This window comes from Eschrichtius robustus, chromosome 2, assembly GCF_028021215.1.
Source record: "Eschrichtius robustus isolate mEscRob2 chromosome 2, mEscRob2.pri, whole genome shotgun sequence".
Taxonomy (NCBI): Eukaryota; Metazoa; Chordata; class Mammalia; order Artiodactyla; family Eschrichtiidae; genus Eschrichtius; species Eschrichtius robustus.
In genome coordinates this window covers 110,225,544-110,443,626 of record NC_090825.1, presented here as the reverse complement: position 1 = coordinate 110,443,626, position 218,083 = coordinate 110,225,544, and the positions used below count along the sequence as shown (strand labels likewise).

Sequence of the window (218,083 nt, the reverse complement as noted above, 5' to 3'; positions counted from 1 at the left end):
AGGGTTCCCTTTTCTCCACACCCTCCCCAGCATTTATTATTTGTAGGCTTTTTGTTGATGGCCATTCTGATAAAAAAAAAATTTAAACCTCTGTTATTATTTTATTTAAAAAATTATTGTAAAGCCATTGCTTTTTTAAAAAATAGATTTTTTTTTTAGATTCATAGCAAAATTGAGTAGAAAGTACAGAGTTTCCATATACTCCCTAACCCCACATAATCAACATCCCCCAACAGAGTGGTACAATTGATGAGCCTACAGGAACACGTCAGTATCACCCAGAGTCCATAGTTTACCTTAGGGTTCTTTTTTGTTGTACGTTCTATGGGTTTTAACAAATGTGTAATGTCATATATCCATTGCCAGAGAGAGAGAGAGAGAGAGAGAGAGAGAGAGTAGTTTCATTGCACTAAAAAATCCTCTGTGCTCCACCTATTATTCACCCTATCTTCACTCCTAACCCGTGGCTACCACTGATCTTTCTACTTTTTCCATAGTTGTGCCTTTTCCAGAATCATATAGTTGGAATCATATATTATGTAGCCTTTTCAGATTGGCTTTTTTCACTTAGTAATATGCATTTATGTTTCTTCCATGTCTTTTCATGGCTTGACAGCTCATTTCTTTTTAGCATGGAATAATATTCTGTTGTCTGGATGTACCAAGTTTATTTATCCACTTATCTACAGAAGGATATCTTGGTTGCATCAAGTTTTGGCAGTTATGAATAAAACTGCTATAGACATCCATGTGCAAATTTTCGTGTGGACATAAGTTTTCAATTTGCATAAGTACCAAAGGATGCAATCACTGGATCATATGGTAAGAGTATGTTTAATTTTGTAGGAAACTGTCAAAGTGTCTTCCAAAGTGACTGTACCATTTTGCATTCCCACCGGCAGTGAATGAGAGTTCCTGTTGCTTCACATCTTCGTGAGAATTTGGTGTTGTCAGTGTTTTGGATTTTGACCAAATGGGTATGTAATGGTATCTCGCTGTTGTTGGTTTTTTTTTTTATTATTTTATTATTATTATTATTTTTAATAGTAATCTTTTATTTATTTATTTATTTATTTTTATATATTTATTTTTGGCTGTGTTGGGTCTTCGTTTCCATGCAAGGGCTTTCTCCAGCCGTGGCAAGCGGGGGCCACTCTTCGTCGCCGTGCGCGGGCCTCTCACTATCGCGGCCTCTCCTGTTGCGGAGCACAGGCTCCAGACGCGCAGGCCCAGTAGTTGTGGCTCACGGGCCCAGTTGCCCCGCGGCACGTGGGATCCTCCCAGACCAGGGCTCGAACCCGTGTCCCCTGCACTAGCAGGCAGATTCCCAAGCACTGCGCCACCAGGGAAGCCCTCACTGTTGTTTTAATTTACATTTTCCTGCTGATATATGGTGTGGAGTAGCTTTTCATACGCTTACTTGCCATCTGTGTATTCTCTTGGGTGAGGTGTCTGTTAAGGTCATTGACCTCTTTTTAAAATTGGGCTGTTCATTTGCTTATTGTTGAGTTTTATATATTGGATAACAGTCCTTTATCTGATGTCTTTTACAGATATTTTCTCCCAGTCTGTGGCTTGTCTTCATTCTCTTGAGAGTGTTTTTTGCAAAGAAGAAATTTTTTATTTTAATGGAGTCCAGTTTACCAATTATTTCTATGCCTCTGCATGCCTCTGGTGTTGCATGTAAAAAGTCATCACCAAAACCAAAGTCATCTACATTTTCTCCTATGCTATCTTCTAGAAGTTTTATAGGTTTGTGTTTTACATTCAGGCCTGTGATTCATGTATATATATAAATAAATAAATAAATATATATATATAATTTTATTTTTTATTCATTTTTTAAATTTTTATTTTCAGCTGCTTTGGGTCTTTGTTGCTCCGCGCGAGCTTTCTCTAGTTGTGGAGAGCGGGGGCTACTCTTGTTGCGGAGCACAGGCCCTAGGCGCATGGGCTTCAGTAGTTGTGGCACGTGGGCTCAGTAGTTGTGGCTCGTGGGCTCTAGAGCACAGGCTCAGTAGTTGTGGTGCACAGGCTTAGTTGCTCCACCGCGGCATGTGGGATCTTCCCAGACCAGGGATTGAACCCATGTCCCCTGCATTGGCAGGCAGATTCTTAACCACTGTGCCACCAGGGAAGCCCTATTTATTTATTTTTTGCCAGCGGGTGTCCAGTTCCTGCGTTTTTTGTTGAAAAGATTATCTTTGTTCCATTGTATTCCCTTTGCTCCTCTGCCAAAGATCAGTTGACTATATTTATATGGGTCTATTTGTGGGCTCTCTGTTCTGTTCCATTGATCTATTTGTCTGTTCTTTTACTAATACCACACTGTCCTGATTATTGTAGCCTTATAATAAGTCCTGATGTTGGGTAGTGTCAGTCCGCCAACTTTGTTCTTCTTCAATATTCTGGATCTTTTGCCTCTCCATATAAACTTTATAATCAGTTTGTTGATATCTTCAAAATAACTTGTTGGACTGTTGATTGGGATTGCTTGAATCTGTAGACCAAGTTGGGAAGAACTGACATGTTGACAGTATTGATTCTTCCTATCCATGAACATGGATTATCTCTCCATTTATTTAGTTCTTTGATTTCTCTCATCAGAATTTTGTAGTTTTCCTCATATAGATCTCATACATATTTTGTTAGATTTATACCTAAGTATTTCATTTTTGGGTTACTACTGTAAACAGTATTTCAAATTCCACTTGTTCATTGCTGATATATAGGAAGGTGATCGACTTTTGTGTGTGAAACTTATATCCTGCAACCCTGCTATAATCACTTATTAGTTTCAGGAGTTTCTGTTGATCCTTTTGGATTTTATACTTAGGCTCTCATGTCATCAACAAACAAAGTTTTCTTTCTTTCTTCCCAATCTGTATTCTTTTTATTTCCTTTTCTTGTCTTGTTGCATTAGCTAGGACTTCTAGTATGACGTTGAAAAGCAGTGGTGATTGGAGATATCCTTGCCTTGTTTCTGATCTTCGTGGGAAAGCTTCAAGTTTCTCACCATGATGTATGATGTTAACTATAGGTTTTTGTAAATATTCTTTATCAAATTGAGGAAGTTCCCCTCTATTCTTAGTTTACTGAGAGCTTTTATCATGAATAGGTGATGGATTTTATAAAATGCTTTTTCTGTATCTATTAATATGATCATGTGATTCGTCTTCTTTAGCCTGTTGATGTGATGGATTATATTAATTGATTTTTGAATATGAAGCAGCCTGGCATATCTGGGATAAATCCCACTAGGTGGTGCTGTATAATTCTTTGTCTACATTTTTTACATTCAGTTTGCTAATACTGTGTTGAGGATTTTTGCATTTTACCACAGATATTGATTGGTACTTTTTTTTCTTGTAATATCTTTGTCTGTTTTGTTATTAGGGTAATGCTGGCCTCATAGGATGAGTTAGGAAGTATTCTCTCTACTTCCATGTTCTGAAAGATATTGTAGAGAATTTATTTAATTTCTTTCTTAAACATTTTGTCAAATTCCCCATGAATTCTGGGCCTGGTGCTTTCTATTTTGGAAGGTTATTAAGTATTATTCAATTTCTTTGATAGATATAGGCCTATTCAGATTGCCTGTTTCTTCTTGCGTGAGTTTTGGCAGATTGTATCTTTCAAGGAATTGGTCCATTTTCATCTAGGTTATCAAATTTGTGGCCATAGAGTTGTTCATATTGTTCCTTTAAATGTCCATAGGATCTATAGTGATGTTGCTCTTTCATTTATGTTATTAGTAATTTGAGTCCTCTCTTTTTCCTTAGTTCACCTGGCTAGAGGCTTATCGATTCTATTGATCTTTTCAAAGAACCAGCTTTTGATTTTATTGATTTTCTCTATTGATTTCCTGTTTTCAATTTCATAGATTTCTGCTCTAATTCTTATTACTTCTTTTCTTCTGCTTACTTTGGATTTAATTTGCTCTTCTTTTTCTAATTTCCTAAGGTAGAAGCTTAGATGATTGATTTTAGATCTTTCTTCTTTTCTACTGTATGTTTTCATTGCTATAAATATTCTTCTAAGCACTGCTTTCACTACATCCCATAAAATTTGATGTTATGTTTTCATATCCATTTAGTTCAAAATATTGTTCAATTTCTCTTGAGATTTCTTCTTTAACCCATAAGTTATTTAGACATATTTTGTTTAATCTCCATATAGTTGGGGGGGGTGTTCCAGCTTTCTTTCTGTTATTGATTTCTAGTTTAATTTCCTTGTGGTATGACAGCAGGCATTGGTGTCTTGGTGTTCTTGGTGAACTTTTTGTGCGAGCTTGAGAAGAATATACATTCTGCTGTTGTTGGATGAAGTAGTCTATAGATATTTATTATATCCAGTTGATTGATGGTGCTGTTGAATTCAACTGTGTCCTTACTGAAGTTCTGCTTGCTGAATCTTTCCATTTCTGATAGAGGGGTGTTGAAGTCTCCTGGCTACAATACTGGATTCATCTACTTCTTCTTGCAGTTCTATCAGTTTTTGCCCCATGCATTTTGATCCTCTGTTGTTAGAGGCATACGCATTAGGGATGGATATGTCTTCTTGGAGAATTGACTCTTATCATTATGTAATGCCTCTTTTTATCCCTAATAACTTTCCTTGGTCTGAAGTCTGCTCTGTCTGAAATTAATACATTATTAGTATTAATATAGCTACTCCTGCTTTATTTTGGTTACTGTTATCATAGTATATCTTTCTCCATCAATTTTCTTTTATTCTATATATGTCTTTATATTTAAAGTAGATTAATACTTAGGTCTTGTTTCTTGACCTACTCTGAAATAATTGGTGCATTTAGGCCATTGATGTTCAAAAGGATTATTGATATAGTTGAATTAATGTCTACAGTAATTGTTACTGTTTTCTATTTGTTCCTTGTTCTTTGTTGCTATTTTTGCCTTTCACTTTTTTACTGCCTTTTATGGTTTTAATTAAGCATTTTATATGCTTCAGTTGTCTCTCCTTTATTAACACATTAGTTATACTTTTTAACTTTTTTCAGTGATTGCCCTAGAGTTGGCAGTATGTATTTACAATTAATCCAAGTTCATTTTCAAATAACACTATACCACTTCATGGGTAGTATGAGTACCTTATAATAAAATAATCCTGATTCCTCTCTTCCGTCTTGTTTCATTGTTGTCATTCATTTCATTTATACATAAGCATGTATGTTTATATATGTGTGCAGTCATCCCTCAGTATCCACAGGGGATTGGTTTTAGGACCCTCTGCAGATACAAAAATTCACAGATGCTGAAGTCCCTTACAGTTGGCCCTCTGTATCCATGGATGCAGAACTCGTGGATATGGAGGACCAACTGTGTGTGCGTGTGTGTATGTGTATTGATATTTATTTATATAAAAGCATATATAATCAAATACATTGTTGCCATTATTATTTTGAACAAATTATTATGAGATCGATTATGAACAAGAAAAATAAATGTTTTTTATTTTACCTTCACTTATTCCTTCTTTCTTTCTTTATATAGATCTGAGTTTTACCATTTTCCTTCTCACTAAAGATTTCTTTTGTCATTTCTTACAAGTTCAGTCTACTGGCCATAGATTCCCTTAATTTTTACTTGAGTAAGTCTTCATTTCTCCTTCAGTTCTGAAGGATAATTTTGCAGGGTACAGAACTTTAGGTTGGTGGTGTTTTTTGGTTTTTTTTTTTCTCTTAGCATTTAAAGTATTTCACTCCACTCTTTGCTTGCATGATTTCTGAAGAGAAACAAGTGTAATTGTTATCTTTATTCTTCTATAGGTAAGGCATCCCTCCCCCACCCCCACCCCCAGCTTCTTTTAGAGTTTTTTTTAATTGAAGTATAGTTGATTTACAATGTTGTGTTAATTACTGCTGTACAGCAAAGTGACTCAGTTATACATATACATATTCTTTTTCATATTCTTTTCCATATGGTTTATCACAGGATACTTTAGATTCCACATATAAGTGATATCATATGGTATTTGTCTTTCTCTTTCTGACTTACTTCACTTAGTATGATCGTCTCTAGTTGTATCCATGTTGCTGAAAATGGCATTATTTCATTCTTTTTTATGGCTGAGTAGTATTCCATTGTATATATGTACCACATCTTCTTTATCCATTCATCTGTCAGTGGACATTTAGGTTTTTTCCATGTCTTGGTTTCTATGAATAAATAGTTTCTTATCTTTGACTTTCTGTAGTTTGAAAATGATATGCCTATTTGTATTTGGAGAGACGGGTTGGGGGTGGGGCATTTATCCTGCTCAGTGTACTCTGAGCTTCCTGGATCTGTGGTTTGGTGTCTGACATTAATATGGGGGATTTTCCCATCATTATTGTTTCAAATATTTCTTCTGTTCCTTCTCTTTTTCTTCTTTTGGAATTCTGATTATACTTATGTTACTCCTTTAGTAGTTGTCCTATAGTTATTGGATATTTTGTTCTTTTTTTCTCTCTCTCTTTTATTCTCTTTGCTTTTTTCAGTTTTGGTGGTTTCTAATGAGATATCCTCAAGTTGAGAGATTCTTTTCTCAGCTGCGTCCAGTCTACTAATAAGCAAAACAAAGACATTTTTCTCATTGTTTTTGATCTCTAGCAATTTTTTTTTGGTTCATCCTTATAATTTCCTTTTCTCTGCTTACATTGCCCATCCATTCTTGCATCTTGTCTGTTTTATCCATTAAAGCCTTTAGCATCTTATAGTTGTTTAAAATTCCTGGTCTGATAATCCCAACATCCCTGCCATATCTGAGTCTGGTTCTCTTGCTTGCTCTGTCTCTTCCAACTGTGATTTTTGCCTTTTAGTATGTCATAATTTTTTCTTGATAGCCAGATATAATGTATTGGGTAAAAAGAACTGCTGTAAATATGCCTTTATTAATGTGATGGTAAATGGTATGTGATGGTATGTTGGGGGCAAAGTTTTCTATAGTCCTATGAGTAGTAGGTCTTAGTCTTTTAGTGAGCCTGTCCCTCTGGACTATGAACTTCACACATGCCTCTAAGTCCCCTCACCCTTCAGTGGGACAGAATGGCTAGAGCCAGCTGGAGCTGGGTGTTTCTCTTCTCTTAGGCCAGTCAGGCTCTGATAAAACTCCAGCAGATTAGGCTTTAGTTAAATAGTTTCTCCTGAGGGCAGACTTATTAAGCAGAATAGAATGCTCTGGCATATTTCAAAATATTTCATTTCCCTTCCCCCTGCCTGAAGCATGAGGTGACTTTTCTCTGATATTCACTGTGAGGACCTGGTGAGATCCTGGAGGCAAAACTCACAAAAGTGTGCCCCCCATGACTGGGTCCCCTGGAGTTTTTATCTCTCAGACTTGACCATGCAGAGTCTCCAGCAACTCATCAGTTATAGTTCAAGTTTCCCTACCACAACACTGGTTCCTGCAGAGTAATTTTATTTTTACTTCTAATTTTGAATAGGTATTCCACTCACATGGCTCAAAAATCAAAATGAAATATATGAAAAAATTCAGTGAAATGCCTCAACACCGTCCCCCCAAATAACTATTTTTTATTAATTTTTTGGTGTATCCTGAGTTTATATAAATATAAGCAACTATGAATATATGGTCTTATTTTTATCTTGTTCCTACACATGAGGTAGCATCCTATATACATTTTGCACCTTGCTTTTTCTCACTTTTTATAAGAAGATATTTCTATATTCACACTTAGATTGGAATATTTTTAAAATGTTTTATGACTTTTTCCTCTATTCTATCTCTTCCCCCTTATTGGAACTACCATTTTTTTGATTATATACCTCATGGACTAGTGCTCTAATTTTATCTTTTTCTCTTATTTTTTATTCAAAAATTTTCTCTTCTCTGGGATATTTCCATAACATTATCTTCCATCCCAAGGGTGTTATACTTTTCTCTGAATATGCATGTGTCTAATTGCATCAAGTTCTTATTTCATTGATGGATATCTTTTCTTAGCAATCTGAAATTTTCACTGATAATTGGTATTTTTTAAAAGTTTCCTTCTCCATACATAGTCTCTATTTCCTCCATGTTTTTTCTTTTAAATTTATTTTGATCTTTTTCTTTCATGTTATGGACTTTCCTTGGATATCATGTTATCCGGGATTCCCTGCTCATATCTAAGAGTGGAGGACTAACAGTAGATTGAAAGCCTTTGTGTGTGTGTGTGTGTGTGTGTGTGTGTGTGTGGTGGTGGTGGTGGTGGTGTTCACTAGAGGGCTGTTGGCTTGTTTCATTGGGGGACCTCCCATACGAGCTTCTTTAGGTCATTTTGTGGCAGGTGGGGCAACTTCCCCAGAATAGAATCGCCATGTCTCCAGCCTGGCTGACAGCATTTTGGCAGCCAAGGGTGCGTAGAGGGCTGGGCATGGGGGTCCCAGCATCTGTTAATTATTCACTTAGTGCCCTGATTTTAGCACAGCTAGGCCACTCTCAACTGTGCCTAGTGTTTCTTGGTCTAGATACCCTCTCCAGAGAAAAAAATACTTCCATCTTCTGCTGGAGTGGGGTCACTCAACTTTGAGGAGTGGAAATGGGGATTTAACTGCTTCTTAAACCAAGTTCCAACTTATTTTAACCACTCCCCATCCAGAGGTACTTGGTCTTCTGCCTGTTCCTGAGCATTTGAGGAATCTATACATCAGAATAGGTCTCACCTTCTTTATGGCTGGTTTAGGATTCAGTTTTGGGGGGTCAGCCAAGTAGTCTGTCTGCTGTCAGTCTGCTTTCTACCCTTCAAAATGCTGTTGCTATTGTTCCTTTCTCCCATTTTGGTGAGTTTAAACCTTTTAAAGATTCAGTTGCCCTCATCTTACTGGGTTATCAGGTGGGAGTTTATGTGTTCATTCCCTTGTTTTTACTTGGAATATATGTTTTTAATGTAGAGAATTTATTAAAGAGACAAGCAATGAGAAGGAAACACTAACCTTGCACCTCTTTGACCTGACACCGATAACACCTCAGTATCTATTAACAGTCCTTTTTCTATGTATGTTTATATTTTGTTACAAAAATGGGATTATATTCTACACAGCTTTTACCATCTTTTTTTTTCACGCAACATATATGAAGAGCATTCTGCAATATCAGTATTCTGCATTTTAAAAAATACACAAAAATGTTGTATAAAATGCAGATGTGCAAAGAAAAATCCCCCATAATCTCAGCATCCAGACAATAATCATTGTAATATCTTGGTATCTGTCACTCTAGTAGGTGTATGTATATATGATAAATACTTCATTCCTAAACTAAAAATGAAATCTTTGCCTTTGTAAATATTCAACCTAGTGTGGAAGACATGTTTTATGCAAATAATTCACACAACAGTCTGTGTGTGTGTACATCATACTGTATATAATAATCATAGTGCAATTATAAAAAACAGAAAAATTAAATTGGTTTACTAGTATCAGGTAAACTACAGACCTTATTCTATTTTAATTAATTAATTAATTAATTAATTTTATTCTTGGATATGTCGGGTCTTAGTTGCAGCGCGCGGGCTCTTCATTGCAGTGCGTGGGCTTCTCTCTAGTTGTGGCTTGCGGGTTTTCTCTCTCTAGTTGTGACGTGCGGGCTCCAGACTGCGTGGCCTCTCTAGTTGAGGAGCATGGGCTCAGTAGTTGTGGCACGTGGGCTTAGTTGCCCCGCAGCATGTGGGATCTTAGTCCCCTGACCAGGGATCAAACCCACGTCCCCTGCATTGGAAGGTGGACTCTTTAGAGTCCCCAGATCTTATTCTCATTTCAACAGTGTTTCCACTAATATCCTTTTCCTGTTCCAAGATCTAACTCAGGAACCCACATTGCATTTAGTTATTAGTTCTCCTTAGTCTTCTGCAGTCTGTAACAGTTCTTTAGTTTTTCTTGTCTTTCATAACCTATGACACTTTTCAGTATTGATCAGTTATGCTGTCAAATGTTCCTCAATTCCGATCTTGCTGTTTTCTAACTGAAATAAAGTTAAAATTTTTTGGCAAGAATATCACTGAAATGAAATTGTGTCCTCAGTGCACATCATAGGATTCATGATGCCAGTGTATCTTATTTTGGTGATGTTGACCTTTGTCACTTGGTTAAACTGGTTTCTACGAGGTTTCTCCACTATAAAGTTACTTTCTCTTTTTAGTTAATAAATATATTGATAGTTTGAGACTATATAAATTGTTTCTTTTCAAATTTGTGCCCACTAATATTAGCACCCATCAGTGGATATTGTCTGAAATAATTTTTACCGTGGTGTTTGCCTAATGGTGATTTTTCTATTTGCCTCTTTTCATTTATTTGTAATTCTACTATAAAGAAGAGCTGTCCCTTATCCCTCTTTCATTTATCTAATTAAGTACTTGTTTATATCAGTATGACCTCATGACTTCAGTTCTTTTGGATATGGACCCTGAAATGGAATTGCTGGATCATATGGTAATTCTATTTTTAATTTTGGGGAACTGTCATAGTGGCTACACCATTTTACATTTCCACAAACAGTGCCCAAGTGTTTCAGTTTCTCCACATCTTCATCAACACATTTTCTATTTTTTTGATAGCCATCCTAACAGATGTGAAGTGATACCTAATCATGGCTTTGCTTTGCATTTCCCTAAAGATTACTGATGTTGGACATCTTTTTATGTGCTTATTGGCCATTTGTATATTCTCTGGGTTGTTATAGCAGCATCTTACTCTTGGTACTTATTTCTGTCTTAAGTGATTTGGGCTGCTGTTAAAAAATACCATAGACTGGTATTTTTAATACTAGTGGGTGACTTAAACAAGAAGAACTTATTTCTCAAAGTTCTGGAGGCTGGGAAGTCCAAGATCAAGGCATTGGCAGATTTGGGGTATGGTGAGGGCTAGCTTTCTGGTTCAGAGATGGCCATCCTTTTGCTGTGTCCTCACATGGTAGAAGGGGCAAGGGAAGCACTCGGGGGTCTTTTTTATAAGGGCACTAATCCCATTCACTAGGGCTCCACCCTAATGACCTAATAATCTTCCAAAGGCACCACCTCCAAATACCATCATATTGGTGATTAAATTTCAAATATGAATTTTGGGGGATACAAACATTCAGTCTGTAGTAGGAAGGTTAGGTTATTGATTTGAGATCACTTTTCCTTTTTAAATGGAGGCATTTACAGCTGTAAACCTCCTTCTAAGCACTGTTTTCACTGCATCCCATAGGTTTTGGGTGTTGTTTTCATTTTTATTTATCTCAAAATCTTTTGTCTTTTCCCTTGTAATTTCTTCTTTGACCTATTAGTTATTTAATAGTGTATCTATTAATTTCCACATATTTGTGACTTTCCCAAATGTCTTTATGTTACTGATTTCTAATCTCACTCCATCGTGGTAGGAGAACATATTTTTTACAATTCCAATCTCTTCAAATTTTTTGAGACTTGTTTTATGGCATAACATATGGTCTGTCCTGGGGAATGTTCCATGTCACTTAAGAAGAATGTGTATCTTGCTTTTGTACATGAAGTGTACTATAGGTGTCTGTTAGGTTTAGTTAGTTTATAGTTTTGTTCAAGTCTTCTACTTCCTTGTTGATCTTCTATGTATTCTGTCCATTACTGAAAGTGGGGTAATTAAGTCTCCAATTACTACTGTTGAAATGGTCTACTTCTTCGTCAGTTTTTCTTCATATATTTTGCATTCAGATATCTATTGTTAGGTGCATATATGTTTATAATTGTTATATCTTCCTGATGGATTGACTTTTCATCATTATAGAATGCCCGTCTCTGTCTTTAGTAACAATTTTTGTCTTAAAATCTATTTTGCCTGATATAGTACAGCCACTCCAGCACTCTTGAGTACTGTTTGTGTGGAATTTCTTTTTCCATCCTTTTATTTTCCACCTATTTGTGTGATTGTATCTAAAGCATGTCTTTTATAAACATACAGTTGGACATTTTTTTGGAAAAACTCATTCTGCTAACCTTTGCTTTCTGATTGGCATCTTTAGTCCATTTATACTTAGTGTAATGACTGATAATACAGGATTTATGTCTGCCATTTTGCTATTTTTTTAAATTGCTATTTGTTTTCTGTCTGTCTCATGCCTTTATTGTTTTTCTTAGTCTTCCATTACTCCTTTCTTTTGTGTTAGGTAGATAATTTTGAGTATACCATTTAAGTTTCTTTGTTTCTTCTACTATAGGTTTTTTGAATTATTTCCTTTGTGGTTGCCCTGGGGATTACAAATTAGCATTTTAGCTTAGATGAATATCAACTTAATTTCTATTTCAAAAGCTTCTATATAGCTCAGTCTCCCTCCCCGTACTATTATTGTCATATAAATTACATCTTTAAACATTATAAGCCCATCAACAGTGTTTAAATTAATTCTTAATGCAGTTATCTTTTAAATCAGATAGGAAAACTGAATTATAAACCAAAATACATTTATACTTTTATATTACCTGTGTATTTACCTTTACTGGAGCTGTTTTTCATGTGGATTTAAGTCTAGTTTTATTTCATTTCAGCCTGAAGGATTCTTTTAGCATTGTAGGGCAAGTCTGATGGAGACAAATTATCTTAGTTTTTATTTATCTGAAAATGTCTTATTTTCTCTTGTTTTTGAAGGATAGTTTTACTGGGTATAGAATTCTTGGTTACAGTCAGCCCTTTTAGTATGTCATCCCAGTATGACTTTTGGTTTCCATTGTTTCTAAGGAGAAGTCAACTGTTAATTTTATTGAGGCTTTTTCACTGCTTTGTCTTGCTCCTTCCAAGATTCTTTTGTTTTTTACAGTTTGGCTAGGATGCACCTAAGTGCCAGTCTCTTGAGGGTTTTTTTTTTTTTTTGAGGTATAACTGGCATATAACATTATTATTAGTTTCAGGTATATAACATAATGATTCAAAAATTGTATATATTGCAAAATGATTACCACAATAAGTCTAGTTACATCACCATACGTAGTTACAGTTATTTTTTTCTTGTGATGAGAACTTTTTAAGATCTACTCTCTAAACAATTTTCAAATATGCAAGTATAGTGGCTATGCTGTACCTTATATCCTCATGACTTATTTATTTTACAACTGGAATTTTTAATCTTAAGATCTCCTTCACCCATTTCACACACACACACCCCTCATCCTCCACCTCTACCAACCTGAAATCAGTTCTTTTCATCTATGAGCTGTTTTTTTGTTTGTATTTTAGATTCCACATGTAAGTGAGATCATACAGTATTTGTCTTTCTCTTGACTTATTTCACTTAGCATAATGCCTTCAAGGTCCATCCATGTCATTGCAGTGGCAAGATTTCCTTCCTCTATGGCTGAATTATACACGTGCGTGCACACACACCCCACATTTTCTTTATTCACCTATCTGTTGATGAAGATTTAGGTGGTTTCCCTGTCCTGGCTATTATAAATGATGCTGCAGTGAACAATGGGGTACATGTATCTTTTCAAGTTAGTGTTTTTGTTTTCTCCACATGAATACCCAGAAGTGGAATTGCTGGATCATATGGTAATCCTGTTTTTAATTTTTAAAGGAACCTCCATACTGTTTTCCATAGTGGCTGTACCACTTTACATTCCCACCAACAGTACACAAGGGTTCCCTTTTCTCTATATCCTTGCCAACACTTGTTATTTCTTGTCTTTTTGATAACACTCATTCTAACAGCTTTGAAGTGATATTTCATTGTGGTTTTGATTTGCATTTCCCTGATGACTAGTGATGCTGGGCACCTTTTCATGTACCTGTTGGCCATCTGAATGTCTTCTTTGGAACAATGTCTTTTCAGATTATCTGTCCATTTAAAAAATCAGATTGTTGTTTTTTTGCTTTTGAGTTGTATGAGTTCTTTATATATTTTGGATATTAACTCCTGATCAGATATATGATTTGCAAATATTTTCTCCCATTTGGTAGGTTGCCTTTTCATTGTGTTGATGGTTTCCTTTGCCAGGCAGAAGCTTTTTTGATGTGGCCCCACTTGTTGATTTTTGCTTTTGTTGCCTTCATTTTTGGTGTCAAATCCAAAAACTCGTTGCCAAGACTGATGTCAAGGAATTAACCACCTATGTTTTCTTCTCGGACTTTTTTGGCTTCAGATTTTATGTTCAAGTCTTTCATCCATTTTGAGTTAATTTTTGTGTATGGTGTAAGATAGTGGTCCAGTTTCATTTTTCTGAATGTGGCTGTACAGTTTTCCCAACACCATTTATTGAAGAGACTGTCCTTTCCCCATTGTATATTCTTGGCTCCTTGGTCATAAAATTGGCCATATATGTGTGGGTTTATTTCTTGGCTCTCTATCCTGTTCCATTGATTGATGTATCTGGGTTTTTTTGTTTGTTTTTTGGTTTTTCTTTTTTTGGGCCACACCACATGGCATGTGAGAGCCTAGTTCCCAACCAGGGATCAAACCCACATCCCCTGCATGGGAAGTGCAGAGTCTTAACCACTGGGCCACCAGGGAAGTCCCATGATGTGTCTGTTTTCATGTCAATACCATACTGCTGTTTTGATTACTATAGCTTTGTAATACAGTTTGAGATTAGGGACCATGATGCTTCCATGATGCTTCGTGGTTCCATACAAACTTTAGGATTGTTAGTTCTATTGCTATGCAAAATGCCATTGGAATTTTGATAGGGATTGCATTGAATCTGTAGGTTGCTTTGGGAAGTATTTTAACAATATTAATTCTTCCAATCCATGAACATGGAGTATTGTTCTATTTACTTGTGTCATCTTCAATTTTCTTTCATCAATGTCTTGTAGTTTTCAGTTTAAAGGTCTTTCATCTCCTTGGTTAAATTTATTCCTAGGTATTTTATGCTTTCTTATTGCAATTGTAAATTGGATTTTCTTAATTTCTCTTTCTGATAGTTCATTATTAGTATATAAAAATGGAACAGATTTTTATATATTGCTTTTGTACTCTGCAACTTTACTGATTTGTTAGTTCTAACAGGTTTTTTTTTTAATGGTGTTTAGGGTTTTCTATTATTATAATATCATGTTATCTGCAAATAGTGACAGTTTTACTTCTTCCTATTTGGACTTCCAATGCTATGTTGAATAAAAGTGGCAAGAGTGGTCACCCTTGTTTTGTGCCTGATCTTAGGGGAAAAGCTTTCAGCTTTTCACTGATGAGTATGACGTTAGCTGTTGGGTCTTTGAGTTTATTCTATTGGGTAGGCCGAAAGGTTCATTTGGGTTTTTCAGTTTGTTCAGTTTCTTGGATATGACGATTAACATTTATCATAAAATTTCAGAACTTTTTGGCCACTAGTTCTTCAAATGTTCTTTCTGCCCCTTTCTCTTTGCTCCTTCTGGGATTCCTGTTAAGCTTGGTGGGCTTGGTATGTTAGTATGCTTGACAGTGTCTCATAGGTCTCTTTCTGTTCATTTTTCTTCATTCTTTTTCTTTCTGTTCCTCAGACTAGATAATCTTGAGCTGTTTTCAAGTTCACTGATTCTTCTGTCAGTTTAAATCTGCCGTTTAGCTCCTCTAGTGAATTTTTATTTCAGTTACTGTATTTTTGAACTCTATATTTCTATTTGGTTCTTTTAAAAATAATTTCTACTTCCTTAATGATAGTCTCCATTTGGTGAGATGTCATTCTCATACTTTAATTCTTTAGACATGATTTTCTTTAGTTCCTTGAACATATTTATAAAAGCTGATTTAAAGTCTTTATCTGGGCTTCCTCAGGGACAGCTCCTATTGACTGTTTTTTTTTTTCTCTGTGTATGGGCCATATATTCCTGTTTCTTTGCATGTCTTGTAATTTCTTGTTGGAAATTGGACATTTAAAGTAATATGTGTTAACTCTGAAAATCAGATTACCCTCTCCCCAGAGTTTGTAATTGTTGTTTAGTGACTTTCCTGGACTAATTTTGTAAAGCTGTATTCTTTCTCATGTGTGGTCACTGAAGTCTCAGCTTAGTGGTATATTGATGATTGGACAGAGATTTCTTTTAATGCCTTGAACTATCTTCTGAAATATTCTTGCATTCTTGGGATAAAGACACCTTGGTTATTATGTATGTTTATTTTAATAGATGACTGGAATTGATTTGTTCTTAATTTATGAATTCTTGGATGTGTCCTCTGAGTGAGATTGGTCTGCTGTTTTTTTCTCATGGTACCTTTGTTGATATCATGCTAGTTTGGCTAATAATGGTGATTTTAGTTTTTCAAAGCTAATTAGGATGACTGAACATTGTCAGTCAGTGGACAAGAAGCAGGTGGCTGGAGTGGTGGCTCTGCTGCTTGGCCCTTTCATCCATGGATTGGGTGAGGGTCTGGACCAGACTTTCTCAACCAGCATCCTTTCTGTGAACCACAGAACATAAAAAATGATGAGTAACCTTTTTTCAATTGTCTCAAGGATAGTAGTAACTAGTATCATATTAGATACACAGAAATTGATTATATTTACAGTGGATAGTGTATGAGTTTTCTATTGCTGCTGTAACAAATAAGCACAAACTCAGCAGCTTAAAACAAGTATTATTCTCTTATGTAATTCTGAAGGCTAAAAGTCTGAAAATCAGTTTACTGGGCTAAAAGTCAAGGTGTCAGCAGAGCTGGTTCCTTTTGGAGGCTCTGAGGGACGAGTCTGTTTCTTTGCCTTTTTCAGCTTCTAGTGGTTGCCAAGTGGTTCTTGGCTCCTAGTGATTGCGCCACATGACTGACAGACTGACTCTGAAAGTCTAATTCAAAAGTGCATCACTTGGTAGCATTCTGTGTGGAATGCTTGTGAAAGGCTTCAAGTTGTCAGCCGGCAATTCCAGGGAAAGGGTATGATTAGGCTCTTATTAGAAACAACATCTGGAATGAAAATGAGGCCTGCTTTTTCAGGTCTGCTTGGACCCCACGGGGAGCCAGTCTTGACTTTGAGCGAGCTCTGCTTACCTTCCACACCAGAGTTGCATACTTGGAGAGCAATCGGGATTCATGGTAAGGCCAACCTGATAAATAGCATAGACATATGGGAAAGTTACAGACTCCTTCATGAATGCAGGTCAGGCCCCAAGTGAAGAGAGGCCTTGCTCTTGGGCAGAGCTTTCCAAACGTCAATGTGCACAGTGGGGAACTTCCTCTCTCTAGAAAGAGCCCAGGTTTGGATGACTACCTAGTAGGGATATGTGGGGAGGGAAGACAGTGGGTATTGAATTAGATAATTAAGGTTCTTTTCAAACCCTGAAGCCCCCATTCGACTACTTCAAATTTAAAGTATCCAGGCAGAGAACTGCTTCTCACTAATGCTTTGAGAAGTGAAAGGCGAGTAAGAAGCTTCAGGTCCCATAGACTCCTTCATTAGTGTTAGGAAGGGAAGCAGGGAAGCTGAGTCCAACTGTGCTGCTGTTGAGCTCCACAGGCCTGTCAGAGGCTGCCTGGAGGGGAATGAAGTTCAGGGAATCAGTCCAAATTCCATGTGAAACAATTTTAATGATTTTTGAACCTCTCAGACATTAAAAACCCTAGACACAAGGCTCATCTGAAAGAACATATTTTCATATTGACTCAATACCAGAAATAAGCAGTTGGCTGAGGACCCATGTTTCTAAGGCATATAAATCTTGAATGTTTTTAATGAACATTAGATCCTAGGGAACTAATACTGCATTTCACGATCTCTGAGCACTGATCAATGTTCTTCTTAATCCTGTAGAATTTCTCCACATATTCAGAACGCCCTAAGAGCTCCACAAAATCTTCATCATGAGTGATCACCAGAAGCTGGAAGTTACGCTGCTGTGAGCGACTTTTTATTATCCTGAAACAATATATTTATAACATTTTATTACTAAAGAACATACATAACCCTTTCTTTTATTTGAAAAAAGCACTGAGAACCTTGTCAGACACAGAAATGTATGCTGTGTGTGATGACCAGGTTTTTCCTGTGCTGTGTGAGTATCAGGGCCTCTGACAGCCCTGCAGGAAGTGGCAGGGGGAGGGGTGGGGTGGATCCAGGCCTTCAGCCCAGCCAGGTAGCAGTCCCGTCTCCTCTCTGGACAGTGGGGATGCATGGTATGACTCTTCACTCAGGTCTGGCTTAGAGACTGGTGAGAATACATGATCTAGTTTATTCTTAAAGCAGGTGGAAATGTTTAATTGAGTTTTCCTTAATGTCTGTGCTGCTCAACTTTAGGGGTCTGATTATTCCTTTGCCTGGGGTTTTCTTGACCTGATACTAGTTTTCTCTGGAATAAAATTACATTAAAAAAAAAAAAAGAGAGACAAGACAGACTACAGGCAAGGGGAATAACACTGTGAGCCCCACTGCCTTCTTAGGAGCTGGGTCTACTTAGAATTCTGCCACCACCAGTCACTGGATGCATCACTGGTATGACACACAGGGGGCCTGAGTGGGTGTACTGAGAACATTTTTGCTTGTTATCTATGTGCTGAGGTAATTAGTTACGTGTCTGAGACTTGAAAGACTTTTTCTTTTACCTAACCACTTATTTATCCCTTGCCTGGAGGTGGATGCACTTAGGTTTCAAAAGCACCAGGCCTTACTTGTTGGTCACACGGGACTACTGAGAGATGGCTGGAGAAAGGTGGCTCTGTGGCTGCTCAAGTCTCCTTCTGGCTCCATCCCTGTTATCACACAGGAAACGTTTTCTCTGCTAGAAGGAGTCTGTCTGGAGCAAGAAGTACCCAAAATAGCTTCTCTACCTCACGGAAAGTGCCTTTCCTCTGCCAGCACAGCCCATAAGCAAGGGCTGCCATCCCTAGAGCGTGCACCCACCACAGATGAACTATGGTAAAAAAGTGTATGCAGTTTTACCCTCTGGATTCTACTTCACCACTAATACACTTTTTGAGTAAGCACTGTCATTCCTCATAGATGCTGACACACGTGAGAAGCTGGGGAAATAGTCTAAAACCCACTGTCACTACCGTTACCACCTAGGAAGGCTTTAGCAGGGAATGCTAACTCCTGTACAGGACATGTGGGCCCCTCTGGTGGGTTTACAGGAAAACCAAACCAAGCCAGGAGACCCTCACCACGGGTTTCCCTATGAACACTCTTGGGGAGATGCAGGATGTGTCTGGGGTGGCTGTTCACCATGTAGTTCTTTTCTTAAGCATCTGAAGAATTACGATCCAGCTAAAGCCTAAGGTCTGGCAAAACCAGTTTCATCTACAGAGGATTTTCATCATAGAATTCTCTTAACCTTACTTTAAAAACTATCATAACCTGGCCCCAAATTTGAGATACTTACTCAACCAGAGCATGTGCAAGAGATTCAATGTTTTCTCGGTCAAGATTTGTCGTTGGCTCATCCAAAGCAAGGATGCCACAGTTTAAGCAGAATGTTTCAGCCAGGGCTAGGCGAATGATGAGTGAAGCTAATACCTGGAAAAAAAGCACCAGAGCTTAGCTGCACTGCACATTTTTCTCATTCACCTTAGGAAAGCAGGAAGACCTGGCATAATGTCTTTAGAAGGGAAAGGTGGGGCAGTGTCACAGGATCACTGACCTTAGGTAAGTCACTGCTCTTGTTTGGGAGAGCCTGGCACTGTGACCAAATGCTCATGCCCTTCCAGAAGGTGAACTATCATTTGCATCATCTCATCCTATCATTTGCAATGAAATACAATGCTAAAAGCAGTGCTGACCCTGCACAAACACCTCACATCAGCTACAACAAAACTTCAAATTACAGACTTCAATCAGAAATGCATTAACGTTTATCTGTAACTAGTAATTTTAATAATGCTATAAGATTAACAACCTTAAAAATTCATGACCTGGCTATTTTCCTGATAATGAGATTTGTTAGAAAACTTAGACATAATACATTTTCCAGAGCCTCACAGACACCTTTTCTCTCAGAGACATCTTTAAATCTCTATGTTCTGTGAGATCTATGGCTCCCAAAGAGGCACCACTGCTCTAACCCACACTTAAATGTTTATGTGTATGATTCTGAGGGAGAGAGGGAAAGGAAGGGAGGGGAAAAAGTACCAGGAGTACAGAAGTATGGTTTTATTTAAGCTTGACTGTAGGAAATCCAAGCAACCAAAACTATGAGGCACTTTTGTGGTTAACAGAAGCCTAATACTAAAACAGGCCACCGCTGAAGCCATTTGAGGGTACAAGGGACAAAGAATTAAGAGTGAAGAACTAGTTTAGGAAGTATACACTACTTTTTGTGTGAGATGTAATGCCCCCTCCACCCCCCCCCCACCCCGATTTGTGAGTGAAGGAGCATCAGTGAGTGAGTTAGTGATTTTAGAGCAGTTTATAGCTTTTCTCTGACACTGGCAGATTGAAGATGCCAGGGCCATAGTTTGGCCCTTTGGGGATAGGCACTTCTCTCCTGCTGCCACCTCCACCACCACCCACTCAGAGTGGAGTATGACTGGAGCTCCTGGCCCACCTCTACCAAACCATTTGCCTAATCTTGTCACCCAACACCAGGGAAGCAATTACTGCTAATTAATTTTTATAATTTGGAGTAGCTATAGGAAATCTGCTTTTGTTCAGAAAGTATTTTTAATCCAAACAGACATGTTTCAAACTATTTTCTCATTCATAATTACCACAAAAAAATCATCAATGCAAGTAGGGGATACTGACTGTAGATCACAAATTTGTCATTTTTGCAGACTATAATTAAGATAATAATCTGCAGATGCCTTATAAATTGGTATCAGCTGTCCGGGTTGATGACAAAATGCATACACGCATAGAGTGTCTTTAAGCAAAAATTGCAAACCTTTTATGAAAGTAACTCTGATAATGTGAGCATCCGTTTCTGGAACTATAAAATTTTGTTAAGAAAATCAGGGGTCCAGAGATGTTATCAAGTATAATGTTCTGCTTCTAATCTGAAAGGAGGAAGCTCGAAAACCTTTAACATCTTTTACAAACCAGTGCACAGTGAAAGAACCCAGCCTTGTACCCTAAGGATGCGGGTCCCACTTTCCCAACTCTTTGAAACTTTATTCCTCTGTGCTCTATATATCCAACCCAGGCTATCCTCCTAGAGCTTCCTGTAGAGTTAGATGGTCTGGCCCAGCACTGAGTCCCTGTGTGTGTGGTGGTGGGGACAGAGGCACCTGTGGGTATCAAAGCCTCTGACCCTGGCAGACCCTTCTTTTAGATGGTCCTCAGGCCCAAAGGCTAGGCTGGGAGTGGTGGTGAGGACTCAGTCCTATGATGAGGCTACCTTCTCAATTAGACTCTCACTTATTGTAATGCCTCATCTGGCTCAATCTAGGATCTGGTTTGCTAATACTGTATGTCACTGATTCTAAAACATACCCTTCCCCCACCCTTTGACTTCTCTGAAATGAGGATGCATCTTACAATTACAATTGAATTTTTTCTTTCTTGGTGGCACATAAAATAGTGGTGTGTCTATAACTGATAACCCGGTAACCTTATTCTCATAAGGAGTGCTGTGGAACAGTGAATGGTCTTCAACTTCTTGGTTTACATTTAGGCTATCCTGTGAGACTGTTTCAGGCCTCTCTTCTAAAAGCCTGCTTTACATAATGTTGCAGGAAATGCTGGTTAGAATTGAGAGAGTGTAATGAGAGTGACTGAGCCTGATTCACTTTACATGGCAGCAAGGAGTGCTATAAGGAGCTGCCTACCATTCAAGGGCAACTTTGGGTGCTTCCACTGCACTGACAATGATTCCTCTTTGTCAATTCTCTGTGTACAGGTGGTTCCCTAGGCTCTTGAGATACCTGCCTTTTGTCCGGCACTGCATCGTCCTCGCATATCCAAGGGCGTGTCTCCCTTTAGCATCACCACTCGGTAGTTGTAATTCCGCCTTTTATCAGAAGCTGATACATTTTCATCGGCATCAGATCGAATTTCTATGTATTCAATATCTGACACAGAAAGAAGAAGATTTTAGGGGAACCTACACTCTGCAGCCTTTTGTCACTTGCAAACCTTATCAAAGTAAGTTACAAGCAACATGTGAGGCTGACATTACCAGAGGAAAACACTGGCTGGTTTGCAAACTTTTTCTCTGGTGATGAAGATTGCTGGCCAGAAGCAACCAGATGCCCCAACCCTCAGTCTCAGAGGTGGTTTTTTCTTAGTTCCCCTATTAAGAGTTTCCTCCTGATGGTTTTCTTCTTATCACATTTCGGCTTATCCCTATCTGCACTTCGACAGAACCTATTACATCATCAACTAAATATAATGTGCACCATGGCCAAATCTGTAAGTCCTGTCAGGCTTTGGAATAGCTAAGAATTCTTAGAAAATCTGAAAGAGATGTTCAGAGAGAGGCCCAGAGGTAATACTGGCATGATGAGCAGTCATATGAGGCAAGAGCTGGATATAGGGCTTTAGAAAGAGCATTCATGGTACACCATGTTAATTACCTTGTCCACGATAGGTACTTCGCCAAAGGTCACGAATAATTTTGTTGATTTCTTCCATTTTCATACTGTGAAATTTCATTATTGCTCTGCAAAAAGCCATTGATACTTTCAAGATAACATATTGTAACAATAAATTTAACAGTGTATATTAAAAAAATGCAATGTATAATAATGTATATAATAAGTAATATCATGAGATAAATTCCCCAATATTCTCAATGATAAAAGTAGAATATAGTAAGAGCTATAAAAAATAAACAGAACCCAAACCTTGCTATTGGCTAGTATGGCAAACTCTCAGGCATATATAATTCCAGCACTCTGGAGTCCTTATCCTTCTCCATTTTCACTCTCTATGATATGACAAACACTCCCTTAAATGCTCAAATACTGTGAACACTTCTGAAACAATTTTTTAGGAGACATTTCTCAGGCTTAATGGAAGGACTGTTTCTACTGATACCAACTGGTTATAGGAAGCCCTGCTGAACAGATGACAGTGAGTTAAAGAGGGGATAGGAGGTGTACAGGGTCCTAATTAGTCTATGGGAAAATAGGTGAATCTCTGGAATTGCTGCCCTTTTTCTCTTCTATTATTATTAAGGTTGACCAAAGTCAACCTCTTAAGCTGCTTTTATTTCTCAGATCTGTGAGCTTTTTACCAACCAGAAGTGTTGGTTCGGAGAGGGTGATAAAGAGGCTTAAGCTGAGCTGAGCCTCAAAACTTTAATTTTCCCTTCCTAGTTGAAGATTCAGAAACCCTAACTCCAAATATGTGCATTAACTTTCTTTGACCGTGGCACCCCTCTGCCCCCACAACGCTCTTAAAATAGTAGTTTCGAAACACTAAAAAGAAGAAAAGAAATGTCTGTAAAAACAAAAGTAGCCTGTCAAAATCTAACACCGTTCTTACTAGAGTCACCTTTCGTCAAAAAGCCCTTAGGTTATTTGGAAGTGGGTTTATGAATTAATAAATGTTGCACCAGTCACAAAAAGGCAAACATCACTGCCATTACCATACAAAGGATGTGAGGCGGACATACTTCCATTTACAAGTTTCTTATCTGATATATACAAAAAAAGAAACTGAACGTAATGCTACTGCCTCTGCAGAATCATTTCATGATCTTCCGGTTTACTAGCAAAAGAGAAAGAAATGACTCAACATAAATAATTTTAAATATCAGATGAAGGAGTGTGAAGTAATAAAAACCGGAAAAAACCATATTCTGCTTGTTGATGAGAAAGCAACGTCTCCATTTTCTATTTTATACATCTATCTCAGTCTCAGATTTTATACTTCTTTCAAAAAGACAGAGACACAACTTCTAAGTGTTTGTTTAAAAAGTAAAAACCTCAGAGAATGTTCTTGAGACCAATCATGTAATGCTTAGCTTTATACAGTATGACCTTGATTCTTCAAATGACTTTTTTAAAATGTCATCTTTCCATTCAAGTTAAGAATCTTCCATAATCAACATAAATAAGCACTCCCAATGTGGAGAACAAGCTCCAGGTGGGGCACAGATGTCCCACGTGCACACATATAGCCTACACCACAGCTCCCTGGTACAACAGAGGTGGTGCATCCTCGCCCATGGGTAGGTCTGCTGAGAGACAACAATGCAGGAAAAAGCTCTAGTCCTTAGAGGGATCCAGACTCACCATCGATCATGGCAGACAGAGTGGATGCCCACTACTGTTGGCTGGACCATTCACTTATCTTTGTATCTTATCTCTCTGCTAATGTGGAGCTTATAACCCCACTGTGCAATGATTACAGTAACTACATTAATCTACTTGAGGGAATAACAATGATAAGTGGCTACTAGTGATGACCATTTACCTTATGTAAGGTACAATTACGTTAAATAATCATATTTTATCTCATTTAATCCTTACTACAATACTGAGAGTTAGATTCTGTTATCTCCATTTTACCATTAAGAAAACTGAGATTCTAACAATGAATTTTCTAAAAAAGAAATAAATCACTCCCGTTTACAACAGCATCAAAAACAATAAAGTACTTAGGAATAAATTTAACTAAGAAGGTGAAAGATCTCTACTATGAAAACTACAAGACCCTGATGAAAGAAAATGAAGGCAGAAATAAATGGAAAGGTGGGAATTCCCCAGCACTCCAGTGGTTAGGACTCTGTGCTTTCACTGCCGAGGGCATGGGTTCGATCCCTGGTCGGGGAACTAAGATCCCACAAGACACGCACCAGGGCCAAAAATTTAAAAAATTTAAAAATTTAAAAAAGGAAAGGTATCTCATGGTCATGGATTGGAAGAATTAATATTGTTAAAATGTCAATACTACCCAAAGCCATCTATAGATACAATGCAATCCCTATCAAGATTCCAATGGCATTTTTTTACAGAAATAGAAAAAAACACTCCTAAAACTCATATGGAACCATGAAAGACCCCAAATAGCCAAACAAATGCTGAGAAAGAACAACAAAGCAGGAGGTATCACACTTCCTGATTCCAAGCTATACTATAAAGCTATAGTAATTAAAACAGTATGGTACTCCCATACACCTATGGACAATTAATCTATGACAAAGGCGGCAAGAACATACAATGGAGAAAAGACAGTCTCTTCAATAAGTGGTGCTGGGACAACTGGACAGCTACATGTAAAAGAATGAACTTAGAACATTCTCTAACACCATATACAAAAATAAACTCAAAATGGATTAAAGGCCTAAATGTAAGACCAGATATTATAAAGCTTCTAGAGGAAAAACATAGGCAGAACACTCTCTGAAATAAATCACAGGGCTTCCCTGGTGGTGCAGTGGTTAAGAATCTGCCTGCCAGTGCAGGGGACACGGGTTCAATCCCTGGTCCGGGAAGATCCCACATGACATGGAGTAACTAAGCCCGTGCGCCACAACTACTGAGCCTGCGCTCTAGAGCCTGCGAGCCACAACTACTGAGCCCAAGTGCTGCTACTACTGAAGCCCGCGTGCCTAGAGCCCATGCTCTGCAACAAGAGAAGCCACCACAATGAGAAGTCCGTGCACCACAACGAAGAGTAGCCCCCACTCCCCGCAACTGTTGTGCGTGCAGCAACAAAGACCCAACACAGCCAAAAATAAATAAGTAAATAAATAATTTAAAAAAATAATAAATCACAGCAGTACCTTTTTGGATCCATCTCCTAGAGTAATGAAAATAAAAATAAACAAATGGCAACTAATTAAACTTATGAGCTTTTGCACAGCAAAGGAAATGATAAAACGAAAAGACAACCCACAGAATGGGAGAAAATATTTGCAAATGAAGCGACCAACAAGGGATTAATCTCCAAAATATACACACAGCTCATGCAGTTCTGTATCAAAAAAACAAACAACCCAATCAAAAAACGGGTGGAAGATCTAAATAGACATTTCTCCAAAGAAGACAAACAGATGACCAAAACGCAACGGCCAAGATGCTCAAGGTTGCTAATTATTAGAGAAATGCAAATCAATACTATGATGTATCACCTCACACTGGTCGGAATGGCCATCATCAAAGTCTACAAACAATAAATGCAGGAGAGGGTGTGGAGAAAACGGGACCCTCCTACATTGTTGGTGGGAATGTAAATTGGTACAACCATTATGGAGAACAGTATGGAAGTTCCTTAAAAAACTAAAAATAGAACTACCATATGATCCAGCAATCCCACTCCTGGGCATATATCCGGAGAAAAACATAATTTGAAAAAATACATGCACCCCAATGTTTGCTGCAGCACTATTTATTGACAAAGGAATGGATAAAGATGATGTGCTACATATATACAATGGAATATTACTCAGCCATAAAAAGGAATGAAATAATGCCATTTGCAGCAACACAGACAGACCTAGAGATTTTCATACCAAGTGAAGTAAGCCAGACAAAGAATGACAAATATCATATGATATCACTTATATGTGGAATCTGAAAAAAAAAAAACAGATTAAAATGAACTTATTTACAAAACAGAAAAAGACCCACAGACGTAGAAAACAAACTTATGGCTACCAAAGGGGAAGGGGGGAGGGGAGGGATAAATTAGGATGATGGGATTAACATATACACACTGCTATATGTAAAGTAGATAACCAACGACCTACTGTATAGCACAGGGAGCTATACTCAATATTTTGTAATAACCTATAAGGAAAAAGAATCTGTAGGGGCTTCCCTGGTGGCACAGTGGTTAAGAATCCGCCTGCCAATGCAGGGGTCACGGTTTCGAGCCCCGGTCTGGGAAGATCCTACATGCCGCAGAGCAACTAGGCCCATGTGCCACAACCGCTGAGCCTGCGCTCTAGCGCCTGAGAGCCACAACTACTGAGCCCATGTGCCATGACTGCTGAAGCCCGTGTGCCTAGAGCCCATGCTCCACAACAAGAGAAGCCACCAAAATGAGGAGCCTGCGCACCGCAATGAGGAGTGGCCCCCGCTCGCTGCAATTAGAGAAAGCCCCACACAGCAACAAAGACCCAATGCAGCCAAAAATAAATAAATAAATAAATAAATAAATTTATATATATAAAAAAAGAATCTGTAAAAGAATATATATAGTCGAAGAACGTGCTCTCACTCCCTCTTGTGAGAACACCAGAATCACAACTAGCTGCTGGACAATCATCAACAGGAAGACACTGGAACTCACCAGAAAAGATACCCCACATCCAAAGACAAAGGAGAAGCCACAATGAGACGGAAGGAGGGGCGCAATCACAGTAAAATCAAATCCCATAACTGCTGGGTGGGTGACTCACAGACTGGAGAACACTTACACCACAGAAGTCCACCCACTGGAGTGAAGGTTCTGAGCCCCACGTCAGGCTTCCCAACCTGGGGGTCCAGCAACGGGAGGAGGAATTCCTAGAAAATCAGACTTTGAAGCCTAGTGGGAATTGATTGCAGGACTTCGACAGGACTGGGGGAAACACAGACTCCACTCTTGGAGGGCACACACAAACTAGGGTGTGCATCGGGACCCAGGGGAAGGAGCAGTGACCCCAGGGGAGACTGAACCAGACCTACCTGCTAGTGTTGGAGGGTCTCCTGCAGAGGCGGGGGGGAGTGGGGGGCTGTGGCTCACCATGGGGACAAGGACACTGACAGCAGAAGTTCTGGGAAGTACTCCTTGGCCTGAGCCCTCCCAGAGTCTGTCATTAGCCCCACCAAAGAGCCCAGGTAGGCTCCAGTGTTGGGTTGCCTCAGGCCAAACAACCAACAGGGAGGGAACCCAGCCCCACCCATCAACATTCAAGTGGATTAAAGCATTACTGAGCTCTGCCCACCAGAGTAACAGTCAGCTCTCCCCACCACCAGTGCCTCCCATCAAGCCTCGTAGATAGCCTCATCCACCAGAGGGCAGAGAGCAGAAGCAAGAAGAACAACAATCCTGCAGCCTGAGGAACAAAAACCACATTCACAGAAAGATAGACAAGATGAAAAGGCAGAGGGCTATGTACCAGATGAAGGAACAAGATAAAACCCCAGAAAAGTAACTAAATGAAGTGGAGATAGGCAACCTTCCAGAAAAAGAATTCAGAATAATGATAGTGAAGATGATCCAGGACCTCGGAAAAAGAATGGAGGCAAAGATCGAGAAGATGCAAGAAATGTTTAACAAAGACCTAGAAGAATTAAAGAACAAACAAACAGAGATGAACAATACAATAACTGAAATGAAAACTACACTAGAAGGAATCAATAGCAGAATAACTGAGGCAGAAGAACGGATAAGTGACCTCGAAGACAGAATGGTGGAATTCACCGCTGTGGAACAGAATAAAGAAAAAAGAATGAAAAGAAATGAAGACAGCCTAAGAGACCTCTGGGACAACATTAGACACAACAACATTCGCATTATAGGGGTCCCAGAAGGAGAAGAGAGAGAGAAAGGACCAGAGAAAATATCTGAAGAGATTATAGTCAAAACCTTCCCTAACATGGGAAAGGAAATAGCCACCCAAGTCCAGGAAGCGCAGCGAGTCCCATACAGGATAAACCCAAGGAGAAACACGCCGAGACACACAGTAATCAAATTGGCAAAAATTAAAGACAAAGAAAAATTATTGAAAGCAGCAAGGGAAAAACGAAAAATAACATACAAGGGAACTCCCATAAGGTTAACAGCTGATTTCTCAGCAGAAACTCTACAAGCCAGAAGGGACTGGCATGATATACTTAAAGTGATGAAAGGGAAGAACCTACAACCAAGATTACTCTACCCAGCAAGGATCTCATTCAGATTCGATGGAGAAATCAGAAGCTTTACAGACAAGCAAATGCTAAGAGAATTCAACACCACCAAACCAGCTCTACAACAAATGCTAAAGGAACTTCTCTAAGTGGGAAACACAAGAGAGGAAAAGAACCTACAAAAACAAACCCAAAACAATTAAGAAAATGGTCATAGGAACATACATATCGATAATTACCTTAAACGTGAATGGATTAAATGCTCCAACCAAAAGACACAGGCTTGCTGAATGGATACAAAAACAAGACCCATATAGATGCTGTCTACAAGAGACCCACTTCAGACCTAGGGACACATACAGACTGAAAGTGAGGGAATGGAAAAAGATATTCCATGCAAATGGAAATCAAAAGACAGCTGGAGTAGCTATACTCATATCAGATAAAATAGACTTTAAAATAAAGAATGTTACAAGAGACAAGGAAGGACACTACATAATGATCCAGGGATCAATCCAAGAAGAGATAACAATTATAAATATATATGCACCCAACATAGGAGCACTTCAATACATAAGGCAACTGCTAACAGCTATAAAAGAGGAAATCGACAGTAACACAGTAATAGTGGGGGACTTTAACACCTCACTTACACCAATGGACAGATCATCCAAAATGAAAATAAATAAGGAAACAGAAGCTTTAAATGACACAATAGACTAGATAGATTTAATTGATATTTATAGGCCATTCCATCCAAAAACAGCAGATTACACTTTCTTCTCAAGTGCACACGGAACATTCTCCAGGATAGATCACATCTTGGGTCACAAATCAAGCCTCAGTAAATTTAAGAAAATTGAAATCATATCAAGCATCTTTTCTAACCACAACGCTATGAGATTAGAAATGAATTACAGGGGAAAAAACCGTAAAAAACACAAACACATGGAGGCTAAACAATACGTTACTAAATAACCAAGAGATCACTGAAGAAATCAAAGAGGAAATCAAAAAATACCTAGACACAAATGACAATGAAAACATGACGATCCAAAACCTATGGGATGCAGCAAAAGCAGTTCTAAGAGGGAAGTTTATAGCTATACAAGCCTACCTCAAGAAACAAGAAAAATCTCAAGTAAACAATCTAAACTTACACCTAAAGGAACTAGAGAAAGAAGAACAAACAAAACCCAAAGTTAGCAGAAGGACAGAAATCATAAAGATCAGAGCAGAAATAAATGAAATAGAAACAAAGAAAACAATAGCAAAGATCAATAAAACTAAAAGCTGGTTCTTTGGGAAGATAAACAAAATTGATAAACCATTAGCCAGACTCATCAAGAAAAAGAGGGAGAGGACCCAAATCAATAAAATTAGAGGGCTTACCTGGTGGCGCAGTGGTTGAGAATCTGCCTGCCAATGCAGGGGACACGGGTTCGAGCCCTGGTCTGGGAAGATCCCCCATGCCGCGGAGCAACTAGGCCCGTGAGCCACAACTACTGAGCCTGCGCATCTGGAGCCTGTGCTCCGCAACAAGAGAGGCCACGATAGTGAGAGGCCCGCACACCACGATGAAGAGTGGCCCCCACTTGCCGCAACTAGAGAAAGCCCTCGCACAGAAATGAAGACCCAACACAGCCAAAAATAAATAAATAAATAAATAAATTTTAAAAAAATAAAATAAAATTAGAAATGAAAAAGGAGAAGTTACAACAGACACCGCAGAAATACAAAGCATCCTAAGAGACTACTACAAGCAACTCTATGCCAATAAAATGGACAACCTGGAAGAAATGGACAAATTCTTAGAAAGGTATATAACCTTCCAAGACTGGACCAGGAAGAAACAGAAAATATGAACAGACCAATCACAAGCACTGAAATTGAAACTGTGATTAAAAATCTTCCAACAAACAAAAGTCCAGGAACAGATGGCTTCACAGGTGAATTCTATGAAACATTTAGAGAAGAGCTAACACCCATCCTTCTCAAACTCTTCCAAAAAACTGCAGAGGAAGGAACACTCCCAAACTCATTCCGTGAGGCCACCATCACCCTGATACCAAAACCAGACAAAGATACTACAAAAAAAAAAAAATTACAGACCAATATCACTGATGAATATAGATGCAAAAATCCTCAACAAAATACTAGTAAACAGAATCCAACAATACACTAAAAGGCTCATACACCATGATCAAGTGGAATTTATCCCAGGGATGCAAGGATTCTTCAATATACGCAAATCAATCAACGTGATACAACATATTAACAAATTGAAGAATAAAAACCATATGATCATCTCAATAGATGCAGAAAAAGCTTTTGACAAAATTCAACACCAATTTATGAAAAAAACTCTCCAGAAAGTGGGCACAGAGGGAACCTACCTCAACATAATAAAGGCCATATACGACAAACCCACAGCAAACATCATTCTCAAAGGTGAAAAACTGAAAGCATTTCCCCTAAGATCAGGAACGAGACAAGGATGTCCACTCTCACCACTATTATTCAACATAGTTCTGGAAGTCCTAGCCACGGCAATCAGAGAAGAAAAAGATATAAAAGGAATACAAATTGGAAAAGAAGAAGTAAAACTGTCACTGTTTGCAGATGACATGATACTATACATAGAGGATCCTAAAAAGGCCACCAGAAAACTACTATAGCTAATCAATGAATTTGGTGAAATTGCAGGATACAAAATTAATGCACAGAAATCTCTTGCATTCCTATACACTAATGATGAAAAATCTGAAAGAGAAATTAAGGAAACACTCCCATTTACCACTGCAACAAAAAGAATAAAATACCTAGGAATAAACCTACCTAGGGAGACCAAAGACCTGTAGGCAGAAAACTATAAGACACTGATGAAAGAAATTAAAGATGATACCAACAGATGGAGAGATATACCATGTTCTTGGATTGGAACAATCAATATTGTGAAAATGACTATACTACCCAAAGCAATCTACAGATTCAATGTAATCCCTATCAAATTACCAATGGCATTTTTTACAGAACTAGAACAAAAAATCTTAAAATTTGTATGGAGACACAGAAGACCCCGAATAGCCAAAGTAATCTTGAGAAAGAAAAACGGAGCTGGAGGAATCAGACTCCCTGACTTCAGACTATACTACAGAGCTACAGTAATCAAGACAATATGGTACTGGCACAAAAACAGAAACATAGATCAATGGAACCAGATAGAAAGCCCAGAGATAAACCCACGCACCTATGGTCAACTAATCTATGACAAAGGAGGCAAAGATATACAATGGAGAAAAGACAGTCTCTTCAATAAGTGGTGCTGGGAAAACTGGACAGCTACATGTAAAAGAATGAAATTAGAACACTCCCTAACACCATACACAAAAATAAACTCAAAATGGATTCGAGACCTAAATGTAAGACTGGACACTATAAAACTCTTAGAGGAAAACATAGGAAGAACACTCTTTGACATAAATCACAGCAAGATCTTTTTTGATCCACCTCCTAGAGTAATGGAAATAAAAACAAAAATAAACAAATGGGACCTAATGAAACTTCAAAGCTTTTGCACAGCAAAGGAAACCATAAACAAGACGAAAAGACAACCCTCAGAATGGGAGAAAATATTCACAAACGAATCAATGGACAAAGGATTAATCTCCAAAATATATACACAGCTCATGCAGCTCAATATTAAAGAAACAAACAACCCAATCCAAAAATGGGCAGAAGACCTAAATAGACATTTCTCCAAAGAAGACATACAGATGGCCAAGAGGCACATGAAAAGCTGCTCAACATCACTAATTATTAGAGAAATGCAAATCAAAACTACAATGAGGTATCACCTCACACCAGTTAGAATGGGCATCATCAGAAAATCTACAAACAACAAATGCTGGAGAGGGTGGCGAGAAAAGGGAACCCTCTTGCACTGTTGGTGGGAATGTAAATTGATACAGCCACTATGGAGAACAATGTGGAGGTTCCATAAAAAACTAAAAATAGAATTACCATATGACCCAGCAATCCCATTACTGGGCATATACCCAGAGAAAACCATAATTCAAAAAGACACATGCACCCCAATGTTCCTTGCAGCACTATCTACAATAGCCAGGTCATGGAAGCAACCTAAATGCCCATCGACAGATGAATGGATAAAGAAGTTGTGGTACATATATACAATGGAATATTACTCAGCCATAAAAAGGAACGAAACTGAGTCATTTGTTGAGACGTGGATGGATCTAGAGACTGTCATACCGAGTGAAATAAGTCAGAAAGAGAAAAACAAATATCGTATATTAACGCATGTATGTGGAACCTAGAAAAATGGTACAGATGAACCGGTTTGCAGGGCAGAAGTTGAGACACAGATGTAGAGAACAAATGTATGGACACCAATGGGGGAAAACCGTGGTGGGGTGGGGATGGTGGTGTGCTGAATTGGGCAATTGGGATTGACATGTATACACTGATGCGTATAAAACTGATGACTAATAGGAACCTGCAGTATAAAAAAACAAACAAACAAAAAACACAACTAATACTAAACTTTCTTTGGGTTATTTGTATGGAAATATGTTAATATAAATGTTTCAGACATTACATGAAACTTCTAAAAATCTTATATGTTCTGGTATAATGTTATAAGTCATAATTCTAGTTATTACTTTAAAATGTATATCTCAGAAATAACTAAATTTCCTTGTCAATTGCATTATTATGAACTTTCATCAAATCTTTAACCGTGGTCATTTTTATGTCTTTTGTCATTTACAGACAGTTCTGGGTGTACTCTGATGCTTTAGCAAGAATGTTCCTATAAAAGGGTTTCATCTTCAAGGAATTCATGGAAAAGACTCTGACAAGTACAGGTTTCTGGTAACTGACCATACTGCTCAACTGAATGAATAAGTATTTTCAGAACTCTAATGGAAAACTGATGAATTCATAAAAGTGCTAACAAAAGATCAAGATGAAAAAAAAAATTAATTACATGGGACTGAGTGAACTGATGAGGATGATTATAATTTTTGTGACTTTCTGTTCCAATAAAAAAAAAAAAAATCCCACAAGGACTCAGAGGCAAAAAATATACAAATCAATTTTCACTGCAAAGTAAAGGAGCTGTTACAGTGGAGGATTACTGGATTTAATGTCAATATTATGACATAGTATGAGTGTGTTTCGTGTTTGGTAATTGCAATCATTGTTGCTTTTGTTGTGGTCATCCATTTACAATGCTTGGTGTCAGTTTATTTATCTCTTGTAAAAATTAAAAAAAATTTTTTTTAATTAAATAAAAGAATATATATATGTATAACTGAATAACTCTTGTAAAAATAAAAAAATTTTTTAAAAAGAATTAAAAAAATATATATATGTGTAAGTGAAGAATATATATGTATAACTGAATATGTTAGTTTCAGGTGCTGTACACCTGAAACTAACACAATATTGTAAATCAACTATATTTCAATATAAAAAAAAAGACTTACAGAAAAACCCTGTATGGTACTGGCATAAAAACAGACAGACAGACCAAGAGAACACAATCGTCAGCCCAGAAATGAACCCAAGCACATATGGTAAACTAATATTTGACAAGGGAGCCAAAAATACTCAATGGAGAAAGGACAGTCTCTTCAATGATGGTGCTGGGAAAATTGGATATTCACATGTAAAAGAATGAAACTCGATCCCTATTTTACACCACTCACAAAAATAAACTCTAAATGGATCAAAGACTTAAATGTAAAACCTGAAACTGTGAAACTCCTAGAAGAAAGCTCCTTGACATGGGTCTTGGTAATGATTCTTTGGGAATCACACCTTAAAGCCCAAGCAACAAAAAATAAACAAGTGGGACTACATCAAACTAAAAAGTTTTTGCACAGCAAAAGAAACCAACAACAAAGTGAAAAGACAACCTATAGAATGGGAAAAAATATTTGAAAACCATGTATTTGATAAGGGGTTAATATCCAAAACCCATAAAGAACCCATACAACTTGGAAACAAACAAAAAATCCAATTTAAAAATGGGCAAAGGACCTGAATAGACATTTTTCCGAAGAAGTTATATGAATGGCCAACAGGTACATGAAAAAAGATGCTCACAGTCATTAGGGAAATGCAAATTAAAACCACAATGAGGGACTTCCCTTGTGGTCCAATGGAAAGAATCCACCTCACAATGCAGGGGACGCAGGTTCAATCCCTGGTCAGGGAACTAAGATCCCACATGCTGTGGGGCAACTAAGCCCATGCGCCACAACTAGAAAGAGAAAACCCACACGCCACAACGAAGAGCCACCGTGCTGCAACGAAAGATCCTGCGTGGCGCAACTAAGACCTGATGCAACCAAAATAAAATTAAATAAATAAATAAATAAATAATCTTTAAAAAAAAAACACCACAATGAGATATCACCTCACACCTCTTAGACAGCCATCACCAACAAGAGATAACAAATGACAGCATGGATATGGAGAAAGGGAAACCCTTGTGCATTGTTGGTGGGATGGACTGTAAATTGGTACAGCCATTGTGGAAAACAGTATAGAGGTTCCTAAAAAAATTAAAACTAGAACTACCATATGCTCTAGCAATTCCACTTCTGGGAATGTATCCAAAGGAAATGAAAACACTATCTCGAAAAGTTATCTGCACCCCTGTGCTCATAGCAGCATTGTTTACAATAGCTAAGACACAGAAACAATCTAAGTGTCCATTGTTGGATGAATGGATAAAGAAGATGTGAGATATATATCTATACGTATCTATATATATCTAAATCTATAACATATCTCTATATACACACATATACAAACATACATACAATGGAATATTCAGCCATAAAAAACAAGGAAGTCCTACCATTGGGGACAACGTGGATGGACCTTGAAGGCATTATGTTAAAAGAAGCAAGTCAGACAGAAAAAGACAAGATCTCACTTATATGTGGAATTTAAAAACAAAAACAGGGACTTCCCTGGTGGCGCAGTGGTTAAGAATCCGCCTGCCAATGCAGGGGACATAGGTTCAATCCCTGATCCAGGAAGATCCTACATGCCACAGAGCAACTAAGCCTGTGCACCACAACTACTGAGCCTGTGCTCTAGAGCCCACATGCCACAACTACTGAGCCTACATGCCACAACTACTGAAGCCCATGCGCCTAGAGCCCGTGCTCCGCAACAAGAGAAGCCACTGCAATGAAGACTAGCCCCCGCTCGCCGCAACTAGAGAAAGCCTGCGTGCAGCAATGAAGACCCAACCAAAATTAAAATAAATTTAAAAAGATTAAAACAAAACACCAAACTCATAGAAAAAGAGACTGATCTGTGATCACCAGAGGTGGAGGGATGGGGAGATGGGGAAATTGGATGAAGGTGGTCAAAAGGTACAAACTTCCACTTATAAGATAAATATGTACTAGGAATGTAATGTACAACATGATGACTGTACTTAACACTGCTGTATGACATGTAAGAAAGTTGTTAAGAAAGTAGATCCTAAGAGTTCTCATCACAAGGAAAAATTTTTTTTTTCCTTTTTTATTTTTTCTATGAGATGATGGATTTTAACTAAACCTACTATAGTAATCATTTCATAATATGTGTATATCAAACCATCATGCTGTACACCTTAAACTTATACCGTGATGTATGTTATTTCTCAATAAAATAAAACAGGGAGGGGGGAGAAAACTGAGATTTAATCAAATTAGGAATGTGCTCAAGATCAGAGAAAAATAGGATATTAACAGCCCTTGAATATAATTAAAATTAAAAAGGCAGTCAAAATGCCGTCTTTAAAGTCATCAGGCTCAGATAGTTTTATAAGTGAATGTTATCAATTCTTCAAGGTACACCTAGCTCCCAAGTATATAAAGTATTACACAGCAAGGAGAAATATAAGTAAAAGGAGAAAAAAAAAGTATAGGCCTATTTTGCTTATGAATATAGATACAAACATTTTAAATAAAATCAAATTTAGGACTGAAGGTGTTAAAAACAATGTATCATGACCAAATAGTGTTTATCCCAAGAAACCAAGAACAGTACAACAGGAAAAAAAATTAATTTACTGCATTAAGAGATTAAAAGAAAAAAATTATCTCAATAGGTGTCAAAAAGTATGTTATAATACTGAGTTTTGATAAAACTCCTCAATAAGAGAAAAATAGAAAATTTTCTTAATTAGACAAAATGACTATCAGATAGTCACATCAAGCATCAAATTTAATGTTGAAATATACAAAAGTGTTCCTCCTAAAGCTAAGAACAAGAGAAAGATACCTCTTATTATTGCTACTCTAAAATAATGTGCTGGAGATGCCTAACAATTGAGCAAGACAATAAAAAGAAATGAAGACTAAATGAGGGGAACAGAAACAGCAACTTGTCATTGTTTCTGCAGACGATATAACTATATACTCAGAAAACCTAAGAAATCAACTGAAAAACTATTAAGACTAATAAGGTGGTCAGAAATAAAATAAACTATACATTACCTAGTAGCAAAATCCAATAGGAAACATAATAGAAAATAGGATCCTATTCATGGTGGCAATAAAAACTATGGAATACCAAGGAAGAAATCTAACAAAAAGGTACAGGATCTAGATGAAAAAGCTATAAAACTTTACAATAGGATAACAAACAAACAAAAAACACCCTGAATAAATATGAGAGACATACTATAGGGGTCCAAAATGGGAGATTCAATATCGCAAAGGTGTCCATTCTCCCCCAAGTAATCCATAAATTAAATGCAATCCAAACAAAACTCCCAACAAGATTAAATAATATTTTTAAATGAAACCCACAAGGTGACCCTAAAGTTCATATTTGAGACATAATGCAAATAAATAAAATCATAGTACTGGGACAGGAATAAAAACTAAATAAATACACACAGAACTTTAGTGTTTATAACTGACATTTCAAATCAATGGGACAGGTTTTAATAGTGTTGGAAAGAGGAAAAGATTAAAATTATATCACTATCCTTTATCAAATTTCAAATAAAATTCATATAAATTAAAAGATTAAAAATAAATGAGACTATTAAAACATTTTTGTAACCTTAGGATTGGGAAGGCCCTTGTAATTGAGAAGTCATAAATAAAAAGACTAAAGATTTGTCTACCTAAAAATTAAGTCACAAATAACACCATAAAGAAAGTTAATGGGGCTTCCCTGGTGGCGCAGTGGTTGAGAATCTGCCTGCCAATGCAGGGGACATGGGTTCGAGCCCTGGTCTGGGAAGATCCCACATGCCGCGGAGCAACTAGGCCCGTGAGCCACAACTACTGAGCCTGCGCATCTGGAGCCTGTGCTCCGCAACAAGAGAGGCCACGATAATGAGAGGCCCGTGCACCGCGATGAAGAGTGGCCCCTGCTCGCCTCAACTAGAGAAAGCCCTCGCACAGAAACGAAGACCCAACACAGCCAAAAGTAAATAAATAAATAAATAAATAAATAAATAAATAAATAATAAAATAAAGGAATTCCTTTTAAAAAAAAGAAAGTTAATGGACAAGTGAAAAACTGGGAATAACTCCTTGACATGTATGTGGAAAGGATTAATATCTAGAATCTATTAAAAAAAATGATACAAATCACTTAGAAAAAGACAACCTAATAGAAAAATTGGCAAAGAGATGTGAATAGGCAATTCTTGGAGAAGAAATACAAACAGCCAACATATGAAAAGACATTTAACCTCACTATTAAACAGGGAAATGTAAATTAAAGTGAGAGCATTTTTGGTGTAACAGACTGTCAAAAATTAAAAAGGTTGATAATATGAGAAGCAGGCATAAAGAAATGGGTACTTTCATACACTACTGGTAGAAACATAAACTTTGTGCTTTTGGAAGGCAATGTGGCACTAACAAGTTAAAAATATACATACCCTCTGACCCAGTAATTCTATTTCTAAGAAGCTATCTTTCTGATATATCTGCACAAGTGTGCAAAGACATACATTGTAGCATTATCTGTAGTAGCAAGCATTTAAAGGCTTCCTAATATGTCTATCAGTGGTTAAATAAAGTAGGTAATATCCATTTTATAGAATATTATGCAGCCATTAAAAATAATGAGTTATTTACATATATGAACATGATTTTCATCACATGGTAAAGTGGAAAAAAAAAACAAAAAAAACCTACAGTGTGATACTATTCACACAAAACAAAAAAGATTTGTGTGTACATACATGCAAAAGCACTGTGAAGGAAATGAAAATATGTCACCAATGTACTACTACTTAAGTGCTGAATAAATGTTAGACATTGTCAAGGAAATGAACCGAAGTCCCAGCTTGAACCATGTTCTGTGATTTGCAGAATAATGGAGTAGAGGAAGCATAAATATCTGTAATACAAGGCTGAATGGGTTAAGTGGCACAAAATATTATGGCATACAAAGGAAGGAAAAAATTACATGTTTGGGAAGGGCTCTATGAAGGTAACATTCAAAGGACGAGAAACAGCATAGTAAAATGCAAGGTGTCTTAAAGGAACAAAATTATTCAGTTTGGTTAGAAAATAGTGAGTAGTGAGAGATGAAATGGGAAAGGCCAGGTGTGGAAGTCTTTCCTAAAATTAGAAGAGAATAGCTACCACCACCTTTAAGAAAATTAACCTGGTAGAAGTTTAACAGGGGTGGGAGGGATAACGAGATGGGGGAAGTTACCACAGTAATACAGGTAAGAGTTAAGGAGGGCTTGACTTAGGCGTGGGCTGTGGAAGAAAAGCAGCTCTGAAACAGAACTGTGCAGGAACACTGTGGGAGCTGATTGCTGACTGAACTATACAGACCCAAAGATTAACCTAACACACTTTTTAGCACTTGGACTTTACAGGTAACTAACATTTAAGAATGACCTTGAAGGTCCATGACCTCTAGTAAACTATCATTCTGCTGAGGCAAAGATATAAATTTCATGGGCTAGAAACTATTGTGGGTAAGTGGTCATCTGGCTGGTTGCATCAGCACCACCATGTGCCTGGAGTGTGCATGTCATTCAGTTAAATGCATATAGTACTAACTCATATTAAGTGTATGTTTTGTGAAAACTGATTCCCAAAATAAAATGAAAAGGTCTAAGATCTAAGAAAATAGTGATTTATAAATCAATCTTATATTTAAATATTCTTAAGAATCTGAAAGATTTCCTTGAAAATTTCAGTAACAATCTGTTGCATTTTATGGGGACAAATGATGGTTTAAGTGGTATTTATAATTTTGGTGATCCATGAAAGTCTTAGGATGTGATCCTCACAAATGACAAAGGCCTAATATATTTACTGTTTTAAGGGAGGCACAATGAGGCCAAAAGACAGAAAGACAAATACCAGTGAAACTATTCTATATGATACTATAATGGTAGTCACATGTCATTAAACATTTTTCTAAACCCACAGAATGTACAACACCATGAGTGAACCCTAATGTGAACTACAGATTTTGGTGAGTATGATGTGTGAATGTATGTTCATCAAATGTACCACTCTGGTAAGGGATGTTGATAGTGGGGTAGGCTATGGTTGGGGTGGGGGGAGGCAGAGGTATATGGGAAATCTCTGTACTTTCTGCTCAATTTTGCTGTGAATCTAAAACTGCTCCAAAAAATAGTCTAAAAAAAGAGAGAAAGGGGTATGCGCTAGTGTAGTATGTAGAGCTGTTTTCATCCATGCCCCTCCTTCCTTCTTCACACAGACACCTCCTTTGAATGCCAAGCTAACTATACTGTCCTTCAGCACCTCTTTGCACTATGGCTTCTGCCCCAGCAATTTCTAGATGATTTTCCTTTGTGTTCTAAGCTAACTGCCTCCACTCTTGGACCTGTAATGAAAAGCTTCTGCAAGCCTCGGAGTTATCTACTTTCTAAGTGCACATGGGTTCTAGCTTGATGTCACGAATGAAGCGTATTAGGCATCCCCAGGACAGTAGTTCAGGGTTTTTGCTGCTGCCCTGCTCTGAGGCCACTTTTAAAATCATCTCAGGACTTAGTCATTAGCAGAGAACTGAATGCCTGAAATAGAGTCATTAGACCAAATGTCATTAGGTCATTAGTCATTAGGTAGACCAAAATCTCACCTGCCAGGAAAAGACCCTTCCAGCTCTTACATCTTTCGTATTTTAGCCATCTCCAGGACTCAAACTACTGAGGAAGGTTAGTTACCATTTTGCAAAATTTGAACTGGATTTCCTCATGTCTCAAGCTATTTCAATGAATAAAATAATAATTAAAAGGGCCAAATACATGTGTGCCTTCCTAATAAAAAAAATTCATTCAGAAGTAGGATAAAAACAAATAAGTTCATGAAGATTATCCAAGCTGGACAAAAGCAGTAGAAAAGATTATACTTACAAAAGACATTTGCCAACAGTATTATCCTCATCTTTGTTTACAAAATTGTACCAAACTATGAGATATACAGGTTGCCAAAAAATTGGCTAAGATCAATTTTGATTGAATACTCTTCCCTACTGTAGTTACCACTGTGAGAATTTCCTGTCTTCCAACATTTAGGTCAGCGGAAGCCCTCTAGTATAAAGGAAATGATATGATGAATATCACATTCTACTGAGTATCATGTTCCAAACTAATAGTGGTTTTTATTACTTAGCACATTTTAAAATCCCTAACTTGCCAAACTTAAGTTGCACATTTAAAAGAAAAATGTCCTCTTTTTCTGGATAAAACGTTTAAGACTATTAAACTAATCTCCTAAAACACTTAAAACTGTTGAACTGTTGTACTTCTTTAGCCAAACTCCCAAATACCAGCTTTTAAAATTCAGGCAATGGTCACCCACTATTAATATAGTGCTTGATAAATATTTGGTTAAAAAAACCTGCGAGTGTGAAATGCCACCAGCTATCATTTGGTTTTGTAATCTACTTATTTGATGCTACAGGGGCTGCTGATGTGAAACTGTACTGTATCCAAGACAAGAATGAGAATGGTGGCCATGAGTGAGTCCTGGTTAAAGCCCTCACCCCCAAGCTCTCCTTGAGTGTAAGAAGCCAGGCTCTGAAAAGACTCAAAGAGAGTTGGCTGCCTTGGATGCAAAACTTACATGTTTTCACTGAGTCTCAGAAGAAATATGACTTAATGTGCAACATTCCACATTTGGGGGAAAATGACAGTGGAACATTTTGGGGATAGGGTAGAACAGTGTACTTTGATATATTCCAAAATCACTTAATTTTAATTGATGTCTTCTTTTAAGGGGGTGGATAATGGATAATAAATTCTAAATAATGGATGTTTTCCCTCTTCTTATCTAGTGTGTCTCTGACCATTGGCAATGCTTACAATCAGTGATTGTTTTAGATGATTACTAATAAAAGATGGTAATCAGCTCTTCTTGAAAATGCACTGCTAATTTCCTGTGTTACCTTAAATAGACAGATGAACGCAACAATTACAATGACTGCATGCTGCTTCTAAGAGGTGAAACAATAAGGGAAATTTTGGACCTTACTTTCTTCTAGGTGAGAAGGCAAATTTAAGGCTCACAGTATAAACCTTAAGAAGATTTGCAAGCATAAGCCCACAAACACTCAATTTTGGAGAAATCGGTACCACTTCTTTTCTTCTCATTTAGAAGAAACCATCTGATAACCAGATAACAGAACTCAGTAAACAGCCTGACTTTGTTCCTTAGGCAAGCCGAAATTGCTGGAAAGCACCACTGTACCTCCCCACCCCCACAAGCTCCTGGCTGGCCCCATCAAGCTCCCTCACATGCCCTCACTCCGCTCAGTGTGATGCCTCTATGACTGAGGCACTTTTCTCTACTGAAATGCCCTTCCTTCATTATTCATGGCCCAGGTCACGTATAGACTATGGAGCACCTACCACGGTCTCCCCTATTAAACTGTTACCACTTTGCAGGAGGGACAGGGTATGATATTTCTGTCTTCCCAGAGTCTGCCAAGAGAAGACAGAACAGGGGTTTTTGAATGAACAGGTGCCTTATTGAGGGAATTCCTCTTGTTCCTGCTGTCAATGGCTCTCAGGGTCTGTAGGGATAGCAGGAGGGCTCCTAGGTATAGTTTTCTATTTAGTTAACACATGAAATCCCAGGTCTGCAGGTCAGTGTACTAAGAGGAAGAGCTACCTTGTAGCAGAATATGTGCACATAAAATTTAAGACAAAACCAACCTACATAATACCTAACTTGGCCCCTCTGTCCCCTCTAGTTAGCACTCCATTTTTCTGCTCCTCTTCACAGCAGAATTTTTTAAAGAATTATCTATACTCACTGTCTCCATTTCTTACCACCCATTCTCTCCTCATCCAACTCTAAGGCTTCAGTTCCAACCATGCCACTGAGATTGCTCCCCAAAGTGATGAACACCCTCCATTTTATCAATTTCATGGGTCACTTCTTAGTCCTTCATCTCATTTGACCTCTCAATAGCATTAGACTCCTGAAATACTTTCTGTACTTGGTTTTCAAGCTACCACGCCTTTAAAATTTTTCTTCTACTTCATCAGCTACTTTTTCACTGCACTTGTAAACATCGTGAGTTTTGGGACCCTTCCCATCTCTATCCACAGTTATTCCATATGTAATCTCATTCCATGGCTTTAAATACTATAGATATGATGATAATTCCTGAATTTATACATTTCCCCTGAACTCTAGACTCCAGATTATACATCCAACTGCCTGCTTGACATCTCTACTTAGAAGTCTACAGGCGCCTCAAACTTAAAGTGTCCAACACAGAACTCTAGATTTTCCCCTCCCCAATCTTGCCCATTTTAGGGAATGGGAATTTGCTTTCCCAACATCCTACTGCTCAAGAAAACACATGTAGGATAAATCCTTCTTTCTTTTGCTTTTCCTCCCCTAACACTCAATTCAGAAGCAAGGCCTGTCAACTCTATCTCCAAAACAAAAATGGAGTCCATCTACTTTTCTCCATTTCCACTGCTACCATCCTACACCAGTCCACCACTCTCTCCTGGGTGCCCCTATAATCCATTCTCCACACGGCAACACATGTGATTTCTTCAAACTATGAATCAGATTACGTTACCTCCCTGCTTCAAACTGTCCAGTGACTTCCTATCACACTTAGAATAAAATCAAACTGTTAACCAAGGCTGCAAGGCATGGCATACTCTGGGAACCATCTTCCTCTGACCTTATTCCCCTGCTCACTATATTCCAGCCACGCTTGGCTTCTTCCTATTCCTTGAACACCTCATGTTTGTACTGGTCTTAGGGCCTCTGCATCAGCTACTCTCTCCATCTGGAATGCTTGCATCTCAGCTTTGTGCATATCTTGCTTCTTCTCATCAATCAGGTCCCAGCTTAAATGTCACATTCTCAGAAAGATTCTGCCTTAGAAAAGGCCTAAAGTAGCCCCTCAGTTATTCCCATCACCATAGTTAATTTTCACTGTTTATGGATTTATTTCTTAATTTTCTGTTTCTTCATCCCTGTATACTTAGTATACAGTATCTAGAACAGTAGCAAACATGTAAGCACTCAAATCTTAATTGAACAAAATCCTAATACATATGACAATATATATTATGCACATACATACATACACACTTTGCTGAGGAGGTATAAAATATATAAAAATAAATTGACTATTGTGGCTCTAAACCAGGAAGTATGAGTTAATTAACAGTTAGGAAAACTTTCTATATAAATATTGACATTAGTTTTTTAAAGGTTAAAAAGGGTGGGGCGGGGGGGACCATGGTAGCAGCACAGCAGAGTGGGAATATAAAGGCCTTAGTTCTGAGATCTAATTTATCTCAACCATTTAGCTGGGTAATCTTGGACAGTCTTCTTAATCTCTCTGATGAATACTTGCCCTTTACATGTAGATGCCCGAATTCAATCAGATTATGGCTAACACATATTAAGTATTGAATTAATATTAGTATCTCTCTGCAGAGCCCCCGCCCTTGAGAAATTTAGTCTTAAAGCATGTTTAAATAGAAACAACAGAAACCTACGTTTTCTTGGTCAAGTTCCTTAGTGCTCTTAAGAAATAGAGAATTTGGGCTTCCCTGGTGGCGCAGTGGTTGAGAATCTGCCTGCCAATGCAGGGCACACAGGTTCGAGCCCTGGTCTGGGAAGATTCCACATGCCGCGGAGCAACTGGGCCCGTGAGCCACAGTTACTGAGCCTGCGCGTCTGGAGCCTGTGCTCCGCAACAAGAGAGGCCACAACAGTGAGAGGCCTGCACACCACGATGAAGAGTGGCCCCCGCTTGCCACAACTAGAGAAAGCCCTCGCACAGAAACAAAGACCCAACACAACCATAAATAAAATAAATAAATAAAATTTAAAAAAAAAATAAAAGAAAACACTCCCTATTTCACTTACAAAATTAATTAAAAAAAAAAAAGAAATAGAGAATTTAACAATATACATTAAAGAATGTAACACTGGGACTTCCCTGGTGGCACAGTGGTTAAGACTCTGCACTCCCAATACAGGAACCCCAGGTTCAATCCCTGGTCAGGGAACTAGATCCCACATGCATGCTGCAACTAAGAGTCTGCATGCCACAACTAAGGATCCTGCCTGCCACAACTAAGACCCAGTGCAACCAAATAAATAAATAAAAAATAAAGAATGTAACACGACAAAGAAAGCTGGACTAAACGGCCGGTAAATTTCCCTTTTAATTCTGACTCTATACTGAATGCTATAATGGACTTAAAAAAAAAAAAAGGTTTCCATTTCATAGATAAGGAAACTGAAGCTCAGGGTATTTAAATAATTTGCTAAAGGTCAACAGTCAGATTCAGATTCAGGTACTCTCTAGAGACAATACTTTTAACCACGGATTATGGATTTTTCAGGATTCAAGAAGATGAAATTTATCAACTTTTACACAAACATTTCTTGCTGTTTAAAACTCAGTTCAATTTTTTCAACAAAACCAACTTAAGTCATCCTATTCTGTACAGTAGATTTTTACTGATAAAAATCGGTTTTGATTTTTGTCTCTTCAAATAAACTTGCCAGTAAGGACTGGGTTTCCTATTCCTTAGTGCTCAACAAATGTTTGGTAAGTTTACTGCACACATAGCATCAGTTGGTAAAGAACTCAAGAAGTAAAAAGCCTTCTAAAGGCATATATGCCTATAGCTGGAAAGACTAAAAGGAATTACGGAATTTTTTTTTTAAAAAAAGACAAATGTTATGTATGAATAGTCTACCAAGCAAGGAATTTTTTTTCTTTTTTTTTGGCCATGGCACAGCATGTGGGATCTTCATTCCCCAACCAGCAATCGAACCCGAGCTGCCTGCAGTGAAAGCGCCTTGTCTTAACCACTGGACCACCAGGGAAGTCCCCGAGGCGAGGATTCTTTAGTAATGTCTTGTTTATGCTCTTATTTCAAAACATTAAATTTCAACAATTTAAACCGTTGGATCTAAAAATCTAGGAGAGAATAATTTCAATATTTGAAGAGGTTTAAAAAAAAAAGTTTCCACTTGGTACTGACATACATATCCATGAGCCTTTCTGGACCCAAGGAGCACTGTAATGTTAACTTATTCACTCACAGTGAAAGAGGACAAAAGATGTGTCCCTCCAAAAGTCACTGTAGAAGTCGAACTTAATCCAACAAAAATCTTATTAGTATTTATTTTTGAAAATAACATAATTGGCTCAGTTCCAATTTTCACTTATCTTAAAAGACTATGTACTTTCCAAAATTTGTACATGCCAGAGTTATAGCTAGGTGATTCTGGGGCCACCTTTGCTATCATCATTAACTAAAAGAATCCTCATACTGAAAAGTGGGGTCTTCCTGTCCTCCTGAGCCTTGTGGTCTGAATGCCACTGCTGAGGCTGGTCTGTTCACTATGCTCTTTCCAGAGGAAGCCTTAAAAGAGAAGAGACCCAGGGGCTTCCCTGGTGGCGCAGTGGTTGAGAATCTGCCTGCTAATGCAGGGGACACGGGTTCGAGCCCTGGTCTGGGAAGATCCCACATGCCACAGAGCAACTAGGCCCGTGAGCCACAACTACTGAGCCTGCGCATCTGGAGCCTGTGCTCCGCAACAAGAGAGGCCACAATAGTGAGAGGCCCGTGCACCGCGATGAAGAGTGGCCCCCGCTTGCCACAACTAGAGAAAGCCCTCGCACAGAAACGAAGACCCAACACAGCCAAAAATTAATTAATTAATTAATTAATTAAAAAAAAAAAAGAGAGAAGAGACCCTGTCTGTGTACTTCTCTTAGCACTGAGGAGGATATTTTCCTTTTTAGAAAACAAGAACAGATAAAATCTAAGATGACCGATAATTCTCCTGCTACAAATACCTAGAAATGCTAGACAGTCTGATTTATAAAAAAAAATTACTTTACATTATAGCTGAGTTTACAAGAAAGAAAGGCAAATCCCTACATGGTGGAAACAAAGATGGAACTAAAAACCAGAACGGTCAATGTGTGATATGATACCGCAGCTGAATTTAGTTATTATTTTCATAACCCAGAGTTTCAGTATTATAACCCAGGACAGAAGATGAGGCATAGGACCCAAGTGAGGCAGAAAGAAGTGACTCGCAACATAAAGGCTAAGACTCTTGAACAGCAACCTTCAATAAAAGAGTGGAAAATTAATAATTTGCAAGTTCAAAGTACTGGGCAAATGCCTTACATGGTTTTAAGGTCCTTTGTTATACCACCAGTGTAGTTCAGGAACTCCCAAATTGAAAAATTAACATAAAAACTAGACTTAGGCCAGTGTTATCCCAGAGTGCCCAGCAGATACAAAACAAATCTCTGTGTGGAAGGACAACCACACAAAAAGGTCACAAGGGTGCTTCATAGGAAAAAAAAAAAAAAGCACTACTAAAGATGAGCTTACAATTAAACACTACATGAAACCCAAGAAATACTTCACTAGGGCTAGAATCAGCACACAAAATAGTAGAAAGAGACTCCTAAAAACGTGAAATAAAAAAATGACAATGTGGGGACTTCCCTGGTGGTTAAGAATCCGCCTGCCAATGCAAGGGACATGGGTTCGACCCCTGGTCTGGGAAGATCCTACATGCCGCAGAGCAACTAAGCCTGTGCGCCACAACTACTGAGCCTGCACTCTAGAGCCGGCATGCTGCAACTACTGAAGCCCACGTGCCTAGAGCCTGTGCTCTGCAACAAGAGAAGCCACTGGCATGAGAAGCCCACGCACCACAACAAAGAGTAGCCCCTGCTCGCTGCAACTAGAGAAAGCCCTCATGCAGCAACAAAGACCCAACACACCGCCCCCCCCGCAAAAAATAAAATAATTAAAAAAAAAATGACAATGTGAAAGAGAATATGAAATATGTATATTTAAAATGAGTAAAGACATACACGAAGGAATCAAAACACTAAGGAAAAAATATATTATGAAAAAAAGAAAAATTTCTGAAAATGCATAAAATAGAACTTAATGGAATTGAAAAATACGTTGAAATACTGAAATGAAAAGTAAATTTAAACAGGACAACTCAATAGGCAGTATAAGCAGCAGCTAAAGAATCTGTGCACTGGAAGGTTTTTATGAGGAAGTTACCCAGTGTATTACCAGTATATTCAAGAGGGGTTAAGCAATATGGAAGGAAAAGAATGAGAAGGTTTATTTATGCCTAATGAGAAATGAAGGAGAGGATAATAGTAAGAAATGGGGGAAGGATAATACTTGAAGAGATAATATATGAGAATTTTCCAAAATTAATGAAAGGTATCAACCCTCAGATCAATAGGCATAATTCCTGAATAGAACTAAAACTAAACCTACATCTAGATGCACTCTAAAAAAATGCAGAATACTGGAGACAAGGGAAAAATCTTAAAAGAACCAGAGAAAAAAGGCAGATTACCTCCAAAGGAATAATTAGAATGATTTCTCAACAGCAAACATGGAGGTCAGGAAAAAATGGAATATTTTCAAAGTACTAAAAGAAAAAAACAACCTTTTAATCTAGAACCTATGCTCAGCTAAACTATCAAGACTGAAAGCAAAGACTTTTCAAAGACTGGAAGAGAATTTACTACTAACAATCCTTCACTGAAAAAAATTATTAAAGGATGTACTTCAAAAAAAAAAAAAGAGAGAGAGAGAAACTGAAGCTAAAGAAGGAAGGAGTGGGATTTACAAGAAATTGGTAAACATATGTGGGCTTATCCAAATAAGCACTGACTATGAAACCATAACATTAATTATTACTAATTTGAGATGATATAAAAACAAGGTAAAATGAAAATACCAGACAATAGAAACACAGCAGATAGGAGAAATTAATTAACATTCAAGAAGAAGATAAAGCAAGTCATATTAGAGACATGGTTCTTAAACTTTGATGTGCATTGTAATCACCTGGAAGGCCTGTTAAAACACAGCCTGCTGGGACTTGTCCCTAACATTTCTGAACTAACAGGTCTGGAGTGGAAAGTGAGAATTTTCATTTCTAACAAGTTCCAAGGTGATGCTGATAATGTTGCTCCAGGACCCCTTTGGGAATCAATACATTTGATTTTTTTAGGTTGAATATGCATGTTAAAAAATTAAAGGTAAACACCCAAATAACTAAAGTATAATATATCATTTACAACCCAAAGAAGGGAAAAAGGAGGAATAAAGAAAAATCAATCAATCAATCCCATAGAAGTCAGGAAAGTAGAAAAAAACTAGAAATAAATATAACTAAGTAATCAATCACAATGAAATGAACAGACTAAATTCACTAGTTAAAAGACAAAAGATGGACAGACTGAATAAAAATCAAAATTTTGCTACATGCTGAATATACTGTAAAGTTGTAGCAATTACAACAGTCTTGGTAATGGGACAGAGATAGACAAAGTGACCAATGAAACAATATAAAACCCAGAACTGAACCATGCACACATGGAATTCTGACATGACAGAAGTGACACTGCAGATCATTAGAAAAGGATAGACTTCTCAATAAACAGAGCCAGGACAACTGGTATCCATAAGGGAAAAAATGAAATTGGGTTCCTACCTCATACTGTACATAAACTTCAATTTAGAATTAAATACTTAAATGTATTTGAATGTGAAAAGCAAAACTGTAAAACTTTTAGAAGAAAATATAGGAATAGGGAGGGATTTCTTAAGACACAAAAGAGCTAACCATAAAAGACTGGTAAATATAACTATCTTACAATCAAATCTGTTTATTAAAAGACACTATAAGAAAGTGAAAAGATAAACAAAAAACTTGAGATGATATTTATAACACATATAACTGAAAAAGAATTAAAATTCAGAAGAGCTAAAAGAACACATGCAAATCAGTAAGACTACCAATAATACATTAAAAATGGGTACAGGCCAAAATGTTCATTGCAGCTCTATTTACAATAGCCAGGACATGGAAGCAACCTAAGTGTCCATCATCGGATGAATGGATAAAGAAGATGTGGCACATATATACAATGGAATATTACTCAGCCATAAAAAGAAATGAAATGGAGGTATTTGTAATGAGGTGGATGGAGTTAGAGTCTGTCATACAGAGTGAAGTAAGTCAGAAAGAGAAAAACAAATACAGTATGCTAACACATATATATGGAATCTAAGGGAAAAAAAAATGTCATGAAGAACCTAGTGGCAAGATGGGAATAAAGACACAGACATACTAAAGAATGGACCTGAGGATATGGGGAGGGGGAGGGGTGAGATGTGAAAGGGTGAGAGAGTGTCATGGACATATATACACTACCAAATGTAAAATAGATAGCTAGTGGGAAGCAGTCGCACAGCACAGGGAGATCAGCTCGGTGCTTTGTGACTGCCTGGGGGGGTGGGATGGGGAGGGTGGGAGGGAGGGAGATGCGGGAGGGAGGAGATATGGGAACGTGTGTATATGTGTAGCTGATTCACTTTGTTATAAAGCAGAAACTAACACACCACTGTGAAGCAATTATACTTCAATAAAGATGTTTAAAAAAAAAAAAATGGGTACAGGGACTTCCCTGGTGGCGCAGTGGTTAAGAATCCACCTGCCAATGCAGGGGACACGGATTTGATCCCTGGTCTGGCTCCCACATGCCGTGGAGCAACTAACCCCGTGCGCCACAACTACTGAGCCTGCACTCTAGAGCCTGCAAGCCACAACTACTGAGCTCGTGCACCACAACTACTGAAGCCCGCACACCCTAGAGCCTGCGTGCCACAACTACTGAAGCCTGCATGCCTAGAGTCTGTGCTCTGAAATAAGAGAAACCACCACAATGAGAAGCCTGCGCACCACAACGAAGAGTAGCCCCCACTCTCCATAACTAGAGAAAGCCCGCGGGCAGCAACATAGCCAAAAATAAAATTAAATTAAAAAAAAATGAGTACAAAATACAAACATTTCAAAGAAGAAACATGATCAAACATAAAGAGATGTTCAGCATCATTAGAAATTGGGACTGCAAATGAAGACCACAATGATTTACCATTTAAAACCCATTAGGCTGGGGGAGCTTCAAGATGGTGGGAGAGTAAGATGTGGAGATCACCTTCCTCCCCACAAATACATCAGAAATACATCTACATGTGGAACAACTCCTACAGAACACCTACTGACTGCTGGCAGAAGACCTCAGACCTCCCAAAAGGCAAGAAACTCCCCACGTACCTGGGTAGGGCAAAAGAAAAAAGAAAAAAACAGAGACAAAAGAATAGGGACAGGACCTGCACCAGTGGGAGGGAGCTGTGAAGGAGGAAAGGATTCCACACACTAGGAAGCCCCTTTGCGGGCGGAGACTGTGGGTGGCGGAGGGGGGAGCTTCGGAGCCACGGAGGAGAGCACAGCAACAGGGGTGCAGAGGGCAAAGCGGAGAGATTCCCGCATAGAGGATCGGTGCCGACCAGCACTCACCAGCCCGAGAGCTTGTCTGCTTACCCGCTGGGGCGGGCGGGGGCTGAGAGCTGAGGCTCGGGCTTCAGAGGTCAGACCCCAGGGAGAGGACTAGGGTTGGCTGCGTGAACACAGCCTGAAGGGGGCTAGTGCGCCACAGCTAGCCGGGAGGGAGCCCGGGAAAAAGTCTGGAGGTGCCGAAGAGGCAAGAGACATTTTCTTGCCTCTTTGTTTCCTGGTGCGCGAGGAGAGGGGATTAAGAGCGCCACTTAAAGGAGCTCCAGAGACAGGCGCGAGCCACGGCTATCAGTGCGGACCCCAGAGACGGGCATGAGACACTAAGGCTGCTGCTGCAGCCACCAAGAAGCCTGTGTGCAAGCACAAGTCACTATCCACACCTCCCCTCCCGGGAGCCTGTGCAGCCCACCACTGCCAAGGTCCTGAAATCCAGGGACAACTTCCCCGGGAGAACACACGGCACCTCAGATTGTTGCAACATCACATTGGCCTCTGCCGCCACAGACTCGCCCCGCATTCCGTACCCCTCCCTCCCCCCGGCCTGAGTGAGCCAGAGCCCCCGAATCAGCTGCTCCTTAAACCCTGTCCTGTCTGAGCGAAGAACAGACGCCTTCAGGCGACCTGCACGCAGAGGCGGGTCCAAATCCAAAGCTGAACCCCAGGAGCTATGTGAACAAAGAAGAGAAAGGGAAATTTCTCCCAGCAGCTTCAGGAGCAGCGGATTAAATCTACACAATCAACTTGATGTACCCTGCATCTGTGGAATACCTGAATAGACAACGAATCATCCCAAATTGAGGAGGTGGACTTTGGGAGCACCAATATATATATATTTTTTTCCATTTTTCTCTTTTTGTGAGTGTGTATGTGTATGCTTCTATGTGTGATTTTGTCTGTATAGCTTTGCTTTTACCATTTGTCCTAGGGTTCTGTCTGTCCGTTTCTTTCTTTTTTAGTATAGTTTTTGGCACTTGTTATCATTGGTGGATTTGTGTTTTGGTTTGGTTGCTCTCTTCTTTCTTTCTTTCTTTTTTTTCTCCCTTTTATTCTGAGCCATGTGGATGATGCTCCAGCCAGGCATCAGGGCCGTGCCTCTGAGGTGGGAGAGCCGAGTTCAGGACACTGGACCACAAGAGACCTCCCAGCTCCACATAATATCAAACGGCGAAAATCTCCCAGAGATCTCCATCTCAATGCCAAGACCCAGCTCCACTCAACGACCAGCAAGCTACAGTGTTGGACACCCTATGCCAAGCAACTAGAAAGACAGGAACACAACCCCATCCATTAGCAGACAGGCTGCCTAAAATCATAATAAGGCCACAGAAACCCCAAAACACACCACCAGACGTGGATCTGCCCCCCAGAAAGACAAGATCCAGCCTCCTGCACCAGAACACAGGCACTAGTCCCCTCCACCAGGAAGCCTACACAACCCACTGAACCAAACTTAGCCACTGGGAACAGACACCAAAAACAACAGGAACTACAAACATGCAGCCTGCAAAAAGGAGACCCCAAACACAGTGAGTTAAGCAAAATGAGAAGACAGAGAAGCACACAGTATATGAAGGAGCAAGGCAAAAACCCACCAGACCTAACAAATGAATAGGAAATGGGCAGTCTACCTGAAAAAGAACTCAGAGTAATGATAGTAAAGATGATCCAAAATCTTGGAAACAGAATGGAGAAAATACAAGAAACGTTTAACAAGAACCTAGAAAAACTAAAGAGCAAACAAACAATGATGAACAACACAATAAATGAAATTAAAAATTCTCTAGAAGGAATCAACAGCAGAATAACTGAGGCAGAGAACGGTAAGTGACCTGGAAGATAAAATAGTGGAAATAACTACCGCAGAGCAGAATAAAGAAAAAAGAATGAAAAGAATTGAGGACAGTCTCAGAGACCTCTAGGACAACATTAAATGCACCAACATTCGAATTATAGGGGTCCCAGAAGAAGAAGAGAAAAAGAAAGGGACTGAGAAAATATTTGAAGAGATTAAAGTTGAAAACTTCCCTAACGTGGGAAAGGAAATAGTCAAGTCCAGGAAGCACAGAGTCCCATACAGGATAAATCCAAGGAGAAACACGCCAAGACACATATTAATCAAACTATCAAAAATTAAATACAAAGAAAAAATACTAAAAGCAGAAAGGAAAAAACAACAAGTAACACACAAGAGAATCCCCATAAGGTTAACAGCTGATCTTTCAGCAGGAACTCTGCAAGCCAGAAGGGAGTGGCAGGACATACTTAAAGTGATAAAGGAGAAAAACCTACAACCAAGATTGCTCTACCCAGCAAGGATCTCATTCAGATTTGACGGAGAAATTAAAACATTTACAGACAAGTAAAAGCTAAGAGAATTCAGCATCACCAAACCAGCTTTACAACAAATGCTAAAGGAACTTCTCTAGGCAGGAAACACAAGAGAAGGAAAAGACCTACAATAACAAACCCAAAACAATTAAGAAAATGGTAAGAGGAACATACATATCGATAATTACCTTAAATGTAAATGGACTAAGGCTGCAACCAAAAGACATAGACTGGCTGAATGGATACAAAAACAAGACCTGTATATATGCTGTCTACAAGAAACCCACCTCAGACCTAGGGACACATACAGACTGAAAGTGAGGGGATGGAAAAAGATATTCCATGCAAATGGAAATCAAAAGAAAGCTGGAGTAGCAATTCTCATATCAGACAAAATAGACTTTAAAACAAAGACTATTACAAGAGACAAAGAAGGACACTACATAATGATCAAGGGATCAATCCAAGAAGAAGATATAACAATTGTACATATTCATGCACCCAACATAGGAGCACCTCAATACATAAGGCAAATGCTAACAGCCATAAAAGGGGAAATCGACAGTAAGACAATCATACTAGGGGACGTTAACACCCCACTTTCACCAATGGACAGATATCCAAAATGAAAATAAATAAGGAAACACGAGCTTTAAATGATACATTAAACAAGATGGAGTTAATTGATATTTATAGAATATTCCATCCAAAAACAACAGAATACACATTCTTCTTAAGTGCTCATGGAACATTCTCCAGGATAGATCATGTCTTGGGTCACAAAACAAGCCTTGGTAAATTTAAGAAAATTGAGACCATATCAAGTATCTTTTCCAACCACAACGCTATGAGACTAGATATCAATTACAGGAAAAAATATGTAAAAAATACAAACACATGGAGACTAAACAATACACTACTTAATAACCAAGAGATCACTGAAGAAATCAAAGAGGAAATCAAAAAATACCTAAAAACAAATGACAATGAACACACGACGACCCAAAACCTATGGGATGCAGAAAAAGCAGTTCTAAGAGGGAAGTTTATAGCAATACAATCCTACCTTAAGAAACAAGAAACATCTCAAACAAACAACCTAACCTTACACCTAAAGCAATTAGAGAAAAGAACAAAAAAACCCCAATGTTAGCAGAAGGAAAGAAATCATAAAGATCAGATCAAAAATAAATGAAAAAGAAATGAAGGAAACAATAGCAAAGATCAATAAAACTAAAAGCTGGTTCTTTGAGAAGATAAACAAAATTGATAAACCATTAGCCAGACTCATCAAGAAAAAAAGGGAGAAGACTCAAATCAATAGAATTAGAAATGAAAAAGGAGAAGTAACAACTGACACTGCAGAAATAAAAAGGATCATGAGAGATTACTACAAGCAACTCTATGCCAATAAAATGGACAACCTGGAAGAAATGGACAAATTCTTAGAAATGCACAACCTTCCGAGACTGAACCAGGAAGAAAGAGAAAATATGAACAGACCAATCACAAGCACTGAAATTGACACTGTGATTAAAAATCTTCCAACAAACAAAAGCCCAGGACCAGATGGCTTCAAAGACAAATTCTACCAAACATTTAGAGAAGAGCTAACACCTACCTATCCTTCTCAAACTCTTCCAAAATATAGAGGAGGGAGGAACACTCCCAACCTCATTCTACGAGGCCACCATCACCCTGATACCAAAACCCGACAAAGATACTACAAAAAAAGAAAATTAGAGGCCAATATCACTGATGAACATACATGCAAAAATCCTCAACATAACACTAGCAAACAGAATCCAGCAGCACATTAAAACGATCATACACCATGATTAAGTGGGGTTTATCCCAGGAATGCAAGGATTCTTCAATATATGCAAATCAATCAATGTGATACACCATTTAAGAAACTGAAGGAGAAAAACCATATGATCATCTCAATAGATGCAGAGAAAGCTTTCCACAAAATTCAACACCCATTTATGATAAAAACCCTCCAGAAAGTAGGCATAGAGGGAACTTTCCTCAACATAATAAAGGCCATATATGACAAACCCACAGCCAACACTGTCCTCAATGGTGAAAAACTGAAACCATTTCCACTAAGATCAGGAACAAGACAAGGTTGCCCACTCTCACCACTATTATTCAACATAGTTTTGGAAGTTTTAGCCACAGCAATTAGAGAAGAAAAACAAATAAAAGGAATCCAAGTCAGAAAAGAAGAAGTAAAGCTGTCACTGTTTGCAGATGACATGATACTATACATACAGAATCCTAAAGATGCTACCAGAAAACTACTAGAGCTAATCAATAAATTTGGTGAAGGAGAAGGATACAAAATTAATGCACAGAAATCTCTTGCATTCCTATACACTAATGATGAAAAATCTGAAAGTGAAGTTAAGAAAACACTCCCATTTACCAATGCAACAAAAAGAATAAAATATCTAGGAATAAACCTACATAAGGAGACAAAAGACCTGTATGCAGAAAATTATAAGACACTGATGAAAGAAATTAAAGATGATACAAATAGATGGAGAGATATACCATGTTCTTGGATTGGAAGAATCAACACTGTGAAAATGACTATACTACCCAAAGCAATCTACAGATTCAATGCAATCCCTATCAAACTACCACTGGCATTTTTCACAGAACTAGAACAAAAAATTTCACAATTTGTATGGAAACACAAAAGACCCCGAATAGCCAAAGCAATCTTGACAAAGTAAAACGGAGCTGGAGGAATCAGGCTCCCTGACTTCAGACTACACTACAAAGCTACAGTAATCAAGACAGTATGGTACTGGCACAAAAACAGAAATACAGATCAATGGAACAGGATAGAAAGCCCAGAGATAAACCCACGCACATATGGTCACCTTATCTTGGATAAAGGAGGCAAGAATATACAGAAGAGAAAAGACAGCCTCTTCAATAAGTGGTGCTGGGAAAACTGGACAGCTACATGTAAAAGAATGAAATTAGAACACTCCCTAACACCATACACAAAAGTAAACTCAAAATGGATTATAGACCTAAATGTAAGGCTAGATACTATCAAACTCTTAGAGGAAAACATAGGCAGAACACTCTATGACATAAATCACAGCAAGATCCTTTTTGACCCACCTCCTAGAGAAATGGAAATAATAACAAAAATAAACAAATGGGACCTAATGAAACTTAAAAGCTTTTGCACAGCAAAAGAAACCATAAACAAGATGAAAAGACAACCCTCAGGAGAAAATATTTGCAAATGAAGCAACTGACAAACGATTAATCTCCAAAATTTACAAGCAGCTCATGCAGCTCAATATCAAAAAAACAAACAACCCAATCCAAAAATGGGCAGAAGACCTAAACAGACATTTCTCCAAAGAAGATATACAGACTACCAACAAACACATGAAAGAATGCTCAACATCATAAATCATTAGAGAAAAACAAATCAAAACTACAATGAGATATCATCTCACATCGGTCAGAATGGCCATCCTCAAAAAATCTACAAACAATAAATGCTGGAGAGGGTGTGGAGAAAAGGGAACACTCTTGCACTGTTGGTGGGAATGTAAATTGATACAGCCACTACGGAGAACAGTATGGAGGTTCCTTAAAAAAGTAAAAATAGAACTACCATACGACCCAGCAATCCCACTACTGGGCATATACCCTGAGAAAACCATAATTCAAAAAGAGTCAGGTACCACAGTGTTCATTGCAGCTCTATTTACAATAGCCAGGACATGGAAGCAACCTAAGTGTCCATCAACAGATGAATGGATAAAGAAGATGTGGCACATACTCAGCCATAAAAAGAAACGAAATTGAGTTATTTGTAGTGAGGTGGATGGACCTAGAGTCTGTCATACAGAGTTAAGTAAGTCAGAAAGAGAAAAACAAATACCGTATGCTAACACATATGTATGGAATCTAAAAAAAAAAAGAAACAGAAAAAGAAAAAAATGGTCATGAAGAACCTAGGGGCAAGACTGGAATAAAGACACAGACTTACTAGAGAATGGACTTGAGGATACGGGGAGGGGGAAGGGTAAGCTGCGACAAAGTGAGAGAGTGGCATGGACATATATACACTACCAAACATAAAATAGATAGCTAGTGGGAAGCAGCCGCATAGCATAGGGAGATCAGCTCTGTGCTTTGTGACCACCTAGAGGGGTGGGGTAGGGAGGGTGGGAGGGAGGGAGACTCAAGAGGGAAGAGAGATGGGGACATATGTATATGTATAACTGATTCACTTTGTTATAAAGCAGAAACTAACACACCATTGTAAAGCAATTATACTCCAATAAAGATGTTTAAAAAAATAAAATAAAATAAAAATAAAACCCATTCGATTTGCAAAAATTAAAAATCAACAAAATCAATGTCACAGAATGCATCAAAGAGAACCCTTGTATTCCGCTAGTGGTATAAATTAGTAAAACGACTTTGGAAAACAATCTAACATTATTTTGTAAAATTGAGCATACCCTGCAACCCAGCAATTTTACTCCCACATGTACTCTAGAGAATCTCTTACACCTTTGCTCTGGAAGACATGACATGAATGTTCCTAGAAGCAAGGGTTATGTCAGTAAAGAGCTGGAAACAACCCAAATGTCCATCTACTGGAAAATGGATACATTATGGTATATTTCCACAAAAGAATTCTGTACATCAGTGAAAATGCATACACCACAGCTATAAGCAACTTAATAAAAGCAAAACAAAGTAAAACAAGCAAAAAAGCAAATTCTAGAAGAGTACACAGAGTATATCATTTTTTTCAAAAAGCTCAAAAAATGATACATATGATAAAATTATTTTTTAAAAAGCAGGGAGCAAAAATCTGTGTCAGTGGTTACAAGGAGTGAGGATGACAAATGGCTGAGATAAGGAGGAGCATCTACGTGGATGGCAGTTAGTGATAATTGTAGAGTTCTTGGATTGTGTATGGGGGGGTGGGATCATGAGTGCTCCTTAATATTAATATGCTTTATAACTTAACTTCATAATTCAAGTAAGCATGTGTGTATGTGTACACACATATATACATATATTTTTCCATTCTGTGGTAGGTATGAAATACATTAAAAAAGTTAAAAAGGGGGAAAGTAAGACTAAATTATGCTAGTTAATATTGATTGCAATGGGAACCAAATTCCCAGCCCAATACTTACTGGTCAAGGGTCTTATAATAAATGTCCAGATCCTTGTTCACAAGCTCTGTTGTTCTCATAACAATCATCATTTCCCTATACTTTTCCTCGGCGTCCCGAAATTGAGGTTCTCGAAGTTCTTTCTTAAAATGAATAATTTCTTCCTCATAACCTTTCTGTCGCCCTATTGCCAAACTGTGATTTCTTTTTATATTTTCTATTTTTTCTTCCAACTTCTGATGTTCACTAGGGGGGAAAACGACAAATGAGGACCATTTTTAGATTTTCACAGCCTAAAGTGGAAGAGACAGATTTCTTCAGATAGATAAATATCATTCTCTTTAGCAATCAGCATATGAAAACAGTCTCTCCTTGCTTTTTCTTTAAGGTTTCAGTACTAAAGAAAACTTTTTTCTTTCCAAATCTCTGAAGCATCCACGTTTCTGAACAGCTGATTTCTGTGTGCTGAATAAAGTACTCTCGTAACATGTGAACACTGAAAATGTTCCTGACGTTTACACACTAACCTAAGAAAAGTACTCTTGGTGATTAATATTACAAATTCACAAACTTCTCATTGTGAACTAAGAATGCACAGTTACCAACTCTGAGAAGTTACTGAGCAACAGGTATCATCAGTTCGTTCACAGTATGTCAAACAAAATAAAATTTTATCTCAAACAATTTATGCAGTAGTATTACTAAAAGTTTGTATTTCTCTATTAAAACAAAATTTCTCTTGCATAAGTATAAAAAGCATCAATAAAAAGAGGGGATATATGTATACGTATAGCTGATTCACTTCGCTGTACAGCAGAAACTAACACAACATTGTAAAGCAAGTATACTCCAATAAAAGTTAAAAAAAAAAAAGAAAAGAAAAACATGGAGAGGAGTTCCAAAAAACAAAGCATCAATACTGACAAAACAGTAAAATACTTAAACTTTTCTGATAACTTGGTAGATAATACAGATTTTAACGTGTGCTTTAAAAATCTTCATTCATTTAACAATTACTTATTAGGCATCCTCTTATTTGCCAGGCACTTCTCTCAAGATTATGAACATCCTTATAGAACTGGCCTGATTATCCTGTTTTGTTGACATTTCTGATGTGTCCTGGTTGAAGGTTTGAAAAAGAGAAGTTATGCTTAGTAGCCTGAATGAATGTAAAAAGCACTGTTATGTACTATTTACAGAAGGAATTATAAAAATATCTGCTTTTGATCTTTAGTAGCAAGGAATAAACTGTTTCATTTAAAAGCTTGTTCTATAAGCTTCCCTTTTTTTTTTTCAACTTGGCACCAAGAACACCAACATTACAGTATTAAAGAGCTGAGGCTTGGAAGCTAGGCTATCTGGTCACATTCCTGGCTTTCATTCTAATTTCCTGTGATCTTTTGTTCTGGGTCTCAGTGTCCTAATGCATAAAAAACAAACAGGCTGAAAGATGAAGCACTCTTCTAGTTGTTAAGTCTGATTTCCTTGATATATGAAAGAGATCTAAAATAGCTAAACCAAGAGAACTTACAATAACATAGGAGTAACTATTTGTTAGGTTTTAATAACTAAATTAAATTTCAATTTATTATATCCTTTAGAAAAACTTAAGCATTCTTTGATTCAGATTTCTTTGTGAAATCACAAGAAAAATGAAAAATCTACAAGGAGTGGCTGAATGAATGAGTATATCCAACCAGCTGAGGTGGTTCCAAAAAATCTTTTTGGCTAGTACAACCTTTTACACCAGTCTAGTGCCTTAGCGTCAACCAGGTTCTTACAGAATTCCTAAGGCAACTCTAAGGCAGAGAAAGCAAGAATAAAATCCTTTCTGCTGTAGCAGGAAGATAGCAACTACAGTAAGTACCAATAAAACCAGATGAAAGGAGAATTCTATTAATCGCAAAAATAATGCTCTGGCTGGCGCATAATTACACCTGGGACCATGTAGAATGGGTCACCAATGTCAAACTGCTTTGGCAATAACTCCATTAAGAGTTAAGCATTAAGCTCTGACCCAGGCAGGGTCCAGAGGCCATATATTCTTTATGCCATGATCTTGTGAAGCAGGCTCGCGGAAGTCTGGGAACTTGGTATTTTTAATACTGGCCATCACTGCATAGTCATAGTGTGACTATAAATTCTATATTACTACTTCAGCTTGTAAAGCCATGAAATATATTTGTATAAAAAGTGCCCATCAGAGCTTCCCTGGTGGCACAGTGGTTGGGAGTCTGCCTGCCAATGCAGGGGACATGGGTTCGAGCCCTGGTCTGGGAAGATCCCACATGCCACGGAGCCACTAAGCCCGTGAGCCACAACTACTGAGCCTGCGCGTCTGGAGCCTGTGCTCCGCAACGGGAGAGGCCACGACAGTGAGAGGCCCGCGCACCGCGATGAAGAGTGGCCCCCACTCGCCGCAACTGGAGAAAGCCCTCGCACAGAAACGAAGACCCAACACAGCCAAAAATGGATAAATAAATTAATTTTAAAAAAAAGTGCCCATCTTCCTTTAAGTCTGAAAGGACACTTTGGCTACAGGCTTATATTCTTTTTAAAAAACATGTATTGAATATTTTTCATGTTTCAATAATAAAGACCTTTATTTAAACTAAAGACTATTTTTAAAAACATACTTTTTCATTTGTAAAACCTGCATTTGACCCATTTCCTTCAAATGTTGTTTTCTTTCTTCTTCAACTTCTTTTAGTTCTTCATTCCTTTTTCTTAAAGTAAGGTTATCCTGTAGCCACCTTTCTTGTATCTAAATGTAAATATTAAATTCGTTAATAAAAATAATCAAGTTACCAACATGTGATTCATAGCAGGCAGCTGGTGACAGGTAGTGCTAATTCTGCCTTAGAATCATGTGTAACTCAGCAGAGGGAGAAGAAGCCAGTGTAAAGGAATCTCCAGGCCTGGAGGAATCTGGATGGCCCATATACACACAAAACAGACATTAAAATGATGAGATAAAATGATATAACTGGATTTTTAATATTTTATACCTATGCCCCATTGGATCATCTTGCATAATAACCTCACAATGGAGCCTAGTGATCTAAAAGATAACAAGAGAGCAAGACTACTATCAAAGTCTCCCCCACTTTTTTTCCCTAGTTGTATTTGTCTACTAACACGTGCCAAGACCATTATATACTATTAAGTATGTCAGATAAGATTTTTACCTTCGAGCTGACAGATAATCATACAAGGTAGTAAGAAGTTTCACAAAAACAGTAAGTCTATATACTTGATGACACTTTTCTGGCCACTGAATTGAACTGAAAAATTCAAACTTAGCTGTTCTTGTTGAGTAGTTTTGTCCTTAAAAAGCAACCACTAAATCATCTGGCGGCGGCAGCAGCACCAACACAATTATTTCAGTAGTTTTCCTGGTGATTAAAATGGACTATGTTGTCAAGAGACAAACAGGAAACAATTTATAAGTTGACTCTTTGGAACTTAGGAAAACAAAATTTCCTGCAGAAAGTGGTGGTCTGGCCCATAAAAGCCTGAATAGAAAAAATTCATCCTAAGTTTGGAGTCAGGCCTTCTCAAAGACCCTTCTACAGCAACCCTTGTAGCTGAGATAAACTCAGTGATGTGGGAAGTAGGAGGCAGGGGCAGATCTCTGGTAACATTTTGTTGCCAACAGTACTGACACGGGAGTCACCAGGGAAAAAGGATTTGGGAGGTGGGAGAGAAGAAGGGAAGCCAAGGACTTCTCTCATATGCTTAATGTTCACATCCAACCCTGCCCATCTATGAATCATTATTTTGAGTTTTTTTTTGTTTTTCTTAACTGTCATTAAGGTTCCTTTCAGTTTTCCTGGAACTAATAATATAAATATATACGTATCTATTAAAGGCATCATTATAAGCAGTTAGAGATGACTAAAATGATATGGTTGTAAATGTCCTTTTGTTGCCAAGGCAACCTAATGTACCACCGCAGCTGCTATGACTCTCCAAGATTCTCCCATGGGGAACTATGCTTATACATTTTCCTTATTAGGAACAAAAGAATGTGGCACTGCTTGCTTTCATCTAATATTATATAACAATGGAATTTGCTTTCATGAATACCTGAAAGGACTCTTTAAAGGGCTATCACATTTTTAGGTGAGAATGATTTTTTACATGAAATAATGTTCCTGGTGTGTTATCCTGCATGGTCACCAGAAAGCTAGGGATTTCCTTCTTTTAGGTCAGCTTCTAATTGCTCTTTCATTCTGAAAGATAGTATATAGCACAGTAGTTAAAGAGCATAGGCTTTGAAGTCAGGTATACCTAGGCTCAAATCTCAGCATTACAACTTTCAAATAGGGTGACTTTGGACAAATTAGTTTAAATTCTCTGAGCCTTTTAAAGATTAAAATAGTTAGTGTATGTAAAAAGTACTAAATACAGTGCCTGGCTCAATAATTGCTAGTGAAATACCTTTTGGGTCAAATCTGTCCTTATACTTTAAGCAGTAAAAATTCCAGTTACAGTCTTCAAAATAGAAAATAGGAGAGAAAGAAGAGATGAAGTATCAGAGAAAACCAGATGCAGGTATACTACACCAAAACTGTTTTTCTATTATACTAGCAATTTGACAATGTAGGGTCAAGTTCTACCTCTGTTACTCACTACTTTTGTGACCTTGGGCAATTCAGGTCACCTCCAGTTCCCTTCATCTGAAAAATGAGGGAGGAAGATTATTAAACTTTCAAATTTTAAAATTCTGTGGTTGTAAATTTAATAGGGCTTAAGTGCGTAAATAAGATGTTAGGCTCCTCAACTCAGATAGTAACCCCAATCACTCAGCTCAGAGCAGTTAATGCATGCAGCTGGCCACTTAAAGGAACCATAAAAATTAGCTGCTTTCTAGTTACCTGTGATAGAGTAATATGCTGAATAAACCCGATTCCAAAATCCACCAAAAGTCTGGTTGGCAAAAATGCCATTTATAGAGGATTTCCTGAAAGCCATGCGGTGCTCTGACTCAGTGATTGATAGTTAAGGGGATACATCAGAACCCCTGAGGAACTTTAACAAAATATACATGCGTATGCGTATGCCCATGCCCCAGAGGTTCCCATTTATTGGTCTGGAATGGAGAAAGAGATGTGTATTTTCAATAACCCAGGTGATTTTTTTTTTAAGTTTGAGATGTAATTCATATACCATAAAATTCACCAATTTAAAGTGTACAATTCAGTGGTTTCAGTATATTCACAAGGTTCTCATTCCAGCACATTTTATCACCCCAAATAGAAACTCCATACCCATTAGCAGTCACTCTCTATTCCCTTTTCTTTCCTTCCCCCCAACCCCCAGCAACACTTCTCTGCTTTCTGTCTCTATGGATTTGCCTATTCTGTACATTTCATATAAATGGAATCATACAATACAGTCTTTTGTGATTGACTTCATTTAGCATGTTTTCAAGGTTTGTCCATGTTGCAGCATCTATCAATATTTCATTCCTTTTAATAGCTGAGTAACATTCCATGATGGTTAATTTTATGTGTCAACTTGACACCACAGGGTGCCAAGACATTTGGTCAAACATTATTCTGAGTGTCTTTGACAGTGTTTCTGGATGAGATTAACATTTACACTGGTAGACTGAATAAGTAAAGCAGACTGCCCTTCCTAATGTGGGTGGGCCTCATCCAGTCAACTAAAGACGTGAACAGAACAAAAAAGGCTGAACAAAGGGTAACACATCCTGCCTGACTGTATGAGGTGGGACAGTGGTTTTTTCCTGCCTTCATATTTAAACTGAAACCTCGGCTCTTCTTGGATCTAGAGCCTATTAGCTCTCCCAGTTCTCAGGCTTCAGACTCAAACTGGAACTATACCATCAAGCTCTCCTGAGCCTCCCGCTTGCCAACCACAGATCTTGGGACATCTCAGCCTCCACAATCACTTGAGTTAATTCCTTATAATAAATTTCTTTATCTATATCTATATCTTTATCTATATCTATATTTATTGATCTCTTACTGGTTTTGCTTCTCTGGAGATCCCTGACAAATACATATGAATATACCAAATTTTATTCATCTGTTCATCAGTTGATAACCATTTGGGCTGTTTTCCATATTTTGACTGTCATGAATAATGTTGCTATAAACATTCTTGTACAAGTTTTTATGTAAACATATGTTTTACGTTTTCTTGGTTATTATACACTTAGGAGTGGGAAAAACCCAGGTGATCTTGATGGGTGCCTATAGCTAACTTTTGCTCTCCAAACACTCTAACATATATTTTAGGCTCCAATCACACCACCTTCTACACTCATCAAGGGATAATAAAGGTGCTGAAACACACCGTAAAAACAAACAAACAAACAAACAAAACCAACCATGAAGTTTGTTGAAGACCTGCTTTTTATTAATCTATACAGTGTCTTCCTTTCCATGAATGCCTATGGAGACATTTTTCTCTGGTCTCAGTCCAGAGAACTGGTTTCTTTTTAGCTTTGAGACAATGTGAAATTTAATTAATTATGACTTTCTCTCTTCATGTGACTACTAAAATCTTTAGCAAGCATATCAGATTTCATGGCCTACATTTTATATACTTACTACTCTCCTGATTTCATTGCCTTCTTCTTGTCCTTATTTCCACATTGTCTCATTTTCTCATCAATTTAAAATGTTATTTAGCATTACTCTATGTATATAACTTAGTAAACAATTTCTAGAACACGGTAGGTTATAAAAGTAAACTAATATAGTCAGATCCACTAAATTTAGACCTTCAACTTGAAAAGGGTCACAGACTGGTGTATCTTAATTATCTCTCTATATTTGTATGGACATTACTGATTTATAGACTGTGCTTTTAAATAGAAAACCCATATATAAGCTAGTGATAACTAAGTATTTTGTTATACATGCATCATAAATTTATATAGCATTTATTAGATGGCAGAGATTTGATTTACCTTTGACTGATATTCATATATTTGACATTCCTGGCACTATGGCCAGAGATTCTGCAGAAAACGGGTATGGCTAATCCTCAAAGAGATTTTAACCATTATTTATCACCAAGTGATTAAAGCATTCAAATAGCAAATATTATTCAAAACAGCAGGAACAGAGAAACGGTGTAGTTTTTAAAGGCATTAACTATCATGCTTATATAAGGCATGCTGAAAATTATTTTCTTAATGTGATTTTAATTATACTGTGGAAATTAATTTCCTTAATCAAGAAAGTAAATGATAAAGGAATCAACTGAAAAACAACTTAGTATATACATATTTTACTTACAGACAACTTTTAAGAATGATATCTAGAAGTGAGATTGAGAATTGGCAGAAGGGGAAGGAGACTTTAATTTTATGCTTTTATGTTTAAACTTTTACCAGGTAAGTCTTTTACTGAAAATAAAAATAAAAAAAGGAAAGAAGAAAAGACAATGTTATTAGAATTGCTTTTCTCAGGGAACCCTCCTACACTATTGGTGGGAATGTAAGTTGGTACAGCCACTGTGGAAAACAGTATGGAGGTTCCTCAGAAAACTAAAAACAGAATTACCATATGATCCAGCAACCTCATTCCTGGGCATATATCCAGACAAAATTATAATTCAGAAAGATACGTGCACCCCTATATTCATATCAGCACTATTCACAATAGCCAAGACATGGAAACAACCTAAATGTCCATCAACAGATGAATAAAGATGTGTTACATATATACAAGGGAACTCAGCCATAAAAAAAACCAAAATAATGCAATTTGCAGCAACATGGATGCAACTAGAGATTATCATACTATGTAAGTCAGAAAGATAAATAACCATAGGATATCATTTATATGTGGAATCTAAAATGTGACACAAATGAACCTATCTACGAAACAGAATCAGGGACATAGAGAACAGACTATGGTGGCCAAGGGGGAGGAGGGTGGGAGAGGGTTGGACTGGGAGTTTGGGATTAGCATACGCAAACTGGTATATATAGAATGGATAAACAACAAGGTCCTACTGTATAGCACAGGGAAATATAATCAATATCCTGTGATAAACCATAATGGAAAAGAATATGAAAAAGAATATATATATGTAACTGAGTCACTTTGCTGTACAGCAATAATTGACACAACACTGTAATTCAACTATACTTTAATAAAAAATAAATTAAATAAAAGAATACAATCAGGTAAAAATGTTATGATGAAAAGAATCACAACAGCTTGAGTTATACCAAGTGTACCTTTTTTTATTATTTCATTTTACAAATGAAAATATGTCTCTTTTTATACTGCCAAAGGAAAATTTTGTCTCTCAGTAACATAAAAAAGGAACATACTTTTTATATAAACATATACACATAAAAAAAAAAAGAATTGCTTTTCTCTACTGTTTGCATTTCTACTCAATACAAGTATTGAAAATAAAAGTAAAAAATAAAAAAGAAAGATAAGAATGTTACTGGTATAAGTGCTACCACAAATCATTAGCCAAAATAGGACCTACCTTCTGTGTATCAATATCTTGTCTCATGATTCCCATTTCCTTATTAATCTTTTCTTTGTGTTTCTCGCATTCACTTAGTTGAGCTATTACTTTATTAAGTTCAGTTTCTTTTTGCTACAAAAATGAAAATTTCTTAAGCACAAGAAATAAAAATATAAACAAATAAATCATTTTAAATTATATTCAATTAAATAGTTTTAAATTACCTTCTTATAGTCGTCTTTTCCATCTTGAATATAATTCTCAATGTCTTTCACATAACCATGAATATTTTTAACCTTCTCTTTGATATCATTTATCTGTGGAAAAATATTTATTACAAATACAGTAGTTGGGACTAGGGCATTTAAGAAGATTTATTTCCAAGGAATATCTTTTATTAAGATAACAAAAACTTAATAGGAGAGTACAGTGAAACACTGGCTTGGAAGTTAGAAGCCCCGGGTTCCAGTTTCCATCACCAGCAGATTTTATCTGAACTCAAATTTTATGATCTCCCTTTATTACCTATGGGATTAGATTAAAAGGTCTCAATTCTCAACTTCTATTTTAGATCAAGAAGCAAAATAATTTACATTTAATCATTCTAAAAAATTTTGAATGTTAAGATTATGTCACAAATATGAAAATACTATTTCATCATGTTTTTAATTTCATGTGAAATACTAGTATCCAACATGGTGCTCTGAATAATAATTTTAACATATATTTTTGATAAGTAAATATATACATGAAATCTTACTTTATCCTGTGCTATTTTGTTGCTTGTATTTCTTTTGTTGATTAATTCTTCTTTCTCCTGCTGGAACTTTTCCAATGTTGTTTCCAAAGGGCTTACCTGCTCTTTAGCATCCTAAGGATATAAAAAATATAAGGTCTTATATAACATTCCATTACCTTATTTCAGGTGTCAGACTTCATAATAAAATCACTTTCTATGTACCAGGCTTTAAAAGTCAATTCATTCGCTCCTTCCAACAACCCTATGAGGAAGGTACATTATTTTCCTGCTATATTTCAGATGAGCACAGAGATGATTTGTCCAGGGTCCCAAAAGCCAGTAAATGAAGGAGCCAGGATTCAAATCTCATCCAGCTCCAGAGTCTTTCTCTTAACCACTATGCTATACTGCGTCAGCCACTGACTTGATTCTTAATCTACACCACGTACTCCCAATTATATGAGCATGTGGCTTCAGGTATAAATTTTCATGAGTTTGTAGGGGCCCACATCAGCTCTGTGTGACTGAAGAATAGGAAAGCTCTTTCAGTCCAGGTCTTTCTTTTACAGATGGAAATATGATCATAAAAGAACTTTTTTTTTTCAATTATTCCTCCATTTTCTGTTACAACTGATGAATCATAATACACAGAGCACTAAGTATGATTCCAAACACAAAACCATGTGATCAAGTTTGTAAACCAAAAATTGAGTTAACAAGCCATACCTTGCCTTCGGCACAGACAGCCAAATTATAAAGTTTATCTGCTTTTAGCTGCATGGGTAGTGGGATTTCTCATGACTTCTGCTTTTTAAAGTATTCACTCTCATTCTAAAATGGTATGCTATACACAAAACCATCAGTTTTATTCCAGAATACATCATCTTAATAATAAAAAGCTTTTGTATGCACGTACTGCCGATACATTTAAAAAGGCCCAAATTTTAACAAAAGATTAGACAAGTTCATCAGACAAGAGATCATAAATTATTTTGACTGAAAAAAAAACTTAAAAAAAAAAATACAGCTCAACATTCTGCTTGCAGGTTTCTACAGCAAGTGTGTGTGTGTGTGTGTGTGTAGATATATAGCTTTTTTTAAGGGAACGGAGTATGGTCTAGTCCACTTTTCCATGGTTGTGTAGGAACTACAATGTTCTTTCCTAGCAAAACAAGAAGTGCAAGGTCTGCATTTCCACCAACTCGATGCAAAGCCCCAAGAGCTTCCTGCAAAGTAAAGCCAGCATGGAGGATCCAAGCAATGTCTGCAGCAGGAAAAATTAATGGTGCAAGAAAGGAGGGACTTGATGATGGATGGCTGGTAGGTGGTTCAAATTCTAGAAGTGGCCCTGCAGCTTCAGAACAGACATTTTCTCTGGTCTCAGGCCTGTGTGCCCTGACCCAGATCTTTAACCAATATGAAACTGGATGACAAGGACTCAGTTTGCTCAGAAGTCTGATTGAGTGCATCCTCCTTACCTGCTAAAAGTCTGGGTGAAATTTCTACACCAAAGGTGCAATGTAGTTGATTAGAAGTTTCAGCTGAGGCTAGAGTGACAGAACTGCTCTCATTTATTGACTCCTTAGACTTGGGGACACCTTCCTTATCAGTACTAACAGGCCATCACCTAGACGCCTGAAGTTAATATTTTCTACATCTTCTCCTCTAGCGTCAGCTGAAGTGTCTGTTAATTCTTCCGTCTTCACTGATACAGATATGGCCTGATGAAAGGAGACCTGTTCACTCTCGGTAGCTGTAAGATGCTCATTTTGGGTCCACCTTTCAGAAAGGTCCTTAATACCTGTTTGGCCCTCAGTTACTGTCTTTGATTGACAGAAAACTTCTTCAGATGTGTTTTCTGAAGCTGGTTTACTACTAATGACCAAAAGTTCATGAAGTTCCTTCAAGGCTGCTGTTATAGATGAGCAAGATTCCTCTGCTGACTCTACAGAGGGCTGACAACTGCCACAGAGACTTACGAGAAGGGGCAATTCCCATATTCCTTACTTGTTCCAGACATTTCAACATTACTTTCTGGAAGCTGTAAATCCTGAGTGGAAATGGAATTTTAAAGGAAGGGTTACATTTTGATGTTTCTACTTCCATCAAGGGATTATCCAAGGTGAGATAAGATGCACCGACGTTCCTGACATTGGTATTCTGACTGCCTGCTGAATTAATAAGCACAGCAACTAGGGACTGTTCAACTATACCTACTTCCATAAGTGTTTCTGAATTTGAGCAGCCAAAGCATCCTGAAGGTAGAATATTTTTCTCTGTACCCGAAAGGTCCACAGTCTGCTGTAGCCTGTCTCGATCGTAAAGGAACTTTTGATCTTAAGCTTAGTTTGCTGAGGCTAAGTAGATATTTTATGGTAATGAAAGCATACTAGTACATTGATGTTGGTGTGCCCACACTTATTTTGGAAGGAAAGGGGTTTTCAAATAACAAACTATTTTACTAATCAGAACTCCACATCATTTGGCCTTATAACATCTCTACAGAATAAGTATACAATAACCACTGTTCAAAACCATGATCCTCAAGTACTTTAAGATCCTGAAATACCTAATGAATCCATAAAGGTAGAAACAATTATTTAGTATTACTTCAATGTAGGAATATTTTATATTAGGAAGTGGTTTGGTGTGGTGGGAAGTCAAATGTCTTACACATCAGAAGACCTACCAGAAAATTAACCCTGCCTCCTACTAACTGTATGAATTTGGGCAAGTCATGGGATATCTGTAAGTCTCAATTTCTTTTCCTATAAAAAGGAGATTTATCAAAATGACACACTAAATACAAAATGAGACACTGAACGGTTTAATGTCAAAGTGCTTTATAAGCAATAAAAAATACAAATGTAAGGTAGTACATTTTATACCATACTCTAAGCCTCTGTTATTTTGTAATCCAAAACTACTTAAGAAACATTTATAGTAATTAGTAACAGATTCTAATCAGATTCTAACCAGATTTAATTGGTTGGGTCTTAGATTTGATAAATCTAGATGAGGGATGCCAAATGGGTTCCATTCCATGTGTCAACTCAGTGCCTGCTCAGTGTAGTCGGAAGTATTCCGAGACTACATCTGGAATTAAAAAGAAAAAGTGCTATGCCTGAGAGGCAGTGTCTGTCATGGATATAGGATCTGTAGATAAGACAAACCTCCCATACAAGTAGGAATCCTTATATGGAGTTAGCCAGCCACCACCAGACCACCTCCAGTAACAGGAAGTTCACTACTTAACCAGGCAGTCAGTTCTTCCTTATTATGGTCAATAAATCTTCCAGAAATTTTTACCTATTAGTAGAAGTTCTATATACCATTTTCACTTGATCCTCACAATAACCATAGTTCTGGCCATTGCCCCAATAAAGAGAATTTCACATATTTGAACTGATTTTTAAAACTAATATATATGAATGTTTTTACCTTTATTTCTCTGTATAAGGACTGAACTTCAGTGGATAATTCCACAGTCTGCTCCTCCAGTTGCTGACGACGTTGTAAATTAGTGGATATCTGAAGTTTCTCTGATTTAAGTTCATTTGTTGTACTTTTTAGGTGCTGAATTTGTTCCTGCTGGTCCTGTATAAGCTTACGATTCAATTCAATCTTACTGGAAACTGCATGAAAACATATTGATACAGTGATTAATGTAAGGGTATAGAAAATACTATAAGCAGCCTCATTCCAGTTTTATAGGTCTCTGTGGCATTCACAAAGGCTGAGTTTCTGTGGGTCCCACCTACTGCAATAAAAATGCCACAAGAACCTGTCCAGCTCCCAAACCTGCTTGCTGTCCCCTCCTGAATAGGGAAGATATGACTGAGAAAGAGTACAGCTCATTTGTTACTCATCATTCAAAATCTGTTCTGCAAAGAAAGGAAACAGAGGAGAAGTGATGCCTTTGAGAAAAGAAACTGCATATACCATGGACTGGAAGAAAGACTGTTCTTTGTCCAGATAATAGTTATAAAATTTATGGTAAAAAGCATATGTTGGGAATGTTGAAGTCTTTATAAGGAAACAGACTCTATTACCTGTATCTAATTTGTGTTGTTTTTCTTGTTTTTCCTGGTTTACTTGTTGAACAGTTCTATCCAAATCTAGTCCTTGGAGTTTAGCTGCTTGCTGTGCAATTTTTCTTTCAACATCCTTAAGTTCCATCTTAAGAATAAAGCAAAGTTATTTCCTTTAAGAAACTTATGCCATTATCATTATTCAAAATCTTTAAGAATTAACTGCTTTTAATTACTTTAAAAAATCTAATTTGTAACTGCTCTCAGATATAATTTTAACAAATTTTAAAGGATAAAAATAAAATTAATTTTTATGATGAAATTAATTTAAATGATGTAAACAAAAGGAAGCAGACTAAAAAAGAAAAATAAACAAGACTACTTCTTAATTCTCAGAACTTATAGATAATAAAATCTAAACTCAGGAATATAAATAAGCTAAGCAGTTACTCCCTGAGACTACCTAAAATTCAGAATAGGGAACTCTAAACACAATCTGTACCAGAATACTAGCTACTATCTTTAATACTCACATTTCATATTCAAACCACCATGAAACAAGTTTTAGTCTGCCTTAAACTGCAGTAAACTTACCTGGAACCTCTCCATAATTGTAACATCTGTCAGACACACTTTAGCACTTTCTTCCTCAGGTATGATCGTACCCAAGAGTGTTTCCTGTTCTTCTATGTCATTCTTTAGGCGCTGTATGTCTCTGTTCACATTCTGCAGTTTGTTTCTTAATTCTGGTATTTCCTTCTCCTTCAAATCAATTATGCTTTGCCTTCACAGAACACACACAATTAAAAATAAGTAATCTAATGTTTTCTCATAATGAGATTGAGGTTATGTATTTTTGGCAAGAATACCACAGAAGTGATGTTGTATCCTTCTTAGGGCAACATATCAGTGGGTATATGATGTCAGTATGTTACTCTTAGTTAAGATGATGTCAGCCAGATTTACCCATTGTAAAGTTACTATTTTTCTCTATGTAATCGATAAGTATCATAGGAGAAATACATTGAAGAAAATGTAAATATCCTGTTTCTCCTCAAACCTCTGTCCACTGATTTTATAAATAGTACCTATTGACAGATCTTGAAAGCAGCAAGTTTTACCGTGTTGTTTGCCAAACTGAAAGATATTTTACAAATTACCTGACCATACTCATCATAAGTGTCAAGACCATGAAAGACAAAAAAACACTGTCAAGACAAAGAAGAACTATGGTAGACTACAAGAGCCTAAGGAGAAATAACAAGTATGTGCAATGTGGGAATCCTGAGTTGGATCCTGAAATAGACAAAGGATATTAAATAGAAAGACTGCTAAAATTCAAATATGGTTTGTAGTTTAATTAATAGAATTATATCAAAGTTAATTTCTTGATTTTGATAATCATATTATGGTTACATAAACTGTGAACATCAGGAGAAGCTGGGTGAAGGGTATATGTGAATTCTCTGTACTATTTTTATAAATTTTCTGTAAGTCTAAAATTATTTTAAAATGAAAAAGTTTAAAAAATGATGGAAGGACAGAAGAAAGGAAGGAAAGAAAATAGGAAAGAAGGAAATAGGAAGAAAATAGGAAAGAAGGAAACCCATGTATCAGTCAAATGATACATGGGTTTATGGTACAAAAGCTGTTAAACCCACTTTACTGCTGCTACTCTAGCTAACGAATTACCATCCCTATGGCAGGTACTGGCCCCACACCTATTTTTGTTGATACCTCTGAAACAATAAAACTTGTATGTAATCTTTAAAAAAAAAAGTTATTAAGCTTATTTCAGAAAAATCCCAAATTCTTAAAATCAAATTAGTATAATAAATTAAATTGGTTTCTAATGGGAGCCTTATAATAAACCAGAAACTCAAGGATTAGCTCTTAGATACTGTTATTACTTAATGATTTTTTTAAAGTCCATACTATGACCAAGAAATGCCAACCTGAATTGATCTGAGTGACAGAGACCTGTAATTTTTTATACCAGAGCAATGAAAAAATTCCCTGAATAAATATGAACATATTCAGATTATGAATAATTCATGCTCACATTACTTCCCAGTGTTGTAGACCAGAAGTTGCTCTTAAGTTATGTACCCAGTACCTAGAAAGTGACAAAGCTATGATAGCCTAATGACAGTCAAGCACTCACTTGACTGGGACGTTTTTGCGGAGAACTACAGGCATACATTCAATTTTAACCCCATTTTTACATTTTCACACACACACAAAAACCCCTTATTGTTGTGGTCCAGGTTTTGGTGCCTTCTTTTCTGATGATTACCTAAGATGGTAAAATAAGTATTCTAAGAAACAGTAAAGATATTTCCTGAGCGAATGGTTACTGAGCCCTAGTAGGGTTTTCTCTTTTGCTTTTAAATATTTCAGAAACTCAATTTTGTGACAGCATTCTTTTTCCAAGGGAATTTTATGTAAAACGGACCAACACAGATACAGTATTGAAAAACACCTGTGGGAAAAATACTGAGCTTTTATTTAAATAAGGTGTTATAAAAAATGAACCCAAGTCAGTACTAAGAAAAATGATAAAGAGGTATATTTTCAGCTGAAATTTCATTCATGATGGTATGGGACATGCCGGAAGGGACATGATATCACTTCCGTTGTATTTTATTGGTTACACAGACCAATCCTGGAACATGAGAGAAGACTAATACAAGAGTGTGAATACCAGGAGGCAGGGATCATTGGGGACCATCTTAGAGGCTGGCTACCACAAAGCACATCTTCCTGCATCTTCCCTTCCTTCTTTTCCTTAAACTCCTCTTCAGTTTTCCAGGACAACATACCCTCCGGGTTTTTTTGCTTCCAGAGTTTGTCTCACTTTCATCCAATGTATTAACATTAGATTAATTTTCCTAAAACACATCTTTCATTAAATCTCTTAGGATGGCTCCCCATCACCTAATAGAGCTATAACTAGGCCTGAACATAATTGTAGCTCTATCTTCCCTACTTATGTGAATCAATCACTACAAATAAGTTCTCAAACTCCAGATAATGTTTCTACTGCAGCACAGGTCTTACTCTCCTACCCTTTACACACACCCTCTCCCCTTTCCTCCTCTTAAATAAGTCAAACCACCTTCCCTATGCTTTACATCCCTCCTCCTACCCTGTTCTCAAAATCCTATTCTCATTCTGTAGTCCACTGGCTTCTCTCTTCCTAATTAATGCATTTGTTTGAACCAATTAAGTATTTTATTAAGCCCAGCTTTCTATGTCTAATTCTGAGAGCTTTTCTCCTTACATAGACCATCAGCTCCATGAAGGTCATATCTTATTGGTCTCTGTGACCATCTTTGTGCTCTGGGAGACACGAAGGCAATCATCACATACTTTCTGACTTGATTTTATTTATAAATAGAAAATCATCTGAACTTCTTATACAAGCAAGGGAAAAATAAACAATAGAAATCATCTATGATTCATTCTTTCTGGAAGTGAGAAAAACATAAAAGTATAGTTTAAAATTTGTCTCGAGGGGAGCTTTCCGGTACTTTAATTCTTTGCTGGGTTTAGAAAGTGACACATAGTTATAAAATCTATCAAAATTTCTGCCCTCAAGCCAAGTCTCAGGAATGAAACAAACATACACAAATTAAAGATTATATCTACCCTGTGACTAGTTTAAGAAACAAGCTTATCTTGAAACAAAATAATTTTCTTATCACATAAATAACATGAGATGAGCATACTGGCTTAGAATCCTGACTTTAACCTTTATTCATTCAACTCTTGCTTACTGAATACCTACCATATGTTAAGACAGTGGAATAGGTACCTCTTACAGTGTTGCTGTACAGGTTCAGTAATGGTAAATCCCTATTCTCACCTCATGGGCACTAGTCCCAGCATTTCATCACGCCGCTTTTCTTTTTTCTTTAGCTCTGATTCTGTTGACTTGAGCTTATCTGGAGCAAGCCTCAGCTTAGACTGCAAATCACTGATGACTTCTTGTAATTCAGCTTCTGTCTGAAAAACTCTCTGACAGACAGGGCAACACGACTGGTCTTCATCCGTTAGCTGAGTAATGAATTGCGAGTAAACTGCTGTAGCTCCAGCCAGCATGGCTATTTAAAAAATATATATATACTCCCAGTGAAAAGAATATAAAATATAGTTTTGTCAACATGGTTATATCCTTTTCTGTAAATACATGATTATTCTTCTTGCTTTATAAACACACAATGAAAGAAATCAAAATTCTGATATTTAAATCTTCCCAAGGGCACAATACATTCAGATTTGTAGAAATTATTTTCTGGTAACACACAAGTATAATAAAACTTTTAGAGCTTGTTATGTGCCAGAAACTATAATCTCATTTACTCCTCCCTAACACCCTACACGTGGTAGGCAATTATTAATGAACCTGAAGTACAGAAAGGTTTCGATAACTTGCTCAAAGTCACACAGCAAGTAGGTTGTAGAACCAGAACTGAAACTTAAGCCACTGAGCTCCAGAACCAAGCTTAAAAATCTCCCATCCTTAATAGTTACCTGTGAACAAAAATTCAGAAACATCAAAATGCCTTTTCTAATAGAAAGTAGGTAACCTACCTCGTTGTTTTGAGGATTTTTCAATTTCTTCTTTAAGCCTGTCTAAGTCACTTTCAAAATCCTGGCTACCACAAACATCAAACAGTTTGTCTTCATAGCTGGACAACTTCTCTTCCTTCCTTTTTAGCTCATTATTTATATGATTTTTATTTTGCTCAGCTGAAGCCAGTTCCTTGCTAAAATAAGAACAAATATGGATTACAATTTTAAAATATGAGAAATGAAAAGTGTGAGAAGGTAGATCCAAGACAAACTCTGCCAGAAAATATTACAAAGGTCTGCTGTGACCAAGCACTTTTTTTTTAGAAGTCATGGCAACAGTCCACTACTGCCTGAATCTACCCCTAGCACATGGACTCACCCTGGTCATATGCCTGCTCCCAGAAAAATGTGTACAGACAAAACCCTGCTTGGTTTTGCGGGGGTTCATGGTCTTAGATCTTGGGTTAAGAGCCTCAGCAAGGAGAATATGCTTGCCAGATCTGGAGGGAAGAGAAAAAAAGGAGAACATTCTCCTAACTCTGTGTGGACCCTTTCACAGCTGTACTTCCGTTCCCTCCTGTAAAAACTTTTCCTTTGTTCCCTCCTTGTTGCTGTCATCTACTTACAACCTGATCATTCACTGCCTCTCATTCATCAAAGACTTTGCTCACTAGTACAATTTATTTCCACTCCAACTCTTAAATATAATCCTAGCCAGCCTCCATGCCCCTATAGATCAGGGGTTTTCAATTTACAGGTTTTGATGCATTAGGCAAGTCATATAATCAGTTCAATGCATTATATTCAGCATATTTTGAAAAATTAAGCATAATACGTAGAATATATTGGAGTAGATTGTGCGTGGTTAGGATAGGTACTATTTTAAGAAATTTGTTTCAGATAAATGTGTGAGTGCACATGTGCCTCATCTTGATACTTCCCATTGTGAGTCACAGTAAAAATTTGGAAAAAAAATAACATGTAGATGATGCTCTCACCATCTTAGCCATTGAGCGTCGCTCATTAAGATCACTATCTCAGCAGCACCAAACACGGTTGAACCCCTCCTTGAAAGACTATTTTCTCAAGGCAACCCAGACATCACTCCTGTCTTGTTCTCACCCTGGCTCCTGGGGCACTGACTTCGCTTGCTCCTCTCTTCCTTTGCTTGTCAACAGTTTAAATGTTGGTGTTTTCCAGGAGTCTGACTACAATTTTTTCTCTTCTCTTTGAATAACTCCTTCAAGTTGACATGACCTACTGACTCCAATTATCGCTTACAAAGCAACAACTTCCAATCTTCTGAACTTCAAACTCCAGTATTCTACTCCCTAACAGACATTTCCACAAGAAACACAAATTTAACATGGTCAAATCCACTATCTTCCTCAAAAATATTTGTGGAATTTTTGACCCTCCTATCTAAGTACCACTCAGGGTGATATTTGAAAAAATTGATCACTTTTTTAAATTGTGGGAAAAACATAAAATTTAACATCTTAACCATTTTTAACTGTACAGCACAGTAGTGTTAACCATATGCACATTGTTGTGCAACAGATCTCTAAAACTTTTTCATCTTGCAAAACTAAAACTCTATACCCACTGAACAACACCCCCCCTCCCCCTCCGCCCCCGTCCCCTGGCTACTCTGAACCTCCATTCTACATACTTTCTAAGAGTTCGACATCTTTGGATACTTCACATAAGTGGAACCAAACAGGACTTATGTTTTTGTGCCTAGCTTACTTCACTTTAATATCCTCAAGCATAATATCCTCAAGGTTCATCAAGTCATAGCATATGAGAGGATTTCTTTCTTTTTTCAAAGATAAATAATATTCCATTATACATACACCAATTTTTCTTTATCCATTCATCCATCATTTAGGTTGCTTCCACCTCTTGGCTATTGTGAATAATGCTGCAGTGAACATGGATTAGCAAATATCTCTTTGAGATCATGTTTTCAATTCGTTTGAATATATACTCAGAAGTGGAATTGCTGATCATCTGGTTATTCTTTTCCTAATTTTTTGAGGAACCTCCACAGGTTTTCTACAGTAACTGCACCATTTTACACTCCCACTAATAGTGCACAGGGTTCCAATTTCTCAACATCCTCACCAACACTTGTTATTTTGGGTTTTTTTCAACTTTTTATTTTATTTTAAAATTGAAGTATAGTTGATTTACAATATTGTATCAGTTTCAGGTATACAGCAAAGTGATTCAGTTATATTATTCTTTTTCAGATTCTTTTCCATTATAGCTTATTATAACACACTACTATATTTTCTGTTTTTTTTGATAATGCTCATCCTAAGTGGTGTGAAGTGATATCACTGTGGTTGTGATTTGCATTTCCTTGATGATTAGCATCATCTTGAGCATCTTTTCATATGCTTGTTGACCATTTGTATATATTTGGAGAAATGTCTATTCAAGTCCTCTGCCCGTTTTTTTAAAAAAATATTTATTTGTTTATTTATTTGGTTGTGCCGGGTCTTAGTTGCAGTAGGCGGGCTCCCTGGCTGTGGCATGCGAACTCTTAGTTGTGGGATCTAGTTCCCTGAGCAGGGATCGAACCCGGGCCCCCTGCATTGGGAGCTCGGAGTCCCAACCACTGCACCACCAGGGAAGTCCCTCTGCCCACTTTTTTAATCCGGGTATTTGTTTTTTTATTATTGAGTTGTATGAGTTCTTTACATATTCTGGATACTAACCCCTTATCAGATATATAATTTGCAAATGTTTTCTCCCATTCTGTTGATGATTGCCTTTTCCCTGTTGATCGTTCCCTTTGCTGTGCAGCAGTTTTTAAGTATGATATAGTCCCATTTGTCTATTTTTGCTGCTGCTGCCTGTGCTTTTGGTGTCATATCCAAGAAATCATTGCCAATTTCAATACAATGAAACTTTTCCTCTATGTTATCTTCTAGGAGTTTTATAGTTTCAGGTCTCACTTTTTATAAAGGAATATTTTAACCCTCTCACTTAGTTCTGTAAACTTTCAAGGAACAAGAAGCTCAACTCACTGTTACCATTTTACTTAATTTGTAAAATATAGGAAAATCAAAGTCAATTAATAAGACATACCACTTCATGACAATAAATGATTTCAAAACAATGAAAAGTGAAAGCATGAAATAAGAGACTTCTACTACATCTTCAAATGTTGTAACTACTTACTTTAATTTGGCAAGTCTGTCCCTGGTCTGATTAATTTCTTTTGATTTGCTATGAAGCCAATCTTCAAGCTGTTTTTTGTTGGGAAAATATCCTAACAATGAAGTTAATTCATCACTGTGCCTAGATTTTATTTTTCTGATTTGTTCATCTTTGTCAGCCTATAGGAAAAAAAAAAAATCGTTTAAAAATAAAGCTCAATATCTCCACAATATATAAAGAACAAAAATAAATTTTAGATTGATTACAGTTCTAGGCTTAAAAAATAAAACTACAAAAATGCAAGAAGAAAATATAAAATTTCTTCTTTTTTTTTAAATTTTGGCCATGCCGCACGGCTTGAGGAATATCTCAGCATCCCGACCAGAGACTGAACCCGGGCCATGACAGTGAAAGCACCAAATCCTAACCACTAGGCCACCAAGGAACTCCTGAAAATTTCTTAAACTCTTAAAGTAGGGACGGACTTTCTAAGCCATTAGAGAAAAGAATAACAAGTCTGATGATATAAAAATTAAAACTTCTGTATGGTATATGATAAAAATTAACAGCAATGTACATGTGTGTGTTTGTGTGTATACACTTCTGTATTATTATTTTTTTGTAATTAGAAAACAGTTTTTAAACTTGAAAGTCTATTTTATATTAAGTTCACTTAACCCCTAAAATAAAAAGCCAATATCAACGAAATACTTCACAGTGTAATGATTATGAATGTAAGATAAGCTATTTTAAATACCAGAAAGTATAATTAGAACAAAAAGAAAGGTCATACTTTGTCTTTGGTCAGCATCTCCATCTGGGTACGTGTTGCTGTATGATGATTTAACTGCTCCATCTCCTGGTCCAATTTACGCAGGGTCCTGTCTAGATCTGCTTTCTCATTTTGAAGGCTTATTACTTCTGTTTTTAGAGTTTCTACATTGCTGTTTTTCTCAGCTTTGCTTAGCTCACGTTCCTTAATAATTCAAATAAATGAACAGGTTTATATGTGTTGTGTTAAAATAATGACAAAGTGTATTAGAAATCAGCTACTCCTCAGGATGGTCAAAGTATTACTGTTTGATTCTATCCAACAACAGAAAAAGCAGAAGGTATAAAATTTTTAAGAAATATCTTATAAAGTTACCTTACTATTTTATAACAGTAGAGACTTAGTAAATAAATCTGGAAGAGTCAAACAGGAGGGAAAAATGAAAATTAGTGCAAAATTAAGAAAAATATGCCTAAGTATACAGTTTAGTGACTCTTCAATCAATAACTAAGCATTTATCAAGTAGCCATGTAACTCACTACATTGCCTGGCATATAGAAACTAAAAATAGTGTGATGTGGTCCCTGAACAGTATCTCCCCATCACAACAGGACAATATTGTGCTAAATTGACAAAAATGTATGCTAGATGTTAAGTTTGGGAGTAAATAGAAATGTTTAAATTATCAAGACGGGACCTGAAAGTGGCATTTGCCAAGCTTTAGGATGCTTATTTTGGTAATGGAGGTGTGAAGGAAGGGAAGAGATTAGAAACAAAGAAGAAATTTTGGAAATTCATGAAAGGAAGAGGTGGGCTAAGAAAGTTTCTACCACAGAAAAAGCGATAACACAGCAATAATCATATAAAATCTGTAGTGTGTGGAACCTAGAGGGAAAATACTTTCTTTTTTAAACTTAGGTAAGTGGTTCTCAACCAAGGTACTCATAAGAATCACCCAGTTCTGTTTTGAACACATTTCTATGCCCCACTCTTAGAGATTTTTATTTGGAAGGTTTAAGGTCTAAGCATAAGTGTTTTTTTTTTAAGCTTCCTTAGATGATTCTAATTTTCAGTCCACCAGGTTCCAGGAGCAGAGTTGGGTCATTAAGATATTCAGATAAATTCATTTTACGTGAGATTGATAGACAATGTTGATATTTTTATTAAAAGGCCATAATCTTAGGATTAGCAAAAGATAAAATACTTCTAAATATCTTACACCTTAAATTTATTAGATTACTCAAATAGTATCTTACAGCTTTTGTGAGCTCCTGGTCCAGTTCAAGAATCCTGTCTGAAGATCCTTCCAACTGCTGTAATTCATACTTCACATTTTTCAGCTCATTCTGCCTCTTAGTTAGGATTTCTGATTTTAGCTCAATTATTCTTCCTAGTCCAGTTTTCTCATCCCTTATCTCATCTATCTGTTTTCGTTTCAGAGTCTCTTTTTCTGCAAAGTCGTTCTAAATACATAATGAGAAGCATGAGCATTAACAATTTTTTCAGTAAAAACTTCATTAAGAAAAAGTTTCTCTGATGCAAAAGTAACACACACACTCTGAGGAAAATATAGAAGAGCATACAAAAATATAATGATCATAACCCAGAGATAATCATTATTAACTTCGAGCAAACTTTTTCTTTACAATTAGCTTTAAAAAGAAATTTTACTTAAAATCAAATTAAAAAAATAGGTCTATATCTTCTTTGTACTTTTATACTTATAAACTTTCAAAAGATTTGCTTCCGTAAAGGTTTTATTCTATCTCATAGCAAATTTTATCCTAACACTAATCCAAAAATATGACAAAATAAGGTCAATCCAAAAATTAAAACAATTCAACTAGACAATCTGATACCAACAAAAGAAAATAACAGTATTTACCATCAGTAGCCTGGCGGTTTCTGCTTCCTTTTCTTGCCTCTCTCTCACAAGCTTGTGAAAATTTTTTATCTGTCTCTCACTGAATGGTCCATGCTCAAAGCCATCCAATTCTAGTTGTGTTGCCAAAGACTGAATTAATGAATCTCTAGCTCGCATATGTTCTTGATGACGATCTGCTTGTAGCTGTAGACGACCTTTAAAAAACACAATCATAGTAATTTTTTTATCAGCTGATTTTTTAAAAAATAAAAGAGCAAGATCTCTTACATCCTTTGCTCAGTTTCCCCCAATGGTAACTATTGTATTGAGATGTAGTAAGAAATACATATTTGGTTTTTGTCTTCAGCTCCTGGTACAGAACTCCAAAAAACGCTTAGAATTTCTCAGTGATAGGGGTGAGAGAAGTATCTTTTGTTATTCATTATAAGTCCCTTTCAACTGTACTTGAGTTTATTCTAATGAGGTGACTCCTGGAGAATGGGACCTAGTCGTCAGAGGAATCAGCTCTGTGATCAGAGTAGGAAGTTTCAGTACCCACCCCTCGCATTTCTGGGGAGGAGCTGAAGTCTGAGTTCAATCACCAATGGCCAATGACTTAATTAATCATGTCTACATGATTACTTCCATAAAAACCCTAAGCAATGGCATTCAAAGAGCTTCCAGGTTGGTGAATACTACATGGAGGTGCTGGGCAAGTCACGCATGTGGAGAAGGCATGAAAGCTCAATGTCCCTCCCCCATACTCTACCCTATGCATCTCTTCCATCTGGGTGTTCCTGACCTATATCCTTAATAAACTGGTAATAGTAAGTGCTTCCCTGAGTTCTAGGAGCTGTTATAGAAAATTACTGAACCTGAGAAAAGGGTTGTGGAAACCCCTGATTTATAGCCAGTGGTCAGAAGTACAGGTGCCAGACAACCTGGGACTTGGGATTGGCAGCTGAAGTGGAGTGGGAGACAGTCTCATGGGACTGAGCCCTTAATCTGTGGGGTCTATGCTAACTCCGGACAGGGAGTGTCAGAACTGAATTAAATTACAGGACACTTAGTTGGTGTTCACTGAGAATTGGAGGATTGCTTGGTGTGGAAAAACCCACACACACCTGGCGTCAGAACTGTTGTTGAGTAGAAAAATAGTGTTTTCTTTTAGCAATTTGCAAAATTATAGTATATCACAACCAGGATACTGACACTGATACAATCCATCAATCTTATTCTTATTTCCCCAGTTTTACTCATATCTGTGTGTGTATTAAGTTCTACATAATTTTATCAACTGTGTTGGCTCTTATATCCACCATGACAGCCAAGATACTGAACAGTTCCAACACCATAAGAACCCTTCTTGTTTTTTTTAAAACCATAACCACATTAACCTTCCTCCTGCTCTTCCTCCTACTGGGTAACCCTGGCCATCACTAATCTGTTCTACATTTCTAAAATTTTGGCATTTAAAAATGTCATATAAAGTGGAAACATACTATATATAATCTTTTGAGACTGACTTTTTTCACTCAGCATAATTCCCTGGAGATTTGTCATTCATGCAAAAAATGTGTAATATTATAATAGGGAAAAAGACCAAGTAAACACTGTCTCTTACCCTGTTCAACAAGTAGTTCTGATTTTTCTTGATTGAGAAGCCTAGATTCTTTATTTAATTTTTCCAGTTCACGCTGACATTCTACCAGTCTCCTTTCTTTCTCCCTTACTGTTCTCTGGTGATTGTGATATAAATCATTTAGCTGCTCATCAGACCCTTGAAAAACCTGTGTAGAACCAAAATAAAGAGCTTTAATGTATAACAAGGTATCACTCTGAGGTACAAAATATGAACCAAAGCTTATTCAATATCCTTTTTAGCATAAATATGGAAGTAACACAAACATCAAGATTTGTATGTTTGTTTCAAAATATGACTGTCAAAATGGAATCAAATGAGGTTCATTACAATAATCTCAAAATTCTGAAGTAAAACAAAATTCTACCACCACAAACCTTTTCCATTTTCTGTTCCAGTTCACTATTGTCTTTTTCCATTTGCTTCTTTCGGCTATCCAAAGCTTTAATTTCATTGTCGAGTCTCATTATTTTAGAGAGATTTTGTTCAATTTCTTTTAGACGATTCTGAAAATAAACAAACACCCTACATAAACAGAATTCACTATAGTTTACACTGCAAATAACTGAAGATAAATAACATGTCCCAGGACCAGGCACTTAGTAAAAGTGATCTCATTTAATGGTAACACTGCTATAAAGGGAGCACCGAGAAACTGAGGATCAGAGGCATTAAGTAACTTGTCCAACTCCTTACAGCTAGTAAAGAAAAGCAGGAATTTAACTCCCTTCTAACTCCAAAGCCCATCCCCTGTCCTCAACAGCTCCCACAAAAGTCATTCATTCACTGGGTACTTGGAGCCACATTATGTAAAGTACCACATTTTAAGAACTTAATCCTTGGAACTTCCCTGGTGGCACAGTGGTTAAGAATCTGCCTGCCAATGCAGGGGACACGGGTTCAAGTCCTGGTCCGGAAAGATCTCACATGCCGTGGAGCAACTAAGCCCATGTTCCACAACTACTGAGCCTGTGCTCTAGAGCCCGTGAGTCACAACTGCTGACCCTGCGTGCCTGGAGCCTGTGCTCCCCAACAGGAGAGGCCACCGCAATGAGAAGTGCACGCACTGCAACAAAGAGTGGCCCCCGCTCGCTGCAACTAGAGAAAGCCTATGAGCAGCAACGAAGACCCAACACAGCCAAAAATAAAAAAAATTTTTAAAAACAGAACTTAATCCTTAAAAGGCTAACTATTTAATTTATTAAAAAAGAAACTAGAACTACTGAGTGGACTGGAAACTCATGGTGCATCACAAGTGAAATGTGACAAATGATCTCAGTGGCCTGCTTCCAGGGACAGCTGGTTGCCTCATCTCCTAGGAATATGAGTGATCTGGCTCAGAGTCTTCCCTCCTTGGATACTCTTCTGGTGTTTGCCTCTACAATTCCAAGGCTGACCAACTCCTCTTCTAAGACATTTTTAGAACCTGATTTTTAAACTAACACATTATTACAGATATCAATTGTAAGCTTTCATGGCTGCACCAAAATGCATCCTCAACTTCAATGTCATTTGATAAATTATACTAATACCATATCTTATGATTTGTATATTAATAGGTAACACGTTATCACCACAGAAACTTTACTTTGTTCACCAATGCTTCCTCAGCGCATGTAACAAGTGTTCAGTATGTTAGCTGAGAGATTTGAAAAAAAAATTTTTACCAATAATAACAGTCATAGCTATCATTGATCAAATGCCTGCTATATTGCAGACACTGTACTAGGTGCTGCCATACATTCCCTCTAATCATTATGACACTACAGGCAAACCTCAGAGATATACTGGGTTCAGTTCCAGACCACTGCAATAAAGTGATTATTGCAATAAAGCAAGTCACACAATTTTTTGGCTTCACAGTGCATATAAAAGTTGTTTACACTATACTGTAGAAGTGTGCAATAGTATTATGTCTTAAAAAAAAAAACAATGTTCATATTTTGATCTCTTCCCATGAATCACGAATGTTCTTAATGGCATCTAGAATGGTGAATCCTTTCCAGGAGGTTTTCAATTTACCCAGATCCATCACTGGAATTACTATCTATGGCAGCTATAGCCTTACGAAATATATTTCTTAAAAAGACTTAAAAGTCAAAATGACTTCTTGATCCATGGGCTGCAGAATGGATGCCGTGTTAGCAGACATGAAAACATGAATCTCGGGCTTCCCTGGTGGCGCAGTGGTTGAGAGTCTGCCTGCCGATGCAGGGGAGATGGGTTCGAGCCCTGGTCTGGGAGGATCCCACGTGCCGCGGAGCAACTGGGCCCGTGAGCCACAACTACTGAGCCTGCGCGTCTGGAGCTTGTGCTCCACAACAAGAGAGGCCGCGACAGTGAGAGGCCCGCGCACCGCGATGAAGAGTGGCCCCCGCTCACCGCAACTAGAGAAAGTCCTCGCACAGAAACTAAGACCCAACACAGCCAAAAATAAATTAATAAATTAATTTAAAAAACCATGAATCTCATTGTACACCTCCATGAGCACTCTTGGGTGACCAGATGCATGGTCAATGAGCAGTAATATTTTGGGGAAAAAAAAATCTTTTTTTTTTTTTCTGAGCAGCAGGTCTCAAGAGTGGGTCTAAAATATTCAATAAACCATGTTGTAAACAGGGATGCTGCCATCCAGGTTGCTCCATTTATAGAGCACAGGCACAGTAGATTTAGCATAATTCTTAAGGGCCCTGAAGATTTTTGGAATGGTCAATGAGCACTGGCTTCCACTTAAAGTCACATGCCGCGTTAGTTCCTAACAACAGTCAGCCCGTCCTTTGAAGTTTTGAAGCCAGGCATTGACTTCTCCTCTCTAGCTATGGAAGTCCTAGATGGCATCTTCTTCCAGTATAAGGCTGTTTTACCTACGCTCAAAATCTACTGTACAGTGAAGCCACCTTCATTAATGATCTTAGCTAGATCTTCTTTGTAACTTGCTGTAGCTTCATCAGCACTTGCTGCTTCACCTTGCACTTTGAAGTTTTGGAGACAGCTTCTTTCCTTAAACCTCGAGAACCTCTGCTACTTTCAAATATTTCTTCTGCAGCTTCCTTACCTCTCTCAGCCTTCACAGAATTGAAGAGAGTTAGGACCTTGCTCTGGATTAGGCTTTTACTTCAGGGAATGTTGTGGCTGGTTTGATCTTCTACCCAGACCACTAAAACCTCCTCCATATCAGCAATAAGGCTGTTTCAACTTTCTTACCATTCATGAGTTCACTGGAGTAGCACTTTTAATTTCCTTCAAGAACTTTTCCTTTGCGTTCACAACCTGGCTAACCATTTGGCACAAAAGGCCCAGCTTTCAGTCTCTCTTCACTTTTGATATGACTTCCTCACTGAACTCAATCATTTCTAGCTTTTAGTTTAAAGTGAGAGACGTGTGACTCTTCCTTTCACTTGAACATTTAGAGGCCATTATAAGGTTATTAACTGGTCTAATTTCAATATTGTTGTACCTCAAGGAGTAGGAAGGCCTGAGGAAAGGGAGAAAGATGGGGGAATGGCTGTTTGGTAGAGCAGTCAGAACACATACAACATTTATCGATTAAATTTGCCATCTTATATGCATGTGGTTTGTGGCACCCCAAAACAATTACAATAGTAACACCGAAGATCACTGATTGCAGAACAGCATAATATAATAATGAAAAAGGTTGAAATATTGCAAGAATTACCAAAATGTGACACAGAGACACAAAGTGAGCAAATGGTGTTGGTGGTATAGTGGCGAGCATAGCTGCCTTCCAAAGTGAGCAAATGCTATTGGAAAAATGGCACCAACACACTTGCTTGATTGACACAGGGTTGCCACAAACCTTCAATTTGTAAAAAAAAAAAAAAAAAGAAAGAAAAGAAAGCAAAGAATATACAAAGCACAGTAAAGCAAAGTATGCCTGTACATGCTAAGTAGGAGACTCAGAGGACTTGTATAAAGCCACATACTTAAAAATGGGAGATGAGACTGGGAGGCAGGATGGTATAACAATTAAGACTACAGGCTCTGGGAGCTGGAATGATAGGACATCTCTATGTAAAGAAGTAAACCTCCCTAGAGCTGATTCACTTTGCTGTACAGCAGAAACTAACACAACATTGTAAAGCAACTATACTCCAATAAAAATGAACTAAAAAAAAAAAAGGAAGTAAATCTCAACCTTACCTCACACCATATTCAAAAGATAACCTGAAATGGAGCATATACTTAAATATAACAACTCAGACTAGAAAACTTCAAGAAGAAAATCTTTGTGACCTTGGGTCAGGCAAAGATTTCCTAGATAGGAAACAAAAAGCAAAAACTATAAGAGAAAATTTTGAAATACTGGACTTCATCAAAATTAAAAACTCCTGCCCTTTGAAAGCAGTTAAGAAAAAAAAAAAAAATTTGTAAAACACATACCCGATTAGGGCTTACGTCCAGAATAATTAAAGAACTCTCACAGCTTCAACAGTAAGACCAAAAACAAAACCAAAAAATACACACACACAAAACCTATTGAAAACAGGCAAAAGATATGCATAGACACTTTACCAAAAAAGATATTCAAATGGAAAATAAACACATAAAAAGATGTTCAATGTTGATTAACATTAGGAAAATGCAAATTAAAACCATAATGAAAGAAAAAAAGCTGCTCAGAGCTTCTATCACACATCTATTTTAATGGCTAAAATAAAAAGCTGATAATACTAAGTGCTGACAAGGATGAAGCGCAACTGCACTCTTGTACATTGTTGTGGGACTACCAAATGTGCCACTTTGAAAAACAGTTTGGCAGCTCATAAGGTAAAACATACACTTAACACACAACCTAACAATCCCACTCCTAGGGAGTTACCCAAGAGAGATGAAAACATATCTCCAAACAAAGACCTGTACACAGAAGTTTATAGCAGTTTTATTTGTAATAGCTAAAAGCTGATAACAACCTGAAGTCCATCAACAAAGGAATGGATGAACAAACTGTAATATATCCTTACAATGGAATACCCTCAGCAATAAAAGGGAATGAACTACTCGTACATGCAACCACATAGATAAATTTAAAAGCATTATGCTAAGAAGTCAGATACAAAAGGCTATATAATGTATGATTCCACTGATGTGGCATTCGTTGGAAAAGGCAAAACTATACTGACAGAAAACAAATCAGGGATTACCAAGGGCTGGAAATGGAGGTAGGGGACCGACTACAAATAGACTTGAGGGAACTATTTGGGGTGGAAATGTTCTATATCTTGACTGTACTGATAGTAATGCTACTGTATGCATTTGCCCAAACTCATCAAATCATTTACTTTCAAAAGGGTGGATTTTACTAAACGTAAATTATATTTCAATAAATCTGACTAAAGAAAAAAAAGTATCAGTTTAGGAATCAGAGAAGCGTGGAATCAAATCCTGGCTTTACCCCTTACTTCCAACGTGAATACCTGTGCCTCACTTTTCTCATCTATGAAACTTCACGGTGTTACTGTGGGGCTCACATAATACATTTTAAAGCACTTTGATCAGCAACTGGGCATACAGTAGGCCCTCAATGAACGGGACCATTCACATCACTTTTGAAAAAGATTCTGTGTTCACAAAATATCTTTGAGCAATCTAACAAAGAGAACTGGATTAACTCTTAAGAGCAATGAATATTAACACCTCTTTTATGGTACCCTACTTCTCAGAAACTACTCGGTTTCTATCAATGTTTTCACTGTATTGTGGCAGCATTAACATTATCTTGGCTTAGATCTTTTGTGACATCTCTAGCTGCTTCATTCCTTAAATCCAGACAGTAACTAGATACTGGGGATTCCTTCTTTGACATCTGTGTTTTGGCTCGAACCCCAGAGTACAAAACACAGGCTCTATCCCCAGAGCAAACAACCTAGTAAAAGAAGCTAAAACAAATAGAAAGACAAAAAAAATATAGCAGCAGAGTGTTTAAAGCTTAGGTGTGTGAAATAAGACAAAAGAATCAGGCACTTGGGCTATAAGGTGCACAAGCATCGTGAACTTATGTGTGGAAGAATAAATAAGAGGGCCAGAGGGTGCTTTTGAACTTGAAAACAAATTTCTCAAGCCATTTCCACTGAGGGCAAGAAAGGAAAACAGGCCTAAGTGGGCCAAGGTCAGGATAGGATGTGGTGGTATGGGAATAAAGTAGTTTATGAGACAGTTCCTGAAAATGTAGGAAATCCGTAAAAATGGGAAAGCATGAATTATAGTGCAGTACTGAAATGGAGCTGTCTTCTGGATGGCTGCTGGGAAGATGATCTGATTCAAGCTTTATGCTGAGTTCTAAGAAGGGAAGAATCCTTTTAACTCAGAGCTAAAAAAAAAAGGACTTTGTAAATCATCCACTTAATAAACATTTACTGAACCACCTGCTAAGTGCCAGGCAGCAGGCTAGGCTCTAAAGATAGAGAGTAAGATTAAACCATTGGACTAGCCAAAATTAAATACAAATAAAGAAATAAACAAACACCTCAACGTTTGCTACAACCTTGTTTAGAATCCTGGCACTGCTCAATAAATACCAGGTATTATCACTTAGCTCTACCCTGACATTATTTCCTATACAAATGCTCCATTTCAACTATGAGGATTTCCTTGATACTGTTCAAAGACAGCCTGCATTTTGCTGTCACCATATCTGTAATAACCCATCTACTTAAGGTCAATAAAATGATACCCCAAATTCAGTCCTATGAAATCCTTTCTGGCCACCTCAGACTTTCTCTTCTTTCCTCCTCAAAGCTCTCACAGCTCTTGTCTTTTTCTGCCTTATATGTGCTTGTCATCTTTCCAACCAGGCTGCTCCTGAAGAAAATAAAATGTGTTCCAATATCTTGGTAACTACCACAGTACCTACGCACAGTTATTAAAACAACTACTTCTAAAATATAACATACTTTTTCTCACTCTTATGTCTATTGCACTAAATTCTAAACCCATTAGGCTCTTCATAATCTGACTGCAAGTCATAGCTCCCACTCCTTTTACCTTGATTTACTTAACCCAGGCTCTTCCTCACAGTCCTGTTTTAATAAGCTCGTATTTGTGAATATGTACATATATACATGTGCATGTTTGTATACACACATGTAGTGTATTTTTGCAAGAAAACCCACCTGATCATAAGATATATGTGGGAGGTCAGACATGAGGAATAGGAAGAGCATCTCTTACTTTTCAACTAATATTCTTCCATAATTTTTTCATTGTGAGCACGTATTAGTTTTAAAAGAAAAAAATACAAAATAAAAACAAACATACAGGGACTTCCCTGGTGGCAGAGTGGATAAGACTCTGAGCTTTCAATGCAGGGGGCCCGGGTTTGATCCCTGGTCGGGGAACTAGATCCCACATGCACACTGCAACTAAGAGTTCACATGCCACAACTAAGGAGCCCTGGAGCCACAACTAAGGAGCCCACATGCTGCAACTAAGGAGCTGGCAAGTCACAATTAAGGAGCCTGCCCACTGCAACTAAGACCTGGCACAACCAAATAAATAAACAAATAAATAAAATTTTTTAAAAATTACAAAAAAACAAAACAAACATATATAAAATAGCTTCTAGTCTGTCAATTTGATTTTTCCCCATCTTTATAGCCCAGATCAGCTTCTCCCTTGAAGGTCTTGTGATAGCTTTCCATTCCAGGCTATCACTTTTTTTTTTTTTTTTTTTTTACAATTCAGGTCTTCTATTTTCTTTACACCTATCATGCCATGAATTCATAGGGAATGGGTTCCAACAGTTCAGGCTCTTTTCCATTGGTTCTCACAAAGTGTGCTTCTCTGGGTGGAGAAGGCTGGCACTTCGGCTAAACCTAAGTACCTTTCTGCTTGGCTTCCTTCTTTTTCTATCATTTTCCTTCAGACTGTTTCAGGAAGCTATCTTGGCTCTTAGAGTGCTTAATATGCTTGACACACACACTAATTCTCTTGGCAAGAATCTTGCCCTTAACTTGCTTATTTACAACAATGCCAACAGCATGCTGGGTAGCACTGTAGACTCTTCCAGTTTTGCCATGGTAACATTTGTAGGGCATTCCTTTTTGAACAGTGCCCATTCCCTTGATATCTACAATACCACTTTTGTAGATCTGCATGATGTGGCCAAAGGAACACCTCCACGTTTCCTAAAAGGCCTAGAGAACATATAGCAGGTACCCCTCCTCTTTCCCTTTGTGTTGGTCATTTTGGTGAATTACTGGAAGATGGCAGTTCCATCCCAAAGGCCAGGCCATCACTTTAAAAATCACTGTATTGAGATGGAATTCACCTACCATACAATTCACCCATTTAAAGTGTACAATTCAACATATTTTAGTATATTCAGAGCTGTGCAACCATCCCCCATGACATTTTCACTTCCAAAAAAGAAACTCTGTGCCCTTAAGCAGTCACTATTTATTCCTCTCTACCCACTACCCTAGGCAACTGCTAATCTATTTTCTGTCTCTATAGATTTGCCTATTCTGGACATTTCAAATAAATGGAATGGCATCATACAATTATGTAGTCTTTTATGATTGGCTTCTTTCAATTAACATGTTTTCAAGGTTCTTGCCTACTGTAGCTTGTATCAGAACTTCATTCTTTTTTTAACGCTGAATAATATTCCATGTATGGATATGCCACATTTTATTGATCAGTTAATGGATATTTGAATTGTTTCCATCTTTTGGCTATTATGAATAATGCTGTAATGAACTTTCCTATACAAGTTTTTGTATAGATGTACATTTTAATTGCTCTTGGGTATAAGATACTTAGGAGTAAAATGGCCAGGTCATATGGTAACTCTACGTTTAACATTTTCTTTTAATTTATTTATTATTTTAATTTATTTTTGGCTGCGTTGGTTCTTCATTGCTGCACGTGGGGTTTCTCTAGTTGTGGTCAGCAGGGGTTACTCTTTGTTGCAGCATGCAGGCTTCTCATTGCAGTGGCTTCTCTTGCTGTGGAGCACAGGGTCCAGGTGGGCGGGCTTCAGTAGTTGTGGTGCATGGGCTTAGGTGCTCCACCATGTGGGATCTTCCCGGACCAGGGCTCAAACCCATGTCCCCTGCATTGGCAGGTGGATTCTTAACCACTGCACCATCAGAGAAGTCCCTATGTTTAACATTTTGAGGAACTGCTGAACTGTTTTCCAAAGTGGCTGCCCCATTTAACATTCCCACCATCATGTATGAAGGTTCCAATTTCTCCACATCCTTTTCAATAATTATTACCTATCTTTTTGACTTTTAGCCATTCTAGTGGATGTGCAGTAATAGCTCATTGTGATTCTGATTTGCATTTTCCTGATGAATAATGACGTCAAGCATCTTTTCATGTGCTTATTGGACACATACGTATCTTCTCTAGAGAAATATCTATTCAGAGCCTTTGTGCATTTTCAAATTGTGTTACTTTTTTTTATTGGGTTCTTCATATATCCCAGATAGAAGTTCCTTATCACATATGTGACTTGCAAATATTTTCTCCCATTCTATGGGTTGTCTTTTTGCTTTCTTGATGGTATAGTTTGTAGAACAAAAGTTTTTTCTTTTGATGAAGTCCAATTTATCCATTTTTTCTTTTCTTTTCTCACTTGTGCCATAGTCACCATCTTTTAGCTCTTAAAGAACCTATGTTCTAAACCAGCAGCCCCCAACCTTTTTGGCACCAGGGACCGGTTTTGTGGAAAACAGTTTTTCCACAGACTGGGGCAGGGTTGGGGGAGTGATGGTTCAGGCAGTAACGCGAGCAATGGGGAGCAGCAAATGAAGCTTGCTCGCTTGTCCGCCACTCACCTCCTGCTGTGCAGCCTGGTTCCTAAAAGGCCACGGACCGGTACCGGTCTATGGCCCAGGGGTTGGGAACCTCTGTTCTAAACTATATCATTCACATAGCTCTTCACTTTACTTCTCTGTAATCCTAACTGTCTTTTAAAATATATTCCTTATTTCTCCAACTAGACTATAAGATCATTAAAAGCAAGGTCTAAGTCTTCAGCTTCCTTATCCCCAAGAGCACCTAGCACAGTGCTATGCACAAAACAGTAAATATTCACTAAAAGATGCATTCATGTCAATGGGCACTGGGACAGAAAACCAAAGTTTTTCCATATTACAATTCCAAGATCTATACCAGCATTTATAGGTGAGTTTTAAAAAACTAAATCAATAATTTTTTTTCTTAAATCTCCCACTATCTGCAACTTCAAAAAGCCATTTTTAAGAATGCTCTCATTTAGACTAGGAATACCTTAAGGGGCAAGGACACTATTGTAGTTCTCCTTGTACCTATAGCCCCAAGCATAGTATACCCTGGCACACAGAAAACACTTAATAAATGCTTGTGAAATGAATAAATGGGATTTCTTTAAGATCTTACTTATAAACCACAGAATTTAGAAAGCTAACTCATTTGCAAATATATCAACACATTATGCACCAATTTCAAATCTTGTGCAATGTCAAGAACATCCTGCAAATTATAAAAATTCCCTAGAAAGACCTGTCAATTAAAAAAAAAAAGTCTCCTTAAGAATACAGAACTGTAAGGTTGAGTCATTACACTGATATTTAAAAATTAGTGATCTACATTACTAATTTAATGATGCTACAACTTTGTTTACCCTCAAATCCAAGCTCTTTGGGCAACTTAAACACAGATGTAAGGCATTAACCATAACATTATATAGTCTCTGATAATTTTTTCAAGAAATATACACACCATTCAAATGCACAGAAAAATAATGCTTTTAGGGTGAGAGATACCATGGTAAATGGTGACCTTCTCCTCAGCATACAAGAAACTAAATTACCTTCAATGGATCAAGTTCATTCTCATAGGATTTGACAATTTCCTTTGACGATGTTAACTGGGCTTCCTTACTAGTAATCTGATCGCGAATCTCACAAGCTTTTTCCTTATTTTGCTTCAGATATTTTAGTTCTGTTTGACATTCTTTTACTTTCTGACCTTGTGTCTGACGTACCTGCCGAAGTGTTTCCAAGGCTTTAATGTACCTTTGAAGATATTAAATAAAAATCAAATTTCTGGCTAAGCAAATTATATAGTATATTCAAACAATGGACTATAATGCAGTCATTAAGATTACATTTACAAAGAGTTTTTAATAACTTAGAAAATGCTTATGACATAATAGTAAGTACAAATGTTACATATATACTGTCAACCAGGTAAATGAAGATGCAAAGAAAGAAAACTGAAAGGAAATATGCTGACTGGTTGCCACTGGATAAGAGGTAATAACTGCTGACTTTCTTGCTTTACAATTTTTTTCTGTTTAAAAAAAAGAAGCATCCAAATTGCAACTCTGGCTCAATAACTTAATGGACTACAAAATCTAATTAAAGGTTACAAACCTTGTTGCGGAAAAAATCTCATCAAATTTTTGCTTCAAAGCCTTTCCTTCACTTAAAGGCCAATTAGACTCTTCTTGGTGACAGAAAATGACATTATTTAGCACAGATTTGGAAACACCAAGAGAACTTATCATCTCTCGGTCAATTTCTGCACACTTGGAGCTGAGACTGACCTTTTCGCCATGCCTATAGAAAATGAAAATCAAGAACTTATGTAAAATATTCTGTTACTTAATCAATCTTTCATGCTGTACTTGCAAAAAAAAACAACAAAAAAAAGGCCCCTCATCCACTCCCTGTGGATAGCTTTCTCATATTAAAAAGTATAACTCTTAAATGACTCAGTAGTTCCCTAATGAAAATGTAAAACGGTGATAGGGAAAAGGTGCCAGAATTTTTTTTTTTACATAGTTGGACTTTTAATATAATAATCTAAAACATTTATAGACAATACATAGAGGAAAATAAACTATCTTCTATCCCCAGAACTTGAAAATAAGAGACTTAAAAGAATAAAACAAAACATGATGATACATAACAGACAGACAAAGGTACTTAAAAACATCTAAAGACTGTATAGTTTATTTTTTATTTATTTATTTATTTTTCAAGTCACCAATTTATTCTGTAAGGTCAGTAAAACCTCATTGCTGAAAAATAGGTATATATTTAAATAGGAGGAAAAGAAATATCAATTAAACTTATTTACCACGATGATTCAGAATAAAATCTTAGGAAAGCAGCAATACATTTGGACTTTTCTCATGAAATAAATTTTTGATAGTATAAAAAATGAGTTGTATATACATGAAATGTACATTACTAAAACTTTAAAAATATTTGCCTTATATGTAATATTTTATTGTTTTTATTTTATGGTAAATAAGTTCTCAAAGTGTAAAGTATATTGATTTAGAAGAAAGATAATTTTTGCCAATTATTTTTGTATTATTTTGTTTTTGACTGTACAGCTTAGATAAGGGATTGTTCAGTAAAAGACACACAGTAAAAGGAGTGTAAAGGCAAACCTTAGTGATGCCCATCCAAGCAAATCCAAGGAAGATTCTTAATCAACAGACCTAAGTTCTACGGTCACGCTGACAAAGCAATCAAATAGACAGAATTGCCTCAGGGTCTTTTAAATAAGTTCCCTACTTCATTATACCCAGGGCAAGAAGCATCCCATCCCTTGGATTCCAAGAGATCTCTCAGCATCTTTCATCAGAAGGATAAATTGACCATTTTCTTTCATATCTTCTGTCCAGTATCTGTTAACAACTAGATTAGGTGAGTGGACGCAGTGTCTGTCTATACTGTCATTTTATATGTATTCTGAAAATATTACACTGAATGTACTAAGAATGTTTTGTAGGGGGATGGAATGGACAAAGATAGACCAGGAGATTAAGACATTAGACCAGGGAAAGATGATGGTAGCCTGAACAAGAATGGTTCTCACAGAGATGGAGAGAAACAGACTGAAGAGCCAGTTAGGCAAAATCCATAGGACTTGGTAATGAACTGAATATAGATGGCAAGGAAGCTGTCAAGACAGACTTAGCTCCGTGTCACTGGACGGATGGGGGTGTCATTCACTGAGATAAGGAGGTCTATTTTGTATAGCAATAGCATTATCCTAATTAATACAGAGGTTATTTGTGACCTTAGTTGGAGCTGTTTCAGTACAAGAATGGGGCTAGAGTAGGAGTCAGGAGGATGTCAAGAAATGGAGACAGTGAGTATCAACAACTCTTTTGAAAAAATTGTCTGTGAAGGGGAAGATGGAGACAGACCGTAACTGGAGTGAAATGAAATCTGAGGTGTGGGAGAGACCTGAGTATGTTTAAAAGCCAGTGAAAAGAATCCACTTGACAAGCCAGTAGCTAGTACAGTGTATCTAGCACATGACAGGTGTGACACATTACTGATTAAATAAAGAAATTATTTAATTAGTTTAACAAATGAATAAATGAAAGGAAGGGATAAGATGATAAGTAATTTGCTCAACAAGGATAAAGCCATGAATTCAGGGCAGCCTACCTAATTCCAATATCCATACCCATTACAATATGATACCTGCCCTTAACAGAATGACAACAGTTGAAAGGGACCTGTCTGCTTATCTCATCCTTCCCTATAGACATGATTACTAGCACTTTTCATTCATTCAATCTATATTTGAGTGATTATGCACCTTCAATTCAGCAACTGTCCATAAATTACTCAAAGGAGTGGAGCATTATCACTAAATCGTTAATGGGATCATTCTGTTTAACTGATAAATAGTATCAAATAAATAATTAAATGTTGATAGTGGACAAAGCTGCGCAGGTATAGAGTCAAGGTGGATCTCTATACTTTCTGCTCAGTTGTGCTAAGAAACTAAAACAGCTCTAAAGATAAAGTCTGTTAAAAAATTAATAAGCTCCCCTAAAATAAACTTAAAGTAGTAGTAAAAAAAACCCATAGTTTTATAGATCTAAGGACAAAAAAATGAACAGATAATTCAAATATATAATAAACACCTACTTTGTTCTAGTAATGACTCCTTCCAGGGTTTTAAATTCTGTCTTTTTGCTTTTCTGAGTACAAACCATAGATCTCTGCACAGCTACAAGTTCTCCATTGACATCACGAAACTGCAGACGAATCTGTGCTCTTACATCTGTTTCTTGAGCAACCTTTGGAGGTAAAGAGAGAAAAATTATGCTACCTTAATAAGTATCAGAACATTAGTTCTGAAAGAAAATGTATAAGCAATCTTACTCATCAAAAATGAAAAAAAAAGAAAAACATCCAAAATAAATGAGATTACATATCATTCAAAATACAGAAGGACACTGAATAGCCAAAGCAATCTTGAGAAAGAAAAACAGAGCTGGAGGAATCAGGCTCCCTGACTTCAGACACGCTATAAAGCTACAGAAATCAAAGCAGTATGGTACTGGCACGAAGACAGACTTACAGATCAACAGAACAGGATAGAAAGACCAAAAATAAACCCACACACCTATGGTCAATTAATCTACGAAAAAGGAGGCAAGAATATACAGTTGAAAAAAGAAAGTCTCTTTAATAAGTGGTGCTGTGAAAACTGGTGAGCCACATCTAAAGAATGAGATTAGAACATTCTCTAACACCATACACAAAAATAAACTCAAAATGGATCAAAGACCTAAATGTAAGACTGAATACTATAAAACTCTTAGAGAAAAACATAAGCAGAACACTCTTTGACATAAATCACAGCAATACCTTTTTGCATCCACCTCCTAGAGTAATGGAAATAAAAACAAAAATAAACAAATGGGACCTAATAAAACTTCAAGCTTTTGCACAGCAAAGGAAACCATAAACAAAGGAAAAGACAACCCACAGAATTGGAGAAAATATGTGCAAATGATGTGACTGACAAGGGATTAATCTCCAAAATATACAAACAGCTCAACAGCTCAATATCAGCAAACAATCCAATCAAAAAATGGGCAGAAAATCTAACTAGACACTTCTCCAAAGAAGACACACAGAGGAGTGATCAAGATGGTGGAGTAGTAGGACATGAAGCTCCCCTTCTCCCATAAATACATCAAAAATACATCTACATGTGGAATGATTCTCACAGAATATCTACTGTAAGCTGGCAGAAGACCTCAGACTGTTGAAACGGAAAGAAAATCTCCAGTAAGCGGGTAGGAAAAAAGAAGAAAATAGCGAGAAAGCAATTGGGATGGGACCTGAGCCCCTGGGAGGGAGCTGTGAGAGAGGAAAGGTTCCTGTACCCTGGGAACTCCCTCACCAGTGGGGAGATTGGCTAGGACAGAAGGGGAATTTCTGAGCCTCATAAGTGAATGCAGCACTGGGTTTGTGGCAGCCAGAGCAGAGGGAGAACTACACAGATGGTCAGTGCTGCCACCCTGCACTCCCTAGCCTGAGACACTCTTTCACCAGTGCGGGAAGGGGCTGGGTGCTGGAACTCTGGCTTCGGAGATCAGAACCAGAGAGAGGACTAGGTTTGGCCGTGTGGAAACAGCCTGCAGGGGGACTGGAATCCAGTGTGAGCGCAACTGAGGGTGTACTCAGAGGAAGCCTGGGCCGCCTTAGAGGCCAGTCACCATTGTTTTGGGGCTGCATGAGAGGAGGAGCAGGACCCGGATTGTAGCCTTTTTCCCTGTGTGTGTGGTCTCAGAGGGCAGGACACTGCCTGCACAGGCTCCAGGAGTGGTCTCCTGGCCCCCGCTACCTCCCTCCCAGAACTCAGGAGTGGTCGCAATCCACTGCCACTACCTGTTCAGATGCCAGGAGTGGTCGCAAGCCCCCACTGCCTCCATCCCAGACCCCAGGAGGGGTCGTGAGCCTCGTTGCCTCCCTCCCAGACCCCAGGAGTGGTCCTGAGGCCCTGCTGCTCCCTGCCTGGACTCCAGGAGTGGTCACAAGCCACCTTGATTCCCATTATATGCTCTTAGGGTGCTCCTGAGCCACCACCACAAACCTGAGGACCAGGCACGAGCTGCCACATCCGCACACCCGCTATCAAGAAAATAACCAGCACACGCTGAGGAAAGAGGCGATAGGCATCCATACTAAAAAGAGCCCTTGCACCAAATATATTAAACTCACACAAGCTACAGAGAAACACCCCTATGTATAAATAGCCCTCCACAACCACAGTATATAATTGTTTCTCCTAAACTCACAAAGTAAAAGAAATATAAATAAAATGAAATAGCACAGCAACCACTCCCAAAGACCAAGAGAATTCCCCTGAAAGAACAAACAATGAAACACACCTCTTCTAATAGACACCAGTTTCAAAAAGGAAATAATGAAAATACTGAAGGAATTAAGAAAGACTATTGATGGAAATGTAGAATACTGTAAAAAGGAACAAGAAGCTATAAAGAAGAACCAAGAAAAATTAGAAAACTCATTTGCAGAGACGAAAGCTGAGCTAAAAGCAATGAAAAGCAGAATGAACAATGCAGAAGAATAAGTAAGTGACCTGGAAGATAGAATAACAGAAACCACCCAATCAGGACAGCAGACAGAAAGCCAGATCAAAAAAAAAAAAAAAAAGAAAGCAACATAAGAGACCTATGGGATAATATAAAGCATTCCAATCTACACATAATAGGGATCCCAGAAGGAGAAAGAGAAAAGTGGATCAAAAATGTATTTGAAGATGGGTTTCCCTGGTGGCGCAGTGGTTGAGAGTCTGCCTGCCAATGCAGGGGACACGGGTTCGAGCCCTGGTCTGGGAAGATCCCACATGCCGCGGAGCAGCTAGGCCCGTGAGCCACAATTACTGAGCCTACGCATCTGGAGCCTGTGCTCCGCAACAAGAGAGGCCACGATAATGAGAGGCCCGCGCACCGCGATGAAGAGTGGCCCCCACTTGCTGCAACTAGAGAAAGCCCTTGCACAGAAACGAAGACCCAACACAGCAAGGAAGGAAGGGAAGGAAGGGAAGGAAGGGAGGGGAGGGAGGGGAGGGAGGGGAGGGAGGGAGGGAGGGAGGGAGAGAGAGAGAGAGAGAGAGAGAGAGGGAGAGAGGGAGAGGGAGAGGGAGAGGAAAGAAAGAAAGAAAGGAAGAAAGGAAGGAAGGAAGGAAGGAAGGAAGGAAGGAAGAAAGAAAGGAAGGAAGGAAGGAAGAAAGAAAGAAAGAAAGAAAGAAAGAAAGAAAGAAAGAAAGAAAGAAAGAAAGAAAGAAAGAATGAAAGAATGAATCCTGGTCAAAAAAGGTGATGATTTACTTTAAAAAAAAAATGTATTTGAAGAAATTATGGCTGAAAACTTCCCAAACCTAAAGAAGGAAACAGATATGCAGGTTCAGGAAGCACAGAGGGTTCCAAATAAGATAAACCCAAACAGACCTACATCAAGACATATAATAAAAATGGCAAAATTTAAAGATAAAGAGAGGATTCTAAAGGCAGCAAAACAAAAAGAGTTAATTACTCCACATCTGCACACAATACTTCACAAAGAGTTAAGTGGACTCCATAAGGCTATCAGCAGATTTCTCTACAGAAACACTGAAGGCCGAAAGGGAGTGGCAAGACATATTCAAAGTCCAGAAAGGGAAAAACGTGCAACCTAGGATACTCTACCCAGCAAGATTATCATTTAGAACAGAAGGAGGGCTTCCCTGGTGGCGCAGTGGTTAAGAATCCGCCTGCCAATGCAGGGGACACGGGTTTGAGCTCCAGTCTGGGAAGATCCCACATGCAGCGGATCAACCAAGCCCGTGCACCACAACTACTGAGCCTGCACTCTAGACCTCAAAAGCCACAACTACTGAAGCCCGCGCGCCTAGAGTCCGTGCTCCACAACAAGAAGCCACAACGAGAAGCCTGTACACTGCAACAAAGAGCAGCCCTCCATCACTGCAACTAGAGCAAGCCCGTGAGTAGCAACAAAGACCCAACACAGCCAAAAATAAAAATAAATAAAATAAATAAATTAAAAAATAGAGAGGTGAAGAATTTCTCAGAAAAGCAAAAACTAAAGAATACAGCAATACTAAACCTATCCTAAAGGAAATATTGAAAGGCCTTCTCTAAATAAAAAAGAAGAATCTACAGGAAAGAGAAAATCACAATTGGAAAGTAAATCACTTAAATAAGCCAATACACAGATTAAAAAAAAAATCAAAATATTTCTGTGAAAGTGATGATAACCACAATGAAGAGCAAAAGAATGATCATGAAGATGTAAAAGAGAACATCAAAATCGTAATATGAGGAGAAGAGTAAGAAAATGTAGATTTTTTTTTTCCTACTATGGGTTTGAGCTTATATGACTACCAGTCTAAGGGAAATACTGGGTTGGCCAAAAGGTTCATTTGGTTTTTTCCATAAGATGGCTCTAGTGGCACTTAGCTCTCTTTAACTTCATTCAAAACAATTTTGTTAGATTGTATGTGACAGCTGTCATATCAGCGTGCATTTAAAAAAAGACTTCTCAAAATTGGTGAATTTTTGTGTAGCCATTTAATATTGAAGATGGAAGAAAAAAAGCAACACTTCCGGTATACTGTGCTTTATTATTTCAAGAAAGGTAAAAACCCAACCAAAATGCAAAAAGAGATTTGTGCAGTGTATGGAGAAGGTGCTGTGACTGATTGAACGTGTCAAAAGTGGTTTGCGAAGTTTTGTGCTGGAGATTTCTCGCTGGACGATGCTCCACGGTCGGGCAGACCAAGTTGATAGCGATCAAATAAAAAAATTAATTGAGAACAATCAACGTTATACCATGCGGGAGACAGCCGACATACTCAAAATATCCAAATCAAGCACTGAAAATCATCTGCACCAGCTTGGTTATGTGAATTGCTTTGATGTTTGGGTTCCACGTAAGTTAAGTGAAAAAAACCTTCTTGATTGTATTTCTGCATGTGATTCTCTATGTAAACGTAATGAAAACATTCTGTTTTTAAAACAAATTGTGACGGGCAATGAAAAGTGGATCCTGTCCAATAGTGTGGAACAGAAGAGATCGTGGGGCAAGCGAAATGAACCACCACCAATGACACCAAAGGCCAGTCTTCATCCAAAGAAGGTGATGTTGTGAATATGGTAGGACTGGAAGGGAGTCCTCTATTATGAGCTCCTTCCAGAAAACCAAACAATTAATTCCAACAAGTACTGCTCCCAATTAGACCAACTGAAAGCACTCAATGAAAAGCGTCCAGAATTAGTCAACAGAAAATGCATACTCTTCCATCAGGATAACACAAGACCACATGTTTCTTTGATGACCAGGCAAAAACTGTTACAGCTTGGCTGCGAAGTTCTGATTCATCCGCTGTATTCACCAGACATTGCACCTTCAGATTTCCATTTATTTTGGTCTTTACAAAATTCTCTTAATGGAAAAAATTTCAATTCTTTGGAATACTGTAAAAGGCACCTGGAACAGTTCTTTGCTCAAAAAGATAAAAAGTTTTGGGAAGATGGAATTATGAAGTTGCCTGAAAAATGGCACTAGGTAGTGGAACAAAAGGGTGAATACATTGTTCAATACCGTTCTTGTGAAAATAAAAAATGTGTCTTTTATTTTCACTTAAAAACCGAAGGCACTTTTTGGCCAACCCAATAGATACAGGAAGGGGTTAACATACTTGAAAAATAAGGTAAGCCACAAATCAAAAACATACAATAGATTACAAAAATGAAAAAGAAGAAAACATAAGTATAATACAAAAGAAAACCATCAAACCACAAAAAAAAAAAACAGAAAGGGACAAAGAAGAAATACAAAATCAACAGGAAAACAAGGTTTAAAATGGCAATAAATACATACCTATCAATAATTACTTTAAATGTCAATGGACTAAATGCTCCAATCAAACGACACAGAGTGGCAGACTGGATAAAAAAACAAGAGCCTACAATACACTGCCTATAACAGACCCACCCTATGGCAAAGGACACACACGGACTGAAAGTGAGGGGCTGAAAAAGATATTTCATGCTAACAGAGATGACAAGAAACCAGGGGTCGCAATACTTATATCAAACAAAATAACTTTAAAACAAAAGCCATAAAGAAAGATAAAGAAGGACACTATATAATGGTAAAAGGAAGAATACATGAAGAGTATTTTACACTTGTCAACATACATGCACCTAATACAGGAGCATGCAAATACAGAAAATAACTACTACAAGACACAAAGGAAGAAATTGACAGGAATAAAATAATAGTAAGACTTTAACACCCCACTCAAATCAACAGACAGATCTTGCAGGCAGAGAATCAATAAGGCAACAGAAATCCTAAACAATACAGTAAAACAGTTAGACATAACTGATATTTGGACATTACATCCAAAAAAACGCAGAATATACATTCTTTTCAAGCACACATGGAACATTCTCTAGGATTGACCACATACTAGGGCACAAAACAAGCCTCAACAAATTTAAGAGTATAGAAATTATCTCAAGCATCTTTTCTGACCACAACAGCATGGAACTAGAAATTAACCACAGAAAAAGAAAGAGAAGAAAACAATTACATGGAGACTAAACAACATGCTACTAAAAAACCAATGGGTCAACAATGAAATCAAAGAGGAAATTAAAAAATACATTGAGACAAAAGACAATGAAAACACAACCATACAAAAACTATGGGATGCGACAAAAGCAGCTCTTAGAGGGAAGTTCATAGCAATACATTCTTTCCTCAAAAAAAACAAGAAAAATCTCAAATAAACAACATTAACCTACCACTTAAAAAAATAAGAAAAAGAAGAACAAACAAAACCTTAAGTTGGCAGAAGGAAGGAAATAATAAAGATCAGAGAGAAAATAAATAAAATAGAGATCTAAAACACAATAGAAAAAAATCAAGAAAACCAAGAGCTGGTTCTTTGAAAGGATAAATAAGATTGACAAACCTCTGGCCAGGCTCACCAAGAAGAAAAGAGAGAGAACCCAAATAAACAAAGTAAGAAATGAAAAAGGAAACATAACAGCTGATACCACAGAAATTCAAAAAGCCATAGGGAGTACTATGAACAATTATATGCCAACAAATTCAACAACCTAGAAGAAATGGACAAGTTTCTAGAAACATACAGTCCACCAAAATTGAATCCAGAAGAAACAGATCATTTGAACAGACCGATCACTAGAAGTGAAATAGAATGTGTAATTAAAAAACTCCCTACAAACAAAAGTCCAGGACCAGATGGCTTCACAAGAGAATTCCACCAAACATACAAAGAACTTATACTGATCCTTCTTTAACTCTTCCAAAAAATGGAAGAGAAGGGAACACTCCCGAAGACATTCTATGAAGTGACCATCACCCTGATACCAAAACCAAAGACAACACCAAAAAAGAAAACTACAGGCCAATATCTTTGGTGAATAGAGATACAAAAATTCTCAACAAAATATTAGCAAACCAAATCCAACAACATATAAAAAGATCATACACCACGATCAAGTAGGATATATCCCAAGTTCCCAAGGTTGGTTCAACATACACAAATCAATCAATGTGATACATCACATAAACAAAAGAAAAGACAAAAAACATGTCATCTCAATAGATGCAGAAAAAAGCATTTGACAAAATTCAACAACCATTCATGACAAAAAATCTTACCAAAGTGGGTACACAGGGAACATAATAAAAACTATTTATGACAAACCCACAGCCAATATAATACTCAATGGTGAAAAGCTGAAAGCCTTCATGCTAAAATCTGGAACAAGACAAGGATGCCCAGATGACTTCCCTGGTGGTCCAGTGGCTAAGACTCTGCACTCCCTATGTAGGGGGCCCAGGTTCAATCCCTGGTCAGGGAACAAGATCCCACATGCCACAACTAAGAGTTCGCATGCTGCAACTAAAGATCCTGCATGCCGCAACAAAGATCCCGAGTGCCACAACTAAGACTCGGCACAGCCAAATAAAAAATAAATAAGTAAATGACAAGGATACCCATTCTCATCTCTTTTATTCAACGCAGTATTGGAAGTCCTAACCACAGCAATCAGACAAGAAAAAGAAATAAAAGGTATCCAAATTGGAAGGGAAGAGGTAAAACTGTCATTATATGCAAATGATAATATATATAGAAAACCTTAAAGACTCCACACAAAACCTGCTAGAACTGATAAATTCAGCCAGGTAGCAGGATACAAGATTAACATACAGAAATCGGTTGCGTTTCTTTACACCAGCAGTGAAATATCAAAAAGGGAATGTAAAAAAACAATACCTTTTAAAATTGTAACCCCGGGACTTCCCTGGTGGCGCAGTGGTTAAGAATCCACCTGCCAATGCAGGGGACACGGGTTCAATCCCTGGTCTGGGAAGATCCCACATGCTGCAGAGCAACTAAGCCCATGTGCCACAACTACTGAGCCTGTGCTCTAGAACCCGCAAGCCACAACTACTGAGCCCACATGCCGCAACTACTGAAGCCTGTGCGCCTACAGCTCCGGCTCTGCAACAACAGAAGCCACCGCAATGAGAAGCCCGCGCACTGCAATGAAGAGTAGGCCCCTCTCGCCACAACTAGAGAAAGCCGGAACGCAGCAACGAAGACCCAATGCAGCCAAAAATGAATGAATAAATAAATAAATTTTTTAAATGATAATAAAATAAAATCGGAACCCCAAAAATAAAATACTTAGGAATAAACCTCACCAAGGAGGTGAAAGACTTATACATTGAGAACTATAAAACATTAATTATAGGAAACTGAAGATGATTCAAAGAAATGAAAGATATCCCATGCTCTTGAATTGGAAGAATTATTACTGTTAAAATGGCCATACTACCCAAAGCAATCTACAGATTTAATGCAATCCTTATCAAATTACCCATGATATTTTTCACAGAACTAGAACAAATAATCCTAAAATTCATATGGAACCATAAAAGACCCAGAATTGCCAAAGCAATACTGAAGAAAAAGAACAAAGTAGGAGGCATAACCCTTCCAGATATCAGACAATACTACAAAGCTACAGTAAGCAAAACAGCATGGTATTTGCACCAAAACAGACATATGGATCAATGGAACAGAATAGAGAGCTCAGAAATAAACCCACACACCTATGGTCAATTAATCTTCAACAAAGGAGACAAGAATATACAATGGGAAAAAGACAGTCTCTTCAGCAAGTGGTGGGAAAGCTGGACAGCCATATGTAAATCAATGAAGTTAGAACACACCCTCTCACCATACACAAAAATAAACTCAAAACGGCTTAAAGACTTAAACGTAAGACATGACACCATAAAACTCCTAGAAGAGAACACAGGCAAAACATTCTCTGACATAAATTGTAACAATGTTTTCTTAGGTCCATCTCCCAAGGTAATAGAAATAAAAACAAAAATAAACAAATGGGACCTAATCAAACTTACAAGCTTTTGCACAGCAAAGGAAACCACAAACAAAAAGAAAAGACAACCTACAGAATGGGAGAAAATATTTGCAAACAATGCGACTGACAAGGGCTTAATTTCCAAAATATACAAATGGCTCATACCTCTCAACAACAGAAAAAAACAACCCAATCCAAAAATGAGCAGAAGACCTAAATAGACATTTCTTCAAAGAAGAAATACGGATGGTCAATAGGCACATGAAAAGATGCTTAACATTGCTAATTATTAGAGAAATGCAAATCAAAACTACAATGAGGTACCACCTCACTCCAGTCAAAATGGCCATCATTAAAAAGTCTATAAATAACAAATGCTGGAGAGGGTGTGGAGAAAAGGGAATCCTCCTACACTGTTGGTGGAAATCTAAGTTGGTGCAGCCACTGTGGAAAACAGTATGGAGGTTCCTCAGAAAACTAAAAATAGAATTACCATATGATCCAGCAATCCCACTCCTGGGCATATATACAGACAAAATTATAATTCAAAAAGATACACATATCCCAATGTTCACAGCAGCAATATCCACAACAGCCAAGACATGAAAACAACTTAAATGTCCACCGACAGATGAATGGATAAAGAAGATGTAGTACATATATACCATGGAATACTACTCTGCCATAAAAAAGAATGAAACAATGCCATGTGCAGCAATATGGATGCAACTAGAGATTATCATACTAAGTGAAGTAAGTCAGAAAGAGAAAGACAAATACCATATGATATCACTTATATGTGGAATCTAAAATATGATACAGGGACTTCCCTGTTGGCACAGTGGTTAAGAATCCGCCTGCCAATGCAGGGGACACCGGTTCGATCCCTGGTCCGGGAAGATCCCACATGCCACAGAGCACCTAAGCCCGTGTGCCACAACTGCTGAGCCTGTGCTCTAGAGCCCGTGAGCCACACTACTGAGCCTGCATGCCACACCTTCTGAAGCCCACACACCTAGAGCCCATGCTCCACAACAAGAGAAGCCACCGCAATGAGAAGCCCATGCACCACAACAAAGAGTAGCCCCAGCTCGCTGCAACTAGAGAAAGCCTGTGCACAGCAACTAAGACCCAACGCAGCCAAAAATAAAAATTAAATAAAATAAATTTAAAAAATAATAATAAAAACTAAAATATGACACAAATGAACCTACCTATGAAATAGAAACAGAATCATGGACATGAGAACAGACTGGTGGTTGCCAAGGGGGAGGCGGTTGGAGGAGGGATGGAGTGGGAGGTTGGGGTTTGCAGATGTAAACTTTAATATATAGAATGGATAAACAACAAGGTCCCACTGTATAGCACAGAGAACTACATACAGTATCCTATGATAAACCATAATAGAAAAGAATATGAAAAAAAGAATGTATATATATATATGTATAACTGAATCACCTTGCTGTACAGCAGTTAACACAACATTGTAAATCAACTATACTTCAATGAAAAAAAAAAAAAAAAGACATACAGATGGCCATCAGGCACATGAAAAGATGCCCATCATCACTAATTATTAGAGAAATGCAAATCAAAACTACAATGAGGTATCATCTCACACTGGTCAGAATGGCCATCATCAAAAAGTCTAGAAACAATAAATGCTGGAGAGGGTGTGGAGAAAAGGAAACCCTCCTACACTGCTGGTGGGAATGTAAATTGGTACAGCCACTATGAAGAACAGTATGGAGCTTCCTTAAAAAACTAAAAATAGAGCTACCATATGATCCAGCAATCCCACTCTTGGGCATATATCTGGAGAAAACCATGATTCGAAAGGATACATGCACCCAAAAATTTACTGCAGCACTATTTACAATATCCAAGACATGGAAGCAGTGTAAATGTCCATCCACAGATGAATGGATAAAGAAGATGCAGTAATATATATATACAGTGGAATATTAGCCATAAAAAAGAACAAAATAATGCCATCTGCAGCAACAGGAATGGACCTAGGGATTATCATACTAAGTGAAGTAAATCAGACAAAGAAAAATATATGATATCACTTATACATGAATGTAAAAAACCTTATTTACAAAACAGAAACAGACTCACAGACTTCAAAAACAAACTTATAGTTACCAATGGGGAAAGGTGGTGGGGGGGAGGGATAAATTATGAGGTTGGGATTAACAGATACACAGTACTATATATAAAATAGATAATCAACAAGGACCTACTGTACATCACAGGGAACTCTACTCATGGGAAAAAAATCTGAAAAAAATAGACATATGTATATGTATAAATGAATCACCTTGCTGTATACCTGAAACTAACACAACACTGTAAATCAACTATATTCCAATATAAAGTAAAAAAGATTTTTTAAGTAAATTAAAAAAATACATAAGAAGGAAAAGAATACTGTTTGATTTACTAGAACTGTATTATCTACCTCCATTATTCAGCATCATTAGGAGATCAGCTATGTGGATTTTTCAAATAAATGAATTTTATCCTTTTATGTACCAAAAGTGTTTTTTAAAATATTTTAAAAAACAATCACAAGCTTACAGAAAAGTAGAAATACAGTATACACCATGACTTTTCACCCAAACCACTTGAGAATAAGCTGCTGATCTGATATCCCAACACTGATATTTCCTATAAAACATGGGCATTTTCAACCATAAAAATCAGGAAATTGAGAGTGATATATTACTACCATATGGTCCTCAGATCCCATTCAATTTTTCCAATTCTTCCAATATGTCCTTTACAACAATAGGATCCAGTTCAGAATTACACACAGTATTACACATTGTTGAGAATTACACATTGTTGTCACGTCTCTTTACTTTCTTTCAGTCTGGAACAGTTCCTCAGATTTTCTCTTTCATGACTGGTAATTTTAAAAATTACCAAATGTTATTTTATAGAATATCTCCCAAAATTTGGATTTGCCTAATATTTCTTCAGGACTAGAATCAGATTATGCATCTTTGCAGCAATATTACAGAAGTGATGATATGTTCCTTACATTGCATCTTATCGGATGGGCACGATTTCAATTTATTTCATTACTGAGGATGTTACCTTCAATCTCCTGGTAAAGGTGGTTATCTACCAGGAGATATTCCTGGCAGAATATTATTTTTTCTACTTTGCTGTTAATAAATATTTGGGAAAGAGATACACTGAGACTGTGTAAATGTCTCATAACCTCATCAAGCTTTTCCTCCATTAGTTTTAACATCTCTATTAATGTTTCTTAAATGAATGATTACTGTGATAGCTATCAAAGAGTAATTTTCTAATTCCATTATTCCTCCTACATTTATTAGTTAAGATTCTACTATAAGGAAGGGCTTTGTCCTTCACACCCGCCCCAACCGCCGCCTTGTTTTTCATTTTTTAAATATCACTATGGACTCATGCATTCCTCTCTTGGGCTCCAATTCCCAACCAGGTTTTTGTGGATGCCCTCCTCTCTCAGCCTCATCTACTGGTTTTTGCGGGTTTTTTAAATTAAATTTATTTATTTATTTTTGGCTGCGTTGGGTCTTTGTTGCTGCACGCAGGCTTTCTCTAGTTGTGGCCAGTGGGGGCTACTCTTTGTTGTGGTGCATGGGCTTCTCATTGCGGTATCTTCTTTTGTTGTGGAGCACGGGCTCTAGGCGCGTGGGCTTCAGTAGTTGTGGCACGTGGGCTCAGCAGTTGTGGCTCGCGGGCTTAGTTGCTCCGCAGCATATGGGATCTTCCTGGACCAGGGCTCGAACCCATGTCCTCTGCATTGGCAGATGGATTCTTAACCACTGCTCCATCAGGGAAGTCCCTCATCTACTGGCTTTTGGACCTCCATCATGGTGTATTATCTTTATATATTGCTGACTTTGATTTGCTAATATTTTGTTATTGATTTTTGCATGCATGAGAGTTACCCATCTGTAGTTTTCTTATAATGTCTTTGGGTTTTGGTAACACAGTAATACTACCTTCATAAAATGAGTTGGGATATAGTTCCTTTGCCTCTTTTCTGAAAGAGTTTATGTAGAACTGACACTATTTCCTCCTAAAATGTTTTGTACAACTCACCAGTAAAATCATCACAACCTGAAGTTCTTGTTAAGTTTTTAACTACAAATCAACTTCTTTAGTAGGCATATTTCTTCTTGCGTAAGCTTTGGTAGCTTATGTTCTTAAAGGAATTTTTGCACTTCATCTAAGTTACTGAATTTATTGGCATAAACCTGCTAGCAGTATTCCCTTATTACCTACATAATGTCTGTAGGATCCACAGTGATGTTGCCTCTTTCATTCCTAATACTGGTAACTTATGGCTTTTTTATCACTTTGCTTAGAGGCTTATTCATTTTATTGATTCTTTTTTTTAAAAGAACCATCTTCTGGTTTCACTGGTTTTCTCTGTCTCTGTATTCTGTATCACTGATTTTTGCTCTTATCTTTAATTTCCCTCCTTTATTTATTTTGAATTTAATTAGCTCTTCTTTTTCAAGTTTCTTAAGATAGAAGCTCAGGTAATTAATTCTAGACATTTTTTCTTTTCTAATATAAACATTTTATTCTATAAATTTCTAAGCATTAGTTAGCTGCATTCCACAAATTTTTTGTATGATATGCTTTTATTTAAAGTATTTTTGAATTTCCTTCATGATCCCTTTTTTGATCCATGGGTTATTTAGAAATGTACTGCCTAATTTTCAAATATCTGGGGATTTTCTGTTATTGATTTCTAGTTGAATTCTGTTGTGGTCAGAGAACACATTCTGTATGACTTCAATCCTTTAAAATTTGTTTTCACTTGTTTTATGGTTCAAAATATTTGTGAATGTTTTACAGTGGTTGAAAATAATGTGTATTCTGCTGTTCACTGGTAGAATGTCCTATAAACATCAATTAGGCTAATTTGATTAATTGTATTAAAGTTTTCCACGTCCTTCTGATATTTTGTCTACTCTTTCTGTTTCTTTACCAAGAGGGGTATTGAGATCTCCAACTATAATTGCAGATTTGTCTATTTCTCCTTTAGTTCCATAGATTTTTTTTGCCTCTTCCATATCAAAGCTCTACATTTAGAGTTGTTATATCCTCTTGGTGAACTGACTCCTTTATCATCATAAAACATCACTTCTTATGCCAATGTTACTAGTTCTGCAGTACACTGTCTGATATTAATATAGCCGACTCAGTTTTCTTTTTATTAGCTGGCATATTTTAGTATGCCAACTAAAGGATTTTCCATCCTTTTACTTTTAACCTATCTGTATTATTATATTTAAAAACACGTTATTCCCTCTAAAAAATAATACAAATGAATGTATATGCAAAACAGAAACAGAGTCACAGATACAGAAAACAAATTTGTGGTTACCAAAGTGGAGGGGAGAGGGACAAATCAGAGGTATAGGATTAACAGATACAAACTACTACATATAAAATAGATAAACAACAAGAATACACTGTATAGCACAAGGAACTTTACCCATTTTCTTGTAAAAACCTATAACGGAGTATAATCTGCAAAAATACTGAATCACTATGCTGTGCACCTGAAACTAACACAATATTGTAAATCAACTATACTTCAATCAAAAAAAAAAAAACCCCACTGGTATTCCTTTTGCTTTATTTAGGTCTTTTTGTTATATCTTCTATTCCATTCATGAAACTTCACGTTTTCCTTTCCATCTGTCTACATATTTACAAGATTTGTAATTTAAGATCGTCTGCTAATTCTGTCATCTCTTTCATTTTTTATCTATTTCTATGATTTCATTTTCGCCTGGATATGGGTTCCTTGCATGCCTGGTAACTTCTGATTGTGAATTTTACATTGTTGAATGAATAATTTTGTTTTACTCCTTTAATGAGTGTTGAATTTGGTTCAGGCATGCAGCTAAGTTTCTTGAGGGTTGATCCTTTTTTTTTTTTTTGGATGCACCACGCAGCATGCAGAACTTCCCCTCCCAGGGATCAAACCAGGGCCCCCTGCAGTAGAAGCACGGAGTCTTTTAACCACTGGACCTCTGGGGAAGTCCAGTATTTAATGGTGGATATTGTTTCTTTATTTGGCCAAGCTGCACAGCTTACAGTATCTTAGTTTCCTGACCAGGGATTGAACCCGTGCCCTCGGCAGTGAAAGTGCGGAGTCCTAACCAATGGATCACCAGGGAATTCCTTAGAGGCCTGGTCCTTTTGAACGTTTGTTTTTAAGGTTTGTAAGGGGGCATCTACAGCAACCTTTACTCTAGGACTAATTTCGTATCACTTCCCCTCAGCCTCAAGAACCTCCTTTAACATTTCTTATGGTACAGATCTGCTGGTAACTAATACCTCTACCTTATTTTTTTCCCAATCAGAAAATGTTCTCCATTTCATCTTCAATTTTTGAAGGATATTTTTGTTGTATATAGAATTTTAGATTAATTTTTATTCCCCAGCACGTTAAAGATGCTGTCTCACTATCTCATGGCTTGGAAATTTTTGATGAGAAGTCAGAAATCATTTTTTCCCCTCTGCATAATGTGTTAATTTTTCCTCAGTCTGCTTTTAAGAATTCACCTCTGGTTTTCAGCAAGTTTAGTATAATATGCAATATAAGTGTGTTTATGCTGCTTGTTATGTGTTGAGCTTCTTGGGTCTTTTTTATAATTTTATTTCTCTGTTGGGATCTTTTCCCACATTACGGCCAATTTCCTTCAAATTCTTGAACTTATGTGTCATAGCTTTTAAAATCCTTGTCTGCTAATTCCAAAATTTGTCATCTCTGGATATGTTTCTATTCACTTTTTCCTCTCAGTTATGGATTACATTCGTTTCTTCATATACACACTAATTTTTTATTATATCCTGGACATTGTAGATGCTACAATGTGAGTTTGGATTGTCCTGACTTCCTTTAAAAAGTGCTGAGTTTTGTGCTAGAAGGCAGTTAATTTATTGGCTACTCAGCTTGATTCTGTCAAAGCTTGTTTTAGGATTTGTTAGGATGGCCTTTCTGAGGCCTCAACAGAATACTAAGGAGTTCCACAAGCTCCTCCTACTCTGGCATATCATGACTCAAATGTCTCCCAGCATTGTGTAAACTCTAGAATCTCCATTCAGTTCACAATCCCACTCCTCTACTCCAGTAGTTGTTCACTGCTAGTCCTCACTGAATCTCATTCTGGAACACATGCAGCTTAGTATTTGGCCAAAGACTCATGGGCTCCTTGTACAGATTCCTGGTGCCCCATCTCTGCACAAAAACCCCACCCCTGTACCCTGCCTCACAATTCACAACCACCTCAGCAAACCCAAACTTCTTTCTTTGTTTCATCTGCCTAGTGACTCCTGTTCTCTGTTGGGTTCTAACTCTATGCACTGAAGTTTGCAAAATATCCCTAGGTAGCAAACTAGAATAAATGTGTAGTCACCGCATATATTTCTCTTTTCTCAAAAATCACAGCCCTGCACCATCTGTTGCCCAATGCCTGAAAAGAGTAGATTCAAATATTTTTTCCAGTTTTATAGTTGTTCATCTTGGGAGCACAAGTATGATACTCACTACTCTATTGCAACCAAAATCACAAGCCCTGGATTCAGCCTTTTTTTAAAATCATAAATAACTTTTGTTGGACTTTTCATGACTTTTGGGCATAAATTTAACTTTTATATTAACTCATCAAATTGTTTAACAAATATTTATTAGGCACTTTGTAGCTTTCATTTGTTGTTTTGGTTCAAAAATGACAGGTTTTTTTAAAAAATAAATTGATTTATTTATTTTTGGCTGCATTGGGTCTTTGTTGCTGTGCGCAGGCTTTCCCTAGTTGCGGCGAGCGGGGGCTACTCTTCATCATGGTGAGCAGGCTTCTCATTGCAGTGGCTTCTCTTGTTGCAGAGCACAGGCTCTAGGCACGCAGGCTTCAGTAGTTGTGGCACACGGGCTCAGTAGTTGTGGCTCGCGGGCTCTAGAGCACAGGCTCAGTAGCTGTGGCACACGGGCTTAGTTGCTCCGCGGCATGTGGGATCTTCCCGGACCAGGGCTCGAACCCATGTTCCCTGCATTGGCAGGTGGATTCTTAACCACTGGGCCACCAGGGAAGCCCCAAAATGACAGTTTTTTCCTTTGAAGCATGGAAGACAGAGAGGTTAAACAAAGAGTAGAGAAAGGAATGTTAAACATCATCATAAGAGAAGTACAGGTTGCTTTGGGAGCACAAAGTAGGGGCATCTAACCTATTTAGGAGAGTTCTGGGAAGGTTTTCTAAAGGAAGTGAATATTTAAACTGAGACCCGAAAGAGATAAGCAAGAGTTCACAGATGAAAAGATCTGAGTCACTGAATGGCTAAAGTAATTTCAGAATGTTTGGTGCAGAAAGTAGGGAAAAGGGAAGTAAAGACAGAAAATGGTTTCAGTAATTAAAAGCTTTCTGAAACATGTTAAGGGTTTTGGACTTAAAGCAATGGAAAATCACTAAAAGGTTTAATCCAGGGGAAAAGCATGCAAGAGATATGCATTTTTAGAAGAATCGTTTTGTCTTTAGGGTAAACAGACTGGACTGAGGCAAGATAGGAAGCTGAGAGTAATCCAGGAGAAATTCAGGATATAGACATCTCAGTGAGGAGGTAGCCAGAGATTGATATTCAGCTTTTAGAGCCCAGGGACTTGACCCTATCATTTTGTTAGGGGAACCACTGACTGAAACCGCCAACCCTGGCCAGGCCCCACAGTAACCACTTGCATGAGTTATCTTACAACGGGAGGCCCTGGTAAGGAATGCATAACTAAACAAGCTACCACCTACTGGAAGAACTCGGGAAAGGTCAAAAGGAGAGAGGAGACACCAGTCCATACGTCCTACCAATCTCCTAGAATCCTTCTCACTGGACTGTATCTTGGCTGAGCGATGTGTGAGCCACCAGAAAGGACACTGAGTCAGAACGACTGGCCAGAGACAACCAAGAAACTAACCCCACTACCAAAAAACCTGAGACTGCGAGCCACGCGGCTGAGCAGTTCTCCTGGGTTCCCTTACCCTACTGCTCTCCGCCCGGGTGCCCCTTGCCAATAAAGTCTCTTGCTTTGTCAGCACGTGTGTCTCCTCAGACAATTCATTTCCCTTCCTCTCGGGCCTGGAAGGGGTCCCCCTTCCTGCAACAATTTCATCCCAAGGAAAGTAGCTGCTGAGGTCTTAGTCCACAGTAGTTAAACAAAGGATTTTTCCATCTATGTACCAGAAAATGAGTTAATTTGTTTACAATGTGCCTGACTAGCAGGCCAAACACACATATTTGTTCTCCTGGCATCTACCTTTCTGTCAAGTATCAAAAGAGTAAATGTAATTCAGAGAAGGGGTATCTTGTAGCATTTCAAGCACAATATTGTTGTTGATGCTCTTACTGAAGAAGAATCACTTCAAAAAGAGTAATTTAGATTGAGCTAATTTATGAGGGCAGAGAAACACTTTAGAACAATATCTATCCAAAATAAAAAAATAAATAAAATAAAATAAAATAAAATAAGTCCTTCTCTTTCCAAACAATCTAGTTGTAAAACCATTAGATGTGGCAGAAGAAGGTACATGTCCACGCTGGCTGAAGGTGGGGGGACATGGTAGCTCAACAGAGAGCATGCTGAGCTTGAGCAGGCTAAGAAGGGTATCCATATGGGGAGATAGCTTGGCACAGAGTTTCAAAAGTCCAAGGGTGTCAGTTCAAGCCAGATAAAAAGGGCATCTGTGAGTATGGATGACCAAGCTCAGGAGGAGGAGGCCGATGTCCATACTGGGAGAAGGCATGATGTGGGGATTCAGAGCCTGACAACACTGAGGAAGGAATCCACGTGACGGGGGAAGCCTGCTAGGGTAGTTCAGATCCCAGATTAGAGAGGGCATCCTTACAAGAGGCCACCTGGTAAAGAGTATTAGGGATTGAGAAAGGTAAGTAAGCTGTCCATGGGTGGGAAATGGGAGGTGGCCTTGCATGGGAAGTCAGAGCATAAGCAAAATGGGAAAACGTCCATTTGAGAGGGCCAGCATGAGGAGTTACTGCCCAAGCAGGGTGAAGAGAGCTTGCACGTGGGGGTAGAGTCGGTCCAGTATGGAGTGTTAGAGTTCTAGGGCAGTGATAGGAGATTCATTACATATGGGGGATTGATCAAATAAGTAAATGTATTAAGAATGCAGTCAATTCCTTGCTTCTCACTTCCTTCATTTTATTTACCAGGCAAATGCCCAACCTTGATTAAATCCAACTTTCCAGCTTACTCAGTGCTTGCCATTGAGCAGCTGAACAAAACTGAAAAAACACAACCATAATAACTGATCTCCCTATAAATTTTTACCCACAGACCTCAAGTGACCCCCAACACTGTCATGTAACCCTTTAACACTTCCCTAATCAATTTACTCTGAGATAAAAACTACTTTACACTTCTATTAGCCTCAATCAACCCCTTCTCCCACCCTCAGCCAATGATTTCACTTCTTTTTTCCAATTAGAATACAGAAACAATCAAAAGAGAATTGATTCATTCTCTCAGTACTAAATTTACCATATATACTCTGCCTGCCATCCTTTTACAATGGATAAACAGTGTGCACTCCTGTTAACTCCTTCAGCTGAGCAATGGATCCTATCTCTTCTTGCCTACTCAAGGATTTTGCTCTGTGATTATCATCTCCCTTGCATCAATTTTCCCTTCTATCCGGGGCACTCCTATCAGTTTATAAATGCTCTAGTATCTCCCACTTTTAGGAACACAACATATGGGAGCAAAATGGGATAAAGGAACAACTGAAGAAATAAGGATCCAAACAATTTACAGTATCAGCCAAAAGCAAAACAAAACTGTTAAGATGCAGACAACAGAGAAATGAGCTTCTGAGGGTTCAGGTCAACTGAGGAGATGCAAATTAGATCAGAGGAAGAATGGAAGGACTGATGTGGCCTAAAGTTTGAAAGAAGTAAAGGAGAAAAGTGGGAAGTTAGGCAAATGGAGCAACATGGAAATCAAAGTTCCTAAGAAGATAGAAACAACTGAACATAGGTAAGAAAAATTATTGAGGAGAACCAGAAAAATTCAGGCGTTTGTTTAAGACAAGGTAAACAATATTAGGTTCAGGGTCAAATTTAAACAGGGAAAAGGAAAGACAAGAGAAGCTGAAGATATAAGAGGGTGAGAAGAATTGAAATAATGAGAAGAACATAGCATATAGGGAAAACTGAGGGGATGTGGGCAATTCAGGTAAGTGGAATGGCTCCATCCACAGTAGGAGGTGAGAGTGACTCAGGAGAGAAGAGTTGATGAGCAAGTGTGGGTGGGAGCTCAGAACTGGGAAATGAGAGCAGCCAAAAAGTGGGTAGTAAGTGAAGAGAGCTAAACCACCATGGCCAGAAGAACCACAGAGAGGACATAAGCAGATAGCTGAGAAAAACAGCTCTAGAAATATGAAAGCATTTGGGATGGGTGACGAATGAGATTGGCAGAGATACTAGAGCATCAATCAACATGGAAACATCCAGAAAATACATACATACATACATATGTAGAAAAACAAGAACAATAGCCAACACTCTCCTTGATCCTGCAAACCTTTTCAGCTATTGCCCTATCTCTCTTTCCACTTACAGCAAAATTCATAAGACAATTCTATGTGTTTCACTTCCTTACCTCCTGTTTTCTCAGATTACTAAAACTGGTTTTGTCACGATCACCAATGGCCTTCCCATAGTCAAACCTGCTTCTTACTTGAGCTATCGACATTTCTTTTTTTAATTTTTACTGGAATATAGTTGATTTACAATGCTTGTTAGTTTCTGCTATACAGCAAAGTGAATCAGCTATATGTATACATATATCCCCTCTTTTTTGGATTTCCTTCCCATTTAGGTCACCACAGAGCACTGAGTACATTTCCCTGTGCTATACAGTAGGTTCTCATTAATTATCTATTTTGAGCTATTGACATATTTGACACAGTTGATGACTCCTCCTTCTTGTAACACTTTATTCTTTTGCCTTCTAAGACACTATTCTCTGTTTTCCTTACTTTACTAGTTGTTCTTTCAGCATCTTTTGCTGGCTCCTCCTCCTCTTTCTTATTTCTAAATCCTAATGTGCTCTAGGCTTAGGTCTTGGATCTCTTCTCTATATTCACTTCCTATGTGATTCCCATCAGGCTTTAAGACTAACTATATACATATATAACTGTATGCAACAATGATTCCTAATTTTCTTTCTTTAACTCAAACCTCTCCCCCGGTCATACTTCTACTTACCTACTGGACATCTCCTTTGGATATCTAACAAACATCCCCAATTTACATGGGTTTCTTTTCTTTTTCTTTTTGACTGTGCTGTGCAGCTTGTGGGATCTTAGTTCCCCAACCAGGGACTGAACCTGGGCCCCCGGCAGTGAAAGCACCGAGTCCCAACCAATGGACCACCAGGGAATTCCCACCCCAATTTACGTTTAAACTAGAGCCACCCAAATCTCCTTTTCCAGTGTTTCCTCATTACACTATTTTTCTACTTGCTCAAGTCAAAAAACTTGGAGTTCTGCTTGATGCTTCTATTTTTCTCATACATCACTACTCAAATCATTAGCTAATCTGCTGGTTCTACCTTTAAAATACAGCCCAAATCCAAGCATTTCTCATACATTCTACCATTACCACTTAATCTAACCACCAATATTTCTCACCTGGATTACCACAAAATCCCCTTTGTTAGTCTTCACCCTTCTACCCTTGCCACCTACAGATGGTCTTCTCTCAGCAGCTAGACTGATCACTTTAAAATACAGATCATGCTCTCTTCTTGCTTAAAATCTTCCAATAGATTCCTATTTAAATTAGAACCCAAGGCCCTACCAGATCTAGACCCTTCAACTACTCTAACTTAATTTTCTACCAGTCTTCCCCTACCATTTTGCTCCTTCCTGTGATTCCTTGAACACACCAAACACTCTCCTACCTCAAGGACTTTGCACTTAGTATTAACACTGACTGGAATATTCTTCCCTCAGATTTTGAGTGACTCACTCCCTGTTGAATGAATGAATAAATATTTAAAGATAATTTGTTGCTATGTAAAAAAGAGAACTTCAAGAATGGAGCAGGAGGTTCTCTCTAAATAAATCCACTTCTTACTATCAAAGAAAAAAAAAAAAAAGAATGAAGCAGGAGGGACTTTCCCAGGGGTCCAGTGGTTAAGACTCTGTGCTTCCACTGCAGTGGGGGACAGGTCTGATCCCTGGTTGGGCAGCTAAGATCCCACATGCCACATGGCACGGCCAAAAAAAAAAAAAAAAAGGAATGAGGCAGGAAAAACAAGTTTGGAGACTACAAGAATAATTCAAAGGGAAAAAGGGTGGTGGCTTGGACCAGGAAAGGAGTAGAGATGGAATGAAGGGACATATTCTGGACATATTTTAGAAGAGTAGGTAAGAACTGCTTATGAATTAGAAACAGGATGAGATAAAGGAATCACTCAAAGGATGGCACACAGGTTTTTGCGTGAGCAAACATGTGGATGATGATGATATTTATTAAACTGGAGAGTACTAAGGTAGTAACAGGCTTGAGAATGTGAAAGGGATGGGGGAACAGGGAACCAAAAGTTCTATTTTGAATATGTTAAATTTGAGATGCCCATTAAATAATCAAGCAGCTGGACATATATATCTAGAGTGTAGGAAAGAAGTTAGGGCTATATATATAAATTTGGGATTCATCAGCATGTAACTGTTAGGGGAACCACTGACCGAAACCGCCCGCCCTGGCCAGGCGCTATAGTAATCACGTGCATGAGTTATCTTACAACAGGAGGTCCTGGTAAGGAAGGCGGAACTAACAAGCTACCACCAACCGGAAGAATTCCGGAAAGGTCAAAAGGAGAGAGGAGACGCCAGTCCATATGTCCTACCAACCTCCCACAATCCTTCTCGCTGGAATCCATCTTGGCTGAACGATGTGTGAGCCACCAGGAAGGACACTACGTTAGAATGACTGGCCAGAGACAACGCGGAAACTAACCCCATTACCATAATACCCAAGACTGTGAGCCACGCGGCTGAGCAGTTCTCCTGGGTTCCCTTACCCTACTGCTCTCCGCCCAGGTGCCCCTTGCCAATAAAGTCTCTTGCTTTGTCAGCACGTGTGTCTCCTCAGACAATTCATTTCCAAGTGTTAGACAAGAGCAACATAACCAATACTTAAAGCTGTGAGAGTGAATGAGATCACCCAAGAAGAGTCAGGCAAAAGTAGACTCATCAAAGGAGACTAAAGTATGGCCAGTGAAAAAGGAGGTATGAGATTATGGTGTCATGAAAGCCAAGAGAGCAATGTTTTTTAAAAAGGGGGGAACCAACTATATCAAATCTGCAAAGAAGTTATTGAGAATTAGAAAATAACCGTTTTATCTGGCAGTATGGAGATTACTGGTGACCTTACAAGAGCAGTTTTAGTGAGGGGAAAATAAGGAGAAAAATCTAAACAGAGTAGGCTGAGGAGGAAAGGGGAAGCAATAAAGTGAAAACAATCAGTACACACAACTCTTGTGAATTTTGCTATAAACTGGAACAAAGTAGTAGCCAGAGGTTGATCTGCAGTAAAGGGAGAGTTTGTCTGTTTGTAGACTGGAGCTACCAGACCATGTTTATATGCTGATATAAATGATCCCCTAAAGAGGGAGAAACTGCTAATGCAGGAGCAAGGACAACTGAAAAGCAAAATGCTTGCCTTGGCAAAAGGGACTGATTTGATCCAGCCTCCGAGAGGACTTAATTGACTTTAAGATAAAACAATAAACAATTTAAAGGTCTCCTCTTATAATTATTATTCTTAGACAATGAAATAGCTTTATATCATACATTAACCAAAAAAAGAGACATGCATGATGACCAATAGCTCCTGTTATTTATGTGTTAATACCACATCAAAGGTTACAACCTACTTAGATAAAACTAAACAACTAGCTACCTGGCTACAAGTCTCCCCAAAGCGCCAGGTCCAGAATGGGTTTCAGGCTTATTCTCCTGAAAAGAAATGAGATCTATTTTGTCTATTAATGTCAGGTTGTCCAACTAACTGAGTGTACTACACCCACATCAAATCACACTGGGCTAATAGAAGCAGACATCAAAAATATATATGAACACACCAAATGGCTCCATTCCTTTGCACAGGGTAACCCAAGCAGTGACTCTATCTGGACCAGGATCAAAATTGCTACCAAACATAACCTGGTTCTTACTCCTGCTTAGGCCACTGGTTACAATAGTTCTTTTATTGGTCTTTGGCCCCTGCCTTTTTTTTTTTTTTTTAAACATCTTTATTGAAGTATAATTGCCTTACAATGGTGTGTTAGCTTCTGCTTTATAACAAAGTGAATCAGTTATACACATACAGTATGTTCCCATATCTCTTCCCTCTTGCATCTCCCTCCCTCCCACCCTCCCCATCCCACCCCTCTAGGTGGTCACAAAGCACCGAGCTGACAGGGTAAGAGAGTGTCATGGACATATATACACTACCAAATGTAAAATAGATAGCTAGTGGGAAGCAGCCACATGGCCCCTGCCTTTTTAATCTACTTGTTAAGTTTGTCTCTTCCAGATTACAATAGTTTCACATCAAGACAACGGTGATGCAGAGATTCTGGCCATTCCTCGGAACAGATCCTGCTGGAATAACAACAGAAGTCACCCTGGGCCCCTTAATGAGACGGCGAGAGCTCCGTGACCCCAACTAGGTAGGGTCTATGAGCCACATGCCAGCCTGAAGAAGCTACGGAAGACAGACCTTTGCCCTACACCCTCCCAATAAAGATTTCTTGGGGCTCATGTCTCACAGGGGGGATTTGAGGCAGGAGATAGATGGGCCCCAGGCTGAGCAGCTGGAGTTTGTCCCCTGTGGACAGATACTCCAAGATGAATAGCAAGGAGCAAGGAGGAGCTGAGCTCTGCCCAGATAAAAGATAAAGAGACCACATGTTCCTCATTCTCAAGGTCAAGGAGACCTTCCCGACTACAGTTGCGCAAAAAAGCTCCTGGGGGCCAAAAAGGGAGGGGGCGCCACCCCATAGTAGGTGATGTCAACCTACCCACAGGCCTCTTCGCTAGAATCCATCTTGGCTAAGAGACACGTGTGCACACAGGGGAGGACCCTGAGTTAAACCAAATACAGGCTCAGAGCCAGACAAAGCAAAATGACTGGCCAGAGGAAACCCAGAAGAAATGTCCCATATAAGTGACTGAAACTACCATGAGGGTACAACTCTCTGAGCCCGCCCGTGTGAGTCTATTCACATGTACTCTTTTTCCTAATAAACACTTTACTTGTTTCACTACTTTCCATGTCTTTGTGGAAATTCATTTCTACAAAGCCAGCGGACCAGGGCCTTGTCACTGCCCACTGGCCCTGGTGGTCTAGTGGCTAGTATTTGGCGCTTTCACTGCCACAACCTGACTTCAATCCCTGGCCAGGGAACTGAAATCCTCTTCAAGCCACTGCAGGCCAAGGCCACCTGAGATTACTTTCATAATCACAGAGTTATCTTTAGTCACATAAATGTGGAAACAACTTAAAAGACTATCAACAGTGGGTCAGTTAAATAAATTAGAGAATATAAACTCAATGAAATACTATTTAGTAATTAAAAATAATGAAACAGGGCTTCCCTGGTGGTGCAGGGGTTGAGAATCTGCCTGCCAATGCAGGGGACATGGGTTCGAGCCCTGGTCTGGGAAGATCCCACATGCCGCGGAGCAACTAGGCCCGTGGGCCACAATTACTGAGCCTGCGCGTCTGGAGCCTGTGCTCTGCAACAAGAGAGGCCGCGATAGTGAGAGGCCCGCGCACCGCGATGAAGAGTGGCCCCCACTTGCCACAACTAGAGAAAGCCCTCGCACAGAAACGAAGACCCAACACAGCCATAAATAAATAAATAAAATTTAAAAAATAAATAAATAAATAATGAAACAAAGGTGTATATATATTTTAACATATCCACAGTATATCACTAAATAAATATTTGATGTGTACTGATACAATGGTAAAATAAAATTCTATTTGTATTAAAATACTTACATGAGTGTATTTACATACACACACACAGATATGTTTTTATAAACACAGAAAAAAGCCTGGAGGAAATACACAACAAACTCTTGGCAGGCGGGGTAATGAGCGAGGCACATGACCCCACTATATACATGAACAAGAAAAACCTATTCAGGGAGAGGGATAAATTAGGAGTTTGGGATTAACAGATACATACTACTATATATAAAATAGATAAGCAACAGGGATTTACTATATAACAGAGGGAACAATATTCAATATCTTGTAATAACCTATAATGGAATAATCTTTAAAAAATATATATGTATATAACTGAATCACTTTGCTGTATACCTGAAACTAACACAATATTGTAAATCAACTATACTTCAGGAAAAAAAAGAAAGAAAAACCTACAGGCCAAAACGTGTATAGAAAAGTCTATGTCCTATACACACACACACTAAGAGTTTAAACACCATAATTCACAGGACTTCCCTGGTGGCGCAATGGTTAAGAATCTGCCTGCCGGGCTTCCCTTGTGGTGCAGTGGTTGAGAGTCTGCCTGCCAATGCAGGGGACACGGGTTCGAGCCCTGGTCTCGGAAGATCCCACATGCCGCGGAGCGACTAGGCCCGTGAGCCACAACTACTGAGCCTGCGCGTCTGGAGCCTGTGCTTCGCAACAAGAGGCCGCGATAGTGAGAGGCCCGCGCACCGCGATGAAGAGTGGCCCCCACTCGCCGCAACTAGAGAGAAAGCCCTCGCACAGAAACGAAGACCCAACACAGCCAAAAATAAATAAATAATTTAAAAAAAAAAAAAAAAAAAAAAGAATCTGCCTGCCAATGCAGGGGACACGGGTTCGAGCCTTGGTCCGAGAAGATCCCACATGCCACGGAGCAACTAAGCCCAGGCACCACAACTACTGAGCCTGTGCTCTAGAGCCCACGTGCCACAACTACTGAAGCCTGCGCGCCTAGAGCCCATGCTGCACAACAAGAGAAGCCACCGCAGTGAGAAGCCGGCACATCACAACGAAGAGTAGCCCCCACTCGCTGCAACTAGAGAAAGTCCATGTGCAGCAACGAAGACCCAACACAGCCAAAAATTAATAAATAAATAAATTTATTTTAAAAAAAATAAATACCATTCAAAGATTCATACACCAAGACTTTCATCATGGTACACTTTAATGTTTTAGTTTTAGAAAAACTAAAAGCAATCTAAATGTAAGAAAATGATGCAATTATTAAAAATGTTCATAAAAGGTTACACGTTTTACGTAGGAAATACTTCAGACACACAAAAAAGTAGAAAGATTAAAAGCACCCATGTATCAAACACCCAGATTAAGAATTTAATACAGTTTTTTAATAACATGGGACTTTATTATAATGTTAGGTGGAAAAACACCTCAGAATATAAAATTAGAGTATGACTTCAGCTATATAAGACTGTATGTAAAGGAGAAGAAATACATGAAAATGTCAACAATGGCTATCACTGGGTGCTAAGACTGTATGTGGGTGACTTTCATATCTCTTCATACTTTTCCATTGCCAAATTTTCTACAATGAGCTATCATCACTTCCATAATTATATAAATTTTATTTTAGGGACTTCCCTGGTGGTCCAGTGGTAGAGAATCTGCCTTTCAATGCAGAGGACCCAGGTTCAATCCCTGGTCGGAGAACTAAAATCCCACATGCCGTGGGGCAGCAAAGCCCAGGCACCTCAACTAGAGAGCCTGCATGCCGCGAACTACAGAGCCCACGCGCCACAACTAGAGAGAAAACCCACATGCCACAACTACAGAGAAGCCCGCGCACCGCAACTAAGACCTGACGCAGCCAAAAATTAAAAAAAACAAAAAAAAATTTTTTTTTTACTTTAAAAGTACAAAGTTTTACTAGCACCATTACCTTGGGATCATGAACGAATGTATTTCCTTTGGTTCCAGGAGGAAAATCTCCAGTACAAATATATTTTAGACATTCAATGATGGTCTAAAGAAATAGAAAATTATATTATTTAGTTATTAGAGAACTGCAGAATTTAATCATAAAATGTTAACTCATTATAAAATATTATTACCATAGAGACTATAAAAGATATGATCATATAAAATTTGACATTATAAAACCTGTCATATAAATATGATTAAGCGTTAAAGAATAATTGCTGTAAGTTCATAGAAAAGCTACATACTTAACGAGGTATACTGAAATAAAATAAAGAATTATTATTTGAGGGAAAATTTCTCTATTTCTAATTAAAACCCTTTAAACTAAGTCAAGTTTTTAATAACAATGGCTAAAGTAAAACATGGTCACCATAGTTGATAACACTATATTGTATAAATGAAATTTAATGAGAGTGGAACTTAAATGTTCTCACCAAAAAAAGATAAATACATGTTAATTAACTAGATGGGGGAATCCTTTTACAATATACATGTGTGTCAAATCACCATGATGTATACTTTAAATAGCCTACAATTTATATGTCATTATACTCCAATAAAGCTAAAATTTTTTTAAAAGTCGAAACTAAACAAATGGCTAATATCTACAAAGACCTTACTATGTGCCAGGTATTGTACTAACCACTTTTACATACATTAAGCTTTTAATTCTCACATTAATCCTAGGCTGTAGAAACTATTTTTTTTAATAAATTTATTTTTTTATTTATTCATTTACTTATTTTTGGCTGTGTTGGGTCTTTGCTGCGCACGGGCGGGGTGAGTGGGGGCTACCCTTCGGGGCCGTGCGCGGGCTTCTCATTGCAGTGGCTTCTCTTGTTGTGGAGCACCGGTTCTAGGTGCGCGGGCTTCAGTAGCTGTGGCTTGCGCGGGCTCCAGAGCGCAGGCTCAGTAGTTGTGGCGCACAGGCTTAGATGCTCCACAGCATGTGGGATCCTCCCAGACCAGGGCTCAAACCCGTGTCCCCTGCACTGGCAAGCAGATTCTTAACCACTGCGCCACCAGGGAAGTCCCACGTAGAAACTATTTTTTAACCTCCATTTTACAGAGGAGAAAACTAAGGCATGGAGCATTTAGGTCACTTTTGCCCAGTCACACAGCTAATAAATGGTGAAGGAAAAAATTTGTATTAAAGAAGCTAGGGCTCATAAACACTAAACATACTAGTCTCTCTACCAGTAGAGCACTTAATACAATGCTAGGTACATAAAAAGCATTCAATAAATAATATTTCTACATAAACAAATAAAAGTAGACAAGAGTCTGGCATTCAACTCTCAACACTAAACCTTATGTCTTTTTCTATGATTTTCACTTCATTTACTCCTCTCCCTGTTACAATGATATCACCTTGCTTTTTCTCAAAGCACCCTTTCAGATCAGAGAGCCTCTTGGCTGTACTTTTTTCATAATTGCATACCATTCCAGGTCCAACTCAAATTTCTAAATATTTCCAGTACTGGAGCACAGTATATAAGCTGCGCTCCGATCTTTTATTTTGACTAGGTAAGAGCATCCTAACAACAAAATACTGTCTTAATTTAACCAAGCCCCAACGCATGTTTCATTTTAAAATTATGTCATTTACTTATCATTTATTATCTTAGTCGGGATAGACAGTCTTCTTAAAGTCACATATTTATCATGTTTTATAACTTTTAAAGAAATCCTGTACGGGGACGACTACCAGGAAGTGAATGCTATGCCACGTAAGGAACTATAAAACATCAATGTAGACAAAAAGGCTTCCTGTGGGACTGTGAGCTCGCTGAACCCGGACGGAGGTAACTCCCGGTCTCTTAGGATTCTGGTGGAAACCTTGTCCACCGGACATGACTGAACACAGGAGTCTGGTCGGTTCCTGAGGTTGCAGTGGCCTGAAGGCCACACCAAGCCACGCCCCTGGGCCGGGAAGTCAGCCGGAGACTCAGGTACACCCTGGGGCCCTAGGAGCTGAGTCATATGGACTCCTCTCATCCTAATCAAGAGTTCCGAACTCTGCAGATATTTTACTTCAGATTTCTAACACATGGCGACCCGTAAACTGAAGGCGGCTACTTAGGACTTACCGTTTTCCCCGCCCCATTGGGTCCAACCAAAATTGTGAGGGGACTGAAGAATGTGATAATTTGTTTATCTTTATCCTCTATTCCAAAACTCCGCACGCCCAGAATGCTCATCTTTTCGATCCGGGACATGTTTGCAAATGTTTCTTTTCTCAACAGCAGGGGTCTAGAGCCCAGGGCACACCAAGGTTTAGCAGTGAGGCCCGAGCAGAGCAAGAGCGGGTCGTAAGGACTCGCGCGTCCCAGGGTCGGGAGGCTCCAGGTGAGAGCGAAGGCTCGGGCTGGAACCGTTCCTCCCACACCGGCTTTCTTCCCTGCTGGAGGGCGAGAGTGGGGGTGGGGGCCAGCCCGGGGCTGCCCGCGGGAGACGCAGAACACAAGCCCGAGGACCCCCGCGACCGTGATCACTCACAGACTCCCGCCTCCGCGGCGCCGCGGGTCACGTGGGACGCTACGGCCTGCGCGCTTTTACGCCGCAGGCCCGGGGCACGCCGGGAAGTCAGAGGCCGGCTGTGCGCGCGCAGCTCTGGGTTCCGGGAACCTTACCGCGCAAGAAAGTTGAGTGCAACGTCGTCTAGAAAACGGATTCCGGCTCCTTGCTGGCGGCGGGGGCGGGGCGGGACAGCACTGAGAGGCACTAACTCTAAGGGACGACTTGTGTTGGACAGCGATTCTCAAAGTGTGATCTCGGGACTCCTGGAGCGGAGGGGGATGCGGTGTTCGCTCCCGTCAAAACTTTCTCTAACAATACTAAGACGTTATTTGCCTTTGCGCTCTCAGTCGCTCCCTAATGTACTGAGTTTTCTAGTAATTACGTGACGTGCGGGACACCATCGCAATGATTGCTAATGGAATGTGTGCTTGTATATTCTTGTGCTTTTTAAAAAATTTCAAATTTAGTTTCTAATTGAGTAAATATTAGTAGTTATAACTCACGTAAAAGCCCTTTGGGATCCTCAGAGAGGGGTTTAATACCAAAAGTTTGTGAACTGCCGTTGTAGACCAAAAGCCAAAAAGCTATTATAAGACTATAAAATGTTATGAAAATATGTGAAGGAAATCCACTGCTGTAAGTACCACCCCAAGATAGGAATAGACACCTTTAAGAGATTCTGTTATGCAAGATGAATAATAAGAGATCTGTACACCATCGTGCCTATATTTAACAATAATGTATTGTATACTTAAAAATTTGCCAAGATGGTAGACCTTGTGTTAACTGTTCTTATCACAAAAAATAAATTAATAAATAATTAAATAGAAAATAAACGTAAGGAAGGTGAGAAGAAACTTTTGGAGGTGACGGATATACCAATGGCATTGAATGTATGTCTCCTGCTTAATATGAAGTAGCCAAAATTACCTCTTATGCAGCTGGATTAAAAAAAAAAAGTTTAACTTGAATCTTTAGCATCTTTAGATTAAGCTTCCAGTTTACAGGAAGTATTAAGCTAATAATATCACAAGGATGGAAAAGGCAAATCTGGAAGGTGGAATGTGCTACAAAACACTGGCCCAGACTTTCAGATTACTGTTATAGAACAAGAACTTTTGTAGATTCTAAAAGGATGGTTGAGAATTAAAAGAGATTTGAGTTTCATGTTACCAAGATGCAGCACATGATCCTGGATTAGATCCTGCTTAGGACATAGAGATGTGAAGGGAATTTCGGGTATATGTGGGGAAATTTGAATGTAGACTGGAGATTAAATGCTAAAAAAGAACCCGTTGTTTTCATTATATTAGATGTGATGATATTTTGCTATATGAAAAAGATCCTTTTTTTGAGATGCATATAGAAGTGTTAATGATAGAGTGTCACGCTTTCTATAATTTACTTTAAAATACTTGAGAAAAAGTAAGTTGAAGGAAAAAAATGGACATTACAAGGTGCCAGATTCCATTACAAAAATTTTCAACTTTGTAACAGTAGGAAACTATAAAACTAAGATAACAACTCTAGGAGGGGCGGGTGGAAAGATTTGCAATAAAAATGATTAATCTTTAAAATAAAAAGAACTAAAAAGGCGAATCAGTCAAGTTCCCAGTTCTCAGTAAACTACTACTGAAAAATGTTTAGTTTCACTTATATCATAATTAATGAAATGGAAAATAAAATACCATGAGATACTATCTTATACCTATTAGTGAATCTCTTTATCCTAATAATACTTTCTGACATAAATTGTCTTTTTCTGATATTTATATCGGTACATCAGCTTTCTTTTGATTAGTATTTGTCTAGTATGTCTTTCTATCCCTTGATTTTTAAACCTCTTAATGTCATTTTGCATGAAGTGAACTGTCATTCCTGATAAATTTGGATGTATTTCTCATATCTTTTTTTGTGCCTTCTCCCTCTTTTTCTCCTTTCCAGGTTTCTGGATTGATTGAGTTTTCATTATTCTCTTGTTTTATTCTACTGGTTTTGAAGTTGCACATTCTATTTTGATTCTTTTAGTCATTATTCTTGAATTTTTCACGTGCCTATTTTGAAATCTGAAGTTAATACCTTTAGTATCCTTTTAAACAGTACAAGAACCATAAAATGCACCAAATCTGATCACTCCTTGCATCTTAGTCTTCCACATTATCATTGTTTAGTATTTTTGTTCCATGTTGTCTTGAAATCCTCTGAGTTATTTTTTAAAACCAGCATTATTTATGTTTACCAACATATTTATCAAGCTTTTTTACTACTACTGCTTCTTGTATCACACCTTCCTTTGTGGTTCATTTCACTCATTACATTAGCAGAACTATTAAACCCTAGTGCTAAAGAATCTTGAGGGAAAGAAATCTATCCCACAGTGCTGATATCAGGATTAAACAAAGTTATTTTTGTGAAGGTGCTTTATAAATGGTAAAACACTGTAAAAATATGAGATTTATTTTTTGTGCATTGAATATTTTTAGAGGGTTAATCTGGTAAAATGTAACAAAGCTATGAAAATGATCACACAAGTTCCTCAGCATAAGGAAATATTTTTAAAATTATACAGAGAGCTTTTTAGTAGCGTTGTTGGTAATTGTGGAATACTAGCAACATCCCAAATGGTGAAGTAAACTGTGGTACATCAATTTCATCTGATAGCAGGTAACCATTAAAATAATAAGTAGCTACATGAAAGAGAAGTATTAATAACAAAAAAGATAAACAAAATTGCACACATTCATTGATTACAACTCTGTAAAGCTGTCTTAGTAAAGATTGGAAGAGGTCAACAAAAACCTAATACAGTAGTTGCTATGTCGAGGGGAAGAAGTTTTGTGTTTATTTTCCTATGATGTTATTTATCAATTAAAAAATTATTTAAAAGATATACTTGGAGATTGAAAGGATGGAGGTTAGAATAAGGTCAAGAAAAAGAAAGAGATGCTATCATTTTACATTTAGTCACTGCAAAAAAAATTGTGGCATCATGCCCTGTTAATTGATTAGAATCAGTTCATAGAAAAGTCATTTGACCTTAATGACTACACAGTTAGTAAAAAAACACAGTTATCAGTTTTTAAAAACATGTTGCCAATTTGGAAGCCACTAATAGAGACAAAGGTTTTAGAGCAAAAGGATGAATGTTGCCTACTAATACAACTTTTCAACACCAAAGTCCTTTTTCTAAACTATACAATTACTAGTAATTCTTAAAAATTCTCAATACTGTTTGCTAATTTCTTTCTATTCTCCTAAAATAATGTGGGCTTTTTAAAATACCATTGTAGTTCACATTGGTTTGTTCTCTATAGATGAGCCGACAGCTTTGCTCTGTCTTTTTTCCAGGAGTCCTGCCAAAGTTGTTTCTATTATCAGGCTCCTGGCCCCAGGGAATAGACTCCTTCAGTTTCCACAGTATTCACATTAATGTGTTCAACTAATACAACCAAGTTCCTGCTTATTCATTCAGTTATTTATTCAATAAACATTAACTGAGTGTGTATAATAGGCTGGTCATTGAGGATAAAGAGATCAATTAAATAAAACCCTTATTCTCAAGGAGCTCACAGTCTAGTGAAGTAAAACGGTCCCAAGTGCATGACACTTATGGGCTACAAAGTCTTTTTACATAATAATATAAACAATCATTAACTTTTTTTCAATTTGCAAGGTTATTTTTAATAAACTTTTATTTCATTTAGCTTTAGATTTGCAGAAACATTGAAAGAATATTATAGAGATTTCCTGTGTACCCTGTACTCAGTTCCTCTGTTGTTCATATCACTATGGTACATTTGTCACAACTGGGTAACCAACATTGGCACATTACTAGACTCCACAGTTTTTAGGGGGTTTTCTTAGTTTTTACCTACTTAGTTTTAGGGGGTTTTCTGTCTGGGATGTCATCCAGCATACCACGCTGCATTTAGTCATCATGTCATCTTAGATTCCTCTGGGCTGTGACAGTTTCTTATACTTTACCTGTTTTTGATGACCTTGACAGTTTTAAAGAGTACTTTTCAGGTATTTTGTCCTTCAATTTGGATATGTGTAATATGTTTTCTCATGGTTAGACAGAGGTTATAAGTTTTGGGGAGGAAGACCACAGAGATAAAATGCCATTCTCATTACATCATGTTAAGGGGACATGCTACTGACATGAGTTATCACTGTTGATGTGGACCTTAATCACCTGGCTGAGGTTTGTCAGGTATCTCCATTGCAAAGTTACTCCTCTCATAATCCCCCTTCCAGACTGCACACTTTAAAATGAATTGTATTCCACACTTACCTTAAGTGTATCCCACACTTAAAGAGAATTATGCTTCATTTCCTTGAGGCTAGAATATCTACAAAAATTACTTGGAATTCTTCACAGGAGATTAAAATCATTAACTTTTGTTTGCAGGTTAACATTAATAAACCTCTTTCAAATACATTATTTTATGGTCCCTGCTCAGAGAGTTTGCAATCAGGTTGGGGAGATCAGACTAATAGAGGAATAGTTATTGACTTATGAAAACATTATAAGAAATGTAATTTTGTACACTCATGTTCATAATGGCATTATTCACAATAGCCAAAAGATGGAAGCAACCCAAATGTCCATTGATAAATGAACAGATAAATAAAATGTGGTATATGCATACAATGGAAGATTATTCCACCTTAAAAGGGAAGGGGAGTTCCCCGGTGGCCTAGTGGTTAGGATTCTGGGCTTTAACTGCCGTGGCCCAGGTTCAATCCCTGGTTGGGGAATTGAGATCCCCCATGAGCCTTGCGGTGAGGCCAAAAAAAAAAAAGGAAGGAAATTCTGCCACATGCTACAAGATGGATGAACGTTGAGGACACTATCCTACGTGAAATAAGCCAGTCAGTAAATGACAAATACTATATGATTCTACTTATCTGAGTTACCTAGAATAGTCAAATTCATAGAGATAGAAAGTAGAAGCATGGTTGCCAGGGGCTGGGAGGGAGGGGGAAAACGGAGAGTTGTTGTTTAATGGGTACAGAGTTTCAGCTTTGCAAGATAAAAAGCGTTCTGGAGATGGATTGTACAACATTATGAACATGCTCAACACGACTGAACTGTATACTTAAAAATGGTTAAGATGTTATGTTTTATGTTACATGTATTTTACCACAATTAAAACATTTTTGAAGATACATAATTTTGAATAGGAGGATTTTTAAATAACTTGCCCTCCAATAGGGACCCACAGTTATACTGTAGATCAGAGACTGCACAATAGCACCCTGTATGGTTCTTTTTTTTTTTTTTTTTCAATTAATTAATTTATTTATTTTTGGCTGTGTTGGGTCTTCGTTTCTGTGCGAGGGCTTCCTCTAGTTGCGGCAAGCGGGGGCCACTCTTCATTGCGGTGCACGGGCCTCTTACTGTTGCGGCCTCTCTTGTTGCGGAGCATAGGCTCCAGACGCGCAGGCTCAGTAGTTGTGGCTCACGGGCCTAGTTGCTCCGCGGCATGTGGGATCTTCCCAGACCAGGGCTCGAACCCATGTGCCCTGCATTGGCAGGCAGACTCCCAACCACTGCGCCACCAGGGAAGCACCCCCGTATGGTTCTTAAAACTGTGAATTGCCAACATTTAAAAATCAGGAGATTATACATAATAATCAGGATTTCTGGCTTCTTTGAAAAATTGGATGATTTGGCAACATAAGTCCAAGGGTGTCACATGGCAACAGTCAGCTGAAGCTGAGCAGTACTTGCCACCTGGAGACAGGTCACTCTGCTGCAGTTTTCTGCAGCCCCACCATCTGTGCTGTTGTCACACCTTGCCCATCTCACTCATTTTCATAGCCAGCATGACTCCCTAAAAATAGTGAGTGGTTGGTGAGTTTTCTCCTGCTTAGTGAACACTAGTACAGTGGTATCTCAATCCTCCACCACCTAGATTCCCTGTGCAACCCTATAACAGAGAGAAGTTTAAAACTCAGAACTTCGTGTACCTAAGGTACTAAAATAACAAGTCACTTGGCAGTTCCTCTGAAACCTTCATCTAAGCCCACACTTCCTCAGTGTAGCCCAAAGGAGCTGAGGAGAACCAGAACAAACTCTCTCTATGAAATCTTCTGGGGAGAGAAGGCTCTGCCAGAACTCAGCTTTGGTTTTGAAAGCACCATTTTAAGAGCACCTTGATCCAGTCTATTGTGATTCCTACCTCACTCCTGCAGCAAGCCACGGTCACTCCTGCAGTCTCAAGGAAAAGGTCTTTCAAGTGTTCAAACCAGGCATGTCTAACCAAGAGTCCAAAACTTTAGCACAAACAAAACCAGACATGGTACAGGAAGGCTGCCACTGAAGTCCCATACTACTTTTATCCCACCTGTGCAGAGCTGTGACTACTCCCATGTAAAAGGCTTGACGGGACTTCCCTGGTGGTCCAGTGGTAAAGAATCTGTCTTACAATGCAGGGGATGCGAGTTCAATCCCTGGTCAGGGAACTAAGATCCCACATGCCACGGGGCAACTAAGCCCGCACGACACAACTACTGAGCCCACGTGCCTCAACTAGAGCCCGTGCACCATAACTACAGAGCCCACGCGCCCTGAAGCCTGTGTGCCACAACTAGAGAAGAGAAAACCTACACGCCACAACTAGAGAGAAGTCCGCGCTGCAAGGAAAGATCCTGCATGCCTCAACAAAGATCCCGCATGCCGCAACTAAGACCCAACGCAGCCTAAAATAAATAAATAATAAATAAATCTTTAAAAAATAAAATAAAAGGCTTGCCCACCTCCTAGATGCCTCTACTTCACATACAGAACTACATCCAGCTTTGGAAAAGGATTCTAGGTAACAATTCATATTTGGTACAATCTGTGCTAGATACTCAAGGTAGTCCTAAAGCCAGGCTTCCAGGCCACCAACAAAGAACCACTTTGGGATGCTCACTGAAACTCTCCATTATAAGCAATGGCTTACACCTCCATTATGTGTGCTAAGGCCAGGGAAGAAGGAAGTGTGTGGTCTAGAAGGGGGCCTCATTTGCTCCCTTCTGGGGTTATAGGTCAGAGCCTAAGGTACACAAAGGCTGATTCCCCTGATTACACCTATTCATACATGGCCCACCCAGGGTGTGAAAGGACACTCCTACCCTTGTGGGACGTGAAGGAGAGGGCATGCCCATATGTTATGTGGCTGTGATGGATGTTTTTTGGTTGCCTTCCTAGCATCTAGGTCCCTCTTACTACTACCTAGGACCCCAAATTTCTCAGGTATGAAGTTTGGGTGGGATGAAGCCCATCTCCAGCTCCAGGGAGAACCAATTAGTATATCTCATACCCCTGGCCACAGTTCAAGGGTGAATATGGGATCAAGGGTGAACAAGGGTAAATTCTTGGACTTTTAATTGAGCAATCAGAAAAACACAATTTGCTTTCTCCTGAGGCTCATGAACAGGGTACATATAGATTCAGGAGGTTGGATATCATCTTGGGTCCACAGTGACCCAAGAATGGGTCACTGCCTGAGAATGAAGACAATGGTCACTGAGGTAAGCAACATAAAGGAGCCTCCACCCTGGATCATTTGGTTATATGAGCTAACAAATCCCCCATCTGCCTTCAACCAGTTTGGGTTAGGTTTTTGATCACTGGCAACAGAAAGGATCCTAATTGAGACCCCAGTGAACACGACTTGACCCAGCTAAGTTTTGATGGTCTCTGCTCTAATCACCATCTTCAATCACCAGTATTTTCAATTCCTTTTAAGACAGATCAACCTGGCTACAACTGCATTAGAGTTTACTTGACGTGAAAAGAAATTCTCAATATTTACGTATTTTAGCATAAAATTCTATTTAGTGGTTTACATTATACTTCCTTTTACACAAATCTTTTAAAAGGAAATTCAATCTTCTGATTTTAAGAAATGCAAAGGTGGGGCAATGATGTATCCACCTAAGGATTTTCTTTTGTAATAGAAAATGTTTTTAAAGGTGAAAAATAGGGATTTTTATTATTATTAAAAGATAAAAGTAAAATTATTTTTTAAGGTACAGGCATTGGAAACAGTTTCACTATATGCCATTATTAAGCATTCTCTATCTGATTGTTAGAAATTATTCATTTCCTCAAAGAGAGAGAATAAATTGGTTGGGGATGAAATCTTGTACTACGCACTTTCTTTGCCAAGGCAAACACTCAACATTTCAGAGCCATGAGACTGCTTCTGCATTTGAGTTTGCTGGCTCTTGGAGCTGCCTACGTTTGTGTCATTGCTGTAGAAAGTCCCATGAATAGACTGGTGGCAGAGACCTTGACACTGCTCTCCACTCATCGAACTCTGCTGATAGGCGACGGGGTAATTTTCTTTTTGATTCCTACAGTCTTTAAAATATATAGGTAATCATTTGTGGTGGCTAATCCTTAAAGATCTGTCATTAATCATGAAATTATAAGAGTGTTAGTACTATATAATTGATAACCATATTACTAGCAAGCATTTTACTAAAAGTTATGAGTGCTAGAGTGCTTTAAACATGAATGTATTTTCTTTCCTTTTCAGAACTTGATGATTCCTACTCCCGAACATACAAATGTAAGTTAAATCAAGATTTGATAAATGATTGAGTGAATAAGTAAATTTCATATTTTAAGCTATAAAGCATTAGTTATCCCTGGGATGATTTAATTTTCTCCATTTTGTTTTTGTGTGTGTGGATGCAAATGTATGTACTTATAAATATTAGGAATAACTTTACAAGTAGAATTCATTAAACAAGTGGATCAGGCCCTTTGGTGATGTTGTCAGTTCTCCATCTCAAAGAGCCTCATGTAAGGCATTCTTTTTTTTTTTTTTTAGGTATTTAATGTCTTTTTCTTTGCTACATGCTTTTTAAAATTTATTTATTTTTTTAATTGAAGTATAGGTGATTTACAATGTTGTGTTAGTTTCAGGTACACAGCAAAGTGATTCAGTTTTATATATATATATATATATATATATATATATATATATATATATATATATATATATATGTCTGTTCTTTTATATAAATATTATTTTTCAGATTCTTTTCCCATATAGATTATTACAAAATATTGAGTAGAGTTCCCTGTGCTATACAGTAGGTCCTTGTTGTTTATCTAGTTTATATATAGTAGTGTGTATATGCTACTCTCAAATTCCTAATTTATCCCCCCCCCCCCACCTTTCCCCTTTGGTAACCATAAGTTTGCTTTCTATGTCTGTGAGTCTGTTTCTGCTTTGGAAATTAGTTCCTTTGTATCATTTTTTAAGATTCCACATATAAGTGATATCATATGGTATTTGTCTTTCTCTTTCTGACTTCCCTTAGTATGATAATTCTAGGTCCATCCATGTTGCTGCAAATGGCATTATTTCATTCATTTGTCGATGGACATTTTGGTTACTTCCATGTCTTGGCTATTGTAAATAGTGCTTCTTTCCAGAAGAATTCCATACTGGGTGAGAGGGGCCTCCTAGTCTCCATTCAACTCTATCTATGGCTTTCCTCTCACTCTCATGTCTTTCTGAAAGTTTAGCAAGTTAAGTTTATATTTTTAGAATCATGGTCAGTAGACATTAAAATATACAATGAATGCTCTATATTAATATATGTGTCATTTCCACATATTTAAATTATTATGACCATATAATGGAATTGTATACATTTGGAGTATGTCATGGTTGTATTAAAATGTAAAATATGTGATTTCATTAGGCTAAATAGAATAAAATTACCAGCTAGAACTACAAAAGGAAACTCATGGGAGCTCAATCAGTATTGTAGTTGCATTATACTTCCTAAACATTTTATTTTCCGTTAAGGAGTTAATTTATATCATTTGTAAAACTCCTCAGTAGTCATATAAACTTTATCTACTTTTGGAAATTATATCTCAGTGTGAAGTGGTTTGCCACTTGGAAAAGGAACAAGTAAAATTTTCTTTGGAGAAGAGAACTCATGTAAACAACACAACTAACTTCTGGAACTAAATTTTTATACCTTGTTTTGATTATTTATAGTTTTTAAATCTTCCTCATTTAGCACCAACTATGTATTAAAGAAGTCTTTCAGGGAATAGACACATTGAAGAATCAAACTGCACAAGGGGATGCCGTGGAAAAACTATTCCAAAACTTGTTTTTAATAAAAGAATACATAGACCTCCAAAGAGTAAGTTAAAAACATTTAGTTGAAACTTAAGTATATTTGTCTGGCTCTGCCTATGTTTACAAGAATTGACAGTTTCCTACAATACTTACTGTCTACTCTTTTCACAGAAGAAGTGTGGAGGAGAAAGATGGAGAGTAAAACAATTCCTAGACTACCTGCAAGCTTTTCTTAGTGTGATAAACACCGAGTGGACAACGGAAAGTTGAGACCAACCTGTCTCACTGTAGCGAAAGATCCTGGAGGAGGAGAAGGATGTTTTACTGCAACAAGGATGAGGGCCAACCAAGGGTGGGGTCTTAATATTCAGTGTAATGAAACTTCAGAGGCAAAATAAATATTTCAGGCATACTGCTACCTCACACAGGCAGAAAGCATAAAAACAAAATATTTGAGCTGTATTTCAGATATCAGAATCATTGAAGTATTTTCCATCAGTTTGCTCTAAGCAAAACAGATATATACTTTTATCTGTCTTATTTAACATAACATTCTGTAAAATGTCTGTTAACTTAATATTATTTATGAAACAATTGAGAACTTGGAAAATTAATATTTATTTCACCTTAGGCTATGTTCCAATAAAACAAAAATAGACAACTCTGGTTCAATTTGTTGCTGGCCTTTGTCTGACTTCTGAAGTGAGCACAGTCTGTGTGAGAACATGCCAAGTTTGGAGGGCATTCCCATCTTCCAGGTGGCAGAAGTCACAGGTTGCTAGGCATGCCATGGGTGGATGAGATCTAGCAGGACTTAGTGGGGAAGGGGGTAGCAGGGACATGGGCAGGGGCTGGAGCCTGGTTTCCTCTCCATGGTATACCCAGAGCCTAGGTTGGTGCAGGTAAAATGGGAGGTGATGAATGAATGAGTGAATGAATGAATGATTATAAGGGCCTTCCAGAACTGGCCAGAGAATTAAAATTAGTTTCACGGCTTCCCCTGGGGAGGAGGGCAGTGTAGGAATCTGTATCTAGGTCTCTTCCCAGCCTATAAGAAGAATGTGGCAGGCCAATCCCACTGCCAGTTTGGGGAAGAAACGTTCCTTGTGGAGCCCAGAGCACTGTGACCTGGGGGTTCTTCACCTCACCTGACATTGTGGCATAACAATGGTCAGAGAAGCACTGGTAGGCAGTTATATTGGGGAGGCTGGGTTCTAGAGGTGCCCACCATCTGTATTCCCAGGGGCAGAGCAGCATTAGGCAGAACAACACTCCAATCTGCCTGTTTATGACTATCAGTACCATAATTGGAAGTTCCTCCGCTTGAGGAAATTTCTTAAGGATTCAGAAAATATGTTCTTTAAGATATATTTTAAAACTGAGACCTGGAGGGGAGAGGCCCAGTAACAATATTCAGCTATGCCATTAATTCCTTCCTTTGCTTACTGATCACAGGCCCTATACTGCATGCTGGGAGGCAGCTGTGGGCATGTGCTACAGGGCCTTACAGATGGTGCCATTACCCTGGGCATTATCTGCATAGATTGCACGTGTTGCGCTTCACTACTTGTGTGAAGCAACTGCTCCTACTGTTTCTGGATGTGGGAGAGGGGCCAGGGCAGTCAGAAACAGATTCCCAGGTGGGAGAATGCAAGTCCTTTTGTGCAAGAAGACATATTTCCCTTCCAGCACAAACACAGACATGGTAGTCAGCACTCTGCTGTGGCTTAGGCTCCCAACTTGTGCACCCACCAAGCCCCAAGAGCTGGGGCTGAGATGATGAAGAGGTGTCAGCACAGCACTACGCTGACTGTTCTCGAAACTGACAGGAAACAGGAAACTCAATTTGAGAAGAGACTGAATGTCAATTTAATTCAATTCAGCAAATATTTATTGAGCTCCCATATGTTCCAGGACTGTTCTAGGGACTAGGATTCATCAGTGAATAAAAAAGACAAAATTCCCTGCCCTTGTAAACTTATATTCTCTCTCATAAAAGGTCATTTTCTAGCCAAGATATGGAAGCAACTTAAGTGTCCATCAACAGATGAATGGATAAAGAAGATGTGGTGTATATATTGATATATATATACAATGGAATACTACTCAGCCATAAAAAAGAATGAAATTTTGCCATTTGTAACATGGATGGACCTGGAGGGTATTAGGCTTAGTGAAATAAGTCAGACAGACAAAGACAAATACTGTATGTTATCACTTATATGTGGAATCTAAAAAATTAAACAAACAAGTGAATATAACAAAAAAGAAACAGACTCACAGATATAGAGAACAAACAGTAGGGAGGGGAAGGGGGGCAATATGGGGGTAGGGGATTAAGAGGCACAAACTACTATGTATAAAATAAATAAGCTACAAGGATATATTGTACAGCACAGGGAAAACAGTCAATATTTTATAATTACTATAAATGGAGTACAATCTATTATACTCCATAATAGAATTTTGAAAAATTTGGAATCATTATGTTGTACACCTGAAATTAATATTGTAAATCAACTATACCTCCATTAAAATAAAAATAAAATTAATTTGGTAGGAAAAAAAAGTCATTTTCCCACTTCTTTATCAAGGTCCAATATAGTTATCATGGATTTAAGGCTGGAATATCCTAAAGTCCCACTAATGAACTCTTACCAATCTACCATCTCAGAGAAGCCGAACGTAAACAGGGCTGTATGAAACTAACCAAAATGGGACTTCTTAGACCTACCAATGATTTTTAAGGCAGAAACAATGATTCTCCAGCTGATCTACTTTCCCCGTAAAAGTAATGCCAACCAGATGGTCCCTGGACAGAAAGAGTGGGATTCTTACAAGTTATATCAACTGCTCCCTCACCTAGCCTGACTACTGTGGGGCTCCAGAACCTAGGGCATCAAAGGAGAGGGATTTGGCAGGCTCCAGGTTACAGGAAAACTTTCATGAGTCTTGCTTTTCCTCTCAAAACTTATCCCAATAAAAGAGCATCTATTTGCGCTCTGTCTTAGTGATGTCGCTGTTACTGCCCAGTGGGAGGAGCCAGAGTGAAATATTAGGCTGGGTTTTGGAGGGCCACAGAGGAACCTTTCCGGAGAACACCTCAACACAATGCATCTAAAACCGAAGTCCCTCTTTGGAATCCATCCTCATCCCCTCAAACCTGCTGCTGCTGCTGCTCCTCCTTGTCCTTCTTTCTCCTCTTCCTTTGAGGTTCCCTATTTGGCTAATATAACCATGACTACCTTCCCATCACCTTTCCGGAAGACTCCCTGACTTTTACCCTCTGTGCCCTTCCATCCACCATTCAGCCTCTGAAATGTCTCTCCAATTCCCCCTCTCCATCCCTGCTGCCTCAGTTGAGGCCCTTGCCTCTCACCTAGACTCAAGCCATCACCAGCTCCCTACTTTAGGATCTCCCCATGACTGTCAAGTCAGGGCTTTTTATAAAATACACTCACGGCCATATGTCACTTCTGGGCATAAAAACCTCTGGCTCTCAGGTCCATCTCCTTCACAGGTCATACCTTTGTCCCCTCCAAGCCCTGCCATTCAGAAATACAGGCATCTCCCACAGAGCAACTAAGCCTGTGTGCCACAACTACTGAGCCTGCACTCTAGAGCCCGCAAGCCACAACTACTGAAGCCCGCGTGCCTAGAGCCTGTGCTCCGCAACAAGAGAGGTCACTGCAATGAGAAGCCCGCGCACTGCAACGAAGAGTAGCCCCCGCTCGCCACAACTAGAGAAAGCCTGCGCGCAGCAACGAAGACCCAACGTAGCCAAAAATAATAAATAAATAAAATAAATAAATTTATAAAAAAAAAAAAAAAAAAGAAATACAGGCATCTCTCACTAAACACTGCTGGCAAGAAAATGCTAACCAGGAGCCTCATTCCCATTATTTAAATGGGAAAATTTTTCATGCATTACATCTCAATCCAAAATCCTCAACCAATTTTCCAAGCATAAAACACAAAACACAGTAAAATGCCTGTGTATAAGCAACAAGCTAACATGTTAGGTTGTAAAATATTTTAAAATTTATATTTCTGTATTTGTTTATTTAATAAATTGTGGTAAAATAAGGATGTAAAATATTTAAAACTGTACTTCCTGATCACTAAACCATTAATATGGCCTCTTTATCCATATAACATGCTACATGTCCCTTTAGTTGACATTCAGAGCCTTTCCAATTGTCTTCTGTGAACTTTGATATGCTACCAATATATTTGGAATAAACCTAAAGGCTTTCTCTGTTGAGCTCCCTCCCTCATCACTTTGTTTAAAAATGCATTGCCGGGCTTCCCTGGTGGCGCAGTGGTTGAGAATCTGCCTGCCAATGCAGGGGACACGGGTTCAAGCCCTGGTCTGGGAAGATCCCACATGCCGTGGAGCAACTAGGCCCATGAGCCACAATTACTGAGCCTGAGTGTCTGGAGCCTGTGCTCCGCAACAAGAGAGGCCACGATAGTGAGAGGCCCGCGCACCGCGATGAAGAGTGGCCCCCACTTGCTGCAACTGGAGAAAGCCCTTGCACAGAAACGAAGACCCAACACAGCCATAAATAAATAAATTTTTTAAAAAAATGCATTGAGTTTGGGGGACATATATCTAATATTTTCCCTATGTAAGTATTGGTAGAAAAGGATTGTATTGAAAGGCATATATGTTCTTTTTTTTTTTTCTATTGGTTCTTTATTACAGATCTTTTTTTAAAAAATATTTATTTATTTATTTATTTATTTTTGGCTGTGTCGGGTCTTAGTTGCGGCACGTGGGATCTTTCCTTGTGTTGTGCGGGCTTCTCTCTAGTTTTGGCATGTGAGCTCCAGAGCATGTGGACTCTGTAGCTGCGGCTCGCAGCCTCTCTACTTGTGGTGTGTGGGCTCAGTAGTTGCCCCGTGGCACGTGGGATCTTAGTTCCCCGACCAGGGATCAAACCTGAGTCCCCTGCATTGGAAGACAGATTCTTAACCACTGGACCGCCAGGGAAGTCCTGAAAGGCCTATATGTTCTATGAAGAAATGTTCTACGTGGAAAACTGGGGAGAAGTTCTGTAGGGTATGCTAGCTCTTATTCTTCCCAGAATACCCAGGAGTTTTTACACCTCTGTGCCTTTGCCCACACTGTCTCAGTACATCTGTCTTTTCCCACGTGGGGAACATGCAATTGCCCTTTGAATGTTTTCATCCATCCCTCTAACTTGGCTCTTACAGTCTGGCTCCAATACTACCTCCTCTTTGATTCTCTCCCTGGCTATTACTCCCAGCAGTATTAGGTGTCCTGCATTACTTTGGACATTCCTCTATCAGAGCTCTTGTTTTTATATTGTAGTATTTTCAGATCCACCTTATACAACTCTGAATATGTATCAGTCAGAATCATCTAGATGATGCTATAGTAATAAATCACCTCTGAATCCCAGCAGAAGGACACAACAAAAGTCTCTTTCTTAATCACACTATGGGTGTGCCCTGCAGAGCAGCTGTCCTCCACGTGTTGGCTCAGTGTTCCAGGATGCTTCCATCCTATGGTACTGCCATGTCAGCAATTGCTGTTGCCATTCCCTTGGAGAATCACACCTCAGTTCTTAAAAACTTCCACTTGGGCTTCCCTGGTGGCGCAGTGGTTGAGAGTCTGCCTGCCAGTGCAGGGGACGCAGGTTCGAGCCCTGGTCCGAGAGGATCCCACATGCCGCGGAGCAGCTGGGCCCGTGAGCCACAACTGCTGAGCCTGCGCGTCTGGAGCCTGTGCTCCGCAACGGGAGAGGCCGCGATAGTGAGGGGCCCGCGCACCGCGATGAAGAGTGGCCCCCGCTTGCCGCAACTGGAGAAAGCCCTCGCACAGAAACGAAGACCCAACACAGCCATAAATAAATTAATTAATTAATTAATTAAAAAAAAAAACTTCCACTTAAATCACATTGGTTAGATCAAGTCACAGTGCCATGAATAACTTCGAGGGGCGGGGGGAAATACAATTCTCTCATGTGCTCAGAAAGAGAGGAGAGTCAGACATATTAAAGAGTAACACTAATATCTAACACAATAGACCCTCAACAGATGTTCGCAATGTTCCAATGTTTTGTCAAGGGGGGGAACCAAACTACCGTCTACTGACCGTTTACTGTGGTTAGGACTTTCTTAGACATTTTATATCACTATCTCAATTAATTCTCATCACAAGCCAATGTGAGATAAAATTATTCTTTTTTTATGATATGGAATCAAAGGTTCAGAGAGGTTAAATTATTGGCCAAGGTCACACAGCTAATAAGTGATACAGCTGGGATTCAAACCCTGGTATGTCTCATTCCAAACCCCCCATAATTTTTTTTTTCCCTCCCTTAATTTCTGAGGAAGTCATATTCTCTTGACCTTAAGAAATCAGTAAAGTAGAAAAGATGGCTGACCAACTTATTTACCCCTTTAAAAGCCCTGTCTCTAAGTTCAGTCACATTCTGAGGTACCAGGCATTAGGGCTTCAACATACAAATTTTGGAGAATACAATTCAGTCCATAATACACATTAAAAAGAAACATTTTCCTCTAGCATCTGGGATGATACAGAGGCTTACCTCCACGAGGAGCAGACAGATCCCATGTTCCCTCCATTTTAGGAATCCACAGAATTTTGAAACAGCAGGCTGTACATCTGAAAAACAAAGTGCTGACACATGTGTGGAAAAACCAACTCGGGAGGCCCCAGGGTTTTTCTGATGTAGTGCATCATGGACATTCCCACAAAGTAGCTTCTGTGAGGGCCTCTCAGGCAGATCAGGTGAACCTCATGGCACCCTGGTATGTGCCCAGCCCCAGAGCCAGAAGCTGTACTCCCCTGTGGGCCCAAGTCCTGGTGAATATTTCTCACTGAGAAAGTTCCCTATTATAGGTGACCCCAAACAAAATCCAAGGCAAATGCCAGATGGCTTCCCATCCTTCTACTCTGCAATCCATTCTCAGTGCTGCTTATGAAACAGAGCTGAGCAGCCATTCCTCTGGATCCCCAGCACCCATAGGAAGAGCCGTAGGAGATACTGAGGATAAAATGAGAACATCTCACGTGCAACTACTCAGAGTTCCAGAAAGAGCAAAGAGAATGGGGAAGAGGAAATATATGAGGAGACAATGGCTGAGAGTTTTCCACTGTTGATGAAAACACCAATCCATGGCTTCAGGACATCTAGTGAATCAAGCAGGATAAATTAAAAGAAACCAATACCTAGATACATATAGTAAAAGCCTAAAACACCAAAGGGGAAAAAAACCTTAAGAGCAGCCAGAGAGAAAAGATAGATTGCCTACAAAGGATATATAATTAGAGTGAGAGCTAATTTCTCAACAGCAAAAAATTAAAGCCCAGAAACAGCACAATGTTACATTCAAAATGCTAGAAAAAACTGTTAACCTAGAATTCTATGATCAGTGAAAATTTCCTTCAAAAATAAGGATGAACTAAAAACATTTTTTAAAAATTGAGTTTATTTTTTAGGGCAGTTTTAGGTTCATAGCAAAATTGAACAGAAAGTACAGATTTCCCATATACTCTCTGACCCTACACATGCACAGCCTCCGCCACTATCCACATTTCCCACCAGAGTGGTACAGTTGTTATGATCTATGAACCTATACTGCTTATCATTATCACCCGAAGTTTACATTAGGGTTCACTCTTGGTGTTGTATGTTTTATGAGTTTTGGCAATTGTATAATAACATGCATCTGCCATTATAGTGTCATACAGAATACTTTCACTGCCCTAAAAATCTCCTGGCTCCACCTTTTCATCCCTCCCTCCCTCCTAAGCCCTGGAAATCACTAATATTGTTACTGTTTCCATAGTTTTACATTTTCCAAATGTCATATGGTTGGAATCACACAGTATGTACCCTTTCCAGATTGGCTTCTTTCACTTAGTAATATGCATTTAAGGTTCCTCCGTGTCTTTTCATAGTTTGATAGTTCATTTCTTTTTAGTGCTGAATAATATTCCATTATCTGGATGTACCACAATTATTTATCCGTTCATCTAGTGAAAAACATCTTGGTTGTTTCTAAGTTTTGGCAATTATAAATAAAGCTGCTGTAAATATTTGTGTGCAGGTTTTTGTGTGGATATACATTTTCAACTCATTTATCTAAATACCAAGGAGCATGATTGTTGGACTGTATTAGTTTTTATTAGAAAATGCCAAACTGTCTTCCAAAGTGGCTGTACTGGGGGCAGGGGGAATTGGATGAAGGTAATCAAAAGGTACAAACTTCGAGTTATTAGATAAATAAGTACTAGGGGTGTAATGTATAACATGATAAATATAATTAACACTGCTGTACATTATGTATGAAAGTTGTTAAGAGAGTAGACCCTAAGAGTTCTCATGCCAAGGGAAAAATTTTTTTCCTATTTCTTTAATTTTGTATCTATGTGAGATGATGGATTTCACTAAACTTATTGTGATAATCATTTCATGATGTATGGAAGTCAAACCATTATGCCGTACACCTTAAACTTATACAGTGCTGTATGTCAATTACACTCAATAAAACTGGAAGAAAAACAAAACCAAAAACAAAGTCACTGTATCATTTTGCATTCTCACCAGCAATGAATGAGAGTTCCTGTTGCTCTACATCCTTCTAGCACTTGGTGTTTTGGAGTTTGGCCATTCTAAGAGATGTGTAGTGGTATCTTGTTATTTTAATTTGCAATTCCATAATGACAGAGGATGTTGAGCATTTTTCATATGCTTATTTGCCATCTGTACCTCTTCTTTGGTGAGGTGTTATTCATGTCTTTTGCCCATTTTAAAATAGGCTAAAAACATTTTAAGAGGAATAAAAACCGGGATAAACCAATAAACTCTCACTAAAAGAACTTTGATAGATTGCACCTCTGGAAGGAGAAAAATCATCTCAGAAGGAAGGTCTGAAATGCAAGAAGGAATTACCCAGTTACTATTTTATACAGGATGATATTATTTTCTTCCAGAAATGATTTATTTCACTTTAGCATAAGGACAGGCCATCTTAATTTAGTCTGAGATGGGTGATAGAAAGCTGGGCTTTGGTTTTAACAGACTGGTTTATTTTAAGTTAGTTATTATTCTGAGAGTATAAATCTTCAGGGGTCCCAACTGAAAACCTGGCAGTATTTACAGGAACCCCACCTACCTGGTGGGCACTGAACTTCCATTTTTGTTCCTCTTTACCCATGAGACCGCCTAAAACTCTGCTTTATCCACAGTCCAGTCCCTCAGCCACAGCTTTTCTGTCAGCTTCTCTGTGGCTCAGCTCCTCAACCTCTAGACCAATGCTTACTGGTCAGTAAATGCCTCAAGGCAAAAGCTATGCCATGTCAGGCTCACTTCTAAGTTTCCTTCTCTCTAGGACCTTAGTATCTTAAGTCTTCACTGCCTTGTTAGCTCTCTGATTTTTAAAATAGATTTTTAAATCTATTTAAAAACAGCTTTCTTAATTGTTCTTAGCCAGAGGGCTAGTTTGTGCAAGCTGGTCTAGGTCTGAGGGACGACTGGACATTGAATAGCATGTTGATTATCCACCTTTCTTGCCTCTAGGAACAACTTAAGGTAACAGCCATCACTATAAATCCTTAAGCGTCAAAGATCAAGGCACCCTGGTTGCCACTATAGCCTTGCTGCCAATTGTAGTAATTATGCCCACCTTTTCTCTGATGATTAAGTGCCCCCAACCTGGCCACTGCCATTCTAGGGATCCCATCATGCCCATTGATATTAGGGAGTCAATGGAAGTATCCCCCACCTTCAACCCAGCTTACAGAGAACATCCACTACCAAGCTATGCAATGATGCCTGTTTCTCCTCACTAGTGCATCCCTTGCTGTGTTAGTGAAGGAGTGTTCTCTGTGCCCTCTAGGGAACGTAGTCAGAGCTTCAACACCACAGAAAGGAAGTTCTGGCACCTCCATTTCATATTCTGTACGCCATCATCAGGGTCAGGTTTCAAAGAGCCATTCCAGCAAACTGTCAAGATTAGCTCTAGGTGTTCTTGCCAAAACATTAAATCCTGAGTCAGTGAGTAGCCCCCATGTCAATGAATTCAAACCTACTCAACTCTTATGTTCTTCTAGACAAATAGCCTCAGGACCACTATGCTCTGGATTCTGACAGTACATATTAGTGAGTTCCTGCAGGCCTTTCACTTCCTTGCCAAGACTGTATGTCAGTTTTAAAGCTATTGCCTCTCAGCTTCAAACCTACTTTCTATACTCTGCTGGAACTGGGGTGCTGCAAACCAATTTCTCCTTTGCCAGCTGTTTCTCTGTTAGAATCTGTCAATAGCAGAAGCTAGACTAGGAGGCTGGAGGAAGAAGGGACTTGCTCCTTTCTGTTTGCTTCCTATTCCTTATTTTTGTTTCCTACTCCTGCCTTTAATATTCTTATTCCTAACCCTAAGGTTAACCCTGGCAGCAACAGTTTGTTCAAGTAGCAGCAACTGATTACAGTTTGCAGTTTTTCCCATATTCATAGAACCAACCTCAGCACAACCTCATTTCCCTCTGGGACCGCAGCATCAGCCAATCAGCACCCCCTCAGAGGTCTGGATCCCATTCCCATAAACCCATTTCCTGAGCTCAGAAATACTACCACCAGTGGGGCAGTGCCCCCTTCTCAGAGGTCTGAGTTTCAGGCCCTCCAAGGTACTAGGTTTTAATATTGTTAACCCTTTCCCTTTGATCCCCAGCCATACAGGTGGTAACTGCTTCCCACAGTTGCTAGCTTCATCAAATACCTTATTGTTCCCTTTTTATTTTGTTTATTTATTTATTTATTTTTGTCTGTGCTGGATCTTCGCTGCTGTGCGTGGGCTTTCTCTAGTTGCAGCAAGCAGGGGCTACTCTTCGTTGTGGTGCGCGGGCTTCTCATTGTGGTGGCTTCTCTTGTTGCGGAGCATGGGCTCTAGGCGCACTGGCTTCAGTAGTTGCAGCACGCAGGCTCAGTAGTTGTGGCACATGGGCTTAGTTGCTCCGCAGCACGTGGGATCTTCCTGGAACAGGGCTTGAACCCGTGTCCCCTGCATTGGCAGGTGGATTCTTAACCACTGCGCCACCAGGGAAGCCCTCCCTGTTCCCTTTTTTAAAAAATGTTTTTTTATTGTGGTAAAAGTCACATAATATAAAACATACTATTTTAACCATATTTAACTGTACGGTTCAGTGGCACTAAGTACATTCACATTGTTGTGCAACTCTCACCATCAATCCATCTCCCAAATTTTTCACCTTCCTAAACTGAAACTCTGTCCCCTTTAAACACTAACTCTCCATTCCTCCTCCCCCCTCCCCTCCCCTGGTATCTACCAACGTACTTTCTGACTCTATGAATTTGACTATTCTAGGTACCTCATATAAGTGGAATCAAACAGTATTTGTCTGCACTTATTAATGTGTATTGGAATGCATTTTTAAGGTTAACTTAATATATGTCCTGCAAACAGACTGTACCTTCTCTTTTTTTGTCCCTGTGCTATACAGTAGTCACTCACCAGCCAACTACTTCATACACAGTAGTGTACATATGTCAATCCCAATGTCCCAATCCATTCCACCCCCTACCCCCTTGGTGTCCATACATTTGTTCTGGACTTCTGTGTCTCTATTTCTGCTTTGCACATAGGTTCATCTGTACCATTTTTCTAAATTCCACATATATGCGTTAATATACGATATTTGTTTTTCTCTTTCTGACTTACTTCACTCTGTATGACAGTCTCTAGGTCCATCCACGTCTCTGCAAATGGCACAATTTTGTTCCTTTTTATGGCTGAGTAATATTCCAGTGTATATATGTACCACATCTTCTTTATCCATTCCTCTGTTGCTGGATATTTAGGTTGCTTCCATGTCCTGGCTATTGTAAATAGTGCTGCAATAGTTTTTTAAGGAACCTCCATACTGTTCTCCATAGTGGCTGTATCAATTTACATTCCCACCAATGGTGTGAGAGGGTTCCCTTTTCTCCACACCCTCTCCAGCATTTATTGTTTGTAGATTTTTTGATGATGGCCATTCTGACCAGTGTGAGGTGGTACCTCATTGTAGTCTTTTTCTTTTAATAAATTTATTTATTTATTTATTTATTTATTTATTGGCTGCGTTGGGTCTTTGTTGCTGCACGCCAGCTTTCTCTAGTTGCGGTGAGCGGGGGCTACTCTTCGTTGCAATGCACAGGCTTCTCATTGTGGTGGCTTCTCTTGTTGCGGAGCACAGGCTCTAGGCACATGGGCTTCAGTAGTTGTGGCACACGGGCTCAGTAGTTGTGGCTCACGGGCTTAGTTGCTCTGCATTATGTGGGATCTTCCTGGACCAGGGCTTGAAACCGTGTCCCCTGCATTGGCAGGTGGATTCTTAACCACTGCGCCACCAGGGAAGCCCACCTCATTGTAGTTTTGATTTCCATTTCTCTAATAATTAGTGATGTTGAGCATCTTTTCATGTGCCTCTTGGCCATCTGTATATCTTCTTTGGAGAAAAGTCTATTTAGGTCTTCGGCCCATATTTTGATTGGGTTGTTTGTTTTTTTTTTTGATATTGAGCTGCATGAGCTGTTTGTATATTTTGGAGATTAATCCCTTGTCAGTTGCTTCGTTTGCAAATATTTTCTCCCATTCTGAGGGTTGTCTTTTTGTCTTTTTTATGGTTTCCTTTGCTGTGCAAAAGCTTTTAAGTTTCATTAGGTCCCATTTGTTTATTTTTGTTTTTATTTTCATTACTCTAGGAGGTGGGTCACAAAAGATCTTGCTGTGATTTATGTCAAAGAGTGTTCTTCCTATGTTTTCCTCTAAGAGTTTTACAGTATCCAGCCTTACACTTAGGTTTTTAATCCATTTTGAGTTTATTTTTGTGTATGGTGTTAGGGAGTGTTCTAATTTTACACGTAGCTGTCCAGTTTTCCCAGCACCACTTATTGAAGAGAAAACCATAATTCCAAAAGATACATGTACCCAATGTTCACTGCAGCACTATTTACAATAGCCAGGACATGGAAGCAACCTAAATGTCCATCAACAGAGGAATCGATAAAGAAGATGTGGTACATATATTTTTCCCTTTTTGCTTTTCTCATTTTCAAATGCCTGCCTAACAGTTATTTATATTCAATTCTCTCTATTAAAGTAACTGGTATAGCTTTTGTCTCCTGACTGGGCCCTAATTGATACAGGCTATCTGAGATCTGACTGTGATTATTAGCCCAGAGGCAGTGAGGGATGTTGAGGGAGGGTCACAAGGAGAACAAATGTCATCATGTGAAGCATATGTTTCAGGAGAAATAATTAGTCTGTCTCCAAGCAAGGAGAAGCTACTCTACTCTGGTAATGGGGAAAGGGCTGCTTATGCCAGTTAAGGAGGCCTCAGAAAAACTGGGGCTTTCAAGAGTCTCAGGTTTTCCCATCCAAAATTTCCTATCACAGGTCTCATGGTCTTACTCTTTCCCTATAAGAGCCCCAACTTTGATAAAGAAGAATGTCAAAGGTACACAACTATTCTCCCTTGAAGTGCTACAAAGACCTGCAAATAATCAGACCCTGAGCCTAATTTTCAGCTCAGTCTGCCTTATGGCTGTAGGAGATAAGGGTCTGCTATAAAGTTGCCATAGACATATCCTAGTATTCGGAGCATATCTTAAAGTGGAATTAGAGTGCCCTGAGCCTATCATTCTCGTTTGGTAAGGTCTCCAGTGCTGTCAGAAGAGTCAGTGTATTCTGCAATCCTTATATAATAATTAACATGGTTCCCATAAGTCCCAGCCACTGTAACTGCCATTGCCTTGCTCTCCATCTGCCCTTCACCCAAATTAACCAAAGTTTAAAGCTTAAGACATCTGAAAGCCACTGCATGGCAGAAGTTATTGCCAGGACTTCCCGGGTGGTCCAGTGGTTAGGACTCTGCGCTTCCACTGCATGGGGCATGGGTTTGATCCCTGATTGAGAACTAAGATCCTGCAAGCCGCGCAGAGCCACCAAAAATAAATAAATAAATAAATAATTGCCAACCTACTTATTCTCAGCAGTAGGTTCCTATTACTCTAGAGAGGTGAGCGATCCAACTCCAAAATTTCATCCCAAGGGTTCATTACACCTGATACCGATTGTCATAGCCCAGGTCTCCTCAGAAAGCAGAGCCTGAGGCAAGGATTGAAGTGCTGACACTTTATTTGGGAGTTACAGTAAGTCCCCAACATACGAACCTTCAAGTTGTGAACTTTCAAAGATGCGACCGTGCCCCTGTATGCCAGCTGTTGTACTGTACTGCTGTACTTTTCAAGGTACTGTACTGTAAGATTAAAAATGTTTTATTTTTTGTGTTTGTTTGTTTGTTATGTATTATTTGTGTGAAAAGTATTATAAACCTGTTACAGTACAGTACTATATAGTAGATTGTGTTAGTTGGGTACCTAAGCTAAATTTATTGGACTTACGATCAAATTGGACTTACGAACATGCTCTCCGAATGGAACTCATTTGTATGTAAGGGACTTACTGTATAAGCCTAGGTTGGTGAGGCTGAGGAAAAGGGGGAAGTGAGGGGAGAAAGAAGTGAAGCAATGTGATGTGATATACTGGCCACAACATCACACGGAGGCAGGAAGAAGCATAGCAGGTCTCAGCAGGTACGTTTGCTTGTCTCATGGAATTGCTGCAGAAGTGCTGAAAGGAGAAAGTATACCTTAGAACAGTGCAGAGAAAGGGCAAAGGAGAGAGGAATTGATATGCCAGACTCCCTTTTCTCTCCCATACCCCATTTTTCAAGGTTTACTCCACAGGAGCTTACTTCCCTGAACTTCCAAACCATATCACCCAGTCATCAGCAGCCACATAAGAAGCCAGACCTCATTCCACACCGTGTGGCATTTCATCTACGTCTGCAAGTGAAGGGGAGAAGCTCTGAGAAGGCACACAAACATGTGTCCAGTACAAACAGGAATTCCCAAAACTGATGTAAGAAGGCAAAGAAAATCAGAAGGGTTCTATAACCGTTAAAGAAATTCAATCAATCATTTAAAATCTTCCCACAAAGAATACACAAAGGCCAGATAGTTCTATAGGTAAGTCTCCACAAACTTTCAAGTCATATGTAATTCCAAACATATATAAACATTTCCAGAGAATAAAATGGAATATTTTACAATTCATGTTATGAAGCTAATATATATTATAATAAAATCAGAAGGGGATTGTATAAGAATAGAAAATTATGATCCTATACTCACTCATGAACATGGATGCAAAAACTGTAAACAAATGTTATTAATTCAAATCCAGCATGTATAAAAAGATATTACATAATAAACTAACTTGAGTTTATTCCAGGAATTCAAGATTCAATATTAGAAAATCTATTAATATAATTTACTACATTAACCAATTAAAGAGATAAATCACATTATATCAATGCAAAAAAAAATTACTGAAATTTAAAATCCATTTATTATAACTACGTTTAGCAAAGCTGAAATAGAAAGGAACTTCTTTAAGCTGATAAGCTTACAGCAAATACTGTGCTCGATGGTGACATGTAAAAGCATTCCTCTGAAAGCAAGGACAATGCAAGAATGCCTGCAGGACCACTGTATGTGCCCTGCACAATCCCAGGGAGCACCATTTACACCATAACCATTGCAGATTTGAATACGTATCATGAGGATTTCCTACCAGACAGGAGTAAAGTATCTTGAGGAAGAGGCTTTTTCTTCCAGTTTGCACAAAGGCTTTATATGGGCAAGTGGTGGCCCTGGATAACGTTAACTCCATTTCTGTTAAAAACTGTGACTGATGGTCCTGGACTTTGCAATCAGATTTTATAAGTAGTACTAATAAATATGAGGATTGTAACAGAAGACACAAAACTCATACATACATACACATATATACATATATATGTATGTATATATGCAAATGATACAATATGACAAAAATAAAACCCAAAAGAAGATAAAGTCAGTCAAATGATTATAAGGAACAAGACTTCAGCAAATTGCTGGATCAATATGCAAAATCAATTATATTATTACACATCACCAACAAATAGAAATGCAAGTTTAAAGAAGATATCACCTATAATACTTACAAAAATATAAGGTGCCAAAGAATAAATCTAACAAAATATGAGAGAAAATTTAAAATTTTACTGAAAGACATTTTTAAAGGATCTTAACAAATGAAGAGATCTACTATGTTTATGCATATGAAAACTCAATACCATAATTTGGAACCTGATCTAAAAATTCAATGCAACTTCTATCAAAATCCCAATAGTTTTTTTCATGGTACTTACTTAGTTGATTCTAAAATGTCCATGAAAGAATGAGAGTCTAAGAACAGCCACTGCAATCCTAAAGAGGGAGATCACAGAGAGAGAACTTGCCCCACTAGATACCAGGCTTTAATAGCTAGGTCAGTCTGATACTGACATGGGGTAGAGCAGTGGTTCTCAACAGAGGGCGATTTTTCCCCCAGGGAACATTTGGCAACTTTTGGTTGTTACAGCTGGAGAGGACGGAGGGGATGCTACCATAATCTAGTGGGTAAAGGCCAGGATGCTACTAAACATCCTACACTACACAGGTCAGCTCCCACAACAAAGAATTATTGCATTCAAACGCCAATAGTGCCAAGGTTGTGAAATCCTGGGGAGAGAGGTAGACCAACAAATAACTAACAAAAAATACGACCTTGGGGTGGGCATATCCAGCAGGAAACAGCTGGAACACTCATGTTAGGCAACTTGAGGAGAGTTTACTTAATAAAGGGACCATTATAAAAGTGAGAACAGGGTATAGGAAAACCACGAGGGAAAATGCAGTCCTCTGGGGCTAATCACAGGAGCTGTAACAGAAGAGGGAATAGTTACTGAAACTCTGAGCTCCAGAGGGCTGTGTGGAGAGGGCCACTGGTAGGAGCTGGGACACTCAGTCAAGGGACACAGCCAGCATGCAGCAACCTTGCAAGGAGAGAGCTGGGAGGACATGTACCCTGACTTGACTGAGCTCCCAGCCAAACCCAATGGGGAGCCCGTGAGCAAAGAAGTCATTAACGTAGTCCACACAGGTCTCTGCCTCCCAGGACTTGGGAAAGGTTAAAGAAGGGGTGGGAGAGGGTCTGAAGGAGCAAACAGAAGCTCTCCAGTGCCAACAGAAGGACTTCGTAAATAAACCCCCAAAGTACAGATTATTAAGGAGAAGACGGATAGTCAACATTCCTCAAAATTACCATAAGCAGAGTGAAAAGACAAGCCACAATCTAGGACAAATATTTGTATCATGTATAAAAGACAAAGGATTAGTTTCCAGAACATGTAACAAAGTCCTCATAATCAATAAGAAAAAGATAAATAACCCACTAGGAAAAAAAAGGTAAATGACATGAATAAGCATTTCTCAGAACAGGAAACACAGATGGCCAATAAACATAAAGAGATGTTCAACCTTGTTAGTAGTCAGGGAAATGCAAAATTAAACCACAATGAGATAACATTTCACACCCACCAGACTGGCAAAAATGAAAAAGTCAGATATTACAAGTCTCGCCCAGGATGTGAAGTAAAAGGAATTCTTACACATTGTAAAGTATAAGTGTAAGCAGGACAGTAAACTGGTACTTCTGAAATGTAGTACCTAGTAAAATGGAAGATGCATGTACTCTTTGACCCAGAATTTCAATCTACTGTGTATTCTAAAGAAATTCTTACATGTGTACATCAGGAGCTATAAGCAAGTATGTTCATAACAGCACTGGGTTTTTTTAAATAAATCTTTTTATTTTAGAATAATTTTAGATTTACAGAAAAATTGTGAGGAGAGTACAGAGTACTCCACACCCAATTTCCCCTCTTATTAACATCTTATATAAGAAATGTACATTTGTCACATTGATGAACAAATACTGATATGTTATTATTAATTAAAGTCTATACCTTATTCAGATTTCCTTATTATTTGTCTAATGTCCTTTTTGAATTATTGTTTTTAATTGCTAAAATTGGGGGGAAAACGTAAATATCCACCAGTAGATAAATAAATTGTTGTTTATTCATTCACCAGATTACAGTAAATACAGTAAATGAACGTATAGCTACATGGGTCAACATGGATGAATCTGAAAACATTTTGTTGAGCAATAAAGGTCGGTTTTAAATATACCCAACATGATCCCATTTATGAAAAGGTCAAAAGTCAGCAAAATACAATCATAAATAATTTGAGGATGTTTACATATGTGATAAAACTATAAAGAACAGCAAAGAAATAATTAACCAAAAAATCAAGACAGTGGTTATCTCTGGTGGGGATGGAGTGGGATGCTATAGAAGAGACATCTTCACGGGGATAGGGTGGTGGGCACATGGGTTTTTATTTTGTTAAGCTTTAAACTGTCCATGTACATTTTATTTTATTTTATTTTGTATGTTTGATACATTTCATAATAATAATTCTAAAGCTCTTACCCCCTTGCTCTTCTTTTTCCCCCTAAAGCGTATTTTCCACAGTCTTCATCCTCCAGAATTCTGGCTTAAGGGAAAAGGTGATGCATTAGTGTCAGAGGAAACAGGAACCCCAGCCCTCCATGCCCAAAGCAAAGAAATGTGATTATGTCTCTTATCATCCTTTCAAATCCCACCACACATCATGGTGCTTCCTGTTTCTCAGAAGCTGAAAAAGGTGCTGACATGATGTAATGAGTGGAAGCAAGGCTGTTTATACAGATCCACCCAGAACCCTGGGTACCACCCCAGTGGACAGGCTGGACTCTCAGCTGTGGTCAGGTGCAAAGGCCAAACCCAGGCCCCTAGTTGGGGAATGGCCCCAAGTTTCAAGATTCATGGAGCAGGTGCCTCTTGCTGTAAGAGTGAGCAAGGCCACGTCATCTGCCCCCAAAGAAGCCTTGTACCACAGTGAAGGCACTGCTGGGCTCTGGGCTTCGACTCCAGCTGGGGCCTGGGGATGTCTGCCACCACCTGTGCCCTCAATTCCTCCACATCCATCCTTCCCTTGTCTGGGCACATGATTGTTTATCCATCACCCAGAAAACACTCACCGAGCACCTGTGATGTGCCACTGTTCTCAGTACTGGTGACATGGCAAGGAGCAGGACACAGGCCTGCTCTAGCAGCATTACAGCATTACACCAGCAGACAGGTCAGACAATAGGCAAATGAAACAACTATAAACTGTGGTAAGTGCTATCCAGGAAAAACAGACAAAGGTGGAGGAAAATAACCCCATGCCAAGGTATAAGTATGAAAGTCAGGGTACCCAAGTTGAAATTCTACTGCCTATTCTCTGGGTAAGTTAACTAACCTTTCTAGGCCTCAGTTTTCCTTTCTATAAATTGGAAGTGATAAACAAACTTACTGTATAGAGTTGACTGAACATTTATTCTTTCAAAAAATATTTGCTGAGCACCTCTATGTGCCAGCCACAAAGGATTAGTAGTGAAGATGACAGCAAGGCCTTGCCTACAAGGTGCTTACAACGTAGTGGAGGAAGTCGCTGGATAAGCAAAGGCCATTTCAGGTAGTGATAAGGGTTAGGTACTGATGTGACAGAGGGAGATCAGGGAGGTGCTGGGGAGCAAGGGCCACCTTACATGTCAGGGAAGGCCTCTGTGCTAATGGTGAAAAGGAGCCAGCTCTGTGGAAGTCTGGGGGAAGAGACTGCCAAACAGAAGGACTACCAAGTGTGAAAGTCCTGAAGTGGTGTGAACTTGGTGCGGCTGAGGAGCAGCAGGAAGACAGAGGTGGCTGGAGCACATTAGTTGAGGGTCAGGAGACAAGGCTAGGGAGGGAAGGGAGGGCCCATGCAGGCCATGAGAAGACTTGGCATTTCTTCTACTGTGGGAACTCACTGAATGTTTAAAGCAGAGGAGGGACATTACCTGACATGTTCTTAAAAGATCTCTTGCATCTGTGTAGAAACAGATGAGTGTACTAATGTTTAATAAAGAAAATAAGTTAGGAGGCTATTGCTCTAGTGCTGGTGGCTTGAACTTGGGTCTGCGTGGGATACAGGATGAACAGTGTGGGATGGGCTGGAGGAGGTAGAATCCCATCATGCAGGGCTTGTAGTGGGACCACTCCCTGCAGCTTCTTCCCTGCCCTTGGGATCCATATCTGAACTCCACTTTCTGTTGGAAAAGCCCTCCCCCTCTTTGAATTCCACCCTCTCTGTAGGTAGTAGGCCTCTCTGGACCTAGGGTCCCTGCCTCCTTTCTCCCCACCTGCTGCCTCATAGCCCTGGAGCCCTCTTGTGTAACGCAGATGAATGCTAGGCTCATCCAGCTCCTGAGACCTGGATGAGCAGCCTCCAACTCCCATCTGCCCACATGCAGCATTTGCCAAGGTGGCCACATGTCCCAGGGGCTTGTGTTCGCATGACCATCACTGGGTTCCTGCTCCTGCTGTTTATCCAGATACTCTACGAGTGCTGCTCCTAGAATGCAGCCCTTTCCACTGAATCCTGTTCACACAGCAAAGCTGACCAGCCACCCAGATCTCTATGACAGAGGCAATCTCAAACTGAACACTAGTGTTCCTGGTCTTTGAAGTCATGTGGTGGATTTTCCTCTTCTCCATCCCCTTTTTCATGCCCCTCATCTCCAACTTTGTGCCATCTTGCCAGCTCCCCATCCCTTCTCATCCAATTCCAGTTCATTTCGAATACAGAGCAATTTCCTAGCCCTTTTGGGACCTCAGCTCCTATTTTCACCCAGGGACCCACAATGTCAGCTTCCCGGCTCCCTCTACTGTCTGATCCAGGTATTTCCCCAAGAATTCCTACTAACACTGAATACTGTGACTGGCTGCAAGGCTGCCATTGAAGCCCCTGCACATATAGTCATCCTAAGAGTTTAAGGTGCTTAAGACATATCAGAAAACAAATGAAACCTGTCCGACACATAAGCCTAGGCTGAAGGAAGCCAAGCTCTGTTTACACAGTTTTCAGGGGCGTTCACATGCCCCAACACCGCCCTCTGGTGGCTGACAGATGTTAATTCTAAAACCCACTGTTCCCACCTCTGAGGCCAAGCACCAGCCTTCCCCACCTTGATGTCCAATGGCTCATTCCCCAGGTGTAGACAGAGCCATGTCCTTGGACCGAGTTCTGTCTTCTGCGAAGGAGCCATTAGATTTCTGGGGGCCTACCCAGTTGAGTCTCAGCAGTGGTCTGAGTCCAGTCAAGGAAAGAGGTCAGGTGGGACCCTGAGCTTGAATGGCCTAAGGGATCCAGAGATCACCACCCATCTTTGGTCTCAAGTCCTTCTCTTGACCACTTCACATCTCACAGCTTTTTGACCTCCACCCTAAACACTGCCCCAATGGGCAGCAAGAACAAATCCAGGGGACAAGGGTGACTCTGGCCAATGGTTAGAACCACATGCACTGACAATTAAAATTGTGTCCAAGCATCACTTTTTCTCTCCTCATCCCTCAGGCTCATATCAGTGTTAGCTCCGTCAGAGGAAGGGGCCTACCCTACTCATCCCTCAGATGCTAGCACAGTGCTGGCAATCTACAAATTTCAGACGGCAGAGTGAACGGATGCAGGGATGGATGCGTGTAATGAATATGGCTGATTCGCTCCCTCTTGCCTTCTCATCCTGCCTCTAGAATGCAGTGCGCTGTGGCTCTTAATAGCTTTCCACTTAACTACCTCCCCTACTCTCCCACCTCCAGCCCTCAAGTGACAATTTTTCTGGTTCCCCCCTGGCCTTGGTCTCCAAGATCCGCCCTTGTTGTCAGAACACTGGGCTAGGTGTGTCAGGAATCCCAGCTCTGCCATCAATGAGCTCCTGGAGTTTCTCATCACCCCATCCATAACCAAAATGGGGCACTCCCAGCCCTAGGAAGTAAGTGGAATGAGAAGGTACCCAACCTTACTTAGGACTGTGATGTCCTGTCCCAGAGCTGCAGTTCTCTCTTTCAGCAACAAAAGTGTTGCAGGCATGATGTAAAAAAATATATACATTCACAAATGTATAAGACAAAAGCCTCCCAGAAGTATCCTCCATTAGTTGGGGATATGTTGTTACTTTATAGCCTCGGTGTCTTTCACTTTGCCAGGAGGGCACTTAATTATCCATCTTTCATACATGGGGAAAGTGAGAATTAGAGAGGCTAAGTAACTTGCTCAAAGTCCCACAGCTTGTGAATGGTAGGTTGGGATACAGAATGAGGACAAAAGATAAGTGCTGGGAGAGCATTCTGAAAAGAGAAAAAGTTTTCTCAAGTGCTCAGCTTTACCATCAGCTGGCCGTGTGTTTTCTGTCACTCAGGCTGTGGATGCAAAGGTTAAACAGTGTTAGCAGTAGCCAGCTACAGGAGGATTTCTAAGTTGGGTGCGGACTGGGGTGGGTGGGGGTGTGCTCCAGCTTTGGGCTCCCACAGTTTCTTTTCCTGTAACTCTGGGTTACAAAACTCAATTTCCTTGTCACCAGACCCTGTGCTCCTTGAGGGCAACCACTGCATTTTATTCTACCACTTTACTGAGGTATAATTAACATAGGAGAAACTGAACTTAGTTAAAGTGTACAGTTTTTAATGTTTGGAATCTGTATGCACCTGTGAAACCATCATCACAATCAAGATAGCGAACAGATGAATCACCCCCAAAAGTTTCATTGTACCACTTAGCAATCCCTTCCTCTACTCTTTTTGTGCCTCCCCTCCCCTAGGCAATCATGGGTCTGTTTTCTCTCACTATAGTTTGCATCCTCTAGAATTTTATAAAAATAGGATCATCCTCAGCCTGGTTTCTTTGACTGAGCAGAATTATTTTGGGATTTATCCATACTGTAGTATATATCAATACAGCTGACCCTTGAACAACATGGGTTTGAACTGCAATGCACCCAGTTAAATGAAGATTTTTAAAAATAAATGCATATATGTGCTGTAAATGTATTTTCTTTTCCTTACTGTTTTCTTAATAACATTTTCTTTTCTCTAGCTTACTTATTTCTAAGAATACAGTATATAATACATATAGAAAATATGTGTTGGGGAATTCTCTGGCAGCCCAATGTTAAGACGCTGTGCTTCCACTGCAGGGGGCACGGGTTCAATCCCTGGTTGGGGAACTAGGATCCTGCAAGCCACGTGGCGCGGCCAAACCAAAAAAAATGTGTGTGTGTGTGTGTGTGTTAATCGACTGTTTATGTTATCTGTTAAGGCTTCCAGTCAACAGTAGGATATCAGTAGTCAAGTTTTGGGGCAGTCAAAAGTTATATTCGGATTTTGACTGTATAGGGGAATCGGCATCCCTAACCCTTGTGTTGTTCAAGGGTCAACTGTAGTTTATTCCTTGTTTGATTTATTTTTAAATTAACATACAGTTCAAAAAAATTTTTTTTAGTGAACAGTTCTATGAATTTTAACATGGGTATATGTGAGTTACCAACACCACAGAATCAGAATACAGAACAAAAAAATCCTTGATGCTATCTCCAACTCCTCTGCCCCTAACCTCTGGGAACTAATGATCTGATCTCCATCAACATAGTTTTGCCTTTTCGAGAATGTCATATTAATGGAATCAGGCAGCACATAGCTTTTTGAGATCAGCTTCTTTTACTCAGCATGATGACTAAGAAATTCACCCAAATCATGTGTTCATTTCTCTCTCTTTTTTCTCCCTTCCTCCCTCCCGCTCTCCTTCCCTCCCTTCCTCCCTCCCTCCCTTCCTCCCTCCCTCTCTTCCTTTTTTTTTTGAAGAGTAGTATTTCATTGAATGGATGCATGAGTTTATCCATTCACTTGTTGCATATTTGAGTTGCTTCCAGTATTTCACACTTATAAATAGAGCTGCTATAAACATTTGTGTACAGGTATTTGTGTGAACATACATCTTCATTTATCTAGGATAAACACCTAAAAGTAGGATCGCTGGATGATATAATAAATGAATGTTTAACTACATAAGAAACTGCCAAATTGTTTTCTAAAGTGGCTATATCATTTTGTATTTCCATCTGCAACGTATGAGAATTCCAGTTGCTCCGCCTCCTCACCAACACTTGGTCTTGCCAATATTTTTTATTTTAACCATTCTAATAGATGTGTAGTGATAGCTCATCATAGTTTTAATTTGCATTTACCTATTAATGATGCTGAAACAGTTTCATTTGATGTAATTATTGATATATTATTGCTTAAGTCTGCCATTTCATTTTTTTGTTCATTTTGTTTGTTCTCTCATGTCTCATTTCTTTATTTTCTTGTCTCTGCCTTTTGAGTTCTTTATATATTTTAGATATGTCTTATCCAATATAGGATTTCAAATATTTTCAAATCTATGGCTTAACTTTTCATTTTCTCGATGATGTCTTTTGAAAATCAAAAGTTTTACATTTTGAAGTCTAACTTGTCAATTTTTCATTTATGGGTTGTGCTTTTGGTATTGTAGCTCAGAAATCTTTGCTTAATCCAAGGTCACAAAGATATTCTCCTACGTTTACTTCTAAACATTTTATAACTTTAGTTCTTACAATTCTGGCTATGATCCATTTTGAGTTAATTTTTGAGTGTTATATGAGGTAATTATGTAAATTCTTCTTCATGCACATAGATATTCAATTGTCCTAGCACCATTTGTTGAAAATACAATTGAATTGTCCTGGCACCTTTATTAAAAATGAATTGACTATAAATGTAAGTGTTTGTTTTAGTACTCTCAATTCTGTTCCAAATATATATATGTATAAATTTGGATATACATATATATTTATCTTTTGTCAATACCACACTATTTTGATTACAGTAGCATTATAGTAAGTTTTAAAATTTTTATTATTTTTCATTGAGTTATATTTGAAACACAAGATTGTGTAAGTTTAAGGTGTACAATATATTGGTTTGATGCATTTATATTGCAATATAATTGTCATAGGAGCAGTTATTTTATTGTTTTGATGCTATTGTGAATGAGATAGTTTTATTTCTTTCTCAGATGTCTCATTGTTAGTGTATAGAAAAGCAACTGATTTCTTTTTTTTTAATTTTTAAAAAAATATTTATTTATTTATTTTGGCTGTGCCAGGTCTCAGTTGTGGCACCCGCAATCTTCGTTGTGGCATGCGGGTTCTTTAGTTGCAGCATGCGGACTTCTTAGTTGCAGCATGTGGACTTCTTAGTTGAGGCATGCAAACTCTTAGTTGCATGCATGTGGGATCTAGTTCCCTGACCAGGGATCAAACCCAGGCCCCCTGCATTGGGAGCGCAGAGTCTTACCCACTGGACCACTAGGGAGGTCCCAGAAAAGCAACTTCTGTATTGATTTTATTTCCTGCAACTTTACTAAATTCATTGATTAGATCCAATAATTTTTTAAGTTGAGTCTTGGGGATTTTCAATATATAAGATCATATAATCAGCAAATACAATAATTTTACTACTTCCTTTCCAGTTTGGATGCCTTTTATTTCTTTGTTTTGCCTGACTGCTCTAGTTAGTACTTAAGAGTACTACGTTGAATAAGAGTGGTGAGAGTGGGCCCGCTTATCTTGTTCCTTATCTTAAAGGAAAAGCTTTCCATTTTTCTCCATTAATTATAATGTTAGCTGTGGGTTTGTTGTATATGGCCTTTATTACAATGAGGTATGTCCCTTCTATTCCCAATCTATTGAGGGTTTTTATCCTGAAAGGATGTTGCAGTTTGTCAAATGCCTTTTCTGCATCTATTGAGATGATCATATGATTCTTTCTTTCATTCTATTAATGTGGTATATCACATTTATTGATTTACATTTGTTGAACCATTCTTGTATCCCAGGGATAAATCCCACTTGGCCATGGTATATAATCTTTCTAATAAGTTCTCAGCTCAGTTTGCTAATATTTTGTTGAGAATTTTTGCATCTATGGTCACCAGGGATATTCGTTTATAATTTTCTTTTCTTGTAGTATGCTTACCTGGCTTTGGTATCAGGGTAATTCTGGCCTCATAGAATGAGTTTGGGAGTGGTCCCTCCCCTTCCATTTTTGAGAAGAGTTGGGGAAGGATTGGCATTAATTCTTCTTTAGATGTCTGGTAGAATTCTCCTGTGAAGCCATCTTGCCCTCGAGTTTTCTGTATTGGGAGGTTTTTCATTACTGGTTCAACTTCCTTATTTATTATTGGCCTGTTCAGACTTGCTATTTCTTCCTGGTTCAGTCTTGCTAGGTTGTATGATTCTAAGAAATTATTCCTTTCTTCTAGGTTATCTAATTTATTGGTGTATAACTGTTCATAGTAGTCTCTTATGATCTTATGTGTTTCTGTAGTGTCAGTTATTATCTCTCCTCTTTCATTTTTTATTTTGAGTCTTTTCTCTTTTTTTCTACTAGCCTCAATAAAGATTTGTCAATTGTTTATCTTTTTAAAAAAGCAGTTCTTAGTTTCATTGATCTTTACTATTGTTTTTCTGGTCTGTATTTCATTTTTTTCTACTCTGATCTTCATTATTTCCTTCCTTCTGCTAACTTTGGGCTTAATTTGTTCTTCTTTTTCTAGTTCCTTGAGGTAAAAAGCTGGGTTTTTATTTGCAATCTTTCTAATTTCTTAATGTAAGCATTTATCACTATAAACTTCCCTCTCAGAACTGCTTTTGCAGTGTCCCATATATTTTGGTAAGTTGTGTTTCTATTTTCATTTGTTCTGAGATATTCTTTGATTTCTCTTTTGATTTCTTCTCTGACCCTTTGGTTGTTCAGGAATGAGCTGTTTAGTTTCCACAATTTGTAGAGTCTCCAGCTTTCCTCATGTTGCTGATTTCTAGTTTCATACCACTGTGATCAAAAAGATACTTGGTATGATTTCAATCCTCTTAAATTTGCTAAGACTTGTTTTATGTCCTACCATATGATCTTTCCTTGAGAATGTTCCATGTGTATTTGAAAAGATAGGTCAAAACAAACAACCACAATTCCTTGAGAACAGGGCCCATTCTGCTCCCTCTGGTACTGAGAACCTAAACTGGGAATTCAGGCTGTTGTCTTCAAGGCTCTCACCAAGCTGGGGAGAGGGGAATGGGTAAGTTAAAACACCACAAAATTCTCCTACCAAGATTCAGCATTTTGTTTTGTTTTTCTTGATTAAGCATTTCTCTGGCTGATGTAAAATTTTGGTAAGTATCCAGAGTTCCAATAAAGTTGATTCTGACAGTTTTTGCCAGTTTCTCTGCTGCTTTTGTGTAGAGATAGGCTTTTGGAATTCCCTACTCCTCCATTTTTGCTGACATTACTCCTAGACCATTTATACTTAATGTAATTACTGATATGGTTGGATTTATGTCTAGGGATTTTATTATTTGTTTTCTGTTTTCCCTTCCCTTTATCCTGAGTATATTTGGATTGTTTGAACATTTTTTTTTAGCATTCCATTTAAATGCATCTGTTGTGTTTGTAATTACCTCTCTCTTTTTTTTAGTGATTGCTCTAGGGATTACAATACAATATACATATTTCCTTTTCAGGTCTGCTTAGAATAGACATTTTACCATTTTAAACAGAATGTAAAAACTTACCATCATGTAGCTTCCTTTACTCTCCCCTCCTTCTGTTGTAGTTTTAATATATTACATATACATACGTTGAAAACACCATCAGAAAATGTTATAATTTTTGTTTTAAACATAAAACATTTTTTAAAGAACTCAAGAGCAAAAGAGTAGAATGTTAAATTAACCAGATTTTACCATTCTTTTGGTCTTCCTTCATTCCTGATACTCCAAGTTAACTTCTGGCCTCATTTCCCTTCTGTCTGAAGAAATTTTTTTGGAAATTATTTTAGAACAGGTCTGCTGTCAAGGAATTCTCTTAGATTTCCTTCATCTGAAAATGTTTTTATTTCACTTTCACTCCTGAAGGGTATTTTTACTGGATACAGAATTGTATCCAATTCTGGGTTGATAGTTCTTTTCCTCTTGTACTTTAAAGATGTGATCCACTTCCTTCTGGTTTCCACAATGAAACTTTTTTTTCTGGCAGATATAAATAAAGTGAAATATGCACATACATATATTAAAATATATACATCTTTTAATATATTCACATACCATAAATACATATAATATATAATGAAATATATAGTGAAATGCACACATACAGGTGTGTATGTGTGTGTGTGTATGTATCTTCAGTTTTCAACAGTTTCATTATGATACATATGGGCATGAATTTCTTTGGTTTATCCTGTTTGGGGCTTGCTGAGATTTTGAATCTGTAGGTTTATGTCCTTTACCAAATTTGGGAAGTTTTCAGTCATTATGTCTTCAAATTTTTTGTCTTCACTGCACTCTTCCTCCTCTCTTTATGGAACTCCAATGACATGAATGTTAGACTTTCTGGTATTGTCTTTGAGGCTCTATTCATTTTTTAAAAAATCTTTTTCTCACTGTTACTCAGATTAGATAATTTGTACTGGCCTATCTTCAAGTTTACTTACTTACTGACTCCTCTGTCATCTCTGTTCTGCTCCTGAGCTTATCTAGTATTTGATTTTGGCTCTTATATTTTTAAGTTCTAAAATTTTAGTTTCTCTATTTATCTTTTATTTATTTGTTAAGACTTTCTATCTTTCCACTTATTTCAAGAGTGTTAGCCTTTACCTTTTAGAGCATTTTCATTATAGCACTTTAAAATCTTTGTCATTTAATTTCAATATCTCACTGTTGGCCTTTTTTTTATCATATTTTACCATGCAAGTTGAGATTTTACTGGATCTTTGTATGCCAAATAATTTTGTTTTGAATACTGGACATTTGAATTTTATGAGACTCTGGATCCTGTTTTAATACTATGGAGAATGTTGACATTTATATTTTAGCAGGCAATTGACTCTATTGGGCTCAGGCCACAAATTCTGACCAGCCTACTGTGGATTGTGGTTTCAATGTTAGTTCCATTTTCAAAGGCTTTTCAGTGCTGTTTAGATCTGTCCTGTATGTGCACCCTCCAGCGGTCAGTCTGAGAACAGACGGTGGTTTATTCTTTAGTTTAGTTCTCAAGTCTTTGGTGTGCTGCTTAGGATCAAATCCATGCATGCTCATCTTGGGGGTGAGCCCAGGAGTTCATAAACAACTTTATGGAGTCAGTCTCTTGAGTGCTGCCTTCTCCACAATCTCTTTGGTACTTTTGTGTTCTCTGGGGCTCCTCTTTTTGGTTCTCTAGCCAAAAACCTGGAGTTTCAGTTACTTTGCTTTGTTGTGTACTTCCTGCATCCAGGGCTAAGTGGTAAAAGGATGGAGAAAGAGAGAGCAAATGAAAGAGGAGAGCAGTTAGATTTGTCCCGATCTCTTGATACACCTCCAATCAGAACAAAGGTTTCTCTCCCTCAGAGTTTTAGGCGCCTGAAAGCCTCAGACTGCAGCAGGAATGTTAGGGGGCTGGGGTATGAGAGAATGGAGAAAAATTTTTAAAGGGGTATTTCCTCACTCTCTCTTAGCATTAGGAGTTCCTTTTCCATTCTTCAAACCAGAACTAGAAGGGTTCTCCTAGAGTTTTCACTGTCTGTGGCCCAGTTACCCACTTTCAGGTTTCAGGATGCTTTGAGTCTGGCCCAGGGAATACTGGAGGGAAAATGGAAAACTCACCCCTAGTTCAATGGTACTCCAAATTCTGCTTTTCTTCCCCAATTCACCTGCTACTATTTACTCTTGAAAGTCTTCCATGCATTTTGTCTAGGTTTTAATGTTGCATTCACTGGGAGAGACAGGGAAGAGGATATTTACTCTATGTTACCTAGTTCATTCCTTTTTACTGCCATGTGGTATTCCACTGTATAAATATGCTACAATCTATTTATCCATTCTCTTATTAATGGTCATTTTTGTTGTTTCCAGTTTCTGTCTTTTACAAATTAAGCAGCAATAAATATTCATGTACAAGTCTTTGTGTGAACACATACTTTCATTTATTTTGCATACATACCTAGGAATGGAAAGCCTAGGTTATACGGTAGGTGTATATTTAACTTTCTAGGAAAATGCCAAAATGTTTTCCAAGGTAGTTGTATCATTTTACATTCTGTCAGCAGCTTAGGAGCATTCCAGCTGCTCCATATCATTGCCAATACTTGGTGTAGTCTTTTTCATTTAGCTTTCTTAGTGGATGTGTAGTGGTATTTCATTGTGGTTTCAGTTTGCATGTCCTTAATGACTACTGATGTTGAGCATCTTTTCATGTGCTTATCTGCCATATGCATATCTTCTTTGGTGAAATAGCCATTCAAATCTTCTGGCCATTAAAAAATGTGTTGTCTTCTTATAATTGAGCTTTAAGCATTCTTTATATATTCTATATACAAGTCATTTATCAGACATATGATTTGCAAATATTTTCTCCCATTCTTCAGCTCTGTTTGGCTTCCGCTCCATACTCTACCTGGATCCACTCCCTGTTCTTTCCATTGATACCACCACCACCCTGGTTCATCTCTCCAGGATCATCCTCCTACACTGGCCTCCCCATGGTCTTCTTGCTTCCACACTTGCAGAAAGACTTGGACTAGACCACAGTCCAATCTGCAAACAGCAGCTAGTGAGCATTTAAAAATGCACACTGAATCATTTCATCTCCATACATATCATCATACAAAGGCTCTCCATTCCCTTGGCATACGCTCAAGCCCCAAATGCCCCACATTATCTGACCATTGCCTATCTTACCGGCCGCATCTTCTATCATTCTCCCCCTTGGCTTCCATGCTGCAGTCACAAGAATCGTTTTCCTTAAACACACCGAGTTTGTTCTCTTCCCAAGACCTTTGCACTAGTTATTCCCTCTGCCTGGAGTGCTCTTCACTGTTTTGCACATTGCTGCCCCTTCTGTCATTTAGAAAGTTAAATATCATTCCTTTAGACAGATATTCTTTGAACACAAAATCTAAAGTTGCTACCTCCATACTGTCTATGACATCATGCTATTTTATTTCTCTGCAGAATAGTTATCACAGTATGACACTCTCCTTGTTGTTTGTTGCCTGCCTTCACTAGAATATGAGTTTCATGACAGCAGGGACTTCATCTTATTCATTTCTATATCCCTAGTGTCTAGAGCCATGCCTGGCACATAGTACAGGCTGTACATAGTACAGGTTGAATGTCTGTGCCCATAGCACCGACCTCTGTGCCTGTCACCTGGCTAGAGAGTAAATGTTTGCTGTCTGAATTTGTCAAGTAATCCATCCCCATGGCACCAATGATCAAAAGTATCCCTGGGCTAGAAGTGGGAGAGAAAAGACACATATGAAGGAAAAGGACAGGAGAAAAATTGCAGAGAAGCTTGAGAGAAGATCAATTCCTCTAGAAGTGTTTTGGGAGCTTTGTGACAGAGTTGTCATGTCCCTGGCTCTGGTGTGGGCTCCCACCCAAGGGACAGCCCTACTTTGGTTGCTAGGGCTGTGAGGCCCACACAGAATGCACACGAGGTAATGGTGCAGTTCATAGGCACAGCCCAGAAGGCCTTCACAAGGCTTGCTTGTCAAAGGAAATTAGACCCTTTTGACCTAATCCACTGTTCACTCTGCTCCTGTGCTTCCGGGGGTCTGCAAGTTGATTTTCCCATCCCACAATCCTCAGCACGGTGGGCCAGCCCTCCCACGAACGGGTGACAGCTCACTGCTCCCAGGGCCTCCACCCTCTCTCGGGCCATGTGGCACCAGGCCTGCTGGCTGAGCTGGCACCTAGGGTGCGTACGCAGTTTCAGCACACAGCATCTGTTTCTTCTCTTCAAGGATCCTCCTATAGGCCTCATCTCTCCCTGAGAGCCTGGTAGTTGAGGGCTCTGAGGAGTCTCTGTGAGGAGCTTACATTGTCCTGCTGCATCAAGATGGCTGCTAAGGTCACACCTGGGCCATGGTGAGGAACTGCTCTCCTGAGCACTAGGCCTTCTCTAGGGTCTGTCTCAAAGAGAACAGCAAACACCCACACCGTTTTGGCCTGGGAAACAAGTTTCCTGGGGGTCAAGATTGCTGCCTGGGCTCCGAGGAGCCAGGTGAGGCCTCACTGTAACCAAGAGTCACGATGTAAACAAACTCCCAGAAGCCTCTTATCTGAGGTGGGGACTCCAGGTGCCAGGGCTATGGGAGAGCACGACTTGTTGGGGAAAGCCACCTTCTTTTTTAGTGGCAGAAACTCCTGGGAAGTGGCTGCCCAGGGTGTGGCCCTGTTTGTGGACTTTCTGGCTCAGAGATAGGGGGACTGAGGTGGCACACGTGGGGTCCTCTCACTCCTCTGTCCGCTGGGCATCTCATTGCACTCCCAATTGGTCCCTGTGTCCGAGGCACTGGCCTGGGGCTCAGGAGGGGAATGAGTCCAGATAAGGTTTGAATCTGAGAAGCCAGGCAGCTGCTCATGGACTCTCTGATTCCTGTTCTCTGACATGTCCCTGTCTCCATTCTCAGCCTGGACTGGACAGCTGGGGTAGGAATTCTGTCTGGGGATGACTCTTCCTCTTTTTAGAGTGCCTAAGGCACTGTCCCCTCACAAGCCTATCCCTTGGCCCTCAGTCCCAGGACAAATCCCTCTAGGGACCAGGGGGGTTGCTCTGGGAGAACCTGATGGGGCTCCTGAGCCCACCTGAGGAGATGTGTGCTCTGTCTAGGATGCAGGCCTTCTTGGGACATGACACCAGAGGAGAGGACAGGGTCCTCTTTCTCTCGCCTCCCCTCACCTTAGAAACCCCACGTCTCCCTTTTCTTGGAGTCTGCTAAAGGTTACTGACCAGGAAGCAGGTGCTTTGTTTACCAGGTGGCACCCGCCTATCTACCTTAGCCAAAGTCCATCCTCAATTCCTGCTCCTACCCTTTGAGCCAGCATTGTCCATGCACCCTTTTCTCTTCCCTAGACCCCGAGGAGGGTGCTATCCAGCAGGGGGCACTGCTGCCACAGGGTCAGAGCGTCCAGAGGGCTGGGGCTTGGGAGCAGAACTGCTAATCCCCTAGCAGGTGGACTCTGGTCCTGCTGGATAGCAGAGGGATGATGAATTGATAGACACACCCCATCCAGCAGTGGGGCGTCCTCATCCGGCCTTCCTTACCTGCTGTACCCACACACGCAGTGTCCAAAGGGCAGGGCCGAGCGGTGCTGGTATGTTGTTTCTGGTTCTGGCTGTGATCACCAGCGACCTGGGCATTCCTGGGGCAAACTGTGAGTTTTGACCTCCTGCCCTACTCTTTAGCTCAATGCCCTCAGTTCCCCAGACTCACAACCTAAGACTGAAGCAAAGGCCCCTTAGGCAGAGTGGGGGTTTCCATACACTTCTCCTAGAGTGGGGAACCTAGGGAGGGACTGAGAAGGGTCTTGCTCCAACCCATCTCACATCCTGACCATCCACGGATCCTGCTCTCAACCAGGCCCACCTCTCTCTATCCCCTATGGCCAGAGCCCTAAGCCACATGGAGCTACCTGAGCTGCCTCCTATCCAGTGTGCAGCAGGGTCCCAGACTAGGGCGATGCAAGCAGGGGCCTATGGTACAACATTTAAGGAGGCACTCACTCTCATGGTCATGCAAGAACAGAGTTGCATGAGTGCCTCCTCCACAGAAAGTTTTCTAAAGCACAGGTCAGACTCCCAGTTACTCTCACAGGGCCTGGCCTAGAGTTTACTTCAACAAACATCTGATGACAGACCTTGGTTCTCCAGAAGGAGAGAAACCATGGGTCTCACCCCTCAGAGCCCTGTCTGCCAGGATCAAGTCCATACTCCTGAGGAGCATTCAAGCTTCTTCACAGTGTGGCCCTGGTTGGCTGGTCCAGCCTTAGTTCCTAAAGCAGCCATACAAGGCCACACCACAGTGTAGGATCTGTCCTGCACTTTTGAGCCTCCAGGCTTTTGCTTGGGCTGTTCCTGCATCCTAAACACCCTCTCCCACTGCTGACTCATCATCCTTCAAGGCCCTGCTGAATGCCAGCTCCTCAGAGTGGCCATCTGCGAACACTGGCTGAGATAAATTGCTCCTGTCCCCACACCCCAGCATTGCTGCTCCTTCGCCTTACACTCCAGGTAGGACATACATCTGTCATTCTGTAATCGAGTACACTTACTAAGTGCCTACTGTTTGCAAGGAGTGTGCTGGGTGCCAGGGAAATGGCTCTGAGTGTAATAACCACATCTCTTGTCCTTGGAGAGCTCACATCCAGCTTAGTGGTGGGAACTGTGCCTACTCACTTCTAAGTCCCCCTGCATGGCTGGCAAAGGCACAGGGCTGAGTAACATTCTGTGATCATCAGATGCCCCTAAGTCTTCAGCCTTCTGGAGTTACCACTCCACTAAAAATAAAGTAATACATGTGTGCTCCAGCCCATGAGGCTGTGGGAAGCCTTCTCCAATGTTCTTGAGGGTTCTCGAGGAAGGGAGACTAGCTTTTGTTTCCTGGGGGTGGCCAGTCACCTGAGGCCTCCTGGCTCAGAGCTCCTTCTCCCAGCAAACCCTGGTCCATTTTGGCCCCCAATATGGACCCAGTCCTCTGAAATACTCCCAGAGCAGCATTTCACATTGGCTATCTGACATGGTGACATGCTCATTGTAGTCTCTCACTTGCCAAGCTGGAGGGCAGACAGTCATGCTCTCTCTGGACTAGCCAGGCAGGTGGGTCTCTGCTGACTTTTCACCCCTCCCGCCAGTCAGTCAGTCAGCCAACAGATACTTCCTGAGGACTTACTCATGCAGAGAAAGGACTGGAACCTCTCACACCTGGCTGAGGTTCTATCTAAATTGAGGCCCTTTGTGGACCTACCTTCCAGGAGAGGAAGAGAGACCCTACCTGATGTTAACAGCTCCTTCCCCTTGTTAAGTGGCTGGCAGGCCCTCGTCACTAGACTCCCAGTCTCTCTGCAGGACCGGGAGACGACACACATGTGAACAAGGCAATGGGAAAGAGAGCAAAGATCCCCTTGGAAGGATAGAACCAGACAGAAATGACCACAGTGCTACTCAGGGAAGCCATGTCCCTCCCTTCCTCCCTCCCTTTGGGGGCATCCATGAGTTTCTGTGAAAACTGTCTGTTGCCAAGACCATCTCAGGGAAAACGTGCATGCTGCTGAGACAATCTGAAACCATCGTCCATCTATCCATCCCCATCCATGCCACACTGGTTCATAGGGCACCTGCTGTGCTCAGCCAAGGCTGGATCTGGAGGCTACAGCAGTGAACAGGACAGAGCACCCACTGGACCAACCCCTTCTTCTCTTGCCTCTTGCCCTGCTTTCCTTCTATGAATGTTCCTATAACTCAGCACTTGCTGAGTCCAAGCTACAAAGACGTATTCCTGTTGATATTTTCTAGTTTAAGCTACATCTACTGTTTCTAAAATGTGACCTCAAATGGAGCCCAACACAGACACTCTGAAGATCAGGTCCTCCACCAAGTCCAATTTATGGGCTAGGATCAGGGTTGGGTTCTCTGCCTCAAAGATACTATTTGGACTAGGCAGAGGAACAGCATCAGTGGGTCCAGACTTGAGCCCAGGAGAAGGAGAGGACAAGACCCTATTTGGTCTGGGACCTCACTAAACTGCTGCCATGGTCCCTGGACCCCTTAGGGGCACCCCCTCACTGTCTTAAGCCTTATTTCCAGGGCAGCCCCTGGAGTCGGGATTCCCGGGCTGAGTCACCAGGGTCACCAGGGGCTGTGCTCATAGCACACGCTCCACTCTTGCAGCATTTGGAGTTTCCCTGGCCCTCTCCCAGGCCAACCACCCTGATCCTGAGCCTGGACCAGAGGAAATCAATGCTGGACTGGACAAGGAATGCTTAAGGGTCTGTCTGCCCCTCCACTAGCTAACTGGCTGCCTCCAGAGTGGCCACCACTGCTAGCTGCCCCACCCTCAGGTCCTCTGGACTGAGGGAGCTCTACCTGTTCGATGTGTCTTTCCAAGAGCCATGTTCTCCAGACTGTAAGTAAGGAGATCTCTACGTAGGAGCTCAAAAGCAAGAATTTAGGAAATATGGGCTTGCAGGCAGCACTGCCCACCTTCACGGCAGCTATTACTTTGGTCTGAAGAGGTCAGGGAAGGTAGGGTGCTGGACTCTGCCTCACCATCCCAAACTCCCAGCCTCCCTGGCTCAGATCCAGGCCCAACCCACAATCATCCCTGGCCTGAGCTGCAAGCCCTGGGGAGGGAAGGAAGTGGCCGACCCCACAGCCAGCATTCCTCTGTGATGACGCCAGTCTGCTCACTGCCCAAGCACCCCATCTGGAGGGCAGTTCTCAGGGAGCCACAGGGGACTCCCTCCCAAAGAGGCTAAGGCCTCTCTTACAGAGGGGGGCCTCCTTCGGCTGGGGGCATCAGCATGACTTGACTGGGCTAGGGGCCAAGAAGAAATGGGCCCAGAGGTCCCCTGGGAGCAGGTCAGAAGGCCACAAGGCCCACCCTAAATACCTCTAACTCACTCCATTTCTTCATTCATTCAATAAGCACTCACTGAGACCCTCCTTGTGTTAGCCCCATTCGAGGCCCGAAGGACCCAGCAGGCTGGACTAGGCAGGCAGGCCCGCACCTCAAGGGGCTCCAAGACAGGTAGGAGGAATCCTCCAACAAATAAAATACACAAAAAGGATAAGTTCAGCAATGGTAAGAGCTATGAAGACAATAAATCAGGATGTGACCGCGACAGCGAGTGGTACAATTGGGGACCTCAGCCATTGGAGGGGGGCCTCCACATTCCTCAGACACTTCTTGCCTGCCCACAATGCCCTCCTCCCATGCAAGTATAGCTCCCTCATCCACACCCCACCACGCCCCCTTCTGAAGGAACGCCACCCGGGAGGGGGCTGGGGGCAGGTGCATTCAGGTGGGGCTTTTCCGAAGCCGGTTTTCCCCCGCTCCCGCTGGAACTTCCAGAGGGCCACGGACCCGCGACACTGGACGCCCGCCCGTCCCCTTCCTCCTCCCCCATCCGCAGCCTGCGAACCTCTGCGCTCCCGGCTTGGTTCCCGGAAACTCCTCGATTTCCCTGTCGCCTCGGCGTTTGCAAGAAACCGAAACCCAGGCCCCGCCTTCCGCGCCGGCTGGGGGCTGGGGGGCTGGGGGGCTGGGGCCTGCGTGAGGGGCCGGATCCGAACTGGGCGGCCGGAGCGGCCCTTCCCCCACCGGCAGGGCCGAGGCGGAGGTGGGGAGCCCTCTGAGTGCCTGGGCTCGGCTCGGCGCCCACCCCCCGCGGGAATCGTCCCCAGCGGCCCAGCACCACCCGCGCCTCCCACCGGAAAGCTGCAAGTCTAACCCGATCGCTCTGGCTGCATCGGATGGCGGAGTGCCCAGCGAGGGAGGGGACGCAGTGCGGCCTCCCCTGCAGCAACGTAGAGGTGGGCGCCATTTCTGTGCGCCTACTGTGTGTCCGCCAAACCAGGGAAGGGGCGGAGGGGCATTTACAAAGAGCTCTGCACCCCGAGTGTGGCTAGCTTCATCTTGGGAGGGCGGGCACAGAGAAGTTTAGCAACTTGCCCGAGGTCACAAAGTCTGTAGCTGTGGAGCTGGCTGCAAACCTGTGGCCCGCAGCCAGAGGCTGGGCAGAGAAGGAGGAGGAAGTGCCCCGGCAGGCTGCCGGCAGGTGAGCCGCCTGGCAAGGGCGGGGCAGCCAGCTGGGGAGGGGGAGGGGCGGTCCCAGGCAGCCACCCGGGCCGCAGGACTGGAAGCTTTGCTTTCTCCCTCCCTCCCTCCCTCCCTCCCTTTCCAGGAAGCCGGCCAGCCCGGAGCCGGCTGCTCACCCCAATTCACCCCCAGCCGGGGCTGAGCAGGAATGTGGAAGTTGGCCGGAAGGGATTGGGCCCCCTCCCCTCCAAACACACACCCATCTCAAGCCCGGTCAGCGCGAGCGTGGGTCACCTGGCGGTGAAGGGCTCCAGATCGGGTCTCGATTACCCAGGTTGAAGTAGGGGTGCTGCTGCCCCCATAAAGGCCAAGAAGCCTGCCAGGGACGCTGGCCGTGGTGCAAGACCCATTTGCGTGGGGGAGGAGGGTGCTGCTCCCATCCAGCCCCATTCCGGGTCGCGGCCGCCGGGCCTGGCCACAGAGCCTCACCCCCGCCTCGGGGCCCCTTGGGGCGGATGGAGGGCCGAGGCCTCTTTCTTCCCAATGCAGTGTTTATAAGAAATGAAACTGCACAGGGCATCAGCGGCAGCCCACACTGACACCCCGCTCCTCCTCCGGGGTTCCGAACAGCCCAGAGCGCTGGAGCAATTCTCGGCCCACTCTTACATCGCAGGACCCCTAGTGCTTTCCCAGCCAGCTGCAGCCTCCCACTCTGCGTTTAGGACTCTTATAACAGCACAACGTTTATTCTGCTGTGTCACACACCATTTTTGCCGGAGCTGCGAGAGGGGAGGGGCTAGTCTCGTGCCTCAGCACATCCCCAGGGCCAAACCTGTAGTTGACCCAGAGCAGGAATGCCATTCATATTTGTTGAATGAATTAAGAAACGACTTTCTTTATCTATAATTAGGCTCCTTTCAGCCAGGGTGATGACGCCTAGATTCTATCTTCAAGCTTTTGTTGCTTTCAGATTATTTTATGCCTGGCTTTGTGTTCTGCACTTGATAGTTTAGGACTGCCTGCCTCCCAGGTTGCTGTGAAAATAGAGGATGGCTGGGAGGGACTTTTAGCATCTAAGAGAGCCCTCCCTCTGGACCTGGGAGGTGGAATGCCTGCTGGGGTTCATCTGCTTTGGGGACTGTGGCCTCTTCTCTGGGTAGCAGGCTCCACGGGGGCCCAGGGCTGCCCTACTCTCAAAACCCTAGTTAAAACCTTGCTGGGTGCTGTACTTCAGGACTAACTGGAACCCACCCAGGGGGTGAACACTGTGTTCTGAGAGCCTGAGAGAGGGGGCTAGGGACATGATTTGGTCCACCGAGGAAGGTTTCCATAGAGGTGATCTTGCCCCAAGCAGCCTGACTGCAGAAGTCATCTCAAAGGAGGTCTTGCCAGCCAGTCAGCCTCTTCTGCCAGCCCAGAAAACCCCAGAGCCTAATACAGAGAAACTGCAATAAATTTACCCTCATTGAGTGATAGTATAGATGGGAGGTACACTTTGAGTGAGACCCTGCTCCAGAGCTAACCCCCATCTAACTCCAGCTGCAGTGTGAGGAACCCGCTCAGGTCTCTTGCAGAAAAATGCAGACTTTGGGACTTCCCTGGTGGTCCAGTGGTTAAGACTCTGCACTTCCACTGCAGGGGGCACGGGTTCGATCCCTGGTCAAGGAACTAAGATCCCGCATGCTGTGTGGCCTGGCCAAAAAAAAACCCCAGCAGACTTTGTTCCCCAGAAGGTCACCACCCAGAAGGTGATAAGTGGAGAAAAGAAAACATGAATGTTAAGGGCTAGGGGGTTTTGAGGAGGGGAAGGATTTCTGGTTGGCTGCTTTGGAGGTGCTTCATAGAAGACCAGGCATTTGCTCTGGGCCTTAAAACAGAGACTGAAATTGAAGTGCGGCGGGCGTGGGGGGGCGGGGAATGGGAGGGGGAGAACTAAGATTGAGAGAGCAAGGGGGAATGGCGGGTGAGGTGAGTGTTGCTAAGTATCCTAGGAAGTCAGGGATGAGGAGCAAAGACAGGAGAAAAACACAAAGTGTGTTCAGAGAATGGAAATACAGTGAAAGGTTCATGCTTTACTGTGAACACATGTCCTTTGACTAACATTTTACAGTTTAGAAAGGAGTTTGATAGTCTATCTAATTTCATCTTTGTAACAATTAGGACAGATGTGCAGAGAGTACCTCTATTTTACAGGAGAGAAAACTGAGACCCAGAGAGGGACAGTAACCTGCCTAAGGTCACACAGCAAATGGCAAAGCACAAGCACACAGCTTTCAGACTCAAATCCCATGTTCTCTTTCCACCGCATAAGACTCCTAGACCCTCTTTCCACCGCCCTGTAGTTACTGCCAAGGGTAGGGGAGTTGTGGGAAAGAAGGTTGGAATGGGACCCTTGGGACCAGAGTTAGCAGTGAATTGAATGTGGGGCTAAGGAGTCTGAGGGAACCACAAGGCTCCTGTGTGGACCTGAATGTGAGGGAGGTCATCAAAATTAGGGAGATAATCCTAGGGCAGAGGTGCCTGCAGGGGCAGGCCTGACAGGGAGGGAGTCTCAAGGGGAGGCTGTGGCAACAATAGTCTGATCCTGAAATGTGAAAGCAGGACTTGATTCAGGCAAGGAAGACCAGAGGACCAGGTGAGGCAAAGAGTTCACCAGAGAGGGAGCTGGAATTAGGAAGAGAGAAAGCTGCTGGGGCAGTGTGGAAAGGGGAGGTGAAAAGTTCTGCTTGCTTGTGTGTGAATCTGTGGATAGGGTTGTAGAAGAGCACCCAGAAGGCAGCCAGAGCTTGGGTTGGGAGGTCACCTGCACAGAGGGGATGGCTGGAATTACAGAAGATGAGTATTTTGAGTCAGAGAGGGTAAAGGGCCAGCCCTGAACTACTAAGAGAAACCTGGAAAGGACAATATATATTCTGTCCAGCTTCCCAAGGAATGTGTGATATATCTTAGAATGGGATTCATCAAGAACAGTTACAATAAAAATTTGAGATACTTAAACAGGGGTTAGCTTTATTTCACTGATTTGGAGTATAGCACCCCCAATCATGATAAGCAGATTATTATAGACTTCAAGATTACATAAGAATCCCTAAAGTTAAAAGTAAAAAAAAAAAAAAAAAAAAAAACGCAAAGAACACTTCAAAAATGTAAATGACAATTTCACTGGTAAATACTAACACTGGGGAATTTCTCCTTAGCAAAAAATTATGATGTGCGCAAAGATTTAGCTACACAGCGCTGTCTGTATTATGAAAAAATGGAAATAACCTAAATGTCCTACAATAGGGGATTAATTGGGTAAATTTTTATTTATCCTTATGATAGAATAATATGTACCCATTACAAATGATATTGCAGAAGTACATTTCATGACACAGAAAGATGCTCATTATAGATATATATATACAGATGATTATGAATTAAAATAAAGTTCTTGTTTTAAAGCACTTTTAACACTCTCCTGTTGCCTTCACAGGGTCAATTCCTCAGACCACGTGAAACGCAAACTTCATTTCCCTAATCTCACTCTGAATTCTCCAGTGGCTATGTCAGGTTCTTAGGGGTAGGACAAGCACCCATTTGCTGCACAGAGAACAGACTTCGCAACTCAGGAGCCACTTGTTTTCTGCTCTTCTTGCTCAGAAGGTCTTGGTTTCTGTAGTGCATTCCCACTCCGTTCTGTCACTTAAATCACCCCAACCCTTCTCCCCACTTCCAGGGCCTCAGCACCTTCCATTTTGCTTAACACCCAGCTAGGCTCACTCCTCACAGTTTTCCTGCCTTTCTGCCTCTCCTGGCTCCTGCACCCATCAGTATCTGGGAGACAGCTCTGACCCATTCCTGTTGGTTTCCTGGGAACCAAGCTTGGTCTTAGTCACAGCATCAGATTCTGGTGCACCATTATTGGATTGACCCATCCATTTCCTCTGTGGGAAGGAAGCTCTAGTGTGACTGACAGGTGGAATGCTGCATCAATGTGTCTGTTTATAGCCTGCAACATTGCAACTGGGTGCCACTATGGAGGGAGAGCTGGGGTGACAGGAGTGACACAACCAACCCGGCCTGGAAGAGTGATTTACCTCTGAATCAGCAGCTTGATGGGGTTGAAGGAAGAAGCCTGCTGTGCCAGAGTTCTAGATAGAAAAATGAACACTCAGCCCAGCGTCTAGAAGTACAAGTAGGTCAAGGTCTAGTTGTAAGCCCAAGAGTTAAATAGCTTCCATTCCCAAGGGGCCTGGGACCTGGGCTCCCCAATCCTTTGGCTAGACCTAAGGCCTTGGTCAGACCTAAGCAATTCCCCCATGTTGCCCAGAATGTCTCTGGGCCAAGCTCTGAGGGCCCAGAGATGACACTAATGCTGCCACCGAGGGGCTCCCATGCAAGGGCCACATGAGACTGTGGAGGTGGCCTAAGGCAGGAGTGCTAGGAGGAGCCAAGGTTAGCCCACACCCACCTCAACTCAGCAGTCCTGGCTTCTCTGAAACCCTTCTCCCTTTGTGGGGCAGTCCCAAGGGTGTAGAAGGAGAAGCAGAAGAGGTCTCTCCCTGGTCACTATTAGACTCTGGGCAGGGACCTCGCAAACCACGCATCATCTGCTGCCCAAGTAGGGCATGATGCTTTACAGACATCATCTCTCTGTCACTGTAAACCAGCAAGGTAGGGCTATCGTTATTTTGTAGTTGAGGAAACTGAGGTCCCTAGTCCATTGGCAGGCTGCGCCAGCAGCGGCCAAGCTGGGATTTCCTCTCGTCTTGGCAGCCCCAAGCAGGGCAGGCTTTCCTTTACTTCTCCAGGGAAGGTGAATGACCTGGAGGTGGGTCATCCCTCAAAAAGGGGGCAGTTTGAGAGCCAAAACTCTCCCTTCTTGACACCCCATTAACGGGCTTGAGGAAGCAGGTTGGTTTTCCGGGGATTCAGTCCTGGCGTCCACTCTGAAGAAGGCGCAGGTGCCCGGGTGACTCCCTCACCGGGGCTGGGGAGATAGATGTCCCCATCCCCAGGAAAGGAGGGCAAGGAGATGGACAGAGGAGCTAGCAGGCTGGGGGAGTGCGGAGTGAGGGGAGTAACTATGGGCCGGGGGCGTTTGACTTTCCAGGACAGCTTTCTTCCGGGCGAGCTGGTATGGGGGTGGAGTGGGAGCCGGCGGGGCGGGCCCGCGTTCGCCCCGGGGCGGCGGCGCCAGGCCGGAGGGGGTGGGGAGGGGCAGCCGCCCTGTACTTCCCCTTCGCCGCTAGCTCTACAACAGCCTGATTTCCCCGAAATGATGAGGCGGCGCTGGCCAATGGGCGCCCTCGCGGCTCTTTAGGAGGCGGGGCCCGGCCTGGGTTGGGGGAATCCCGCTAAGTGTTTAGATTTCTCGCCGGCGCCGATACCCCGGCAGAGCGCGCCACTCCTTCGTCGAGGCAGGACGTGCGCCCGAGTCGGGCGGAGCAGAGGCCAGCGGGAGCCGAGCCAAGCCGAGGCCAGCCGTGCCCAGCGGCTCCGCGACCCAGGCATCCTCTGCCTTCTGCCCGCTCCCACGCGCTCCCCGCGCCCGCTCAGCAGCCCTCGCCGCGCCGGGACCCTCGGGCGCCGCCGCTGAAAAGTGCTTGAAGCCGAGGTGAGCCCGTCTTCGCCGCAGGGGGCACCGGTGGCGTCGAACAAAAGCGTGCTGGGCACCAGGAAGTGGGGGACGAAAACCCCAGCCGGGAGAGTGGCGGGCTCGCGGCATGGCCTGGGCCCCCGCGCGGACTCGAGAAGGCGGTGGAGAGCGGCAAGCAGCTGCGCGGGGAGGGCGGGCCGCGGCGTGGACCTCCCACCCGGCCGAGGTTGTCCGACCCCGGCGGCTGCCGCAGCTCTGTGTGCGCGAAGCCGCTGACGGCCACTGGGTGGCCCTGTGTGTTGGTTGCGCGCATCCAGGAGCCGTGCGCGGGACTCGAGTGTATGCCGGCGCGTGGGCGCCCTTTGCCCCCGGCGCCGGCTTTCGGCGGTCCCAGCTCGCGCCCAGGCCCCAGGTTTCAGGCTATTTATGCAGGTGACGGGGCCTGGGGCTTGCTGCCCTGGATGGTTGGAGGACCTCCCGGGGCCGCGGGAAGAGGCGCCACAGGTGTTCCTTGGGCCACTTCGCCCGAGGAGGGGAACCAGGCCGGAAGGGTTGGCGTCCGAGCCTCTACACTGTGACTGTCAGGGAGGCATAGAATAGATTGGGGGGGGGGTGTCCAGGATGTAGGGTGACTGCTTGTCCATTACGGAAGGTGCACATCTAGTGGCAACAACTCAAGCAGGAAAATTTCTTGGCATCAAGCAAAAGAAGCCCCTTGCTTCCCAAAGGATTTGAATTTTGGGAGAAAAGTTCTGGTATTTAGATATCTCTGTGTTTTGTCTCTTTTCCTGCACATAAATCTTGAAACTAACACATGCATGCCTGTCTCCTCCCAAGACTGTCTAGGAGGGGGTGAGGGAAGAAGCATTTTGCTCAAGATGCTGAAAAGATTTGGAGGGCGGTTTTATTACAGAGAAAGCCCCCTTCCCCATGATTGTAGTACTTGGTATCTGGATGAGGGCAGGGGAGGGTAATTGAATGACCTGGGGTGGGGCAGGGTAGTGCCCAGGGGCTGCTCAACAGACTCCAAACAGGAGCCTTCTGTCTTCTCTTTACAGCCAACATGCCCATCACTCGGATGCGCATGAGACCCTGGCTAGAGATGCAGATTAATTCCAACCAAATCCCAGGGCTGATCTGGATTAATAAAGTGAGTGTTACTCTTTGGGTTTTTCTGCCACTATTTTAACCCATGTTCTTTAGGGGACCAAAGCTTCAGATGCAGCTCAAAAAGGGAAGTGATAGGGAGCAGGCAGATGTATTTCTCAGTGGATCCTGCAGGGAGTGTACAAGACCCAGCCAGGGCCCCACTGGCTGACTTCTGCCTGCCTCCCTGGGCATCCACCTGAAGGCACTGACAGTTTTCCAGCAGCAAGATTCTCCCAGCATCTGCAGAGCCAAAGTTCTGGTCTCTCCTGAGGGAGACCCCTACAAGCACACACAACATTCTAGAGGGCTCCAGTCAGGCAGATAGGAGACAGAAAAGTGGGCACTGCTGGCAGGAAGGTGACTGGCTCAGCAGGCGACCCAAGAATTAACCTTGCACCAGTTGTCCAGACCCAAGAGGCCTCTTGCTGGTGCACAAAGGACAACATAGACCCTGCAGACTTAGTAGTAATAATAGTATTCATAATAACAACTAATGCTTACTGTACACTTGCTATGAGCGAGCATGGCACCACGTTAAGTATGTTACTTACAGTGTGTCATTTAATCCTCAACATAGCCCTGTGAGGTAGATTCTATTAATATGTCCATTTTCAGATAAGGAAACTGAGGCACTGAGTAGTAGATGATGAGATCACACAAAAAGCGATAAAGTCAAGATTTGAACCTGAGCGGTCTGACTCAAAAATCCATACTGTTAACCACCAGTAATGGTAACAGTGAGACCTTAGCTTTTATATTTGTTACTGTGTTTTTTTCATTTCATGGAAGAGAAAACAGTGAGGGACAAAGAGGTATAGTGACAATGCCAGGGTCACACAGGTAGTCATCATCCAAGTCTGGCCCTGGGCTCCCACAGGTATATGGCCAGGACCTCCTGTGTAGGAGCCAGTGGTCGCAGTTGTCCTGAGCAGCTCCATCTAATGAACTGACTTCTCACTTCCATGTTGGTGCTGACAGGTCTGAGAGAAGCATCCCAGGGTACTCTGTATGGGTCCTAGCACATCTGTAATAGGCAGAAGGAGGTCTTTGCTGAGCTGATGATGCCCTAGCTCATCAGAACCCAGAGCCCCTTCTGAAAGATCTAGTGATGGAGCAGCCTGTTTAAGCCATTCTCAGGATGGGTCAACCCAAGCCAGATGTCAGGGTGAAAAGGGGAAGTCAGCCTTTTCCCAGATCTGGGGGGCTGGGCAGATTCAGGCCAAAAGCCTGTGGTCTCTGAGCTGACACGGTCTTACATGTATGTGTGCTTGTGTGCTGTATAGGAGGAGATGATCTTCCAGATCCCATGGAAGCACGCTGCCAAGCATGGCTGGGACATCAACAAGGATGCCTGTCTGTTTCGGAGCTGGGCCATTCACACAGGTGTGTGCCCTGGACTCCAGCTTTAAGAGGGGCAGGGAGGAGATAAGGGGAGGCACTTCTCTTAACACAGAGGCTCTTCACTGGGGTCTCTGAGCTCCCTGAGATGTTGTACAGAATTCAGGGGTGGGCAGGGAGCAGACCTGTGTTTTTGGGGAGAGGGTTCATCATTTCAGCACGTTCACAAAGGAATTTATGAAGCCAAAATCTTAGAAAGTGTGGCTTCATGGAGTTTGTGGCTAGATTAAAGCTCTCCCTGGCAAAAGCAGTTGTGAGCACGGACACTGAAAGAGATCCAGGCCCTCCTTTTTCTTGATGTTGACCAATAGTCCTGGGTCCAAGGCCCATCTGGTTGGCAACCTCTTTTTATCCTTCAGGGATGGGGCTCTTGGCCCATCTCGGACCAGTCAGCCCACCTATCAGTAAATATTCTTTGATGCCTACTCTGTGTCCATTCCCATGTTTGGAACTATCACATAAGCCCCAGCCCCTGCTGTCTGGCTGCTGACAGGCAAAGGGAGACTGGGCATGATCTGTGACAAAGATAGCACTTTGGGGCTTGGGCTCTCTAGTGCTTCTGGCTAGGCCCTTTGCTGAGGCTTGCTGGATGTATTTGAGCCAAGTCTGGGCATTTGAGAAGCCCAGGGCCTGCACAAGTGTCACCCAGGAATACCTGCTGGTTTGACCATTGTGGATCTCTGGCAGCATGAGAGCTCAGGGGTACTCTTGTCTTTCTCCTTCCAAGCCAGGGCACAGCTGAGGATCCCCACCTATAGTCCTGATGATCCTCTTCACTTTCCTGCCCACTAGGCCGATACAAAGCAGGGGAAAAGGAGCCGGATCCCAAGACATGGAAGGCCAACTTTCGCTGTGCCATGAACTCCCTGCCAGATATCGAGGAGGTGAAGGACCAGAGCAGGAACAAGGGCAGTTCAGCTGTGCGGGTGTACCGGATGCTCCCACCCCTCACCAAGAACCAGAGGAAAGGTATCCAAGGGCTCTGGGTCCTGGGAAAGCCCTCAGGGAGAGAGGGAAGGAGGAAGGAAGTCAGCTGGGGCTGGCATGCCTGCCTGTACCAAGGTTGACAGCCTATCTGCCCCACAGAGAGAAAGTCCAAGTCCAGCCGAGATGCTAAGAGCAAGGCCAAGAAGAAGGTGAGTATGATCCTAAGCAGCTAGCCTTTGGTCACCTGAGAGTCAAGGTGGGCAGTAGAAGGAGTGCCCCAGCAAGCCTGGGCCTAAGCTTCTTTCTCCCTCTACAGTCATTTGGGGAATCCAGCCCCGATACCTTCTCTGATGGACTCAGCAGCTCCACCCTGCCTGATGACCACAGCAGCTACACAACTCAGGGCTACATGGGGCAGGACTTGGACGTTGAACGGGCCCTTACTCCAGGTAAGGTGGGCCGGGTCTGGCAGGGGACCACATAGGTTGGTGGGATGGCTCTTTCTCTTGGGTCTAGGGGGCACCGTGCTTGTAGATGGTGACCTGTTGGAGCAGGCTGCGAGTGGGGGGGGGGGGGGATGCTGGGTGTCCTGGCAAACTAAGAAAGCACACAGCTCTGACCCTCAGTTTCTGTTGTCCTGAAGCACTGTCACCGTGTGCCGTCAGTAGCACTCTCCCCGACTGGCGCATTCCAGTGGAAATTGTGCCAGACAGCACCAGTGACCTGTACAACTTTCAGGTGTCGCCCATGCCCTCCACCTCTGAAGGTTCGTGCCTCCGGGGCCTGGCCTGCCTGCCTGACTGTTGGGATCCAAGGAGGGGTTTCCTGAGGGAGAAAAGATGCTCAGAACTCCACCTGGCACTGAGCTGACTGGTGGGCTGGAGAGAAGAGGGAAGAGGGGAAGAGGTGTGGCTTCAGGGTTCAAGAGGCTGAGTCACAAGGACAGTGTTCTGTTCTGGAATCTTCACGGCAGGCAGATATCCACTGGGAGGCCAGCGTGTGTGTGCGCATGTGTGAAGGGGTAGGGGGACTTGGTGGGGCTGGCACTGCAGGGTGAGCCTGGCTGACTGACCTCAGCCAACCTCTCTGCTGTTCCCCATCCACAGCTGCAACAGATGAGGACGAGGAAGGGAAATTAACTGAGGACATCATGAAGGTAAAGCCCCTTCCTTCCTTCTTCAGTGCTCTTTTGAGGTGGCTACTTCTCAGGGGAGAGAACCAGTGAGAGCTTCTAAGTTGGAGGGTAGGCAGTTGCTGCTGTGACCTGTCTGCTTGCATGGTCCTACAAGTGTCACATCCATGTGGCTGGGGACCACTGACCTCTTTGGCTGGTGGGAAAGACACTGTGGAAGTGGGGGCAGGAGGGAGGCTGGGTTTCTGACATGCTGTCCTAGGGCCTCAGATAGCTCTGAGTCAGCCACCATCAGTGCCGGGTCCCTGGCCCGTGTCCTCCGCCCCAACATGCCCCAGTCCTGTTAGTTTGGGAAACGCACATCAGGTTTCAGTAATCAGCCTTCGGGATCTGTAATATGATGGCTTTTCTTTGTTTAAGCAAATTATTCTCCAGGTTTTTTTCTGCTTCAGTTTTTGAAATAAATGTAAAAAAGTTTTTGTAGTAGCTGTACCCAGGCTCTGTTCCATCAGCACAGAAAATGGAGACATGGGCATAGTTCCTTATCTCTACCTGAAATTTCTAGGCATCTTTTCTTGACTTAATATGTGAACCATTGCTTTAAGCCACCCTCCCAGTTGGTATGTCCTTACCCAGTTGAGAGGGAAGTCTTGGAGATTCTATGCCAGAAGGTAGATGTGGGAGTGTTGGCCCAGGGCAGACCCTCACCTCCCAGGCCCCTATCCTAACTGCACTCCACGTCTGTATCCATTTGAGAATGTGAAAATGGCCAAGGATGTGATCCTGGCTGGGAAGCGTTGGCTCATTGAAGGCAGGACCAGAGGGTGAGTCTGTACTGGGAGTGAGCTGATGGCTTCTTATTTATCTGTCCCCAGCTCTTGGAGCAGTCAGGGTGGCAGCAGACAAGCGTGGATGGGAAGGGGTACCTGCTCAATGAACCTGGGGCCCAGCCCACCTCTGTCTATGGAGACTTCAGCTGCAAGGAGGAGCCAGAAGTTGACAGCCCTGGGGGTAAGAAGACCCTGGATCCATATGGTTTCTCAAAGAAGGGAAAACCAAGTGGTGGGGAAGGCTTGGGGGCAGGGCCAGAGAGCAGCAGGGGTAAAGCATCCTTGTTAAATTCATCTGGGTACAGACAGCTTGCAAATTGGCTACTCCTTCCAGGCCCTCAGGTTTGCCTAAGATTGAGGCTGCCATGGGGCGGACAGCAGAGGCTGCTGTGTCTGTGGCCTTCACGGATAGGGCTGGAGGGTGGGGGGAGAACACACCTGCCTCCCCACCCCCAATCCTCACAAAACCTTCTTCACATCTTCTAGGGTATATTGGGCTGATATCTTCAGATCTGAAGAACATGGACACCAGCTGGCTGGACAGCCTGCTGCCCCCAGTCAGGCTGCCCTCCATCCAGGCCATTCCTTGTGCACCATAGGTGGGCCCCTGGCCCCCTTTTACTTCTCTAGGCAAGCAGGACCTGGCATCATGGCAGCTGTGGTGCAGAGAAGCAGGAATCCTGTGGCCCCTTGATACAACAAAGTGTAACCCCACTGCTGACCAGGGATGGGGCTTTCCTCCTTGGGACAGTGGCCTCGGGGGGTTCGGCAGGCCAGGGTCTGGGCTTATCTTGTGGGGTAAAGCTGGCCCTGCTTCCTGGGAAGATGGCGTTCTGAGACTGGTGTGTCAGGTGGAGGTCTCAGAGAGGAGCCAGCCTCCAGCTTTTCCCTCTGAGCCCAGCTGCCTGGAGAGGGTCTTGCTGTCACTGAGCTGGCCCAAGGGAACGGGCCAGTGACCTCAGAAAGCACAGCACCAACTCCAGGGCTGGCTCTGCACTAAGAGACAATTGCACTAAGTGAATCCTGTTCCCAAAGAACCACCTCCCTTCCTAGCTGAGCCCTGGGGACTGTTCCAAAGCCAGTGAAATGTGAAGGAAGAATGGGGTCCTGTGGGACAGTGCCCCCTCTGCCTCAGAGGAGCTCTGCCCCGCTCCCTGCGTAGGCTGAGGGGCTTGTGAAAAAACCTGGCACTTTTTCTTGTGGACCTTGCCACATTTCTGATCAGAGGTGTACACTAACGTTTCCCCCAAGCTCTTGGCCTTTGCATTTATTTATACTGTGCCTTGCTCTGCACCCACCTGCCCCCTCAGGCAGGCCCCAGCAGCCCCCAGCAGGCCCAGGGAGGCAAGTGTGAGTGTGACTTTTAAAATTGGAAACGTCATCTGACCACTAAGTCATGTGTGACCACACATGTACATGTGTGTAAATATGTACATTTGTCTTTTTATAAAACATTAATTGTTTATAAGTGGTGTGGCCTTTTACTTAGACATAAATTAGATGATTTTACTTTTTGTAGACACATTCTGATGGACTCATTGTTGGCATCCTGCCCGAGCTTGCCTTTAGGGTGAGCGGTGATGTGCACCTATTGTGAAATCCTTTCAATTATGTTCATGGAGAAGGTGGCAGGAGAAGGGACAGTTATGGCACAGGGATATGCTCATGTAAATATAGTCACTTACCCATGGCTTTATAGCCAGAGCTATGAGTTGAACTTGGGCTCCTGGGGCCTGGGGAGTGTTAGGTTTTGAGCTCTTCTGAGGAATGTGCCATAGACTCGAATGTCCTGCTAAGTTCAAATGCAAGTGTACTCAGGTGCTACTCCAAAAAGTTAACAGTTGGCACAGCATGGTCACTGGCAATCAGAACAGACACCAGCCCCCAAAAGGTTCCCGCGGCCTGCTGTGCCGCCAAGCAGTACTTGCTGTCCATTTGCTGCAGTGACAGGAATGTTCTGTCTCTGCACTGTCCACTGCAGTAGGTAGCGGCATACTTACATGTGCTAACCGAACACTTGAAATGTGGCCAGTGCAATGGAGGAACTGGATTTTTAATTTTTTTTTTTTTTTTTTGTCTGCGCCACGAGGCATGCGGGATCTTAAGTTTCCTGATCAGGAATGGAACCTGTGCCCCCCTGCAGTGGAAGTGTGGAGTCCTAACCACTGGACCACCAGGGAAGTCCCTGGATTTTTATTTAATTAGTTAAAATTTTAAAAGCCATATGTGGCCAGTGGCTACCATATTGGACAGTACAGGTCGATGCTGGATTGGGAGCAGATTTGAGGGGGAAGGGCTGGGGTGGTCGGAGGACACTGGGGACAGGGGCTTGAGGCTGACTGTTCAAAAGTATTTTACTATTTTGACAGTCAATAATAACTGGTGCTGAATACCAGCTTGCAGTGTGCTGTGAAACAGCTCCATGCACAAATGTGTTAGGAAAACCGTGGATGACCTTACATGAAGCAGGCTTCCTTCTTCCACATCTTTTCAGGGTTCTGGCTGGGCTCATAGAGACTCACAGCATCTCTGTGAAGGGATATCTTTGATCAGAACAGTGTTTCTGAAAACCACAGGCTGGGAATCACTGATACATGGCAATGAAGGGTCTCAGATAAGAACCAAGTCACAGTGTCTGAGAGGCAGAGATCTGGAAATAGGCTTTTCTCATTTCCCTCCACAGTCTGGCCCTGGGGCTAAACAGCACCCAAAGCAGTAGGCAGGCTGGCCAAGGGAAGCCAGCAGGCATCACTAGCACCGTCTAGGGAATGAGGCCATGGCAGTGAAGGGGTCACTCAGGGAAACCAAGCCCTGTGGACACATCTTTCATATTCTTGGTCCCAGAAACCCCCTTGTAGGGCCTAGCCATCTGGAAGGAGTGTGGGAGAGGGAAGGCTGAGTGGGAAAATAATGAAAAAACTGGAAAATGGGTGAAGTTCAGTCAGATGTTCTCTGCAAAGCTTGGGAAGTATTGTTCCCTGAAGGGCAGGTGGCCCTCCTGCTGGGTAGGCATTCTGTTTGTGGATGCCTGGATAGACCAGTCTCAAGCACTGCCCATCAGAAGATCCACCTGGATTTTTCAAGAGTTAGCATCATCTGGGGGCCAAAGGGGAGGGATAAGATGACTTTTCCCAGCTCTTGCAGGGCCCCACCCTTACTGAGGAAAATAGGATGGGGAGGCTAGCCTCCTATGGCTTCTAACTGGGGGCTTGGCAAGGTCTTTTAGTGCGTGGCTTTTCCAGCTAAGGATGGTTGGGAGTGGTGTGAAGCCAGGTAGGGTAGACCCAGGAGGGATGGGGAGGAAGGGATGCAACCCAGAGCAAACAGCATGGACAGCTTCTGGCTTCTCTCCTCTTGTCCTTCGACGTATTCCCAGACAGAGAGTAGGCAGTGGATGTGTTGAAGTCCCAGGCAGGTGTGGAAATCTCTCAAGTTCTAATATGCAAAGTTCATCACTTGTAAGTTACCAAAATGGGAGAGGAATTCCATCAGTGAGGTCCCAATCTCTACAGCCAAGATGGAGTCCTGGTCTCTAACTCTTCTTACCCTAGGCATCCTAAACAATTGGAACCAACTCCTTGGAATGTCCAGGGAGGGACCCCAAAAATCTACCCCTCCCCATCACAAGGGAGCTGAGTCCTAGGGACCAGACATGGAGGAGTAGTGTGGGATGGAGCCAGGTTTTCCAGGATGGTGAGCTGTCTGACCACACCCCACCATGGACCTCAGCCCGTGCGTGACAAGAGTAACAGTAAAGTCCAAATGCTCACCTAAGGATGATGGCAGCTGATACTAACTCATTAGCCAAACAGTGCCTGAAATGGAGCAACATCAGTATAATCTGTGTCAAATTTGGGCAAAATAACTTAAATTCATTCGAAGAATCTGCCAGTGCTTTTGTGGCTCACTCCCAAGAATTTCAGTTTAAGTGCTTAATGGTAGAAGCTCTTGGCTGAGGGACTACTAGGAGTTCATTGAAAGACCTGTTTCGCTGGGGTTGTGATAACACCATTGTCATGAAGGACCACTTTCCAATGGGGTAAACCGGCAATGTGGGGCTCAGGCACACCAGCTAGAACTCCTGCCCTGCCAAGTCTATAGATGTTCAAGGGCATTTCTGGTTAGTAATAGGAGTTTCCTTGCCTCACTTCAAAGGTGTCACTTTAATTGGGCTGTTACTCATTCAGCTTACTTGGCAATAGGAAAGAAGCTAGAGGCTAATATGCTAGCTTCCCATACAAAGGCTCATGGTGGCAGAAGACCTTTAGGAAAGACGTGCAAACCATCCCTTCTTGATATATCAGTATTCAACATCTCTCAGTGCACTGTGTGCAAGATAAGCGCATCCTCAGATCTCTCTGGAAGGCTTGGGTGGGGGCTGCCAAAGACAGAACTGAAGTCTTGGAAAAAGTCTTGGGCCTGGTTGGAGGTGAAGTCCTTTCCTCTGCAAGTGATGCCCCCAGGCTGGTGGGGCTGGGTCATACCCAGGCTGTCATTCTCTGGGACCATTTGGTCTTCTTTCACATGGTTTGCACACATCCAAAAATCCTTGTATTAGTGGGGTACAGGATTCCTCAGCAGCCCTGTTGGAGCACCCAGGAAGCTTTTGCCTGTCAGACGTAATGCCCTTTCTTAATCTGGGCACAGCTAACCCTCCTATCATGAGAATGTTTGAAATTCATCAGAACTCTGCACTAACCTTTCCCCACTTGTGCCAGCAGTCACAGGGGCAGAGGCTTGGAGGGTGAAAGAGGAGCTCATGTACTTCCTTTTCCAGGAGTCAAAGTACTGGGCAGAATAAGACTTGTCTTTGTCAGCCAGGGCTCACTTGTGAGTCCAAGTCTAAGGCAGCACAAGGGCATAGCTGGTTGGCTACATGGTTTTCCTAGCTCCAGGCAGCTCCCAAGAGACCCATTTCTGCTGACTTCCTAGGGGTGGGGAGTTGTAGAAGAACCCCCCACTTCTGCAGGCTCAACGGTGAGGCAGGCCTACGGAGTCTGTGTTGGGTTTAATTTCAACTGGGGAGATACCAGAGGCAATGAGGCAAGGACATGGGGGCTGAGTACAAGGGGAGAGACAGACATTCACCCACCACACCATCCCTCATCCAGCTCCACGAGCTCAGAAAGGAGCAGAACTGAAAAGGACCTCACAGGCCAGCTGGATAATGACAACACAGCCTTGAGTGCTCACTTTGCATCAGGCACTGTGCCAAGCACCCTGTATGCACCATGGCACTGGCACCCCACCACAGCCCCTGTTCACAGACACGGAAACCAAAGCTCAACCAGCACAAGGCGCTTGTCCAGGATGATTCAGTTAATCAGTATTGGGCCTGGATTCCAACCCACATCTGTCTGTGCCCGGAACCCAGACTGTTTCCACGATGTCAGACTGCCCACAGAGGTGGAAACTGAGGCCTGGGGAAGAAGTTTGGAAGAGCTTGCCTGGGGCAGCTAGCACCTCATGCCGAAAAAGCATTTGGGAACACAGAGGGAAGGCAGCAAAAGCTGCAGCTGCTCTGGACACTGTGTGGGACCCCTGCCTTCAGCTCCCTGCCCTAACCCCAGGCAACATGGCTCTGCAGCTACAGGCCCCAGGGCCCCGGGGAGGTGAGTTTTGACTTGATCCTAAAGGGAAGCGATGCAAATGCCCTGGAGGCCACCTGCAGTTCGATGGGTGAGGCCCCCAGGGGGTGGAACACAGGCCCGTAACTTGGCTTCAATGCAGGGGGCACCTCAGCCACGCATGTCTGTTTGTGAACCAGCTCCCAGCTCCAGGGGACTCTGGCCTGCTAGGCCTTATCCCAGCTCTAGGGATTAAAAAGGACTTTTTCAAGATGGAGGAATCAGGCTCCCTGACTTCAGACTATACTACAAAGCTACAGTATCAAGACAGTAGGGTACTGGCACAAAAACAGAAACATAGATCAATGGAACAGGATAGAAAGCCCAGAGATAAACCCACGCACATATGGTCACCTTATCTTTGATAAAGGAGGCAAGCATATACAGTGGAGAAAAGACAGCCTCTTCAATAAGTGGTGATGGGAAAACTGGACAGGTACATGTAAAAGTATGAAATTAGAACACTCCCTAACATCATACACAAAAATAAACTCAAAATGGATTAAAGACCTAAATGTAAGGCCAGACACTATCAAACTCTTAGAGGAAAACATAGGCAGAACACTCTATGACATAAATCACAGCAAGATCGTTTTTGACCCACCTCCTAGAGAAATGGAAATAAAAACAAAAATAAACAAATGGGACCTAATGAAACTTAAAAGCTTTTGCACAGCAAAGGAGACCATAAACAAGACCAAAAGACAACCCTCAGAATGGGAGAAAATATTTATAAATGAAGCAACTGACAAAGGATTAATCTCCAAAATATACAAGCAGCTCATGCAGCTCAATATCAAAAAAACAAACAACCCAATCCAGAAATGGCAGAAGACCTAAACAGACATTTCTCCAAAGAAGATATACAGATTGCCAACAAACACATGAAAGAATGCTCAACATCATTAATCATTAGAGAAATGCAAATCAAAACTACAATGAGATATCATCTCACACCGGTCAGAATGGCCACCATCAAAAAATCTAGAAACAATAAATGCTGGAGAGGGTGTGGAGAAAAGGGAACACTCTTGCACTGTTGGTGGGAATGTAAATTGATACAGCCACTATGGAGAACAGTATGGAAGTTCCTTAAAAAACTAAAAATAGAACTACCATACGACCCAGCAATCCCTCTACTGGGCATATACCCTGAGAAAACCATAATTCAAAAAGAGTCATGTACCAAAATGTTCATTGCAGCTCTATTTACAATAGCCAGGACATGGAAGCAACCTAAGTGTCCATCATCAGATGAATGGATAAAGAAGATGTAGCACATATATACAATGGAATATTAGCCATAAAAAGAAACGAAATTGAGTTATTTGTAGTGAGGTGGATGGAGTTAGAGTCTGTCATACAGAGTGAAGTAAGTCAGAAAGAGAAAAACAAATACAGTATGCTAACACATATGTATGGAATCTAAGGGGAAAAAAAAGGTCATGAAGAACCTAGTGGCAAGACAGGAATAAAGACACAGACCTACTAGAGAATGGACTTGAGGATATGGGGAGGGGGAAGGGTAAGCTGTGACAAAGTGAGAGAATGGCATGGACATATATACACTACCAAAGGTAAAATAGATAGCTAGTGGGAAGCAACCACATAGCACAGGGAGATCAGCTTGGTGCTTTGTGACCACCTAGAGGGGTGGGATAGGGAGGGTGGGAGGGAGGGAGATGCAAGAGGGAAGAGATATGGGAACATATGTATGTGTATAACTGATTCACTTTGTTATAAAGCAGAAACTAACACACCATTGTAAAGCAATTATACTCCAATAAAGATGTTAAAAAAAAAAAAAAAAAAGGACTTTTTCAGCTGCGTTTCTGTCCGAGCAAGGCAACGGGGTCTCTCTCGTTCTCCTGCTTTAAATCAGACCCTTTGTTGAGTCCTGGGATCCTCAGAGATCTGGACTCTGGGTAACTGTATGAGCCAAGCCCATCAAGGGTGCATCCTAACTCACAGCCACAAGGCTGGGGCCACACTCTGCCTGTTTTGAGTCTAATCCTGGCTTCCTGGTCCCTGAGAAAACCCAGTGCCCCTGGCAGCTGGCTGATTGCTGCCCTACATCAGGTGGGCTCTCAGACTCACTGGCAGTTTCCTTTCAGGGAAGGCCTCCCCCGCCCTCCAGACTCTGCTGAGAGGAAGCAAGGGTGGCTCTCACTTCCCTTCCTGGCCACATGCCTTGGATTGGCCTGGGTCCTTCTAAGTCTCTGCCATCCCCTTTTCCTTACCATCCAGGTGGATACGGGGTGTCTGGTTCTACTATCAACCTCTCCCTCACGCTGCCCATCCTGAATCCGCCGAGATTAGGGCAGGTGCAGTGAGTTCTTCCACAGCAGTTAAAAATATCCAGCCACACCTTTGCTCAGACAGGTGAAGAGGTACGCCTGGGATCATAGTTCAGGAGCAAAGTAAGTGGCCCAGGCCACATGAGCCCTGGGGTGGGGGTAGGGTGAATCGTGTGCCAGGTTTCTCTGAGAAAGCTGACTTCATGGAACGAGGAAGTTGTTCGGTTGTGTGGAGCTGGTGTTTAGGGATCTGGGGTGAACAGGGAGAGAGGGAGTCATTAGGGCAGAATAGCAATTACTTTCCTTAAAACTGAGAAAAAGTCAAGAAGTCCTTTCACGTTGCCCATACAACCGCAATGGTGGACTGGGGTGAGGGCTGCTGCCCTTGCCTGTGGGAGGTGAAGGGTGGTTGCCTCTGTTGGGGACTCAGGGCTCCCCTCCCAGTGCTCCTTCTGGGCTTGCCAGGGTGAGGGCTGAGCTCCTAGGTGTGTGGGGTGGGGTGTGGCAGAGGAGGGCCTGAAGGGTGTCCAAACTTCTAAGACGCAGAACAGCGTCTGAAAACAGCTCATCACCACCCTTCTGTCGTGCACTGGCAAGCAGCCAGAGTTCTCCTCCTAGGAGACCATCTGCCCCCACTTTGGGGGCCTGCCTCAGGACACTCGGGAGGACCCCAGTTTTGGCCTCTGGCCAGACTGAGACACATGCAATGCAGTCCTGGGGCCCTCCCGTATCTGACGGCTCACACAGGCAAAACCTCAGCAGCCAGTGCCTGTCCCCTTCCTGTCTGCTACTCCCCACATGCCCAACCTCTCCAACCAGACTGGAAGCTCCCCAGGGGCAAGCAGCTCATCTCCTCCATATTCTCACAGAAGGAGATCCTGCTCAGGCAGGAATGGCACTTGAGAACATCTCTTGCAAAATGCTGGGTCAGCAAAGCCCTGCAGTTAGCATCTGCTCACCTTCTCTACCCACTGTCCACCTGGCTTTTCTGAGTCCTTCCTTGGGGGACAATCCAGGCTGGACTCCGGGGTGCAGGGAGAAGGCTGAGAGACAGGGAAGGCACAGAGTGGTAACTAGCTCTGACCCTGCGTTAGAGCCTTGGGCAGAATGGGCCATGACCAACCAGCCCAGAACAAGAGCCACTGTGTCCCACGACATGCAGCACAACCCATCTGTGTCCCTCAGCAGGACTGCTGGAGATGGAAGGCTGAGTCACTAATTACTTTCTTTTATTAAAAATGTACACAAGTAAAAGGAACATGGTTTAATTGTACAGAGTAAGAAATACAGATGAGTAAATAGAAACATTAATTAAAGCCACCTGCAATACACCACCCAAAAGTAATCATGCTGTTAAGTGTTTAGAAACCGGGTACAAACACAATTCTTCACCCCCCTGTGCATATATTTAGGAGCTCTGTCCCATGCAGATACAGGCATGGGTCCAGGAACACTGCAAGCAGGGATCTATACTTCCCCGGCACTCGCTTGGGGCCCTTCCCCAGCCCCCAGATCTCTCTGCTCCCAGATACCGTGCAGAGGTTGGCATCCAAGAGTCCAAAGGGCTAGCCATCCAGGCTGACAAGGTAATCTATAGTAGATTAGGAGGGGCAAAGGGCCTTGGAGGCAGGATACCAACTGTCCCAGTTTGCTCAGGACAGATGAGTTTGCTGGGATGTGGGAATTTTCAGCGCTAGAACTGAGAAAGTCCTGGGCAAAATGGGGTGAGTTGGTCCCTCTACTTGGAGGACCAAAGGCCTTGTCCAGCCCCTCCTTCTCTGCGCTGCCCACTGGCCCTCCTACTGAGTCTTATATCCCTGGGGACCTCAGCAGGCAGCTCAGGGACAGAGGCTCCGCAGGGCCCACTGCTTCCTCAGGCTCCCACAGAGTTCCAGCCTGAGGCCCAGGGAAGGAGTGGGGAAAGGGAATGAGTAAAGGCAGACAGGCAGTCATACTGAGGAAAGGGGCCAGGTGACCTCTGGCTGTCAAGGGCAGCCAGGGATGCTGAGGTGGAGGGGCTTCAATATTTGGCTGCCTGCCCCTCCAGGCCTGGAGCTTCCCTTAGAATTCAGTGCCTTAGTTCTCAGAGGCCCCAGTCCTTGGAAGCCCTAGGGTCTTTGGGTGGGAGGTGCTCAGCCCCCAGGGCTTCCCGCAGCCCTGCTGCATCCAGCCGTGCATCCCCCCTCCTCCATGTCCACACCCGCTGGCGCTTCCTGCCTAGCCCATCTCCACCTAAGACTGGGCTCAGAGCATGGGAAAAGAGGAATCCAGGACAGGTTGAGCTGAGTGAGGAGCAGAACAGGTGGGAGGGGACCTAGGCATAAAGGACCCTCCTAATAAGGGTGGGCACATCCTGACTGTGGTCTGGCCCGGCCTGCTTTCTATGCCTGAGAATGGAGCCCTTGGAGAACCCAGAGGAGTAGGCAGAATAATGGTCCATGGTGGTATAAAGATGTCCACATCCTAATGCATGGAATCTGTGACATGGCAATGGGGAATGAGGTTGCTAATTAGCTCACTTTAAAATAAAGAGATTATTCTGGATTATCTGGATGGGTCCAATGTAATCGCAAGCATCCTTAAATGAAGAAGGAGACAGAAGAGTCAGAATCAGGGAGGCAGCATTATGTGAAAGACTTGACCAGCCATTGCTGGCTTTGAAGATGGAGGAAGGGGCTACAAGGCAAGGAATGCAGGTGGTCTCTAAAAGCTGGCATGGGCGAAGAAGCAGATTCTCTACTAGAGTCCCCAGAAGGGAACGCAGCCTGATGACACCTTGAGTTTAATTCAGTAAGACCCATTGTGGACTTCTGACCTAGAGAACTGTAAGATAATACATTTGTGTTGTTTTAAGCCACTTAATTTATGGGAATTTGTTACAGCAGCAACACTGGGATACCACCTGAAGGATGTAACTGCTCAGAATCCCCTGGTTAGAGTCAGTCTCACAGCGTCCCACAGTCGCTCTGTTAAAGAGCCGACTCTGTCCTGGGAGACACTGTGACTCTGGAGCCCTGCGCAGGGAATGGGCCTCCGTGACTTGGGTGGGTCAAGAAGGATGCCGAAGAATAGTGCCTCTGCTGGATGTGCCTACAGGAAACAGCTGTCTCCTTGAACCTATTCCCCAAAGCTCCAGTGGTTCTGGCTCTGAGCTGTCCAGGAAGAGCTGCCCTGAGGTCAGGCTACCCAGCACATCCAGCCAGAGCCGGCAGGACTTGCCTTAAGACTCCCAGGGTGGCATTCTGTGTCCTTTCCACACGCCCATAATGCTCACAGCTCTCTCAGTCTTTGGCCTCACTAAGGGAATTCAGTTTGGCTTAGGAAAACCGAGGACTAGAGAGAAAAAAGTTTAGAGGAAAAAAATCACTAAAGTGGATGTCAGCCAGATCTTCATAAAATCCCTGCTTTGCCGCTTACTAGCTGTGTGGCCTCAAATAAGGCACTAAACCTCTGGGAGCCTGCTTCTCATCCAGAAAAGGTATAACAGCTTTTGTCTTACCTGCCTCACAGTGTGTGTGAGTCTCAGGTCAGATAATGCATGAGAAAATGCTGTGCTGCACAGACTGAGGTGCTGTTGTTATTAATGAGCAATAACGATCACAGCCCCACAGACTTCTGTATGGAGTGGATGATCATACATCCTGTGTCAGGGAAGGAAGGGTGAGTGCAGACTCATCAACTCTGCCTTGCCCACAGGCAGGAGGCTGCACCCTGGCCAGGAGAGGAGAGAAGGGCTTGTCTTTCTCTGAGCCACTGCTTCAGAGCTCAGACCGGACGTGAGACAGAGCCACCCTGCAGCCCGCAGGATGTCCTCCCAACCACCCGCAGACTGGGGCTTTGCACCTTTTCTTTCCCCTAAGAAAAAAAGTTTTCTAGAGTTTCTTTTGCATAAAAAACAGTCCCTCCTTCTCATAAAATACTCACGATTTTACAGGCAAAAGTTGGAACATGAAACTGTACACAATACAATTCCAATCTAATGAATATATAATATATAATTTTATATGTGGGATACCTACTGGAAGAAATGCATCAGAATACTAATGGTGGTATCTTTGGTAGGACTACAGGTGATTATATTTTCTTCTTTATATTTGTATAAATTAAAAATGCTCTACAATGACTTATAAGTACTTTTACATTTAGAAAAAATTATATATATATATGTATATATGAAAAATGCCAGGGACTTCCTTTTGTAGAACCACAAACTGGGCTAGAAGAGTCATTTGAGCTGGGTTCTGCACAGGCAGGAGTCCTGACCCTGGCCCTTGCTGCGGGATCTCGGAGACTCAACTACTTTCCCGCCCTGGCCTCTGCTGGCCTGGTGAGACTGGATGCTGGACAAGATGCTCTCTAGGATTCTCTGCAGCTCAATAATTAAAGTATTCGTCTTAGTCTCATCCATCCCTGCTGCATGCTCAGCTTCCAGTGGCTTCTCCTTACCACCTCCCTCACCAGCCTCATTTCTCCCAGACCTGCCCTGGGAGTCGCTAGCTCCTGGCATTTGCCTGCATCACAGACTGTACTTCTCAGAGCCCTGCCCTTCCTTGAAGAACAAAGCCTGGCCAAATCCTATGCAGCCTGCTGGCCTGCAGTGAACCCTGCTTCCCTCTAACTTGTACATAACAATAGCTACCGTTTATTGACTGTTAACTTCAGGTCGCACTGCAAAAGTGGTCTCATTTAATCCTAGGCCACCAGCAGCTGCAGAGACTAAAATTTGAAGGGCACCCCCCTGGAGCTGTGCAGTGTAGTGACCCTATTTGATCCTCTTTTGCCTCTGAGGGTTGTATTGTTATTCTCATTTCACTGACAAGATAACTGAGGCTCAGAGAGGTCAAGCCAACTCACCCATGGTCACACAATGGGTTTGTGGCAGAGCTGGGACTTGATCTCTAGAGATTTCAAGTCCAGTGTTTTTTCACTCCCACAGTGGTGTCTTTCTCAACAACTCACACATTCCAGCACTGGAAGGCAGGGAGGATGTATTCTGAGCTGAACACACAGAGGGCACCCAATGAATGTCTGAATGTCTGGTGGTGGTGGTGTGGATCACAGTGAGTTCAACCATTCAATCAACAAGTCTTCCCAGAGTGTCTGGGAGCTCTGGGGGCAGGGACAGGCATATTCTGTTCACCGCTATATTCCAGCACCTAGCAGTGCCTGACATATAGTACATGCTCAATAAATGACACTGAATTCATGATTGTTCATTCAAATAAAGAAAACAATAAAGTAAATAATAGGAGCTAATATCTATGGAGTGCCTACTTCTAGCCAGCTCTCAGGGAGTCTCCAGGAGAGTTGAGGAGAAATACAACACTGTGACAAGGACTACAGCTTGGGGTTTTATATCAAAAAAGTGTCTACATAAAGCCCATGAGAACACCAAAGAAAGAAAGAAAGGCACTCAGCAGTGACCCTGAACCTTCCTACCATGTCAGAGGCCATGCCAGCAGCGGTCACCATCACAGCTTGAATACACTGACGGTCAAAGCACACAAACCCAAATTTGCCATCTGCATCCATGGTTCTGCCTGTTCAGACCATGTCTGGATCCTCTTATTGCCTCTCCAGACTGGATAACCAGAATACTGGATCTATAAGACAAATGGTTGTGGAAACTGGTGATGTTTAGCTTGGAGAAGAAAAAGGAGGGTTATCTTTTAACACCTGACAGGCTGCCATTGGGCCAGAGCCCTGGGTACCTCCTGAGGAAGTCTGCTGTAGCTGGCTGGGATGTCTGGAGATGGACCAGAGAAGCAGGGTGTCTGGTAGGCTGCCTCTCTGGGACCTGATGAGGCCTTACTCTCTACAGCATATATTCTACACATTGGCTCACACACAAACGTTTATTAACTGTCATTCATGGCCTACTCCAGGCTAGGGAAATAAGGATGAATAAAACAAGCTTGCCAGCTTAGAAATGCCAGCACCCTAGGAGGCAGAGTCAGGAAAGCCTCATCCTGTAGCCTTAGACTCCTTATTGTGCATCCTAAAAGGCCCTGTCTCAGCCACTGCTGAAGGCCATTTTCTTCCAGTATTCTGAAGGGGTCAGTCATATGGCAGATAATCAACAAATATACACATCCCTGAAGAGGGGATCCTGGGATGGGAACTCCAGCTGAATCAACCCTCTGTGGGGGCCAAGCAGGCTGGTTCCCAGGTATGGTCTCTGCACGTGTCCTTCTGCCCCTTCAGATCCCCTCAAGTCCAGCCAGGTCTTGACCGTGGTGTGATCCGGTCCCTGTTTCCACAAGCACTGGTTCATCGTCCCCAGCTGCAGTGATATGTCAAAGGATATCCTTCAATCCTAAATTGCATAATGGCTTTTATCTTCCATTTCTTCCAAGGCTCCTCATCTGCAGTAAAAGTTGTGGTTCAGCAAACAGTGTGGAACTCCTGAATGCCAAATTCCAAAAAAAAGGCTCATGTGGGGTAGAGCTCATTCTGCTGTCCTGTCCATTCACTGCACTGTTCAGTGCTAGAAATGACACGTACACTATTTTTTTTTTTTGCAAAACAATAATTATGCAGAAAAATGCACAAAGCATATGTTTAGTTTAATAAGTATAAAATAGAAAGCAAATATCTGTATAACCATCACCAGGTCAAGAGATAAAACAATGCCAACGCCCTCAAAGACCCTTATGCCCCTCCTTATCACAACCCCAACCCTCCCCTGTGCTCATGACTTTTTTTTTTTTTGGCTGCATTGGGTCTTCACTGCTGCACGCAGGCTTTCTCTAGTTGCAGAGAGCAGGTGCTACTCTTCGTTGTGGTGTGTGGGCTTCTCATTGTGGTGGCTTCTCTTGTTGCTGAGCACAGGCTTCAGTAATTGCAGCACGCGGGCTCAGTAGTTGTGGCGCACGGGCTTAGTTGCTCTGCGGCACGTGGGATCCTCCCGGACCAGGGCTCGAACCCGTGTCCCCTGCATTGGCAGGTGGATTCTTAACCTCTGCGCCACAGGGGAAGTCCCCTAAATTGACTTTTGTGATAATAATTTCTGTGCTTTTTATAGTTTTACCTCCTCTGCATATATCCTTAAACAATACAGTTCAGTTTTGCCAGTTGTTAAACTTTTCATGAAAGGAATTATACTGTGTGTATTCTTCTGCAGTTTCATTTAACATTATGTTGATGAGAGTCACAGTATTATTACAGTATTATTATCCAATATTACAGTATTACAGGTCGCAGTAGTTCATTCATTTTCACTGCAGGAATACTGCTCAATTTAGTTGTGAATATTGTGGTGCACCTGAGTGAGACTTTGGTTAGAGCAGATTCTGAGGAGTGGGGCTGCTGGGTTACAGGGTACATGTATTTTCATCTTTACCAGATCACTTACGTATTTTTCAATTCTGAAAATGTTTCTCAGGGAAGCAGTGCTGTATCTGGGATAGAGGAAATGAGGGATGCCTGCCCTTGCAGTCTGACTGGCCTATGCTTGGTCCTCCAAACTTGCCCCCTCCAGCCCAGCCATCCTGTCCCCTCCGGCACTCACAGGCCGGGGCCTCTCGCGGCAGGATCCTCTCCAGCCTCCCTGCTTCAGTGATGTAGTTGGGTGAGAGCGGGAGGAGGCTGAGAATGAGGAAGTGGAAACCAAACATGAGGGCCACAGAGAAGTCCGGTCCACAAATCTCAATGTTTCAGCAGCACACTCCATGTGAGAGGAACGTGCAGGATGCCTGTGGAGCACACCTACCAGGCACCAAGCCTACAGGTGCCAAGGTGTGCCACGGGACAAGCCGCCACTCTGCACTAGGTTCCTGCACCTAAGTCGCTCCACATAATCCACACCCCAAACCCGTGAGGTAGGTGTTATCATCCCATGCCACAGATGAAGACACTGAGACACACAGACACAGAGCAACTGGCAATATAGTACAACAGCTAATAGTGTAGGATCTGTATTTGTTTAAATTGGCTTTAAATTGTGGCTTCCCTACTTACTGGTGCAACACTGGGCCGGTTACCTTCTTCAGCCTCAGTTTCCTCATCTGTAAAATGCGGCTAATTCACTTACAGGGTTATTGAGAGAGTTAAAAGAGATAATGTGTAGAAGGAGCTTAGCAGAGCGCCTGGCACAAAGGAGGAATGAACAGAACTATGAAATAGGAGCTATGGAGTTCCAAGGTTGACAGCTAGGACAAGGTGGGAGTGGGAGGGAACAACTCTTCTTGGCAAGCTGGGAGCAGGCCATCAAGCTGACGGTGCAGATTGGTGCTGTGTGAAGACTCACTGGAGTGCTGGCCTGGTCGACTCTGAAACGTGGGCACCCAGGCAGTCCTGCCACCCTGGCACCTTTGCCCAGAGCTCTCTACCTATCTGTGGCTGCCTCAAAGTGCAGTGATTCCTGACAGGGAGCAGCTGGATCCCTGCACATGAGGAAGCTTCAGTCCAGCTTCAGCGCTGGCCCGCAGAGGCCGCATTGGCTGGCAGCAGCAGTGGCAGCCAATGGGCAGCGAAGCCTGTTGCTAAGGTCACTGGTGAACCTTATTTGGCGACATCGGGCTGACCCTGCATTCACCTCTGAGAACTCTGGGAAACGCCAACCACAGATGTGAAGTGAACATCTCAAAACCACAACTGCATTTCCTTTGAGAGAAGATTCGGCTCTCCTCTCCAGCCTGCCTCTCTCGGGCTGGATGCCTTTTGTACAGTGGCTTGCAACCTCAAGAGAGAAGAGCCTTGGCGGGGAGTCGGCTACACACCCATCCTGGGCAGGCCTCTCCCGTCCCTGGGAGAGGGCAGGGGCTACTGCACAGGCAACCCCAGGACCCACCAAGGATCTGAAAGGCTTCTGTTCTCACCCCAGCAGCTGCCGACCTCCAGCCCAAGCCTCCCTGCACACACCCTCAAGTGTTCCTGGACCCACTTCCTGTAGCCTTGGGAAGCTGCTGGTATGAGGAAGACCCATGGCACGCAGGGAGGAAGTGGGCCTTGCCCAGGCCCTTAACATCTGCACCGGCCACGCTGTTTCAGTGCAGCCTACAGCTCAAACGGTTGGCGGTTTCAGTTTTTCACCTTCCTTTGGTGCATCTTCTAGCTTAACATTAAATAAGTAAAACTGTTGCCCCACCCCAGGCAAATGTGGGAGGGAAGCTGTGCCTTCACTATTTCCAAAATAACACTCTCCTCTTTCCTCATATTCGTACAGCACCTTCGAGTCTGGGAACTGTGCTCATATCTGCCATCTTGTTGGATCCTCACAAGCCTTGCTAAGGTAATCATAGCTTAACAATGTCTGAGCCCTCACCAGGTGTCAGGAACATGAATTAGCTCATAGAATCCACTATAATTGTTCCCACCTGACAGAAGAGAAAAATGAGGCAAAGACAGATTCAGTAATTGGCTCAAGGTCAATTACTAGTCTGTAAAGGCAGAGCTGAGATTTTATCCCAGATAGCCCAATTCCAAAGTCTGCCCTATTATCTCCTGTTATATTGCCCCACAAGGCATATACACAAGAACAAATCCTACTTATGGATGAGAAAGTGAGGCTGAGAAGAATAAAAGGTGTGGGGCCTGACATGAGGGCTGCTTTCCATGTCCACATCTCCTCCCGGAGGACCATTCACTGGCATCCTTCTTCTGCCCCCCTCTTTTATTTAATCACTCACACCTCCCCGTCTTCCCTGCACCCAACCCCAGCTTGTCTCCTCCTGACCCACAGGCTAAAAGTGGCCTTTCTTGGGACTTCCCTGGCGGTCCAGTGGTTAAGACTCTGCGCTTCCCCTGCAGGGAGTGCAGGTTCGATTCCTGGTCGGGGAGCTAAGATCCTGCATGCCGTGTGGCCAAAAATAAAAAAATAAGAATAAAAAATATTATAAAGTGGCCTTTCTTTTCTGGGTAGCCCAGGGAGACAGGTGTCCTGGCCTGCTGGGAAGAGGCTATGTGAGCCCATCTGTCAGGTAAGGGGGGCAAAGCCAGGGCCATGGAGGGTGAGTGACAGAAGAACGCCACACCTCCCAGCTCCTCCTGCTAAGCCTTTGCCTGTACGCATGGGGCAGTTAAAGCATTCCATGGGCAAGGGTCTGGGGACTGCGGGCAGCAGAGCTGGGGCGTCTATCTGTCCACCGCATCCTCAGCTGAAGGCACTCTGAGGGCCTGGGGTGGGGTCTGGACACTGAGATATGCCAGTGCGTATCCCTTGCTGGAGTGCTGTCTTTCCAGGCTGCCCTCACTCATGGAACATACACTTTTTTGTGCCCCTACCAAGAGTCAGGCACTATTCAAAGCATCAAAGATACAGCAGTAAATAACACAGACCACGTTTCAGGCCTTGAGGAGTTTAGTTCCAATGAGGGACACGGACTTGAGGCAAATAATTACACGAATAGCTGGAAAACACAGCGTGCTTTGAGAGGATACCCCTTCAGGATACTAATCAAAGAAGGAGTGTGTGGGATTGGGGGCTGAGGAAGCCAGGATGGTGTGGAGTTAGCAGGTAGGGACAGTTCTTGGTCCCTATCCCACTGCCTTCCTCTCCCCCGCATTCCTGTCCCTTCAGGAAATCTGCTTCCATGAAAGCTGCTCTGCTAAGTATCTTCAAAGTTGCCTCAAGCGGTGCTTTTGCGGCAGCTGCTTTTAGTGTTTGTGCCTGGGTGAGCACAAACTCAGGTGTGTGTGGTGTAGGAGACCAGAGGGGAGGGCAGATTAGGGTGTTTGATCTTCGATCCTCAGCTAAACTCAAGCACCTCCATTCCTCATCAAAGTCCTACATGTGCATGTGGGAGAGCCCCGGCGGGGCAAGGGGGGTGAAGGTAGCCAGCGGGGCATGAAGCTGCTGGGATGAAATGCTGGTATGAAATGTTCAATTCTGAGAAGCGTTTTCAGAATTAAACATTTTCAGATTAACCGAGAGCCAGAGCCCTTCCTAAAGTACCTCTGAAAATAGTTGTTCAGCATAAAGCGTGAAATTAGCTTTTGCTGGAGAGGAAGCCCTCCAGGGCTGACGGCAGCCAGCCAGCCTTGGGGAAGTGGGTGCAGCGCTGTGGCCATCCTTGCTGGCCCTGCCCGCCTTGCAGGCTGCCGTCGCAACCCTGCATCAGTGTGCCCAGTGCTAGGCTCCTTAAGGAATACCTTGCTGCCTTCACTAAACATGCTTCTCTCCCCTCCTCTGCTTCTTTCTCCCTCGGGGACTCTCCCTGTGGAAAAGAAACCCCAGCTCTTTGGGTTGTGAGGCTGTGATTTCCAGTTTCATTTTCCAGTTTCCGTTTAGAAGCTGTTCTGCCAGCTCTCCACTCCTCATGCCCCAGGGCACCAGAGGAGCTGAGGGGCAAGAAAAAAGTGTTCCAGCCAGTACCCTGCTCCCTGGGGCTCACAGAGGGTGGGGACTGACTGAACCCCAGGTAGGGGAGGTTGTTAAAATGCAGATTCCTGGCTCCCCAGTCTCTGAGGTGGTAGATTTGGGCCCTTTGATTCTGATGTGGCCTGTGGACCCCACTAGGACTCACAGCCTCAGAGACCATCAAAACAGCCAGAGCACAGCTGAGCACCGCCCAATCACTCCCCAAGGCTCTTCCCACAAGTGCTTGTGAAACTTTGTTCCCCCTTCCCTGCCTGGTGTTGGACACATTTCAGATGTCAGCTCTTTGGGGCTGGAGGTCTGCTGGAAGCCCAGGTCATGGTCCTCACACAACCCCTTCTCTTCCTCACACTCCAAATTTCCCTTTAAGATGCTAATTTGTAATACGCATTAACAGAAACAAAAGAAAGAAAAATTCTATTAAGAGCCCTTATGTCCTTTTGCTCTGTCCCTGCTAATTCCAAAAAGGATTTAAGGACATTCACGTCTGTATTTTCTCCTCTGTGTGTGTGAGACAGAGACTGACTGTGTGTGGGGTGGGTCTTCCGATGCACCCTTACCGTGGTTTGACCTTGGAGCAGGTGGTCAGGTCCCCAAGGCTGGCAGATGTAGACCTTTGTAATCTCTAGGGCAAATTTGTTCTTCAGTGTTTCTAGTATCACTTTTTGATCAATCATTAATCAAAGTTGCAATAAAAAGATAATCTTCTCAGGACTGGGCTATAAAGGTTCTGGTTAAAACCTTAAATAAACCCTTCTGTGGAGGCCTCAAAGCCAAGAGAGAAGGGTCTCACGTCTGTGGCTGGATTTGGAAATAAATGAAGGCTGGGCACAGACATGAACTTTAGTCACCTGAGTGGCTGTGGCCTCTTGCTTCACCTCTCACTGCCAATGAAGCTGGCTATATCCTGGCTCCTGGACCAGGTGGCAAAGCTAGGGAAGGAGTTTGCCCAAATGTGTGGTAACAAATGTAGGGGCCTGGGGACATTTCTACAAGGTGTGACAGCTGTGGCATGGCCCTGGGGCCAGGCCTGATGGCAGCCCCCTCAGCCCACAGAGCCCATGTGGTGGAGGGCACCCTTATCTCTGACAGCTTGGCTCATTCCTGCTGACTCACTGCTGTGCAGGGCAGAGTGGTGCCTGGGGTAAAGAGGGAGGCCCACTTCTCAAGAGAGGAAGAAAGGAAGAGGCTGCTCCTCCCAGGGCCCAGCAGGGGTAGAGCCTATGGGGCCTTCACTCTTCTCCAAGCTCCCTCACAGTGGAGAGGGTAGATCTGCTCATCAGGGCATGAGGCCACAGGCTCTTGACTGGCTGCAGAAGCTGAATCTAGGCGTAAGAATCAACAGGGATAATGTGAGGTCCAGCACCAGGTCCAAGAAGTAAGGACACCAAGGCAGGGCATGGGGACCTGGGCCAAGTGCAGCCTTGACCAACAGGCTTGGGGTTTTAGCTGTCAGTAACCTTTGCAGGAACCACAACAACTGCATCATCCAAGAGAGCTGACATGCTCAGATGGACGTATCTAAGACGTGCAGTACCTGAGAAAGTGGGAGAGGCACTCACTGTTCTCTCCAACCCCTTCCAACATACTACTGAGGCTGCTCTGTACCATATTTTCAGACACATGGAAGAAATGAGCATTTTCAGAGCAGTGTAACCCTAGAGGTACAGGGCAGTGAAATTAGGTGTGAGAAATTATTCAAAGGATTGATGTCCAGAACAGGGATAGCCTTGTTTTGAATGGCTGGAAGGGAGGAAGCAGTATCAATGGGAACAGTCGAGAGACAGACGTGAGGAGACTTTCTGTAGGTCCAGTGTGGTCTCCAAAGATAGATACATACATACACACAAACACACACACACACACACACACACACTTCTGTTTTAAGAGAGAGAGAACAAGAAGGGAATGGAAGACACACACTGAAATTTTAACAGCGGGCTTTCTCTAGCTGGTAAGATTATGCATGATTTGAATTTTTCCCTTTTGTGCTTATCAGTAGTTTCTAAAATGTCTGTAATATACACAAATTACTTTTTTATGGCAAAATATACATAAAATTTACCATTTTAATCATTTGTAAGTGTGCAATTCAATGGTATTAAGTACATATACATTGTGGTGCAGCCATCACTACCATCCAGCCCCAGAATTTTTTCATCATCCTCAACATAAACTCCAAACCCAGTAAACTAATTCGTCATTCTCTCTTACTTCCAGTGGTTGGCAACCACCTTTCTCCTTTCCGTCTCTATGAATTTGACTATTCTAGGTACCTCATATAAGCAGAATCGTACAATATTTGCCCTTTTGTGTCTGGCTTATTTCACTTCTTAGCATAATGGTTTTCAAGGTTCATCCATGTTGTAGCATGTGGCAGAATTTCATTCTTTTTTAAGGCTGAATAATATATTCCATTGTGTGTGTATACCACATTTTGTTTATCTATTCATCTGTCAAAGGACACTTGACACTTGGATTGTTTCCACCTTTTGGCTATCGTGAATAATGCTGATATGAATATGGGTATACAAATATCTCTTTGAGACACTGCTTTCAGTTCTTTTGGATATATAGCCAGAGGTAGAAGTGCTGGATTATATTGTAAGTTTATTTTTAATTTTTTGAGGAACTGCCATGCTGTTTTCCACAGTGGCTGTACCATTTTACATTCTTACCAGCAGGGCACAGGGGTTCTAATTTCTCCACATCTTCACCAACACTTGTTATTTTTCTTTTCTTTTTTTTAATAAATTTAATTATTTATTTATTTATTTGTCTGCGTTGGGTCTTCGTTGCTGTGTGCAGGCTTCTCGTTGCGGTGGCTTCTCTTGTTGCGGAGTGCAGGCTCTAGGCACATGCGCTTCAGTAGTTGTGGCACGCAGGCTCAGTAGCTGTGGCTCGCGGGCTCTAGAGCGCAGGCTCAGTAGTTGTGGCGACGGGCTTAGTTGCTCCGTGGCATGCGGGATCTTCCCGGACCAGGGCTCGAACCCATGTCCCCTGCACTGGCAGGCGGATTCTTAACCACTGCGCCACCAGGGAAGTCCCTCTTTTCTTTTTTTCAATAATCGCCATTCTAAAGGGTGTGAAGTGGCATCTCACTGTGGGTTTTTTTTTTTTCTTTTTTTAAATTTATTTTTGGCTGCATTGGCTCTTCGTTGCTGTGCGCGGGCTTTCTCTAGCTGCAGTGAGCGGGGCTACTCTTTATTGCGGTGCGTGGGCTTCTCATTGCAGGGCTTCTCTTGTTGTGGAGCACAGGCTCTAGGCGCACAGGCTTCAGTAGTTGTGGCGCGCAGGCTCAGTAGTAGTGGCTCACGGGCTCTAGAGCGCAGGCTCAGTAGTTGTGGCGCACGGGCTTAGCTGCTCCACAGCATGTGCTATCTTCCCGGACCAGGGCTTGAACCTGTGTCGCCTGCCTTGGCAGGCGGATTCTTAACCACTGCGCCACCAGGAAGCCCCTCTAGTGGTTTTGATTTGCATTTCCCTAATCCAAACTACTTATTTTTTAAATCCAATTTTGGCTGAATCAAATCTTTTGTCCTTTATTTCTTGATAATATGGAACTTTTCCTCCTTTTTTGTACTTAATCTTTGCACTATGGTTTTTTAAAATTGTTGTAAAATACACGTAACATAAAATTTACATTCATGACCATATATAAATGTAAAGTTCAGTATTGTTAAGTAAATGCACATGGTTGTGACCATTTTATAATGATAAGAAGAAAGAAAAGGCTATTAAAAAAGAGGAAGAAGAAAGATGTGGATTCTCAGGCCCTGGAGATGTTCACACACTTTGGCTCAGTCTTGGCAGGGACCTGCATTCATCTACTGAGCACCTCCAATGCACTGGGCTCTGTGCCAGGCAAGGGGCTCCAAGTTGAGCATGGTCTGGTCTCTGCCCTCGGATTTCAACCTCTGTGGGAAATAGTTATACCCAAGGCTGCTGTGGGCCCAGCGGGCCACACTGTCTACGGGTGCAGCATGGGGAAGGCAGCACAGATGAGGTGGCATGTGAGCTGAGCCCCAAAAGACGAGCAGACATTTGCAGGTGCGTGAGGGCAGAGGAGAACTGGCCTGTGCTGTTGGGCTGTGGCAGCCCCTACATAAACACTTGTTAATGATTTATGTCTGTCTTCCCTACTCCATTATAAGCTTCATGAGAGCAGGGCCAGCTAGTCTTTTTCACTGTTGAACCCTGCTATGCCCAGCACAGACAGGGGTAAAATGAATACTCGCTGAATAAATGAGAAGGTGAGGAGAAGGAAGAGGAGAGAGGAGATGTCTCCTTCCAGAATCTTGGCCACGAGAGGCAGACAGCGTGGTTGTACTCCATGGGGAAGGGGGTGGAGGGAAGCATTACAGGGATGATGGAGACGGGAGCATGCCAAACACTGCACTACAGGAGCCAGTGGAGAAGGAGAGTCTGAAGACCAGTATGAGAGAACTGAAGGGCTTGACTGCTGGGTAGGGGGCTGGGTGAAAGGGGAGAGGCAGGGGTGCAGGGTCAGTGGGACGAGAGGGGTCTCTCTTTTTAAGAGACTCGTATGGCCAATATGAAAAAGACAGGAAACGCCAGCCGCTGACAAGGATTGAAGCAACTAGAACTCTCATCCACTGCCGGGAGAGTGTTCTCCCAGGCTGCAGACAGCACTCTGGTTGCTGGTTGGTTCAAGCTACCATTGGGGCCAATCAAGGGAACCCCAACATCTGCACTTGGACTATCAGACATGAAGTGCTGTGTGTCCAGAGCAATTTCCAAGATGGGCCTGAATCCAGGGGACATGGAACAACCAAGAGCCCAGAGTTGGCTCTGTGCTCACCAGGCTCCAAAATGTCAACTCTGCCCACGTGCCTCCTTGCGTCTCATCTCACGTCAGGCAGCTGGCAGGACTTCAGTCGGCAGAAGGTGGACTCTGCTCTTTTCAAGGAGCACACGGTGCGGGCTCTGGGCCCTCCGGGGAACTCCATCAGGGTGTGCAAAACCCCTCTGCTTGAGAGGCCTCTATGCACACCCAGTCAGGCACCAGCATCCTAGCCCCTGCTGGTGGTCCAACTTGCCTACCAGACGAGTGGCACATGTGCCAACACGGAGCCCACACAGGGCAGCGCTGCTTGACACCTGCATAGCTCCAGTCTGAGGGAAGGATTCTGTGTGTGGTTTGTATTTTTACTGCACCTCCCTTTCCAATTTGGAGGATGTTATCACTGAGTTACCAAATGCCACTTAACCCACTGTGGGGGAGCACAGAGAAGCACCCAGCAGCCCTGGGATGAGGCTGCAGTCCAGAAGGGGGGATGAGATGAGCACAGATGATGCAATGAGGACTTAATAGAAGGCAAAGTGTAATCAGGAGCCACATCGTGTGCTCTCACTCTAAGTGCTGCAGGAGTTCAGAGGAGTAAGGGGTCAAGTAGGGGTAGGGTGACCAAGGAAGGTCCTGGAGCAGAGGAAGAGGAGACCATTACAGCTGAGGGAGACAACAACTGGAACCTTTATGGAAACCCGCAGAACTCAAGGTCTAGCCAGGCCTGGACTCACGTGGGACAGGCTCACAGGCCGCTCTTTCAACCGGGAGACAGGCCACAGACAGCAGGCCTCCCTCAGCCCCACCCAGGTCCCTGGAACACATGCTCCACTGTCCTCAGCCTGACCACAATGCCACACGAGCTGGGTCCCGCTCATGCTGGCCTGGAAACTGGGAAGTACCTGGCATGGGGCCCCTCCACTTCCTCCACATGATTGCCTGGAGCTCCAGGGTGACCAGCAAGGGGTCGTTTTTGTGGTCAGGAAATGCCTGTGGCAGCTGTGGACACCACAGGCCCTCTCTGAACTCTTCTGAAGTGGAGACCACATTCCCAAAGATTCTCAACTGCCTAAACTCCAGCTCCAATCTCTTGCTTCTTCCTGGTAGGCTCATCTTGGCATGGTGGGTGACAGTTATCTTTCTCCAGGTCCATTAGGTCCCTTCAGATCCAAAATACTCTAAGCTCAAAGACAGAACACTGAGAAACAGAACAGCAGGTGCTAAGTTGTGGTATTGCTAGATGGTTTTTAACCTTGGCTGCACACTAGAGCCACCTAAGGGACTTCTTAAAAGTACTCAAGTCCAAGCACTTCAACAGGCACTGTGCAAAGAGAAGACTAATGGCTAACAAACATGTGAAAAGGTGCTCAACTGTATTAGTCATTAGGGAAATGCAAATTAAAACCACACTGTGATATCATCACACACCCACCAGAATGGCTAACATGAAAAAGTTAGGAAATACCAACTGTTGGCAAAGATGTGAAGCAACCAGAATTCTCATACATCCCTGAGGGAGTATAAATTGGTACAGTCACTTTGGAAAATTATTTGGCATAAGGTACTAAAGCTGAACATACTGATTTCCATACCTGCCCAACAATTCCATGTCCAAGTATGGACCTAACAGAAATGCAAGCAAACATGCTCTAAGACACCAATGAATGCTCATAGCAGCAGGAGTCATAATAACCCTAAATTGCCAACAACAACCCAGATACCCGAATATAGACAAATGGAGGAATATCCACATGGTGGAATACCCTATAGCAATGAGAGTAAACGAACTACTACAATACTAACTAACTAAACTAACTAACAACTACAAGCAACAGCTTTGATGAACCTTACAAACACGCTGCGGATCGGGAGAAGCCAGACACAAAAGAATATATTCTGTATGATTCCATTTATATAATATAAAGCTTGAAAACAAGCAAAACTAATTTATACCATTAGAAATGAGAATGGTGGTTACCCTTTGGGGCACCAGGGGACGCAGGTGATGTTGTTTCTTGATTTGGAAGCAAATTACTCAGGGTAAATTCACTTTGTCAAAATTCACCAAGATTTACACTGGTGGTTTGTGCTTTTTTCTTTTTCTTCTTCTTCTTCTTGCACGTATGTTATCTTTCAATAAAGACTTAAATAAAAAATTGTTTTTAAAAAAAACCCAGATCAATTCAGTCAGTATCTTTGGGGTGAGAGTGAGGCCCAGGCATCAGTATTTTTTAATATTCTAGATGACTGTAATGTGCAGCCAGGATGGAAAGCCACTGGTTTAATTTCTTGGGAAAAGCAGACCCATTCAAAGGCCGTAAATGGTCCTGACAAAAGGTACTTCCAGCTTGGTGGGGTGAGATACTGGGGTGGGAAGAGGTCCGACTTTGTTGATGTGATGAAGCCTCCTGCATGGGCAGAGGAAGTATTGCAGCATACTGTTGTAATGTGTTTCTTCCCTGGCAGTGTCTGTTGAAACCTGGTTGCATCAGCTTGTAATGGTATGTAATGGGAACGAAGTGGGCCCTGGTCCCACCTCAGGCAAGGCGGGGTGTGTAGGTCCCACTCAGGGTGTCTATGTTTGCGGGTAACAGCCAACTCTGGGCTCCAGATGATGCCCCAACTCCCTGGCCTCTGGGTCCAGATTAGGAACTTGCAACATCTTGCTGAGGACCACGTCAGGCTTGGCTCAAGTGCCTGGTTTGAGAATTTTCCTTACACTCCATGTGGTTAGTGGCAGCCAACCTAGCAATGGCTGAATTCTTGGAAGGGACAAGACAGGACATGGACGTACACACTAAACAGGTGTTCTGCCCACTTGGGCCCCACCTACCCTCCCAGAAGTGCATGGACCATGAACATTCTGCCATGGGAGGAGCAGTGCAGAGAGGCCTCAGAAGCCTCCCCCAGCCCTCCAGGGCCCTCCGCTTTCCAGCCCTGGGCTGGCTCCTCTGGCCATGTTCCTGCATATCTGCCTTCCTGCATTGCATTTACAGAGCAAGGATGAACAGGATGGGCCTCTTGCACCTCTGCTGGGCGGGACGCTGGGGGGCCTTGGTTGGGCTCACTTGGCTAAAGGACACAGAGTGGCCTGGGCTGAAAGAGAATAAGCTGAACTGAAAAAGGCTACATCACTTGAGGGTAGCCACACTAAAAACAAACAAACCTATCTCCAACTGCCCAGTCCCCACTCCTCAAATTAAAAAGAAAAATCCTTAAAGGTAAAAGAATCACGAATAAGGAAGCCAGGGTATAAGAGTGTCTCTTCACCGAAGCTGCAGCTCTCGATTTCCCTGGCTTTGGGCTCCTCCCTGTGAAATAGAGGTAATGCCTCCCAGGCCTCTTCCTCTTGCCCAGGAGGGCTGAAGGTCCACAGCCTGCTGGAGTGGGTCAGGAAGGCTGGACCCTGAGGGCTGTGCCTGTGCTGCCCCTGGCTGGGACCTCAGCCCCCATGTGCCGCCTCACCTCCCAGTCTGTGAATTACCACAGTGACAACCCCTGCCACCCAGAGTGGCACTACCCCTTCCTGTCATCTTTAAGAAGCATTTATGATACGTTTCCTTTTTGCGCTTCAGGAAATGGGTGGCCAGGAAGAGATCTTGATTCTACTTTTCCCCTAGAGGTACATGTGCTTCAGAGGGGTGCACCAATTCAACAGAACGGAGGGCTGACAGGGTAGTAGGGTGAGGAAGTGAGAGAATCCAGAGTGTGCTTCAGCAGGAGAGTCGTGTAAGCTGATCTCAGAGGTGGCCGTCGGACAGCTCGGCTGCTGTGGGCTGTGAGACGTGATGCTGCTACAAGGCCGTGGGCCTCACTGGTCTCCAGTTTATCCTCAGCCCAGTGGACAGACAAGCACATGGCACTCCCCAGAGCAAAACCATCAGAGAAGCTACTGACCTGGAAGCACAGAGGCCCAGCAGGTCCTAACTGAGGGACCTCTAATGTCACATTTGGGGAATCCCATCCAGACATGGCCTGGATCTCCCCCAAACATCCACTTTACCGTAAGACCCAGCAAGGGTCTGTTATCCAGGAAGGTATTTAATCCTTTTCTGAAACTGTTGATATTTTCCAGCCTGTCATATAATTTCTGAAAATCATTACAAATTCTCTCTCCAGGTTTCCTTCTATTTACATGTATATTTTCCTTCTCAAAACATTCCAGTAAGTAACATTTCCCCATATGGGGACGTCAGTAATCCAGTACCCTCTACCATGTATTCTAGTTAACAACTAGGAAGTGAATTTTCAAAAGCCCCAGTAGCCCAGAGATGTCACAGAGCTCACACACAGCATTCCGAGGAGGATCTCTCAGGGCTCACGCAGGGACCATTGTTGTTTCAGATGTAAATCAGAAGTTTCTGTATGGGCAGAGTCCCAGTAAGAAACAGATGCACATTGCACAGGTAACAAGGAGAGCTTAAGGAAGGACTGTTTCCAAGGGGGTGAGCAGCATTAAGGAAACCGATAAGGGAAGGAGAAGCGCCCTGGAGCCAGCAACAGTGGGGAGTAATTACCACTGCCTGGAGGAAGGAAGAGGTGGGAGTGTTACTAGGACCCTGAGAGAGCTGCAGGAGAGGGTTGCTGGGAAGAGTGGTGGTTTTAGGGAGAAGAACACAGACCTGACCTGAGGCTTGGCGAGGGAGGGAGCTGGTGAGGGGGTTACGGATAAAGTACCCTAATGCACCCCAAAATCACTCTCTTATCTCCTGCAGGGTCTTCAATTGGCCAAACCCAACTGGCAGCATGAGGGCATGGCGCCTGGTTGATGCAATCCACAAAGGGCAAATACTGGGAGTGTGGGAAAGGGTAGAAAATGGGTAGGGGCAGGCTGGTGGGGGGACACCCAGCATGGTCATCTAGTTTAGTAGCCATTTAAAAGAAGTAAATTAGAAGTTAATGTGCTGTAATGTGGCACCCTCGCCACAAATAAATGGGACAAGAGGTAGTCAGAGACAGAGATGACCATGGAAAAAGGTTTAAGGAAGTTTAGCACAGTGATCTGAGTCTCCAACATGAAGGGGGACAGATAGCTCTACTCAGTGTAATAATTCCAAGGTAAACATGTATGTTCATAAAGATGATTCTAAATTATCAGCAAAACATTAAATGTGGTCACTGTACTACTTGACAGAGCTTCAACAGGGGAGAAGATTATGACACAATTTAGAGACACCATAAATCCATCCAAAAGAAGTGTAACAAACTTTGGGTTAAACATGTCAGGTTATTCACACATCTCAATCTCCTTTCTCTCCTGAAGTGCTACTAAAATGCCAGTCAAAAAGTAAAATGGTATAAATCCTCAAGAGCAAACAGAATGGCAAAGAGACATCGGTGGACGAGAGATTGGCTCGCAGAGGGGTATACTGACAGTAGGCAAGCCACTTCCCCCTCAGAACCCTGGGGGAGCTAAGACCTTGGGGAGACCAGGTATTATGACGGTGGGGGTCAGGTACAGAGTGGGTGGGGTAAGGAACCAGGGCAAATGTTTGGAATCCTCCCAGATCCCACCCCATACTCTGTCCCACACACCAGGAGACTGAAGGCACTAAACAGGAGAGACCCTGGCAGGAGAGAAGGCAGATGACCACAAGGATGAAAACAGAGGGATGAGGGCAAAGTCTGAAGACTGAACAGTGGGACTCAATGTCCCCCCTCTGCATACCGCACCCTGCTGCAGGCACATACCACCCTGTACCAGAGTACAGTGAGTTTAAAACATGGCTGCAATTTTTTTTGACACTTCTTCCATTGAGAGGTAGGTCTCTGTCTCCTTCCCTGAATCTGGGCGGGCTTGTGACTACAGTGGAAGTGATGCTATGTGACATCAAAAGCCAGGACATAAAAGGCCATGCAGCTTCCATATTGCTGGCTGGAATATTCACACTGGAGTCCTGAGCTACCACACAAGAGGTCCAACTACCAGACTGTTGTCCTAGAGAGGCCATGTATAGTCTCTCTGGTCTCCAGTCCCAGCTGCACCCCCTCTTCCAACTATCCCTGCCAAGTGAAGAACCAACTTGGAAGCAGATCCTTCAGCCCCAGCTGGTTCCAACTTCCAGCCATCTCAGCCTAGGCCCCAGACACTGTGGAGCAGAGAAGAGCCGTGCCTTTTCCCAATTCCTGACTTGAAGCACAACAAAATGGTTGTTGTTTATGCTACTAAGTATTGGGGTGGTTTGTTATGCAGTAACAGTAATAACTGGAACAGGGAGTTAGAATGTTTCTCTTGAGAAGCCACGTGGCTCTAGAGCAATGGTTCTCAACAAGGTGATTTTGCCCCCCAGGAGACAT

General features: G+C 41.2%; 3 protein-coding genes and 2 pseudogenes across 5 annotated transcripts; 2 read left to right on the top strand and 3 right to left on the bottom strand.

The window, feature by feature from the left end:
* Nucleotides 1–17,437: 17,437 nt before the first annotated feature.
* Nucleotides 17,438–176,442, bottom strand: RAD50 (RAD50 double strand break repair protein). Of its 3 annotated transcripts, XM_068535850.1 has the most exons (26): nt 176,414–176,442; nt 145,762–145,838; nt 126,511–126,594; nt 98,182–98,333; nt 95,653–95,838; nt 95,088–95,292; nt 84,646–84,774; nt 84,251–84,416; nt 82,648–82,841; nt 82,019–82,225; nt 80,784–80,966; nt 80,012–80,169; nt 76,838–77,013; nt 76,110–76,347; nt 72,836–73,025; nt 72,263–72,389; nt 71,652–71,845; nt 68,232–68,342; nt 67,696–67,788; nt 67,490–67,603; nt 61,636–61,763; nt 59,021–59,245; nt 22,366–22,451; nt 21,719–21,861; nt 19,236–19,369; nt 17,438–17,776 (listed from the first exon to the last, which is right to left on the bottom strand). In XM_068535850.1, the coding sequence occupies exons 1-26, from the start codon at nt 176,430–176,432 to the stop codon at nt 17,590–17,592; spliced, it is 3,906 nt and encodes a 1,301-aa protein (XP_068391951.1). In that variant the 5' UTR covers nt 176,433–176,442; the 3' UTR covers nt 17,438–17,589. The 3 variants fall into 3 exon arrangements, with proteins under 3 accessions (XP_068391951.1, XP_068391950.1, XP_068391952.1); XM_068535849.1 differs by lacking the exons at nt 145,762–145,838; nt 176,414–176,442 and adding an exon at nt 128,642–129,082; XM_068535851.1 differs by lacking the exons at nt 126,511–126,594; nt 145,762–145,838; nt 176,414–176,442 and adding an exon at nt 128,642–129,082.
* LOC137755267 (regulatory solute carrier protein family 1 member 1-like) lies at nt 69,308–71,545 on the bottom strand (annotated as a pseudogene).
* LOC137759527 (large ribosomal subunit protein eL21-like) lies at nt 91,993–92,474 on the bottom strand (annotated as a pseudogene).
* IL5 (interleukin 5) lies at nt 137,261–139,450 on the top strand. Its single transcript, XM_068535852.1, has 4 exons — nt 137,261–137,404; nt 137,609–137,641; nt 139,116–139,244; nt 139,352–139,450. Exons 1-4 carry the CDS (start codon nt 137,261–137,263, stop codon nt 139,448–139,450), a joined length of 405 nt encoding a protein of 134 aa, XP_068391953.1.
* Nucleotides 176,443–182,100: 5,658 nt separating the features above from the next.
* On the top strand, nt 182,101–189,166 carry IRF1 (interferon regulatory factor 1). Its single transcript, XM_068535848.1, has 10 exons — nt 182,101–182,320; nt 183,361–183,452; nt 184,735–184,834; nt 185,642–185,818; nt 185,936–185,985; nt 186,093–186,225; nt 186,420–186,542; nt 186,883–186,932; nt 187,784–187,919; nt 188,225–189,166. Exons 2-10 carry the CDS (start codon nt 183,366–183,368, stop codon nt 188,335–188,337), a joined length of 969 nt encoding a protein of 322 aa, XP_068391949.1. The 5' UTR covers nt 182,101–182,320; nt 183,361–183,365; the 3' UTR covers nt 188,338–189,166.
* The last annotated feature ends 28,917 nt before the right edge of the window (nt 189,167–218,083 follow it).

Excerpts from the sequence above, each read along its gene's own strand:
- RAD50 (XM_068535849.1), bottom strand. The coding sequence starts at position 128,770 with ATGTCCCGGATCGAAAAGATGAGCATTCTGGGCGTGCGGAGTTTTGGA. Across the intron at positions 76,348-76,837 it reads AAAATCCTCAAAACAACGAG|CCATGCTGGCTGGAGCTACA; the intron begins GTAGGTTACCTA and ends TTTTTTAAATAG. Across the intron at positions 68,343-71,651 it reads CCTTATACAGAGAAATAAAG|GATGCTAAAGAGCAGGTAAG; the intron begins GTAAAAACATTC and ends TTATATCCTTAG.
- IL5 (XM_068535852.1), top strand. The coding sequence starts at position 137,261 with ATGAGACTGCTTCTGCATTTGAGTTTGCTGGCTCTTGGAGCTGCCTAC. Across the intron at positions 137,642-139,115 it reads CTACTCCCGAACATACAAAT|CACCAACTATGTATTAAAGA; the intron begins GTAAGTTAAATC and ends TTCCTCATTTAG. Across the intron at positions 139,245-139,351 it reads AATACATAGACCTCCAAAGA|AAGAAGTGTGGAGGAGAAAG; the intron begins GTAAGTTAAAAA and ends CTCTTTTCACAG.
- IRF1 (XM_068535848.1), top strand. The coding sequence starts at position 183,366 with ATGCCCATCACTCGGATGCGCATGAGACCCTGGCTAGAGATGCAGATT. Across the intron at positions 183,453-184,734 it reads GGCTGATCTGGATTAATAAA|GAGGAGATGATCTTCCAGAT; the intron begins GTGAGTGTTACT and ends TGTGCTGTATAG. Across the intron at positions 186,226-186,419 it reads TGAACGGGCCCTTACTCCAG|CACTGTCACCGTGTGCCGTC; the intron begins GTAAGGTGGGCC and ends GTTGTCCTGAAG.